The 273,720-nt window shown below is 45.1% G+C and overlaps 5 protein-coding genes across 9 annotated transcripts; 2 read left to right on the top strand and 3 right to left on the bottom strand.

Annotated features, from left to right (window-relative positions):
- Window positions 1–4,304: 4,304 nt before the first annotated feature.
- On the bottom strand, window positions 4,305–49,375 carry Senp2 (SUMO specific peptidase 2). The gene is made up of 17 exons (XM_041677991.1): window positions 49,139–49,375; window positions 47,458–47,516; window positions 43,506–43,639; window positions 41,706–41,772; window positions 39,635–39,722; window positions 31,880–32,048; window positions 29,804–29,904; window positions 28,570–28,664; window positions 28,004–28,055; window positions 24,736–24,796; window positions 22,603–22,776; window positions 21,534–21,665; window positions 19,479–19,682; window positions 18,646–18,725; window positions 10,019–10,103; window positions 7,821–7,916; window positions 4,305–5,535 (listed from the first exon to the last, which is right to left on the bottom strand). Exons 1-17 carry the CDS (start codon window positions 49,237–49,239, stop codon window positions 5,473–5,475), a joined length of 1,761 nt encoding a protein of 586 aa, XP_041533925.1. The 5' UTR covers window positions 49,240–49,375; the 3' UTR covers window positions 4,305–5,472.
- A 35,190-nt stretch (window positions 49,376–84,565) lies between these two features.
- Window positions 84,566–124,498, top strand: Liph (lipase H). Its single transcript, XM_041678043.1, has 10 exons — window positions 84,566–84,715; window positions 96,295–96,662; window positions 98,105–98,213; window positions 103,874–103,975; window positions 106,782–106,871; window positions 111,770–111,937; window positions 113,927–114,022; window positions 118,082–118,193; window positions 121,874–122,047; window positions 123,416–124,498. The coding sequence occupies exons 1-10, from the start codon at window positions 84,667–84,669 to the stop codon at window positions 123,492–123,494; spliced, it is 1,347 nt and encodes a 448-aa protein (XP_041533977.1). The 5' UTR covers window positions 84,566–84,666; the 3' UTR covers window positions 123,495–124,498.
- Window positions 124,499–130,203: 5,705 nt separating this feature from the next.
- Tmem41a (transmembrane protein 41A) lies at window positions 130,204–143,726 on the top strand. Of its 3 annotated transcripts, none has more exons than XR_005976613.1 (7): window positions 130,204–130,405; window positions 131,620–131,773; window positions 133,770–133,931; window positions 134,925–135,063; window positions 137,027–139,027; window positions 140,530–141,629; window positions 143,637–143,726. XR_005976613.1 is itself a non-coding variant. In XM_041678266.1 (5 exons), the coding sequence occupies exons 1-5, from the start codon at window positions 130,284–130,286 to the stop codon at window positions 137,245–137,247; spliced, it is 798 nt and encodes a 265-aa protein (XP_041534200.1). In that variant the 5' UTR covers window positions 130,204–130,283; the 3' UTR covers window positions 137,248–139,035. The 3 variants fall into 3 exon arrangements, 1 of the variants encoding a protein (XP_041534200.1); XR_005976612.1 differs by lacking the exon at window positions 143,637–143,726 and having other exon boundaries at window positions 140,530–140,714; window positions 141,154–142,169; XM_041678266.1 differs by lacking the exons at window positions 140,530–141,629; window positions 143,637–143,726 and having other exon boundaries at window positions 137,027–139,035.
- A 175-nt stretch (window positions 143,727–143,901) lies between these two features.
- Map3k13 (mitogen-activated protein kinase kinase kinase 13) lies at window positions 143,902–251,189 on the bottom strand. 3 transcript variants are annotated; one of them, XM_041678264.1, is made up of 14 exons: window positions 251,150–251,189; window positions 175,765–176,318; window positions 172,693–172,876; window positions 170,280–170,471; window positions 167,797–167,955; window positions 167,108–167,266; window positions 166,573–166,681; window positions 157,958–158,067; window positions 155,226–155,342; window positions 154,017–154,154; window positions 148,433–149,201; window positions 146,785–146,852; window positions 145,722–146,019; window positions 143,902–144,544 (listed from the first exon to the last, which is right to left on the bottom strand). In XM_041678264.1, exons 2-14 carry the CDS (start codon window positions 176,231–176,233, stop codon window positions 144,443–144,445), a joined length of 2,874 nt encoding a protein of 957 aa, XP_041534198.1. In that variant the 5' UTR covers window positions 176,234–176,318; window positions 251,150–251,189; the 3' UTR covers window positions 143,902–144,442. The 3 variants fall into 3 exon arrangements, with proteins under 3 accessions (XP_041534198.1, XP_041534199.1, XP_041534197.1); XM_041678265.1 differs by lacking the exon at window positions 251,150–251,189 and adding an exon at window positions 227,878–227,954; XM_041678263.1 differs by lacking the exon at window positions 251,150–251,189 and adding an exon at window positions 225,867–226,062.
- LOC121465081 (MICOS complex subunit Mic19-like) lies at window positions 186,987–188,406 on the bottom strand. The gene has a single exon (XM_041678267.1). The coding sequence runs from the start codon at window positions 188,341–188,343 to the stop codon at window positions 187,660–187,662; it is 684 nt and encodes a 227-aa protein (XP_041534201.1). The 5' UTR covers window positions 188,344–188,406; the 3' UTR covers window positions 186,987–187,659.
- Window positions 251,190–273,720: the final 22,531 nt, after the last annotated feature.

Here is a 273,720-nt window from a genome sequence, read left to right as displayed (position 1 = left end):
CGGCTTAAAGTTTTGGTTTTGTTTGATTTGGTTTGTTTTTTCAAAATAGGGTTTCTCTGTGCAGCTCTAGGGCAATTTTAAGTTTTGCTGCATTGTGGTCAGATAGGTCATAAGGAGTTACGTCAATGATTGGCGTCTCAGGATGTGGCCTCTTTTTGGAAAAGCTCCCATGTGCTATTTAGTAGAATGTATATTCTTCTTTGGTGTTTGGATAGACTATTCTGTAGCTATGTTAAGGCTATTTGATGTATGATATCAATTGATTCAATTTTTTTTTTGTCCAGTGGACCACTGAAATGGCCAGCTATGAATGGGTTGATGTATGGTGCGGGGTGGTGCAGGAAGTGCAGAGGGTCTTGTGGATGGATCCAGGTAGGGCAGGGCTTAGTGGACGCCTAGAGGTTGACTTCAGAAGAGGTGATGGGACTGGCTGTGGACCCTGGAAGATGTGGGGAGTCTGGGTGTGGAGTAGAGTGGTAGAGGTGGCCAGAATTTTTACTCTTTACCTTTTGTTAGTATTTTACCTTTCTACCATAAGTACATATTATTGTTATTATTAAAGGAAATTATAGATGTTATCTGGTACTTAGGAATCACACGTTGACTGCCATATTTGTAACGTTTGACATGACATGTAGAGACTGTGTATGTGGAGTGTGTGTGTGTGTGTCTGCAGCAAGGGTAGTAGAGCTTTTCTTTATATATTTGAAGCGCATGCCCCCAAGAACTCTGTTGTTCTGGCAGTTTCCTGTGAACGGTTCATAGGAGTCCGAGACAAGGACTCAGTACCTATAGTTGAAAGATGCTAGGCTAGGACATTAGCTAGGCATAGCTGTGCATGCCTGTAATCCCAGCTCTCAGCAAGCGGAGGTGGAAGGATTGCAGTAGGCTTGAGGGCAGTCTGCACTTTAAAGTGAGTTCCTGGCGAGCCTGAGTCACAGAGAACTTTCTCAAAACAAAATAAAAACAAAGACGTGTTTGTTCATGTAAAACGTGCATGTTGGCTACGCATCTCGAGGAAGAAAAAGACACACTTCTTACATTCCCTGAGCCGGACCTTGCTTTCTAAATCTGAATTTATATGAGTGTTGGCACGCAATATAGAGGTCAGAGGATACTTTTGGAAGCTGGGTCTCTCCTTCCCCGACATGTTCAAGCAAGTGAACTCAGCTGCTTGTTGGGCTGTCCTGTCAATTTGATTTCCTGTCTTATCACCCATGTAGAGAAGTAATAGGACTTATACTGAATATATTTAGGAAATGCCAATGTACCCCAGAGTGAATGCCCCTAGTAATCACTTATCAAGTCTAGAAGCTTCTAGCCTGTTTCCCTAGGTTTAGGTGGATCATTTTGAAACAGGCTGTGCCTTTCTCCCTTCCTCCCTCCCTCTTCCCCCACCTCCTGCCTTTTAAAAACCTTTCATTTTGCCTGGCAGTGGTAGCACACGCCTTTAATCCCAGCACTAGAGAGGCAGAGACTGGCAGATCTCTATGAGATCCTGGTCTACAAGAGCTAGGTCCAGGACAGGCTCCAAAGCTACAGAGAAACCCTGTCTCGAAAAACAAAAACAATTTTTTTTTAAAAAAAATTATCTGGGGACTGGAGAGATGGCTTAGTGGTTAAGAGCATTGCCTACTCTTCCAAAGGTCCTGAGTTCAATTCCCAGACAACCACATGGTGGCTCACAACCATCTGTAAAGAGGTCTGGCGCCCTCTTCTGGCCTTCAGGCATACACACAGAATATTGTATACATAATAAATAAACTTTAAAAAAAATTATCTGTATGTCTGGGTTTGTGCGTGCAGGTGCCCAAGGAGGCCAGAAGAGAGCAATGGAGCCTAGAAGTGAGTGCTCTTAACCCCTGGGCCATCTCCGCAGCTAGTCCCATCTCGTGTTTGTCTGAGTGAGTGTATACCATGTAATCAGAAATCAGAAGAGGGTGCCGGACTCCCTAGACTTAGGACTATAGGCCATTGTGAGCTGCCCAGTGTGTAAGCTGGGATTTACGGCCCTCTGCAAAAACAAGTGCTCTTAACTGCTGAGCCATCTCTTCAGTCCAAAAAAGGAAACATATTTCACAAAATAATTGTGTACATGTGAGTCATATATTGATCATAGGATAAAATACATTAATGAGTTTCAATACAAAATCTAAAAGCTACTTAAGAGATTAATTTATTGGTAAATAAAACTAGTATCTATTACAGCACACCCAAAATCCTTGGGTATATTAAATTACTAAAAATAATAAATCAGCAAGCCATATGTATCTCCACCTTACAAATAAGGTCTAAAAATTTACTTGATATGGAGGCCTTCTCAAAACTAGCTTATAAAGCCATTTAAATATGTGGGTTGACCACAGTATCTTAAGTTGTTTAGGTATTTGGTGTTTACTGTATCTTCAGGAAGACTCCCCACCCACACAAGGTCCCCTCAGCAGTCCCCAAGTTCAGTGCAGGACTTGAGAGGGAGGGAGCAGGGGGCTCCAACAGCCTTAATCAACTTGGGTAGAATACAGAATCTGCAGGGATGGTTGGACAGCGTCCCCCGACCGCAACGCCAGGTAAAGCACAAGCATAGAGCATTTGACTGCAGAAAGAGAACTCACCAACACTATGCATTTCTTAAAATTTACTCATTTTCAGACGACAGTGGGCTAAACAGAACAATGAAACATTTTTTTTTTCAGGTCCCCAAATTGAAATTTCACACACTCACACACACATTGGCTTTAATTTTGTTGACTTGCTCGCTAGTTACACCAATAGCTATTTTTATCACCTATTTTTATTTTTTTCATGATGTTTGACTAACAATTCTTTTGGTTTTTCAAGACAGGGTTTTTCTGTGCAGCCCTGGCTGTCCTGGAACTCACTCTGTAGACCAGGCTGGCCTTGAACTCAAGAGATCCATCTGCCTCTGCCTCCTGAGTGATGGGACTAAAGGTGTGCGCCACGACCTCCAGGCAACTGTAACAATTCTATTGCCCACACACTTCCTTGTACCAAGGGAGACACGTCAGTGCCTAGACAACCATCCTTGTGGCATCTTAGCTTGGATCAGGAATTCAGGTAGAGTAGGGCAGCTGTAGCTTAACATCTGCACTCACCTGTTTTACTAGGCCTGAGTGTGGTGCATGCACATGCGTGCGGATGAGTACATGAGAAGGCCAGAAGAGGAGCTTAGCTGTCTTCTAGCACTTCTCCTGTTCCTCTGAGGCAGGGTCTGGTCCTCTGCCGCCGTTCCCTCAGAACTGGGATTACAGGTGTGAGCAGGTGAGCCTGTGACATAGGTGCTAGGCTGAGGCTAAAAGGGAACTCAACTTAAACCACTGAACCATCTCTGCAGCTTCCTGTCTGAATTAACAATACCTCTCAAGGGCACGCACAGTGATGAAAAGCTCAGAGAACGTCCCTCGAATGCACCATCAGCCATAGCATCATTCACCTGGGTGGAGAACAAATCGTCATCCAAAAGGGACTTAGCTGACAGAAACAAACCTTACTCAACCCTTGATTCCTTTGAAAATTTGCTTACTATTATTACAGTGCACCTGTCCATGTGGCCAAGTGTGGAGGTCAGGGGACAACTTGGGGGAGTCAGTTTTTTCCTTCCGTGGTAGGTACAGGGGATTAAGCTCAGGTCATGCAACCATCTTGGCAGGTCTGGGCCATAAACTCACAGGCAGAATTCTAACATCCAGTTTCTAGTAGACAGCCAACTTCTGAGCTCCTCTGGTTATACCAGCTGCCTGATCTTGGCCCCACTGGCCCAGTTCCTAGGGTGTCAGCTAAAAGAAGTGGTCTCTGTGCAGTCCCTCCTGCAGAGGAAGGAGCACAAACAGTTCCGCCCTGACTGGGCCACCAGGTCTCTTTGGGTTGGCTTGGCCATTTTGGTCCACATCACAGGCCCAGCTTCCATACCAAGGCCACTTCAAGTCTCAGAAAAAACAGGTTTCAATGGCTACAACCTCTGACCCAGGATTCCCCAAGAGCATTGGACATTTGTATCTAACGCATACAGCTTTTCTAAGTTTCTTTTTCTTTCTTTCTTTCTTTCTTTTTTTTTTTTTTTTTTGATTTTTTGAGACAGGGTTTCTCCGTAGCTTTTGGTTCCTGTCCTGGAACTAGCTCTTGTAGACCAGGCTGGCCTCGAACTCACAGAGATCCGCCTGCCTCTGCCTCCCAAGTGCTGGGATTAAAGGCGTGAGCCACCACCGCCCAGCTAAGTTTATTTCTTCTTTCTGTATCAGAACAAGTTGGGAAGGTGGAAGCTGAAGAGAGGAGGAATTATCAGCATATATTCTAGGTTCTGCCAGACAGTCTTTTATTACATCATAAAAGCAACACTAGGCACTAGGTCTTGCAAAATATGCTCTGACCAACTTTCTGAAATTAAAAATGCATAACCACATCTGTAAGATTTTTAATGAACAAAAAAGTTAAATACAAACTTTCATATGCAAAATAGATGACTGTAAAACGGGCAACCTCAGAGCCAGGTACTAAATCTCTCTCGGGAGGCTCAGTGGGACTGGAGTAGGGCATGCTAATGAGCCGAGAACTTAATTTCAGTTTTATATAGATATATATATTAAAAAACTCTGAGGAAAAATAGGCATAAATTGAGGAGCATCTTCTGAAATAGACAGTTCAGGCCAGCCCTTTACCATTGTGAGGTTCATACTCAACCACACCTACGATGAAACATTTATGGTCACAGTTACTTTGAATCCAGTTTCAAGAGGAAGCCAAGCTACTTCAGTTCTAGAAAAGGAAGTCTCTAAGATGAGCGTGCGCTGTTCTGAGGCTGCACAGACTGAGTTCCTTGGCCACATCTCCACGCACTGTGCTTCTCTAAAAGGCAGCAGATCCCTACAACAGCATCGTCATTTCTTCTGCATCTTCAAGTCTCAAAAGAGAACTTTAACCATGTCGGCAGTTCCTACTCCAGCATCAGAGAAGCTAGTGAATGCCCGCTTCGTCCCTCTGCAGCAGGGAGTGGCAAGTCTGATTAACATTCTTTTCAGAAATAAATAGTTCAAACAAATTATTTATCATTAATTATAAAGAGCAGTGAGGAAGGGCACTGCCCAGTGTTTGCAAATGAGCGGTGAGTGAGTACACGCGGACAAATATACAGAAACAACAATTCATAGAACAAGTCCTGCATTTCCCACATTCATATGGAAATAACTCTTGAAAACAAAAAACATTAATTAGCATTTGTTCTTTATGGGGTGAACAGTCCAGGGCTCTGAGCGGGCACAGCCTTACAAACAGGGTTGCAAGCAGCCCCTCCACACCTCGAGTCAGGGTTACTGTGGAGAGGCCTTCATGCACTCTTGATAGCTCAGTACCTGTGAGAACAGAAATGATACGGGGACTTTTTGACCCACAATGCATGAGGTATATGGAAACATCCATCAAAGAACCACCAACAGCTAGAAGGCCCAGGGCAGGGCATTGTCACAGCAACTGCTGATGGAGGATTTCCCACACCATCTTCTTCCGGAAGAGAGGCATCTGGTGCTGGAAGAATGGCACAAACAACAGTGTTACACGCGCTATGTGCAGTACCACAGCATGACAGTCTCTAGGTGTCACCACATCCGTCAGCCTGACCATTTTACATCAAGTATACATTTCTGAAGCACAGTGGGATTTATTTTGAGCCAGGAAGGCTTTCTTGTCCTGATCTTCCCAACTATGTAGGTGGGATTCCAAGCATGGTCTGCCATGTTTGACACAGGTGTTTGTTTGCTTGCTTAAGAAGGGTCTTGCTAAACAGCCTCCTAAGCGGCTGTGTTCACGAGCTTTTCCTGCCTCAGCCTCCCAGTTCTAGGATTACAAGTGTACCACACTCAGCCTATATACATACATTCGTGTGTAATTACATGGGCATACATATGTACTTATAGGTTAAGAAAAACCAAAGCTGAATACAGAATCATATATTACAGAGTAATGACAAAAATAGTAAGAAAAGAAAGAAAAATAAAGCAACAAAATGGAAATGTCCAAGCAGTGGCACAATAGGAAACTTTTCTACATCCTAAGCGAACATTATTTTTAAAAAATAATTTGCTTTTATATTAAAAAGTGACCTTAGGGCATGAAAGTATGGCTCGCTAGTAGAGGTCTTGCCTAGTATTTATGAGGCACTGGTTGCAATTTAAATGACCCTATTTAAAAAGCAGGAAAAAGCTGAGTGGTAGGGACGTGCACCTTTAATCTCAAGCACTCCAGAGGCAGAAACAGGCACAGGTAGACCTCTCTGAGTTTGAGGCCAGCCTGGTCTACTGTTCTGAGTTCCACAATAGCCAGGGCCATACAGGGAAACCCTCTCTCAAAAAATTAAAAAAAAAAATTGATGTTCCCACCTTGGGCCTATTTGGTTTTTTTTTTTAAATATTTATTTATTTATTATGGATACAATATTCTGTGTGTGTGTGTGCCTGCAGGGTAGAAGAGGACAGCAGACCTCATTACAGATGGTTGTGAGCCACCATGTGGTTGCTGGGAATTGAACTCGGGTCCTTTGGAAGAGCATGCAATGCTCTTAACCTCTGAGCCATCTCTCCAGCCCCTGGCCTATTTGTTTTAAATTAAAGACAAGGTCTCTCACTATGTAACCCTGGCTGGCCTGTCACTCACTATATAAACCAGACTGGCCCAAGACTCAGAGACCCTCAAATCTCTGCTTTCCCAGGGCTGAGATTAGAGGCATGTACCACCATGCCCAGCCTTAGCATATGATTCTTAAGTTATCTGAAATAGTTCAAGGCATCCACGGGTTCAGTAGACTGTCTAATATGCACAGTGGCGTACACTTGGAATCATAGCAATCAGGAGGCAGAGGCAGGAGGATGAGAAGTGCCAAGGTCATCCTTGGCTACATAGTCATTTCCAGGCCAGTCTGTGGCTATAGGAAATCCAGTCTCTCTCAAAAAAGAAAACATATAAAACTCAGTAAAACATTACTTTTATTCCTAGTAAAACTGCTGAGACTAATCAATAGTGATTACTGATTATCTGAGATGGGAAAGCTGGCATTCAGTAGTGCCATGTTCCTCCAAAACACTTAGTTCTGCTGCTCAAAAACAGCTTGTCTGGCACACAGGAGCTATGAGACAGAGAGGTCTATGGATGAGAATATTTCTAATTGGGGTTCACTCTGGCTGTAAAAAGACGGAGAGTTCACTATCAACAGAGGTTTTTTTTTTTTTTTTTTGGTTTTTCGAGACAGGGTTTCTCTGTGGTTTTGGAGCCTGTCTTGGAACTAGCTCTTGTAGACCAGGCTGGTCTTGAACTCACAGAGATCCGCCTGCCTCTGCCTCCCAAGTGTTAGGATTAAAGGCGTGTGCCACCACCTACCGGGGTCAACCGGCTTCAACAGAGGTTTTAGGTTTTTGATACAATTGAACTTCCTCTCAAGTGTAAACATCTCTCAGAAAGGAAAACAGCCCATGCTTCCATCTTAGACCTGGGGTTAAAGTCCTCCCAAGGCCTGTTTTCCCCTAGCTGTTATCTATTCTCACATGCCTCCCTTTAGCTAAAAACAGTGATACATATAAACCAATCAAAAAATGGAGTTCAAGCACAAGCAAATTATCCCACTGGTCATCAACAATTTTTGGTCAAGTCCAAGAACACACCTATGACAGAGCATGTGCACCACTGATTCTGAATGGGGCCTCACCTAAGGTTCTTAGCAATAGTCAGTCTGTCTGTCTGTCTGTTTGTCAGAAGAGCCTGAAGTGTGCCAGGCACTGCCAAAGTACACTAATAAGTGCATGAGAAGGAGCTGGACTCACCTGAGTAAATGTGATAGGTTTGTCCCTAGAAATATAATCTGCATATTTACAAGTAAACATTCCACAATCACTCCCATTCAATTGTTGAGGAATCTCCTAAACAAAACAGAGGAGGAAGAGGTAAAATATCATTACATATACAACCATTTAGTCTCTTTCTAAACATCGCTGTGGAAAAACAGTGTGATGATGGTGGATGAATCTGGTGCTACAGACACAAACACAATCACGCTGACTCTCTGTGGATACACCTGGTGTTATACACACACAGATGCACAGACAAACACAATCACTCTGACTCTCTGTGGATACACCTGGTGTTATACACACACAGAGGCACAGACAAACACAATCACTCTGACTCTCTGTGGATACACCTGGTGTTATACACACACAGAGGCACAGACACAATCACTCTGACTCTGCGGATACACCTGGTGTTATACACACACAGAGGCACAAACACAATCACTCTGACTCTCTGCGGATACACCTGGTGTTATACACACACAGATGCACAGACAAACACAATCACTCTGACTCTCTGGATACACCTGGTGTTATACACACACAGAGGCACAAACGCAATCACTCTGACTCTCTGTGGATACACCTGGTGTTATACACACACAGATGCACAAACACAATCACTCTGACTCTCTGTGGATACACCTGGTGTTATACACACAAAGATGCATAGACAAACACAATCACTCTGACTCTCAGTGGATACACCTGGTGTTATACACACACAGAGGCACAAACGCAATCACTCTCACTCTCTGCGGATACACCTGGTGTTATACACACACAGAGGCATAGACAAACACAATCACTCTGACTCTCTGTGGATACACCTGGTGTTATACACACACAGAGGCACAGACACAATCACTCTGACTCTTTGTGGATACACCTGGTGTTATACACACACAGAGGCACAAACACAATCACTCTGACTCTGTGGATACACCTGGTGTTATACACACACAGATGCACAAACACAATCACTCTGACTCTCTGTGGATACACCTGGTGTTATACACACACAGATGCACAGACAAACACAATCACTCTGACTCTCTGTGGATACACCTGGTGTTATACACACACAGATGCACAAACACAATCACTCTGATTCTCAGTGGATACACCTGGTGTTATACACACACACTTGCTCTTTATGACTCTTTATGGACTAAATACGGTAATCATGATACAAATGTGAGGTCACACACAAACACTTTGCAGAAGAAAGAAGTAAGGCAAGTAAGAATTCTAAGCAAAACAGAACCCATCAAACATGATGAGGGGTGGGAAAAGAAGGAGTGGCATTTGATTCATTACAAGAATAGTAGTGACAATGATTCATATTATTATAAACTTTAAATATGCCCGAAAACGCAAGCATCTATTTCAATACTGTGAAGGTTACATATCTTAACAATCAGGGGCACCTGCCCATTGCTTGGGATCCCTACAGTTTCCAGGGAGATGAAAAAGAGATTTTAATCTACTAGGATCACTCCTTGAGAGCTTAGTCACGTCCCTGAGGCAGAAACACAGCTAGGAGCAAGCAGCTCTAAGACATTAGAAAATAAACCCGTATGGAAAAAGCTGTGTGCTCTCATCCCAATCTTGACTTGACGTGACTACAGCCATCTTGAACTGTGACCCTAACTGAATCTGAGTTGAACCTGGTCAGTTTCCTAGCACACTACGGCAGGTCGAGCCACTGGAGTGGTATGTATGGGAGTTGTAGGACCAGACTATGACATCATGAATATGCAGAATGTGCCTTTAGTCTGACATTAGCTGGAGAAAAACCAGATCACTGTGGTTAGATGAGGTCTCTTCCACTGTGACCTAACCACTAGACCTGCTGCCACTTTGTGCCAGTTTCTGTGCAAATGGACCATAAGCTGCAGTCTGTTGTCATGGGTCTGCCTGCCTTTGATCTCACAGTATCCTGGGGCCCATTTTCAGACCTGAGACTGGGTTTCCCCAAACAGTTTATACCTAAAGTAAGATGAAAGACAAGAAACAACTATCTTGGTTACATTGATGGTTATAGATTTAGAAATACAAACATTAGGATTAAGGTTGTATCCACGGACCCTAGATTCAATCTTTAGTGTGACACACACACACACTTCAGGAAAATGAGTGAAACAAGAAATACAGAGAGCGTCACTTACATGTGGCTTCATGCTGTAGTGGGTCCACTCTAAGAGATTGAGATCTGTATTTCTTTTGGTCTTACTTTCATCCTGCAAATACTGACTAAAGAAAACAAAAACAAATAATAAATTTATCAATGGAGGCCCAGGAGACCACCCACTGTGATTAAAAAGGACCATGTGATGTTCAGCAGGGATGTCATTCTCAAATCTGATTCTAATTTGGGGGTGGGGGTTTCAAGACAGGGTTTCTCTGTAGCTTTGGAGCCTGTCCAGGAACTCACTTTGTATACTAGACTGGCCTTGAACGCACAGAGATCTGTCTCTGCCTCCCAAAAGCTGGGATTAAAGGTGTGTGCCACCACCGCCCGGCCTGAATCTATTTGTTTTTTTAGAAATATAATTACATTTTTATTTTTAGGTTGTCCTTTCCTGCTAGTACAAATTATATATGTTAAAAGATATCATGCATGCTTACTTTAGAACAACAACAAAAAAAAAAACCCTAAAACAGCCACTCAATTACCAACTGGCTATTTATTTTTCTAGTTCTCTATATCATCTGTAATATACACAACTAAAGAATTCATCGTATACTGTATTGAAAAGTACTGCTCAAGGTAGTGAAAGTTTTTAGTGCTCCAGAGGCTGAGGTAGGAGTCCAAGTTTGAGGGAAGTCTGGGTATGTAACAGAACAGTCTCAAACAAGAGCACTACCTTAATCTGAAAGAGACAAGGTCGGTAAGGAACTCATTAAACCAGGAAGAGCTGGACAGGGAAGCAGGCAGGACTGCTATGCTGCAGAGTCCAGCTGGAAGCCCTCTCCAATAGGTGTGTGGCCTGTCTAATGAAGCAGCCCAGGAGGGAGCAGCAGAGGCTGCAAGAAAGGGCTGCACAGACCTGCAGCACAAGGAAAGGCCACAGTGGGGTGCAGGGGTTCAAGGGAACTACCAGAAAGGACCTGCTACCTCTACTCCTCCACAGGCCAGAACCCCAAGTACAGTGAAGCTACAGAGACAATAGTTCCCCGCAGCAGTGCCCACTCGTCCACACAGCACCACAGGGAACTTTAACTGCAGCTAGCAACATCTGAGGACTTCACCTTTCGATTCAGCGCCGCTGTGAGCAATTCAATCCATGGGTATTACTTTTACCTCTTATTTTCTATGATTCAATTTCAACTCTGGCATGCATGTCTCAGGATGGTTTTGCTTTTGTTTGCTGAGGTTTTAGGACTATGTTTCTTCACCTGGTTTACCAGAAGACACTTTTTAAAATTTTTTATGTAGGGGGCTGGAGAGATGGCTCAGCGGTTAAGAGCATTGCCTGATCTTTCAAAGGTCCTGCGTTCAATTCCCAGCAACCACATGGTGGCTCACAACCATCTGTAATGAGGCCTGATGCCCTCTTCTGGACCTTCAGGCATACATGCAGAAAGAATATTGTATACATAATAAATAAATAAATATTTTAAAAAGTTTTTTTTAATGTGTACCAGTGTTTTGCCTGCATGCATGTCTGTGTGAGGGTGTCAGAGCTTACATGTACAGACAGTTGTGAGCTGCCATGTGGGTTCTGGGAATTGAACCTGGGTCCTCTGGAGGAGCAGCCAGTATTCTTAACCACTGAGCTGTCTCTCCAGGATCTCCCCACCCATAGAAGGCATTTTTTTTTACTGTTTTCTTCTACTTTGTTTCATACACTCCCCCTCTTTTCTTAACCATATCCCCTCCTTTTTTTAAAAGATTTATTTATTTATTTATTTATTATGTATTCAGTGTTCTTCCTGCATGTATCCCTGCAGGCCAGAAGAGGGCACCAAATCTCATTACAGATAGCTGTGAGCACATGTGGTTGCTGGGACTCGAACTCAGAACCTTTGGAAGAGCAGGCAAAGCTCTTAACCACTGAGCCATCTCTCCAGCCCCACCCCCTCCTCTTTTATTGTCTATAATATTCTATAGTTTTAATGCTCTCTAAAATCTGTGGACCCCAATAGTACCCCAATGCTCCCTTCCTTTTTATTTTACCCACCTTGGTTTCTTTTTACTTCAAAGTCCATCTAATACTCAATCCTTCTACTTACTTCCCCACCTTACTTCTCTCTCATCAATCTGATTAACTAAGATCTGCAAACACTCCACATTATCCTTGGTTGTTTATCCTGTAGAGCTACTGAAGTCTAAGGGTCCATGAAATAAGGTGAGCATGACAACTGCACGGTGGGAACAGCAAACAGCTGTGGCTGTCCTAGCTCATCTCTTCCTCGGGATAATATGGAACTCACGTAGGCACCCGGACTCTCGGACTGAGGAGCTATTTTCTCAACTACACACTCATCACTACCACACCCAAGTTCCACCTCAACACTGCCAATACTTCAGCTAAAAGAATATAGCTGATTAGAAAAAAGAATGCAGCTTGGTGTGAAGGCGTAGGCCTTTAATCCCAGCAATTGGAAGGTAGAGGCAGGAGGATCTCTGTGAGTTCAATGCCAAGATAGTTCCAGGGCAGTTGGGGTTATGTAGACAGATTTGGTCTCAACAAACAAACAAACATGACAAAAAAACCCCTCCAAAACCAAAAACCACACCAACAAAAACAAACAACAACAAAAGATTTAAATTAATAATAATAAAGAAAAAAACAAGCACGTAAAGAAATAACACCAGATGTGTAGTAAATCCCAACGCAGTACCAAGGAACAGGGAAAGAGCCAAGAAAGCATCAGTCCTGTAGAAATGACTGACTATTCAGTAACGGCGTCAGTGACAACCCCAGACCTCAAGACAATGATTACAAACACATTCAAGGATGATAACAGATGGAAGGGTACAACAAGGAACCAGATGTAAGGCCATGCACCTTGAGTTTTCACAAAGATACCCAACACACAAAAAAGACAGCTGTTTTCAACAAACGGTACTGGGAAAACTGGCTAACTACCATCCCCTGCAAAAATCCAACCCAAATTCTTGTATGTCTCAACCTGCACAAAAATCATTTCCAAATGGACCCAGGGCCTCAATCTAAGACCTGAAACTCTGAAACTGCTAGGGGAGAAAGGAGTACGCTGGGGGCAAAGGTAAAGACTATCGAAATAGTAGTCTGATGCTTAGAAATAAGGCCCATCATCCATAAGTGTGCTCTATGAAACTAAAAGGCTTCTGTAGAGGAAAGGAAGCTGTCAATTAGGTGGAAAACAGCCTCCAGAATGAGAGAAAACTCCTCAGAGGACCAGTTTCTGGAATACACATGGAATTCGGAACTACACATTGAGAAAAACCAACTATTACAATGGTACCGAACAGAGAATTCTCAAAAGAGGACGATAGCTAGTAGTATGCACGTAGGAAGTGTTCAACATTATTAAAACTACTCTGTGACCTCACCACAGTCAGAATGGCTATGGGAAGACAAATGACAACACATCCTGGTGTGGATGCAGGGAAAGAAAGGCTTAATCCTCGGTTGGTGGAAACGTAAATTGGTGTAGCCACTATGGACATGAGTGTGGAGGGTTCTCAGATGGCTACACATACAACTTCCACGTGTCCCAGCTATACCACTCCTGAGATGTGTACCCTAAGGACTCTCTATCCTAGGAGAAGCCTGCACATTTGTGTTCACTGCTGTTCTCTTCACAATGGCCATGAAGTGGAATCAGCACGTGTCCATAACTGATGACAAAGATGTGCTACACATACACAATGGGATTTTACTCCATGGCAAGGACAAATGAAATCGGGAAATTCACAGGAAAATGGATGGGACTAAAGAAGTTAGAGTAAGTGAGATCACATAGGCTCAGACAAACACTGTATGCCCTTCTCACACATGTGAATACTAGCTTTTAATTTTTATACCTGTGTGTTTAATTTGGAGTTATCTGTAGAATTCAGGAGACTTGAAAGGACCTATGAGAAGGGCAGGGGCTCTGAAAGGAGCATGTTGGGAATGCCTGGGAGGAGTTGGCAAAGGATATGAGCAAGACAAATCATTTACATTCGTAAATCATCAAAGAATAAAAGATACTCTATAGGAAAAAACCTGGCCTTGTCAACAATAAGCTAACTCACTGTACAATTTGCCTTTTCTCACTTGAAATGAAGAAACAAAGTAGACTAGACTAGAAAAGTCACAGTCATGAAACGCCTTCTTTAAGGCAAGAAAACAGTTTTAAACTCAAGGAGGCTGAAGAGATATTGAGTACACGTCTGAGCTCCTGGGCCTGGGCCTGTGTTTAGAAAATGTGTGGCATGGGCATGTGTGCCTGTGATCCTAGCACCAAGAAGCAAACACAGGAGGAGCCCTGGGTTGTGCTGTCCAGCCAGTCTAGCCTAATCGGAGAGCTCCAGGCCAATTAGAGAGCCTGTCTCAAAGCAGGCAGATGATGCTTATGAGGACACTTGGGCTGTGTCACACAGACACCAGTTCCTATGTGTAGCCATACATACACGAACATTCACTAAAAATGACTTTACTGATATATAACTTCCTAAGCATGGGTAATATCACTGCAGTTATAGAAGAGAATTCCTTATTCTTGGGAGATGTATTTTTGTTTTTTGTTTTTAAGACATGGCCTTACTGTGTTGATGAGGCTGGCCTTGAACTCAGAGATCCCTGTGCCTCTGTATCCCAAGTGCTGGTATTACAGTGTGTCCACCACAACAGGCTATAAAGAGTTTAAAAAGTATTTGTGTATGAGTGTTCGCCTGTATGTATTTATGTGTATCATGTGTGTCTCCTGCCACTGAGGCCAGAAGAGGGCACTGGATCCCCAAAACTGGAATTACAGAGAGTTGTGGGCCACCATGTGGATGCTGGGAACTGAATCAGGGACCTTTGCAAGAACAAGTGATTTTAACCACTGAGCTATCTCTCTGCCTCAGGAGATATATTCTTAAGTACTATAAGTAATTAATTTTAACCTCAATTTTAATTTTAATCTCAAAGTCCTCAAATTCTACAAATCAGACCTTCTAACTTGAATATAGAATAAAATTATGCAGGACTACGATGCAGATTCTCAACTAGAATAACACTGTCCCCAACAGGGTTGAAATTGCTTTCAGGAGGTAAGAATTTTAGGTGCCTTAATGCTTTATAGCCTTCTATATGAGTCCAACAAAAAGAAAAGATCTTTTCTATTTGTACAAAAGTCCAGACTGCCTCCAATCCAAGAGCCTCCTGTCTCAATCTCCCAAATTAGGATTAAAGGCATGAGCTACCATGCCTGGCCGCAAATAAGTCTTTTTTGTTTTTTGAGACAGGGTTTCTCTGTGTAGCTCTGGCTGTCCTGGAACTTAAATCTGCAGATCAGGCTGGCCTTGAACTCACTGAGATCTGCCTCCCAGACATGCACCACCATACCCAGCTAACAATAAGTTTAATCCTTAGTATTAGGTACTCTTACAATGGGGAATTAAATTTTTCTCCTAATGGAAAGAGACAAATATCACAAACAAGGGGGCTGGAGAGATGGCTTAGTAGTTAAGAGCACTGACTACTCTTCCATTTGATCCAGGTTCAATTTCCCCTACCCTCATGGCAATTCATAACTGTCCGTGGCTCCAGTTTCACGGTGTCCGACACCCTCATACAGACATGCAAACACCAAGTCACATAAAATTAAAAAAAAAAGATAGCATAGCTCCTCTGGCAGTCTTTAATCCCAGCACTTCAGAGGCAGAGGCATGTAGATCTCAGCAAGTTCGAGACCAGCCTGGTCTACAGAGTGAGTTCCAGGACAGTTCAGGAACCCTGTCTCGAGTGCCCCGCCCCCTAAAGCATAACTACTTCATTGTGCTGATTGGTTGTACATGCAAAGCACATCAACATGACACAAGCTAGTTAGCAATGAGGAAAGAACCATTAAGAAAGTGCCTCCATGAGATAGGGAGTTTTATTAATTAATGATTGATAAGTGAGGACCCAGCCAATTGTGGGTAGTGCCTTCCCTGATGTAGTAGTCCTGGGTTCTATAAGAAAGCAGACTGAGCAAGCTGTGTAGCGTAAGCTGGTAGATAGTGCCCCTCCATGGCCTCTGCGTCAGCTCCTTCCTCCGGATCCCTCACTGTTTGAGTTCTTCTCCTAGATCAGTGATGGCCTACAACGTGGAAGTATAAGCTAAAGAAACCCTGTCTTCCCCAAGTTGGTTTTGGTCATGGTGGTTGTCACAGTAGTGACAACCCCACAGTTGAATCTACAGCAAATGTAGCTCCTGCTTTTAACGTTAGTAAGGATGAACAAATAAGCTATATTCAGTTTACAAAGAGCAATTATTGGGATAATTGGTGTTCTTAAAGGTGTAGTGCCACCCCACCCACCCCCAGTAGATATCCCATGTTCCAGAAGAAAGCCATGTATCCAAAAGTTGTGGGCAGCACAAATTGGTTGTTAATATTTTATTGTATTTACCTTCCTATCTTTGAAAGGTTCCTGGACATTGCTAATCCCTCCCCCCCGACCCAACACACACACAACACACACTGTTTAGTTTTATTTTCTGTGTCTGAGTGAGTGTTTTGACAGTGTGTCTGTATATACCTTGTGCCCATTGAGGCCAGAAAAGGATATGAGAGTCCTGGCAATGGAGTTACACGTGGTTGTGAGCTGCCATTTGGGGACTGGGAACCGAGCCTGGGTCCTCTATAAGAGCAAATGCTTATGAATCCATTGAGCCATCACTCTAGCCCCAAAGATATATTTTTATTTTATGTGCATTGCCATTTTGCCTGCACGTGTGTATGTTCCACAAAAAAAAAAAAAAGATTTGTTATGTATACAGTGTTCTGCATGTATGCCTGCACACCAGAAGAGGGCACCAGATCTCATTACAGATGGTTGTGAGTCACCATGTGTTTGCTGGGAATTGAACTCAGGACCTCTGGAAGAGCAATAAGTGCTCTTAACCTCTGAGCCATCTCTCCAACCTGGAGCTATGCTTTTAAGGGAGGTTTCTAGCAATTACTAATGGAGTCTCTCTTCTCCAAGGTCTTACTTTCTGTGCTTTCAGTTACCTCAATCCAAGAATATAAAATGGAAAATTCTAGAAATAAGCAATTCATAATTTTTAGACTGCACACTGCTCTAAGTAGCATGAGGAAATCTGGTACCATTCACAATATACACCCCTGAATTTCTAAAGTGTTGGTTACAACTTGATATGGAGTCACGTGACTAAAGATGACGGTCACAGAACTATGGCCACAGCAGAAGGTTTCTCAATGTTCAACAACCATAATCAAATGTGTGATGAAATAGTTTATACTATGATATTATGAACTAATGCAGTGTTTGGGCAGTTTGGGCCCATGCTACATCAGCAGCATCAGCAGTAGCCGTTTCACTACAGCCTTGGTTCTCAAGAAACCACAAGCGTACTATACACTGATTGTTCCATCACACCACCAACCAATGCTGACTGACACGCCTCACCTCAGACACAAGACTCCCATACATTAGCAATTCCACTGTTTTTTTTAACTGTAAGGTTTTTGCTCCTATAGAAACAAATTTGTCTAACTATAGAAAACAGACTTATACTATTTTTCTACCCAGCATAAAAGTATTCAAAGATATCTCTGGGTTGTATCATGTTAGAATGTCTGATTTTAAAAACTGCTATTTGTGCTTCAATCTCAGCACTCACAAGGCAGAGAGAGCTAGATCTGTGTGAGTTCAAGGCCAGCCTGGTCTACAGAGAGAGTTCCAGGAGAGCCAAGGCTACAAAAAGAAACTCTGTCTTGTGGGGAAGAAAACTGGGGTCAGCAAAATGGCTCAGCTGGTAAAGATGCTTGATGCCAACCCTGACCACTTAAGTTTAATCCCCAGGACCCACTTTTTATTAGAAAATGTTTGATTGTATACCATTTTATGTACCTAGAACCACACAGAAATTTCTCAAGTGAAAAGGGAAGTGGGGACTATTTAAGAAGCCCTGCTCTATACCACCCATCTATATGTACTTGCTGTCCTATTAGCAGAATACTTGTGTCCAGGTAACAATTATTTTACTTAATAATGGCCTCTAAAGGCAAAAATAACAATACAAAGGAGGTTCCTGAAACACGGGAAAACAGAGGAACTTTCATCCTTTGGGACAAAGCACGGTCCACACAGGTTGGTTCTGCACTGCCTGTCTTGTTGATGCTCACCTGGACGACACCTGACGACAATGGAGACTATTGAATTTGGAATATTTGCCTACACAAAGCATACATTTTACTTAAAAAATATCCCTGAGTTCTATGAATCGAGTTCCACTCTCAGAAAATACAGTTATAAGTTGACTCTAGGACTGCAGGCCAAGACTCCCTGAGTATTTCAGAATACCCAGAATTCTAATTTCAAGGAAATCTGATTCCAGTCAGGATTGTGGAGAATATGCCTTACACCGAAACGCCTGCAAAGTTGCCCTCCACGATCTCGCAAACAGAAACTCTCAGCTGAGATAAGCTCCTAAGTTAGTTAGACAACAAGGTAGACGTGACGGAGTCCTGAAGAGAAGCACTTCATATCATGACACATTACTTCATAACTGCATTAAGACAGCCACCCAGAGCGCCCCAGTATTAAACAGAAGAGAGATCCAGTGGAGGAAAGACAGCACAGCAGCGAGACTTTCAGACCATACTTACAGAAGAATCTCACAGATCCTGTGGCCTTTCTGTCCCATAGAATCCAGATATTTAAGACACTTTTTTCTTAGGTCCATCACCTATATGGGAAAAGGCAAAAATTCTCAGGCAGACATCCTTTTCTGCTATTTGATTTTTACTGAGATAAAGTCTCACTATGTAGCCCAGACTGAACTCCAGATTCTCCTCCCCCAGCCTCCTACATACTGGGATCTCGACATGTGCTACTATGCCAGTACCAAACCATGCCAGAAACATGTAAGCATTAATAGTAGTATGATTTAATTTCTAAAAATAAGAGCATTTAAAACTTTTTAACATATGTAGCAATATGAACAGATTTCAGAACTTTTACTTGAAGTTGTAAAACACACACGGTTTGAGATAAATAGGACAAACTTCAATTCCTATACAAAGGTACCAGTAATCCTCCTAGCATGGGACTTCCCCCTACACCTTTCCTGATAGAATCAGAGCTCCTTCTAAAGCATGCCTGTAGCTTCCGAAGCTGAACAAGTGAACACCTAGAAAAAGGACTCTACAGAGCTGGCCTTTCTCACTGGAGGAGTGACAGCAGCCTTTGCTGCAACTGGGGTACAATTAGCAGTACAATCCTTTTTTAGCATGTGCAAGGTTCAGGAATTGATCCCTAAGACAAGAAAGGAAAGATATGGGAACAGAGAAAAAGGGAGAAGGAAGGGGGCAGGAGGAAAGTGAGAAGAGGTGGTCAGGGAAAGAAGGGAAGTGAGGGAGAGAGAAGAGAGAAGGAAGGGGAAAGAGAAGAAGAGGAGGAATCTATAACCAAGCTCCAACAATTAACCTTCTCAACTCACCACAAGGCTCCAATGCACCTTCCGATGAATAGGTACCAGAACAAGCTCTTGTTCAAAGAGATTTACCCCTTTGGTCCATCTTTTCACTGCTTGGTAACCCCCAGACTTTAATTTAGGATAGAAGAACGTACTGAATGCATGAAGTGCTGGATAGCCTTGCTTTTTACTCCTTTCCACTAAAAGATTCATGTAAAAATTAATGACCTGTAAAATACCAAAAGATTAAAATTTGGAACATGGCAAATACATTACAAAATTAAACTGCTACCTGAATCAGGAAGTGAGATGCTTAGGGAAAAAACAGTCCATGCAAGAAGTCAGAAAACAACTTCAGTACAAATGAGCAAGACAAGGAAGAATAAAGGGCTATGGATTGAACTCAACAGCCTAGTACATGCAAGACCCTGGATTCAATTTCTAGTACTGGATCATCTCCCTAAATGAAAACCAGCAAGTCATGTGACTATAATTTTGAAGCACATGAATCACATTTCTATGCAATAATAAAAAGGCATATGCAACTGTTATGCAGAAAATGAACTATTAACTATAGCACTACATCCAAAATATACCTCAATTCAGTTATATTTCCTGGAAGGAAAGTGCCAAAATATTTATGAAACCTTTCAACAATAATTTTTTCAAATATAAAGTATTTTTCAAAAACTTTATAATAAGCAAATTTACACTTACATTACATTTACAAATGACAGTATCGCTGGGTGGTGGTGCACATCTTTAATCCCAGCAGAGGCAGAGGCAGGTGGATCTCTGTGAGTACAAGGCCAACCTGGTCTACAGAGTAAGTTCCAGGACAGTCTCCAAAGCAACACAGAGAAATCCTGTCTTGAAAAACAAACAATACAAAACAAAAAGCCATATTTTCATGTAACTGGGCTTGTGACATAGGGAGATGGAGCAAAAGGAGCAAATGAGAAAACTGAGGACAGAACAGCTAGCTGAAAAAGGAGTAAGAACTAAGGCAGCTTTTGTGGACTATGTTATACAGACAACAAACTGAGTGACTTTAAGGTTTATTTTTAACTATGTGTGTATATATGAGCATATGCACGCTGAGTGCAGGTTCCCATGGAAGCCAGAGACAAAGATCCTTTGCAGGTGGAGTTACAGGCTGTTAGGCCAAAGGATGTGGGTGCTGGGAACCAAGTGTGGGTCCTAACTGCTGCATCCTACTTCTGTCCTTTCTTGGAAATACTTACACAAGAATCTAATACTCAGCGTGTCGGCAGTAGGCAATAATTCACTCAGGAACACTCTACCCATGGATGAGACTACTCTTATGAGGAAGCTGAAGGGAGAGATTGCCACAGTCCTCTCCCCTTCCCGTGTGTGAGGGCCCAGACCCATTCTCCATCACTGTACCAACAGCAGACAATAAAGCTGTAGGCATTGAGACTGGGCTTTGTAATCATCAGAACCAACCGTGGGCAATACCTTTTCTTGGGGGGAGAAGGGTAGAGACAAGGTCTCACTATGTAGCCCTGGCTGGCCTGGAACTTGCTATGTAGAACAGGCTGGCCCTGAACTCAAGAAATCTGCCTGCCTCTGCTGGTATTAAAGCATTTGCTACCACCCCCACTCCAATACATTTTAAATGAGATGTTTTGCTTTTCATATTACTAATCAAGTGATGCATAACTCAGCGGGAGAGTGTTTGCACAAGAGCCTAGGTTCAATTTCAAGCATGAAAAAACAAAACAAGAAAGAACACCTGGGGCTGTGTGAAAGCTATGACCCAGTTATTCCGGAGGATGAAGTGAGGCAGGAGGATCACAACAGGGTTCAAGGTGTGTCTGAGCTCTTTAACATAAGGCCAGCCTGGACAACTTAGTGGAAACTTGTCTTAAAACAGAAGACAAGAGGAAAAACAAGAGGGCAGAGGCTATAGCTCAGTGTGGAGCACTTGCTTGTCTGTCCAATCCCTGGCACTAAAAGAAAAGGCAGCGGAACAGAAATTGCTTCCCCAGCCCCTTCTAACTGGGTAGAAGTCACTTTGATTATAAGCAGGTGACAAAGCAGGAAGAGAGAACTGACCTCATCATTGAGCCACTGATAGTTCTTTAAGGTCTGGATATCTCCTCGAGTAATTCGCAATTTGAAAGCGCTGCTTAGGATCTCATCTGGTGGACCATGGCCCAGGGCATTACTGATTTCCTTTTCCATGTCCTGAATTAGAAGGTCCAGAGGACATGGATTTAGCACAGAACCACTAGCAGGTATCAAAAGCCTGAGTGAGAAAATGCCTTTCATCTCAGCAACACCTGATGATCTTTGAGAACAGTCACTATTCAAGAGCTACAAAACTGCAGTGTAAAAACATTCAAATTTACAACTATAAAACAGTCTTAATAAGCCAGGCGGCAGTGGTGCACACCTTTAATCCAGCACTTGAGAAGCAGAGGCAGGTGGATCTTTGTGAGTTCCAGGCCAACCTGGTCCAGAGAGCAAGTTCTAAAAGAGTCAGAGAACTCCTGTCTCAGAAAAAAATAAAACCAAACCAAAACAGTCTTAATAAAGGATATCTTCCTTTAATTATTTTAATGAATTATGCAGATATATATTTAGTTTATGAACCCAATCAAAATATTTCCACTATTGTTTCTTTCCTTGCCACACAATTTTGTTATTTTATGGCTTTACTATTTACTATTTTTTCACTATATTCAAGTACGGTAATCAATAAAAAAAGATTGTTTTAGAAAATCGTAATTTTAAAAATGTTCAATACATTCATTCTTGATAGCCCATTTTAAAACTTAAAACATCTGAAGGGTAGAAAACCAATCAATTACAGCGATGTGATAGCACATGGTCGTAAGCCCAGCAGCTGAGAGGCAGCAGCAAGAGGACTGCCGTGAGATCCAGACCATCCTGGGCTAAGTAATGAAAGAAAAAAATCCCAAGACCCCCAAAACCAAGTATACTGATCTATCAAGCAACCTTCACACAGACAAATAATCAACATAGCCAATATAAGAAGACCCAGAGTCCAGGTCTTGTTTTGTTTTTAAACTTCATCTACTCAGTCCTTATCTAGAGAAACGCCTCAAAACAAAGCATGCGTTTCAGTTTAGAGACAGGCTGACCCACACAGGAACCATACCTCTGTAAGCTCAAAGAGATCTGATCTTCTCTCCTTTTCTCGGCTCGGGAAGTTCTTTTCCTTCGCTTCAAGCACGGACACTTTTCTCCTGAGTAAGCCATTGCTCCCACTTCCAAGGCGCAGCCGAGCAGACACTTCTTCTGACAGATCAGGTTCCAATTGGTGAACCCTTGTCTGACCAAAAGAGTTTCAACATTGACTTGGTTCCTCTTGTACATACAACACACACTACATATGGAACATAAAACTGTTTATGTTATGAAAGAAGATATAAAGCTAATTGTTTTCTAGTTTTAACTGTCATGGATTTTCGTTTTGGGTGGTGAATAAATGCATAAAAATAGATTCAATAGTGAAAGTGCGAAATCTACCGTGAAGCCACACAGCCTCTGCTCCAAGTGGCCTTTCTAACTGTGCAGTTCACTGAGATGTATAGACTTTGGGTCTGGTTAGTTTTGGTGTATGATATTTTTTATAATTAGGTCTATAAAATTAAGAAAAAAAATGAAACTCTGGCACTAACTTGAAGACAGAATGAATAGGAGAACTGACAACTCTCTAGACCATAAAAAAGACCCAGCCTGTCTGTATGCCAGGGCACAGGTGAGCGGAAGCTTCAGGGTTAAACAAAGGTTCACGGGGCATATCAACTGCAAACTGAAGCACTCACATTCCTTGGGGAGTAGGAAGGAAAGCATTTTCAGTTCCTATCCCCATCTAAAGTGTAGTTAAAGGTGTCTGTATAGTTTAGAAAGGCACGCATTATACACAAGAATTTACTTCTGTCCTTATTCAAAGTCAGCCTGTGTTAATTAAACCTGCTTCAATTTATTTATTCCTCTTTCTGTACTGGAGTTGGAACCTAAGACCTTTAACATGCTAAACAAACACTACTACTAAACTACAGTCTAGTCTATTTCATATTTGTATAAAAAAATATATTGTAGAAAATACCACCGAACTACAGTCTAGTCCTCTATTTCAAATCTGTATTTAAAAAAAAATCTATTGTAGAAAAGCAAGGCTATCACTAATGGCTGCTAATTAACTCATGCATACATAATGAAGCCTCCACAAAACCCCAAGGACTGGGGATTGGAAATGTAGCTCAGTGGTAGAGCACTTGCCTTACATATACAAAACCCACACCTTACAAAAAACAAATTAGGAAATGTGTTTAGAAATAGAACTTTGGAGTAGAGCTACAGTATTCTCCAGAGATCAGTAAGCATTCTTTGCTCTTGCTGACTGCCAGGCAGACCACTCCCTCCTTCATTTTTATTTATTTATTTTTTTATTTTTTTTGGTTTTTCGAGACAGGGTTTCTCTGTGGTTTTGGAGCCTGTCCTGGAACTAGCTCTTGTAGACCAGGCTGGTCTCGAACTCACAGAGATCCGCCTGCCTCTGCCTCCCGAGTGCTGGGATTAAAGGCGTGCGCCACCACCGCCCGGCTCCCTCCTTCATTTTACAGAAACAACAGCTCTCACTGTGTTGTCTAGACTTGGGCCTCCCTAAGTGCTAAGACTGTCAGCATTCTTTGCTTTGGCTGAGTGAGTGACAAGTGATAAACACAAGAGTCCATCAGAACATTAGATAAGGGAATGCTTACCACTTTGTAATTCTATGTAACTAAAATATAAGTAACAAAGATTCAGTAAATCTATTTCTGTGTTGGGGTGTGGTCATGCATACCTGTAATCCCAGGTAATTAATTAATTACCTCTAATTAATTAATCTAGAGGCAGAGGCAACTGGATCTCTACAAGTTTGAGGCCAATATGGTCTATATAGTAAGCTTCAGATCAACGAAGGCTACACAGTGAGACCCTGCCTCAAAAGTGGGGGGGGGGGGGGATATACCTCTGTCAGACACTAAATGTTTATCATTAAAAACCTGAGTATGTCTACAGAGATCACTGAAACAATGATTCTAATACTCACACTGAAAGTAGGCCGGGTGGTGGTGGCGTACTCCTTTAATCCCAGTTCTTGGGAGGCAGGTGGATTTCTGTGAGTTCAAGGCCAGCCTGGTCTACAGAGTGAGTTCTAGGACAGCCAGGGCTGCACAGAGAAACACTGTCTTGAAAAACCAAAAACCAACTGATACACACTTTACCAAGGGCTTCTACTTACACCTTCTTTTTCAAATCGGAGTCCCGCCACCTTCTCTGTGTCAGCTCTCCCTTTTGAGTACCTGAGAAGGAAACCATTGAGAACTTACAGACTTCTGCTGTTGAACACGGTACATGTAGTTCCAGAATAAGATTTATTAGTAGTGCACATCTGTAATACGAGAACCTAGGGAACTGAGAGCAGGAAGATCAGTTGCTCAAGGCTACATAATGAATTTGTGGCTAGCCTGGGCTAAATAAGATCCTGTCTTAATTTTTTTTTTCTTTTAAATTTTGAAATTAGGATTCACTGATCTCTAAACAAAAGTGGTCTTGAGAACACTGACCTGCTGTAAATAAACTGGGCCATGCTAATGTTTTCCTCCCCGTGAGGACTGGCCTCTCTGAAACTGAGCTACAGAAGCCTCCCTCAGGTTGTCTCTCTCTACTGGGCACTGTAGCAGGCAGCGGAAGGAAATAACATGAAGGACTGGTCCCAGAGAAGTGCAGTTCCTGCTGGGACTAGACCTCTCTCTGGAGCCTACAATTTTGGAACAGTCTGAAGAAAACTACAGGGAAACAGAGACACCGGTGAGAGAGACGCTGTAGAAAGCCAAAAGCAGAGATGAACGGAAGATTCTGACAGGTGCTGAGAAGACCAGATGCCGACAGAAATACGGACATTAGACATACTCATGAGGTCCACACAAGGTCCGTGGTATTAGAAGGTGAAGAATGGCTCTATTTTCGCTGCAATCTGGAACCTTGTCTGAGGGTAATTTTACAGAGGATGAAGTGTAGGAAGAGGTGGTACATGCCCGTAACTTCAACACTCAGTAGGCAAAGGCAGAAGGATCAGAGCTTGAGGTCAGCTTACTTACAGAGTAAGACCCTATATCCAAAGACTGCGGAGGTAGATGAGTCAGGAAAATAGTGAATTTGCATCTGGGACCCATGTAAAAGCCGGGTGCACCAGCACATGCTATAGCCCAGCTCCAGGGAGGAAGAGACAGGAGGCTAAGGCTTGCTGGCCAGCCAGGCAACAAGCTCCAGGTTCAATTAGAGACGTTGTCTAAAAAAAGTAGAAAATGACTGAGGAAAAAATCTAATGCTTCCACCTCTGACCTCCACACGCACACACAATCCCTCCACCTCTGACCTCCACACGCACGCACGCACGCACACACACACACACACACACACACAATCCTTCCGCCTCTGACCTCCACACGCACACACACACACACACACACACACACACACATCCCTCCACCTCTGACCTCCACACGCACACACAATCTCTCCACCTCTGACCTCCACACGCACGCACGCACGCACACACACACACACAATCCTTCCACCTCTGACCTCCACACGCACGCACGCACGCACACACACACACACACAATCCTTCCACCTCTGACCTCCACACACACACACACACACACACACACACATCCCTCCACCTCTGACCTCCACACGCACACACACACATCCCTCCACCTCTGACCTCCACACGCGCGCGCATGCGCACACACACACACACATCCCTCCACCTCTGACCTCCACACGCGCGCGCGTGCGCACGCGCACACACACACACACACACACACACACACACACATCCCTCCACCTCTGACCTCCACGCGCGCACATACACACACACACACCCCACACACCCCTCCCTGCCCATTCTCTTAAGAAGAGAAGGGTGGGAAAGCAGTGACAAAGGAACTTTAAAGGCAGTTTAGCAGTCAGGATGTAGCATGGTTACTGCTGGAAGATTTTAGCCAAGCTTATAGAAGACTCGGAAAGAAAATGCTGAGCCAAAGGACGAAAGGGATGGACAAGGATGATGTAATTACTTAAAAAGATTAGTACTGTTAAAACTCACCCCAACTGCCTGTCCCCCCAGGTACTTTTCCTTAAAATAAGAAACTGGCCATGGGTCTAAAGCACAAAACTGTGACCTTGTCTTATTTACTGTTGTATTATTACTAAGACTAAGTGGTTTCTTTGTTCTTGGTACTCTCACACTTTACTGGACGGGTGACAGAAGTTCTACAATACACAGTGTACATCAGAGGGCAACCTCAGGAGGTTGGTTCTCTCTACCAGTGGGTTCTGGGGATCAAACTTCAGACTTGGTGGCAAGCTCCTGAACCATCTTGCCAGTCCTGTAAAATCATTTTGAAGACTGCCTGCCTCAAGAAGAAAGGTACCCTCCTTGCAGGGAGCTGCCTATGGTCATCTACCTAACACTTTTAAGATCACAGCAGCTATGGTCCAAGGGAGCTTAGCTATTGCCAAGTTGGTAAAAGACCTTAGTACTGTCCATGTGGTAAACTTGCAATGGTTAATCATGATTCGATTAGAGCCACCTAGACGACTGGATGTGTCTATGAGAGGCTTTTCAACAGAGGGGACAAGCCCACTCTGAATATGAGCACCAGCACTCTGGAGACTGCAAGCTGGGAGGCTGCTTTCAAGCCAGCATTCCCTTCCTCTGTTTTCTGATCTATCATTACCTTGCCATGCTTACCCTATCACAATGGGCTGAACCCTCTGAGGCAAAATCAATCTAAACAGTAACACCTACACAATTTATCTGAAATGGAATTTCAATTAGCCTTGTGAAAAGTTGTCAACTTTACAAACTTTTAAAACTTTCCTGTACAATTTCTGTTTACATATTAATATATCAATTTATTTCGATTCTTAGGAAGTCCCTAAGAGTCACAGCATGTGAGTGATACTCGCTAACAATCACCCCATTTTGAGCTCTCTGGGGATATGTTTATGCCTTCCAGAACCCATCCTGGCACATAATTTATAAATTTATAAACACTAAACAGTTAAGTTCCCTTAAAGTGGTCAACAAGCCTCTCTGGGAAGGCCCGGGACAAACTTCGGGTTTTGCAGCCCTATTCACACTTCCTCACCTCTGTGGCTCACTTAAACCAGACGGGCCAGATTTGGACCCTGGCCACTGCTGGCCAAGTCTGCTATAAAGATATAACCATCCAAAATCCTAAGGAAAGCAGAACTACCTTCACTGTTCCTATGTTTGAGACAGTGGCCATTGGGGATGTCACCCACGTCTTTCCCGAAGCCCCGGTGGCTACAAGACGACGGCAGTTTGGAAGTCTGACTTAAGAACTATCTACCTACTCACAGTGCTGACTAGTTAGCAGACCGAGGAGGCCCACGGTTCCTCGTGGGTATTCATAAATGTGACTTGTGAGAAGACTTACTCTCAATGAAACCTTAGAATTAAAAGGGCCACGCACCTCTTCTCACTTCTCATTGAACAGAGAGGTCCCCTTGTTTCAACAACTCTGTCTGTGGGGATGGAAAGAAAAGATCCTTTACTTGCCAATCCCAGGCTGGAATGTCAACTGTCAGATTCACAGTATCAGCACATTTGTTTGCACTGGTGTTAACGTGAACTCCAAAGCCACTGGCTGCCGCACACACAAGCACCTCTAAAATGCATGTCACTTTTTCTTCCTTCAATATAAGCTTGATCACAAACTGATAACAGATCATTCAATAAGCTAAAGACATTCAGTGAACAGTATTGGAGAAAGATAAGACAGTTAATATGAAGTAAATTAATTTTAGTCTCACAAAATATACTACTATACAGGCATTAATCCTAATTAATCAACTGAACCTTAATAGCATTTTTCTTTTTTAAAATAAAACTTCAAGTAAGTGCTAGCCAATGCCTTGAAGTCTGACAATACAGCTTGATATAGCATCTTTGAATAGTGTACTGATTTGCAACCTCATAAGCATGCGCTCACATGAGCCAAGGTCAATGTCTTATGATGGAGCTCAGTCTGGAACTCACACTGTTTCGGAACAAAGTGGGTTGTTCTGACTCCATGACTCTGCTCCTCCACCCAGCCTTTGGTCTTTAACGTGTCCATCTGACTTCTCTGAGAACTTAAAAAGACAAAAGGAGAAAGATCAGCTCAGGCACAAAAGGTAAGGCCTTAGTCACGCAGAGAAAGGACTAACATTCCAACCTTTAAAATCAGGACGACAACAAAAACCTATGATGTGCAATAACCAAAGTTAAACTTCCAAATGATAATTTGTTCTTTCTGCATTCAATAAGCTAGACAATCCTGAGACTCAGCTTGAAGTCCCACACTTCATACGACTGTGTGTATCATTCCACACTTCAGAGGACTCTGTGTATTTGCAATCACTTGTTAGAATTACCACGCGAACTGAAATCCTGAGCTTACACCTTCCTGCCTACTCCTCCAGATAAAAGTACATCTTTTCAAATCACCTGCATGTTGAATTAACAAGCAAACTTCTTATGACTTTGCTCTTATTCCTAAGCAGAGGATTCTAAAATGCAATCACTAGATGCCTCGGAGACTGTGTGTGTGTATGGGGAGGAGAAAGGAAAAATGAAATACAGGAGAGGCTGTGAGGGAGTGAAGATAAAAAGGGGTGCTGGGTGGTGGTGGCACACGCCATTAATCCCAGCACTGGGGAGGCAGAGGCAGGAGGATCTCTGAGTTCGAGGCCAGCCTGGTCTACAAGAGCTAGTTCCAGGACAGGAACCAAAAGCTACGGAGAAACCCTGTATCGAAAAATCAAAAAAAAAAAAAAAAAAGATAAAAAGGGAACAGAAGAAAGGAGCTAGGACAAAGGCAGAGACACAGATAACTGTGTCGAGGAGACTGGGCGAGTTGATTCCCTTTCTGTACATGAGTAAGAGTTCATATAAGTTGGAAGTGGTTTTCAATGGGTATAATCTCAGCATGTGGGAGGCTGGGGCAGAAGAATTATAAGTTCTAGGCCAGCCTGTGCTAAATAATGAGAAACAAAAACATCCCCCTTCCCAGAAAAAAAAAAAAAAGAGTTCATGTAGGCAAAGGTCTGTAAAGCTAACGGAAAACTACATTTTGTAAGCCACTACACTACAGTGTCAAACAAGCTCCACGGCCAGCTCGCTTCACACCAGCACCTCGCTAGAAACAGAAGAAAGGTACATGCTAAGGACACATGTTAGCAAAGGATATACACTAAGGATATATGCTAAGAAAGCACTCGTCAGTTCTTACCTATGATGTGAAGATACGGGAGGGAGAGTGTTTCCATGACTACCTTCTTTAAGTCGCTCCAATAACTTTCGGTATTTCTCCCTTTCATCCTTTTGGACACCCTGGATAAGAAAATATGCAAGGTGAGTAGAAGCTCATGAAGCCTAAACTCAAATTTAACCAGACACTGGCTGGTGAGATGCAGCCCACAGATGAACTTTATTTGAGGAACACTGTTCTTAAAATTGCTTTAATTAAATACCAACTTTAAAAAAAAAAGAAAACTTAAAAATCTAAAATCTTGACCTCTTTAGAAAAAAAACGAATCAACGGCCTGGAGCTACCACCTTTAGGTAGGCCATTTGCTTTCCACGCTACTTCACTCGTTTACATTGTCTGACAGATCAGCGGTTCTCAACCTATGGGTCCTGATCCCAACAGCCCTTTCACAGGGGTGGCCTAAGACCACCTGCACATCAGATATTTACATTACGATTCACAACAGTAGCAAAATTACAGTTATGAAGTAGCAGCAAAAACTAATTTTAAGGTTGGGGGTCCCCACAACATGAGGAACTATTTATTAAAGGGTCGCAGCATGAGAAAGGTTAAGAACCACTGTGCTAGATCTTGGAGGCATTTGCGTCTTTGACAGAATTAAGTTGAAAAAAGCTGAGTTGACCAGAAATTAACAGAAAGAATCCACTTCATAATTAAGAGTCTACATCACCAATGGCCTTGCAGCCACATTAATTAATTATTTGTGGTGCACCTCACCCAGCGGACCTCGCCTGGCCTTCCTGGACAGTAACCTCTTCCAATCAGTCTTCACTGCCCGTCAGGCTCTCTTCTGCCTGCCATAAGTGCTGACGGCTCTGCCCATATCTCGTCTCACACTACATCTTCCCCTGAATACTCTTATCAGCTCCCTTGAACTAAATTACAACAATATGTAGAAAATTCAGAAACATGTCTCTAACCCTGCCTTCTTCTCAAAACTCCCATCACCTATATCCAAGAGTCTACAGGAGAGGTCTTCTTGCGTGTTTCACGGGCACTTTAAACAATGTCCAAAACTGAAGTCAGCATCTTCCCCCTAAACACACAGGGTATCTTGGTCAGTGACATATATTTATCCAGAGCTGAAATCTGGGCCTCAGGTTCTCCCTGTATGCTATGTATTATTCTCAATTAACAAACGTGTCCTTGCTAAGACTAACTGCCCACCACCTTATCTGCTATCTGCTTAGTCATATCTCAGATCTCCTGAAACACTCAGGCTTCTCTTCTGAAATTCTACAGAGGGCCTCTGGCCCACAATTCCTTTGGCTTGTCTGCCGAATTATAAGTTATGTAAAACTGCTGAAGGCAGGGGCCAAATCTAGGATTCACAACCCGAATTACTAAAAACTAGTGCAGTATCTAGGACTTGAATAAATATTTCTTTGATGAACCAAGCAGCTCCCAAACCACCCACCAAATTCAAACAGTGGGTGGAATTGGGAAACAGCAGAGACAGAAATCATGCTCAACACTGCCATGTGGAGAAATGAAGGACTATCATCTCCCCCTCTTACTACATACTCTGAAAGGGAGGAAAAGCAGAGCGGAGCATCATTCACCACCTCTACTGAACACAGCTACTAAAGTTCATCAAAGTAAGTAAGGCAGGGCACGACGGTGCACGTGTTTTATCCCAGCTTTCAGGAGGCAAGACAGACAAATTTCTGTGAGTTAAGAGGTCAGCCTAGTCTACACAGGGTATCGCAGGACAGCCAGGGCTATAGAGAGACCCTGTCTTCAAAAAAAATAAATAAATAAAGTTGAAAAGCAATCTCTTCCTAATGGGATCCTTTCTTAACATCTGAAACTGACTCAGAGATGCATGTCCAGAGTAGCTCCGGGTACTGACCGTACAACAACAGTACTTATTATGAGTCAAAGCAGGCTGGGGAGGCCAGGAAGGGACAGACACTGGGACACTTATAATCACTGTACCCCTTCAGTACCTTTTGAATTGTATGTCACAGTACACAAATTATTACTCAAAAAGTCATTAAAAACATTTCTTTAAGATACCAGGCTGAAAGGGCTTACCTCCTCCACTGTGCAATGGGGACGCCTCACACCCTTGCCACCCTCTTCCGAAACCATCTCTGTTACACCCTGCTCCTGAGGTTTCCATGTTAAGGAACTCTCTGGATTGCTTTTGCTATGGCGACGACCACTTGGTCTTCTATTATAGCCTTCTGATTTCAATGTGTAACTGAAGAATAAAAGGAGAGAGAGACAGAGAGAGAGATCACTGATGAGATTTAGGTTGCTAGGTCATCTGATTATTCTGCTGTTCTAGTTTAAGACTGCTAGCTCTTAAGCAATCATTACCTGTAAGAGTCAGATATCCCAGCATTCCATTACAGGACGTCTGCTCTGGTCACTAGAGCTGTCACATGAAAGCCCTCCTCCTCACAGCCAGGTTTCCACCCTAACCCCATATTTAGCTCCCTACAGCACACACCTCTCCCCCAGCAGCTACTTTTCCTTTACTCAGTGTGCACCACTGAAATATCAGCTAAAGGCTAGCAAATTAGATGCTGAAACTGCAGCTCGCTATAGTCCTAGCCATTCAGAGGCTTAAAAATGCTTCAAGCCAAAAATCTAAAACCAGTTAGGCAAGGTAACAAGAGCCATCTCAATTTCTAAAGGGTGAATGTCAGGAGTGGCTGGGGGTGTAGATCAATGAGTGGTAGAATATTCAACTAATATTCAAGGACCTGGGTTCAATCCCTAAAGCTTGGAAGGAAAAGTGGGAGGGGTGAAGAGGGAAGGGAAGGAAGAGGAGAAAGAGGAAGAGGGAGGGGAAAAGAAAAAAAAATGAAACCGGAAGGAAAAGGATGGAGAGGGAAGGGAAGGAAAAGGTTAATGATTAATAAAGAAACTAAATACAGCAAGAAAGCTGTGTCACTTCTGCTGGTGACAAAACCTGCCTCTCTCCTTGTTACTGCCAGCAGCCCAAACTGATATCATAGTTCTTGGTAAGTGCTTTGAAAAGGATACAACATGTCCAATACAATTTTTACAAAAACATTGTACCATCTCTAAAAACATCCACAGTCTCTTAAATTTAAATACTAATGCCATTACAAAGGAAGGTTAAGGAGATGCTCAGGATTAAAGCAGATTTTAGAAGACGGAAAACAAATACTATGCAATCCTGAACTGGATCCTGGTCCTGGACAGGGAAGAACCTAAAATGGATAAATTTAAGTAAAACTTATAAAAAAAAAAAAGCCAAACTTTATAACCTATAATTATATAAATCAATGTCCTCACCCTTAAAGAAATGAAATCAAATATTTAAGAAAAACAGCAGAAATCCAATCCAAGCAAGTGCTACCTCTCAAATGGTTCAGAAAAAAATACATCTACATGTAACTGAGGAAGCAAAAGCGGATGCTGCAGAGCACCAGTCAGACTGAGCGAACTTCAAAACACCGACGGGAAACTCAGAGCAAAACTGACATGCACAGAAGGAAAATGTACACTTTAATTGTAAGTCGTTAGCCAAGGACCTCCAGATTTGTGTTTGTATAGGTTCACATTTGCACACATGTACTTGTGAAAGCAAGAGGCCAACACCAGGCATCTATTTCAGTTGCTCTCCAGCTCACTTTTTGAGGTGACTGAGCCTAGGTTTCACTGAATCTGGGAGCCCCACCTCCAGCACTTGGAGTTGAAAGACTTGTGCAGCTGTAGGCCAGCTTTGACACGAATGCTAAGAACCAAAGTTAGGCCCTCGTGTCTGGACGACAAGCACTTTACTAACGGCCATCTCCAGGCCCAGAATTTTGTTTTATTTTTTTCCAAGACAGAGTTTCTCTGTGTAGCCTTGACTGTCCTAGAACTCATTCTGTACACCAGGCTGGCCTTGAACTCAGAGATCTGTCTGCCTGTGCCTCCTGCGTGCTAGGATTAAAGGCATGCACACACTCCTGCCCGGCTCTGACCCAGAATTTGTAATAAAGAATCTAACTTGAAAGAAAAGACTAAAAGAAACCAAGGCAGTAGGGGCTCAGGTAAAGCCCTGGGGAACAGAAAGAACAAGTTCAAAGAAAAGTAAAATAATAGACAGTTTTTGAAATAAGAAAAGACACTGGACATTTATAACTGGAGCAAGATACTTAAAGAAAAAAATTCATGCCGAGTGGAGAGGACTCCTACAATTTAAAAACTATGAGAGCTTAGGAAAAAAACCAGGAAGCTAAAACAGAAAAACCAAGAGTTCAAAGTCAACTTAGACTACACAGTGAGTTCAGGACAGCCTCAGTTACATAAATTCCAGCTTGGTGTGGACTATGTGGTTGAGATTCTATCTCAAAAAAGAAAAAACAACAGCAGGGCGATGGTGGCGCACACCTTTAATCCCAGCACTCCGGAGGCAGAGGCAGGCGGATCTCTGTGAGTTCGAGACCAGCCTGGTCTACAGAGGCGATGGTGGTGCACGCCTTTAATCCCAGCACTTGGGAGGCAGAGGCAGAGGCAGGCGGATCTCTGTGAGTTCGAGACCAGCCTGGTCTACAGAACTAGTTCCAGGACAGGCTCCAAAGACACAGAGAAACCCTGTCTCGAAAAACTAAAAAAAAAAAACAAAAAACAAAAAAAACCAACAATAATAAAAACGAAAATCAAAAAACAAACAACAAAACCTAAAAAAAACAATCAAACCGACAGCAATAACAACAGAAATCAATAAAACATGCCATGGGGTTTGTTTGTTTGTTCTGAGGCAGGGTCTCTTTATGTAGTAAACATACATAGCTCCCTACTTCTCAGTATAATTAATGGTAGTAGCAACTCACTTAAAAATCAAAGCTGGTTTTGGAGTTTGACAGTGGCTATCCTTCCCTAATTCCAAGCATGTTGTTAAAAAAAAAGTCATAGTTTCTGTCTCATATCAGGAGCCACCTGGTATGGGACAGAAGGAAGATAAAATTTAGGGACTAATATTATCAAAACTCTACTTTCAAAAAATTTTACTTCTCCTCATACCTATTTTTTATGGTACCTTTCATTTAATATATGTCTGTATGAATAATATTTAAGTTTTCCACAATGAACAATAAATTTTCCTGCAGTAATCTTTGGCGTTTCCAGGAAGAAGATGGGGCCCCACAACAACGATTCCACCTGGTTGATGTGACGTCATTATGCTGCTAGCACCACTCTAAGATCAGTTTTGGGTTACAAGCTGCTCAAGATGGTTCCAACTTGGCTGAGATGGTGCACCTTCTTACAACGTTCTGGCCACAGCTTCAAATAAGAACTTCAGAAAACCCTATCGACTACTCAGAGACTATCTGCAATTATACCAGACAGTAATCTTGAAACTTAACCATCATTTTAGTTTTTACAAGATCCCAAAGAAATAACATCGCCCCCTGACAGCTAGAAGTAATTCTAGAAGACTACGTCCCCTCTCCCAACAAAGTTTGTCCTCAGGGTTAAGGACATCTATTAGGGGTTGGTTATAAGTGGTATAGGGTTGGGGGTGGAAATGAAGCAAGCTTAGAGATTTCTTCTGATTAAAAAAAAAGGAACTGGATGGGATAATAGGTAGATTAAATTATTATTTAAGACAATGTACTTTGTATATATTCTTGTATATTGATACAAATTCAAATTAGTTATTTTGAATATGCTCCTATTTCTGTTTACAATATTTGTGCGCCCATGCAAAGCTATTTTGTCATATTGTATGTATACACATTTCTACCTCTGCTTAAGACATTCTGTATATTAATACAATTTTAGATCACATTGCACTAAATGTTGGGCACTGAAGACACTCCAATTGAAGCTTGGTTTCTTCTTGGCAAAACTGGCCTTTGGGCAAAGAACTGCCCTGCCTCAACCACTGACAAAATGCATCGTGTCCAGACTGGACAAGCAGGATACATGCAAAAAGACTCCCACCAAACTTTTCCAAGACAAGGTAAGATGGTTTTTCAAATTTTCCTGTCTCTGAAAATGGTCTGTCTGCCAAAGTTGGTTGCCCCAAAGTTACAAATGAGAGTTTGGGTGATTGCTTAGGCAGCTGGTTGTCTCTGTCATTTCTTGCACCTTTCGGAAGTTGCTAGATTGTGCTTCCTGTTTACTCAAGTAATATTATTTCCCTTTTCAGCTTTTTGATGGGGTTGAAGACTTTCCTCTCATGACTTAGCCAAGCCATTTTAAACATAGGAGTTAGAATCCCTAGGCTAGGATAACTTTTGAAGCATTCAGCATATGTTTCTTGTTTGATGTTGTTCATGCTGGTTGTAATTCTAATTTCTTCTTTTCCCTGGACAATACTTGATATTTGTTATTGTATATAGTTTTGTATTAGGCTTAGAACTCTCTTATTTAGACAAAAGGGGAAGGTGCTGTGGGAACTCCCTCAGCCAATAGCCTTTAAGATACCGGCCCATTTTGGGTGTGGCCTTATACACAATCAATGCAGGTGAAAAGTGTGTGCAGGCCTCTTGACGGCTGGATTCGATTCCAGTTCCCAGTGCATGCAGAGGACTGTGGATTGCTACTCTTTCTGTGAGTTTATCCCCAGATAAGTAAATCTTTGTTATACTCCATTCCAGGATATTATGGAATGCTTTTGTACACCAACAATGTAGCCCTGGCTGTCCTGGAACTTACTAGGTATATCAGGCTAGTTTTGAACTCAGAGATATGCCTGCCTCTGCCTCTTAGTGCTCAGATTAAAGATCTTAGTCATCAAACCTGACAAAACATGGCTTTAAAAGGAACAAGGCAAAAGACTTTGAACTTAAGATATCCAAGCAATAGCAACTCTAGAAAGTGACAATAATCAAGAGGACAAATGACAAAATAGCTTGGTGGGTAAAGGTGCTTGCTGCCATGCCTGATGACCTGGAGCCCACATGATGCAGGGAGAACCAACTTTCACAAACTGTCTTTTGTGCGTGTTCTCTCTCTCTCTCTGACACCCCCCCCCACACACACATGTTAAATGCATAAATTTTTTTAAAATATTTATTTATTATGTATACAATGTTCTGTCTGTGTGTATGCCGGAAGGCCAGAAGAGGGCACCAGACCTCATTACAGATGGTTGTGAGCCACCATGTGGTCGCTGGGAATTGAACTCAGGACCTCTGGAAGAGCAGGCAATGCTCTTAACCGATGAGCCATTTCTCCAGCCCCATGCATAAAAAATTTTAAGAGGGCTGAGCAGTGGTGGCACACGTCTTTAATCCTAGCACTTGGGAGGCCGAGGCAGGTGAACCTCTGTGAGTTGAGGCCAGCCTGGTCTACAGAGCCAGTTCCAGGATAGCCAAGGCCACACAGAGAGACCCTGTCTTGAAAGAAAAAAAAAATTAAGAGGAAAGAAAATTATTGATAAAATAATATTTTACAGAGCTGACATGTATGTTCAGTGCACAAAACTTACCAGGGTGAGCTGAGCTGTGCCTTTAATCCCAGTACTCCAGAGGCAGGTGGGTCTCTTGAGTTTAAGGTGAGCCTAGTCTATAAGATAGCCATAGTCCACAGGACTTAAACAGAGAAACTATCTCAAACCAGACACCCCCCCCCCAAAATTATATCAGGTTGTAAAGATTTCTGTACACACACACACACACACACACACACACACACAGTACACTTGTACATATATATGCATACACACACATACACACAAACACAAACAGAGTTTAAAAGAAAGTGAGTATCAATTCTTTTTAAGATCGTTTTTAGGGAAGTTGGATTATTCAGTGGGTAAGAGCACTTGCCATTCTTTCAAAGGACCAGGGTTCAGTTCCTAGCACCCACAAAGCATCTAACAACTATCTGTATCTCCAATTCCAGGGATTCTAATGCCCTCTTCTGGCTCCCAAGGGCACTGCACATGGTATATACACAGGCACACAAAGGCAAAACACTAATACACATAAAATAAATGTATATATTGTGTTTTCATTTTCACTTAATTCTAGGATGTTTTTTATTTCGCTTTGGTTTCTCCCTTAACCCAACTGTCATTTGGTAGTATGTTGTTTAGTTCCCTTGAGTCTGGGTACCCCTGTTGTTTCTATGATTGTTAATATCCAGCTTTATTCCTTTGTGGTCAGAAAGGATGCAGGATGTTATTTTAGTCTTCCTACATTTATACTGAGACTTGCTTATGTGCTAAGATGTAGTCAATTTTGAAAAAAATTACAATAGCTGCTGAGAAGAAAGTACATTCTCTAACGAGACACCATACAATACCAAATATAATCCCTAATGGACTACCTCTTTTTTGAGTTGTTGCCTAACAGGGTCCCATAGACCAACCCCCTAAACATTATAAACTATTGCCAATGCTCTTGGTTATCATCCAGAACTTGGCAGTAATATCTTATTGCTGAAGAGCACCATCTACTTGAGTCACAGAACACAAAGAAATCTAGCAAGCACTCAACTGAAAGATTAAGTCATATTGGTTAGCTTTCATAGTGCTGGAAGGTACTATGTAGACCAACAGAGGAAAAAGTAATCATCAAACTCACCCAGCTATGCACACGGCAAGCTATACTAACAGTGAATTAATAGCACAAATGTTATGGGAGTAACCATAACTAATTAACCAGCTAATTCTGACTGGATTTAAGGTCTGCTCCATGAGATGGAAGCCATGCCTGAAACTAAGGCCAAGAATCTGTGGCTGGAGAGGTACCGGGCTCAAAGTGGAAAATCTACTACTATTATTCTGCTAAATGCATATAACAATGAAAATGACTCTTAATGAATCATGTCTATAACCACTGGCCAGTGTGTCCCTCAATCCTCATCAAACTTCTCCTGGTGATGGCTATTAACACAGAAACCCACAATGGGCCAATGAGCAGAGAATAAGAGACTTTGGAATGATCAGCCCTAACTGGGTGTCTATACCACATCTCTTCCCTCAAGGCTCAGGGATCTATGCAGAAGAACAGAAGATTGTAAGAACCAGAGGTAACTTCAAGAGTTTTCCATACATAACAGGCAGATGCACTTATGAACTCACAGTGAGACTGTAACAACATGTACAAAAACTGTGGAAGCTCACACCAGACAAAGTCCTACCCCAAGCTTAGGAGCTACTGGTATCTGACTGCTTCTGGGAAAGAGAACCTCACTTCTCTTCAACCAAGTGACACCAGGTCTATTCATCATATTCCAAAGCACATCCCATACTCAGAAGAAGTTAAAACATAAAATGGACTAGATGGGAGAGCAAGGAGGAGAAGAAAGAGGAGGAGGGGAGGACATGAAGGTGACTGGGCAGGGAGGAGGGGGAAGACATGAAAGTGAGTGGACAGGGAGGAGGGGGGAGGATATAAGGTAACTGGGCAGGGAGGAGGGGGAGGACATGAAAGTGAGTAGGCAGGGAGGAGTTGCAGAAGGAGGATGAACATGATATACTGCGTGAAATTCTTAAATAAATAAAAAAACTATCAAAAAAATAAAATGGGTTTGTAGAGATGACTCAGTGATTAGGTGTACTGGCTGCTCTTCCAGAGGATCAGGGCTGGGGGTCAATGCCCTCTTCTGGCCTCCTCAGACACCAGCTATGAAAGACACGGTATCTATTCAGGTAAAATACACAAATTATCAAAAATAAAAATCTTAAAATGGTTTTCAAAACCAAATCATACTATGGACACTCAAATTCAAATCTAACTAGTCATATGCTACTCAGCAAGCTATTACCCTCAGAGTGCCTACGTAGTATTATTTAACAGAACAAAGGTAAAAATGCCTAGCAACAGTGGAGTGGGTTCCATTTACAGGAAAGCAGAATTTAACACTTACCCAAAAGGCAGGACTCTACGTGGCTGATCTCGGGTCACTGTCACTCTGATCTTTGGATAGTCACTTATTCCATTAGGAGACTTATTACCTTTAAGAACACATTTGTAATGAGAGGAAAAACTACCACTGTGAACAGTCTGCATTAGGACAGAAGTTTTACATGACAGACTAACATCTTTTTCAAAGCATAGTACTCTAGCATGAAAGTTACAAAAAACATTCAAGAAAAGAAATGGTGGCTAGGAATATAGCTCTGTGGTACATACACTATTACCTAACATGCATGAGGCCATAAGTTCAATTGTCACAAAACCACAACAGTAATCAAGTAGCTGATATTAAAATACTACGCTTAAGTCATATTCACTTTACATAAACTTTAAAAACCATGAGCTAAAAGAGATCTTGCTCCTTATGCTGTTGTCTCAGTCACTCTGGCCGCAGCAATGTCAAGGAACTAATACACAGGGTACATGTGCACTCATCTTTGCACTTCTGTGCCACAAGAGGTACCCTAACCTAACTAAAGTATGAGGAATATAAGTATAAAGCTTCGTTTCTTTAGCTTTGGCTTCAGAAGCTCAACTTCTGTAGCACTGATTCTCACTAGCTACCTCTTTCAAAGTACAATTCTACATACATGGCAGGTACTAAGACCATTCTTCACAACTCTGGCTTCTTCTGAGTTTCCCACAACACTATTTTGTGCAGTGCATACAAATACAATTACGCTCTCCCCTCAGGTCTAATGGCAACATGGAAGTCTATACAGCTGCAAGAAGCAGGAACTTAGGGTTGCTCATTAAATATATGAACTCTGAGCAAGAACAAGGTCTCCTGCTATTCCCGACAAGCTGACTTGGTGCCTAGCATATAGTAAGCTCTTGGGATTTTTTTCTAAAGATTTATTTTTCTTATTTTTAAATTATGTGTGAATGTGTATACACACACACACACACACACACGTCTGTGTGTGAGTTCAGATGAGGGTATCATACCCCCTGGAGCTGGAGTTCTGCCTGTTGTTGGTACTGGGATACAAACACAGGTCCTCTACAAGAGTGCACACCCCGCCATCTCTCCAGCCCTTCCATGTTGTTGTTTTTTAAAAAGATTTATTTATTATATATAAAATGTTCTGTTTATATGCCAGAGGAGGGTAGCAGATCTCATTATAGATGGTTGTGAGCTACCATGTGGTTACTGGGAATTGAACTCAGGACCTCTGGAAGAGCAGCCAGTGCTCTTATTCTCTGAGCCATCTCTCCAGCCCCCTTTCATGCTTTTTAATCAATGAGACTTGATCTGCAGTCACATTAATATATATATAACAAACACAGTAGTCACCTCAGACAAGAATGCTAAAATTAAGCTCCAGGATGAACATCTTTCATGTGAAACCTGAGTGTTTATGACAAGGTTTCCGGTTTCAGATTTCAGAATTTAGACCAGGGATGCTCAACTGCTGGGGTCCATAAGAAGCTGTAAAACCAGTCCCAACAATTTAAGATAAAACCTATACTTGTTTTTGTTGTTGTTCTTGTTTTGTTTTCCAAGACAGGGTTTCTCCATGTAGCCCTGGTTATCCTGGAACTCATTCTGCAGACCAGGCTGACCTCAAACTTACAGAGATCCACCTGCCTCTGCCTCCTGAGTGCTGGGATGAAAGGTGTGTGCCTCCACCCGAATGGCACCCGAGAAACAACATCCAAAGTTGTCTTTTAACTAAAATACTCTACAAGATAGAAAACTTTCAAACACAATGCTCAAGACTTCTGACTTGTTCTTATTTACTTGAGGTTTGACTAAAAAACAAAACAAAACAAAAAATTAAAATTGAGTACATTATTGGCCCCTTTTCCAGATAAGAAACTAAAACACACTGAGGTCAAAGAACTTTTGAAGAGTCCTATGTCTGGTAAAAGGCAGACCTCAGCCCTACTTGTTTGGATGGACAGTAAAGAGACTAGGCCTTCATTCTCATCCTACCCAAATGAGTGCTTTCCTTTCACATCCTGCAGGCCAAGGGGACACAGGCAGAAGGGCAGCTAAGAACAATCTGACACCTCACCCAGTTTCAGCATGCTGTTGCAGGATCCAGAACCCGTCAGTTCACAAGATGAAGAGCTCGAAAATACCTAAAACAAAGCAGTCGCTTCTGTAGCATCCCAGCTTGCAACTTAAAACATTTCTAATATAAAAGCTTACTCTAGCCATGAGTATTTTCAAGCTAGCACACAGAAATAATATCGTTGAGATAAAAAAAAGCTGTCAAAACTGACAGGAGTTAAAAAAAAATAATTACATTTCCCCCACAAACACTTAAACAAGAAAACAACGAATTTCCCTTGCAAGGCAGAGCCCACTGTACAGTCAGGCTGACCTCACGCTCACTCAACTGGTCTTTTGTTCTGAAAAGAGTACTTGACTCTGTAGCCCAGGCTGGCCTGGAACTCACTATGGAGCCCGGCTAGTCTCAAGCTCACACCGATTCTTCTGCCTCCACTCCTAAGGATTACAGGCATTAGCCACTATACCTGGCCTTTTCTTTTCTTTCTTCCTTTTGTTTTTTAGGCAAGGGTCTCACTGGATTGTCACAAATAGTCCTAAATGTCCAAGCTCATCTAACTCTTCTGCAGCAGGCTTCTGAGCACTAGGATCATAAGAGTGTGCCATGAAGCTAAATGAGCCAATATTCTTCTTTAAAAATATTACATTCCTTTTGTGTGCGCGCGCGTGCTCGCATGTGAGCTCGTGAACATGCAGCAGTGCCTGTGCATGCATGCATGCATGCATGAAGGTCAGAGGACACCTTCCAGGAAACTGTTCTCTCTTTCTACAGTATGGGTCCTGGGGATTGAACTAAGTTCATCAGGCTCAGCAGCAAAGCCTGAGTTTGTTTGAGTCTTTACTCACTGAGCCATCTTGCTGGCCCCCTAACATTCTTTATAAATATTTTTAAAATATTTAAATTTTTACCTTTAGTTTCTTGATCTTCATATCAAAGCTAACAATTGCATAATTTCTGGAAATAGGTCAATCTATATGTTAATTCCCCCAAAAGACTGAGAATATTTTTTAAATTCAATGTTAAAAAATATATTGCAATGTATAGTGATATTTTATTTGTGTTTTAATAAAGCTTGCCTGAAGATCAGAGTGCAATGTTAGCCATACTAGTGAGCCATACAGGCCAAGCAGTGGTGGCACATACCTTTAATCCCAGCAGCCACACTAGTTAGGCGGTGGCAGTGCATGCCTTTAATCCCAGCACTAGAGAGGAATATAAAACAGGAGGAGACAGAAGCTCAGGTCTCAGTCTACAGTCTGAGGTTTGATGGAGAGCACTGCAGTCTACAGTCATTCTGAGGACAGGATCGCCCTTTGGTTTGTCTGAGCCTTAGAAGAGGTTAAGAACTCTCTAGTGGCTTGGCTGCTTTGCTTTTCTGATCTTCAGTTTGAACCCCAATATCTGTCTCTGGGCTTTTATTAGTCATGCTACAACAATGTAATTTTTTTTTCAAACTAAGTACAAACATCAGTGTGTAGATAAATTGGACTTAGATTTAGAAGACCCATTTCAGGCACCTTGTAATCCTAGTACTAAGTACAAACATCAGTGTGTAGATAAATTGGACTTAGATTTAGAAGACCCATTTCAGGCACCCTGTAATCCTAGTACTCAAAAGATAAGAGGCAGGTGCATCTCTGTGAGTTTGAGACCAGCCAAGTCTACATAGTGAGTTTTAGGACAACCAGAGCTATGAAAAGAGACCCTGTCTGAAAAAAAAGATATACAAGGCCCTGGGTTCCATTTCCACACAAAACAACAAGAAGTGAAAAAAAAGACCAATATCCCAGCCCCACTGACCTCTCCTGCAGGGGCCACATTCCGTGTTCCATTACAAGCAGAAGACACCATGGGTTTTGTGGTCAGCTGGCATGGGAATCCAAGTAAACTCGCAGCATTGTAGAAACCGCTTTTCACTTGATGAATGATGCAATCTAGAAAGTATCAACAAATCATAAACACAGCATTAACTTGCAGAAAAAATTAATTATATTTTGAAAAGAACCTATCTTAGTTTTTAATAAAGTCTTAATTTGAACACTGAAATAAAAATGTATCTATAAAAGTACTTTGGGGCCATCAAGATGGCTTAGTGAGTAACAGTGCTTGCCCTGCAAGCCTAGCAACCTAAGGTTAATTTCCAGAACCCACATAAAGATGGAGAGAACTGAACCCACAAAGTTGTCCTCTGACCTCCACAGGCATGTCACAACACAACTCCACTCATGTGTGTGTGCATGAATAATAAATACTTCTTCCAACTGAAAAAAATGGAATTCTAACACATGAATTTTGTTTTAATCAACTAGCACAGCTGCTATGAAATCATTAAACTATTACTTTAGTGCCACAAACTGATTCCCAAGACAATCTGCAATAGCAGCTTTTGAGCAGTAGGCTTTGTAGAATACATAAAAAGAAACTTCAAAGAGATGAGGGATAAATAAACAAAGAACACACAGACTGCCAGGCACGGAAAACCTATAGAGAACACTGATACTCACTAGTTTCCCAGGCAGGTAACAGCATGATTACCTTAAACAGCCATCTACAAAGCCCCTCATAAATCCTGACTGAGAGAAAACAAAAACAAACCATCTCTTGAGCATCTGCGACAAAGAAACGCTATCCCACGACTGAACCAGATGCATTGAACAATCTCAAGTTCACTTCTTCCTGGTACCAAAGATTACAAAATCGAGAAGTAAACAAATGGTGTGTGTGTGGGGGGGGATTTCAGTGCTCCTCTACTTCCTTCTTTTATAATAATACCTCCCTCACTTCCTACACATCTATGTTTCCTATAGTTTCCTTTATACTTGCCAATGAAAGATACTGTAAAGAACTAGTTTCTTCCTCAGAGAAAAATAGGCTAAAATGGTGGCTTTAAGCAACAGAGTTCCAATGTAGATAAAATGCAAAATAAATACTCTCTAGGAAAGGGAACGGCTCAAATAAGTGAGAAAATGTGTTGGTCAGGTGGAGCAGAAGCCAACTTAGAAGTAATTTACATATTTGCTGACCACAATGGCGTACACTTGTAACTCCAACATTCAGAAGGCTGAAGCATCCTGTTCTAATTAGGGTTACTATTACTGTGATGAAATGCCACGACCAAAGGAACCTGGAGAGGAAAAGGTTTATTTGGGTTACACTCTATCATTACTGTTCTTCAAAGTCAGGACAGGAACTCACACTGGACAGGAACCTGGAGGCAGGAGCTGATGCAGAGGCCATGGAGGGGAGCTGCTTACTGGCTTACTCCTCATGGTTTGCTCAACCTGCTTTCTTTTTTATTCCATTTGTCTGTTGGTGGTTTGTTTGTTTATTCTGAGACAGGGTTTCTTTGTAGCTTTGGAACCTGTCCTGGAACTCACCTGCTTTCTTACAGAACCCAGGACAACCAGTCCAGTGGGAATACAATGGGCTAGGCCCTCCCACATCAGTTACTAGTTAAGAAAATGTCCCACAGACTTGCTTACAGTCAGATCTTATGGAGGCATTTTCTCATTGAGGCTCCTTCTTCTCCAATGACTCTAGCTTGAGTCAAGTTGACATAAAAATAGCAAGCATAATTCCAAATTCATGAGGTGAATCCCAAGTTGGAGACCAGCCTGGGCAGCACAGTAAACTTAAGGATAGCCCATCCTACATATGGAGACCCTGTCCTAAAAAAAAAAAATTCTAACATTTTCAAATTAGTTGTTTTTCATTTCAGGAATTGGGAAGCAGTTCCAGGTTATTCCTACAAGAAGCTGAAGGATGGTTTCTACTCCTGATTGGTGTTTATTCCACAGACTCCGGAAGACAAGACATACTTCTTGATGAGAGTAACAGACACTAAAGTATTGGAATGTTTTACTTTCCTACAAATTTTATCAAAAAATGGGTCTATCCTAACACTGTGTCAGCTCATTAGATTCTTACAAAGGAAGGTCTCACCTATAAAAGACGCTCACATGACCTGGTGTACTATGAGACTCTGGTTCTCACAGTAAAATCATAGCTTTGCTCCATGAGGTCCCCTTCCTAAAGTCACCCCGAAGACAGATGTGATTACCATGTAATTTCGTGTAAATTAGTGAAAATTAAAAATTCAGTTCTTTATTGTGTGATGGCTCACGCTTGTACTCTAGAACTGGGGGGGTGAGGAAAAGGACTGAGGACAATTTGTACTCTAGAACTGGGGGGATGAGGAAAAGGACTGAGGACAATTTGTACTCTAGAACTGGGGGGTGAGGAAAAGGACTGAGGACAATTTTTACTCTAGAACTGGTGGGGCTAGGAAAAGGACTGAGGACAATTTATACTCTAGAACTGGGGGGGGGTGAAGAAAAGGACTGAGGACAATTTGTACTCTAGAACTGGGGGGGAGCTGAGGAAAAGGACTGAGGACAATTTGTACTCTAGAACTGGGGGGGAGCTGAGGAAAAGGACTGAGGACAATTTGGATTACTTAAGACACAGCCACAGCCGCACACTGACACACACAAACACACACACACTGGATTTAAAAACCTTGAATTCTTTGAGTTAAACTAGCCATACTTCAAGAACATCACCGCAAGAAGAGCTGCTGGTCAGCATGCTGTGCTACCCAGCTGCATCTCCAATTCAGATTCCTTTCTGCTGTGTGAAATCAAAGTCTGACGGAGTGGGGTGATGCTCAGCACAGAAGCAGGTGACTACCATACACAACTAACCCAGGAACCTTCTCTAATACCACCGAAGTGTTGCTTTGCAGTACGAGGGACTGAAATTTGGGTGTTGAGTATATTAGAAAATCACCGAACTTATTCCCACCCTCTAACTACTTTACTTTGAAACCAGGTCTCATTCAGTAGTCTAAGCAGGCTTTGAACTTTGACCTATCGGCTTCAACATCCTTAGTAGATAAGACAAAGGCCTGTCTTAACCAGGCCCTGGGTACCACCAGTTGTTTTTTGTTTCTGGTTTGGTGTGTTGTTTTTTTGCCATGTTGCTTTATGTACTTTACTACATTCAAGTACGAGTTAATATTTATTTATATTTTTTAAAGAAGCTCAGTTTTTCTTAGCTAAAAATGATTATAATTAAGCCTAGTGTTAATTTTTTTTTTTTTTTTTTTGGTTTTTCGAGACAGGGTTTCTCTGTGGTTTTTTTTGGAGCCTGTCCTGGAACTAGCTCTTGTAGACCAGGCTGGTCTCGAACTCACAGAGATCCGCTTGCCTCTGCCTCCCGAGTGCTGGGATTAAAGGCGTGCGCCACCACCGCCCGGCGTGTTAATTTTTTTTTTTAATTTCCTGTAATTATGTAAGATCAAGACATACTCAGTATTTATTAGATTTAAATGGAATAGCAACAAGTTCCACAGTTAACCAACACATCTGGAATAACCCAGATTCACAAGCACTGTTGAAAACAGGGATCACACTATAGTATTCCACTGTGCCTGGCCCTTTAACCTGTTTTATTCTTGTCTACCAGGAAGACACAAGAAAGCAGATGAGACAACAAATCAGATTGGTTCACACTGCCAGATGAATCTGATCAGTCAGTTTAAACTGGTGCTTAAAAATAAAGAAAACGTCACTTTTTATTACAGACTACTTTAGCACTTTAAACACATTCACTGCACATATCTGAAAGACAGTGGCGTAGGGAAGGGTAGGAAAGAGGCAACTTTTTCATTGTCGCAATATTTTACCTTTGGATTTTGTTCCATACATGTAGTTTTCCTACTAAAAAGAAATGAAGTTTTAAAATGTAATACCTAATCTTGGTCTTTTAGCTGGGATTTCATCAGTGTCCACTGTAGTAGGAAACAGAGTGCTGTAAAGAAAGGAAAAGAAGTATGTATATACGTATGCAACATGTGTATTTCTATAAAGAAACTTACTCTGAGCTGGAGGTGTGACTCAGTTGTACAGCACGTGTTTAGCATGTAAAAACCTCTGGGTTCAAAACCAAGACAAAAACATACCATACAACATTCCTAATTCCATCTACAATTCATAAAATGGGATGAAACGTGTAAAACAGAATGCTAGTTCTAAATCTTTTTTTTTTTTTTTTTTTGATTTTTGGTTTTTCAAGACAGGGTTTCTCTTGTGTGACAGCCCTGGCTGTCCTGGAACTCACTTTATAGACCAGACTGGCCTCAAATAAACAGAGACCCACCTGCCTCTGCCTCTGCCTCCTGAGTGCTGAGATTAAAGGTGAGCACCACCACTGCCCGGCTGCCCAGCACTTATTTCTAAATCTTAAGAAAAACCCAAAACTTCCTATTTTGTAATGATGTGTAATCTGGTCAAACTGAACCAATAAATCATTTGTTTTTGGAACAATAACCCCAAAGACAGCCATTTTTTTTTTTACTTCAAGTGTCAATATTAGCAGCCTTAAGAGGTATGTTATGGGGGGGGGGGAGCTTGGGAGAGAGTGATTAACTGCCCTGCCCCAAACCCACCCCAGGGCCACAGATGGAAGACAGGACAGACACGGTAGACAAGCACTCTACCACTAAGACACACTTCTAGTCCCTAAAATGAGGGGGGGGGGCACTGAATGATTCTGAATGAGAATAACTGTTAACAGTCCCCATTCAATAAAAGATGCAGTTTCATTGAACACCAGACCCAGCATAAAACACTGTCTGCCCTTACCTAGTACATCAAAGATTACTTTAGGAACTTTACAACATCTTAAATTCTCTTGATTCTATCTCTCTGGAATATGTACCAGTTTAGCTAACACCCAATCCCATCGGTGACCTACATTTCTAGAATCATCTATGAATCATTTAGTTCTAATTCCCCTAAACCAATTTTTGTCCACTTCTCTTGACCTGGAAACACAAAAAATAACCATCATCATAATAATAAATGAAGCAGGCACAGCATAGTAAGGGAAGGATGGGAGAGACTTATGGGGAATATAGAATTTGTACAGTGTTTTACTTTCTAGATAAATCCTTAATTAAAGGGGAAGGCTATAAAACAGGTAAAGGTGTAGCTGCTAAGTAATAATATTTGTTGTTATTTCACTCTAATTTTAATCAAGCCTTAGAGTAGGGTACCTACTTTCTTTCCGCCTCTTACAGCGATGCTAAAGAACTGGACCATTCTCCTCCCCTCCAGCCCAACACACACAGCTGCTGTAAAACAAGACAACTGCTGTTCCTTGGTGCGAAGAGAACAGTACTCGCAGTCAAATGACCGTGGGCCAACTCCTAACCTACTGGCTTGTCCCAGCGCTGCCCGCCCGCGGTGACACCGGGCCACCGGAGCTGTTTCGGGCGAACAGTACAGCGGCGGCCTCCCGCTCCCCTTCCGCTCCCAGCTTGAAAGGCGGACTCGCCCCCAGGCCTCCGCGGTCCCGGAGCTGCCGGTTCCCACAGGCCCGCGGCGCCCAACGCCAGCGCGGGGGAGGGGACCGGCGCGCGGCCGCCTTACCTGCTCGAGCGCCGCCTCTTGAGCAGGGCGCGAGCCCCGGGCGCGGGCCGCTCGCACAAGCGGAGAATGGTGCCGAGAACCCTAGCCAGCCATCTGTACATTCCAGGCCGGAGCAGCAGCGGCGGCCGACACACCCCGAGACGCGAACCCCAGAGCTGTCGCCGCCGCTGCCGCCTTCGCTGCTTCAGCCGGAGCCAGGTTCAGGCGCGGGATTATGACGCCATCAGAGGGCCCATAGAATCAACGTTCCCCGGGCTCAGGGAGGACCCACTCCGCGTCGCTGACGTCACCTCCTTCCGCCCAACGGGAAAGCGGCCTCCGCGATCTGCGCACGCGCAGCCGGGCCCGGTTACCGGTAAACCTAGCAACAGGAAGCCCGCCCGGCTGAACAGGCTCTTGCGCAACCTTGATTGGCAGGGCTTGTGGGCGGGGCTTTCTCTTCGGCGGAGCCAGTCAGGAGTCGGCGTCGGGACAAGGCCCACACACCCAGACCACGTGTACCGCCGCTTTGGAGGAGCCGGACGGTGGGGGCTCTGTAAAAGAACGCGCACGGTGAAAATAGGTCAGCTTAGCTATCGAGTGTTTAACGTTTTACTCTTTAATTGGCATCTACGTTGGTCTATTACTTTACACGGATTGCCGTCCTGTTCTCAGCAACCGAAAGCGTTAGGGAGCCTGTCATAAAAACCAAAGGTGTAGCAATTAAATCATGTGCCTACGATAATAAAGCTGTTTTACCAGCATTTGAACAAAAGTCTAAGTACTAGGCCTGTTCTACGTTCTTAAGGTCAAACCTACTGGAAGAGACATTTTCATAAATAATTTTAAATTAGGATACAAGATATTACTACTGTGGGGAAGAATGTTGCAAAGTGCAATGGAGCTAGAGAAAGGAGAACCGCAAGCTGGGGAATGGGTAGGGCTTAAGGACAACTTCTTAGAAGACTGTTGTGGGACCTTTTTACATCGCGTGAAGATGTATTGTTGCGATTGGTATAATAAAGAGCTAAACGGCCAGCTAGGCAAGGAGGAAAAGTAGGATTGGGGAAGGGGGATAAGAAGGAATCACGGTTTATGAATTATGTGAAAGAGACGCCTACATACACAGGAGTTAGACATACAGAATGAAAGAAAGGTTAAAAAAAATCACATGGTAAAATGTAAATGAATAGAAACAGGTTAATTTAAGTTATAACAGCTAGTGGGGAAAAGCCCGAGCTAAAATCAAGCTTTTATAATTAATAATAAGTCTTAATAATAATAATAAGTCTCTGTGTCTTTATTTGTGATTTGGCGGCCGGATGAAAAATCTGACTACATATGGTCCCCAATGGGGAACTTAGAAAGATCCTCTGCCGGTTTGGATTGAGGAAGTAGAGATAGAGGAGGTCACTGGTCACTTCTCTGCGGCTTAGCTGATTAATCAAGTTCTTACCCTGTTATCTAACTTCTGAGTTTTTATTGATAAAGAATAATTAAACCGGGGCTGGAGAGATGGCTCAGCCGTTAAAAGCGAGGCTCACAACTAAAAATATAATAAATAAACCGGACGGTGGTGGCCCACGCCTTTAATCCCAGCACTCAGGAGGCAGAGGCAGGGGGATGTCTATGAGTTCGAGGCCAGCCTGGTCTACAAGAGCTAGTTCCGGGTCAGGCTCCAAAGCTACAGAGGAACCCTGTCTCGTAAGAAAAAAAAAGCCTGCCGCCGCATCTCTGACTCAGCTACTTCCCAGAGCTGGGGAAGTAAATGGTTCCAGACCGAGGCCGCAGTCATGAAGTTCTGCTCTCACCAACTGGAAGGGGGACGGAGACAGCTGCCAGAGCTGCAGTGTGGTCACCTAGCCGGTTAAGGATGGGCTCACACCGTCAGAGAAGGCTACAAACGTGCAAAAAGACAGATACAAATCAAGAAAACCTCTGAACAAGTAGAGTATGCTTAAAAATGTGTTCAGATGCTAAAGAAAGAAAATGAGTATAGACAGCTGTAGAAAAAATAATTTAAAAATAATAAAGTCTTGGGCTGGAGAGATGGCTCAGAGGGTAAGAGCACTGGCTGTTCTTCCAGAGGTCCCGTGTTCAATTCCCAGAAATCACATGGTGGCTCACAACCACCTGTAATGAGACCTGGTGCCTTCCTTGCCAGCAGTACATTGTATGCTTAATAAATAAAAAAAATAAAGTCTTTCAATAGAGCAAAATAATAAAAATATAAGCCACATAAAAATGGAAAATATTATAACAGAGAGTTTGGGCCTTATATGGTAGTTACTTAGTTTTGAATTTTTTGAATGCTAATAAACAGAAAAAACACTGGGGTGGGGGAGGCAGCAATGCCAGAAGACCCAGGACAAACAGGATAGGCAGGAGGAGAGATAACAACTATGATCTACGTGGCAGAACATAGATTAATATAAATGGGTTAACCTAAGTTATCAGAACTGGTTAGGAACAAGCCTAAATTATAAGCTGAGATTTCATAATTAATAAGAAGTCTCTGTGTGATTATTTGGGAGCTGTCTGAACAGAAAAAGACTCATTACAGGAAAGCTTCAGATAAACAAGGACTGAATGATACCGTTGGCCTCCTAATCAGCTCCTCTGCTTCCCCTAATGTAGAGGTCACACTATCAATTAGCAACTGAAAAGTCCCACATTGTTGGGTGATTGGAAATCCACCCTCCTCTGGGACAGTTCTGAAAACACAGCAAAGGTTTTGATTTCCTACAAACCTCTGCTTCACTGTGTCTCAGTTAAGGCCAGCTTCTGGGCTTGCTTGAGTTCAACCCAGGTGCTTCCAGTGAGACCCGTCCTTTCAAGAGACAGTGTTCCAGAATTCTACTGCAAGCCTCCTGTGTTGCTTTCCTTGTTAATAAAACGCTGACTGACCTATAGCTGGGCAGGAAGAGATTGGGCAGGAGAGCCAGGCTAGGAAGATGCTGGGAAGAAGGGCAGAGTCTGAGGAGTTGCCAGGAGATGTAGAGGGAGCAAGACATGCTGGAGGACAGATAAAGCCATGAGCCATGTGACAATACATAGATTAATAGAAATGGATTAATTTAAGTTGAAGAGCTAGTTAGTAATAAGCCTGAACTATCAGCCACACATCTATAATTAATATAAAGTCTCTGCATCCGTTATTTGGGAACTAGCAGGTGCCAAAGAAAAGTCTGCCTACATTTTTACAGGAGGCCATCAGTACTCTGGCCTGAAAGGCAGAGACAATTCTAAGTATGTGCTTGTGCCTCTCAATTTCCCAAACCGTAATCAACACCAAGTTGTTACTGAAAGCTTGTAAAAGGAAATTAAAAATAGATTCTTTTTCCTCTGAAGACTTGATAATTTAGTCTGTGTAATGTACGGATAGAAACAATAAAAAAAAAAGCAACAAATTTTTTAAAATGAAAGCATAAGAGCTACACAGAATTAAGACAGGGTTGACTTTAGAGCTGAACAGAGGAAACAGAACTCAAGCTTCTAGAAGGAAAGTACAGAAAGAAGGGACTCTTATTAAGTTTTATTACTTATTTTTGAGGTATTTTATCTATCTAGCTATTATTTATTTGCTTTTCGAGACAGGGTTTCTCTGTGTAGCTTTGGAGCCTGTTCTGGACTAACTCTGTAGACCAGGCTGACCTCAAACTCACAGAGATCTGCCTGCCTCTGCTTCCTGAGTGCTGGGATTAAAGGCATACTTCATCACCACCCAGCCAAATTTTTGTTTGTTTGGTTATTTTATTGTTGTTGCTGCTGACATATTTTATTAGTTGAGAATTTCTTTTTTTTTTCCCTCGCCTCTGCTTCCCAAGTACTGGGATCAAAGGCATGTGGCACCTCTACTGCACAATAAAGTTTATTTTTACATTAACTTTATTTTGATTTACTACTATGGCAAATTTCCAACTTATTAAAATTACAGAATAATACTATAGAAAGAAGTGCTTAACACCTAGTTTCCAATGTTTTCTTTATTCCTAGCTACTTTATGGACTTAGACATATTTCAAAGTCAGGGGCATATTTCTTTTTTTTCCAGTCTTTAATTATTACATTTCTTTGTTCATATGTGTACACATGCAAGCACATGCCATGGCACATGTATAGTCCTCAGAGGATAACTTGTGGGAATTGATTCTCCTTCTACCAAGTGAATCCCAAGGATTAAACTCAGGTTGTCAGGCTTGGCAGCAAGTACCTTTACCTGCTGAGTCACCTCAGTTTTGTATACCTGCCCCCATCACTTTTCTTTTCTTTTTCTTTTTTTTTTTTGGATATTTATTGAACTCTACATTTTTCTCTGCTCCCCTCCCTACCTCTCCCCTCCCCCCTTTAGCCCTCCCCCAAGGTCCCCATGCTCCCAATTTACTCAAGACATCTTGTATTTTTCTACTTTCTACTTCTCATGTAGAGTAGATCTATGTAAGTCTCTCTTAGTGTCCGCATTGTTGTCTCAGTTCTCTGGGATTGTGGTTTGTAGGCTGGCTTTCTTTGCTTTATGTTTAAAAACCACCTATGAGTGAGTACATGTGATAATTATCTTTCTGTGTCTGGGTTACCTCACTCAAAATAATGTTTTCTAGCTCCATCCATTTTCCTGCAAAATTCAAGATGTCTTTATTTTTTTCTGCTGTATAGTACTCCATTGTGTAAATATACCACATTTTCCTTATCCATTCTTCATTCGAGTGGCATTTAGGTTGTTTCCAGGTTCTGGCTATGACAAACAATGCTGCTATGAACATAGTTGAGCACATGTCCTTGTAGCACGATTGAGCATCCTTTGGATATATACCCAAAAAAGTGGTATTACTGGGTCTTGAGGAAGGTTGTTTCCTAATTTTCTGAGAAATCACCACACTGACATCCAAAGGGGTTTTACCAGCTTGCATTCCCACCAGCAATGCAGAAGTGTTCCCTTTTCCCCACAACCTCTCCAGCATAAGTTGTCATGAGTGTTTTTGATCTTGGCCATTTTTTTCAGGTGTAAGATGGAATCTCAGAGTTGTTTTGATTTGCATTTCTCTGATGACTAAGGATGTTGAACATTTCCTTAAATGTCTTTCAGCCATTTTAGATTCCTCTGTTGAGAGTTCTCTGTTTAGGACTGAACTCCAATTTTTATTGGATTATGTGATCTTTTGGTGTCCAATTTCTTGAGTTCTTTGTATATTTTGGAGATCAGACCTCTGTCTGATGTGGGGTTAGTGAAGACCTTTTTCCATTCTGTAGGCTGTCATTTTGTCTTGTTGACCATGCCCTTTGCTTTACAGAAGCCTTTCAGTTTCAGGAGGTCCCATGTATTAATTGTTTCTCTCAGTGTCTGTGCTGCTGGGGTTATATTTAGGAAGTGGTTCCCTGTGCCAATGTGTTCAAGTGTACTTCCCACTTTCTCTTCTGTAAGGTTCAATGTGGCTAGCTTTATGTTGAGGTCTTTGATCCATTTGGACTTGAGTTTTGTGCATGGTGATAGATATGGGTCTATTTTCATTCTTCTACAGGTTGATATCCAGTTATGCCAGCACCACTTGTTAAATATGCTTTCTTTTTTTCCCATTCAATATTTTTTTCTTCCTTGTCAAAAATCAGGTGTTCGAAGATATGTGGATTGATATCCGAGTCTTCTATTCTATTCCAGTGGTCCTCCTGTCTGTTCTTATGCCAGTACCAGGCTGTTTTCAGTACTGTAGCTCTGTAGTAGAGTTTGAAATCAGGGATTGTGATGCCTCCAGAAGTTCTTTTATTGTACAGGATTATTTGGTTGAGTACCATTCTTTCGAGGTCTTTGAGGAATTTTGCTAGGATTTTGGTGGGCATTACATTGAATCTGTATTAGTTGAGAATTTCATACAACGGGTTTCTTTTTCTTTTTCCTCCATCAAGTCCTATTTGTGCTGCCCATAGGCCTTTCACTGGAGCGTCCAGAAAGCAGTTTCCTGTACTCATCCACCACCCCTGTCGCTTACGCCCTCCCACCCCATCTTCCACAGTGATCCCCGAGCCATGCAGTATATATAAGCACGGTGCAGAGAAACTACCCAATTAGACCACTCTGTAGGTAGAAAAGAAGGTTTATTGGGGATCAAACCGCCAAGGCCGTCTCTGGGGGAGGGGCAAACTACCAGAAAAGCAACCAGATTTTGTGACAATCAGTAGGGTGAGGACTGGAGCTGATCAGACTGTGTGGATTGTTGCTCTTTGCAGGAGGTTTTAAGGAGGCTCCTGAGAAGGTTGGGGGGGGGGACCTTTAGACCTAACATTCCAACCTTTTGTTGAGAAGGGGTGATGAGTCCTCAGGCTACTTCTCAGTTGGAGGCTTGAGAAGAGGGGCTCTCTGGAAAGAACACTGGTCCAAAACAGGGGCTCAGGATGGAGGGTGATGGTAGGAGACCCAAGGAAACCCCAAGGAAGCATCTGGTTTACTGACCCTTGGGTTATTTCATTAATTTGCTCCCAAAAGTTATGAGAAGGATAGAGACCAGTAGAACCAGGGCCCCAGAGAGGACTGTGTGAGAATCTGGCATTGGAGCCAGTTCCTGGAGACTGTAGTTCGTGAGCCCATTCATGTATGTTTTTAAGATTCTCTTCCAGTTGGCAGGACTGGTTTGCACACATACTAACAACGCTCTTCCCTGAGGGAGAGCCAAATGTGTCCCTTCTCCATGGTTAGCAAGTCCAGGGCTCTTCAGGAGTACCGGGGCCAGAAAAACAAGCTGGTCCTAGAGTAGATGCAGAATCCTTTAGAGTATATCAGTTTCTTCTGTGACTCAGTTTATCCAAACAGCTAAAGGCTAACAAAGGAGGCAGAGACAAAGAGGTTAAACATACATTTTCAAGTCACTGTTTACTGCTCTCCCCGCACCTCCCAGCCTCTCCCTGCCCCTCTTGTCCTGCCTCTGGAGTAAGTCCTTTTCCTGCTCATGCTGTCTCTCACCTTGCCCCTGGAGTTTGCTCTCATCTCTAACCATGGGCTCTTTTTAAACTCCTCACATGATGGGGGAGAGTCTTCTGTTAAGTGTTAATTTCATTGGTTAAATAAAGAGACTGCCTTAGCCCTTTAATAGGACAGAAAATTAGGTAGGCAGAGTAGACAGAATAGAATGCTGGGAGAAAGAAGCCAAGTCAGGCAGTCGCCATGATTCTCCTACTCCAGACAGACGCAGGTTAAGATCTTTCCTGGTAAGCCAGATCATGAGGCTACACAGATTATTAGAAATGGGTTAGATCAATATGTAAGAGCTAGCCAATAAGAGGCTGGAACTAATGGGCCAGACAATGTTTAAAAGAATACAGTTTCCTTGTAATTATTTCGGGTATAAAGCTAGCCATACAGAGCTGGGCGGGAACGCAGCCCACCGCAGTTCCTCCTCTGTTGTAATGAATGGCAGGCTGTGTCCCGCCACCCGGCTAGCTTTACACCAGAAATAATTACACGGAAACTGTATTCTTTTAAACACTGCTTGGCCCATTAGCTCTAGCCTCTTACTGGCTAGCTCTCGTATCTAGATTAACCCATTTCTAATAATGTGGGTAGCCCCACGAGGTGTGGCTTACCAGGAAAGATCTTAACCTGCGTCTGTCTGGAGTGGGAGAATCATGGCGACTGCCTGACTTGGCTTCTTTCTCCCAGCATTCTGTTCTGTCTACTCCGCCTACCTAATTTTCTGTTATATCAGGGCCAAGGCAGTTTCTTTATTAACCAATGAAAGTAACACATAGACAGATAACCCTCCTCCATCACTCACCTTTTGACTCCTCACCTGCCTTCTCTAATCTTTTTCTTCCTCAGACCCAGATTTCAGTAAAGCCTTGCTGTCTTACTGCAAATGGCTAGGTCTCAGCGCAGACTAGATAACCAGTCTCAGTGTGAGGGTGTCCCAAGCAGACTGAGAGACTTGCCAGAGAGATGTCCAGGATCAGTGGAAAGACATCCCTCCTCCGTGTGTTGGGGCGCCCAAAAGGCTGTGGGAGGATGCCTGACACACTGACATGATTTTGTAGTAGTAGGCTCCAGGAGCCAAGAGAGACAGAGACAGACTCCAGTGAGCCAACAAAAGAGAGACGGAGCAAGCAGCTCCAAGGCGGCACTTCCCAGAATAGACAAGGAAAGATGGGGGGTTTGAGGAGGTGGAGGAGAAATGGCTGAAGAGATGGACTCTAAAATTTAGAGTCTGATATGGTGGGTGGCAGAAGTCAGCAGAAACAAGTGTTCTGCACCCAGGAGGGGCAAAAATTAGAGGCTAGTTCTATTAGGAGGAACAGGTCTTTTGTGGGGCTCGGTGTCCCTCCCAGGTTTTGGGCACGGAATGTAAGCAATAGCATAGAGGAAGAAACTACAAAAATTTCTTTCTACCATGAACAGAAAGAAAGGCTTTTTTTTTTTTTTAAATCAAACTTTCAGGGCCAAAGTCCTGTTTAGGACAGTGTCACGAGAACTGCCATTTAGGGGGTGGGGTGGACAGTTGTGGGTCTCTCTGTTAATCACCATATATTGTAAGGAGAAGGTTCCTTGATGAGGGTTAGAGATGCATTAATCTAAGTGGATGTTATTAGGAGTCAGTTTAATAGCAGGTCAATTCAGAAAAATAATAGTATTAGGTTCTCTACTCTAATGCCTATGACTTGTCTGGGCTTCAGCTCTTGGCCTGATAATGGGCTCAGACTTGGCTTTCATTTTGTGGAAGACTTAACTCCAATCAGAAAGTAGTTGTTTGGGGCTGGAGAGATGGCTCAGCGGTTAAGAGCACTGGTAGCTCTTCCAGAGGTCCTGACTTCAATTCCTAATAACCACATGGTGGCTCACAGCCATTTGTAATAGGATCTGATGCCCTCTTCTGGCATGCAGGTCACTCATACATAAAAATATAAAATAAGAAAAATAAAGTAGTTGTTTGCTCCCATGATATTCATGCCACTACTACTGAGGGCATGACTTGACAGGTTGGTCATTATTGTAGCTTGTAGGGTTCACATCAGGGTAAGATTGATGATGGTATTTCTCCTCCAGTGGCATGTCTCGTGCCTTCCTGCTGAAAGCTATGAAAGCTTCCAAGTAGGGATGAAGTTTTTGGGTTAGTACCTGCTTAAGAGTCCCATACTCTGTGACTCAAGCACATGGTGTCTTCAGCGATAGAGTCTTAGCATCCAGTTCTGCAGGGTCACCAATGTATGTAATGTTTGTGGATCTGTGGAACATCACCGGGGCCAAAAACTCCAAAAGAAGTAACTTGACACTGGGCTTTTTATTTGTTAGTGCATGGTCTCTAGTCAGGGCACCATTGCCTTGTATAGAGCAACTGCATTTTAACTCTGAGATGGGGGGTGTATATGTTTATATTTTAACTCTGAGATGGGGGGTATATATGTTTATATTTTAGGAAGCTCCTATAATACCAGGTTTTCATATGCCTTTTTCAAAAGGCCTTTAGTGTTATTTTTTCCTCCCATACTCCCTTCTCTACCTTACCCTCCACTCCTCCAACCACAGTTTACCCTTTCTGTTCCATTATTCCCTTTTAACCCTTTACACACCTCTCATTGTGGCACTGGAATAGGTTTCGAGAGTGAAGAGCCCAAAAGGGCCCCTTTGTCCAAGTGTTACCAAGGCAGGGGGACTTTCCTTCTGTCTTTACCTCCTTCCCATTCAAGCTGGTTTTCCAAAGTATTTAATGGAGCCAAGACCCTACAGAAAACAACATGCCTGGACTATCAGTAAGGATTGATCTTGTTGTTGGTAAACTTACAACCTTATCAAGCATTGGGTGTCTCTGAAGGAAAAGAGCAGCTTTTGTTCAGATAATACGTTAGCAAGCTGCTTTTGAATAAGAGCCTACCTCACTCAGGGCTGAGCACCCGGAGCAAGGAACCCGGGATGAAGTCTCGTGGGACCATCACAGCACGGCCGTCCTTTCTTTGCTGTTCCAGTAACACACACACAAATGCAGTGTGGAATGCTAGGCATGGTGGCACATGTTCCAGTAACACACACACAAATGCAGTGTGGAATGCTAGGCATGGTGGCACATGTTCCAGTAACACACACACAAATGCAGTGTGGAATGCTAGGCATGGTGGCACATGTTCCAGTAACACACACACAAATGCAGTGTGGAATGCTAGGCATGGTGGCACGTGTTCCAGTAACACACACACAAATGCAGTGTGGAATGCTAGGCATGGTGGCACATGTCTGTAATCCCAGACCCCGGGAGGCTGAGGCACGAGGAACATAAATTCTAGACCAGCCTGGTCTACATAAGGAAACAGCATTCTGGCCTGGAGAGATGGCCCAGTTATTAAAGGGTAAGCTTATAGCCCAAAATATAAGAAATAGTATCCTGTTTCAGAAAAACTCTCAATCAAAGCACAATTCTCACCTCAAAGGGAGATAAAAAGTAATTTGACCTGGCATTAAATGTGCATAGCTATGGCTCAGGAAAAGACTCATGTTGGCCCAAATTCCATGGTCTGATGTCTTAAAATGTTTATAGTAACAGAACAAAGAAAATTATAATTCAAGACACATTTAAAGTACATTGGGGAAAACATTATGTAGGCAGTTCACAAAAGACCAGGGAAATCTCAGCTCTAGGCTGCAGATGTTATCTGATGTCATTCTTAGCATTGCACTTGGTGGGAACTAGGGGTCTGTTTGGATACTCTTTAGAGTATCTGAATTCTTTAGGATTCACCTAGTCGTCACAAACATGGTAGGTCACATATGGAAGAGGGCAATAAATAATAATATAGCTTTTCAAGACAGGGTTTCTCTGTGTAACAGCCCTGGCTGTCCTGGAACTCACTGTGTAGACCAAGCTGATCTCAAACTCACAGATGTTACGGGAGGTCCTCCCACTCCTCCAGCCTATCGCCGCTGAGATACCAGCCCATTGGGGCGTGGTCTCTCTCCCTTTAAAAAAGCGGCCACTTCCCTCTCCTCTTTCTCTTCACTTCCTGCTCCGCCAGCGACTAGACTCCCTTCCTGGTTGCGCAGAGGGCTGACGGTGATCTGTAAGTTTTTTCCCCTTTAAATAAATACCACCCTATTAATCATAATTCCAAACTGGTGTGGCATTGTTTATGACTTATGCCTTCAGTTGGCACCCAACGTTTGGTTTTAGAACCTCTCCTTTCCCCGCTCGGCTGCTGGCCACGAGTTCGGCTTGGCGGGAGCCTTCCCTTCCTCAGCCGCCGGCGGTGGCCTTGGCCTCCCCACGTGGATTTAAACTCCATAGGCCCGCGTAGTCTCTGCCGCGTGGTTTGCTCTTTTCTGAGTCGTTTTTAAATCTCCCTTGCAAGCACAGCTCTTAAGCGGCACGAACCAGAGCACGCGGTTGCTGAAAGCTGCAACCCCTCAGGGTGACTCTGTCACGTGGAGGCATAAGCGGCTTCCAGGTTGCTCTTCTCTACCCCTGGATTCTGGGTTTCTGGTTCCGTCTCTGGAATTGATTTAATTACATTTACTTTGTTGAGCAACTTACATTTTCCAGTTTTTAACAAATACTAGGCGGACTCTGAAACAGGACTCGTTTTAGTCTCGACTTGGCAACAGTGCCACCTGCTGGATAATAATAGGTAATATGGCAGTTTTCGTTTCCAATGCGAATTTTACTGTTCTGGTTACCAATACAATGGGTTATATCATGCAAGGTTTATATGACTATGGGGATAACTTAATTTACTGGTTACTAGGTTTCAGTATTCTTTTGAATATTCTATCATTTAGGAAGATCATGGCACTCCTAAGAACCATACAATCTTTACTAGAAACTCATGCAGGTCAGGAGATTCAGGATTCAAAAGAGACAATAATAAAGACAATAATAAAAAGACTTGAAATGATTGAAGAAATGATTGGAGCTGGTGAACAGAGTAATAAGGCACAAGGACAGGATACAATGCCAACACCAGCTATTATTAGAACTGGCTTACCCAAGGTTTTAGCGGCATACCCTATACTTAATTCTGACAAAGCGTCAACTTCTAAAGGCTCAAAGGGAGTCAGAGAAGCTAGATGGACGCCAATAGCAATGAATGATCTAAAAGAAATTAAGCAAGCTATTGTTAATTTTGGCTTGCACTCTGCATATGTAAAGGAAATGATAAGGACTTGGGCTTCTAATGCTAGAGCTACCCCCCATGATTTCCATCAGTTAGTGTGTACAGTTTTAGATAATGGACCTTCCTTGATGTTTGGAATTTATTTCAGAGAAGAATCCAAACATATGGAACAACAAGGAAGAGCAAAAGATGTGGAGGTTTCCCAAATTCTTGGTGCAGGAGAATATGCTGATCCACAGGTCCAAGTTCTTTATGACGAAGAAGTACTGTGTCTACGTCACCAAGCAGCTTTAAATGCTTGGAATAGGCTACAAGATCCAGCAAAAAGGGTAGAATCATATACCAGAATTAGGCAGGGACAGAGAGAACCCTTTATTGACTTTTTGCAAAGATTAATGAAGGCTCTGGACGTAGGGGTAACAGACCCAGAAGCTAGACGAATACTTCTTGAATCTCTAGCTTTTGAGAATGCAAACATAAAATTCAAAAAGATAACTGGGCCTTTAAAGTCTAGATCAGCACCTATGGATGAATGGATTCAGCATACAATGAATGTTGAGACGTTTAGCAATAACGATGAATCTTGGGTAGGAGAAGCGATTTCCACAGCAATGAGGAGACATCAAACTGCCAGGTGTTTTAATTGTGGTAAATTAGGACATCTGAAAAGGGATTGCAGGCACAGAATTTCTAGGAATATTATCTCCTCTGGGAATGACAAAAATAGGAGACCTAGGCCTTCAGGTATATGTAGGAGATGCAGTAAAGGCCGACATTGGTCCAATGAATGCAGGTCAACAACAGACAAACAAGGCAACCCGATACCATTGGGAAACTCCTTGAGGGGCCTCTCGCAGGCCCCCAAGCCAACAGTGGCCCAGTCATTCCCAGTCACAGTGGAGAAAGTGCCTCACCAAGAAAATTAAAAGCTCCAATTTCTGCTGTAAAAAGTAATACTGGTCTAAATGATGAAATATGTGTGGAGGATGAGTCAAAAAACCCAGTAGGACAGAGTAAATGTATATTTTGGCAGACTTCTATTAACGATCAAAGACCAAAGCTAAGAGTCTGTATAAATGGCACTTTTATTGAAGGCTTATTAGACACAGGTGCGGATGTAAGTATCATTACCCCAGAATCTTGGCATCCGAATTGGCCTCTTCAAGAGGTAGATGTTCAGTTCCTGGGAATTGGAACCCTAGCTCGTGTAAAACAAAGCACAAGATGGGTTGAATGCATAGGGCCCAAAGGGCAAATAGGAAGACTAAGGCCATATATAGCCAATATTGCCATAAATTTATGGGGCCGTGACCTGCTACAGCAATGGAATACCCAGATTAACATTCCTGTAGTTCCAGGAACTCATAATTCTGGGAAGGATATGATGAGGTATTATGGAAAAAGGTCACCAGCCATTCAGGCTATACAAGAACATACAGCAAATACCAAACCTTTAGAGGTACCAACAGCCCTACCTTTAAAATGGCTAACTGAGAAGCCAATATGGATCAAACAGTGGCCTCTAGCTGAAGATAAACTACAGGTATTGGAACAGCTGGTGCAAGAGCAACTAGATGCTCACCATATTGAAGAATCAACCAGCCCTTGGAATTCTCCTGTATTTGTTGTAAAAAAGAAATCTGGTAAATGGAGAATGGTGACAGATCTAAGAGCTGTCAACAAAGTAATTCAACCTATGGGCCCACTACAATCTGGAATTCCTTTGCCTTCTCTGTTACCAAAAGGATGGCCTCTTATAGTTATTGATTTGAAAGATTGTTTTTTCACTATACTGTTACAAGAAAAGGATAGAGAAAAATTTGCCTTCACAGTGCCTACTCATAATAATTCTCAGCCTAATAGGAGATATCAATAGACTGTCCTCCCACAGGGTATGCTCAATAGTCCTACATTGTGCCAATATTTTGTAAGTAAGCCATTGGAAAAATTCGTAAACAATTCCCCAAGTCCATAATTTATCATTACATGGATGACATCTTGTTATCTGATTCAAATAAAGATACTTTAGAAAGGATGTTTGAAGAAGTAAAGAAAGTCTTGCCTAGGTGGGCATTACAAATTGCCCCTGAAAAGATTCAAAGAGGAAATTCTATTAATTACCTAGGTTACAGAATAGGGTTAGAGAAAATTAAAATGCAAAAGGCACAAATTAGGAGAGACCGGTTAAAGACTCTTAATGACTTCCAAAGATTGTTAGGAGACATTTCCAGTCTACGACCAGCTGTTGGGATAACATCTGATCTAATAGTTCATTTAAACAAAATCTTAGATGGTGATAAAGATTTGAATAGTCCAAGAAAACTGACAGCTGAATCAGAAAAGGAACTGACAATGATTGAGGAAAAATTACAGGAGGCACATGTGGATAGGGTCAACCCAAATCTTAGCTGCATCCTAGTCATATTGCCTTCCAGAATTTCTACCACAGGGATTCTAATGCAGAGGGAAGATATTATTTTAGAGTGGATATTTATACCTAATAAACCAAGTAAAAAATTAAAAACTTATGTGGAAAAAGTCTCTGAATTAATTATAAAAGGTAAGCTGAGACTTCGTCAACTAGCAGGTATAGACCCAGCAGAAATTATAGTGCCTTTTACTACTGAAGAAATAAAAAAGTTATGGGAAGACAATGAACCGTGGCAAAGAGCTTGTGCTAATTTTTTGGGAGAAATTAATAGCAACTATCCCAAAAGTGGTAGACTTAACCTCATAAAAAGAACTTCTTGGATTCTTCCTAGAATTGTACGTGATGCTCCAATAACTGGAGCCCGTACCTTTTGTACTGATGCAAATAAATCAGGGAAAGCAGGTTACAAGTCAGATGAATTGAGTAAGGTGGAACTTACTGTCCAGAAGGCAGAATTATATGCCATTCTTATGGTGCTAAGGGATTTTAAAGAACCTCTTAATATAGTTACAGATTCACAATATGCAGAAAGAGTTAGCTTGCATATTGAAACCGCTGACCAGATGACAAAGAGTTGACTTCATTGTTTATCCAGGTACAAGACATAATCAGGAACAGGCTTTGTCCGATGTACATAACACACATCCAGTCCCATACAGGTCTGCCTGGTCCTCTAGCCCAAGGCAACGCTGAGATTGATCAATTATTGATTGGAAGTGTGTTGCAGGCCTCAGAATTTCATAAGAAGCATCATGTCAATAGTAAAGGCCTAAAGAAAGAATTTTCCATTACTTGGCAACAAGCTAAGGACATTATAAAGAGATGTCCTACTTGTTCTTTCTATAATCAAACACCGTTGCCTGCAGGGAGTAACCCAAAGGGTACTAAGAGAAATGAAATGGATGTGTTCCACTTTATGGAATTTGGTAAATTAAAATATGTACACCACACCATAGACATGTATTCAGGTTTTCAATGGGCTACTGCCCTGAGCTCAGAAAAGGCTGATTCAGTAATCACACATTTATTGGAAGTTATAGCCATCATGGGTATACCTGCGCAAATAAAGACAGATAATGGTCCAGCATATGTATCTAAGAAAATGAAACACTTTTTTGATTATTATAATATAAAACACATTACAGGTATACCAAATAATCCTACAGGTCAGGCAGTTATAGAAAGATCAAATCGTACTATAAAGGATATGCTGAACAAACAGAAAGGGACTGAAAATACCCCCAGAAATAGATTACATAATGCTTTATTAACCTTGAATTTTCTTAACGCTAATGAGAAAGGAACGACAACAGCAGAAAGACATTGGATAATGGAAAAGTCTGCTGAACTAAATCAACCGATTTATTTCAAAGATGTGCTGACCTCTCAGTGGAAGCCAGGAGATGTGCTACGTTGGGGAAGGGGTTTTGCTCTTGTTTCCACAGGAGAAGAAAAATTGTGGATACCATCAAAATTAATAAAGTTTCGATTTGAAGAGGAGAAACCTCTTGGAAAGGAGAAATGACAACTCATCCACAATGATGATATTCATACAGGTGGTAAGAAAAACATATAGAATGGGGGCAGGGTTCTGTTCTTATCTCCACAGGAAAACACTCATCTTTGAGAAATTCAAGGGACCCTGGATGTTTGGATACTGACAGATGGAAAAATACCTGCCCAATAGGAAATATCAAGAAAACTGAATGGGTTGTGTAAGTAAAATTAAACCATATTTCTAAATTTATAAAGCTGGTTTTGAAGTTGGACTCTGGCTCAGTCCCTCTCCAATTCCAAGCCTGTTAGTAAGAGAAAAACCCAGAGTTTCTGGAGTTTCTGTCTCATGTCAAGAGCCATGATGTGGGACAGAAAGAAATATGAGTTTAGAAAACATCTTTGCTTTTCTTCATATCTATCATACTTTTCATTGAATATATCTATCATGTCTTTCATTGAATATATATATATATGTCTATATGATTAATGTTTAAGTTTTTCATAATGAACAATGCGTTTTTCCTGAAGTGACATTTGAAGTTTCCAGGAAGAAGATGGGGCCCCATAACAACAACTCCACCTGGTTGATATGACGTCATGATACTGATAGCGCTACTACAAGACCTGCTTTGGGTACCAGCTGCACAAGACAGTTCCAACTTGGTTAGCTGAAATGGTGCACATCTTATACAACATTTTGGCCAGACCGGCACAAAATACTCAGAGACTATTGGCAATTTTAAAAGACATTGATCTTGAAATTTAACCATCATTTTACTTTCACAGGATCCCCCAGAAAGAACGTCGCCCCCATGACAGCTGGAAGTAATTCTAGAGGACGACATCCCCTCTCCCAGTAAAGTTTGCCCTTGGGTTTAGGGACATCATTTAGGGGTTGATTATAATTAGTATACGATTGAGGGTTGGGGGAGGAATTTTATAAGCTCAGGGATCATTTTGAAAAAAAAAAGAGGGATGATGGGATAATAGATTTGTAATTGTGAGTTACTGTTTTTAGACAAATATATTGGTATAGATTCTTGTATATTGATACAAAGTTAAATTATATTGACTATTGTATGCATGCATGTTTCTACCTCTGTTTAAAACATTTCTATGTATTGACATATATTGTATTGATATATATATATTGTATATATTTACCATATTGCAGTGTACATTTCTACCTCTGATTAAGATACTTATATAATGTTTGTGTATTGATATATATTTACCTACTGCAATGTATATTTGTACATTGTTTATATTTGGAGGTCATTGTCCTCATTTGTTTCACAGTCGTTTATTGTCTTAGTCTTTAAGTTAGATAGATATTGAGAATTATATAGACTAATAGTCATCTAAGTTTGTCATTTATAATTAGACTAATCAGGTTCTTTAGATATATAGAGATTATACTCAGTATAGATAGATAATCTTCAACTTCTTCAAAGAGCTGTAGAAAATGGCCTTTAATCTAACTCAGAGTTTTGCGGTAGTGAGACACAATTGCTCCTGGCAACACCACTCTATTCCCAAGAGAATGTTGAGCACCAAAGACACTCCACCTGGAGCCTTTCTTTTCAGCAGAACTGGCCTTGGGGCAAAGAAATGCCCATATCTCAACCACTATCAAAGATACAGAGCGTGCATCAATGGATAAAACAGGGGCTGTCATATCCTGCCAAGACAGGGTAAGATAGTTTTGAAAAGTTGCTTGCCTTTGAAAATGGTATGTCAGTTATGTTAGGCCTTAGCCAATGTTGGTTGCTTCAACGCTGCTAATGTGACTTTGGGTGATTGCCTAGGTAGCTAGTTGTCTCTGTGATTTGTTGCATGTTTTGGAAGTTGTTTTACTGAACTCCCTAATTACCCAGGTAACATTATTTCCCTTCTCAGATCTTCGATGGGGTTGAAGACTATATAAATGTAGTTACTTTCTCTCATGACTTGGCCAAGTAATTTATTATACAAGACCTAAGCTAGTTAGAATAGGATATTTGTACTTATTGTATATAATTTCATAGTAGGTTTAGAACTCTCTTATTTAAACAAAAGGGGGAGGTGTTACGGGAGGTCCTCCCACTCCTCCAGCCTATCGCCGCTGAGATACCAGTCCATTGGGGCGTGGTCTCTCTCCCTTTAAAAAAGCGGTCACTTCCCTCTCCTCTCTCTCTTCACTTCCTGCTCCGCCAGTGACTAGACTCCCTTCCTGGTTGCGCAGAGGGCTGATGGTGATCTGTAAGTTTTTTCCCCTTTAAATAAATACCACCTATTAATCATAATTCCATACTGGTGTGGCATTGTTTATGACTTACGCCTTCACACAGAGGTCTGCCTGCTTTTGTCTCCTGTGTGCTAGGATTAAAGGCAGGTGCCTCCATGCTTGGATATAGGTAATTATTAAGGGCTCTAATGATGGTCCAATGTAATCTGTCTCTGGACTTACAACCTTCTAATCAGTCATCTAGCCTTTGTAGGCAGAGCTTTTTCCCAGGAATTCTTGTTCACAAACCAAAAACTGAAATAAAATGATAAATAAATGCAATTTTGAAACATTAACTATGCATGTGGAAAATTCCAGAGCTTTGAGATTATAGGGGTCATTCCAAATCCCAAGGCCTCATCAGCAAACAATGCCACTTAGCCTGGCCCCCAACCTTGGTTATCCTCAGGAGCCGAGAAAATAGACTTCACTCATATATTAGTTTTTGCCTTTAATCTGCCAGCTGGTGCCTTCGATATCCTGTGGACTGTAGAACAGACATTGGCCACTACAGAAGAGACATTGACCACTATAGAACAGACATTGGCCACTATAGAAAAGACATTGGCCCCTATAGAAGAAACATTGACCACTATAGAACACTCATTGGCCACTATAGAAGAGACATTGACCACTATAGAACACTCATTGGCCACTATAGAAGAGACATTGACCACTATAGAACACTCATTGGCCACTATAGAAGAGACATTGACCACTACAGAACAGACATTGGCCACTGCTTTCCATTGGCCAAAGAATGGAATTACCTTAGCAACAATCCCACCACTGCCACAGCCATTTCTGGCCTGGGCAAGCTTATCAGGGGGGGCTAAAGGAGAATCCCAATCCATGTGCAGTCTAAAGGACATTGAGCCTTCTTTCCTTGGCTTGGCTAAACTGCAGCCTTGTCCCACAGGAGGGGTACTTTTCATTGCCTAAGTTTCACCATAGCTAGGTGTTCTGGTCTCTTCACACACACACATTTATATTTTATATACGGACTAACACAGTATTTCTCCATGTATTCTTCGTTTTGGCTAACCAATTCCCTACCCTCTCCTCTCCTCACCCTCACTAAAGCCACTTGAACCTTTAATCTCCAGCACAGTCCACCTTTCCTTCTGTGTCATCTGTGTTTTATCCCTCTAATTGAAATTTTTCCCTAGGGTTGTGTCTTAGTTACTTCATTATTGCTGTGATAAAGCACCATAACCAAGGCAACTTATAGAAGAAAGTATTTATTTGGGGTTTATAGTTTTAGAGGGCCCATGACTGTCCTGGTGGGGCATAGCAGCAGGCAGACATGGCCCTGGAATAGTAGCTGACAGCATATATCTTGATCCATAAGCATGAGGCTGATAGAGCTAACTTTTCCTTCTTTTTCTTTTGGGTGCTGGCCAGAGCCTAAGTATACTTTTCCTGGAACTCTGGAATACCTCATTATTTCTCTGAAGCACCCCATCCCACTTCCACCCCCCACTTTTGCTATGCAGCTGATGTCTGCCACATGTGGCTAGTCTTACATGGCATGACTCTCTGCCCCCCTCTTAAATTCATGCCTTAGAATCTATAGTAAAATTCTCTCTAAACTCACCTTTTGTGTTAATGAGTTTCATTCTTCAAATTCATGAGACAAGAACCTGAAAGTCACTTGCTCAGAGTGGTTTTGGTGGGGGGGACTCTGGCCAGGTCAAGTGTGGCAAGCATGGCTCTAATAGGCCTTGCCCTTCTCCCCCATACTCTCTCTACCTGACTAAAAAGTGATAGATTGCATTCTAAACCTAGCCCCCAAGATCTGTTCCCTTGTTTGGCCAATCCCTCCTCCCGAGGCTGACAACCAAGGTCCAGCTACCAAAGTATTGAAGTCCAGCAATCAAAAGCTCCCTTTGGTTCACCTTATTAACATGCCCAATCAAAATTAAACACCTCATCCTAGCATTGGGTTTCTTTCCCCCTTTACCTTTAGAAACTGCCATTTGCCTATGGGTCACATTTGTCTCCTCTCTATCCAGAGGCAGTCCTTTGTCCATCTGGAATAAACACCCTCTCCTTCTCCTGTTCCTTTTCCCTTCCCCATTCTCTGTCTCCTGCTTTTGTCTCTTGGGCTCTGCCCTCTGTCCCTCTGGGGCAGATAGGTCTCTTTCGTGCTGAGAAAACTTGATCTTGGGGTTCCTGCTTTTCCTTTCGCTCCCCCCCAAAAGACGATGTTGTTCTCAAAGACATTTCAATACCACCATACCATTTCTGCAATAGCCAGGAAATATAAACAACCTAGATGCCCATCAACCGAAGAATGGGCAAGGAAAATGTAGTGTATACTTACAGTGGAATATTACTTAGTTGTAATGAAAATGGTATGATGAAATTGCAGGTAAGTGGGTAGAACTGGAAGAAATTATACCGAGTGAGGTTACCTAGGCACAGAAAGGCAAAAGCTACATTTTCCTCATGTCTGGATCCTTGCTAACAATTTGGTTTTGTAATTAGCCTGGAGTATTGTGGAAGACAGAAAACTAGAAATGAGCCACCGGGGTGAGTAATTATGGCGGGGAGACCAGTAAAGTACAGGTAAAATACAGGTAGAGAGAGGAATCCTGTGGGCAGAGATTCAAGTATGAAGGGCGGGGGAGGTGTGCCAGGTGCAGCAGCCATGAGATCAAAGGTACAAAAAGAACTAGCAGCCATAGGTTACATTATATAGGGAGGAGCAGCTTGATTGTAGGGCTTAGATTAGGGGTCAGGATACGCCAGTCAGGAAGGCTCTGTAACAGATAGTGACCACGGGATGCTGGAGAACCTGCTGGCCAGGTCCTCTTTGATATGTTAAAAAGGCACCTCACCTTTTGTCCCAGGTTTGAAACCTAACACTCATGATGCCTGAAGATAACGGAGAAACGATACCTGGCCATATTGGCTGGCTCCTAGCATCTCAGATCTGAGGGCTGATTAAGAATTTATGAAGGAAAGGGTCTATGCTGTGTCCAGGTGAGCACAGGATGTTTCTCTCTCCTCTCTTCCCTTCTCAGGGCCTGTTCAGCATCCCGTATTTTTTGTACATTTTGTACATTTGCCCCTTCTCATGTACAGACCTATCGGAAGTATTGTCATTTAGGACCCAGTCATTTCTCACACCACTGGGAGCCCCTCCTCTCCCCACTTTCGCTCCTCTGACACTTTCAGGATGATTGTTTTTCTGACCTTTTATTTCGTGCCGTGTATGTTTCTTTGCTATACATTTTTATTGTTGGTCCTACTATTGTGAAAGATAAACTCATAAATTAAGTTTCTAGGTTTTCGTTTTTCACTTTTGCTTTTGATATTTTGCAGCATGGTATTTTGTAGCTAAAACTGTTCTCAAATTGGCTACGTAGCCAGGTGGCCTGATGATTCCTTTTCTACTTGTAAAGTGCTGGGCTTATCAGTTTGTGCCAACATGTTGAGCAAGTTTCTTTCGCTGTTACTGACTTTCTCTGTTAAAGATTTATTTTTACTTTATGTATCTGGGTGTTTTTCCTGCATGTATGTCTGTGCACTGTGTGCATACAGTGCTTGCAGAGGTCAGAAGAGGGCATAGGATCCTCTGGAACTAGACTCACAGATGGTTGTGAGCCATAGTGTAAGCACTGGGAATTGAACATGGGTCATCCGGAAGAGCAACCAGTGCTCCTAACCACTGAGCCATATCTTCAGCTCCCATTTTTTTTTATTTTTAAGACTAATTTTAATTTTAAAATCATATGCATTTGTCGGTGTCCACTTGTGTGTATTTGTTTTTGTGCATGTACACGGAGGGTCCTGCAGGGGCCGGAAGAGGGTGTCCGAGCTCCTGGAGGGGCCGGAAGAGGGTGTCCGAGCTCCTGGAGGGGCCAGAAGAGGGTGTCCGAGCTCTTGGAGCTGGAATTAATAGGTTGTAAAGTCATCTGATGGAGGCGCTTAGGATTGAATTTGATTCCTCTGGAAGAACAATAAGTGCTCTTATCCTTGAACCATCTCTCCAACCCTTAATATTTCTGAACTTCTAAAAACGTTTGGATTGAGCTGATGCTCCAATATCCCCATTGACATGAGACATCACGGGGCAGGGACCTTCTCTGGGACTTGGCATGTTTGAGTGTCCATGTGCTAAGTGAACACCTAAATGTAGGACCTCGTTCAAGCTCAGCACTATGTAATCACAAAGCAAATGCCGAGGTCACACAGAGACCCAGCCTAACATTCTGAACATAGAACGTTATTCTAGAATCTTTGCCAAAGTACTGTCTGTTATCATCATGAGGTGATGATGAACACAAAATTAGCATAAACTCACACACCTTTACAATAATAAAATATAAACACAAATTAAAATGGTTGGATTGATTTTCACTAAGTTTAGATTTCCAGAGTGGTTTGATTTAAAATATAGATCTGAGGTTAACTTTGAAGGCTGATATGGTGGTGCATGCTTGTGATTCCAGCACGCAGAAGCCTGGAGCAGAATTGTTGGCTTCAAAGTCAGTCTGGGCTAGATAGAATGTTTCAAGCCAGTCTGAGTTACATAGCAACCCTATATCAAAAGTGTGTACACACACACACACACACACACACACACACACACACACACACACTTTGATGACTCAAAGGAAAGTCAGCAAGACAAAGTTGAAACCAAGGACAGTAAAAAAGAGGTGTCTCAGAGAAAATACCCTGTGGAACCAGACAGCCCCAATGGCTCTTGACCGACCATTCTGAATGAGGACCTAGCAAGTCACAGAGCTGACCTTCCAAACTGTGGGACTTTTCCGTGGAGTTGCTTCTTATGTAGACAGCCCTGTGCCTGGAGATTGTTGAATGACAATTCTAGATTCTACTGATCAGCCCTGGGGAAGCCAGCTACAAAAACTAAGACAAATCTGGATCTAATAAACATCTCTGTCAGATCCAAAGAAAACTCCACTTCCCCATATCCCGAAAGGCAGTCCTGGACCTTAGGACCATTCCTTAGGCATTTGAGAAACTGGCTCCCACTAGCCAGAAGGCGTCATTCTACTATCCCAAAAGGGACCTAAGACTCTGCCATTAACAAATGTGCAATGGTGCCTCTCAGCATATCAAGGTCCATGGGAGCCTCTAGGCTCCCTCAGCCCCTATACACAGGTACTTGTTACACACTTCAAAGCCTCCACACCGCAGCTCACAGGCTCCCCTTCCACCAGGTCCCCCCGCCCCCGCCCCACACTCTCCTTATAACCCTGGAGATCTCCCCATCTCCTCTACTCTCTGCTTTCCCAGAGAGCAGCCTTCGCAGTTTGGAACAAACTTTCTTCACCCCACCCCCCACAGAGCTGCTGCCATAGGTGTTCCTTGCATTCAATTCTGAAGCAACAATTCAAGATCCAAAAGAATCTAAAGTACATGGTGTAGGACCCAATCTCGACAAGCTCAATAGAGGCCCGAGTTTCAGTAGTTAACCCTAAGGCAAGACCTGGTTCCAAGAAAGACCATAAACTGAGAGGACCCGGGGATGGCCCAGGAACAGGTCATCCACAGGAAATTCCTAACGTTTCCAACCATTGTAGATAGGATCACCTGCCAGTACACACCCATCGCTTTTCACCAGGACACCCCTAGACAAAGGTCAGCCAATCCGGGGTTCTGAACCTTAGAAATCCCTCACCCCTACCTTTACTATTATAAAAAAAACCCACCCCAACTGAACTGGGGGCTCTCCGATCACGCCATTATGATGGACACGTGGAGAGTCCGACTTCACGAACTTGTATAAGAATAAGAATTCTTGGGCTGGAGAGATGGCACAGCAGTTAAGAGCATTGCCTGCTCTTCCAAAGGTCCTGAGTTCAATTCCCGGCAACCACATGGTGGCTCACAACCACCTGTAATGAGGTCTGGTGCTCTCTTCTGGCCTGCAGACATACACAGACAGAATATTGTGTACATAATAAATAAATAAATATTAAAAAAAGAATAAAAATTCTTTGCTTTTACATATAGGACCCGGTCTTCTTGTTGATTTTTTGGGGGACTCCGTGATCTGGGCATAACACATGGTACCAAAAGATGATTCAGATATTGGGCATTCTTCAGACTTTATTAACTTTTGTTTGTTTTAGAACTTTTCATAGGAAAAAGCAGTTTGCCTTTGCCTTATTTGTTTTCACGCCCTCAGAATTTCTCTGTGACACGCTGTGACTACTCAGAGATCCGGGTATGCACTGCTTTTAGTATTTCTGGGGAAGAGTCTCTGTGTAGCCATGGCTGACTCTAAACTCTAGGTCCTCCTGCCTTAGGAGTTAAAGGTATGTGTTTCTACCCTCATTACTTTTAATTACTACACTGTAAGGAATTCATGCTTTCTTTTTGTTTTTTGAGACAGAATCTTTCTGTGTAGCCGTGGCTATTCTGGAACTCATTCTGTAAACCAGGCTGGCCTCAAACTCAGAGATCCGCCTGCCTCTGCCTCCTGAGTGCTGGGATTAAAGGCATGCACTACTATCACCCAGTTTGAAATCCATACTTTCTAAACACATAGCTTGATGCCATGAAAAATATGTATATTTGTTTTTGTTTTCCATGAAGTGAGACTCTCCACTCCCTAGGTTGCCCAGATTGAGTATTCAGAGTGATTCTGGGCTCAAAGTATCCTCCTGTTGTAACCAGCGTGCCTGGAAACAATGATTAGCTTCCTTTATGGCTGATATTATAAAACCTTGCCTGAAAGAGACCCCCACCCCTACCCTGAGTGTGTGTGTGGTGTTGTAGTCAGATTTTTCTTTGGGTCACCTGAAATGGATTAATAAAAATGCTGTGGATCCCCGTCAGTGGCAGGCAGCAGAAATGCTGCAGGTCTCCAAGAGGTGGCAGCAGGCAGTGGGCCCTGAGGGCAGCCAGTCCCAGGTGGGGATAGCTGCAGGTCCCCAAGTGGTGGCTGGCCCCGGGCAGGGAGACACGTGGCGGTGGGCAAGAGACAGAGACATGGATAGGCACACCATGCAGAGTGAGGTTGAATATTTATCAAATGGGTTATGGAGGGGGAAGGGAAAAGGGTAGAAGAGCAGAGAGATAGAGAGAGAAGGGAAAGACAGAGGGGGAAAGGGAGAAGTGGGGAGAGGCAGAAGCTGCCTCTTCAAGAGGGAGATGGAAAAGGGAAGGAACTCAGGCTGGAAGCTGAAGATCAGCCTGCCTCAGCAGACAGGGGAGAGAGTGGGTGTGGCTTGTCTCTTAAAGAGACAGGACAGACCATTACACCGCCAACTCATAAATAATGACACAGAGACCTATTATTAATTATGAAAGCTTGGTCTATAGTTTAGGCTTGTTCCTAACTAGCTCTTATATCTTAAATTAACCCATTTATATTAATCTATCTTCTATCACATGACATTACCTCTCTTCCATTTTGCACCTCCTACTTCCTCTTTGTGTTTCCTGGCATCTCCTGTGTGCCTACATTCCTCCTCTTCCTCTTTTCTCTCTGCGGAAATCCTGCCTCTACCCCCTGCCTAGCTACTGACCATCCCACTTTCTATTACAGCAATCACAGTATACAAATATCCCACAACATGGTGTTATATGTTGGCGCAAGTGTTCACAGGGTCAGGGAAGGACATGCTCTTTGCCTTATTCCTTCAAGACAAGGTCTCTCATGGACTCCGAGGCTGTCTCCGAGGGCTGCCAGCAGGCTGCTTTCTCTCCCTCCTATCCGCTTGTCTCTTCCCATCTCCTCTGGGATTACAGGCCATGTGAATCCATGCCTGGATTTTCACAGGAGTGCTGGAGGTTTGAACTCATGACCTCATGCCTGTAGAACAACTGTTCTTACCCACCGAGTCACCTTTCCATCCCAGAAAAATAAGTTTTAAACATGTTATTATTATTATTGTTGTTGTATATATGTGCCCATGTATGGGAGGTCAGAGGACGTCTCTTGGGAGGTCTCTTCTTCCACTGTGGGTTTCAGTCAGGTCATCTGGCTTGTCAGAAAGATGGCGGGGGTGGGGGGAAGAAAGGAAGAAAGAGAGGGATAAAGGGAGAGAGAACAGGTGTCAAATATATTACTTTACATACGTAATCAACCCTACCTGCTGAGGAGGCTGAGGTGGGAAGGTGGCCAGTTTAAACCAGACTGTACACCTCTGTGTGTGTGTCTTTGTTCATGCCCACATGTGTGTGCAGCTGTGTGTGTGGAGGCCAGAGGCTGGTATCAGCTGTCTTCCTCTATTACTTCCCACCTTACTTAAAAAAAAATTTTTTTTGGCCCACCCACTGCCCTGTGGTTGGAATGTGGGAGACAGCCGGCTAGGAGGCCCGCTAGGATGAGCAAGTTCATGTTGGAGGAAAGGGATAGAAAGAGAAGCAGAGTGGTTTATGCACCACGAAGAGAGGCTAACTGGAGATGCAATGGTGATGGTGAAGAGCAGCCTGATGTGAGAGGCCTGCACTGCCACCTGAGGCCATGGGTGTGGGCCCAGGAGAGCTGGCAGGCTGACCAACTTAGGTACCACCACCCAGGCCCAGATCCAGGGCTTTGCATTGGTTTACCTTAACATCTTCCCTATCTATGAGCCGCTGGGGCAAGTGAGGGGTCCAAAGGGACTGGTCCTGCGGAACCACAGACAGAATTTCCATGAAGGCAGGATATCCCTGAGGAGTCTTGATGAGGGTCCAGAATTGATGGTGTAGCTGAAACCAGAGGCCTTGACCAGACCAGTGACTCATTGTAATGAGCACTTGCAAGTAAAGCTGTTTGGACAAAAGGGTCCACTGTGTGACACACCGCAGCTCCCAGTACTGGAATATGTGATGGAGAGGTGGGGAAGATGCAGGAGCAGAGTGGTCCATGCACAGAGGGCCTGGAATATGTGATGGAGAGGCAGGAAGGATGCAGGAGCAGAGTGGTCCATGCACAGAGGGACTGGAGATGCGACAGTTATGCCGGATATGGGAGAAGGCTATGGTTGGCAGAGGAGCAGGTCATGCCCAGAAGGGTCGGCAAGATGTTCTTATTTTTTAATTTTAATTTTTAATTTTCTTTTGTGGGGGAGGTTACAAGGGTGGAGGGGAGGGCAGACATGGATGGACTGGGAAATGAGTGGGACTGGGGTGCATGATGTAAAATTCCCAAAGAATCAGTAAAAAATAAGGTTAAAATTTATTTTTGAAGCCGGGCGGTGGTGGCGCACGCCTTTAATCCTAGCACTCAGGAGGCAGAGGCAGGCGGATCTCTGGGAGTTCGACGCCAGTCTGGTCTACAAGAGCTAGTTCCGGGACAGGCACCAAAGCTACAGAGAAACCCTGTCTCGAAAAATCAAAAAAAAATTTATTTTTGAGATTATAGTATAATTACATCATTTCCTCATCCCTCTCCCTCCCTCTCAACCCTCACACATAGCCCTCCTTGTTCCTTTTCAAATTCTTGGCCTGCGTTTTCATTAATTTCTGTTACATACCTATATAGACTTTTATGAGACAAGGTGTCCTGGAGAACCTAGGGGTTGGCTGCTGGCAAATCCCAGGGATCCTCCTGTCTCCCTATCTCTAATGCTGGGATTACAGATACTGCCACACCCAGCTTCTTGGGTGGGTTGTGGAATTTTTGCTAGTGACCTGAACTCAAGTCTCGGTGTTCATGTGGCATCAGTTCATTGACTGAGCCATCTCTCCAGCCTCCAGTCAGTGAAATAGTGAGACTGTCTTGAAATAAAATTTGAAAGGGGTTGAGAGTCTAGTTCACTGGCAATTGGTGCAGCAGTGTCCTGGGATCTCCAGGACCTGTGTTTGATTTCCCTGTACAAAAAGAAAGAGAGCCGGGTGGTGGTGACTCAGGCCTTTAATCCCAGCACTCAGGAGGCGAAGGCAGGTGGATCTCTGTGAGTTCAAGGCCAGCCTGGTCTCCAAGAGCTAGTTCCAGGACAGGCACCAAAAACTACAAAGTCTTGAAAATCCAACAGAGAGAGAGAGAGAGAGAGAGAGAGAGAGAGAGACAGAGAGAGACAGAGAGGAGGCACTTAGTGGTGGAATGCCTATTCAGCATTCAGCACGCTCAAAGCCTTGGGTTCAGTCTGCAGCACTGCAAAAATACACAACAACATGGCTCTGCCATAACCAGGGTGTGTGCTGATGCTCGAGGCTCAGTTGCCATTGAAGGCTGTGCAGATGCTGAGATCTGGGTCCACGGCTGGGTCATGTGGGGGTCTGAGGGCCACATTGCCATTGAGTCCATGCCGATATAAGTGACTTGCACTGCCAGTGAGGTCATGGTGACATCCGGTCTCAGGATGCTGCCAAGGACGATGTTTGTGTCCATGTTCCAACTCCCGCCTCTGGGGTCTGCATTGGTGTCCATGGTGGTAGTACTGCTGGTCCGCACGGATGTCAGGGAGTGGACCACCACCTAGGATCAGGTTAGCGTCTAAGGATTGAGCCTCTGCTGGAGCCCTGCAGATCTGAGTAGTCTGTGCTGCCGTCTGGGGCCATGGTGTCATCCTGGCCTGGGCTGCTGCTGGGGGCCATGGGGCAGCAGTGGGCTGTGTTGATATCTGTGGCTCCTGTTACCCCTGAAAGCCCTGAGGATAGGGCTGCTCAGAGTTGGTACCGCCCCTCACTGGTAAGGGAATAAGAACAGGCCCTGCCCCTCGTCAACTGCAGCACTTGGGACAGAGGGTCCTACATCTTCTTAAGGCAGCACAATAGAGCTGTCCCTGCTGGCGTGGGTGCCCGTGAGCTGCTCTGAAGGCCCAAGAGTGGGAGAGCTAGCCCCACAATCTGTCACCGGTGGCATGGGGGAGGGAGACATAACCCCCTTGCTCCTTGTCCCTCACCATCTACTGCAGGCAGAGAAAGCTGGTCCTGGGGTCACGAGAGTGGAAGAGCTGACCTTGCCCGCCACGGCTACAGAACTTGGGATAGTGGGTCCTGCTCCTAGCCTGGCAGCACAGTAGAGCTGGCCCTGTTGGCAGAGGTGAAGGCGATCTGGTGCCCTGCACAGAACGGAGGGTGATCTAGCCCTGTCTTTCATCTGCCATATGGTAGAATGGGAGAGGGAGAAATGACTTCCCCCAACCCTTGCCACCTGCGGCGGGTGGGAGAGCTCATGAAGTGGGAGAATTGACATCGTACCCCATCATTGGGAGAGCAGACCCTGCACCACACCCAGGCAGCGTAATAGAACTGACCCTGTTGGCAGGGGCTCAGGTGAACTGTCCCAGGGGCACGGGAGTAGGAGGGCCGACTGTGTCCCCTCCTTTGTCATGTGGTGGCATAGGTGAAGAATAAAGTTCCCTCCTCTGGTCCCTTATCACTCTGGCAGGTGCGAAAGCTGGCTTTGCCCCTACCAGCTGCAGCACAAGTGAGAGCCGGCCGGCACCGGACCTGGGCAGCACACTAGAGCTGACCCAGTGGGCAGGGTCACAGGTGAGTCTGGCCGGTGGGTGTGAGAGCAGGAGAGCTGCCCCCCCCCCCCCTCATATGCTGTGAGGTGGCAAGGGTAAGGAAAATATACACCCTTCCACCTAAGAGTGTAAAATATACACTCTTCCACCAGCCGCAGAGCTGGCCTGGGGGGATGAGAAGGGAAAAGCTGGTCCTGTCCCTCACCAAGTTCCGCAGTGTGGAGAGTGGGCACCTCACCTGGGCAAAACAATAGAGCCGGCCCTGGTGGTGTGAGTGCGGGCAAACTGGACCCAAAGTCTGAGAAGAGAGCTGGCTATGCTCCTTGCGGTCTGTTACACAGGTGAGCTAGCCGGACAGTGCTGGAGAACCCTCCTGGCTGGTGACCCTGAGGGAGTGCTGGCTAGCTCTCCCACCCAGCTACCACTCAGGCCCAGAACCAGGCCTATGTGTTAGCCCACCCCAACATCCACCCCAACTGTGGAGTGTTGGAACATGTGAAGGGGCAGGTCCTGCAGATCCAAAGCCACAGGACCTCCATGGCACAAGGCAACAATAGGAGAGCCAAGAGGAATCCTAGTGAGGGCCCATTATTGATGGTGTAGCAGAAGCCAGAGGCCTCGAATCAGACCAATGACTCACTGCAATGAACACTTGCAAGTAAAGATAAATGGACTAAAGGGTGACTCACTGGGCCACACTACAGCTTCCAAGCTGAGAGGTTTTTTGTTTTTGTTTTTTGTTTGGTTTTTGCTGTTGTTTTATTTTATTTTATTTTATTTTATTGTGTGTGTGTGTGTGTGTGTGTGTGTGTGTTTTAGTTTTAAATTTTGTTTTGAGGGAGGTTGCAAGGGCTGAGGGTGGAATCGAGGGGATGGGAGGATGAGTGGAATCGGGGTGCATGATATGCCCACAAAATATCAATAAAAAGGTTAAAAAAAATAAACAACTGTTGGTGGAGGCTGCACATTCATTTTCTGGCTGCCCAGACCTGAAATAAATGCACAGAAACTATATTAATTGCAATACTATTTGGCCAATAGCTTAAGCGTATTTCTAGTTAGCTCTACATCTGAAATTAGCTCATTTCTATTAATTTGTGTATTGTCACATGGTTGTGACTTACTGGCAAGGTTCCATTCACTGCCCAGCATCTGTCTCCTGGGGCTGCTACATGGCTTCTCCCTGACTCTACCTTCTTTCTCCCAGCATTCAGTTTAGTTTTCCTGCCTGGCTCTATTCTGCCCTGTCATAGACCTAAGCAGTTTCTTTAAACAACAACAACAACAACAAAAATTAAATTAAATAGAATTGAAAATTGTTGAGGGGTTAGGGCTCAGTTGTAGGCAAACATTTCTGTCCTGCAAGTTGATCCCAGGTAACCAAACAGAGGCTTAATATTAATTACAAATGCTTGGTCAATATCTCAGACTTGCTACTAGTTCACTCTTACATTTTCAATTAGCTCATATTTTTATCTACCCTTTGCTATGTGGTGTTGTAGGAGGGTCTTCTATCTATCTGTTGCTTTCATTGGTTAATTAATAAAGAAAACTGCTTGGCTGATAGGTCAGAACATAGGTAGGTGGGGAAGACAGAACAGAATGATGGGAAGAAGAAAGCAGAGTCAGGCAGATGCCATGCTTCTCCTACCCAAGATGGATGGTGGTTAGACTCATGGCAGTAAGCCACAGTCAAGTGGTGATACACATTAATAGAAATGGGTTAATCAAGATGTGAGAGTTAGCTAGTAAGAGGCTAGAGCTAATGGGCCAGGCAGTGTTTAAAGGAATACAATTTGTGTGTTGTTATTTCAGGTGTAATGCTAGCTGTGCGGGAGCTGGGCAGGACAAAAAGCAGTGTGGTACAATGTGGCTTGGTACCTTTTCTCAATATGGCATGCATGTCCATCTTGCTTCTCTCTGTGTCTGCTCACAGCTCCTCTGACTCTGTCCTTTCCAGCATTCTCTTTGACTCTCTCCCTTTCCTTATCCTGTCCAGATATCGGCCACTCAGCCTGTTTATTAAACCAATCACAGCAACATACATTCTTACAGTGTTAGGTAACATCCCACAGTCAGTAGTAGAAAATAAAACAAAATAGGGGGAAAAGAAACAAACCAAACCAACCAACCAAACAAACAAAAAACAAAAAACCCAAGAACTGAAAACAACTTAAAGGAGGGAAGGGTGTGGGGAGGAAGAGAAATATGTAGTTTGGGGAGTATAAATCTAATCTCTTTGTTGGATATGATTTGAGGAAATTGACTCATCTTTCTGAACTCGTATTCCAAGTGAGAGACAAGCAAGTGGACCAAAGGGCATTACAGGTTGAGTCACACAGCAGTGTGGCCCTAGACCAGGCTGGGTGGGGACACAGGTCACCTTTCCCGGTTGTCAGAAAAGAGAATAATAAAGCTACCTCTCCCGGGTTCCATCACGCCTTCATACCTGCCTTTCCGGTCCACACAGTAGAAGCTGGCCTGCCACTTTCTACACTGCTGTCTGTGGTGAGTAGGAAAATAGGCAGCGGGGGGGGGGGTGATAAATACGTAATACACACTAAAGGCAGACGAGGTGATTCACACGTACAGTCCCGGCACTTACAAGGCTGAGACAGGTGGGTCAGGAGTTCAGTGCCAGCTTTGGCTTCATGGCAAGTTCAAAGCCAGCATGGGCTACATGAAACTCTGTCTCAGGAAACTGAACTAAATGATGATGATGATGACGATGATGATGACAATGATAGGTTGGACTGAAGGGACAGTGATACTTGTGGTCTCACCTTAGGGCCATCAGACTGAGAGAATCTTGGTTAGCTAATGGAGATAAGCGCAGGGCTTCCTCAGAACACTTCCGAATTAATGCTCTTTCAATGTCTGTAAGAGTTGACCCATTTTCAGGCGTATCTCTGTGAGTTCGAGGTCAGCCTGGTCTACAGAGCAAGGTCCAGGACTGGCTCCAATTGGGAAACAAACAACAACAAAAGAGTTGACCCATTTTTGTTAAAACACATTTTACTTTAAATAATTATTGGTTGGTTGGAAGTTGCAGAAACAATGGAAGAAGGTCCTCGTGTACCCACCCAGTTTCCCATTAGCTCATCATCTCCCGGAAGTAATAACGTGCTATCAAAACCAGAACATGCACCCTGGCATGACTCAGAGACCTAGTTCAGACTCTGTGCGTGTGTGTGCCCGTGTGTGTGTGTGTGTGTGTGTGTGTGTGAGTGTGTCTGTGCCCTCATTGCATGGCTTCCTGCAGTCACCACTTCAATGAAAGCATAGGAGTGGTCCACCATTAAAGGCTTCCTGCGGGGCTGGGAAGACAGTCCAGAGGTAGAACTCTTGCTTTGTGAGCTCAAGGCCTGGAATCCCATCCCCAGCCACAAACCAGAAGAGGCGCCTTCCTCGCGCTATAAGGTTACACTCTGCTCTATCCTCCTCTTCCCCACCTTTGGGGTGTTTCCTTTCCTAATACACAGTTGGTAGTTCTCATTACAGTGTCAACATCTGTACTCATCTGAAACACAAAGAACAGGTTCTTCCATTGGTTCTCTGCTGATAGGAATGCTGGGAGGAAAACAGAGCACCCAGCTATGAAGTTGGTGGGCCTTCTGTGTGGTAACCATTGGTAACACCAGAGGACGGCTCAGCAGGATGGCCTTATTCCTGTAGGACCGGCTAGTGTATGCCTAAAAAGTACATTGGCTAGTCCAGATAAGCACTCAAAACTGATAGGAACTCAACAAATATTTATTTATCAGGTAACTACACTGACCCAGCAGGGAGGGGCACATTCCAGGGCAGGTTCCTTAAAGAGACAGAACAATTCTCTTTAGAGAGCCAGTGTTATCAAATGAGCAGGGCTTAGCGCAAGTGTTGGCTTGAGCTTCCTATTGACAGTCCCTTAATTCTTTTCCAAACAGGACGTGATAGTAAAACACACTGTAGTGTGCTCCTGCAGTGTTCACCAAAGGACTTGAAGGAGGTCCCCAATCCTCACAATCTTGAAGGCCCCTTGTCAACTCTGCAACCTGAAGAGGGAAGAGACCCATGCCAGCTGCGTGGCCAGGAAGTTAGTAAATGGAGTTAGCAAATGGTGGGAACAATTACGTTGGCAGCAGGCACGGTGCGGAGGACTTCAACTGCGATACCTCATTTAATCTGTGTAATTACTCTGAGAGTTGGGTGATCTTATCTTCACTTCATGACTGAGAAAGTTGAGACACGCAGAACTTAAATGTTTTATTTATTAGGGCCATGTAGTGAGTGGAAGATACGGGATCTGAACTCAGGCTAGTGGGCCAGGGCCTTCGCCTTCATTAGGTCTCAGTTGGATACAGGAATGGACAAGCACTGTCTGTTTTCCTTTTGAAGGGTCTTCCTATGGAACCCAGACTGGCCCTGAACTTCGTATCCTCTCGCCTAGCCTTCTGAATACTGGCCTTACTGTGCATGCTCCACGGGACTGTTAAAAAGCCCTCCATTCCTGCCCCCAAGTGCTTGAGATGAACTGATTCCTTGGACAGCAATTGCTACTGCCATCTAATGGTTAAATGCCGAGAATCCAAGTCCATAAACATAGATGAGAGGTGAGGCGTCAGATCGGTCATCGTCTCCTCCTACCCCTACCTCCTCACACGGTTGTTTGAGATAGAATTTTGGTATGGAGCCCAGCCTAGTTCCAAACCTGCAATCCTCCAGCCTCAGCCCCTTGAGGATGAGGATTACAGGCATGTACCACCATACCTAAGTCAAGAAGCACTTCGCATAGGTACATAGACTAAATGACTAATGGTTTTGCCTGACGTTTGGATGAAAGTGTGGGGTGTTTTTTTTTTCTTATCATTTTTAAGCTTATAAAACAACCAGAAGCTTGATGCTTGAAGAATTTTCACTAGAAAGAGGATCACATCACTGTGGCCTACCCTGTCATTAGTGATCCACCTTCTCAGCTTCTCCAGGGCTGGCTCACGGGCTGGTTACCCTCTCTTCAGCTGAACCCTGCTCATCCACAGTCCCCTCCTCGTGCCGGGTTAGTTACTTCTACTGTAGATGTTAGAAAGATTAGAGAGATGAAGATACCATCTTTAGAGAGAAGAGCTGGTGGGTGGTGTGGCCTAGAGGGCCAATACTCCTGCTTGCCCCAGGCCTGAGGAGAGCGTGAGCTTCATTTTCAAGATCTCCATGACGCAAAGAGAGGACCAAGGAGGGGTTGTCTTCTGACCTCTACAAGGAAGGATGGGAACCATGGCACGCCTAACTACCTCCAATAAATAAATAAAATATAAAAACAAGAACTCGGCTATGAGGGAGACAAGAACTCTGGATAGAGAGTAGTAAAAATAGGGGTAAGTACAAAAGGTCTTTAATCTGAGGCATGGATACATTTATAAATAGCCGTATACCTGAACTTAATAAAATGCTATTAATAAACTTTACTGACATCTGTGGAAAGCGTGCTTGTGAGTTCTTGTAGAAAGTGGTTTTGTCTATGCAGCCAGGAATAAATACTGACCGGATTTGTTATTTCATTCATAAAGGAGAAGGCTCTCAAATTAGGTTGATTTCAACACACCAAGCCAGACAGATAGTAAACCGCCCACGAAGAATGAAACTTTTTACCCTGTCATCCCTCAGATGCAAATGAGACAGTAACATCCGCACCAAGCAGGTGTTTGTGCAAGCAGAAAATCCCAGACCTTTTATTGCAAAGGGGAGGAGCCAAAGATCCTGACAGGACTAGCAGGGTTGCCTCCCTCCCTCAGGGACTTCCTGCTGTCACTAAGTCAGGCGAGGGAGCTCACTGGAAGAAAGTCGGACTCTGCCAGGCTCTGCTGAGTGGGCCACATTTTGGTGTTCGGGACACACATGCTCTCTTGAGAGTCCCTATGCTGAGGCTGTACTTTCTTATCAGTTTGTTGTGCTTGGTGAAATCAGGTAAGTCATTTAGCCAATGCTTTTAAAAAATATATTAATGGACTTTCAAAGTTCTATGTGAGCATTTTTTAGGCCAGGAACTATGGTAAAATGAACTTTATTATACTGAATTTTTCCCCTCAACCATAGATCCTACTGTTATTTCTTTGAATTAACTTGAAAAAGCTATAGTAGTATTAATTCTCATCATAGCTAAATTGTGTCTTTCCACATATATGGAATTAAAACCATTTTTTAAATGTAAAAAAATTGTTTTATGATTCTTAAGGCAGAGAAGGTAAGTTTTTTCATTTTCTGTTTTTTCTTTTCATATTTTTAGCAAGGGTAAATTATTATACTTTCAGGTATTTAGGTATATTTAAATCATTATTATTTAAATATTATTACAAAATCCCCAAAATTTTATATACATAAATTCCTTACAACGGTGCCTGGTATATTTATAACTCAAAACTTATTCATTACCAGGCTGGGACGTAGTTCAGTTGTAGGATACACGCCTAGCATGTATGATGTTCCGGGTTCAATTTCCAATACAAAAAAGGTAATAAAAGCAAAACAAAGATATTAATCTCCATGGAGAGCTAACAAAAGGGAAAATTTCCTCTCAGCCCTTCTAGGAGCTTACTTCTTTTCCACACAAAGCTTGTGGCTACGACTTCTGACACAGCCTTTGGTTTGCTTGTTTGTTTTCCTAGACCGGGTTTCTCTGTGTAGCCCAGGCTGTCCTGGAACTCTCATAGACCAGGCTGACCTCAAACTTAGAGATTCATCTGCCTCTGTGCCGGGATCAAAGGCCTGGGCCACCGGGGCAGATATCAGACCTGTACACCGTTCACGTTCTGTGACTTGTAAAAGCGTTGCAGGTGATTTAGTCTAAGGAAATAACCTTTGTTTGGGGTAGCGGCAAATGGTGCTAGTTTTAAACCTAGGACACACACTGGGCAATCACTCAACTACCAAGTTACATTTCCAACCCTAAGAATAACTTTACAAATGAAAAAACAAACCAACAGGAAACCTCAGAAGCAGAGTAGATGGAGCAGAAATGGCTCCAGTCCAGGATTAGATAAGGTCCAAATAGGAAACTATTTCTACTGCTGTATTTACTTAATATGTGTGGGCACACAAGCCGCAGTGCCCGTGTAGAGTACAGCTTGTAGGAGTTGGCTCACTCCTTCCACTGTGTGAATGGGCACTGGATAGAGCTCAGCTTGTCAGGCTTGGTATCGGCTGCCTTTACCCGCTGTGCCATCTTGCTGGCTCCAGTAATAAACTAATTTTAATGAATGTGATCTTTGGGGCTGAGAAGATGGCTCAGTAGATAAAGCGCTGGCCAAGAAAAGATGAAACCACATAACTGCCTAAGGGGTATGGAGGCCCTCCTACAACTTCAGAACTCCGTGGGCTGAGACAGGATCCCTGTGCAAGCTAGCCAGCTGGGCTGGCTGAATCAGGGAGCTCTAGGTCCCAGCGAGAGACCCTGACTCTGTTTACCAGGTGGAGAGCGATTGAGGAAGACATCTGTCAACCTCTGGCCTCCGCATGCACTAGCACCCTCAGACAGTGCACCCACACACATATGACCATGCATACACATTAACACACACACCACACGCAGATACATATGCCAGAAAGAGGGAAAGGAAAAGTACTCATTAAGTTCATTCTGATGCTTTTCAGAAATGCCCAAAGATGTTTTTTAAACGAATACTGGTGAGGGGCTGGTGAGATAGCCTTGTGGGTAAAAGCATCCACTGCACAAGGCTGGGAGCTGAGTTGGAACCCCAACCTACGGAAAGGTGAAAGGGGAACACTGACTCTTCCCCGTACGTGAGCTGTGGCATGCAAGAGTCTGTGCACACGCACACGGACTAATAATGAAATTTAAAAATTTTAAAAATAAAATAATGCAAAAGATGAAATGGTAGAACTCAATTTTGTAAACCAGTTGAAACTGTTAAAATCATAAAGACATGCTGAGAAATGAAGCTTAGAATTGGCCCAGCAATTTTATATTAGTTATATTGGAATTTATTTCCAGCCCTCTTGAGTCTTTATCCAACCATAGGTGGTAAATAGTATTGTCCAAGTCTGTCATCGACATCAACAGTTGCTATGTGGCATCTACTGAGTGCCAAGGCTTTGGAGACCTCCTAGGCATCATTTATGATTCTTAGACCAGCCCTGACAGTCTGGGGCCTTGGGTAAGATGAGTGAGGTGAACGGCATTCCCCAGAAACAACATGTACGAGGAGGGACACCAAAACTCAGAAGCCAAGTCATTGTTCATTTTCTGGAGATTTTTATGTGTCTGAGTGTTTTTCCAAATGTATTCTGTGCACCATGTGCCTGCAGTGTCCACAGAGGCCAGGAGAAGGCGCCCTCTCTTCGGAGACTGGAGTTACAGATAGTTGTGAGCCACGGTGTGGGTGCTGGCAATGCTCTAGAGGAGCAGCCAGTGACCTTGCCTGCAGAGCCATCTCTCCAGTGCCATGCTTTTTAACTAAAAATGACATATAAGTGATTATTCCTGGATGTGTGCACGTGTGTGCATATATACACACACCACAATGTACTGGTGAAGTTCAGAGAACAACTTGCTGGCATCCAGCTCTCTCCTTCCCACTCTTTGGGTTCCGAACTCAGGTCACTAGGCTTAGCAGCAGGCGCCTTTACCCACTGAGCCATCTGGCCCTCCCAGTGAGTGAGGCTATAATGCAGTATTTAAAATATCAAAAGTATTGCAAATAAATGCATAGTAAGCAAAAGGTTAAAAATTAACTTAAAGATAGACCGCTTTTTGTGCTGTCACCTGTACTGCTGGTGAAAAGAGTCATTTCTAACCAGCAACCTGTTCCTTGGTGGCCCAAGGCTGCCTTTACTTCCTTGTGCGGCAGTTTATGAGTGTTGTTGATGCTGTGTAAACAGACCTAATCACACAGCTTTATTGAGAGAGTCCCTTCCCTTTTTTCTCTTTATGGTAGAGTGTTGATGAACTGTGTGCAGTTGATTCAAAATACCAAAGGATATTTGTGTGTGTGCATGCGCGTGCATGCAGTGCTGAGGATCGAACCCAGGGCCTCACAAGCGCTATGCATTATCTCTGAGCCATACCTCAGTTCTGTAAGGAGCGTACTGAATTCATTTCCCCGTGGCTGTGATAAAACACCTGGCAGAAGCAACTTAAGAGAGGAAGAGTTTCTCTGGTTCGCGGTGCAAGCGGATGCTGTCCTTCATGGTGGGAAGGCAGGGCACCTTGCCACGTTGATGGTCGGGGTGGAGCTCTTGATGTTGTTACACCTGAGCAGGTCAGGAAGCAGAGAGCTGGGACTGGAAAGGTGTCCAACCTCTAATCCTTAAGGCCTAGTCCTCGGGGACATTTCCTTCAGCTAGGACACACTTCCCAAGGGTTCTACAGCCTCTGCAAATAGTGCCACCATTTGGGGACAAGTGTCTGAACACATGAACCTGTGGAAGACATTTCATGTTCAAATTATACATGTGTGTAAGGACACAAGTTTTTGGCTTCAAATTCAACTTGCCTCTGTGTAGCATTTCCTCAAAGGTTAGCATTGGGATGGTCGTTTTATAAATGCAAGATGGAGGCACAAGAGAGGTTAGGCCATTGGCTATGCCAGCTTACACAGCTGGTGAATGGCGGGCTGACTCTCATACCCACACTTTCCCCAAAACTGTATTGGGTTTTCATCAAGACACTGTAAAAAGCAAACGTTGTAGGGGACCAAATGGTAAATACTTACAGTTTTATGAGACAATACTCATGCCCACTTAACTCAGCTAGTAGAGCAGGGGAGCATCCATGGACCGTATGTGCGTAGGCCTGGCCAGATAATAAGAAAATGCGATGGGACTGCAGGCCAGTGGGACTTCCATGTAGCTCAGTTGATAAAGCGCTTGCCTAGCTTGCATGAGGCTCTGGGTTTGATCCCCAGCACTGCAAAACCTGAATGTGGTGTACAGCACCTCTAATTCCAGCACACAAGGAGTGGAGGCAGGAAGATCAGAAGTTCAAGATCATCCTCAGCTCCATAGTGAGTTCAAGTCCAGCATGAGCTACACAAGGTAAAAAGGTCATTGATGATTGCCTTGATTTTCTACTTGAATCTGTTTCTTTTAACATAAGGAAGGTTATAAAGAATAATTATGCCACCTCTGACTAGAACGCAGGTCCTTCCTTGAAGGGTATTGTACACGGAGTCCATATCACTGTGATTTTCCCGTCGTCGGTAAGAAATGTTATTTCAGGGTAAGGAGTCCAGAAGGAACAGGCATGGTTTCTCCTGTTTCAGTGAGCTATGAGAGAAGGTGAAGCTTGAAAAACCAGTTTAGTACACTCTGTGGTTACCTTCTTGGACTCTGAATAACCTTGACTTTGTAAGAAATAAATAAAATAGCCCCAAAGTTGTTTGCCTTTGGGAAGCATACAATAGTTCATAGCTTTAAATACACTATCGGAACTCTCTGTGTGTGAGGCCACTGAACTCACTAGTTTCTCACAATGTCTCCTGTTCGTATGCTCTCCAAATTGCTGAGAGTTTGACTCCAATGAAAAGTTCCAACACTGGGAACACATTTGCTGCAACAAGAACAGCAGCAACTCAGTACCTGACCCCAAGTAGTTTAAACTTGTTTCTGACGTGGTCCATGATACCTCAAACTCATTGTTTTCTTTTTAAAATGTTTAGTTCTGACAACCAAAGCTGGAGCTCAGTGGGAGAATGCACAAGGCCCTGAGTTGATCATCGACACTGCAGAATTACTAATGGGCTGGAGAGACGGCTCAGTGCTTAAGAGCACTTGTTGCCTTCCCAGAGGACCCGGGCTTCATTCCCATCACCCACATGGCAGCTCATAACCATTTGGAACTCCAGTTCCAGGGGATCTGATGCCCTCTTCTGACCTCTGTGGATAATGAATATGTACATGATATACGCATAAAACATTTTTCAATGAGAAAAAATAATTAGGAAAAATTAATAAACAATAAGTTTAATTTTGAACCAGCCATGGCTTTACATGCCCATAATTTAAGGACTAGGGAGGCTGAGGCAGAAGCATCATGAGCTTGAAGCCAAAAAATTCCAAACCAAGGGGACTAGTGAGATGGTTCAACGGTGAAAGGCACTTGCTGCCAAGCCTGCTAACCAGGGTTCCATCTCCAGGAGAGAGCCAGCGACTGTCTGACCTCCACACCATGACACACGTGTGTCATTCCTCATTAGTGTAATAAAAAAAATTCCAACCAAGTCAAAGGAAGCAACCAGCTCAAGAGCTCTGTTAGCAGGGAAGAGTGGGCAAGAAGATATCCCAGCATGCTGCAGGGCTGGCCCCCAAGAAAGGAAGGGTTAGAAAGACTGGGCAGGGCAAGCCTCTGTCTCAGCACAGTTCAGAAACTACTTCAGACAGACTGACGATCAATGCCTGAGACAAAGTTCCCTGTAAGAGGACAGCTTTCATGGGATAGAGGTGTGTCTTTGTCCCTGTTCTATTGCTGCGAAGAGACACCGTGACCAAACTAACTCTCGTAAAAGAAAGTATTTAATTAGGGGCTTGCTTATGGTGTCAGAGGTTAGTCCATTGCTGTGGCAAGAAGCAGACAGGCAGACAGGAGTGGTGCTGGAACCGTAGCTGAGAGCTTTACATCCGGATCTACAGGCAGAGAGAAAAGGGGGGATGGGAGGAGGAAGAGGGAAAGGGAGAGGGAGAGGGAGAGAGAGAGAGAGAGAGAGAGAGAGAGAGAGAGAGAGAAGACCTAGCACGGGCTTTTGAAACATCAAAGCTCACCCCCAGTGGTACATCATCTCCAACAAGGCCACACTTCCTAATCCTTTCCAAACCGTCCATCAACTGGGGAATAAGCATGCAGATATACGAGCCATGTTCATTCAAAAGACCACAGGATGGGAGGAAATGTTAGTTCAGAGTAACTGAATTCCAAAATAACTAGGAAAATACAGGTGCAATTTCTCATGTTTCAGATAGACTGGGTTAAAGACAGTGGCATGTCAGGAGGCATGGAGAAGTCCCCTGTGCTTTCTACAGATTCCTCCCCACCCTCTATAACACGTTCTCATGATAGCCCAGGCTAGCCTTCAGCTCATCAATCTCCTGTCTCTCAAGGACCCAGATGAATGTGTGGCTTCTAACCCACTGGCCTAAGGGTCATGTGTCTTAAGACCTAGTAATAATGAGGTAGTCCTCTTCTCGGTAAAGGGACATCTGTCATCCCCAGTATGACCTCACTCAGGATCAATCCCAGCTACATTCCTCTCTTGGACAGACAGGCAGTGTGTGAAAAACAGCGTGATTTCCCCAGGCCACCTGGAGAGTAAGTTACACAGACCGGAGCAAAACCTAGCTTTGCGGACAGATAAAGCCCACATGGCTCAGCCCAATGCCACAGTCCTCCTGTATTGTAAGATGACCAGTTAAATAGAGAGGTGTCGCTCAGGGAGGGCTCTCCTAGCAGACAGGAGCAGTCCCTGTTCTCCAGGGCATGCCTTCTCTAGGAAGAGGAAGTGAAGGGGTGACACGGAACCATTGACCTACTAACTACCTAAGCCATGCCTGACTATACCAGGGTAGAGGTAGGGTCCAGAGCATTGTGCATTACTTTGGTTATTATTACTGCGATAAAAGCCACGACCAAAAGTAGCCCGATGACTCTAGCTGGTGTCAAGTTGACAAAAAAACTGACCAGCACAAATGAGTTCTCAAATTTCCATTGAGGGAACTCAGAACAAATGTGTCCCAAGGTTCCAATTGCTTTCTGATGGCTCATTGTGTCCCAAGGTTCCCTTGCCTTCTGGTGTCCTGTGGCGTCCCAAGTTTCCCTTGTCTTCTGGAGTCCCATGGTGTCCAGGGTTCCCTTGCCTTCTAGTGTCCCAGGGTTCCCTTGCCTTCTGGTGTCCCGTGGTGCCCCAAAGTTCCCTTGCCTTTTGGTGGCCCATTGCAAGTTTGTGGTCTTCTCCTCCTGTTCCATCCCTGGTCCCTTACCACCTCTCTGGCTTGCCCCAAAAGATGCTCTCCAGCTTGGTATTGTGACTTGTGCTCCCATGCAAGTTGCCCTCGTTCAGTGAAGCAGAATGTGAGATAGTGCCTTATGGGGTGGTTTGCAAATAATTGTATTTCAAATAATGCGGTTTCTGGTCATTACATTGTGTTTGGAAACCAATTAGCATTTTCACCTTTTGTAAGCAAACTTTTCTGTCAGACTGTAGGTCATTCTGTCCCACCAGCCCCTTCCAAATAAGCACACAGAGACTTAATATTAATTATAAATGATTGGCTAATAACTTAGGCTTGCTACTAACTAGCTTTTACAGCCTAAATTAACCTGTATTTCTTATTTAAGTTCTATCACGTGCCTCATGGCTTATTTCCTCATTTTGTACATGTCCTGCTTCCTCTGAGTCTGGCTGGTGACTCCCTAGACTCTGTCCTTCTTCCCAGCATCCTCTCTGTCCTGAAAAATCTTGCCTAGCTATTAGCTGGTCAGTTTGTTGTTCCCCAGTGAGAGTAATACATATTCACGGTGTTCAGAAGGATCAGTCCACAGCACACCTTTATTTGTCTCTCTGCCTTTTGTCTCCTGGTGTCTGGAGTTGGCACAGGGCCCTGTGCACATGTACACGTGTTCCGCTTCTGAGCAGCTCCCCAAGGCCTCTCCTAGCAGCTCTTGACTGAAGCATTATGTACGACTGCAAAAGCCAGATTCTGTCAAATTCCAAACCCAGGGACCACGGAACTCTTCATTTACCTCTTTTATCTCTACACACACACACACACACACACACACACACACACACACACACATTACATGAATATATTGCTGCATGAATATATGCATGTGCGTGCCTCATGCCTCTGGAGGCCAGAAGAAAGCAGGAGAACCTTTGGAACTGGAGTTACAGGAAGTTGTGCACTGCCACGTGGATGCTGGGTAACAAAACCAGGTCCCCTGCAAGAGCAGTCAGTGCCCTTAGCAGCTGAGCCATCACCCCAGCCCCTACCTCTGTCATCTTGCTACTTGACCTTTGTTTTATTTCAAAATCTCCTCCATTCCCCTTTGAACCAAAGCCTCAAGCATCTACCTACATTTGCTCCTTACTTCCTTTCTTCCCTTCCCTGCCTCTCCTCCCTTTCTTCCCTGCCCCCTCTCTACCCTCCCCTCCCCTCCCCATTCCTTCCCACCTCCCTCTTTTGTACTATTAGGTACTGAATCCATACTGCTAGGCTCATGCTGTAGCATGAAGCTACATCTCCAGCCCTGCTTTTGTCACAGCCGCCACCACCTTCTCTTCTTTCTTACAGGGTCTTACTATGTAGCCCAGGCCAATCTTGAACTCACAGAGATCCACCTCCCTCTGCTTCTTGAATGCTGGGATTAAAAGCATGTGCCACCATATCTGGCCAACTTTACCTTCTGATGCCATTGTTCATCTGCTCCTCTGCCCATCATGATTGCATCTCTGCCCTTTCCTTCTTTCTGCTTACTTGGAAAGAACTGGACACTTTTAGAAAGGCTACAGGAATAAGGGAGCATGCAGAACAGCAGCACATCTTTGCAGAGGTTTACTTACTGGTTCTTTGTGGAACTTCCTGGGCCTCCAAGAGCCTGAGCTCAGTCACTAAGCCCATCCTGCAGCCCTGGACCGATTTATTCTCAACACCTTGACACCCATTTCATCATCAGTTAGCTATCTATTTCTACTTTCTGAATCATTTGTCAAGAAGTCTGGCCCTGTACCTTCAAATGCTTTAGTTATAGTTTCTAAGCATTGGGGTTTTCTCTTGTGATGTCTTGGTCACTGTTCTGTTGCTACAAAGAGACCCAGTGACCACAGCAAGGTCTCTAAGGAAAGTGTTTAACTGGGAGCTTGCTTACAGTTTGAGAGGTTTGTCAGTTATCATCATGGTGGGGGTATAGTTACAGGCATAGCAGGCTTGGGGCTGGAGGGATGGTTGATAGCTACATCCTAAACTGCAGGCAGAGGGATTGTGGGAGGGAGGGAATGAGAAGAGAGGAGAGGAGAGGAGAGGAGAGGAGAGAGAAGTTACACTGTACTTTTTAAACTTCCAAGTCCATCTACAGTGACTCACTTCCTTCAACAAGGCCACACCCACTCCAACAAGGCCACACCCACCCACTCCAACAAGGCACAGCTCCTAAACTCTTCTCAAACAGTGGTCTCTGGTTCTTGGGTTGGTCCAAGAGAGAAGACACTTCAAGATGAAATTTTAAAGCCTGTGTGGCAGCAAGAAGGTCCAGTCTCTGATGAACAGAACCCCAAACAGCCGGGCAAAGGCATATTTATTGATTTATTGATTGTTACACAAGGTTGGTTTTGGGGTAAAGTATTTCCTCATACCAAGGTCCTATCTAATCTGTTCGTCTCTCTAAAGGAAAGCATCACAGGCCCTCATGACTTTAGTCCTTTATGGTGTACCATTTTCAGTACACAATAATCCAAGAGCCTCAGGTGGGCCTGAGGCATCTTGTTACCAAAGTCAAGGGATGGCTGCAACGCTCCTTCAGGAAAACAATTCCACAGATCATGGAAAATGACCACTGTTTTCCATAAAAGTTCTTTGCTGTTTTTTTACAGTGATTTTTCAAGGTCAAAGTTCTTCCAGAAAGCAGCTATTCAAAGGTCTGCCCCAGGGACAGTGACTGCTAAGTCCACTTCCTGATGACTAAGCATTCACATATATGCGCCTACGGGAGCCAAAACACCACACTAACCATCATGTGACTATCTGTCTCCATGAACTGAAAGCCGAAGCCACACTTATACCTGATTGCCTAGATATCAATTTTTATTGCATTTTTCCTTCTACCGCAAGAGCTACCCTAGGGCAAAGTCATGCACTAGTTTATCCTGTCTCTGGAATCCTTTAATCTAGAACATTCCCACAGCCCTCCTACACTATTTATTATGGTGATTGTTTGTCAAGAAGACAGATCGTGGTTCTCACTTTATGTTTATGCGTTGCGCTGTCACAGTTGGGTTTTAGTTCCAAGGTCAGCACTGCGACGGTGTCACTGTGGCCTCGTCATCCTCTGTCGTTATAGACACACAAAGTTCACCAGCCTTTCTGCAGTGTCTTGGAGTGGTGACTGGGCAAGGCCTGGCCCAGTTGCTCCACGATATTGCTGCTGATTCTTCCTTAGCGACTGGAAGCAGTCTTCAAACACTTCCCACTGAGCGACATTCCCAGAGTGATGCTCCAAGCCAGGCATGCTACAGTCCTAGAATTTATGAGAGTGAGATAGGAGGGCTGCAGGTGTGGGGCTAAATCGGACTATGTAGCAAGTCTGAAGCCGAACTTACTTAATACGGCTTTTATATTAAGATCTGGTCTCAAGTGGCAACGAAAAGATCTTCCAGGTTTGTACTGTGTCTTCCTTGAGCCCAACTTCCTCCCAGGGCTGTTCTGCAGAGTGAAGGTGTTGTCGGCTTTTTATTTTACTCTTTAGCTCTTTGACTTTTTGTTCTTTGCTTTTAAGGACCAGCTCCCCAACTCCCAAATAAACACACGGAGGAGACTTATTTTTACTGATGAATACCTGGCCTTAGCTTGTCTTATTTCTAGTCAGTATTTCTCAAATTATCCCCTCTACCTTTTGCCTCTAGACTTTTACCTTTCTCTATTTCTGTATAGCTTTTCTTTCCTTCTTACTCCATGTCTGGCCATGGGGCTAGGGGGCTTGAAATCTTCTCCCAGATATTTCCTTCTATTTATTCTTTCTGCCTGCTGGCTCTGCCTGTCCTTTCTTCTGCCTTGCTATTGGTCCTTTAGCTCTTTATTAGACCATCAGGTGTTTTAGACAGGCAAAGTAACAGAGCTTCACAGAGTTAAACAAATGCAACATAAAAGAATGCAACACATCTTTGCAACATTAAATAAATGTTCCACCTCATAAGCAAATGTAACACATCTTCAACTAACAACATGAAGGATTGACAGGAGAGCTTGAGGAATTGATAAGAAAGGGGGCCATCACCAGCTGACATGGCCTGCAGTTTCAGGGGCTCAGGGCAGGGCACACACGCTCTGACCACTGAGGGTGCTGCACAAGAGACCATGAAGACCCTTTGATGACTCTTGTGTTGTGTTCTGTTTCTCTGAGGACACACAGGTTAGAAATTACGATTCAACAGGTCTCACAGGACAGTCACACCCATGCACAACACCCAGAATACATCCTGAAAGGAATTTCACTGTGCTATAAGGGAGGCACATACAGGTGCTGGTGGAGTTGGGGAGTGAGGATATGCTTATGGCTGGAAGGGTAGCCGAAGACGTCATTGAGCTAACTTGTGGTTTTGACCCTGAGAGAGTCAGGAGAAAGATGTCTAGAGCAACCAGGGGTCATTCCTTAGGAATATTCGAACAAGCATGACCTTACAATTTCACGCAGGTGAAAAGATACAGGCCCTGCGAGGCACTGTGAGGAATTGTAAGTGTGCCAAGGAGTGGATCATGGTACTTTTCTGCCTGATACCCTGTGTAGGAGGCACTGCATGATGCCATCTTGTTCTGATTTCCAGACACGGATGAAACATGTCCGTCTTTCACCAAACTGAGCTTCCACAGTGCGGTGATTGGCACAGAACTAAACGTGAGGCTGATGCTCTACACACAGAGAAACCAGCCCTGTGCACAGCTCATCAACTCCACGGCTCTGGGGAGCCTAAACGTGACCAAGAAAACCACCTTCATCATCCATGGCTTCCGGCCAACAGGCTCCCCTCCTGTTTGGATGAAGGAGTTGGTCTTGAGTTTGCTCCATGTAGAAGAGATGAACGTGGTGGTTGTTGACTGGAACCGAGGAGCAACAACCGTGATATACACCCACGCCTCTGACAAGACTAGAAGAGTGGCTCTTATTTTGAAGGAATTTATCGACCAAATGCTGGTAAGACAGACTTCCCCTTAGATGACCCTGGATACTTGTTTGGGAGCTTAAAGCCAAAGGGGCATCACTTGGTTGGATGGTGGGGGACGTTTGGAGAAACACTGTGACAATCTGAGTAGACCCGGGGAAGGGGTGTGGCTGCTTCCATCACCCACCTCACGAGGAAGGGGTACAGGGCAATATCATTGTAAATGCTCTTCTGTAGATGATGGCAAAAAACCTTGTGAAAGGAGCTTCGTCTTGTAGCCTGCCTCTGTCTCCAGAGGGCTGGGATTAAAGGCGTGCGCCACCACAGCCCAGTGGAGCTGCCCTTTGTAAACAATAGCAAAAGCACTGCTTGCAGTGACCACTGTGTCTGGTGGTGACATGAGCTGTACATGAGCTCCTCATCAAGCAGGTAATATGTGGGTGTCTCAGAGCAAGCTGTTCAGCAGTCTGCCTTCAGGGTTATATCCCCTCCCCCACTCTGGAATCCCTAAAAATGTCCGTACTCGATGACCAGCAGTCAGGATGGAGACACCAAAGACACACATTTGTGGTTAGATTGGTTTGAATCCTGCTTTGTACTGTTTTCCTTGGGCCAGATGACTTCAACTCTGGGCTTCGATGTCCTCATCTGTGTATTAAAGTAGTAGAATCGGCATTGCGGGATGCTGTAATGGTCCCTGCTTTTCTGTCGTGCTGGGAACTGAACCTAAGGCTTATGACATATGAGGCAGGTGCTCTACCACTGAGCTACTTCTCCAGCCTGCTTTTGACATTTAATTAAGACCATAGGGGCTCAGGAGTAGGCTCAGTTTGTAAATACTTGGTGTGTAAATATGAAGACCCGAGTTCATCCCCCAGAACCTATATGAAAACTCTGGGCACAGCAGTGCACAGTGCCTGCCTGTCATCCCAGACCCTGGGAAGGGAGAGAGAAGAATCCCTAGGGCTTGCTGGCTAGTCTAAAAGTCAGCCATCTCCAGGTTCACTGAGAAATCCTGTCTCAAAAAAATAAGGTGGGGAGCTCAATTGAGGGAGGCAGCTGACTTAAAAGGAAAGATTTATTTTTTCTTTTTAAAATATCTCCATGTATTTTGCCTGCATGCATGCACGTATGCCACATGCATGTCTGGTGCCTGCGGAAGTCAGAGGAGGCATCAGATCCCCTGGAACTGAGTTATACACAGTTGTGAGCTGCTGTTTGGGGGCTGAGAATTGAACCTGGCTCCTCTGTAAGAGCAACAAGTGTTCTCAATGAGCCATCTCTCCGGGCATGAGACCTTTTGCCCTCTGGATGGCACACATAAGTGTATAGATGTGTGTGCATGCCCACCTACAAAAGAGTGAGACAGCAGACAGAGGGTACTTAAGAATATCCCTCCAAAGTAGACAGCTGGGACATCTCCGCAAGTGCCATCCATTTCCTGAACTCTTACAATTTGTGAATGGAATTCTAGGCCAACGGAGCATCTCTGGACAACATTTATATGATTGGAGTGAGTCTAGGAGCGCACATATCTGGATTTGTGGGGAAAATGTACGCTGGGAAGCTGGGAAGAATCACAGGTAAGGTTTCTGTCACTGACCAGGGTCTCACCTGGGCAGCTCCTCTCTGGGAGAGCACCGAACAGGCAACCTAATCCTTGATAACATTAACCTCGGCCTATGACTTAATAAAATGTATGTAATGCATTTTACAAACTGTGGTGTGTCATAGAAAAGCTTTGCTGTGACTTTATTTCTCTTATAGTTCCTCTCCCCCCGCCCCAGCAATATCCCATGGGATATTGATCGATTCCCTTGATTGTTTTTAATCCAGGCTGGCCTGAACTACATAGTTAGAACTCTCCAGGCGTGGCTGGGGACTCGCTGCGGGGGTGGGGTGGGGGGCGGGGGGTGTTGGCGGCTGGGCCTGGTTGTCTAAAGACCAGCTTTCTAGCAAACTCAGAATGAAAACATGCCGAACTGCAGCAGGTCAAAACCTAAAGGACAAAGACTTCTTTTCTGGACCCCTTGCCTGGAGCTTAGGAATTTTCCACAGCTGCTCACAGGGCTGAGGGATGCCCCACAGAACTTTTCACCTTTCCATCCTCACACCAGGTCTTAAGTGCAGGGGGCTGGTGAGATAGACGTGTATGGGAGGAGAGGAAATGTAGATGATTCAAATCATATATCTGGGGGGTACGCTCACCACTCCAGCATCCCTCCCCCACCCATTGGCAGGCACTGCTTCCCAAAGTTTGTCTTGGGTGTTTTCTTTCTTCCACTTTTCCCAAAGGCCAAAGCTGCCTCCATTACCCAACGGACACACTTTTCTAGGGAAACAAAGTAGTTTTCAAAGTTCATAGCAGTATATTTTACAAAACAATGTGTCTTTATGGGGGTGGGGAAGACGGGGAGAGAGAGAGAGAGAGAGAGAGAGAGAGAGAGAGAGAGAGAAGTCAGCTGGTTCGGGTTGGTGTCACTTTAGGAGTCCTTTTTCTGGTAGGTGGGACTGTTTTTTTCCCAGGCTGTGTTGAAGTGGGACGAGATGTTGACATAGCAATTGCTGGCTTCTGTGCTGACTTTCTCCATAGTGACTAATCTCAAGCTGCCAACTTGATGTCATTGACCAGAGCGAAGAAGAAATTGGCCAAATCCACGCCTGGGCCAAGTGTTTTCTACCCGAGTGCCTTGTTCTCTCCTGTGCCCCTTGACAGATCTGTCCTCCCAACTGCTGTGAACTTCAGTGGACCTAACCTTTAACTATGGAAATTCCCCAAGCCAGACTTTCTGCTACTCCAGGCCCATGTGACCTGACCTGTGACCTGGACAAAAGTCAATTTTCTACCTCCATGACGTCCCCAGGTCTCATCAGCTCTGAGCCTCAAGTTTAGTGCCCGCAGCCACAGGAGAATTCTCTGCCCCAGTATCCTTGCTTGGCTTGGGTGTGCTCACTGGATCACGGGGTGGGAATGTGATCTGTCACCCAAGGACACAAGTCACTATTATTTCCTGAGACAAGGCCAGGTTGGCCTGTTGGCTTTGCCATTTTCCTCTCTTACGCTCCTCTTCTCCAGGCATGTTTCTCAGTTTGACTTCTCTTTAGATTCATTCATTCATTCATTCATACATGAATCCTGAGACTTAGGTATGCCAGGCTCAGGCTCTGTCATGAGATGCTCCCAGGATCAGGAGTCTGTATTTTCAGCCTGCAGATGCAGGTGGTCTGGCCACCACCCTTGGAAAAACAACACATTAGCCGTTAGCTGCACGTGACCACTGGACACTTGAAATGCATCCAGTGCAAACTGAGATGGGCTGTAGGTGCAGAATATGCACTGGCTTTTGAAGACTAAGGTTCAGAAAAAAACAAAAACAAAACAGAAAGCAAATCTCACATTTAATATTGGTTACGTTGACATGCCAGTCTTTAGATACACTGGGTGCTTTTTGTTTTGGTTTCTCTTTTGTTTGTTTTTGTTCCTCTGCGACAGGATATCTCTCTGCAGCCCAGGTCTAGAAACTTAAACTAGGCTCAGACTGGCCGTAAGTCCATGGCAATTCTCCTGCCTCAATCTCCTAAGTGCTGGGGTTACAAGTGTGATTGATATACCAGACCTGGCTGGTTTTGTTTTGTCTATTATTTTAAACTTTTAAATAATATTTTCTCTTTTATAGTTAAAATAATTAAACATTTAATATTATATTTAATATTTAATTAAGATGTTAACCAGTTTTAATTGTAAACATAAGAGTTTTATTTTTATTTTCTATATATTTTGTTTGTGTGTATATGTGTGCGGGTGCGTATGTGTGGCACAGCATGCTTGTAAAAGCCAGAGAACAGCTCACAAAGTCAGGTCTCCACATTGCATAGGTCCTGGGGTTGAACTCGGGCTATTAGGCTTGGTGGCATGAGCCTTTACCCCCTGAGTCATCAACATTTTTGTCTTTTTGAGAGAGGTAGTGCCTCTGTACCTGCTATGCACAGATCATGGAGTCCCCCAGAAACCCACTAGAAGACCGAGTCCTGTATGTCAAAGCCAAGAGCCTTTCTTCAAGCTTAAGCTTGGACTCCCCATCTGTCCGACACAGCGGCTGAGAGTCACAAGCACAGTCAGGGTAGGGTTTTTACCATAGTAGAGGTTGGGTGAGGGGATTTCCAGGGTTCAGGACCCTGAATGGCTGACATTTGTCTAGGAGTTTGGGCAAAAGGAGAAGAGGTGAGTCCTGAGCTCAGGAACATCTTGTGGTCTCATGTAATCTTATCTAATGTTTGGGGTGTCCGGTACTTCCCTTTCGATGCCCCTCCCTGGGTGGTGTCAGCTTATGGCTTTTCCTGGAGCCTGGTGCTGCCTCCCGTGGCAGCTAGCTGTGTGGCCTGGGCCCCATTATGTGTGGCCAGGTTGCCCTGGGCATCACAGTATCCAGACTAGTTTTGAACTCACTCATCCCCCCGCAAGCTGGCCTAGAGTCTGAGATATTCCTGTCTTAGCTTCTTAAGTTCTCCCACATCTGGCTTAAAATTTAATTTTTTATTCTCTTTTGGTTTTTACAGGACAGGGTTTCTCTGTGTAGCCCTGCTATCCTGGAACCCACTCTGTAGACCAAGCTAGCCTTGAACTCAGATACACCTGCCTCTTCCTCACAAGTTTGGGATTAAAGGCATACACCACCACATCCAGCTGAAATTTAAATTTTTTAATTTAATATTTTGTATGCTGGGCATTGAGCCCATGGCATCACTACATGTAAGATAAGTACTCTAGGATCTGAGCTATATTCCCCAGCCTTATGCTTTTTTTTTGCAATAAATAAATAAATAAATAAATAAATTTAGTTTTAAATTTTGTGTGTGTGTGTGTATGCCAATACCATGTCTACACTGGCCAGAAGAGGGCATCAGATCTCCTGGTTGTGTGCTGGGAACTAAACTTGGGCCCTTTAGAAGAGAAACATTCTGCTGAGGTATCTCTCCAGTCCTATAGTTCTCTCTGTCTCTCTGTCTGTCTGTCTGTCTCTGTCTCTGTCTCTGTCTCTCTCTCACACACACACACACGAACACAAGTGCCCTTCATGCCAGAAGAGGGCACCAGATCCTATTATAGATGGTTGTGAGCCATCTTGCGGTTGCTGGGAATTGAACCTGTGTCCTCTGGACGAGCAGCCAGCGCTCTTAACTGCTGAGCCATTGCTCCAGCCCCCTTCATATTCTTAAAATCAAGTCCCCATTTGTTTTCCAAGCATTTTAGTTTGGGAGATGGCTCAGCAGATAAAAGCACATGCCAAGCAAGTATGAGAGCCAGAGTTTGGATCCCCAGCACCGACATAAATGCCAGCATTGGGATGACAGAGGAAGGAGCAAGTTAGCAAGCTGGACTAGACAGGGTTCAAGTGGGAGACCCTACTTTAATATATAAGATGGAGGGGGGAATGGAGGAAGACAACCAATGACAACCTCTGGACTCCATATGCATACAGACACAGACATAGACACACAGACAGACACAGACACATGGGCACACACACACTTGCTAATATATACTCATACATGCAACACACACATTTTAGGTGACTGCTAAACAGTTTTAATTACAGATATAGGTTCAGGTTCTGGACCATAATTTTACTTCCATTTTATAAGTCCTGGGGTGTGGCTTGCACACCCACTCCTCTCAATACCCCAAGCTAAATGTTTTATCCAAGTCTACAGGAGGCTCCAAGCCAGGGTACTCGCTCTATTTTGGGGGCAGGAAGTGGTTGGTGTTGACTGATGGGGGTGGGGGGATTTCTGGCTAAATTCTTCCCAAGGCTGTGGAGTTTTGTCCAGCTGTATGAAGACCTGCTGTGCAGAGGCCACCTGTTGGCCTTGAGTGACTGGGTGTTACCTCACACCCTCCCACACCAGTTTCAGTTGGAGAGGACCGAAGCAGGAGGCTGGGGGTGGAGTAGTAAGGAAAGGAGGGAGGTAGATGAAGAAACGTTTCTAGGGATCCCAAGGACATTGGGAGAGAAGAAAACAGCTAACAGAAGCAAGGATCCTGCCTCTTAGATTGTGTGTGGAACACAGGAAGGGGAGGTGTCCTTGAAGGGACACCCACGGGGACTAGTTGTGTGGCTGCACGCTTGCTTAGCATGCATGAGGTCTTGGCTTCATTCTCCAGTACCCAGAACCAGAATAAAGTGAATTTAAACCTAAATAGGTTAAACTCCTAAGGAAGATGCCTTTAAAACGGTCTTTGTCCAGGGGTCTAATAAGAGGGGCCTTTGCCACACTTCGCTGTTTTGTAAGTTCTCACTGTGTGGTCTAGAATCCCAAGTGTGGCTCCCCTGACTTCCCGGGGGTTTCATTGCTGTGGTAACAAAATCCAGTTAACACTGACCAAGATGAAGAAAACAGATCAGGTATTATGGGATGCATTTGGTCAGCCTGGTCTGTAGTGTGACAACAGGAGCTTCCAAACCCAGGTTTCGGGGGAGTTTCACAGCTGCCTTGGCTTTGCTAGGTGCCGAGAGACCCTGAGCACAGCAGATGGAGGGGCATGTACTTCAGAGCCAGTGTCTGGCCCGGATGCTTGAGTCGTCTGGGTCTCGGGAGCTGTAGAATGGAATCATGCTGGTCCACTGCTCCCTCCTGGTTCTGTGATGTGGTTCAAATGAGTTAGTAAACGAATGAAGGTCGAGCTGAGGAGGGTTTCTGAAATTCCTAAAATCCTTAAAGTAGGGAAGATCAGAGAGGTTATGGGTGCCTTTAATTTAATTTAATGTTTTAATTTGATTTAATTGATGCCTTTCATTTAATAGCACACAGGAAACTGGGGCAGATGGATATCCAGCTGGAGGTCAGCTGCATAGCTAATTCAAGATGGTCTGGTCTCTATGATGGAACTTTGTCTTAAAGTCAAGGACTGGGGATGCAGATGGGTGTAGCTTCACGCACAAGGGTTTAGATCCCAGAGCTACCCGTGGAGCTTCTTTACCCTTCTGACCTCACCTGTGGGGCCCTTCCCCCGCTGGGCCACCCCATGCACCCTGACTGCTGTTCTCAGAGCCACTGCCAGGATAACCATCCACACTGTGGAAGAAAGCCCTCTGGACCGGAGTCCTGGCTTCGGGATGGGATGCTAACAATTACTCACCCAAGCGCGCCCTGCAGCCCTGAGCCATCCTCTCCAGGAGGGATCAAAGACGGCTTCAGTGATTCATGGCGTGGGGCTGCCAACCTTCTCTGCTTTTTCTCCTAGGTCTTGACCCTGCAGGCCCTTTGTACAACGGGAAACCCCCTGAGGACAGATTAGATCCCAGCGACGCACAGTTTGTGGACGTCATCCACTCCGACACTGACGGTAACGCTCCTTTGAGAATTAGTGACCCCAAGACGCACGGTCTCCCCCACGGATCTTCTGATGCTATCTTTTCCCCTCATGTGGGTAGTGTGGGGGGTGTGGTCCAACAGCACGGAGGGGGAGCTAGGCCCAGGACCTAATGATGGAGCAGACATGATTTCTCTTTCTCTCACCTCTTGTTTTCCAAGTGATCATCGAATCCAATCAAGCACGGGCTGGCTTGTCTATACATAGACCGCTGGCCTCAGATGAACAGTTTTCAGGGTGCCTGACTCTTTTCTCTTATTTCCCTGTGTTGAGAGCGCAGTGTCTCCCCACCAAGAGCACTTTTGACCCTACTCCTCACTCTTTGTAGATCGGCCAGGTCATTTCTGTCTCTCAACTGCCAGTTTCTTATCTGCTATTCGGTACATGCTGGTGTGGCTTGGGGTGACACTCATGGTTGGGTGCCAAGGGCTGTTACATATCAAGACTGTGGCTAAAAAAAATAAGAAGGGGTAGATATCCACTATATCCAAATGTTTCTGGGAGGAGCCAACTGGGAACTTGGGGAGGAGGGATGGAACAAAGCAGAGTGCTCATTTAATTGTACGTCCTCTTTGTGATACAACTAGCTAAGGAGCCGTGAACCTAGGGCACAGCATGTAGCTCAGTGGTAGTGTTTGTGGTGTGTGCTCCAGCACCAGGAACAAAGGCCAACAAACCAGCAAAGGGCCTGTGAGATGCTCAGTCGCTAAGGGTGTTTGCTGCCACCTAGCCTGATGACCTGAGTGTGATCACTGGAACCCATCTGGTGCCAGGGAGAGACCTCATTCCCAAAGGTGGTCCTCCAGCCTCCAGATTCATGCTGGCACATGCGCAGCAAACACACACAGACACGACAGAACGAAGTTTTTGCTTTTTAAAATTACCCCGACCCTGGACCATGGGCACTTCTGTGTGACAATCAGTGACTTTATCTTGGAGGAAATATCTTCTTGTGGACAGGTCCATTATCATTGTGGCTTTTGCAAAGTAGTCCTTGCTTAGTTGGAGCCTTTCAGCGCCATTTTAAGATGGACAGAAGAAAACAATTTGCTTTTTAATCTTTTTTCTTTTTCCTTCCTTCCTTCCTTCCTTCCTTTTTTCCCTCCTTTCTTTTTTGAGACAGGGTTTCTCTGTGTAGCTCTGACTGTCTTAGGCCAGGCTGGCCTCGAACTTACAGAGATCCGCATTCTGTCTCTGCATCCTGAGTGTGGTATTAAAGGTGTGCGCCACCTCTCTCCAGCTTGCTTTTTATTCTCAAAAGTGAGTTTTGTTTTTCAGTGAGGCAGACCCTAAGTTTTGCTTTTCCTAGTGATAGTGAGCCAACCCCAAAGCCTGCCAGCCTCCACCCTTCATCGAAGTTGCTTGCTCCAATCTCCCCAGAGCTGTGCTGCAGACGTTGTTAAAATGGGAAGCGTGTGTGAGATGCCCGGCTGATGCCTGGAGTCTCAAACTGTAAAAACTCTTTTCACGATTCCTGCAGTGTGCTGCACATAACGTGTGCATTTGCAGATGCATGTCTAAACATTTACTTTTGTTTTTTTCGGAGACTCCTGCTCTGTATCCCTGGCTGGCCTGCCGCTGTGCAGCTGAGGCTGGTTCTAAACTGTCAACCTTTTTGTCTCAGCCTCCTGCTTGCTGGATTGTGTGAGCCCCCACACCGCATTCTGTGTTAACTTTTTAATAAAACATTTTCCAATTACTTTGGGGTTTATATGGTTAGAGAAAATAAAGTTGTTGGGCGGTGATGGCGCATGCCTTTAATCCCAGAGCTCAGGAGACAGAGGCAGGCAGATCTCTGTGAGTTCGAGACCAGCCTGGTCTACAAGAGCTAGTTCCAGGACAGGCTTCAAAAGCTACAGAAACCCTGTCTTGAAAAACAGAAAGAAAGAAAGAAAGAAAGAAAGAAAGAAAGAAAGAAAAGTTACTACATTTCTAAGTACCCATTTTTAAAAATGTTTCCTACCTTTTTTTTTTTTTGTCCTAGATCCCAGTCTGTTTGTTTGAAGCAGGGTCTCACTCTTTAACCTAAGCTGTTTTGAAGCTCATAGCAAATGCCCCTGCCTAAGCCTCCTAAGTGCTCGTATTGTAAGAGTGAGCTACTGCACCTGGCTTAGGCCCAAAGCTTTTATTTTTATTCTTTTTTTCTATGCAAATGGGTGTTTTGACTGCATGTATGTCTGTGCACTATGTGTGTGCCTGGTGCACAAAGAGGCCAGAAGAAGGTCTTGGATCTTCTGAGACTGGAGCTACAGTTGCAACCGTTGGAGGCGGCTGTGAGCCACCATGTGGGTGTTGGGAACCCAGCCCAGCACCTCTGGGGTAGCAGCCACTCTTAACCACTGAGCCGTCTCTCTAGATCAGGTCCAAAAAATTTTAAGATTTTAATCTACTAAGTAAAAACTGTTTCATGTTTCATTTTGTGAAGATTTACACAATGCACACTGAAGTTCAGGAATCTCCTGGCAATTAGATTGCTCTGACGAAAGGTAAAGAAGAAACAGGTCATTTGGTCAGCCCTGCAGGGGCCAAGAGCCCAGAGCCTGTCTTTAGAAACAGTGGGATTCCATTCCACCACTATTTTTGTGCTCAGCCAGCACTGACCTATATGCTGATGCAATTTGCTTGCTGCTTTCGAACACACCAGCGGACAGCTTCGGCCAAGACCTTTAAATAGGTATAAGGGCCATGATAGCAGCCACCACAACACAGTCCCTGCCTAACCCTGCAGAGTGTCAGGATGTGCAAGGTCCCCGTGCAACCCTTCTGTGTTCTCTTTTAGCGCTGGGTTACAAGGAACCACTAGGAAACATAGACTTCTACCCCAATGGAGGACTGGATCAACCGGGTTGCCCAAAGACAATATTTGGAGGTGAGTGTCATATGTTATCCCTTGCAAGACAGTAGTTTGGAAAGGCATATTAAAATATCTGATGCTGGCCGGGCGGTGGTGGCGCACGCCTTTAATCCCAGCACTCGGGAGGCAGAGGCAGGCGAATCTCTGGGAGTTCGAGGCCAGCCTGGTCTACAAGAACTAGTTCCGGGATGGGCACCAAAGCTACAGAGAAACCCTGTCTCGAAAAACCAAAAAAAAAAAAAAAAAAAAAAAATCTGATGCTAACAGGTGTGATGATACATACCTATGACACCAGCACTAGGTGGAGACAGGAGGATCAGAAGTGTTCAAGCACAGCCATGAGGCCCTGTCTCAAAATAACAACAACAACAAAAAAAAAAAAACCACAATAAATTACCTGATATCAATGGGCATTGCAAATAGAAAACAAACTGCCTGAAGGAATAGAGGTGGCAGAAATATGTATCACAAAGCACAAATCAGGAAGGTGGAGGGCAGCCGAGAGGTGAGATGAGGGGCAGAGTTGGAATCCAGTCCTCCCTAAGTGCTCTGACTTATTCCTCACTGCTGCTAGAGAAAGGAAAATCATTTTGAAAAGGATGCTCTGGGGACTTGAGAGCTGGCTCAGAGGGCAAGCGTGCTTCCTGCCAAGCACAAAGGCCTGAGCTCGGATGCCAACACCCACACGAAAAACTGTGCAAGGCAGAGGCAGGAGGAACACTGAGACTTTCCGGATGCCAACCTAGGGCATTCTCAAAGGAATATGTGAAGAAAGCTAGAACAGGACCTCTGCTGCCCTCCTCTGGCCACCTGGTGCCTGCACACATTGGTATTTGCACACCTCCACGTGCAGATACACTAACATGCTACACTCACGCGTTTGGAAAGAGCTAAAGATGATCTGTACAGAATGACATTGGTATAGGGCCACATTGGAATAGCTGAGATGATGTGAGTGGGCTTAACCCAGATCCTGTCCTGTGCGACAGAGTGACCATATGGATCCCCTGCATCGTTACTGACACCACAGGCTCTGCTAGAGGAAGTCCTACAGAGCAGGGAAGCAGAAAGCTCAGTCCAGTTTGACTCAGGCGCCTCATGAATCTTCCTCTCGTTTGTCCTTTGCTGTCTACCTTGGGGGCTGAACTGAGCATTGAAAACAGAAACCTTGGTGTCATTGCAGCACTCGGTACCCCACCCCCAAGCCATTGCTCACAACCACAGTGCCTTTTTCCTTGGTTTACTGCTTCCTATTTAGACCTAACCATATTTATTACCCACCTTGGGGCTCAGTTCTTTTTGGAATCACACCGGCAGCTCCCCATCACCTCCAGGTCTTCTGTTACTCATCTTTGCATCACCAGCCTCCAGCTGCACCATAACACCTCGTGACACCCACTGAGAAAGAGTCCTGCCTCCGCCTCTCCCTGCCATCACCTGTTGTTCAGTCCCTCTCAGCCGTAGAAACAGAACCCAGCCACCAGGGAGCTAGCATGAAGGCCTCTTGAGCCCCTAGACCCTTAGGTTTCTGTCATAGTGGTCCCATTGCTGTCTGGAAGCATGTTGAGGCCAGGAATGCCTGGTACCTTCTCGCCAGTCCTTGCTGCCATTGTTATCTTTGTTGACTCTGTAGGGGCATCCCTCCTACATCTATGCACTGATGAGCTAGACTTAACTTCCACATGCTCCTGTCAGTCACTGAGCTATTGCTGTGAAAAGACACCATGACTAAGGCAAGTCTTTTAAAAGGAAGCATGTCACTGGGGCTTGCTTACCATTTCAGAGGCATAGTCCATTATCTTCATGGCAGGGAGCATGGCAGCAACTATGCATGGTACTGGAGACGGAGCTGAGAGCTATATCCTGAGCCATAGGCAGAGAGAGAGAGAGAGAGAGACTCTGGGCTTGGCGTGGGCTTTTGAAGCCTCAAAGCCCACCCCTCAGTGACGCACTTCCTCCAACAAGGCCACACCTCTTTTTTTTTTTTAAAGCTGTTCTTTTCTGATCTCTGGCACATCCTCAGCCCCTACCACAGGGTTAGAGAACACATGCCTCTGAGTATTTGTTGAGCGAGCGAATGAGACAGCCAACCTCCTATCAGGATTAGGAGTTGGCTTAGTCTGCATGTCCTTTTGATCTGTCCCCGTGAATTCTCAAAAACATTTGTGGTCCTGGGGTGTACTGGCCAACAGATGACTTGTTTTTAGAGTGAGCATGAAACTTGAGAACAGTTTGGCTGGTGGAGATGGCAATGTTTAGAACAGGCTTAGACATGAGTTTCATTCTAGGGTTCATAGAGGCCACACCTTTTAGTCCTTCCAATGCTCACAGTGCCACTCCCTGGTGACTAAGCCTTCAAAGAGATGAGCTGATGGGGCCATTCTCTTCCAAACCACTGCACCATTAGAGAGCCATCTTGGTTATCCCCACCTTGTCCACAGGATCAGTATTTCCTTTCACCCTCTCTGCTGGCCTCCCCAGCCCTCTCTTTCAAAGCTGCACCCCCACCTCACTTCCCTCCATGGAGTCATTCCCCAGGGCCCTATTTTCCTGATGTTTTTTCTTCTTCGTTTTTCACTTTCTGGGTGTGTGGATCTGCAGGCCAGAGATCCTCATCAGATACCGTTTCTCGGGAGCCATCCAGCTTGTTTTTAAGATAAGGTCTAGGAGCTGATTACATTGGTTTGTTTTTATTTTAATTAAATTTATTTCACATCCCAACTGCAGTTTCCCCTCCCTCCTTTTCTCCCATTCTCTACCTACCCCGATCCAGTCCTCCTCTGTTTCTGTTCAGAAAGGGGAAGTCCTCCCGTGAGTATCAGCAAAGCATGGCATATCAAATTGCAGGACGATTAAGCACCTCCCCTTATATTAAGGCTGGGCAAGGCAACCCAGTATGAGGGATAGGTTCCCAAAAGCCAGCCAAAATGTTAGGGACAGCCCTTGCTCCCACTGTTGGGATTCCCACAAATAGACCAAGCTACACACTGTCACATATATGTAGAGGGCCTAGGTTGGTCCCATGTAGGCTTGGTTCAGACTCTATGAGCTCCTATGAAGCCAGATTACTTGTTTCTGTGGGTTTTCTTGTTATGCCCTTGACCCCTCTGGCTCCTACAATCCTTCCTCCCTCTCTTCAGCAGGATTCCCCCAACCTGGCTTAATATTTTGCTGTGGGTCTCTGCATGTGTTTCCATCAGTTACTGGATGAAGGCTCTCTGATGACAATCGGGCCGTCAACAATCTATGAGTATAGCAGAATATCATTAGGCATGATTACATTGCCACTTCCCCCTCCAGTTGTGTTTGGTTCTGTTCTAGGTCTCTGTGTCATACAGCCTTTGGGTGCTGGCCCTCCAGACAGTGTCAGGGGCAGGCTGACCCTCATGGCGTGCATCTCAGGCTGGGCCACTCCCACAATCTCTGGGCCACTCCCACATACCCCAGCACATCCCATAGACAGGACAGACTGTAGGTGGAAGGTTGTGTGGCTGGGGTGGTGTCCCAGTCCCTCCACTGGTAGTCTTGCCTGGTTACAGGATCTGGCCAGTTCAGGCTGCATATCTGCTATTGCCGGGAGTCTTAGCTGGGGTCATCCTTGTAGATTCCTGGGGGGTTCCCTTGCACCAGGCTTCTACCTAACCCCAAAATGCCCCTTTCAAGTCATTTCATTTAGTACTTTCCTCCTCCACCCATCCCAAACTGATCCCTCATGTTTCCATACCCACCCCCATCCACTACCCCCTCCACCCCACCCACAAGATCTCTTCTGTTTCTCTTTCCCCGGGAAAGCCATGTGTTCCCCCACTCGGGCCATCCTTATTACCCAGCCTCTCTGGGTCTGTTTACCTTGTTTCTGTAATTGCTTATTGTCATTGCTCTCTCCTCCTCTTTGTGTGTGGTGTGGTGTATGTGTGGTGTGTGATGTGTGTGTGGTGTGTGTGTAGTGTATGATGTGTGTGGTGTATGATGTATGTGTGGTGTATGATGTGTGTGGTGTATGATGTGTGTGTGGTGTATGATGTGTGTGTGGTGTATGATGTGTGTGGTGTATGATGTGTGTGGTGTATGATGTGTGTGTAGTGTATGATGTGTGTGGTGTATGATGTGTGTGGTGTAGTGTGGTGTGTGTGTGTGTGTGTGTGCATGTGCCCATGTGTGTAGAGACCAGAGGGTGTTCTCATTGGCTGCTCTCCATTTTGTCTTTTTGAGACAGAGACTCTCACTAAACATGGGATTTCCTCTGTAAGCTATCCTGGCTGGTCAGCAAAAACCTGGAAGCCACTTGTCTCCCCATAGCTAGTGCTAAGGTTACAGACCCATGCTGCTCTGCTTGGGTTTGACATGGGTACTGGAGATCCAAGCTCATGTGTTGAGCCATCTCTATAGCCTCCCTGAGGTCGGGTTTAGAGCCTCGTACATAGAAACTAAACAAGCATCGTACCAGTCAGTGCTGTTTCCCTCCGCCACCTAGAGTGTGTGTGTGTGTGGTGCATGACAGCATGATTGCCTATGGAGGCCAGAAAAGGGCATTGGATCCCTTGGAGCAGGAGTTACAGGCAGTTGTGAGCTGCCAACATGGGTGCTGGACGAACTGGGGTCCTCTGGAAGAAGCAACAAGCACCCTTAAGCAGTGAGCGTTCTCCCCACCTCCCCCACCCCCCACTCGAGGTTTGCCTTTGTTTTTACAACAACCCTAAAGAATTTTGCTCTCCACCTTGCTACTGGTCGCCGTGAGTCCCTGTCTGTGGTTCTCATAAGGATTAAGTGGACCTGAGCACATGGGCGCTTTCTGCGCAGGGCCTGGCGCTCAGGAGCTGGGATCGGGTGTGGTGGGCGGTGCTTGTGTAAAATGAGAAATGCGCATCCCGTAAACGCTGCATGCAGCTGCTCTTGGTTCCTTTACCATCAAGGCATGAAGTACTTCAAGTGTGACCATCAGATGTCCGTGTTCCTGTACATCGCATCCCTGCAAAATAACTGTTCCATCAACGCCTACCCCTGCGACTCCTATCGGGATTACAGGAACGGCAAGTGTGTCAACTGTGGCATTGGGCAAATGGTGTCCTGTCCCCTCCTGGGTAAGGCCAACAAGTTCCCATCTCTCACGGACAGTTCATTTTTGTGCAGATCTTAGTCATTTTACTCTCTAAAAATTCATCTCAGTTTGTATTTCCTAAAGTTTTATAGAGTCAGCTTTATTTAGTATTTGAGATAAGGCCTGTATAACTTAGGCTGGTTTGCACTTACTCTGTAGCCTAGGCTGGTCTTGAACTTGAGACCTTCTTGCTACACCCTCCAGAGTAGCAAGTATTACAAGAGTGTACTACCATGCTAAACATTATAACCAACTTTTCCTGGTCAATTTGTTCTCTAAACTACTCTAGTCTTGAATTATAAAGAGTGTTAGGGGGCTGGAGAGATGGCTCAGAGGTTAAGAGCACTGACTGTTCTTCCAGAGGTCCTGAGTTCAATTCCCAGCAACCACATGGTGGCTCACAACCATTTGTAATGAGATCTGGTGCCCTCTTCCCCTGAATACATAATAAATAAATAAATCTTTAAAACATGTTAGGTTAGAGCATGACTGCTCAACAGGGAGGACTGCGAGTTTGAGCTAGTCTGGGCTACATAGAGACCCTCTTTTTTTTAAGATTATTTTTATTTGCCGGGCGGTGGTGGCGCACGCCTTTAATCCCAGCACTCGGGAGGCAGAGGCAGGCGGATCTCTGTGAGTTCGAGGCCAGCCTGGTCTACAAGAGCTAGTTCCAGGACAGGAACCAAAAGCTACGGAGAAACCCTGTCTCGAAAAATCAAAAAAAAAAAAAAGATTATTTTTATTTATTATATAGTGTTCTGTCTACATGTTTGCCTGAACTCCAGAAGAGGGCACCAGATCTCATTATAGATGGTTGTGAACCACCACGTGTTTGCTGGGAGTTGAACTCATCACCTCTGGAAGACTGGTCAATGCTTTTAACTTCTGAGCCATCTCTCCAGCCCCAAGATCCCCTTTTTCAAAAACAGCATTGACATCACACACACACACACACACACACACACACACACACACACACACCAGAGCCAAAACAAACAACAACTAGCGTGTACCCAGAGTCCTAAGAACAAGCTACAATGGATTCCACATTGAGGTTATTGCAGCCCTCCTAGACTTAATATTCTGTCATGGAAAAGAAGATACTAGCAGGATTGCAAGCCTCCCCAGGCTTTGCCTAGCCTGTCCCTGCTTGGACAAAACACCCACGGTGCACATGCCTTTCTGCTGGGGGAGGTCCACGCTGAGCTAGGGACCCAGCCCAGGACTGAGCCTTGCAGAATGATCCCTTTCAACAGGTGATGTCTATAAAGACTTTCTCTCTACACTCTGACTCCTGTGTCCACATGCAGGGATCTGGTGGGGAAAAGACACTGTAGAGACCACAGAGACACTTTCCAGAGTTAGAGGTTGGCTAAGAAGATTTCTCCTGACAGAAAGAGGCTTCATTATGCATTGACCTGCAGGGAGACATTCATCTGGCAGAGCGGGGGAGGGGGGAGACAGAGAGAGACAGAGAGCAAAAGACAGAGTGAGATAGACAGAGACAGAGAGTAGGAGGCAGAGAGAGACAGAGAGAGAACTATGTGTATTACTTGGGGTAAAGAGTAAATAGTTTGCATTGTGAGGCCTTGAGTCCTATCTTCAGAATGAAGCAAACAAGACCCCATTGCTTTGCACGTGTGATTAGGGATGCTGTCTCTCCATCTGGCTTAACCTTGAATGCATAGCTGAAAACTCTCTGTGTGTCCAGCGTGTGTCACTTACACTCCCTGCTGAGTTACTGAGGGCCAATTCAAGGGAGCGGTCACGGTAGGGTCCTTCTTCCCTTCAGTTCTTAAGACGGGGACAGCCAGCAAGATGTAAGAGCACTGACAGGATGTTCCCGGTGGCCTCTCTTGTCCTCACATTAGGGGCCGGAGATGAAGCAGGAGAGAGTTGTAAACTGTCCTCATGTCCTTTGTGACTTTCATGTTTATGTAACACACGCTGGTGGTTCTGACTTGTTTCATAGGCTACCATGCTGACAGTTGGAAAGACCACTTGCTGGACAAAGACCCTCCGATGATGAAGGCATTTTTCGACACGGCTGAGGAAAAACCGTTCTGCAGTGAGTGGTGAACGTGTGTTGGTGGTTCTGTCTGACCATGGCATTCTGAGGGAGGACAGAGTCTCAGCTTTCTAGATGCTTCCGGTAGATAGAGCTTGGTGTTTGGAGCTGAAAGGGCACAAGACCAGCACAGCTTCTGTCCGGAGCAGTTGTGTGACCTCCTCTGTGAGTGTCTCGGGCCAGTTTGGTAAATGGAACCAGCCCATCATGCCAATCTTCTGGGTTCTTAGGACCGAAGTGAGTCTGAGTCACAGTACCAGCACCCAGGGGACAGTCACTGTCAAAGAGGCATGAAGCTGGGGTCAGGAATAAACAGGTGAATGCTGTACTTGAATGAGTTCTGTTCCACACTGGAACTTCTGAAACCTGCCTCTCACAGATCCTTGGCCTGGGAACATTTCTTATTATTTTAAACAATATTTTAATTTATTTTACCTGTCTCTCGTTGTATTCCTTCCACAAGCCCCTCTCCACTCCCCTTCCCCACTCGAGCCTCCCATACCAGCCCTCCCCATTCAGATTTACCTATTGTATTTGCTTTTCGTGATGAGATTTATCTGTTCCTTCTCATCCCTTACTCTGTGTGCCTTCTGTGGTTCTATGGATTATAGTTTGGTTGTCATTGATTTAAGAGCTAATATCCACATATAAGTGAGTACATACCATATTTGTCTTTCCAGGTCTGGAATATCTATCTCCCTCAGGATGAGGTTCTTCTAGCTCCAGCCGTTTGCTTGCAAATTTCATGATGCCATTTTGTTTTAACAGCCGAGTAGTACTCCACTGTGCAAAATGTACCACATTTTCTTCATCCATTCTTCTGTTGAGGACATCCAGGTGGTTTCCAATTTCTGGTTATTATGAATATAGCAGCAATGAACATGGCTGAGCAAGTGTCTCTGTGGTAGGATGAAGCATTTTTGGATATATGCTTGAGTGATACAGCTGGATCTTGAGGTAGATCAGTTCCCATCTTTCTGAGGAACCACCATACTGAGTTCCGCAGCACCTGTATAACTGCATTCCTACCAACAATGGAGGGTGTTCTTACTCCACATCCTCTCCAGCATGAACTGTTACCTGTTTTGTCGATCTTGGCCATTTTGACCAGGGTGAGATGGAATCTCAAGAGTCGTTTTGATTTATATTTCTCTGATGACTAAGGATGTTGAATATTTTTAAGAGAGTTTTTTTTTTTTTTGCCATTCCAGGTTTTCCTATTGAGAATTTTCTATTTAGATCTTTACCCCATTTTTAATTGGGTTATTTTTTCTTGATGTCTAGTTTCTTGAATTATTTATATATTTTGGATATTAGCCCTCTATCAGATAGGAAGTTGGTAAAAATCTATTCCCATTCTGTAGTCTACCACTTTGTCCAAATGTCGGTGTCCTTTGCCTACAGAAGCTTTTCACTTCCATGAGGCTCCTTACTAATTGTTATTCTTAGTGCCTACCCGATCGGTGTTCTGTTCACAAAGTCTATTCCTGAGTCAATGTGTTCAAGGATACCCCCTTCTTCTCTTCTATCAGTTTCAATGTATCTGGTTTTATGTTGGTCTTTGATCCATTTGGAGTTGAGTTTTGAGCAGATGATAAGTTTGAATCTATTTGGATTCTTGTACATGAAACCATCCAGTTTGACCAGCATATTGGTTGAAGATGCTGTCATTTTTCCAGTGTGTATTTCTAGTCTCTTTATCAAAAATCAGGTGTTCATTGGTGTGTAAATTTTGTCTGGGTCTTCAATTCAATTCCATTGACAATCCTGTCTGTTTTTGTGCCAATACCATGCTGTTTTTGTTAGTATAGCTTTGCGATACAGCTTGAAGTTAGGGACAGTGACACCTCCAGCAGTTCTTTATTATTCGGATTCTAGCTGTCCTGTTTTTGCTTGTTTGTTTTTTGTGACAGGTTTTTCTATACAGCCCTGGCTATCCCAAAACCCTCTATGTGGTCCAGGTTAGCCTTGAACTCAGAAATCTGCTGCCTCTGCCTGCCCAGATGCTGGCATTAAAGGTGTGTACCACCCCGACCAGCTCCTATCCGGAATTTTTGTGTTTCCATACAAAACTGAGAATTGTTCTTTCAAGGTCTGTAAAGAATTGTGTTGGACTTTTGATGGGGATTTCATTGAATCTGTAGATGATTTTTAGTAGAATAGTCATTTTTGCTAAGTCCTCTCGATCCACAAGCATGGGAGATCTCTCCATCTTCTGATATCTTCTTCAGTTTCTCTTGCCAGTGACTTGAAGTTTTTATCAAACAGATCTTTCATTTCTTGTCCTGTAGCAGAGCTGAGGATGGGACTGAGAGATTGGACACATAGGGATAGAGGCGAAGGTGAAGATCTGCAGTTAGCCTACCTGCTCCCAAGCAGGAGTGGCCTGGGGTCCCCAGGGAGTCAGCCTGTGAACATTTCAAACATTCCCAGATATATAGGTGTATAAAACTGCTCCAGAGGGCTAGAGAGGTGGCTCAGTTGTTAAAGGCTAGGCTCACAACCAAAACTATAAAACTGATACAGAAATGAAATATTTGCTGATAATAAACCATAAACAAGTTTGTTTTAAAATAATTATTACATCTATATTATCATTTATTAAAGACAAAAGCAAAGTTGCATTCTGATGAGCTAGACGAGCCTGCTCGTTTTCCACAAGGAGGTAACCCTTGGCTAAGTATCTACCGCTGCTTCATGTAGGCCACTGCTGTTGTCTCACAGAGCTTGTCTGCATTCTGATTTTGTAATAATCAGTGAGAATGTTGCTTTGAGTGAGTATGCAGAAAAGTGGCAGCAGGTGTTTCAGAAATTGTGGGGAATTCTGCTCCTATCCCAAGTCAGCACTCCTTTAATGTTTTTTTTTTTAAGATTTTTTTATTTATTATGTATACAACATTCCTTCCATGTATGCTTGCATGCCAGAAGAGGGCACCAGGTCTCCTTACATATGGTTGTGAGCCACCATGTGGTTGCTGGGAATTGAACTCAGGACCTCTGGAAGAGCAGTCAATGTTCTTAACTGCTGAGCCATCTCTCCAGCCCCCTTTAATGGTTTTTTAAAAAAACATTTTATCTGTTTATCTATTTTATGTGGATGAGTATTTTGCCTGAATGTGTGTCTGTGTAGCATGTGTGTGCCCGCAGATGCCAAAAGAGGGTTCTAGATCCCTTGAAACTGGAGTTAGAGACATTTGTGAGTTATCGTGTGGGTGCTAGGGATTGAACCCTGTCCTTTGGAAAAGCAGACAGTGCTTTTAACTTTTGGGCCATCACTCTAGTCCTTGCTTCTTTTTTTTTTTAAAAGTGATGTGTGTGTGTGTGTGTGTGTGTGTGTGTGTGTGTGTGTGTGCATGTCCCGGAAAGGTATGTGGGTAGAGGTTAGAGGACAACTTGCAGGAATCCATTCTTGATCAAATTCAGGTTGTCAGAACTGGCAGCAAGTACCTTTTCCAGTGTGCCATCTTGGCCAACCTCTGACAGTGATTTTCTAAAACCAAACACAGTACAACCCAAAGCTAGCCCAGTGTGGTACTGACCTGCTGAGAAATAACACAGAAAAACATTAAAATTCTCTGCAATTCAAGCACTGACTGCAGAGCAACCCCACGCAAAATGAGAGTAACTTCACTTACAACACCATCAGATTATTTTGTGGGGTTTTCTTTAATAACTGGATTATAGGATCCTCTAGCATGAACTTCTAGGATGAGTCACAAGTTGAACAAGCCCTCCAGCCTATGAGGCACAATCCCTAGAGAGCACTGAACTCTGCTGTCACGCATGCTGTCTGTACCAAAGAGAAGAACAAGAAAAAGTAGAAAAGTCTGCTGCGTGTGGCTTGGTCTGGTGGCACGCACCTGTAGGTGGTCCTCACCTACACCATGAGTTTGAGGGACCTGGACTTGAAAAACGACGTTAAAGAGCAAAGAAAATTCCTCCCTGGGTCTTTGCAGAGAAACTCTAGAGGAAGAAGAAAGGGATCTTGGCTTTTTAGACCTGACCCTACTGGGGAGCATTGGGGTACCTCTCTTATGGGGTTCTCTCCCTGTTTCACAGTGTATCATTATTTCGTGGACATTATATCTTGGAACAAGAACATAAGAAGAGGGTTCATTACAATCAAACTGAGAGGCGAAGACGGAAATACCACAGAATCCAAGATTGATCAGTAAGTTAAGCGCCAAGCTTGAGTTGCCAGTTGAGATGTTCTTCTTGCTTAGCAGCCTATACCATCCTTCGTGCTGTTGAGACGTTCTTCTCGCCTATAACACCCTTCGTGCTGTTGAGACGTTCTCGCCTATAACATCCTTCGTGCTACCAGAGGCAGCAGGGACTCTCACTCACGGGCTGGCCCTGTCTCTTCCTCACCTTTGCTTTCTTCCGTTGCAATAGGTGCAGTGGCTTTCTTCCCTTTCTCCCTCCCTTCTTTACCTCTTCCCGCCCTCCCTCCTCTTTCCTCTTTTGCGTGCCCTCCCTGTTCATCTCTCTTACTTGTTTTCACTTTTCTTCCTCCTCTTTTTTATTTTCAGCAATTAAATATTTAAAATTAAAAACCACTCTTGCCTTCTGCGAAAGTTCAAGCCGTGAAGTTCTGGTCAGAGTGCTGATTTAGCTGCACGGGTGGAACACACTTGTAATCACAGTGACTTGGGAGGCAGGGTCAGTAGGACTGTGGTGAGCATGAGATTAGCCTAGGCTACACAGGGACGGTAAGACCAGCTGGAATCATACAGTGAGACCTGGTTCAAAACCCAAAATAGGCATTGGAACGATGCTCAGAGGTTAACAACACTGGCTGCTATTGCAGAGGACCGAGGCCCAGTCCCCAGCATCCATGCAGCCGCTTATAACCATCCACAACTCCAGGTCCAGAGCAGTCAATGCCCTCTCCTGTCCTCCAGAGGTGTCAGGCATGCACACAGACAGGCATGCAGGCAAACGCCCCATACACATAACTACAGCACCCCTAAAAAAGGAATGTGTAGACTTAAGCATTTCACAGTGTATGTTTGTGTGTGTATGTATCCATCACTCAGAACTTTAATCATACGCCATAAAGGCATATAATTATGACTTGGCAATAAAAAATCATCTGAATTTAAAAACATAGAGGAATATACAACATAAACATGTAAGTTTATGCTAAGGAGTTCTTGACACATTCTGTTTCTCTTTTGTTTTAAAGATTTATTTATTATGTATGTATGCCTGCATGCCAGAAGAGGGCACTAGATCTCATTACATACTGTTGTGAGCCTCTATAAGGTTGCTGGAAATTGAACTCAGGACCTCTGGAAGAGCAGCCAGTACTCTTAACTGTTGAGCCATCTCTCCAGCCTCCCAGATTCTGTTTTTAAAACGTCTTATTTTTTTTTTTGAAAAAAAAAAAAAAACAACAACAACCAAACCACCCACATTTTATTAAACAGTTCTTGGGCGAGTGGTCCTGGGTTGTAAAAGAAAGCAGGCTGAGCAAGCCACGGAGAGCAAGCCAGTGAGCAGTGTTCCTCTATGGCTTCTTTCTGCCTCTGTTCCTGCCATGCAAAGATCCTGCCTTGAGTCCCCTCAGTGATGGGCTGCGAGCATATGTGTAAGCTAAATACATCCTCTCCTTCCCAAGCTGTTTTCGGTCATTTCTATTACAGCAACAGGAAGCAAACTAGGGCAGTGCCTTTAAAGATGCATCTTGCATTTACAATGATCGCTTTCGGTTACTGGATGAAGGGTGTGGCACACACTGCTTGAGCGATTTCTAGACCAGACCCTATGACATGCTGCTACCATGTGCTCTACGTATGAAGAAACTGTGGCTAGGGAGCTGAGTGGTTGGGTCAGTGCTGCACACCTAGTCAGTGTAGTGTGGCGGGGGCAGCAGGCCTGTCCACCAAGTACCTGCATCACTCTATGAAGGAGTCTACTGCTCCCACGGAGCTACCCACCCCCGCCTCCTTGCACTGGAAGGTTGTGAGTAGTTGTGTTTTTCAGGGTTCCCCACTGACTCGTTTCATATCTGATATCCCCATGTCCACAGAGGGCTAGTGTTTCCTGGAAGGACAACAGTAGGAAGGTCTTCATGAGGAAGACTAGCCCCAGGTGTATGGGCTGTGGATTAATGTGAGGGAACCTGAACAGATCTAACCTAGAATACTGACTTTCAGAATACACAGCACCTAAGGGGTCTGGAAGACTCTGTGTGGTCGCACACAGAAAGCGGGTAGGGCAGGGCTCTGACTAGATCCAGATGTTCATGCCAGCAATGCTTTCATGTTTTCCTTACATGCACCTGAGAACTTTGATTTTTACTAAGGGAATCTTGATCAAGTGTGAATGAATCCCTAAATTTGAATTTTAAAATATCTTTTTGTTTGTTCTGGGACAGGGCTTCATGTAACCCAAGCTGGTTTTGAACTCACTAAGTAGTCCAAACTGGCCTTACCTTCTTGCCTTCACATTTCAATTAAGATCAAGGCCTTGGCCCAGTGAGTTGGCTCAGTGGGCAAAGTCAATTGCTGCTAAGCCTGATGACCTGTCATGGTGGAAAGAGAAAACCAACTTCCCCCACAAATTGTCCTCTGATCTATGTTACGTCATGCAAGTGTGCACCAGACACAGAGATAAAAAGGGTGAGATAGACTGACAGACAGGCAGGCAGGCAGGCAGACAGACAGACAGATGGATAGATACATGACAGATAGATGGATGGATAGATGGTTAGCTAGCTAGCTAGATGATAGATAATAGATGGTTAGATGGATACATACATGACAGATGGATAGTTAGATACATGATAGATAGGTGATAGATGGGTAGATAGATAAATAGATGGAAGAATAGATGGATAGATAAATTATAAATGTAACTGAAAACAAGTGTCCATTAAGAGCTAAACTTTAAGAAAGAGAAAAGACAAACACAAGAAGGTGACCTTAGCCAGGCATCATGCTAAGACCTGTAGTATCTGGAAAGTTGGGCTGGAGGATTGCAATTTCAAGGACCACTTAAGCCAGGGAGCGAGTTGAAGGTAGGCCAGGCACCTTCGTAAAATCCCGTCTGAAAGACAGACGTCAAAAGCAGACTTGGGAGGTTCAGTGGCAGACAGCTTGCATGAATGGCCCAATGGGTTTGATCTCCAGTACTGGGAGGGAGGGAAGGAAGAGAAAATTGGAGCCTTAACATCTTTACTGCTTCTTTTACATTCCATTTTTTAAGAGGTGAAAGAATATGGAGTTAGAATTAATGTCTGATCCCAATTTTGTTGGTAATATCCAATATATCATAATTGGAAATCCCTGGTCCTCAGACATCTCTTTCTGGGGAGGTTCAGCACTGTTCTTATTCCTCTGGGAAGCTGGGAAAGCAAGCTACAGATAACTGACAAGCACCCTGGGTTTGGGGCGATGGGCTGGCTCCACACATATGTCTCAGATTGGGATTAGGGAATCACACAGGTGTTTATTACCCTAGCTCCACAGGAATCCCATCCAAGGCTTCATGGAGTGTGGCAGGGCTGGAAGAACTCTGAGCTGGGTTTCATCTCCACACGGCCGCATACAAGCTCTGTCACATGGAGAGCCTGGACTCCACAAGCAGCTGTGGGGATGTGCTGGAGATTCCGACATCGTCTTGACCACAATAGTCAGGCAGAGTAGCACACTTTCCCAGTGTCATTTTGGAGGTCAGTAGCTTCATTTAGGCAGTTCTATGGACTCAGGGACCTTCGCTCACAGAAGTCAGCTTGTGCAGGCAGAGGGACCGAAGGGTCACCTGCTGGGTAGACGCAGAGGCTGGAAGCAGCTTTCTCTCGTTAGCAATCTACGTTCATTTTGAAATGCCTTTTCTTCCTTCCAGTGAACCATCGACCTTTCAAAAGTACCATCAAGTGAGTCTGCTTGCAAGATTTAATCAAGATCTGGAGAAAGTGGCAGAAATGTCCTTGCTGTTCTCCACAGGGTCTGTAGTAGGTCCAAAGTACAAGCTCAGGGTCCTGCGAGTGAAGCTGAGGTCGCTGGCGCATCCAGACAGGTGAGCCACAGGCAGGCGTGGCAGTTCTTGCTACCTAGCTTCCTTCTCTAGTCCTTCCTCCTACCCCCACCCTCCCTTCCTTCCATTCTTTATGAGACAGGGTCTTATGATGTAGCCCAGGCTGGCCTCAAACCTGTGGCAATTCTCCTGCCTTAGGTTTCAAAATAGTGAATTTCTTTTACTTAAAAATTTAGGGTACTTGCTGGACGGTGGTGGCACATGCCTTTAATTTCAGTACTCAGGAGGCAGAGTCAGGCAGATCTCTGTGAGTTCGAGGCCAGCCTGGTCTACAAGAGCTATTTCCAGGACAGGCTCTAAAACTAGAGCAAAACCCTGTCTTGAAAAACCAAAAAAAAAAAAAATTAGGGTACTGTGCCAGGCAGTGGTGGCACACACCTTTAATCCCATCACTCAGTAGGCAGAGGGAGACGAATCTCTGTGAGTTCAAGACCAGTGTGGTCTACAAAGTGAGTTCTAGAACAGCTATGACTGTTACACAGAGAAATCCTGTTTCAAACAAACAAACAAAAATTTAGTGTACTAAGAAAATGTTTAGCAATAAAAGATTCTTTATAAGGTATTCACTTTATCTTACAACAGGGCCTTTTAATTAATTGATTAATTAATTTTTTTTTCCGGGCCTGGTAATGTAGGTCCATATTCCTAGCTAATCTGGAAACTGTGTGTCAAGGGGATCAAAAGTTTAAGGACTGAGGAGTTCAAGACAAACTGGGAAACTCGTCCAGACACTGTTTCAAAAGCAAAAAAGGAAGAACCAGGGAGTGGTGGCTTCTAATCCCAGCACTTGCAAAGTAGAGGTGGGAGGACTGGGAGTGGAAGAGAGGACCTGGGTTGGATTCCTAACACCCTTGCGGTACCTTACAGCCATCTAGAAACTGTAGTTAAAGGGGAATCTGATACCCTCATCTGACTTCCACAGGTACACAGCATGCCCACAACATGCACACAACATGCACGAAAGCCTAACACTCATACACATAAAATAAAATCCTTTTTTTTTTTTTCAAGGCAGGGTTTCTCTGTGTAACAGCTCTGGCTGTCCTGGAACTCACTACGTAGGCTAAGCTGGCCTTGAACTCACAGAGATCCTCCTGCCTCCATCTCCTGAGTCCTGAGATTAAAGGCATGCACCACCACCACCACTGGGCTGTAAAATAAATGTTAAAAAGAAAGAGTGGAGTAGAGTTAAATGAGACTCCACACCCTGCTTTCTTGTGTGCGACTTCCGTCCCTATCCATTTGCCTGTTGGTTTGAAGCAACGGCTCTGCAACCCCCCCCCTCCCCCCGAATCAGGGGGCTTCCCTGCCTAGACTGGGGGCTAACAGGGCTCTTTTTGCTTTCCCCAGGCCTCACTTGTGTAGGTATGATCTTGTCCTTCTGGAAAATGTTGAGACGTTCTTCCAACCTATTCTGTGCTCCAAGTAGCAGGAGTAACTCCTGCAGGACACGTGGGCAGCGGTGACGTCATGATCTCTACTGCTAAGGCTCTTGCTGCCTCCTCACCCTACTTCGTCCTGAAGACTCCAAAAGCACAGGGGAAAAAAAAAACCCAAGGTTATTTTCGGCAGTGTCCCATGGATGTCATATCACAAAATGTCAAACAAACTGCGATTATGAAACAGCACTGGGAAGGAGCCCCTAACTAGGGCAAGACAGAAATAGCTGGGCTCCCGACAGCAGAGCGCTCTGTTGGGCCCCGGCCTGGGGCCTCGCTTGTTCTGGACTGTCAGTTCTGCTGCCTGTGCTATCACACCCTCAGGGCCATGGGCCAGGCTTCTTGGGAGTGTAGCGGAGGCCGGAGGCCTCACTGGATTTCCGTGTTCCATCATCCGGCGTGAAGAGAATGAACCGGACTACCTCATGGGAACTGTGGACTGGGAAGGCCAGTCTGGGAAGGGTTTGGGAAATCCCTTGAGTCCATAATGTGAATATGCTTTCATTTTGATACAGTTTAGTCATATCTCACGTATAGATAGATACGCAACCTCTCCTTTCCAACCTCTGCTTTGCTCCCGGACTGTTGGCTTTAGGATGGCAAGAAGGCTCTGGCTTCCAGCCTTTTCTGATGGCCAGAGGCAGTGGGTTGGCCTTAGAGCCATCCCACAGTCTGTACTGAGACCAGGCACTAAGTGGAAGGGAGAAGGAGAAGAAACAGGAGCCACATCACGCATGGACCAGGCAAAGCAAGAGGCTGAAGAGAAATAAATGAACTTGATTTCACCGAGGTTGCAGAAGTGGCTGTTACAGGATAGTTTTTCTGCCCTGGGATTGAACACCCTAGGTGCAGTGAGCCCTGTTCTCAGCCCCAGATAACATTATTTAAAGCAATCCTTTGGAATGTTTTATTTCCTGTCTGCTGGTTAATCTATAACTATGCCAGGAAATTCTTTAAGATACAGAGATGCAAAATAAAAATAGGCTGTGCATGATCCCAGCGACGCTAACCTTGGGACACGCTGCTCTCGCTTGTGCTGCTGCTGCTATGAATGCAAAGCATGGCCCAGTTCTTGCTGCATGGAACCTTCGGGAAGTCTCCTTAGGCCTCCCTGGAGACAGACGCCACTTCTGAGTATCAAGTTAAGAGGTCTCAGAGGGCCAGGGACAGAGAGGGCAAAATGACAGTAGGACAGTTAGGGGGTCCAGGTGCCTGGTGTGAAGGTGGCTATCACCCACCCCACAGCCGTGACCAGCTCGGGACTGTGGCACAGGCCCGGTATGCTTCCCTTCCTCCAGCTGCCCCAGATGTTGCCAGGAAATGGACGCCGTGAGCAAATGGGTCCAAATCCACATGGTTTTTCTTTTCCTGTTGCTTTGGTAAAATGCTCTGGAAGAAACAGCTGGAGGGAGAAAGGGTTGGTTTTTGCCCACAGTCCAGGGGTGCAGCTTATCGTACCTGGGAGGTCAAGGTACAGGAGTTTAGAGGCAGCTGGCCATCTCAGCCAGTCAGGAACCAGGGTGATGAAGGCAGGCTTGCCAGTGTTCAGCTCCACTTCTTGCTGCATTTAAGAAATGACTGCACTTTATTAATTTGTGTTGTGTGTTTATGTGTACACACATGTATACATCTCACAGCACAAGTGTGGGGGCAGAAGACAATTTGTGGGAGTAAGTTCGCTCCTTCCAGTGTGTGGGTTCCCGGAATCTGGTCATCAGGCTTAGAGGCAAGCTGAGCCGTCTCCCTGGACCAGTTTCTCAGCTCTTATACAGTCCAGATCCCCTGACTAGGGAATGGTGCCACCTACAGTGGACGGGTCTCCCCACTCAGTAATGGAATCATCTCCCCAAAATCATGCCCAGAGGTACATTACTCAGGTGACTCTAACTTCTGTCATGCCGACAGTTAGCATCATGGTACCTTTATCAGTCAGGGTTCTTAGTATATATATATATATATATATATATATATATATATATATATATATGTGTGTGTGTGTGTGTGTGTGTTTGTGTGAGAGAGTGTGTGTGTGTGTGTGTATGTATATATATATATATAGTTATATATGAAGTGGATTTTTTAATTTATTAGAATGCCTTATAGACCATGGACCAGTTATTCCAGCAATGGCTGTCTACCAACAGAGAGTCTTAGAGTCCCAGTAGTTCAGTCCACAGGGCTGGATGTCTCAGCTGGTCTTCTGTATATGACATAATGCCGAAAAAGTAGACTGCAATGCCAGGGAATGAAACGGATTTGCCATTGAGAACAAACACGTAAAGGAAGCGAGTTTCCTTCTTTCGTGTTCTTTATACTGACTGAGCAGAAGGTGTGGCCCAGATGAAAGGTGGGTCTTCTTAACTCAAAGAGCCAGATTCAGAGTGGGTCTTCTCACTTCGGATGACTGAATCGAGAAAGAAAATTCATCCCTGGTGTGCCCAGCCATTTGGGTTTTAGTTAATTCCAGATGGTGTCGAGTTGACAACCAAGGACAGCCGCCACCGTCCTCCACATCTTCTAGGCTTCCCTACATAGCGAGAGTCCACTCTGTGTAAGAAGACATGGCTGCACTCTGGGTGGAGGAAGGCTTGGTGCACTGTCACTCACAGGAGTGGCCACACCCAGATGTGGACAGTGGACGTGGTGAGGGCCTTTGATTTCAGAAGTTTTTATTGGTCCTGTATTAGCATGGCCACTTTTTGTCCTCTTTCCCTTTTCTCCAGAGGGCCGAAATAACTGTACAAATGTCAAGAATTGGAATTTCTGCCAAATCACAAACTCTTGGGACTCCTGGGCTTTTAGCACAACACTGAGCTGATGTCGACCCTGGGAGGCTGCTGTGGGATGAACGGGTGGGTGAGTGAATGAATGGGTAAGAAAGGAAGTTTGTTGTGGAGTGGAGACAAGTTTCAATGGCTTTCAGGTAATGGTGATGGCAGGTGAAGGGACCCAGAAGGGTGGCAATTCTTTCCCAAACCTTTTTCCTCCCTGGACACATTGCTTTCCTGCATCAGGGTTTCACTATGATGCTCAGGCTGGTCTTGAACTTGGGATCTTCTTACCTCAGCCTCCCTGGTGCTGGGACTATACTAGCACCGAGGAGTGGGAGCCATTGCCTGTCTTCCTTTCCTCCTTCATCTTTGTCTCTATATCCCAGATGAGTGACACAATTGAATTTGTGTGCACTCTTGGCTCCTCCAGGTCTCTGCCACTCACCACTCAGCTCCTTGCCCTTGTGTCCCCTCTTCAGGGCGTCAGCTCAGACCTCATTTCTGGTCACAGCACACATCGCCTCTTCCAGCTCTTTGAACACTTCCCTCTTCCACTGATGCACGTGGGCTCTCGCGAGGTAGCTAGCAGCACCTTTAGGAAGTAAAAACTGCAGAGAGGTCCTCGGGTCACTGAGCGTCTTAGCTCTAGGAGCACTGGGGGATCCCAGGCTCTTCCTGTCTTTGTTTCCCACTGTGATGATCATGGGCTGACCTGCTCACAATGTAAGCAAGCCCCCAATTAAATGATTGTATAAGTTGCCTTAGTCATAGTATCTCTTCACAGCAATAGAAAAGACAGGGTCTCACTATGTTTTGTCCCAGGCTGGCTTTGAACTTGTAAGCCACTTGCATCAGGCTCTCAAACTGGCACTATGCCTTGCCTTACTTCAGTATCTTGAAAAGATAAAGTATACCCCCTTTATATTAGGTTTTTCGAGACCGGGTTTCTCTATAGCTTTGGAGCCTGTCCTGGAACTAGCTCTTGTAGACCAGGCTAGCCTTGAATACACAGGGATCCGCCTATCTCTGCCTCCCAAGTGCTGGGATTAAAGGTGTGTGCCACCACCGCTTGGCTCTCATAGTGTATTTTTTTTTTTGTGGTGTGCATTGGGGCTGCTTCTCTCTTTTTTTTTAATTTTTTTAATGATTTATTTTTCTTTCTTTTATGTGCATTGGTGTGGAGGTGTCAAATCCCCTGGAACTGGATTTTCAGACAGTTGTGAGCTGCCATGTGGGTGCTGGGAATTGAACCCGTGTCCTCTGGAAGAGCAGTCAGTGCTCTTAACCACTGAGCCATTTCTCCAGCCTATCATAGCAACTTGTTTGACTGTTAGTCTAGCTATCTGGTACCTGTGTCTTAGCTACTGCATCTACGGGGCCCTTCTCATTCAAACCACCACACTATATCAGCTCAGGATATGCAGAACTGCCTCTTTCTTTTAGGAAGTGTTTTAATATCCCATTTTTGAAAGTGTCATAAGTAACCTACCAGTCCTGAAATGATGGGCCTTTGGGATGCTGGCAGTCCTTTGATACCAAAACAAGGCCAAAAATGCATGGAACTATTTAAAAAAAAGCATCCTGGGTGAGGAAACCCATACCCAGACAGACAAACATGGTGTGTACTTACTCATAATTAGATATTAGATGTAAAGAAAAGGAAAACCAGGCCACAATCTACAACCCCCAAGAAGCTAAGTAACGAGGAGGACCCTAAGAGAGATATGCATAGGATGCCCCTGGAAAGGAGAAATAAATAAAATTTCCTGAGTAAATTTGGAATGTGGGGACAGGGTAGAGGAGGGAGGGCAAAGGGGAGGAAGAGGAGAACATGGGGGAATGGAATGGTTGAATTGGGGGAGGGACAGAGCAGGAGAGCAAGGAAAGAGATACCTTGATAGAGGGAGCCATGATGGGGTTAGGGAGAAACCTAGTGCTAGGGAAACTCCCAGGAATCCACAAGGATGACCCCAGCTAAGACTCCTAGCAATAGTGGAGAGGGTACCTGAACTGGCCTTTCCCGGTAGACGGATTGATGGACACTGTAATTGTCATCATAGAACCTTCATCCAGCAACTGATGGAAGCAGATGCCGAGATCCACAGTTAAGCACTGAGCCAAGCTCCCAGAGTGCAGTCGAAGAGAGGGAGGAGGGATTATATGAGCAAAGGGGTCAGGATCATGATAGGGAAACCCACAGAGACAGCTGACCCGAGCTAGTGGGAGCTCAGGGACTCTGGCGTGATAGCCGGGGAACCTGTATAGGACCGAACTAAGTCCTCTGAATGTGGGCGACAGCTGTGCAGCTTAGCAGTCTGTGGGGTCACTGGCAATGGGACCAGAATTCATCCCCAATGCATGAACTGACATTTGGGAGCCCATTTCCTATGGAGGGGTACCTTGCTGAAACTCGATACAGGGTGGAGGGACTTGGGCCTGCCTCACCTTGATATGCCAGACCCTTGTTGACTCCCCATGGGAAACCTTACCCACTTTGAGGAGTAGCTGGGGAGTTCGGTTGGGGGGGCCGTGAGAGGGAGAAGGGGAGGGATGCTGAAGTGTAGTTGGTATGTAAAATGAAAAAATTAAAAATGAAAAAAAAACCAAGGCCAAGAATATTTGTGGATTCAGTTCTTGCATGTCCAGTTGCAAGGATTTTGTACTCTTGCATTTTGACACACGTTCCCTATTTGACACCAAGAGGTGCTCTGAAGTGCTTTGTGGCTTTTGAGCCTTTGAAGTCTTCCCCCGGTTTGTTAGTCATATGGGCTGTCATTTCAAGCCTCCAGTGTGCACTGTGCACTGTCCCTCTGGTCCTGTTCCCACTGCTGTGGTCCTTCCTCCTCTTTTTTGTTGTTGTTGTTTGTTTTCCCACCAGGATGCTTGCTGTTAACTCAGGGTTAACTTACTCCGACAGGTAGAATTCTCAGATGAGAATGGAATCTTTCCCCTTCCCCCTCCCTGTTTTTGAAGACAGGTTCTCATTGTAACCCCAGGCTGCCCTCAAAGTCTCCATCCTGCCTCAGCTTCCCAAGTGCTGGGATTGCAGATGTGCACCGCCATGTCTGGCTAGTGGAATCACTCTTATTAAATGCTTCCAGGGTTATCTTGCTACCTGTAATTTATCGAAGCACCATTTCCCCAGCCAATCTACTCCCCAAGTTGTCAATTCTCATTCATTTCTCACAAGTCCCGGGCTTCCCTGAAGGTTGGCTTACTTAGGGCCAGCTCACTTGCTCCTTCATCTGCTCACTCATCCTAGAGAGTAAACGCAAACCTCACATCGTTCAGAATTCACACAGTGTGAGGACCACACTAGTTTTGGATATCTGAATCTGGGTTTTCTTTTGGGAGATGCCATTCTCACTACCTCCTACGCTGCTCCTTTTCTGGATCTTGCTTAGTATATAGAGATGACTGAACTCCGGGTCCTTCTTCTTAAATGCTGGGATCAATCACATGACCACCATGTCCAGCATTACAGACTCTTTTTAAGACTTAGATGTGTGTTACAGGTTTGTACCTGCTAGCTCCAAGACAAGAGTTTTAATGCTGAGATTTTTTTTCATCCGTTAAGACACATCCTGAAATGTGTTTATGAGGAGTGGGGATAGTGAACACCCATTAGGCACCGAACAGAAGGCAAGTCTGTTTATTTCTGTGGTGGTCACCATCAGCGCCAGTTCCACATTTGTTGGCTACAATCGCTTTGTGTGACAGACTATGGACCAGGCTGTTTGACCACCATGCTGCAAGCTGACGGTGGCAGGCTCGCTACTCACCCCTAACACTCCCAGCGCTGCACTGTAGGAGCTCAGAGCGGAGAAGGCAGGGAGAGCACAGACCAGCACACGTTTGGAGGGGGCGGGGCCTGTAGCGGGGCAGGGCGGGGCTTCACATAAGACCACACCCCGTCCGTCGGCGAACGCGCTCCGCCCGCCCAGTCGGCTCTCGGGAAAGGGCTCGGCGCTGCCACGCGGGGAGCGCGCTCTCCGGCCCGGCCGCGGTATGCGCGCGCTGCTCGGCCTGCTCCTGGTATTCGGCTGCTGCACCTTCGCGTTGTACCTGCTGTCCACGCAGCTGCCCGTGGGGCCGAGGCTGGCGTCGGCCGAGGAGCCCCAAGGCAGCCGGTGAGTGCGAGGGCGCGGGCCGGTGAGTGGGGCAGAGGTCGGAGGGTTGCCAGTGATGCGCGGGGCGACCTTGGCGCTTTTCCGCACGCAAGGTCGCCTCCCAGCCCCAGCCACCTCGGCCACCTTGGCTCTTCTTCCTCAACCCAATTTACCACACCAGCCAATCTTGAGAGGCGCAGCCCGGACTTGGGGTTATGAGGCTGTGATCCGGTCTGGCCTCTTCCTGCCTGACTGCTCCCCATGTCAGCCGAGCGAGTCAGGAGGCGTCGGGAGGCGGCAGCAGACTCAAGGGGCGGGTTGCCCGATTGCTGCATACTACTTACAAAGTGCATGAAATATGCCTGGCGCGTTGCCGCATTATCAAGAAGCTTAATTGGTATTTGAGTTGCAGGACAACTGTTTTCAGTAACCATTGTCTTTTACTGGAACTGAAAGAGCTTTCTTGTGAATGTCAGAGGTACTCGGGAGAACTAGGAGGGGTTGCTTACAGTTTATCTCTGCTGGAGTGTTGAGATGGCAGAGGCAGGGTAGTCTTTGTCCTGTGACCCTTGGACCGGATTCACAATGCTCCAGGCCTAGAGCGGGGTGAAAAGAGAGGCTTGTGGAAAGGATTGGCTGCGAGCCTGCCGTATTATCAAGAAAGCTGTATTGATGATGTGAGATAGATAAAATTGAAACTTGTTTTTGCCTAGTACATCTGGGTCAACATGGTGTCTAAATAGTTCTGGGCTTGCTGGGGAGGGGTCTCCTTGAAAGGCAGGCAATTTAGGATGCCCAGCACTTGCTGGAAATGCATATACTTGCCTCTTTGGACTAGATCAAAAAGACTAGAACCCAGATCAGTGATGAGGCCATGCTCAGGGTGGGGGAGGCTGCGGGATTCCATCTTACACCCCCTGAGTACGTAAAGAGGGAATTCAGCGGTTATCCAGCACCAGACTCTTTTTAGGCGAGGAACATGAGACCCATGGACACTACAACTGGAACACAGCAGAATGGGGATGCCCGTTCGGGTCTCTTGATCCCATGCCAGGGCTCTCCTATCGGCCTGTGTTGAGTTATACTGGGTCACCTGTCATCTCGAGTTCTTCTTTGTGTATTCCCAGATGGCCAGATTACATGTAACCTACTCTAGAAAAATACACATCGAGTAACTTTCTTAGGCACGAGGCTTCTCTGGAACCCATGTTTCCATCTGATTTTCCAATCCCTAGGTCACTGTGGTTCCCCTCAGATCTAGCGGAGCTGCGGGAGCTCTCCGAGGTCCTTAGAGAGTACCGGAAGGAGCACCAGGCCTATGTGTTCCTGCTCTTCTGCAGTGCCTACCTCTACAAACAGGGCTTTGCCATCCCTGGCTCCAGTTTCCTGGTCAGTGTCTTGCCTTCTTTCCAACCGGCTTCCTCTTCTGTAAAATGTGGCCGCTCCCCCAGGTCCCCCTTTGGTTGTGGGGCGGGACGAAATGAAACATGAGCTGGGGAGGCTGGCACAAGTGGGCACTCAGCACTTAGTGATGCTCCAAGGTTCCCATTGTCTTGCTCCACCTCTCCTCTCAGCACCTTTCCTACTCTCGATCCAGCTTAGATCTACCCAAGCAGATTGGGGGGTTGGAAACGGGAAGAAAAGCAAACATGTCTGAGAGAGGGAGCTGGACGGTGGAGGTCAGAGCCGACCTGGGACTGACTTCCCCCTTGAGCTGATCCTGCTTCAGGACAAAGAAAGATCTAGCTGCAATTGGGTGCTATAGAGCCTGGACTAGTAAGGGCTGTGTGCCCGGAATTGGGGGTGCATTTTAATACTGCCTAGTGTGATCTTGGTTGTGTGACTGTTTCTCCCCGTAGGATGGGGGTAGCACAAGACAGAGGTCTATTGAGGATTACTTAGGACATATTTACGCATACATATGTATGCCAAGTATATATTGCAGCCACAGCCTCACCGCCGAGGTCCCCTCTTGCCTGTTTGCTTACCTTAGTTCACTGGTTCATTTACTCACTCGCTCATACTTTTTAAAAGATTGGTTTATGTGTACGTGTGTGTCTGTACATATATGTATAGGTGCCTGTGGAGGTCAGAAGAGGGCACCAGAGCTGGTGTTACACAGTTGCCAGCCACCCAGCGTGGGTGCTGGGACCCAAACACTGGTCCCCCACATTAGCAGGCAGCACTGTCAGCCACTGAGCCGTCTGTCCAGCTCATGCTTTGAGACGAGGCCTCACTCTGTAGCGCAGACTGGTCTGGAACTCATATGCTAGCCCAGGCTGGCCTTGAAATCAAAATAGTCCTCCTGTCTCAGCCTCCCAAGTGCTGGGGTCATTGGCTTGCGCCGGCACACTTGGCTTTCCCCATGTGCTTTCTCCCAGATCCCATGCTATGAGGCAGGGCGATATTCACCAGCCAAACTGCACTTAGAAGTATTGATTAACGTTTCAATATTTGTGAAGCTAAGGCTTTACGGGTCAGTTAGGACTGTGGCCAACACAGGAGTGCAGCGAGAGCTTACTAATCATGTGAAAAGCCAAGAAGGCATCTACTCAGATTGCCCAAGGTCCATTCGCTGTCTGCACAATAGTAATAATAACCTGTGAGCTTCACTTCTCTTTTTTGGTGCCCCAGTGACTATGGGGTAACTGTACCCCTTGTCACAGTCAGGTAATGTCTGTACCTAGTCTCCTTTTCAACTTGCCAATGTCCACTGAGGTCTCGGCCTTGTCCTTGTACAGGTGAGGAGCCTAAGGCGAGGCTTATATTCTATGTTTCCATTTGCCAAAATGGGCCTTGGGTTTTGGCTGTGAAAATCTCTGAAAGGGAGGGAGCCAATGCACAGGCTCCAGGACAGGCCACAGGATCCAGGACAGGCCACAGGCTCCAGGACAGGCCACAGGTTCCAGGACAGGCCACTGGCTCCAGGACAGGCCACAGGCTCCAGGACAGGCCACAGGCTCCAGGACAGGCCACAGGCTCCAGGACAGGCCACAGGCTCCAGGACAGGCCACTGGCTCCAGGACAGGCCACAGGCTCCAGGACAGGCCACAGGCTCCAGGACAGGCCACTGGCTCCGGGACAGGACAGGCCACTGGCTGCAGGCCAGGCCAGGCCACTGACTCCAGGATAGTACACTGGCTCCAGGATAAGCCAAAGGTTCCAGGACAGGCCACTGGCTGCAGGACAGGACAGGCCACAGGCTCCAGGATAGTCCACCGGCTCCAGGACAGGCCACTGGCTCCAGGACAGGAAAGGCCACTGGCTCCAGGATAGTCCACTGGCTCCAGGATAGTCCACTAGCTACAGGCAGGCCACTGGCTACAGGACAGGCCACTGACAGCGGCTAGATGTTCTCATGGCCGAGGTCTTTCTTTCTTTGCAGAATGTTTTGGCTGGTGCCTTGTTTGGGCCATGGCTGGGACTTTTGCTGTGCTGTGTGCTGACATCGGTGGGTGCCACATGCTGCTACCTGCTTTCCAGCATTTTTGGCAAACAGCTGGTCATCTCCTACTTTCCCGATAAAGTGGCCCTGCTGCAGAGGAAGGTAAGATGGGGGCACACCTCAGTGCTAGTCCCTGAGCATCAGCTCCCTGTCTGAGAGGAGCGAGAAGCAGGGCTTTCCCACAGTGCTCCTTCACCCTACCTGGGAGCTGGGGAGAGTTCATTTGATGTCTTTCGGAAGCAGAGACCCACGATCAAATCCCAGTTCCATTCTTGTCCTTACTTGCTTTCTAGCTTTGAGTTGAGTGTCTGACCCCTCTGATTCTCAGCTACTTAGTTAACTTCGTGCGTGTATGTGTGTTGGTGTGTGTGTGTGTGTGTGTGTGTGTGTGTGTGTGTGTGTGTGAGTGCATGTGATATGTGACAGTCTTTCACTGAGCCTGGAGCTCACTGATTTGACGAGACTGGTTGGGCAGCAAACCTCGTGGATCCTCCTGTCTCTGCTTCCAGCACTGGGATCCCAGGCTGGTGCCACGGCCCTAGGCTTATTTTTATTTGACATGGCTACTGGTGATCAAATGTGGATCCTTATGCTGACAGGGGACACATTTTACTGTCTGCACTATCTCCCCAGCCTAGTTTTTGTTTTTGTTCTTTTTTTTTAATTTAAAAAAATGCTTTTAAGTTTTTAAAAATTTATTTATTTTTTTATGTACATTGGGGTTTTGTCTGCATGTATGTCTGTGTGCTGATGCCAGAACTGGAGTTACAGACAGTTGTGAGCTGCCATGTGGGTGCTGGGAATTGAACCCTGGTCTTTTGTAAGAACAGCCTGTGCTCTTAACCACTTAGGCCATCTCTCTAGCCCCCCAGTTTTTGTTTTTATTGCTACAAGGTCTCATGCGTAACTCAGGCTAGCTTCAACCTTGTAGGAGTTCTCCTGTTTCGGCCTCCCGAGTTCCTGAGTGCTGGGATTTCCTGTCCAGCTGGTAGCTGTGTTTTCAGAATAGGGATGTGGGAGGAGCTGGGAAGGAGCCATTCAGCTTCAGAGCTAGCTGGAGAGCCCTTCTGCTCCTGACTGTGGCTCTCTCTGCAGGTGGAGGAGAACAGAAACGGCCTGTTCTTTTTCCTGCTGTTCCTCAGACTCTTCCCCATGACACCAAACTGGTTCTTGAACCTGTCGGCCCCGATCCTGAACATCCCCATCGTGCAGTTTTTCTTCTCCGTGCTTATCGGTAAGATGGGGGTGGGGTGCTGGTGGAGGCCCTGCCCTCCCTCACTTGCCCACCAGTAGCATCTCCAAGCCTGCCCCTGACACAGCCTTCTCTGATTCAAACCTCCTCTGGCTTGAACGTGAAACCCATACAATGCTTTTAGAACAACTAAGGGTTGTTCATTCCGTGGCTAAATTCGGTGCTTCTTATGTGCTCAGCACATGCTGGGCCCTGGGATTGAACAGGACCATCTCTGTAAACTACATGACTTGGCTTCAAGAAGTGCTAGCAGGCTAAAGGGCCGGTGCAGAGCAAGGGATTTCCTTTCTGGCACTGCCCCCTTTGACTAAGGGGTTTTAGGGAGGGCTGGCATCAGAGAGGCTTCTACCTGTCTTCTGAGAACAGTATGACCGTATTTCCACTCAGGAAATCACTTAGCTGGCTCAGAGCTGAGTTAGGAGCAGTGTTTCTTGAAGTGTGGGCTTCAGGTCACCTTTGCTGGTAAGTTAAAGTGACCAAAACCCACCCATCTGTGAGCGTTACCTTCTCACGGTAAGCCACCGCCCTCCTTAAGCCAGGGGCAAAGATGCTCAGACCTTTCTTAGAGTGTGGGGTATGACATTCAGGGGTTTGTGTCCAAGTTAACAAATGTGCAGCTGCTATTAATAGGACTGTCTGAGAGAGACGGAAGCAGGCTGACCGCAGCCAGCTCTTGTAGCATCTCGCCGAGCACCTCAGCGTCTCAGCAAATGGGGGCTAAAAGCTTGTCATCACCAAAGTGACACCAGCTTGGAAAGACTCTGGAGACAGAGTTCCTTCTTGAGGGCCAGGCTGTGTGACCTTGAACGGTCTGATCATTATCTTTCACATACTTCTTCCTTGAAGTAGAGGAATGGGTTATCAGGGTCCTAGCCAATCAGAAACTCAGGAGTGGGGGGGGGGGGGGGAAGACCTCTAAAATACGGGCTCCTGGGTTTTAATGCAGAGCAGAACTAGCGTCTCTGAGGTGGAGCCAAGAATGCATTTTGCCTTATTATTTGTTTGTGATGTTGCTGTGTGATGGTAGCCAAGGCAGACCTCAAACTTTCAGGTTTGTCTGTCTGTCAGTCTTCCAAGCACTGGGACTGCAGGCATCCACTACACTTGGCTTACCATTTCCTTTTGAGACAGGGTCTCGCGATGGAGCTCTGGCTGGCTCTCAACTTGTTCTGTAGACTAGGAAGTCTTAGAACACACAGAGATCCCTCCGCCTCCCTCCTGAGTGCTGGCGCCGAAGGTGTGCTCCCTTATGCCTGACCTAGCGTTTTCCTTTTTCCCTTACACATCACAGGGTTCTTGGTAGTTGGTTTTGGTTTTGAGACAAAGTCTCAGCACGTGGTCCAGGATGATCTTGAATTTGCTGCTATTCTCCTGCCTCCGCCTCCTAATTCCGGCAATTATGTGCCACCGTGCCTGATTCTAAGGAATTTTTATGCCACCTGCTGCCCGGCTGCCAGGCAGACTATGGAGTCCAGAAGCCAGCTGAATTCTTAGAGTGCAGAACAAAGTTGTACTTTGAAGAAAGTTGTTTTGTTTGTTGGGTTTTGATAGTCTTTAATGCACACTGAAAATTTCATGTTGCTGGTCTCTTTCTCTGGTTCGGCTCCTGGGTCCCACCTTCAGCAGGGGCACAGACTCCAGCATCTCTCAGCTCATGCCCTAACTTAGTATTTTTTTATGTATGGGTAATAAATTTTTCTTATGGAAATGTGTATGTACACACACACACACACACACACACACACACATATATATTTGTGTGGCCCATTTTAAGGCCTTTTGTTGGATGTGTATAGGAAGCGTGGGGAGAAAAGGAAGGAGGTTAAACATTTAGGGGGTTAAGAGCTGGAGACTGAGTCGCTGTTCTAGATCCCTGGCTGGCATCTAGTGCCGTTCCCACCATCTTGCCACATTAATGGACTGTCTCCACTTTGCTTTTTTCCAGGTTTGATTCCATACAATTTCATCTGCGTGCAGACTGGCTCCATCCTGTCCACCCTCACTTCTCTGGATGCTCTTTTCTCCTGGGAAACTGTCCTGAAGCTGCTGGCCATAGCCCTGGTTGCTTTGGTTCCTGGAACCCTCATCAAGAAATTCAGCCAAAAGCACCTGGCCCTGAGTGACCCAAGGAGTACTCGTCACCTCGGTGGCAGGAAGGACGCGTGACACAGGTGCCATGTTTACCACAGCCCTGGACTCTGCTGCTGGTCTGTGTGATGGGCACGGTCCTCTATTGTCCTCACTGTGTTTTAATTACCCTCAGGAAGGTGATGTGAACGGCGTTCTAGTGCGTGCAGAGGCCTATCAGAAGGGCACTCTGCTTGAGGGTCCAGTCCCATTTAGCAGGGTTCTGTGAAATGGACTGCTTTCTAGAAAATCTTGTTTTGGTTCTGTCCAATAATAGGGACTCAGTCTGTTGGGCTTGCCTCTTGCCAGTCCCTGAGATGTCTTGGGAGAAGATGCTGGTGGCCTTTTGGACAGGCTGTGTAACAGGTACACCTGTTAAGTCCCTGTGGATGTTTGTATCAGACAGAACTCTAGCCCGTTAGTCTCCTGAAGAGTGTCTTCTCTACCTTTTTGCTGATGATCTACCTCTCCATAGGCCAAGGGACCCATGGCGAACTGCCTAAGACTTACACACAGCTCGAGTGCAGTGATTCCTGTAATATCCCCGTTCACACACTGATGTTTCTATGTCTAAGCTCCTTGTGGTTGTATGTCTTCAGAGTTAAGCTGATTCAAACATGATTAAATATGAATGGAGCCAGCTTTGCATGTTCTGAATGTGTTCTGAGGAAATGATCCCTCATCCCAAGGCCCTGCCATGCTTTCTCTGTATCAAATGGCTGGTTATGTATTTTCCGCCTGGGAATCCCTTCTACTGCCTCCTGCTGGGAGAGTGGCGTCAGTACAGGAGGCTGTCAGCCAGTAAACACACTGTGATTCTTTGTTTTGTTTTGCCTTTGCAAGAACAGCTGAGGAATTTGTACTTTTTAATACAAACAGTTAAGAGCGGTGTGAGTGCTTGCCTGTCTGGTCATCACTCACAGCTGTCATTGTGTCTTCTAGCTGTGGCCCTGGGCTGATAGCTCTGTGGGCTTGGACCTCATGGGGACAACTCACGACAAGGACTTGCCAGCACTGCTGCTCTCAGGCATCACAGGCTGGGCTGGTGTGTTTGTCTCAGGTCTGGGCTCAGCCAGGAGTCTTGCCAAGGCTTCAGTCGAGGCCTGATGTGTGCGCTCGGGTTCCACAGTGAGAGTGGATTTCCATGTCATGGCGTTTTTAAGGCTTTCATTAAAAAAAGAAATGTGTAAAAGAAGCCTTTCAATTGAGGGGATGACAGGAAAGAGGCTACACTTGAAGCCGGTGATTCCAGAGCATTTTGGAGTAGAGAGGGAGAGAAGACTTTTCTCCCCCTTTGCCTGCGTGGCCCCAGCGGGGCTCCGCACAAGTGTGCCTTATCAGGCTTGAGCTCACAGGGGAAGGGATTTCCCTAATCCATGGACATAAACATTCTGCAGTGAAGACAGAACTTAAGAGCTTGTCTCTGCATGTTGCTGACTCAAAACTGCCTTTATGAAAGGGACCAGAATTGACTAAAAAAATATAATTCAAAAGACTGGTTTAGCTCCCTATTCCCAGCAGGCCTCTGACCAAATCATGCCAGCTTCCCATTTGCCTCTCTTGGCTTCTTTAAGAGTGATGTCATTGGTAACAGGACAGCTGCAGGAATGGCGGCAGATGGCTCAGGAAGAACCAGAGTGCCTGTCTAAGCCTTTATGGGAAATCTCAGACAAAATGGAAACCGCATCTTTAGTGCTTCTCCCTGAAATTAAGAGTCCTGGCTGCAGAACCCGGCTTGCCTTTTCCCTGAAAACCTGGCAGGGCAGCTTGTAGGACGCCAACAGCACCTTTAGGAAAAGACAGGACCAGAACACACCAGGTGGACTTTTTGTTTAATTTCATGCATTGGTTTGTTTTCATAATCATTCTTGTTCCCATTGCTGTTCGGTACAAAGCCAGAGCCCTTATCTGAAAATGACGTGGAGCCGGAGACCTGCGAGCTTCAAGGAGACAAGGGAGTTCATTTTGAGACTTTAATACTTGAAAGAAATTCATTTGTCCTGAATCAACAGGAGCTCAAATTATTGTAATAAATAATCATAGAGAGAAAGAGAGGGTGGGGTGGGGGCAGACATACATACATTAATAAAAAAGACTCAAAAGACTTCCTCATCCGCTGTGAAATGGGGTTCTAAAGGTGAAGAACCCTGGATGATGTGGTCAAGATACCTTTTCCTAATATCCTGCACATGTGGCTGGGTCTCTAGCTTGTAGCCATGGGAGGACTGTGGTCACTGGCCGGATACCAGTGACCTCCAGTGCTGTGCAGGAGCCCTGGGGAGCAGGGCAGTGATTGTGCTGGAAGTTTCCTGACAGTGGCCTTGCTATCTGCTGAGGATGTGGCACCTGAAATCCTGCTGGCACGCCTTTGCCATGCATGTGGCATTTACCAAAGCCTCACCCAGCTCTTTCCCTGTTTCTGAGAGCTATCCTCTCCAGCTACCTGTCCCTGAGAAACGTTCTGGGTTCCACTGGGTCCTCCACTCAGCAGCCTCGTTCAGTCCATTCTTGTTTGAAGGGGCATCTGCAGTGCCAAGTAAGCCATGCACATAAGTAAACAAACACACCCAATGGGACAGTCTGGAGGGAGGTAAGCGTATTGGGATGTTTGTTCTATGGCACCAGCAAAGAAAAACCTTGCTGCCTGGGAAGGCTGGACCACACTGACAGTTGAAGAGAAGTCTTGACAAAGTTTCACAGCATTTTGGGAGGAAGCAGGTAACAGACTGCACACTTCAGTTCCCAGACAGGGAAGGGTGTGCTCATCCGGTACAGCTCAGTGTGGGTAGAGATGTGATTGGTGCAGTCCAAAGGGGAAGAATGAAGGCAGGTGGCCCTTTGTCATGACATGCCCCTGTCAGCCTAGGGAACCCATAAGGAGACTACTGGCGTGGTCCTAGACTTGTCCATCAGGAACTGAGGGTCTAGAATCGTCTTTAGGGAACAGTTGTGAGCTCAGAGCTGGGAGCTGGGTTAATAAACACTTTGCACATAAATTCCAACAAGTACTGACTGATGCTTCAGATGCTGCTGTGAGTGGTTCTGAGGCTGTAGCAAGGCTCAGCAGGGAGCAATACAGTGCTCAGTAAAAGGTGCTGCCATGGGGCTTAGTGTGGAGGTGGTCCATGGTGGCATAGGGCGGTGTTTTGGTTTCTGGAGAAATAAACATGGTATATGTGAAGCAGGGCAGGTGTGTGTGTGTGTGTGTGTGTGTGTGTGTGTGTTTTGAGACAGGGTCTCATTAAGTCACTCTGACTAGCTTGAATGTAGATCAGGCTGGCCTTGAAATCATAAAACTCTACCTGTCTCTGCCTCTCCCAGAGCTAGGATTAAAGGTATATGCCAGCAGACCCATCAAGAATTTTCTTCCTTTAAGAGAACTTAAGTGGGCAGGCGATCTCCAGGCCCCACCCTATTGAGGAGCTCCTGGCAGCTGACAGCTACTGGAGGAAGGAGGATCATCATTTGTCCGCGGAAGTGGTTCACTTAACTTCCCATGCCCTACAGTGGGTGTCCCTATATACATACACTCATGGGCGGCACTACTAGACTCGGAGAGTTACCAAAACAACAACCTAAACCCCACCCCCAAACAAAACCATCAAGTTGGGAGGAGGATGTTTTGAGTGGGCTACGGAGGGGGAACGGGGTGAGTGTGATCATATTTCATTGTATACATCTATCACATTCTCAAGGAATAAAAAAAATAGGAACATTTGAGATATAAGGGCATGAGAAAAAACAGTAAACCACCGAATCAATAGGAACATGTTCCCACTGAGAAGACATCAGTGATACCTTGTGGGGACACTGACAACCCTGAGTTAGTGACACGAACTCCAAAGTCACTGCCCCCATCACCTAGAGCAGGTTGGGGACAGCAGAGCACAGTGGGGCCCCAAGTAAGTACCACACAGCACCTACTCAAAATGACCTCAATTCCAGGATGAATTTGGTGGATCTAATGGCTTAAAATACTCAGTCTTCAATCAGGCTACTCAAGACACCTTACAACACCACGTCATTGCCCTGCGCAGGCTCTCCCAGAGTCCTGTAGCTAGCTCTCAGGTGAGGTATGTTTCAAAGTGGACACAGGCATCTCCGTTCCTGTGCTAAGCAATTTTAAGAGGAATTTTTATTCAGCGACATGATCTAGAAGAAGAGAGGAAATCCAGTGCTTGATTGCGATGCAAAACTGAAACTCCCCTTGGTAGTCAGTCCAAACCAGATGGCCAAAGAATGAAGGTGTTCATCCTGCACCCAGTGACGAAGCTTGAGATGGGCCTGGCAAGGCTTCTCAAAGCACCAACACGTGGCGGCAGCTAAGGGCACTGAAGAGCTGGCTCAGCGTTCTGCTGACTACAAGGTTCTCAAGGAAACACACTCCAGTTTCCTGCTTCAGGGCAGGCTCTGGGGGTAAGGTGAGGAGAAGCCTATTTTCCCTTTTAACCTTGCTTAGAACAGTAATTCTATTCAAAAGGACGGGTTTTACTCCTATCTTGATGGCACAGCGAATGACTGGAGTCCACACACACCCCTAGCAAGCCTATGATAGTTAAGCCAGTTAAAAGTGGCCTTAGAGTGATGGACAGAGAGGACAGGAATTCAGAATGAAGACTGATGTAGCAGGTGCGTTTCTGGGGAGGACCAACACTGAAAGGTGCCAGACAGAAGTTGGCCTTTATGTAAACAGCTGGTTCTGCTTTGTGTTGGACATTAAGAGTCTCTGTTCCAAGGAATAAGGGACCTGAGGCTGGAGGATGAGGGAATAGTGCCTCTGATGTCATTCCCCAGCCCTGTGACCCCCAAATGCCTCCACCTCCTAGAACTCTTGTCTATTCCAGAAGCAGATCGTGACTGGCATTACGTATTTCCCTTTGTTCTAGTCTTTCTGCTCTTCCCAATTTGTGAGGCTCAGTGGGAAGGCGATGACTTGCTTTGCTGTACACTCTTGAAACTGCCTCACGAGCCTCCGCAGAAATGCTTTGTCTTGCTGTAAGAGCATTAAATCTCTTTTTGCCTCTACTTCAGTGCCATGATTTTATTTCTAAGACATTGGAGGAGAAAGTTTATAACTTTTGGGACTTTTGAACGATTTGTTCATCAACTTGGTCATCTGCCCATTCAGGAGATTTTACAATCAGTTAAAAACAAAATCATCACAGTGTACCCAATGTTTGTCGGGGCAGAACACACCCCCTCAGAGCAGCTGCTACATCCAGGAAGCCAGGGAAACCACCAGGGAGTACACCGAGGAATGCCAGGCATCCCACAGACAGCTCCATCCCCAGACCCTCACTAGGCCCACAGAAGCCCATAATAATCCATGTTTAGCAAGAAACAGTCATTGTGCTACACAATAAGCCACACCTTCTGGTCAACAGAAAATTATGACAACATAAGGTAAAACAACAAGGATAAGAATGTCATAACTTAAGCTCTCCTGTGTAGTCCTGCTACAGTTCATACAAAATGGAATAATTTAACAAAACAATACTGCTTTCCAAGTTAAACATTTTCCTTCATCTTTCCTATGAGCTAAAAATTATAGACACTAAAATTTAAAATCAGTGTCTCAACATAAAGTGTAAACAAAGGAGAGGTCAAACAGAAGGCTGGCTCTAAATCCCCTCCTGCTTTTCAGTTTTGGCTGATGCAGTCAGTGACCCCCGGCCAGGGGCACCATTTCCATTGGGGTTGGAATGTCTTAAAACCTAACATCCTTACAGGATGAAATGTCAGAATCTAGCAAGTTCAGATTTGGCAGAAGCCTGCATTGGAGACAGGAATCGGGCCAATGCACATGTATACGAATTCTAGATAAGACATCTTTAAGCCAGGCATGGTGGGGCCCACCTGTGATCCAGCCCTCAGCAGGCTGCGAGACCTTTCCTGCTGCAAGCCAAGACTCCACAAATTACCTGGAGTACTTTTCATAGCCCAGGCAGGACTCTGGACACAGGAAGAACCACATGCTTTTGAGATAGTAAAGTAATCCTAATTCCTGCTTAGCATCAGCTGCTCCTTCTACAAGGTTCCTAACCTACCTAAACAAAACTGCAGTGGTTCAGAATGAAAACAGACTGCATTTTACAAGAAGCATTGAACAAAACGTGGTGAGACAGGCCACCTTCCTGCAAGCTGCTTAGTTTGCCTTGTATGCTACACTGACAGACAGCCACCAAAGCTTCCAAGCTAGAGTAAGATCGAGAACAAAAACAAAGGTGGTTTGGGACTGGACACTGGATACACACATCTTAGCTGCCGTCCGTGTGAATCAATATGATTCCAGGAGATAGACAACCTGGGTCCCGAGAAAGGTTGCGCCATCTTGCTTGTATCGCTGAACGCGGCCATCCTGAAGAAGAATGGTATGTTTTACAGGTAGGTTTTCCTAATGCCACTCAGTGTCCTCCTGTCCCACTCAGGACCCTTTCCCCTTCCTGAAAGAAGTGCCAACAGGTGGAAGAAAAGGAAGAAGAAATGGCACCCGAGTCTGAAAGACCACGCTGATGGAGGTGGTGAGGGTGGCAGCCTTTAAAGGTAAAAGCTGTTGCTAAGGGCAAGACTTGACGATACTGTAACCTTTACTGCCAGATTTTGCTTAGTGTTTAAGAAGTGAAGTCATGTCCACATGTGCGGTTCCAGTTCTGTTTGCTTTTCCCTCTCAGAGGAAGCGCGTGTGCTCCGAGGCTTTGGGGCTATCGGATCCCTCAGCTTCTAGGTCATTTCCATCCCTCGCACGGACGAGCCGTTGAACTTAACATGGCTGCGTTTCTTTTGGCTTGTATTGTAAATGTTCAGTATGTCTCATTGCAACTCTTCAAGTATGGACAAAAGACTTGGTCCCGTGTTCAAGCGACAGTGACACCTCCCAGCCCCACAAACTCCAATGTTGCTCCTAAAGACCCTCTTTCCTTTCCTTTTTTTTTTGTAAAGAAATTATTGTATCTGTTATCATATATAGTTCACTCTTTACAATACAAAGTGTTAAAATGTCCAACAAAAATAAATATCAATGTTACAGTAGCTGGAGTATTCAGTACAAGAGATCCCTGCCATTCTTGATTGAAATGCTCAGTGAGATGCAACTTCATTTGGGTATTTTCCCAGAGATTTGACTGATCTCATGTTCCTGTCAGTGTGGCTTGTTTCTGGGATGGGGCCACTCCTCCTGGACGAACGCAGGTGGGAGGAGTCTAGGGCTGGAGAGGATTCCGACGGAGAGCCCTTGTCACCAAGTGGCAGAGCTGTAGTTCTTGCTGGTCCTAACAGTGGCATCCGAACACTCCCCCTCTGAAGAGTCACAGTCCGAGTCTCCAAACTGCACAGGGTTCTGCAGAGTTTAGACAAGAGATCTTAATTCTCTCCTACCACCCTCAGTGAGGGCATGCTGCACGGTTTCCCCTGGCAGCCCTTACCTCCCTCTGCCACCCTCACTGAAGGTGAGTTGAACACCTCCCGTGTTATAGGAGCTGACAAAGACAGATGAGGTGGGGTGGGGAGCTGATGGAGAAAAGAGCTATGTAGAGTTGGCGATGCTGACTCACATCCTGTTTCCAGAGCATTCCAGGGCCTCGGGTACCACTTACTCTAAGACCTTTACATCTGCTAATCCAGTCTACTCACCTACGGAAACTGGCCATTTCTCATAGATTTGATAGATATCACACACATTTTATAGCTAAGGACACTTACCTTCATTGAGGCTAAGCAACTTGCCCAAGGTTACATGGTAGGTAGAATGGCTGGGCTTTGCATCTGTCTAGGGAGTCTGAGTCCAGGGTTTACACCTATAAACACCACACTCCCCTGGCTCTCCAGAGGAGAGTGAGGGCACGGAGGGAGGGACGCCCTGTCCTCTAACAGGATTGGGAGATGGGGTGAGCAGGGGGTGGGGGTTTTCGAACATTTCATGTCTCTGGCTCACTTGTGAGCCACTGTCCTTATTCAGAGAACCCTGCAGCTACACGCCTGTGTCTACATCATGGAGGTGGTGCATCTTTTATCTACTGATTGGAAATTATAAAGACCCCGAGGCTTGAACCTACTTAGTTCTGTCAACTTGACACAAGCTGGGGTCATCTGAGGAGAGGAAACCTCACTTGAGAAAACGCTTTCATCTGACTGGCCTGTAGGCAAGTCTGGGTGTCGCTTTCTTGATTAGCAATTGATGTGGGAGGACCCAGCCCACTGTGGGTGGAACCACTCCCTGGGCAGGTGGGCTTGGGTTGTACCAAGCTGAGGCAGCCACGGGAACAAGTCAGCAGCAGCAGCTGTCTTCTACGGTGGCTGCGTCAGCTCCTTCCTCCAGGCCCCTGCTCAACTTCGGTGCCTCCTCGGTTTCTCTCGTGATGGACTGTGAACTGTAATCTGAAATCAACCCTTTCTTTCCCAGGTTCTTTTTGGCCATAATGCCTATCACAGCAACAGAAAGCATACTAGGATGCTACTCTAAACCCCAGAGAACCACGAACGGCTCAGTGGCGTGAGGAGGAGGGAGAGGTGCCCACCTCGTAGCCACGCTCCTCGGCGCACAGCTTGCCCAGGGACATCTGTGTCTTCACGCGCCGGACCGCACACTCCTTGTCAGACAGCCCATCTGAGTGGAAGGAGATCTCGATGGGCGCCTCGGGCGTCTGGGACAGCAGGTCGTCTAGTTTCTCAGCCAGGCGGTCCTCCCGTCTGTCAGCGGACTCGTCGGGGCTGTTTGAGTGGTCGCTAGTGTTCCCTTCCTCTCCGTCGGACACAGAGAAGTTCTCGGAGCTAAAGGTTGAGTATGACTGGCAGCTGCGAATACAGCGGTGGGGCCTGGAGGCGGGGTAAACAGGCAGACTTAACCAGAGGAGGGGTGGGGCCTGGAGGCGGGGAAAACAGGCAGACTTAACCAGAGGAGGGGTGGGGCCTGAAGGCGGGGAAAACAGGCAGACTTAAACAGAGGAGGGGTGGCTAGCTGTCTCGCCTTGACGGGGTCCTGTTATCTCCCACCCCAGAGGAAGACTAAAAGGCAACGTTTACAGCAGTAGAGAGGAGCCATGAGCTGAACTGCGCCCCACCACATTCTCTATTTTATCCTTCTCTCACGTGTGAGGACACTGGAAGAAGGTGGCTGTCTGCAAGCTAGGAAGAAAGCTGTGACTAGGAACGGAATCATCGTCACTGCCATCTTGGACTGCCCAGCTTCCACAACTGGGAGAAATACGTGTTGTTCCATAAACTTCCTAGTCTGTGATATTTGGCTACAACAGCGTGAAGAGATTAGCAAAGGAGGTCCACTAGGAACCACGAGTCACCACAAACACGTGCCACCCCTCCCCTCTCCCAAACCGGACCCTGTGCTCTGGAGAGTGACAGTGGATCTGTGTTCATGCTCCTCACTGTGAAGTTCTCTGGAAGTGAATCCAATGACCTGTGACCTGCTGTGCAGGGCAACCATCAGACATCATGGGAAGAAGTCAGTGTTTACTTCAAATGCCCTGTAAAGTGGCTGCAGACGGGCCTCTAGCTGAGCCTGCATGGCACACTCGGGAGCTTCCCCACGACATTGAACACGGACATAGGCTGTGGGGGCTTTACCTCTGTCTTCGAGGAAACTCCACTTCACTGTCCACCTCCCCTTCTTCTTCCGAGGAGTCATCTCCACTCTGAGGAGGACAAGGGGAAAAGACCTTTATTGACTGTGGAATCTTCCTTCTTCCCATCTCTCTTACCTCAAACAGATTTAATTTCATCTGGGGAAAGGGAAGCTGAGCTGCTACGGGGTGTGGGGTTCTAATGAGGCTGAGGGTGCTGCATGCTCTGGGGTCTGCAGCGCTAGAGATGGCACCGAAAGACAGCAGGGCGGTTCAAAGCTGTGACATGGAGTGGATCAGAAAAGGTGTGGGTTTCTCTGGGGCTTGATGAAAATGCTTTAAAATTGGTTACTGAGATGACTCCAGAACCGTGGGTAAAAGGCAGGCTGGCGAGATGGCTGGGGGCAAAGGCATCTGCCACCAAACAAACCAAGGCTACGGTAGTGCATGTCTACAAACCTAGCACGTAAGAGGCTGAGACAGGAGAATTCTGAGTTTGAGACAAGCTTGAACTACACAGCAAGACTCTGTCCCACACACCAACCAAACCAAATCAAACCAGATCAACCAACTAGGCAACCAGCCATCCTGTCCATTTAGATGCATGCACTCCATGTTACTGCCTATGGCGGACTCTATGTTACTGGCTACAGGGACTGGGGAGGGTGCAGAATGGATTAGCTCACATCCAGGTTGCCACGTGAAAGCACACGTGGACCTCTGCTCAGCCAGCAGTGGCACACCTGGAGGAAGGAACACAGTTCTGAGACAGCAGATAGTGCCCAGCCTTAGCTCCTTTCCCAAGAAGTATCCAGTTGAACAAACTCATCTTACACCCCTCCTCCCCTCAACAGTTATGATGAGCTGAAGTAACATCTAGGATTAAACGTTTACCATGTTCACAATAACCCGGTAGAGTCCTTAGCGAAGCAAGCTAACATTTAAAGCAGGCTGCATTCCAGGCACCATTCTAGATGCTTCCTACTTATTAATTCAAGGAGTCTTCAAGTCAGCCAGCCTGGCAGAGTCCACTATTGGGCCCTCTGCACAGACAGTGGCAGATTCACAGAGGTGCTAAGGGGACAGCCCTGGCTTTGAACTGGTGACTCCCAAGCTTAGATCTCCAACATCATGAAGGACTGCTAGGCAGCCAGTGGAGGAGACAAACAGGTTTCGGGATTCAGAGCTAGCTGAGTCAAGATGGCTGCTGATGTTACATTGTAACGAGCATTGGTGCCCAGGGGATTAAGAAGCACCAGTTTTAAAAGGCTGTGTAGCCAAACAGAATGCTGGCAAAAAGTCACTATGTGCCTTCTCTAAGACCATGTTTGCCATCATGCACCAGGAATCTCCACTCCAAACTTCCTTGGGACATCCCTCAAGACTGGAGATCTAGGACAATAGCTTGCAAACATTGTGACATCTTTAGTATATGGTTATCCCAGTCTCCCCATTCAGTAACCCCCCCAAATCCACTCCCTGGCTTACCACTGGAGCACTGTCGAGGGAGGAGCCTTTGAAGTAAAAGAAACACCACTTTTGGTGTCCCACCCTTTCCCAATGGCATGCCTTTTAATGCCCAGTTTTATAATGTGCACCACATGGGTGATGGCATTTGATGGCAGGGACAGTCTACTCTTGTCATCCCTTACCTTCTGAAGGGGCCGTGTCTTTTGAGGTAGTATTGGGGGTGTGAACTGATGAGAAATACCAGATTGACAGCCATTGAATCCATTGGCCTCCATTCTCTCGGAGTCTTGGGCATTTCCCGAAAGAGGATTGTGTGCTGGTGAACTGGAACAGTCTGGGCCCCTTCTCACTGGCTCAGTGGTGGGACCATCTAAAGACCCAGCATGCTCTGGTCTGCACTGGAGACAGGGATCGTAGGCTTCGGTCTGACAGCAGCCCCAGGGCTCAGCTTGCTCAAGTTCAGGACCCCTCCAGCAGTCTGCCGCCATGGCTGTGGAGATGAGGTCCGGGCTGGAGCCCGGCATCTGTCTTTGAGCATGGTTGCTGAGTGGACTCCGCAGGGCTGCTGCTGGGCCGAAATACCTCAGGTTATTGGCACAGGTTGCAATGTCCTGCCCATGTATATTGCGTCTGGGGTGGTGGCTCTGAGGCAGGTCAGAAGGGGGTTGCTGGTATTGCTGCTGGAGGGGGCTATGCTGATGGAGAGGAGGGCACGGAGCCTGAGCGTGATGTAGGTAGGTGGGGTGGGATGCATTTTCCTGGGTAGGTTGGCTTTTCAAGATTGCCGCAAAGTCACTGTGGCTGCCTCTACTATTCCCTCGGCGGTGACGTGGTTTGCTCCGGTATCGGCTCTTGCTGCTTGACGAGGACATTTTGGGACTTCCAGACAGAGGGGATGCAGTGGGAACTGCTTCTGCACTGGGGATACCTTCAGATCGTAACAGGTCTGGCCTAAGAAGAAGAACAGATTTGTGTCAAACACATCGAAACATGTTTGGAGTAAAATGCGCCAAACTTTAAAATACACTCTTGGATTATAAATTTGTAACTTTGTGGGTCGACCCTGGCGTCTTGTGCCTGTTAGGCAAGCACCCTCCTGCTCAGCCACATCCCTAGCCCTACACACTTTTGTTATTGTGTGTCTGTTTGTTTGAGATCGGGTCTTACTCTGTCGCTGGGGCTAGTCTCATCCTCACAGCAATCCTCCTGCTTCAGGCTCCTGAGTCCTGGAACTACTAGTGTGAGTCACCCTCCTGGCTTCACACGCCCCTCAGTCAGCATTCACAGACACAGGGATGTTTCCCAGTGCACACAGGGAGCTGCTTAATGTTATAATAGTACAGTGAGCACTGTTTAAAAATAGCAAATCTGGGAAACAACCTAAATGTCTAGTTACAGTGATTTCTTTTTAAAATTTAATTATTACTGTGAGAGGCATACATGGTGTGTGTGTGTGTGTGTGTGTGTGTGTGTGTGTGTGTGCGCGCATATGTTTATGTATGTTCCTCATTGCATGTATGGAGGCCAGAGCATAACTGTGAGGAGCTGGTTCTCTCCTTCTACCATGGGATCTGGGGATTGAACCCAGGTCATCAGGTTTGCGTATTGTTATCAGCTGAGCTGTCTTACTGGCGGCTTTTATTCCTCTGGATTCTGGGTCACTAGCTTTGTTCTATGAGATCCTTAATGTCTTCCTGGTACCCTCACAGATATGGGCAGCAAGGAATGGGCATGGGGGTTTGCTCACATCAGACATCTGTGCAATGATCCGTCACAGAGGAGAGAGATCTGGTACCATTGGACAAACCCCAGGTTCATTGGCAAGAGCTAAACAGTTTAAGGAGTTTGGTCTAGACAGGGTCTACTGGAACGAGCCATCCTTGTATACAGCAGGCACTCAATAAATCCTAAAGGCAGACAGGAAGGAGGGGTCTGGGAGGGAGAAGGCCCAGGGGGTTAGGCAAAGGCAGCAAGAAAGGGTTTGTGAGAAGCACAGTGGATCTCTACTGTTTACTCCCTCTACGAGACAGGCTCCCTAGCCCAAGCTGGCCTTGAACTTTGTTAAGGATCACCTTGAGCTCCTGCGTCTTCTCCTCAGTGATGCAATTGAAGGCACACATCACTGTGCCTGTTCATACCACACTGGGAACTGACTCCGGGGCTTTGTGCGTGTTATGGGAGCACTCGACCAACTGGGCTACCCCCAACCTAACATTCTACTTCCATCCTAACGGGAGGAGGCCTCCTTGTTCCTGTGCCTCTGGGACCAGTTGTGAAGGTTACACGCAGGAGGAAACCTCATCCCACATGTAAACAGGTGGTTTCTGAGCTGATGGATGGACTCGGGACCTCTCCCTTCTCGCCAGACAGCAGCACTCTTCTTTAGGACCAGATAGGACACAAACCAGCAGGAGGTTTTAGAGCTGGGAGGTCCACACATTCCTTTCTGAAACAACAGAAGTCCTCTCTCAGCTAATCACGAGGCGCTCAGATGTGGTGGCTTGGAAGAGGGCAGGCAGCAGCCCCCTCTGCACGCTACCCTAGCCCCTTCCAACTCAGTCGCAACACCTGAGACACCACTGTGCAAGTCCCAGAGCACTGCAGCAGATGTTCCTGCTGGTCAGCCTGAGCGGTGGGGAGGACCTGCATGGAAGGGGTTCGAGGGCTTCTACTGCAACAAGGGAGTCCTGCAGGGCTGGTAACAAGCTGTGGTGGCACCCAAAGGAGAGTTGAGGACAAGTGTCCCCAGAGTGACCTTGCTCTACCATGTCAGTCACAATATGTAAAGTGCTCTCACTGTTAGCATAGCTGCGTTCATTATCACAGGGCTTGGCTTGTTATCACAAAGAGGAACTGATTCTTTGACCCCGATAGCTTTTACTCCAGGGCACAGCTCTCTCCCACCTCGGGCTTCTCTTTTAGATGGACTTCTATGCCCTTCCTGAAGCCTATGGAAAACAGGCCGGGAGGGGCTACCAAAAAGTGTGATGGCGGATTGTGGTTGTCAGTTTGATACATCATCCCAAGAGGGACTTTTAACTGAAGAATTACCTCCATTGGAGTTGTCACATAAGCTCGAATAAATAAGTTTGATCCCCAGCACCCATGTTTAAAAAGAAGCCAGGTGTAGTGGCATGGTCTTGTAATCCCAGCTTGGGGATAAGGCTGAGTAGGGGGAGGGGGAGGCAGAGATAGGTAGATTCCTGGGATCCACTGATCAGACAGCCTAGCCTCCTTAGTGAACTCTAGGCCGTGTGAGACCCTGTCTCAAAAGAACAATGTGGATGTCATCTGAGGAACAATAGCCAAGAATGATCTCTTTCCATATGTACATACATACATGTGCACCTGTTCACATGTGCTCACCTATGCGCGTGCACACACATACACACACCATACATACATGTGCACCTGTACATGTGCTTACCTATGCGCACGCGCACACACACACACACCATACATACATGTGCACCTGTACATGTGCTTACCTATGCGCGCACGCACACACACACACACCATACATACATGTGCACCTGTACATGTGCTTACCTATGTGCGCGCGCGCGCACACACACACACACACACACACTGAATAAAACAGTGGCTCACACCCTTAACCACCAAGGAAATGCAAACTAAAACTACTCTGAAATTCCTTCTCACCTCAGTTAGTGACTGTCACCCAGAAAACAAATGACAATAAATGCTGGCACGGATATGGAGGAAGGAACGTAGGCACGCTTGGGGGGAGGCATGCACTTTTACACACACTGATGTCCACACTATGGAGATCAAGAGGCTCCTCCAAAAGCTAGAACTAGAATCACCGTCTAACCTAGTTTCACCCCTCCTGCGAATGCACCTGAAGGACTGCGTGCCCTGCTCCAGAGAGACATGCACACGCATTTATTGCGGCTTGACTCACAACATATAGGAAATGAAAGCAGACTACATATATGTCAACGGAAGAGAGGATGGTGGAAATGAGATTCATATGCACAATGGAATTTTATTCAGCTGCAAAGATAAATGAAATTATGAAAAATCCAGGGAAATGGATGGATCTGAAAAATGTTATATTAAGTGAGGTAACCCCAGCTCAGAAAGACAAATTCCCCATGTTGTCTGTCATATGTGGATCCCAGCTCCAAGTGTAGATACGTGTACTTATGTGAGTGAGCCTGTGTGGTCAGGAGACCAGAAAGGGGCCAGTGGGAGGGCTACAGAATCCATCTAATGTGGGTGTGGAGGGAGAATACTAGGAGGAGAAGGGCTCAAGCAGGGATGGGGAGCATGGAGATGGGAGGTAGGGAAGAGGAGAGAGAAGACACGGAGAGTCAACCAAAGCTAAGTGTGTATGAAGATGCCATAAAAACTTGCTACTTCTAAGTTAATAAAAATTTAAAAGATAAATTACATTCTTGGCTTGTGTTTCTCCGTCCTATTTTCTTACGGCATTTGGCTTGAATCTCACAAGCCAGGACATTCTCTCCTTTATAGTAGCCTGACTAGGAGGGAGCCAGTTCTCTGCAAGTGAGAACGAGAAGGCTCCACAGCATTTGGTGATTCCAGAAAGGAGTGAAGAAGTATCCTGAGATGTTTTGAAGGTGCTAGGCATTGAATTTGGGCCCCCCTGCAGCTAAACACACACTCTACACAGAGATGTAGCTCCACTCTCTATTACTGAGATTAAATCAACATAAAGCAAGTGCTATGAAAAGGGAAAGAAGCTGAGCATGGTGGCGCACACCTTTAGTCCCAGCACTGAGAAGGCCAAAACCCTATCTTGAAAAATCAAAACATAAAAATAACTGGGAAAGAATGGTGTCCTAAAAATTAAGCCGTGCTTTTGGGCACCAATGCCCGATAGGTGATTTCACACTAATCAGCCTTCGCAGTGGGGTGCGAGGGCACATGCTTGTTTGTTACCCTGGCTACTTAAGAGATTGAGGCAGGAGGACACTGAGTTTGAGGCCAGTCTGGGCAACTGCCCAACAAACAAACAAAACCAAATAAAACAAAAGTCATAAAAGTTTCATGTAAAGGTAGAGTACAGGGAACCTCTTGGCTCGGTATGCGTAATATCAATGCCCTGTTTATTATTGGTGGTGACATATATATTATTAAGAACTAAGTAAATATATTGATCACTGTGTCAAAAATCAAGAATTACAATTAGCTCAGTTCTGTTTCTAGGGTTATAAGAATAAAAAGAAATCTCAGGCGGTGGTGCCTCACGCCTTTAATCCCAGCATTCAGGAGGCAGAGGCAGGTGAATCTCTGTGAGTTCGAGGCCAGCCTGGTTTATAGGGAGAGTTCCAGGACAGGCTCTAAAGCTACACAGAGAAACCCTGTCTCAAAAAAACCCCACAAAAAACAAACAACAACAAAAAAGAGAGAAATAGAAAGAAATCCCATAACGATACCATTTACCCATGAGGATACTAGAGTTGAAAGAAGCCAAGTGACATGGCTCAAGTCACACACCTATAAAACAGGGCTGCAGTTTCAACCAGATCTGATTGTCCCTGTTGTACACGTCCTTGTCCTGTGTTTGGTACTAAGACTGAGGGCCTCAGGTGGTAAAAGTGAGACTTTTGGGGTCTGTGCCATGCTCTCTCATCTTCCTACTTGGCTTTACCTGCAGCCATGAGCTGCTAGAAAGCCCCAGAAAGGCCACATCTAGACATCTGAGACTGCCCTTTTCCAGTTCCTCCCCACCCCCCATTTATCTAAACATCAGATACACAGATACAGTTGTCTCACCGCTTAGTCTGCACTCCAGCCTTGTGCGGCACACCCTTCCTTTTCATGAGCTTCTCCATGGCATTTGGGTGGATTATTGGACGGACAGGGTGCCGCTTGTAGGTCCCAGGATACTTCTTTTCCACTGCCTGCTCTCGCCTGTGGGATGAAGGACAAAGCCACTCTTGAGTTATGGTAGACAGAAAGTCAGGACAGAGATGATCTAAGGTGGTGACCATGGAACCAGAAGACACCCTCCTAATTCCCTACCTACAGAAGAGGAACCATGAGGCAGTGACACACACAGGCTGAACTGTGCGACAGAGACATACATATGCTAAACCGTGCGGCAGAGTGACACACACATGCTGAACCGTGCGACAGAGAGACACACACAGCTGAACCGTGCGGCAGAGTGACTCACACATGCTGAACCGTGTGGCAGAGACACACACAGCTGAACTGTGCGGCAGAGACATACACAGCTGAACCGTGTGGCAGAGACATACACAGCTGAACCGTGTGGGAGAGGCACATGCATGCTGAACCGTGTGGGAGAGACATACACAGCTGAACCGTGTGGCAGAGACATACACATGCTGAACCGTGCGGCAGAGAGACACACACAGCTGAACCGTGCGGCAGAGACATACACAGCTGAACCGTGTGGGAGAGACATACACAGCTGAACCGTGTGGCAGAGACATACACATGCTGAACCGTGCGGCAGAGAGACACACACAGCTGAACCGTGCGGCAGAGACATACACAGCTGAACCGTGTGGCAGAGACATACACATGCTGAACCGTGCGACAGAGAGACACACACAGCTGAACCGTGCGGCAGAGTGACTCACACATGCTGAACCGTGTGGCAGAGACACACACAGCTGAACTGTGCAGCAGAGACATACACAGCTGAACCGTGTGGCAGAGACATACACAGCTGAACCGTGTGGGAGAGGCACATGCATGCTGAACCGTGTGGGAGAGGCACATGCATGCTGAACCGTGTGGCAGAGTGACGCACACACGCTAGTCCAGTATGTGGTCCCATTTCAGACCTGCAGCGGCTCTGCTAACTTGTGTGCCTCACCCTAGTAGGGACTGAGGACAGAAAGTCCCTAAGGAATGCTGGTGGAACAACTAAAATATCCACATGATCACCACAGCAGACTCAGACTCAGAGCAGCGAGGGCTGGGACCGGCTGGGACTGGTGGGATACATACTTCAGGAGCTCCTTCTCCCGCATCTCCAGCTGCAGCATGATGGCGCTCAGCTCCATGTACAGATTGTTGGCCCGCTCGAGCTTTCGCTCATAGTGCTCTCGAATATCCAGCGCATGTCTGTCAGTGAAAACACAGGATGAGCAAGGCTGAGGAGAACGGAAGTCAGCTCTGATGAAGCACGCACGGTGGCTTACTTCAAAGCACCAGCCCCAGGGGGTTCCATTTTTAAGTTTCTAAACACAAGGATTCAGACAAGGAGTGGGAATAGGAAATCTGGGCTGTGTGTTTGATCCTAAGGGCCCCTCCAGCCACACGGCCACAGACAAAGTAACAATACCGTCTGTGCGCTTTTTATAGTCTTCATTTGTGCACACGGCACAGTCTTAGCACAATACAGTAGAGTCACATATTAGTGGGCATAACTTAAAGTTAATTAGTCAATTGTTTTTAATTCAAACTCAGGTCCTCATACTCCATGATCACGTGCCTATCCATGGCACAGGTCTTATCTGGGCTGGTGTGGTTGCAGTGCTTCCCCCAGATTCAAATGTAAACTTTCGCCCATCAGGTGATGGTCCTGGAGGTAGCCTTTTGATTCTCCACCGTGTGAGGACACACGCGGGTGCCATGATATGATGGATGGGTATTCACCAGCTCCTGAATTCCCTGGTGCTCTGCCCCAGAACCATGAGCAGTGCATTTCTTCTGTTCATAAACTGCTAAGTCTAAGGCATTTTGTTCCAGAGGCCTAACTGCCGAATACTGTGCTTATTATGTTGAGGCCAGAACCAGAGCCTGTAAATTCCTGGCTCCAATGGCACTGAGAACCATGGAAGTGCTCTAAGGGTCCATGCTCAGAGAACCATAAAGGAGGAAACAGGTGAGAGGAGCAGGTAAAAAAGAGTGAAGAAGTGTGTGCATGGGTATACACATGTTGAAGGTGGCTGTGTGCGTGGGTGTGCACATGTTGAAGGTGGATGTGTGTGTGGGTGTGCACATGTTGAAGGTGGATGTGTGCGTGGGTGTGCACATGTTGAAGGTGGCTGTGTGCGTGGGTGTGCACATGTTGAAGGTGGCTGTGTGCGTGGGTGTGCACATGTTGAAGGTGGCTGTGTGCGTGGGTGTGCACATGTTGAAGGTGGATGTGTGCGTGGGTGTGCACATGTTGAAGGTATCTGTGTGCGTGGGTGTGCACATGTTGAAGGTGGCTGTGTGCATGGGTGTGCACATGTTGAAGGTGGATGTGTGCGTGGGTGTGCACATGTTGAAGGTGGCTGTGTGCGTGGGTGTGCACATGTTGAAGGTATCTGTGTGCGTGGGTGTGCACATGTTGAAGGTATCTGTGTGCGTGGGTGTGCACATGTTGAAGGTGGCTGTGTGTGCGTGGGTGTGCACATGTTGAAGGTGGCTGTGTGCGTGGGTGTGCACATGTTGAAGGTATCTGTGTGTGTGGGTGTGCACATGTTGAAGGTGGCTGTGTGCGCGTGGGTGTGCACATGTTGAAGGTGGCTGTGTGTGTGTGGGTGTGCACAAGTTGAAGGTGGCTGTGTGTGTGGGTGAGCACATGTTGATGGTGGCTGTGTGTGCGTGGGTGTGCACATGTTGAAGGTACCTGTGTGCGTGGGTGTGCACATGTTGAAGGTGGCTGTGTGTGTGGTGTGCACATGTTGAAGGTGGCTGTGTGTGTGGGTGAGCACATGCCATGGTGTGCGTGTGGAGGTCCACGATCACCCTTCAGAGTTGTTCCTCAGGTAACTGTGCTGGAGGCCGCTGTTGACCTCTGCACCATACAGTGTAGGCTGGCTGGCCCACAGCTCATGGGGAGCCTCCTGGCATTGCCTCCCATCCTGCCCCAGGAGCTCCTGGATCATAGCTGTCATACCCCGACTTCTGTGGCTCTGGGAATTCAAACTCAGGGCCTCAAACTGCTGTGGCAAGATCCTTACTCACTGAACTGTCTCTCACAGAGATTCTTTTTAATTGATGTAAAAGTTGTACATATTTATGTGGTACCCAGTGACATTTTGATACATATATTTGTCATATAGTGTTCAAAGCAGGGTAACCAGGACAGGAGAAATGGTTCAGCAGTTAAGTGTATGCACTGCTCTTCCAGAGGACCCGAGTTCAATTCCCGGCATCCATAGCAGGTGGCTCACAAACACCTGCAACTCCAGCTCCAGGGCATCTCAGCCTCTGGCTTCTGTGGCATCTGCACTCGTGTTCAAACAGACACAGACATATAATTTAATATAGAATTAATGAAAAAAATCAGGGGAATTATGATACTCTCCCCTAACAATGACCATTCTTTATGTTGGAAACATTTCAAATCCTTTCTTCTAGCTTCTTTAATTAAAAAAAAAAATACTGAAGTTAGGGTGGTGGTGCAGGCCTACAATCCCCGTACCCAGGAGGCCAAGGAAGGCAGGTCTCCGTGATTTCTAAGCCAGCTTGATCTACAATCCAGCAAGGACCACAGAGTGAGACCTTGACTCAAGCAAGTAGGTGAGCGAGATTGTCACCTGCTGCCACCCCAGCATGCACAGAATTGGAGAACTCCTTTCTGTCTATTTATAACAGCATCCATTAGCCAGCGCCCCACCCCCTCCACGCACCCTCTCAGCCTTAGGAAGCACCCTGTGCTCCTGCCGCTTTGAGGGCAGAATTTTCAGGTTCCCCAGGACAGGGAGACTGAACTGGGACTCGGAGTGAGGGGAGTGGGGGCTGACCTGAGCTCCTCCCTGCGCCGGCGGATCAGCTCCTCGTCTAGCCGGTGGATACAGGCCCCTTCACTTTTGATTTTCTCAAAGTGCTTCTTCACTTCTTCTCTCCATTCAGCCTGCGGGAGGAAAGTTGAACTTTATAAGTATTGTAGTCCTCCATCCCCGATGCGTCCATGACAGCACGTCACAGACATTTCCTCCTGTGCTCTCCATGTTTCCCCAAACTTTCCACCGGAGCTTGTTGAGGGTAAATGTTCAAGATGCGCTAGCTCGTCAAGGACGAAACAGCCTCCAGTCCGGAAGTGCAAGCCCCACACTCTGTCCTGAACACACTCTGGAAGTGCAAGCCCCACTCTGTCCTGAACACAGTGCTGTCTCTTTTGCAGTTTTCCCGCAGCAGAAACAGTACAGGGCACAGCAGGCAATCACTTCTGGGAGGTAGTGTATGCAGGAGGGAGGTAGTAAGAAAGCCCTGACAACCGCAGCTCACTGACAGACACAGCTGCTACCACCTCGGCTTTCTGAAGAAAGAGGGACGGATGGAGCAGAATACCCCAGAGAAAGTGCTCTGCAGAGCAGCACACCGCCCAGGAATACAGGCTGAAGGGGAGGATAAGGGAAAGGGGGAGGGAGAAGAGGGGCAAACAACAGAGGAGTCTGAGATCACCGAGGCAAGGGGCGAGGGTCTAACACATGATTCAGGCTGGCCAAGGCTGCTTTCACTTCACAAATACTCAGGGATCTACCAACATCCACTTGGCTTTTGATAGGTGAGGTGTTTGTTTTGTTTTGTTTTTTCTTCAAATCACTTAAAAAATCAAGGAAGGGGCTGAATGTCACATTCGGGTCAATAACAGGAAAACCCTGCAGCCGCAGAAGTTGGGGATAAAGAATCTGAGGGAAGGAGAGTGGCCATGAAGCTGCACTCTGTTGTAAGTAGAACTGGGTGTTTCTAACACTGCGCATTCTCCTGGGATGGCTCCTTCACCCTGAGACACATGCTAGACAGACCTCTGGACCGTGAGCCATGCAGTTCAGCTTTTCATTCTGGAGAAGGCACATGCTGCCTTTTGCAGCACTTATCCCTTGCCCTCCCACCAACAGTGGGGACAGGCTCCAATCTCCCCACATCAGCACTGATGCGTGTCTCTAATGTCCCTGGTGACGGCAATGGCATTTCTCAGCATCCATCCAGAAGAACCGAGATCAAGATTTTGGAAAGAGATTAGTATTCCAGCTCACCATGCTCTCTGCATCAGCACTCTGACAGTTGCGACTAGAAGCCAACAATGTTGGACAGTGGATACTGAGGGCAGCGTGTCAGCAGGTGAGAGGAAGCAAGGTCACGTAGAAGACTGAGACAGTAAGAGCAAAACCACGTGTGTGTGAGACACCCAGTTATTCCCCCGCGGAGCAGAACAGTGACAAAATACAACCAGCCTCCATCTTATTAATCTTGAGAGCTTATCAGAGGAAGCATGGAGACATAACAATCCAGTTCAGGCTGAGAGTTTTTAGCTTCCTAACATGCAAACAATAGCAGGTTGCAAGCAAACAGTGCACAGGGCACCCGTGTTGCTATTCTTCCCTAGACCTTCACGGGGACATCTTAAGTAGGGGTCAGGGCAGGGCTTAGAGTCAAGGCCCACAGACTTCCTACCGCTTCTCTAGCCAGCTCACCAATACTCCATCAGCATTAGCCAGAGATGGTCTCAATTTCAGACCTGGAAGCATCAATTTATAAACAGTTGAAAATTTATTGCAACTAGCAAAAATTACTGCAACAAGCAGACTAGGGGTTAATGAGGGAGAAATGACATTGTGTGTTGGGAGGAGACTGTGGAGGAATTAATGAACAGGACAGACACTGCTGTACTCTGAACTCTGTTCTCACACCCCGAGAGTCCCAAGGCCAAGGGATGGGGTGGGGCTTTGGGGAGGCGGTAGGTCAGGAGGGCATCTGTTTCGGTGTAAGTATGGTTGGGAGGCAGGCTGGGAACACAGACTGTCACCCATGAAGTAGGACTCATGTTCTTCCCATGTCCTCGATCTGCTGGGTTTGGACTTGTCATGGACTTCCTGGCCTCAGAACTGGGGAATAACCTGTTCTGCTGACCAAGCTCCCATGGGTAGTAATTTACCCTGGCAGCACACCTTAAAGCAGATGCCCGACATACTCTTCTCCTCCCTGACCTATTCTCTCCTCTCCTAGCCCCAGAAGAACCTTTGGTGAGACCAGCAGTTACTTCGTTTTGACTCTTGACCGGTAATGGAAGTGAGCTGGCCCACTGGGGCAGTGACTGCAGGACCTTAGCTGCTCTGGGCAGGGCTTTGCACATGGGAGGTTTTCAGAAACGTTAACTCTGGTGTGAGAGCACTGAAGTAAAATCCCTTTTAAAAATTAGTTTTAGGCCGGGCGGTGGTGGCGCATGCCTTTAATCCCAGCACTCAGAAGGCAGAGGCAGGCGGATCTCTGTGAGTTCGAGACCAGCCTGGTCTACAAGAGCTAGTTCCAGGACAGGCTCCAAAACCACAGAGAAACCCTGTCTCGAAAAACCAAAAAAAAAAAAAAATTAGTTTTATTTTATGTGTACTGATGTTTTGTCTACATGTATGTCTGTATGAGGGTGCCATGTAGGTGCTGGAAACTAAACTCAGATCCTCTGAAGGAGCAGCCAGTGCTCTTAACTGCTGAGCCATTTACCTAGGCTCTTGAAGTAAAATCTCAGATTATGACATTTTCCAAATATATATATATATATATATATATATATATATATATACACATATATGTTAAATTGACTGTCTCAGTAGCTTTTGACTTAGCGCTTCCACTATGAATTGCTTTCCAAAGTTGTGATACTAGATAGTTTGCCAGTAAGGGGGGCAAAGCTATTTGCAACCATAGACTACAGTTGGAAGATTTCCTCGGAGCACTTGCTGCTACTCTCGTTTCACCAAAAATGTGTGTGTGTGTATGAATATGTGCGCAGGTGGCAGAGGCCCATGACAGCAGCCAGAAGAGGACACTAGAATCCCTGGAGCTGGAGTTACAGGCGTCTGTGCTGTAGCCACTTGATACAGATGCTGGGATGTGAACTCAGGTCCTCTGGAGAAGCAGCAAGTACTCTTAGCTGCTGAGCCTCTCTTCAGTCTCCACACTTCAGCTTTTAAAGTAAGGTCTTTAATGCATTTTGAGTTGATTTTTGTGCAGGATTAGAGATGTGGATCCAACTCCATTTTTCTACAGATGGAATCAGCTTTGCCGGCACCGTCTGTTGACTAGATTTTCCCTCACTCCGGTGTGTGTATGAATTTGTCAAAGATGAAGCTGTGGTTTATTTCTGACCCTAGTTCACCGGTCTACATGTCTGCATCTGTGCCAGTGCCAGCAGGCACTATGGTCTGTGGTGTGATCTGAGATCACTATGGTCTATGCTGTGGTCTGAGATCACTATGGTCTGTGCTGTGGTCTGAGATCACTATGGTCTGTGCTGTGGTCTGAGATCACTATGGTCTGTGCTGTGGTCTGAGATCACTATGGTCTGTGGTGTGATCTGTGGTCAGGTACAGCAGTGCCCCCAGCAGGCGCTGATCACTATGGTCTGTGGTGTGATCTGAGATCACTATGGTCTGTGCTGTGGTCTGAGATCACTACGGTCTGTGCTGTGGTCTGAGATCACTATGGTCTGTGGTGTGATATGAGATCACTATGGTCTGTGCTGTGGTCTGAGATCACTATGGTCTGTGCTGTGGTCTGAGATCACTATGGTCTGTGCTGTGGTCTGAGATCACTATGGTCTGTGGTGTGATCTGTGGTCAGGTACAGCAGTGCCCCCAGCAGGCGCTGATCACTATGGTCTGTGGTGTGATCTGAGATCACTATGGTCTGTGCTGTGGTCTGAGATCACTATGGTCTGTGGTGTGATCTGTGGTCAGGTACAGCAGTGCCCCCAGCAGGCGCTGATCACTATGGTCTGTGGTGTGATATGAGATCACTATGGTCTGTGGTGTGATATGAGATCACTATGGTCTGTGCTGTGATCTGAGGTCGGGTACCGCAGTGCCCCAGCATCATTCTTTCTGCTTAGGATTGCTTTGCTACAAATGTTCCTTTATAATTCATATGAATTTTAGCATGTTTCCCCTAGCCCTGAGAAAATGTCACTAGAATTTTGCTCGTAATTACAATGAACCTGTAGATGACTTATGTTTTTCTTTAGGTTTCTCAAGGTTTAGGTTTAAAATTAGGCTTTTGATCCTTTTCTGTGCAGGGTGTGTGTAAGAGAAAGAGATGCAGTTTTATTGTCCCTGTGTGGTCACCTAGCCTCCCCAGCACGGTTTCTTTTTTTTTTAATTATTGATTTTTATTGAGCTCTACATTTTTCTTTGCTCCCCTCCCTGCCTCTCCCCTCCCTGCTTCAACCCGCTCCCAAGATCCCCATGCTCCCAATTTACTCAGGAGAGCTTGTGCTTTTCTACTTTTTACTTCCCATGTAGATGAGATCTAAGTAAGTGCCCCTTAGGGTACTCATTGTTGTTTAAGTTCTCTGGGATTGTGGTTTGTAGGCTCGCTTTCTTTGCTTTGTGAGTACATGTGATAATTGTCTTTCTGTGTCTGGGTAACCTCACTCAAAATAATGTTTTCTAGCTCCATCCATTTGCCTGCAAAATTCAAGATGTCATTGTTTTTACTTCTGTGTAGTACTCCATTGTGTAAATGTACCACATTTTCCTTATCCATTCTTCGGTCGAGGGGCATTTTAGGTTGCTTCCAGGTTCTGGCTATGACAAACAAAGCTCCCAGCACGGTTTCTTGAAGAGGTCGTCTTTGTTGAGTGGATGTTTCGGGCCTTGCTGAGCATGGGTGACTGTGCTGTCTGTTCTCTTCGTGATTCCCTTGACTGCTGTGATGCAGACCATGCTGGTTTTGTTCTAGGGCTCTGCCAGGTCCAGATCAGGAAGTGGGAACTTCCAGCATTACTCTCCAGGCTCAGGATCACATCAGACTTTCTGGTTTCTGTGCTTCCTTATGATTTTTAGGATTATTTTTTTCTAGTTTTGTAGACAATCCAATTGGTATTTTGATGGGGAATGGCTTGAATTTATGGATCACTTTCAGGAATCTAGCTGCCTTAGATTCTGCTAGATTACTTAATAAAATACCATGACCAAAAGCAATTGGGGAGGAAAGGGTTTATTTGGCTTACACTTCTACACTGTAGTCCATCGCTGAAGGAAGTCAAGACAGGAACTCAAGCAGGGCAGGAACCTGGATGCAGAAACTGATGCAGAGGCCATGGAGGGGAGCGGCTTACAGGCTTGCTATGGCTTACTCAGCCTGTTTTCTTATAGAACCCAGGGCCACCCACAATGGGCTGGCCCCTCCCCCATCAATCACTAATTAAGAAAATGCCCTATAGCTGGATCATATGGAGACATCTTCTTAACTGACGTTCTCTCATTTCGCATGAAGCTGACACAAACTAGCCAGCACACTTTTACGTTATTGGTTTTGCCAGTCCTTGAGCGCAGGAGATCTTTCCCACCGTCTGTTGTCTTCAGCTCCTTCCCACTGCCATGTCTTTCAGCCTTCTGTTCGGGCTTTCTTCGTTGTCAAGGAGATGTTTTTCTCTGGTTTCTCTTTAGCAGTTGGTGGCTGATGACTGGAAAGGCGACTGACTTCTGTTTGTGGATTTCCTATCCTGGGATTGGCTGAGAATGTGTGTTGGTCTGAGAGATTTTTGGTGGAGTCCTTTCAGGATAGGATCCTGCTGTCTTCAAGGCCTTTCCTGATTGTACTCTCTGCTTCTTCCTCGTGCTCAATTCTCTTTTCATCAGATGTTTTCCTGTAAGATCTGTGCCCACTGGGGACAGGGTCTTTCAAATTTTTAGTGTTAGAACCTCTTTATTGTCTTATAAATTATTGAAGATTCCACGTGACATTTGTTTATGTGGGCGATACCTACTGATATTAGGCTAGACTAAAAACTGTGAGTTATACACATGAGGATGTTAGGAAACATTCTGTTTGCCATCAGAGTTATATCTCACATCATACAGTTTCTAGAACAGTCTGCATATACTCCTGGGAGAACAAGATTGAAAACAGTAACAATGTTATCATGAAAACAGTTTCCTTCTTGTGATCGCCTTGAAGACGTCTCAGGCTCCCCTAGAAGTATCTAGACTGCAATCTGAGGGCTGAGGGAGCTTCTCCAAGTCTCACTTGAAGAAGAAAATTACATTTTCCCTGATTTTTATCTGTAAAATTTTCATTGTGTAGACATCAATTTTCCCTGTAGGTTAGCATAAATTTTATGCATTTAATTTAGTCTTTTTTTAGGCAATAAATGTGTGTAATAAAATGTCTCTCCTAAGAATAAATCTTTGAAATAATATTGGAAGTCACTGCAGAGATGGAGTTCACTTCATAAAAGTCATTTTAGAAACTGAATAACAATAATAAAAATGAGAAAAGCCATATGTCTAATGTGAAGTTTCACATATGCTAATGTGTTATTAATGGTTAGATTCTAAGCTGGGCATGTGGTGTAGGTCTGCAATCCCAGCTACTCAGGATGCTAAGACGGGAGGAATTTCACATTCACAGTCTCTCTGTGCTATGGAATGAGTTCAAGGCCCGCCTGAGCAACTTAGCAAGACTTGTATATATAAAAAACAAAACATGGCTGGAGAGATGGCTCAGTGGTTAAGAGCATTGCCTGCTCTTCCAAAGGTTCTGAGTTCAATTCCCAGCAACCACATGGTGGCTCACAACCATCTGTAATGAGGTCTGGTGCCCTCTTCTGGCCTGCAGACATACACACAGACAGAATATTGTATACATAATAAATAAATAATATTTTTTAAAAAAACACAATCAACAAAAGTCTAAGGCGGACCTCAGTGGTAGAGTGATTGCCTAGCATTTAAGAAAGCCCAGGTTCAATCCTGAGTATTGCCAACATCATGATGAAAATAATTTTGTACACACAAACGTCTAATTTAGGACAATCACTTTTTTGTTTGTTTGAGACAGGGTTTCTCTGTAGCTTTGGAGCCTGTCCTGGAACTCACTCTGTACAGCAGGCTGGTCTCGAACTCACAGAGATCCGCCTGCCTCTGTCTCCTGAGTGCTGGGATTAAAGGCGTGCTCCACCACTGCCCGGCTACAATCCCATTTCCTTAGAAAGCTGGATTACTATTTTGTGATCTCGCCTGGGTCTGTAGGGAAAGGGAACTTGTCCTTGTCTGTAGTCACTCCCCATCCACAGTAACAGTGGTCAGAACAGTGGTCGGAGCTGCATCCTTCTGACACCTACAGCACTTCCACCCAAGAGCCACAGCCCTTCCCTTCTCTGGCTCTGTCCCTTACAACCTGCTCTGGCTCCATCCCTTAAGAGCTCCATCCCTTACAACCTGCTCTGGCTCCATCCCTTAAAACCTGTTCTGGCTCCATCCCTTACAACCCGCTCTGGCAGATGCTCTGGTTAGGAGGAGTTGTGGCCTAGTCAGGTAGCCTGTGACTTGCTGCAGCCAGTGCGGCATTGTGACAGGCGTTATACAAAGCAGCATGACAATCACCTGTACTGGGCCATGCTCTCGTGATCTACTTGTCACCATGGAAACAAACGGAATTCGAGGAAGCCTGAGCAAGCTTGTGAAAGAATTAGCGGCCACATGGAGTACAGAGGAACTCTAGCTCCTAGCCAGATGCTCAGCACACCTGCTAAGGAGGCCACCTGGAGGACAGAGGAACTCTAGCTCCTAGCCAGATGCTCAGCACACCTGCTAAGGAGGCCACCTGGAGGACAGAGGAACTCTAGCTCCTAGCCAGATGCTCAGCACATCTGGTAAGGAGGCCACCTGGAGGACAGAGGAACTCTAGCTCCTAGCCAGATGCTCAGCACATCTGGTAAGGAGGCCACCTGGAGGACAGAGGAACTCTAGCTCCTAGCCAGATGCTCAGCACATCTGGTAAGGAGGCCACATGGAGGACAGAGGAACTCTAGCTCCTAGCCAGATGCTCAGCACATCTGGTAAGGAGGCCACATGGAGGACAGAGGAACTCTAGCTCCTAGCCAGATGCTCAGCACATCTGGTAAGGAGGCTGCCTGGAGCCACCTTCCTGCTAACCTGGGATTTGCTTCCAGGCCTCTAGGTGAACTCGAAGCCTTGAAAAAATTGCCTAGTTCAAACTGTCTATGGAATGGTGAGCTAAATAAATGCTGACTTTGTTTCATAGTGTAAGTTGTGGAAAATTTTAGAACAATGAAGGCTAACAGACACGTTAAACTACTTTTTTAATCGGGGACTACTAGGGACTAATTCTGCTGTGGCTCTGTCTGGTCCTTAAGTTCCTGCTTCTTGTCTTCAGCTCTTATGCTTCAAAGTGAGCAAAGCCTTCAGGAGGAACAGCAGAGGTGGTGATCCGAATGCAGGGCGAGGCAGTTTTCATGTCCTCTTTCTCCTCCTTAAACAGCGTCACCAGAGTTCACAGTCACGTTCACCAACCATCACAATTACCGTCTCACAACAAATAGGGTCATTTAATGCTGCACAGCTAGAGTGCTCCTTGGCTGACTGCCCAGTCATGAGGCAGGAGAGTGCTGGCTTACCTGAGACTTGAAATAAGTCTCCTGCGGGGTGGCGAGCACATCTGCCGATGCAATGTCCAGATGCATGAGCGTCTGCCGAAAGGACGGCCGGTTGCGAGGCTTACTCTGCCTAAGAGAAAGAGAGCGTGTGCGTCTCAGAGGGTGTGTCTGGGGGCGCCGAGGCTGCACTCTGCTTTAGAAAACACATGTTTTATCTCAAGAACTGCTACGTCTCAGGCAGTTAAGATGTACTATTGTGCAAAGGGAAACTGTGGCCAGGATAAGTATCTACTGAAAACGTGAGAAGTTAGGTCTGTGATTCACTAGGAACAGTGAAGTAATCCGAGCTCTCGGCTGTTAGGTTTCGTCAGTCACACACAACTCCACGAGTACGGGCTGGCTCTTCTTTACAGGGAGACACGGCCCTGATTTCATGGGTAAATCCAGCCCTAAATTTCCACAGCTCCTGTTGCTCCACCAAGACGTGGTTCCTTCTACCCTGCAGAGATGCCTCTGCTTTCTAGGGGAGTTTTAACAGAAGAAACCCACTTCTTACCATGTCTGTTTCATAAGGATTTTGAATCCATCTGGGCAAGTGGAGGGAACTGGGAGGTGCAGGCTGTTGCTCCCAACACCCCAAATGATGGCCGAAGAGTCCACATCTTTGTAGGGGATCTCCCCTGTCAGCAGCTCCCAGAGCACCACTCCAAAGGACCTGCAGCGGGCCGGACACAGAGGCAGCTCAGAGGGACGGGCTCAGACCTTAGCTCTTTAAGTAACTAAAGACCGGGTAGATGGTGTAAGCTCGTAATCTCAGCACTCAGAGGCTAAGCTGGGAGGATCATGAGTTCAAGGACAGTCTGGGTACACAGCAGGTTTCAGGCCATCATGGCTGTACACTGGGACTTATATCATCAAGAACAAGTAAATTTTAATATATTTTACTAAAAAATGTGAGGCTTATGCAACGGATTTCATAAAGTCTCCTACACCACACCCTTATTCAAAGTAAACTTCCAGTTTCCAGAGAGTTTAGCATAATCAATGGAGATGCCTCAGAATTGACTGCTTACTGGATCTTCACCCCAATTCCTCTCCTAATTCTTCCTGACATATATCACACTGGGGCACAGCTTAGAGAATCTGAAACCAGAATCAACCAGAAGGGAAGGGCAGGGAAGACAATAGAGGGCAGAAGCCAGGTGAGAGTGGGCAGGGCCCTTGAGATGGCTGGGCACCACTCACCATATGTCAACCTTCTCAGAGACGGGCTCATTCCGAATCACCTCAGGCGCCATCCACGCAACTGTCCCCGCGAAGGACATCTTGGTGCTTTTGTCACTGAGCTCCTTGGATGTACCAAAATCTGAAATTTTGACTGCATCTGTGTGAGTCACTAAAACACTTTGAAAAGAAATAAAGACAAGAACCCGGTCATTAGTGCTGAGTTAAGAGTTCTCTGAGTAGGAGACCTGAGTCAGGCAGTGACTGACGCTTCATCTTCTACACTGCAGAGTTAGGCTGACAACCCCCACTGCTCTTGGCCCTCACCCTAGAGACAGCATCATCTGCACCTGCCAGGCAGCTCAGCCCCCACGACTTGCTAACCGTGACTTCTGCCAGTCGCCCTCTCTTCCAGGCCCACTGTCTCTCTATAAATAGCAGGTGTGGGACCATGACATCAGGTAGGCATCACATTCCAAGGCTCAGGGGAAAGTCGAGTCCTCTCCAGGCCAAGGATGAGCTCTGATCAGCAAAGTTCAAGCAGGTTCCATACAAGACATGCTTTTCTTTCTTTCTTTCTTTCTTTCTCTCTCTCTCTCTCTCTCTCTCTCTCTTTCTTTTTTAGCTTTTCACAAGAACCACTTACAATGGACCCCGGAACAAACTGTTTGGCTAGTCCTAGTGGTGTGTAAAATCAGAATATTAATATTCCCCCACTATACTGGCTCCACTTGAAGAAACTCATTCAACATGCTAGAGTTAATGAGTTAGGGTGCTGGGCCCTAAACAATATAGAGACCTAATTCAGCAACACAAGCTGCTTGTGATCACACACACTCCACAGAGGCAGGTGATTCTCTGAGTTTGAGGCCAGCCTGGTCTACAAGTGAGTTTCAGGCTATCCAGGGCTACACTGTGAGACACTGACAAAAACCAAACAAATTCACCCATCACCCCCTCCAAAAAAAAAAAAAACTCCAACCACTAAGAGTCATAACATTCAAAAAGTATCTGACTTAGGGAGGAAGAAGACGGGGAATTTTGATCTCCATCCCCTCTGTTCTGTTACCTTACCCACACCCCAGCTACCAAATGGCTCTCTGTGTACTGAGCAACTTGGTGCTCAGATTACTTTGGGATACCTTCATCACATCTACCTGGAATATAAAACTAACATCATTTAGGACTTCCTGACTTTAGTCTTGGTGAAAATGTATGACGATTAGAATATTACGGGATAGCTGAGGCAGCTAAAGCGATGGTGTCAGATACCACGGTTAGAACACATGATGGTCACTAGACAGAGATGCTGGAGGAGCCTCTTCTCAGCGGCTGACCTGACATGAGGGAGTGGACACAGGTAGAGATGAAAGATAACAGAATACTATAACTGGGGCCGGGGCAATGCTCTGGGTAAGTGCTTCATGAGCAAGGGCAGATCCGGCATCCACACAGAAGCCAGGCTCAGTGACGCGCAGGGGTGGGGCAGGCACATCCTGGGGGCTTGCTGGCCAGCCAGTCTAGCTGAATTGGTAGGCTTCAAGGCTCACCCAATAAATAAGGTGAAGAGCAATAGAAAAGACCCCCAGTGCCAACTTCTGGCCTCCACACAAACACATACAGGCTGGCATACTCGCACACACACTTGTACACACAGAATCAACACACATACACAATGGAACTTTTCTGGGATGAAGGCGGGGGTCATACTGACTATGGATTTAAGTAGGTAGAGAAATCTCCTGACACAGCCAGCCAGACTTATTGCTATCTTCTTAAAGTTTGCCTAAAACCCATCAAGTCTGAGTCTAAGACCCAGGAGTCTGGGTGAGTACCAGTTTCCTGTATGTACAATAAGAAAACCGATACTACTACATCTAGCTCATGGCGTTTGCCAGAATCCAAGAAGATGTGATGAAGGGCAGAGCTGTTGCAAACCGCGAACGCGGGACGGGACTGCCCAGCTCTGGAAAGGAGACTGGCTTTAGCCTCCTGACTCTCTGGCCTCTGCCTCAGAGAGCTGGGCTGCAGATGTGAACCACATCTCAGGTAACTGTAGAGAACCTGCCGCATGCATCTGTGAACATGCCTCGCCCCCTCCCGCCCTGCCCTGGGGCCCGGGAACAAGCCCTCCACTGTTGAGCTATATTTCCAACCTGCCACCGTGTCTCATTCAGCCATTTTCATTCTGTTGTGTTTTAAACACTTCTGAAGGGCAGTTAATTTTGTTTTAAACCTAGGAAAAGAACAAACCAAGCTTTCAAACGGGGGGAGCCTGGCATTAATTTTTTAAGGTGATGAAAGTTGGCTGCTTCAGATAGTAATGAAGTTTGCTGCACAGTTGCACAATCCAAAAGCCACACAAGGGAGGCTTGATTTATGTACCTGGCCGTATCCCCCATATAGATAGGTGATGAGAAGCTACCCACTGAGAGCCTTGGCCTTGTTTGATAAGAACTCATTTCCAAGTAAAAGAACAGCCAACAATGGGCTCTAGAACTCACTTTGGTGACTTGAGGTCACGGTGTATGATTTTATGGAGATGGAGATAATTCATCCCACTAGCAATTCCTGTGGACCAATCCACGAGCAACCGAGGTGTGATCTTTCTGCCAGCTCGCAAGACTTCGTAAAGCTGTCCGTGGGCACAGTACTCCATGATGATGCAATAGCACGGGGCCTGGGTGCAAACTCCCCTTTGAAGAAAACATAGTAAGGACATGAAAACAGGCTAATGGACACATACACATATCTGTATCTCAACATGAATACAGGCTAATAGATACATACACACATCTGTATCTCAACATGAAAACAGGCTAATATACACATACACACATCTGTATCTCAACATGAAAACAGAGCTGTCCTATGGTCTAACAGAGATCTTGTGAACTGTTCTTCTCACTGTGACAAACTAAAAGCCCTCTGCTGTGACCAGGCTCCTAGCAGCCAGAAATAACCGCTTTAGAACTGCCTCTAATAGCTACCTTCTCTTTGCCTGAGATTGCATGCCGAAGGCACAAGTGTTTCAGTGAAGGAAATGGAAGAGACAAGGTGGTCTCCATTTGTCTGTCTGCCAGAAATTATACTCCCATTAACTTGAAACTTATTGGCTCTGGAAAAATTATAGTCAGCCACAGTGGTCATTTTCATCAGGGCAGCCAATGACAGAATTATGACAGTGGCTGTCCTCTGCACTCCAGCTGCTGCCACCTCTTCCCACCTTTCCCTGCCGTAAGGGTTCTCATGAAGGAACCAAAACCACATCTCACAAAACTACTCAAGAATTAACTGTTGCTTTCTTTGGGGATATGAGTCCAGTTAAGACTGATTGGTCACATGGCATCTTTCCTCAGGATAGTAGTTTCCCAGAGGAAGAGCCTTCAGGGCGGCTGGGGAAGTTGCTCCTAGGTTGAGGAAGGAGTTCTAAGTCCTCCATGTTTACTGAAGCCTCTTTAGTTATACCAAACTATCTCTAAAATACAGTCAAACAGGGCAAAAGTCACTTCCCATCGTTTGTTCCACTTGGGCCACAATTCCTGTTCTTCGTTCTCCCCTTTTAAAAGTCAGGTCCTTTCACTTGTCCAGGCTGAAGGGACGGATGGCATAAAGACAGCTAAGGGAGTGGCTCAGGCAGCAGTGACCACAGCTGAGCTCGGCACTTTGCTGGTACAGTGGTGAGCACAGTCGCCTTCCAGCTCCAGTGATTCCCACAAGTTTACCTTTGACTGGCTCTTCAGTTAGGACCCCTCTTAAACTGTGGACTGTAACCCCATGCGGCGATACACACCTAAATGTAGGGGTCAGAAGTCATCTGGCAATGGTAACAGGATTCTGAATGTCCGATGAGTAAAAATAATCCAAAAATCAAATGTACAGTGGATTAAATTAGTTTTATCTTGGGATTATGGAAAGATCTCCAGTGATTTTGGGGACAGCCCTGAATACACTTCTGTCATTCTGTACTTTGGATTTGTGTCAGTGGTGTTCTCTGCACGGACAGCTATGAAGTATCAGGTAACTGAAAATACTGGAGATACATATACTACAGCACTATCCAGCCACGCTGTAACTCTTGACGTAGACAGACCAGCACATCCGTCTGATTGGCACGGAGGTTCCTTAGAGTTTAATAAATGGTAAAACCATATGCACACTGGAGAACTGTTATAAATGAGTTTTTCTATGATTCGATATTAGTAAATGCTTGGCTTATCTGGACAAATAAGGTCTATGAACAGGGGAGTTTAAGAAACCCTGGCTTCACACTCGTACTTAACACAACTGCTCTGTGAAATGGGTGTATTCTATGACTGGATTTAGAAAGTCATGTTTGCACAGGAAAGGGATGAAGCAAAGCCCAAGGCTACAGTACAGAGGTGTACGTCTTCATACGTTACTATTTAAGAAGGAACTCATAAATATATATCATACAGGGACCGGCTATACCACTTCTGATGCCAGAATTGCCTTAACTGAGTTTCAGGGTGTTCTTTTGGATTACCGTGAGTGTCACTACTATTAGCTATGCAGAGGGAGAAATTATTCCAGTGTGCCATTCTATCTATGAGGCTGATGTAGAGTGTGTGACAGGATTTCCCTTAATTCCTCCCTGGCCCCTGCGCATACTGTATCAACAGTCCATTCCCCTGCAAGGTGAGCTCCTGGAGGGCACGACTCGGGTTTGATGGAACTTTAGCACCCTACCAAAGTCCCTAGTGCTGTGCTAAGCACATCAAGGGCTTTTGAAATATCTTCCGAAGCAGGAACTTATGTGTATACAATGGAGGAAGAAAATAGCTCTATTTCTCTAAAAATCAAAACAAAAGCACTCTAAAACCAGCCCCCGCCCAACAATGCCAGCCGACAACGAACACAGGCGCAGACAGCCAGACAAAGCGGCTGTTGACCTACTTGAAGGCGATGATGTTGGGGTGCTTCAGCTTCCTCAGGTGCTTGATGTCCGTCTCATTTTGTTCTCTTACTTTCTTGATGGCCACCTCCTCTGCCCGGAATTTTCCCAGGAAGACAGCTCCCTGGGCTCCGCTACCCAGCCACTGCAGCTCCGAGATCTCCTCAAACGGCACTTCCCAAGTATCTAGGCGTGTGGACAAGAAGCGAGCTCAGAACTTGTGAGGCCATTCGATGGGCCACTCTGAAAGTTCCAACTTTACCCCGTCTGGAGTGACCCTCTCCTCTAATTCCCATCCAAAGATGTGACCTTCCTTTGAGCTTTGATACTTCTATGTTGATAAATAAATTTTAACTGCTTCAATTCAACTCGGTCTGAGCTCTCAGAGACTCCTCTAGAAACCCGGACTCTCCCGCACCCTATTCTCCCCAGGTTAAGCCTCCTATCCAGTCATCTTCTTCTGTCTGCACACCCCGTCCTTCGCCACTGCAGGTGCCTTTTCGTTCCTCTGAATGTCTTATGTGGACAGATGCTCAATGACTCCTCTCTGAATACATTGTCCCAACAAGCTGGCTGTGCAAACACTTCTCAGTGTTTACCCCTTACTGAGCACGAGGCCTCAGCAGGATATAATATAACCCTGAAAGACTGCACCTAGGTCTTAATTACTTCCAAGGTGAGCCTTTCTGAAAGCCACATGATCAACTGGAAGATAAGTTAAATGCAAATTTGTAGAACAATGAAAGTCAAACAATTTAAGGGCTTTTTTAGGCAGGCATGGGTAAGAATTTGTCTAGGAGTCTGAAGTTCAGTGACGCACTTCTATACCCATCTCCAAGTTAGGAGACAACTTAGTCTGAGCCTGGACAAGCAGAGGCTCTGAGAACCAAATGTGTCTTATTATGGAATTGGATTTTAGTTGGTTCTCTGAGAGACAGAGAAAAAAGTGCTTCTAAAACAAATTAAGGCTAGGCATGGAGATACGTAGCCATTAATCCAGCACTCTGGAGGCTGAGGCAGAAGGGCTGCTGAGAGTTAGAGGCCAGCCTGGGCTCCATAAGGAGTCCAAGGACAGCCAGGGCTGCAAAGCTAGACCTTGATCCAAAAAACAAAACAAAAAGTTACAAATGAATAAACAAACAAAGTGCTGGGGTGTAGCTCAGGTAGAGCACAGTCTGTTGTATGTGGAGCTTTCGATTTGAACCTTAGCAGGACACGCACACACCCCTCCCCATAAGATGGCTTCCACATGTTCCATCCCCTAGGGACATACACACATACACTTATACAAAACAAACGAATAAAAATGTAATAAAGTAAAAAATAAGGTAACAGACCACAATCACTGTAACAGAGTTTATAATCACTAAAAGTACAACAAAGTTTCAAGCCAAAGGGATTGCTTAAAAAACATCAGCACATTTAACAATTACATATTATACAGCCATTAAAAATTATACTTGCTGAAGGGGTCTGGGGTATATATCTCAGTGCATATGCAGGGCACTGGGATCAGTTCCCACTGCTGTCTCAAATCAGAAAACAAATAAAAGATGCTGAAGAGTTACATTTCAGAAATAGAAAAACCTTCACAATATGAAGTAAAGCATATGCCTTTTTCTTTAAGGGCTGGTGGTCTCCACGGCCTCGAGCATGCCAGTGGAGGACTCGAGCGCTAAGCTGAATTCCCAGGCCCTTGTGTTTTCCCAGATAGGCTTTTAGTAAGTTGCTTATGCTAACCTTGAAATCACTATCATAGGCCAGGAAGACTGAATTGAGATCTTCCTGCCTCAGGCTCCCAAGAAGTCAGAATTATAGGCATGAGCCACAAACTGCTATCACACAGACACACAGACACACAGACACACAGACACACACACACACAGACACACACACACACCCTGTTAGAAGTGGGTACAGTGGAACAACAGAGGGAGGAGCGGGTACCAGCTGCCCAGGACCTGGTCCCACAGGGTGGATTCTGCACCCACTGTGGACCTCAAGCTGTGAGGCAGAGACATTTATTTCTATTGTTTTTGAGACGGTGTCTCATTAGGTGGTCAAGCTGATCTAGAACTCACTATGTAGACCAGGCTAGTCTTGAACTTATGATTTTCCTTCATTGGTCTTGTAAATACAAGGATTAAACATGCATCACCATGTCCAGCCTGATACAGTCTTAAAATATTAATGATTATTATTCCTAAGATAAGGATGACAGACTATTTTAAATATTGGTGGTATGTGAGTCATTCTCTTTGAGACAGTAAACTATTCACAACATCAGGGCATCTATATTTTTTTTACCTCAACTCGAGTGTAGGGACATATGCTGCACAATGATGAGAATTTAAGACTCAGTATTTTAAAATGAGAGATTATAAGCTTCTCAGAATTGGTTAGTCTCTGTTCTCAAAGTGTGAGGCTGCTGTGCCCTTACTCCAAGACAAGAATTCCTTTTTATTACAGTCTAGGGCAGTCAGTGTGAATTAGTGGTGCCAGTGTGAATTAGTCTAATGGTCATTAGACTTGTTTAGATTCGTAGTTGTTGCTGTTGTTTTATAGGTGGCAGTCTCATTATGCTGCTTAGAATTGGTCTAACTGAGTTCAAGTAATCCTCCTGCCTCAGCTTCTGAATAGTTGGACTATAAGTACATGCTACTGCACCTGACTTTGGCCATCAGACTTTTTGATCCTATAAATTATCAGTAAAAAACCTAAATATCCTCGCGGCATCAGTTATTCATGTTATGTATCTATACAGCTTTGTTAAAATACTAGATATCTTCAAAGACTGTGAAAATAGAAACTGTAAATGAGATAAATTATATGGGAGCTCTAAGGCTTCTTTCTACAACCTCATGTGTGTACTCTACTCTATATACCATTAGGCTGGTTGACGACAAAGTCTATTTGGCTTCAAGTAAAAGGTATGTATGACTTGATTCTGTTTGGAAAGCCTGTAGGACACTTAAACAGGGTGGTCACCTGACTTCACTGTTGGTGCACTCCTTAAGGGTTACCCAGTTCCTGGGAGCGGTGGAAGAAGTGTGGGCCAAGAAGCTCTAGCTCACCTTGCTGCTGCAGTTTGTAGTCAGTGGAATATGCCTTCCCGATGATGTTCCACACGGGCCTGAGGCATCCAAACAGTCCTTCGAGAAACCCACCGCCTCCACTGCCTGACCGGCTGAACTGAATCTTGATGTCTTCGGTCCCGTTAGTGCTCTCTCCATCCACCGTGCTGCTGTTCCCTGGGGACACTGTCATCTCCGATTCATCCTGCTCCCTTAGCTGAAGAACACTGTTCTCAAACTGGCCCCTGGAATCCTCACTTACACTGGTCAGCACTGTTGTAGAGACGGGGCTGCCCGTGATCTCCAGCAGCTCGGGCTGCATAGCCTTCTCCTGGGGGTCCTCGGGGAGCTTGGGTGAAGGGTGGTTTCCCATAGCTGCAAGTTCATTGTGCTCACTAGAGGTTTTGTTCTCGGTCAAGGCTAAGTGTGATGAGTAGGAGCAGCTCAGGTGCTCCTGAGGGCTGGCCATTGTGCCATGAGGGTAGCCCAGGTCCTGAGACGACACTCAGAGGATTATGGCGAGAGAGGTCTGATGCGAGAGGGGAGTCCAAACCCTGGAGGAAGAAAAAGAACGTGAGGCCACTCTTCCCTCAGTACTCGGACTGGGCCACTTCTGTTTGCTTACAACCAAAACACTGATACGGGGCTGGAGAGATGCTCAGATGTGCTTACTGCCCTTTCAGAGGACCTGAGTTTGGTTCCCAGCATCCACAGGACAGCTCACAGCTGTCCAGTTCCAGGGGATCTAGTTAATGCTTACTTCTTCTGACTTCAATGGGCTCCTGCATGCACATGGTGAACCATACATACACTCGGCAAACACACATATACATACACTCAGGCAAACACACATACACTCGGGCAAACACACATATACATACACTCAGGCAAACACACATATACATACACTCAGGCAAACACACATATACATACACTCAGGCAAACACACATATACATACACTCAGGCAAACACACATACACATACACTTAGGCAAACACACATATACATACACTCGGGCAAACACACATATACATACACTCGGGCAAACACACATATACATACACTCAGGCAAACACACATATACATACACTCGGGCAAATACACATACACATACACTTAGGCAAACACACATATACATACACTTGGGCAAACACACAAATACATACACTCAGGCAAACACACATATACATACACTCAGGCAAACACACATATACATACACTCAGGCAAACACACATATACATACACTCGGGCAAACACGCATATACATAAAAATAAATACATACTGTTTAAGAAGCCACAGAAACAATGAGGAGGCTGGGCAGGTTTATGGAATGGAATGCAGTGCAGCGGGGGAAAATCATGCATTCACTACCATGAGAAACTGTTCACGACATATTAATATAAAGAACAGTCAGGACAAGTATTTGACACAGGACTGACAGAGCATTTAAAGGACACTGACCACATAGTCAAGAAGAGAGACTGGAAGGGCCCACACAAAAAACGAACAGTAGTTCCTAGCAGGCGGTTAGACTGAGAAGAGCCACGCAGTTGTGACTTCACAGTATCCCAGCATGCTCTACTCCCACTACCTCATCTTTGGAGCCAGGCTGTCATGTGACCCTCATCTCCCTCTATTACCATTCTAATCAGAAAAAAAAAAAACCATTTTCCTTATCACCAGGGAAAACAGCTTGTTCTGATATATCCATACACATGACATATAGGCTATCATATGTGACAATCCATCTTTTCTCTTTGTTTTGGTGTCTGACATTGGCATCGCTTCTCCTCGGCAGCACTCGGTTCATAAACGTCATAGGTTCATTGCAAAGCAATTCCTGAACAATAACTGTCCTTGCCATATTACACTCAGTCTCGGGAAATACAAGGAAGCCCCAGCTTTTGAACTACTCTTTGCCACTGGAAACACTGGGGGAGGACGGAACCTCTGCAAACGAAGATTTGCTCTTGATTAGTCAGAGTGACGAAACTCAATCTCAGACTTGTTGAAAGTAGGATAAGACTCTTGGAGCAGGAAACAAATGAGATCATGTGAAACTGAAAGACTTCTGCACAGCAGAAGAAATAACCTAACATTGTGCAGAGACAAAGCCACAGAATGGGAGAAGGTATTTTTGAGCTGTACATCGGGTAAGGGTTCATAGCTAGAATAGCTAAAGAACTCAATTCAATAGCATTGAAAATAATCTGACAAAATTGCAGTAAGCTTAAGCAGACAGAGTTAGGACAGTCAAGACCTCCATGAGAAAATGCGTAACATCACATTATCAGGTTTGTGTCCCACAAGGGGACAGCAAGTGTGGGCAAGGGCTGACTGCTGTCAGTGCGCTGTGAATTAGCATCGTGATTGTAGGACACTGTATGATGGCTCTGCAGAACTACCATGTGGCCCAGCAGTCTGCTACTGCACAGAGGACAGGAAATCAGTCTGTCAATGAGACCTCTGCGTCTTCACGTGACAGGAAATCAGTCTGTCAAGGAGACTGCTGCATCCTCACGTGACAGGAAATCAGTCTGTCAAGGAGACTGCTGCATCCTCACGTGACAGGAAATCAGTCTGTCAAGGAGACTGCTGCATCCTCACGTGACAGGAAATCAGTCTGTCAAGGAGACTGCTGCATCCTCATGTGACAGGAAATCAGTCTGTCAAGGAGACTGCTGCATCCTCACGTGACAGGAAATCAGTCTGTCAAGGAGACCTCTGCGTCCTCACGTGACAGGAAGTCAGTCTGTCAAGGAGACCTCTGCATCCTCACGTGTTGCAGCATTAGTCCTAAGACACAGAGACCTCGATCTCCATCGGTGGAGGAGTAGATAGAGAAGCGTGATCTCTACACAAATATTGCATATGATGTACATTAAGCAGCCATAAAAGGATGATACACTATCATTTGTGACAACATGGATGGAACTGGAAGCCACAGTGTGAGAAAAATAAACCAGTCTCATTGTACTAAGTAAGACAGGACAGAGCTCCCCAGAGGAAGTGAGGGCGAGGGCTCACGGTGAATCGTGAGCTAGTCCATTAAGGTAGCCCATGAACAAGGCAGAGATGTGATTCAACCAGTAGCCTACAAAATGAGTCAAATGAGAGGGGGGGGGAGAGGGCAGGGGCCAGAGAAGACAGAGAGGCACAAAGATGACCCCTGATTGGATGAGCAGTATGTGATTGCCTCTCCTATTAGATGGGTCACCAATGTCTTCAGAGAACCACCAGTCTTGGGCAGCTGAGATGGCTTAGCAAGCAAAGGCTCCTGCCACCAGCTGACAGATGACCTGACTCTATCTCAGGAGCTACATGATGGATGGAGGAAACTAACTTCCCCAAGGTTTCTGCTGACCTCCACACATCTACTGTGGTGCCTAAACCCATGTGAACACACACACACACACACACACACACACACACACACACACACTGACACAATAAAAAAGGATGACTAATCCAACAAAGAGGACCTCGGTCTCTATTCAGTTCTGACATAAATCCAATACAATGCCACTAGCCTAGGTGGAAGTATGTTTGTATCCCTCCCTTGGGAAGGCCACTTGGGAGTTATTCTCACTTTTTTCCCTTTTATTGAAATATTTTTTTCACTCAATATATTCTGATTACTGTTTCCTCTCCGTCCATTCCCCCAGTTCCTCCCCACTTCCCCTCCCATCCAGATCCATTAGAAAACAAACAGGCACCTAAGGAAGAATAAGAAACTACAATACAATAAGGTATATCGAAAAACAAATTAGAAGATGACAAAAAATAAATAATAATCTCACTTTCTTTGATAATTTACTTTCATTTCCCTCACTCCTTTCCCCCAAGTCTTTATTCCTCATCATGTTAACACAAGACAATGTGAACTTGAAAGCCACTGGGTGAGGGGACTCTGGCCGAAGCAGGACGGAAAGCAGGAGAAAATATGGGAACCCAAGAAGGAAAAGGAGCTCCCTCACCCTGGGATCCAGCTGAGGCCTCTTCCAGCAAAGAAGCAAGAGTTTCAGAGTGATTACCAGCTGTGCAAAACCCTGGTTCCTTCTCGGTCACTAGCCTGAAACTTTCTAGGAAGCTACCAACAGAGTAAGGGCACCACTAAGCCTGTGCCAACCTACCCCTCCTGGTTTCACCCTTATGTGCCACTCAAGGGATTCTGGAGCTGCTTCAGTTATCCCTCTTAACAAAAGAGAGAAGAGAAAGGTCTCTTAGCAACCCTGTGAGATGTAACTTGAGAGCCCCTGAAATGTTATATATGGGTAATATCAAGACAATTAATCACTTTCCCCTACTCTCCCTTGGGAAGTTACACACCCACACTTGGATGCATCTTTTTTCTGAGTGCTTCTTTCACCAACTCTTGTACGAAAACAGCTTCACCAAAGTCTCCAACCATGCCTCAGTTCCCTGGCTAGTCTGTCTTCATTGTCAAAACGACCAACCCGGGTTAAGCCTGACTTTAAGTCTCTAAAAGTCTAGAGCATTCCCTGGGCTGCTGAGGGTAAGCAGGTGGGACCGTGTCTGTCCTTTCAGCGCTGACATGGTGACAGCTCACCACCTGCACCCTGAGACTCTCAGTAAAGCTCACTGGGGCTAAGAAAGACCCTATTGCCCTTAAAGATGCTGCAGCAACTGGTAGCAGATGGTCTCAGGCACATGCAGAACCCAAACTGGAAACGGTTGTAAGAATCAAGAGGAGAACACTAGTAACCAGACTGACAGAATCAAGGATATTCTAAAGAACAGTGCCCCTCACTTTGGCTGTCAGACTCCTGAAACAATGGCCCCCAAGAAAAGGAATTCTTATGCTAGGAGGAGAAATGGCTAAAGCCCAGGGTCAGGCAGAGGGGAAATTTGTCTCCCAGAGGGAGACTTGCAACCTGTCGGAGGATCTTGCAGGAGAAACAGGAGCTAAGACAATGATGGGTTAGTGACAGTGGGTCAGTGGACAGGACCACACCCTGACCAGAATTGCTTGGTTGTTTGTAACTCTGGCCCTTTACTTAAACCTGTGGATTTAGAGCAGAGTGAGAGTCAGTGGATCTCGTTGTCCCTCTTCTTGAGGTGGCCACTCTGACTGGGTTTGCGCTCCCCCTCTCGGCTTCTGCCTCTGTCCCACTGTCTCACTCACGCTTGCTTTTCATTGCTAATTTATCTCTGTAATTGGCTTTCTGAGGCCAGCTGAGCCTGTCCGGTTAGGGATGCCAGACCTTACTAACTCTGCTACCACACTGGAGAGTATGGGGGAAGGAGAGATGGAGACAGGCCAGGGTGGTGCACACCTGCAATCCCAGCACCTGCAGGTGGAAGCAGGAGGATCAGGAGTTCAAAACCAGCCTGGACTACATGAGGCCCTGTCTCAAAAAGAAAACAGAACAGAACAGAACTAAAAGTATTCTGGGCCAGGGAGGCACAGCAGGAAAGAGCTTGCCTAGAAGCTTGATGCTGAGACCAGGTTGCCCTCTGCTCTAAGTTACTCCACATCGTGGACACGGTAGTTCTCCAGGCCAAGTCTCGCCCTCTGACACTGACTCCATTTTAAGAGGATGATTGCACACCCAGGTAGACATGCAAACCACACCATGTGGCCGGTGGCACCCATGCAGCACAGACTGAAAAGTGACTTCTCCCTGGGAGTAGAAAGGGTGCTGTCTTCTACGCTAATAGGGATGAATGAACAGAGACTGTTAATGGCATAGGAAAACTATCGGGGAACCAGGACCAAGGACTTACTGAACACCCTAGAGCAAGGAAAGGGTGCAACTCCTTCCCTGGACTGACCTGCCATCATACACTTGTGATACCTGAGAGACCGCCCAGCTGCCCTGGGACTTCAGCTCGGCGTGGCCTACTGTCTCAGTCTGTACAACCGCTGTCTGCCTGTCACATTCACCCAGCGTAACCTGCCACCTATCCACCCACCTGCTCCCTTTTCTGCATTTCTTTTGCCTCTGCAGCTGGACTCCCGTCTCCAGCTTCACTAGCAAATCTGTGACCCAAAGTGGTCTGATCCTTCTCTGTGAGCATCTAGAATGTGGTAGAAACCAACATGCAAAGATGACCCTACTTCACAGAAGTGAAAAACTGAGCCAGGCGGTGGTGGCACATGCCTTTAATCCCAGCACTTGGGAGGCAGAGGCAGGCGGAGTTCTGTGAGTTCGAGGCCAGCCTGGTCTACAAGAGCTAGTTCCAGGACAGGCTCCAAAGCCACAGAGAAACACTGTCTTGAAAAGACAAAAAAAAAAAAAAGTGAAAAACCAGACCCCAGAGATCAATGAGATGGTGCTTATCTTGAATCAAGTAAGTGCTCTCCCAGAAGAAAGAGGACATTTGGGGACAGAGGCCCGAAGGTGTTAAACTCTGGTCCCTGTGAATGAGGCGCAGGAATTCAAAGCTGGAAAAGCATGAGCGAGTGCGAGGAGAGGGAGGGGGACCGGTCTGTGGGTGAGAACAGAAGATCCTGGAGAGCAGCTGCGACCACAGAGGCTGACTGACAGGCCAGACTTCAGTGACCAGAAAGGCTGGAAGGCGGCGGGTGACGGGCACTGCACAGTCTACGCTGCGAGACTCACTCGCACTTCACTCTGCAGGAAGGAATCCACACACTGCTAGTGGTTGGCTCACTCTGCACTAACCTTCATTCTAGACGGCTCCTAGAGTGTCTGTTCAGAACAAGTATGGCTCTGAGGCCTAGGTGTTTCCACTACTCCAGAGACTAAGGAGAAAGGCATCAACACGGTAAGCCTGAGACAAGACTGACCCCTGCCTGACTGAACTGGAAGGCCACCGACTGCCTTTGTCTTTCCTTGCTATCTAATCTGCTGGCTGAAGAAGGCATGAAGACAGATCTTCAGGATGCTGACACAGTCTTCTCTGCTAACTGTTGGGTCTTGAAATAAAATGCAGCCTAAAGAGTCGACCCCTGGCTTTTCCTGCGTGATGGGCAACAGGGCTCCTTACACAGCCAAATTATCTTGGATCATCTTCGGCCCCCATAATAGCCACTTATTGCCCATCTCTGTGTGTGATCTAACATTTTTGTGACTGACAGGTAAATCCTTTGGAAAGTGTGAACAGACCCCACAGCTTAGAATGCTGTCAGGTAATATCCAAGGTCTACAGCAGAGATTTCCTGATAGTTTTCATATGCCATTAACGGTCTCCATTCATTCATCCCAATTACTGTAGAGGACAGAACCTTTCCTACTTCCAGGGAGAAGAAGTCGCTTTTCAGTCTGTGCTGTAACCAACCTCGCTTACATTTCTACCAATGTACTTAAAAGTGTCTTGATGTACGGCTTTCCTTGTCCTGTTACTAATCAACTTCACAAAATGATTACTACACTTGAACAGGGAATTTAGGGTGATATAAGTCTGTTCCTAGACCATGGTCACTCATGGTTGGCTCCAAAACAAACTATCTCTTATCCCCTTTGAGGAGAGAGCTGTTTCTTGCATCCACAGAGAAAAGTATGAATCAAAAGACAGGGATGAAAGACTATGGGGTAGTGAGAAACCGCAAGTGGCTGGAATGGAGTTACATTATGTGCACAGAGATGGATGCAGGGTGCTGGAATGTAGGTTACATTATGTGCACAGAGAGAGATGCAGGAGGCTTGGATATAGGTTACATTATGTGCACAGAGAGAGATGCAGGAGGCTGGGATGTAGGTTACATTATGTGCACAGAGATGGATGCAGGAGGCTGGGATGTAGGTTACATTATGTACACAGAGAGAGACGCAAATGGTCAGACGGGGATTAGAATGTAGGGAGCTCTGGACTTTAACATGGAGGTGATGAGTGTCTCTGCATTACCCTCTGTTAGAAAACTGTGGATAAAAATTGGCTTTTTAATTATTTTCTCAGTCTTCTACTGAGACCCAGATTTTAATTCCCTTTAAACTTTCCATCACCTTATATCTGTGAATGAGTGAAAATAACCTATCCTCTGAACTCTCATCCATCCATCCATCCATCCATCCATATACTTATTGAGCTATCACATGCTATGCTGCATATTAGGCATTAATGGACGATATATGGGTTCCTACCCTTATCTTATAACTTAGAGAGCAAAATAAATAAATAATAGCAACATGGTGGGATACTCTACACAGATACACACATTGTGCGGTGGGAGCTTGGAGAAAGGACAACATCTGATGTAGCCAGAGATGCCATGGAAACAGTTGTTTATCAGGAAAAAAGCTCACCTTTCTAGTGGGGTCAGGGGAACAAAAGGGACAACTCTTAGAAAAAGAAGGTCAAGATCAGACTATGGTGGACCTATGTGACAAGCTAAACCTTTGGGATGTGACCCATAAGACAAGAGAGGGACACTAAGGAATTTAAGCATAGGCGTGAAACGTCAAACTTGTAAATTAGAATCACATTAATGAAAGTAAAAGGTGAGTTGGAGGAGAAAGATTGAAGGTCTGGTTAGGAGGCAGATTTCAAAAAGAGAAATGGGGGCCTGAACCAAGCAGTAGTAATAGCAATGGAGAGAAGGGCACCATGGTTCACTTCAAACAAACAAACAAAAACCTACTGTCTGCATGTGGACATGTGTGCTGGTGTTTCTATGTGGGCAGGTGATCATTTGTGCATGTACACATGTACACCCACTGCCACTGCACAGGGAAGAGCTGGCAAGCAGAAGCTGACGGGAAGCCCCAGCCCTCTCTCCCTCTCGCTGTCCTGGCATTTGCTTTTTTAGTGGGGACTCAGTGTCCCTCTCCCTGTCCAAGTTTTTTTTCAGGCACTTTCTTGGGAACCAACTGCTTTGTTGTTGTTGTTGTTGTTGTTGGGGTTTTTTGTTTGTTTTGTTTTTTGTTGTTCCAGACAGGGTTTCTCTGTAGCTTTTGACCAGGCCAACCCTCAAACTCACAGAGATCTGCCTGCCTCTGCCTTCCGAGTGCGGGGATTAAAGGCGTGCACCACCACCACCCAGCTGCTTTTTTGTTCTTATTCATGAAAAATCAACATTATCATTTAATAAAGAGAAGGGGATAAAGCAAATTTTTTTTTAACACATTGACAGGCAAATGGAAAAGATGCGGAATGCCAGGGCTTTCCACCTGGACACGGCACGGAGGGGCTGTGAGCTGTCGCCCCCTTCAGGCTCTGTCTGCAGGAGCACACGTGGTACCCTTCCCTGCCTTGGGACACACTTCCGCCCTGTGAAATTTCTGGCCTCAAAAGAAGCGGTTTGTACACAAAATGAGTAGGCCAGGGTTAGACAGCACAGCTGCACACTTGGCAGGCAGCTACCAATTTCTGGAAATTACCTTGGCTTTGTGCCAACATCCCAGGATGCAAGCAAGGGTAGAGAGACAGAAGAAAGAGGCAAGGTGGTCAAATGGACGTCCTAGGTCACACATTTTCCCCATGTTGCTAACAGAGGATAATGTTGTTAATTAAGCTCAGAATTTCACTTTTACTTAGTGAGTAGGAATAAATCAAAGTTTTAGAAAATTCAGCCCCACAAATAAAGTCTTCAAAATTGGACATAAATATAAACAAGTATGATCAAAATTGAACAAAAATTTAAACTAAACATTATTTTTGAGAGCTATTGATGAGTGATGAGCTCTTTCCAACCAATCTTCTGGCATTATCTTATCTTATTTATTTATTTATTTATTTATCCCCCCTCCTTTTCTTCTTTAGACAGGGTCTCACTATGTAGCTTTGGCTGTCCTAGAACTCACCATATGGATCAGGCTAGCCTCTAACTCACAGAAAGCCCCCTGCCTTGGCCTCCCCAGTGTGGGATTAAAAGCATAAATCACCATACCCAGCTCCATGCATTTCATACTGATATCAAAATCCTAAGAGTGTAAGACAGAAGGCAGGGAGGAAGAGAGACCTGGATTCATATTTATTCACCACCATTTTCTTTTCTGGGCATGCTTGGGTGGGGTTTTTGTTGTCTGATGAGCTGGTTGGAACGTTTGCATTTGTTTAGGCAGCTCAGGCTGGCCTAGAATTCACAGTCCTCTGGCCTCAGTCCCTGGGATGCTGGGCTTCTAGAAACACACCACTATGCCTGGCTAACCAAATCTAAAATAAAAAGATACATACTCAACAGACATATACAATCAAGGGGAATAAAGGAAGAACCAGGGAACACCAGTAAGATTTTCTTTTAAAAATGAAAAAAAAAAACTATGAAGAAGAAAAGCCAAGCTCAATCCATTGCCGGAGAGGAGTAGCGAGGCGGGCTTATGAAACGCACCTGAACTGACAAGGGAGACAGAGAGCCATCAGCCCAGAGGCCAGAGGAGAGACACAGGAAAGAGGAAACCCAGATACTCGTAACTTCTCTCCATATTTAATTTCCTTTGTCTTTAACTACGGCAGCTATTTTTATACTCTAGGTTTTAATAAATCACACAATGCAAGCAAGTTTAAAGCAGCTATGCTCTTTGAGAGAATGTGAACATCCAGTCGTTCTGATATTTGAGAGGAGAAAAAAATAATTCCCATAGTTTTATCTTTGATATGTTTTAAATTAGATTATTTTATTAATTTAAGAAAATATCTCTAGGAAAACACTGCTCATGGGAAAAGACAATTAGATATATTTAGCAATGTTATGGAACACGTGAGCTCTGGGCTCAAGCTTTCTGGGCCACTCGCTCATCTTGGTTCCCGTGCTTCTGTGTAAGGCTCTATCTAACGAGGGATAAAGATGGCAACACAGCATGCCTGGCTTGCACTTGGTGCTGAATCAATAAATTGTTATTTATACTTTAATTCATAAGTGCTGAATTCTAAAATAAGGAAGCGTGATTATGTGTGTGTGCCTGTGTTTATGTGAGTGTGTGTATGAGCGTGTGTGTGCGTGCGGGTGTAAGAATGGCCTCAAATTTAGATGCTCTGTCTCTGCCTACTGCATGCTAGGATTGCAGCCACCATGCCCAGTGGGAATTGCTTATCTATCTATATAATTAAGAATAAGCTCAGATGAGGCCATGGGGTTCCTAATATCACATTTCATTCCTTGTGTGTGCCCACGCTCACACCTACAGGCTCCAGGGACTGTGTGGAGGGCAGAGGACAGCTTGCTGGAGCTCAGTCTTTTCTCCCATCATGTGAGTCCCAGGCATTGCATTCAGGCTGTAGGCTTGGCAGCAGGAGCCTTTGCACTCTGAACCATCTTGCCAGCCCAAGAATATGAATTTTTTTTTTTGCCAGTCTTTGTCAGAAAATAGATTTATTATTGATAGTGAGTGAAGTTGTCAGTTTTCACTACAGAAGTTGCATAAGCCAAGGTTTGCTTTATATTGGATAAAAATGCCTTATTTCACTTGCAATCATAAACATTATTCCAGTAAAAGAGGTACATTTTCTCTCCTTTTTGTCTTTCTCGCATGATCACAATGTTACAATGAAGTAGCTCTTACATAATGGGAGAACACCCCAGGCACCACAGCCCAGGCCAGTCCACACTGCTGCTCCAGCCCAGTGGGTACTTGCTGTGTCTCCATGTGAAATAGTTTAACGTCCCCCCTCCCAGCTTTCTCAGAGTAGAGGTCACTAAATGGTGGAGCCTGGAGTGAAAAGAACATTCTATGTCAGTAAGAGTTGGAAAGAGTAAAAAAAGGTACAGTGGACTGCCTTTCTCTTTTATTCATTTGTGAGTTTCATTAACACTTAACAGTGTTCTTTGATGACTGATCCTTGATCTAGACATTGGCCTTTTAAACTGTTGATCAAAACACGTTATGATTCTGTCTAGTCCATTTTCCAATGCCTGTCTGTCTTTAGTGGTCTTCTCTTTAATTGGGTCATTTTCTTACTAGGAAAAGAAAAAATGTTCCACCTCTGGAATTAACGTTGAAGGAGCGTTGCATGTTCTCGGGGGTAACTTTATCCTCCCTTCTCCAGCATGCTCTGTTTGGCATGGTTGACACAGTGCATGTACTGGCTGGCCAGAGAGGAGCAGCTGAGGGTCTGCTGGGTGTTCTGGCGGTAACACTGGAGGATTTTGGTCTGCAGATCTGCACAGACTGGATGATATTCATACCGCTTGAACTTGGCTTCCACCTCTTCAGCAGCTTTCTGATACTCCTCGGTGGTGACTTTGTAGAACTCTGAGCTCCTCTCCTCCAGTCTGGCCAGCTGCTCTTTGTAAAATGCATCCTGCTTCCGTATCACTCGGTCTTTCTCTTCCAGCTGCCGAGCCAGATGTTTTGCCTTCGAGCGTTCCTCCTCGCTGGATATCCTTTCCCGAAGGATGGCTCTGGTCAGCTGCTCATTGGCTGCAGCCCTCTCTCGTTCTAGGTCCCTGGCTTGCTTAAGGCGTCTCTGGTTTTCTGATTCCTTCTTAGCTTGCTCCAATGCCAGCTCCTCGGCTACTCTTTTTTTCAATTCTTCATCAGAAACTGAAGCACCATAAACACTGGAATACCGCTGAGACTTAGGGCCAGACGGAGAGGACTCCTTCATCCGGTCGATGACATTTTCTGAAAGCCGGATGCCCTTCACCACGGTGATGTTCTCGTTCTCGTCAGTCTCGAAGGTGACCCGGCGGGTGCTGGCCGTCCCGCCCATGGCTCCTGCTTCTGTCCCCGCAGAGTCCGCGCGTGGACCCGTGAGCACGTCAGGACCCACGCGCACACCTGCGCGTCAGGACCCTGGAACGCTTCCCTTGCCCTGCCCAAGAATATGAATTTGAAACCAAAATTGTCTTTAAGTCACTGGAGAAAAGAACCTTGAGGCGGCCACAGAGAATGATGTTTACATTTTAAAGTGAAAAGACCATTTTGTTTTGTTTTGTTTTTCGAGACAGGGTTTCTCTGTGGCTTTGGAGCCTGTCCTGGAACTAGCTCTGTAGACCAGGCTGGTCTCGAACTCACAGAAATCCGCCCGCCTCTGCCTCCCGAGTGCTGGGATTAAAGGCGTGAAAAGACCATTTGTTCCCAAGCAGTTCCGCAGATCAGACTCCCAGAAACAAGCGCTGAGCTACTGCAAGGTTTATGGACTTTGGACCTGGGACCACGCTGACCATTCCTGGAGTCTCTATGCCTTATTTAGTTTGAAAAAGGAGACAATTTGAAGAATTATAAATGCTGAAAGATTAATAACTCCCTTAGTGGGGTAGAGTGGGGTTAGCACAGTTTGTAATCTGATGATAAGAATAAAAACACTTAACAGTTTCTAATAAATGCCATGCTGTCAATATGTACTATGTCACACATTTTTTTTGCAGACTAAGGATGTTTCTCAGGAAGGAACTGCAGTCTAGTCAGACTGATCTAGTGAAGGCAGCTTTGGGGTTTCTACATAATCACTTTTCTGAATTCAGATTACCACTGTCTATATGATAAACGAGTAGCCACAGCAGGAACTGTCATTTACATTTTCAGAGGGCCCTACAGAGTCCACTGCCAAAGACGCACTGGCCAAAGCTGGAAATGCAAGCTGCAGAGCTGAGTCCATGCTGCCAAGGTATCTCTGGACCTTTTGGTTTGCAGAGAAAACTGAAACTGGTGTCAGTCACTGACTCTATAGATGTGGGTGTCCACTAGGAAATGTCCTCTTCTGCCTTAGCGGATGTATGGGGAAAATACCACTTACCCCGATGCTGGTCGTGGCTATGAAGTCAGGAGCTGGCTCTAGGGAGGTGGTGGATAACGTGCTGCTTAGCAACAGCTGTCTGGGCATCCTTTCCCAGGGTCTAACTCCCATCAAGAAAAGGTCTGTTTGCAACAGATGGAGACCATTTCAAAAAGACCCACAACCAATCAAAATGCAGAATTGTAGAGGCCTGTTCTAACTGACACCCCTACAACGCAACTCCTGCTGTAAGGCTCAGGGGTCAACAAGGATTTTGCTGTGAGATTGTGTCTCCTAGGGAAGTCAGAAGCTACACTCATAAAGTTTCAACATTACTGTCTGTGGTAGTTTGAATGTCATTCATCCCCAAAAACTCATAGCGAGTGGCATTACTAACAGGTGTGGCCGTGTTGGAGGAAGTGTGTCACTGTGGGGTGGGCTTTGAGATCTCCTTTGCCCAAGCTTTACTCAGTGTGACAGTCAGCTCACTTCCTGTTGCCTGTGGGATCAAGATGCAGCTCCTCCTCCAGTGCCACGTCTGCCTGCATGCCTTTATGTCTCAACATGATGATAAATGGACTAAACCTCTGCACTGTAATCCACCCAGTTAAATGTTTTCCTTCATAAGAGTTGCCGTGGTCATGGCGTCTCTTCACAGCAGTGGAAACCCTAAGACACTGTCTAAACATAGCCTGAACAAGGACGACACCACTAGACAAGCTAACATGGAAGGGCGGAAGCCCAAGAGGCTAAACCCTCGAAAAAGAGCTCCATGCAACTAAGCGGTTCTGAGATGGGGAGAAGCAGTCTTCCTCGGGGAAGAGCACACCAACTGGTTATCCAATGCCAACTGCTCAGCTCTGAAAACACTCACACATGTATCATTATACAGACTGAGCAGGCTGTGTTTATGCATTGAGGAGTGTGTGCATACGTGTGTGAGTGTGTGTGTATAATGGCGAGTGTGTACGTTTGTGTGTGACAGCAAGGAAGGAAAAGGAGGATATAAATTTGAAAGAGAGCGAGGGGCAGGATGCATGGGAGAATCTGAAAGGAGGAGATGGAAGGGGGAAATGGTATAATTCTATTATAATCTCAAAAATATTTTATAAAGCACTGTCTGGCACTACTATTAAGAGCAGCACGACTCCAAGCAGGCGATAAAGGAGGGAAATTGCACTAGCGCACTTCTCTCACCAAGCCACTGCCAGGCATTCTGACTGCTCAGTGGGGCAGCGCAGCCTGACGCAGGCAGGAAGGTGAATGCAGGCCACCGTGCTCTTGCATTGTGCCGGGCGGGGCTGGTGCCAGAGTGCACACTAACCTACAGGGCCCCATGGGAACACACAGTCACGGAGCCAGTGGAACCAGCGATGGGTCTGCACTGCCACTGGGCAGTCCACCCCACACTCCGCCCGCAGGATGCTATCAAAGGGCCTTCCGCCACCTTTGCTAGCTCACTGGCTTCTGTCAGTTGGAAATACTGGAATTATAGACTGCTGACAGACTTGCCATGACTTTTCTTTTTCAGGAGAAACCATTAATTCTAATAAATGTGCAAATTCACAAAGTGTAGATTCAAGTCTTATTATCTCTGTACCTTGATTCTCCTGGCTCTCCCGGCTATTTAGCTCAGCAGCACATACAGGCCCAGATATAATGGGATGTTTCACCTCAAGGAGAGAAACACATAGGAATATAAGAAACTTATTATCTGTGTATTGTATGTTAATAATATATTAGTAGCAACTGGTTCGGGGATGTAGCTCAGTGATACAGTGCTTGCCCAGCATGTCCCAGGCTCTGGGTTCAGTCTCCAGCACCACAGATAAAGAAAAAGAAAAAATAATAACAGAAGCTAACACTAACTGAGGTCCAGGCCTCTGACGGCTTTACACATTTTCCCTGGTTACTCCCGTCCTCAGTAGACCCTCTTTCGGCTAGCTGCCAAACACAGGCGCTGAGCACAGGCTACCCCAGTCCTGCAGCCAGAAACCAAGAGCACACCTTTATCCACACCCATGCTGTCATCTTGCTATGTAGCCCAGGCTGGCTCAAACATGCAATCTTCCTGCCTCAGTTTTCCAAGTACTAAGACTGTGTCTGCGCCACTACACCCCACTCTGTTTAAGGAGAATTCGGGAAGTAGAACTGGATTTCTGCCACCACCATTCCTTGAAGCTCCTTATCACAGGACTAGTGTGGCTGACAGGCACAGTCCTGGCGGAGGGATGATGAGGGAAGCGAAGCGGAGAAGTCTTCACCGGACTAACAATCGCTTCCCAGAGGAAGCTTTACTGCAGAGGATGGATCTGGGCAAAGACTCCGGTGGCGGCAAGTCTGGGTGCCAATTCACCGTCGACGGTTAACAGAGAGTTAGTAAGGCCAACTCAGTGCGTGGGACTGTCATGTTTAGACTTAGCGGTCTCCTTCCCAGCACCCTTTTGTCACAAAGGCAGTCCTGTGTTTTAGTCTCTTAAGCACCAATTCCATACAGACGACACTTTGGAAAACACACCAGAACATCTTGAGCTTTACAAGAAGAGAAATTTGAAACTGCCAATGATCGATATATTTTTTGTTGTTGTTTTAGAATCTGAATTAGACTTGGTGCTAGGGGGTCATTCGTATCTATTACTTAATTATTGAACACAGCCTATGCTTTATTCACTGGGGGAGCTTCCATTTCTATTCCCAACATAGCTGAGGCTGTACATTATTAAAGAGTCCTTGGTCATCTCCAGCCACCCAAATCGTGACAACAAGGAAGGGCATCAAGGAATAGTACTTGCTCTTAGGTACAGAAAATGAGTATGCATGGTAGCTGATGGAAAGAACCCTGTAGAACAACAGACTATCTGTGATGAAAAGATGATGCAGCCTTTCAACACAAAGTCTAGTTTTACAGAGGGTAGCATTTAGAGGTATAGTCAGCGACTACCTCTGGAATTATAACTTGAACTCACGGCGAGAGCGTGTTTAATAAATTTTTGCGTATGCATTTCTGTGCATACACATTTGTGCACATATGTTTACATGCAAGGGGAGGCCAGAAGTCAATGTCTGGTGTAATTCTCAGCCCCCCCCCTTGTCACTGGGATTACAGGTGTGTGCTGGCAAGCTCTGTATTTTAGGTTGATGTGGGGGTCCAAAATCAGGTGCACACGCTTGTGCAGCAAGCACTTTAGTGCCTGAGCCATCTCTGTAGCACTCGTATGAACACTGTAAAAGATTTATTATTATTGTATGTATGTGTAGGCATAGCCCATGCATGCCGGGGTGCCCTTACACCAGTTATAGCTGGTTGTGAGCTGCCTGAGATGGGTGCTGGAAACTGAACTGGGGTCCTCTGGAAGACCAGCAACCACTCCTAAGCACTGCGCCACCTCTACAGCCCCCACAGGATAATTTTCAGAAGACATAATTCAACAATCCTATCACCCACAGCAACTATATAAAGTACCACTTCTAAATCTCTCTGCAAAGTAGAGACAATTAACAAAGTAGAGGATATTAGCAACTGCTTTATTGCTCTATGTGTTTGGTCAACTTGGTTTTCTTCTTTCTCAGTGTCTGGTCTTGATTGGTGAGTAGCCATCAAATCTCATCGTGCTTAGAAAAGTTGCCTGGACAGTCAGTATGTCCACCAAATTTGCCTGAGTACTGTGTGTGTGCGCGCGTGCACGTGTGCGTGCACATATGTGCCATGAACTTAGAAATCAGTCAAAGAGCCTGTCAGAACTGTGTATAAAATAAGAGTAGTTCGGTATGTACAAAGGAACGAGTTTTCTTAAGAGTTAATGATGCTATGGAGGTAAACGACTGGAGTGGACCCTGAGCCTCGTGTGTGTGATGGGGGCCCCATGAGGGTGCTGGGAACTGCTTCTTTTGTGTGTGTGTTTGGGGGGTCCCATGAGTGTGCTGGGAACTGCTTCTTTTGTGTGTGTGTTTGGGGGGTTCCATGAGGGTGCTGGGAACCACTTCTTTTGTGTGTGTGTGTGTGGAGGGGGCATGTGGTTCGGGGAACCACTGCTGGAGCAGCCAGTGCTCTTTATTGCTGAATATTTCCCCAGCTCCTTTGCTGGTTTCTAAAAAGAAAAGAAGAAGAAGAAGAAGAAGAAGAAGAAGAAGAAGAAGAAGAAGAAGAAAAAGAAAGAAAAGAGGACAAGAAGCTGGGGAATAAAGAGGTGGGGGTGGGTCTGGGAGGAAGTTAAGAGACAAGTGGGGGTGAATATGATCAAAATACATTGCATGAAATTCTCAAGGAATTAATAAAAAACATCACATAAAAATTAAAGAAGTAAATCATGGGTTTTGTGTTTTGAGATAACTTTTTACCGTGTTGCTTAGGCTGACCTTGAACTCCTGGTCTCCAGAAATCCTTCTGACTTAAACCCTCTGAGCAGCTGGGATTATAGGAGCATGCCATTGTGGCCAGGTAAACAAATGCAGAGGTTTGTTTTGTTTTGTTTTTTTGTACATAAACGTTGTGATATTTATCCTGGTTTTAATATTTTTTCCCTCTTCATTTTAAAAGTTGCATTCTAAATAACAGATTGCAAGTCATGTATATGGGGCTAAGCACTATTATTATTGTGTGTGTAGAGATCAGAGGACAACTGGGTCAGAGGTGGGGACCCAGGGATTGAACTCAGGTCTTCAGTTTTGTACAGCAAGTGCTTTATCTACATGTTTCTGGCCTGTGTCTAGTCATTCTTAAAATAAAAGGAAAGAACATGATCACAATAAATGACATGAAATAATTTAAATACACACACACATATATGATCTTCAAGAGGAAAGTATTTTTCTTTTATTTTCAAGACAGGGTTTTTCTATGTAGTCCTGGCTGTCCTAGAACTCACTCTGTAGATCAGGCTGGCCTTGAACTCACAGAGATCCACCTGCCTCTGCTTTCTGAGTGCTAGGATTAAAGGTGTGCATCACTACTCCCAACCAAGTAGAATATCATGTAAAAGACAAGAAATGACAATTCTACTCCACGAAGTTAGGAAATAGTTGCAATCTTTCTGGCCTAATACCTTCTCTGACACGTTTTGAAGGAATATAACTATTTGGGAGACCTTCCACTGCCAAAGGAGTGGATGTAGCATAAATATCTCTTGCTTTCTTTAGCAGTCCACTGAGGAACTTTGGTCACCTAGTAAACTTAGTTCTATCTGATGCCCTAATGCTTTCATCTTATTACCAGCTCTTAAAATGACAACCAGTCTCTTCAACTTAAAGATTTCTCTTATCAGCGGAGAATGCTGAAAGTAGAGACGATGTTTATAATTGTTTCTCCAGAATTTTCCATGGAATCAGACACTAACGAGATCTATGAGAGAGAAAGAGACAGAGAGAGACAGAGACAGAGAGGGAGGGAGGGAGGAAGGAAGGGAGGGAGGGTGGGAGGGAGGGAGGAAGGGAGGGAGGGAGGGAGGAAGGGAGGGAGGGCGGGCGCTCGAAAGTCCAAGCGCTGCTGTGTGAGCATGAAGGGCCAAGTTCAACACGGGAACCCACCATGGTGGTGCACAGCCAGCTTGGCCGGTGAGATACCTTGTCTCAAAAAATGCTGAGAGGGGGATAAGTAGTCCTAGGGAAGAACTCCCCCAATGATTATCCAATACCAAGTGGTCAATCCTGTAATCATAAACATACTGTATACAGGATCCTATGGACTAAGCAGGTTGCATCTATGAATTTGGGAAATATATATGCAGATATCATATATATGCATGTTAGTTTCTGCCATGGCAGCAGCCTGCTCTGCTGTCAAAGCAGGTAAGTTCCGCCATGACCTGTGGCCAGGTGTCTTTCCACCATCAGCTATGCAACACGTGTACCCCTTAAAAGTGCCCGCCAGGCACATCTCGCTCTCTTGTCTCTTCTTCTCTCTTGTTTCTCTTGCCTCTCCTGCCTCTTGCTCTTCCCTTGTCTCTCTTCTTCCTCTGGTTTCTCCCCTGTCTACCTATCTGTCTGTCTGTCTGTCTGCCTGCCTCTCTCATGCCCCCCACAACAACACTCCTTTCACTCTTTCACCCTCCCCTCCCCCAATAACCCTCTTGCACTAATTCTGTTGCACGTGGTGTGTTTGCTTAGTGGCATACCTTGGCAGTGCCCGCCGAAAGGTACCCACTTCACCTTTCTTTTTTTTATCCTTTCAATGTATATGCAAAAAAAAAAAAGGACATGAATTTGAGAGAGAGGTTTGGGGTGGGACATGAGAGTTTTAAAGAGAGAAAAGGGAAAGGGGAAAATGACACAACTATAATTTAATTTAAAAAATGGTAGTCAGTTCCTTAGGAATAACACTGAATTCTGGCCTACACATATGCACACAACACGTGCACCTATATGAACACACACATACACACACATACATGCACACATTTTGAACACACATACATGCTCCCATAAATTAATAAATCCATGTTTAAAATTTAAAAGAAATACTTATAAACTGCCCCTATTTCATATTTCAGTAGATGGTTTTGAAATCTAGAATTCAGTAATTTGCGGTCAAGTTTTTATGAGTGGCAACAATGACAGGTCTTAAACATCCCAGGCTATACCTGAAGGAGGGGCATAGAGCTATGCATCATGCGGCACTGCTCACTAGCTGCAGATAGACGAGAGAATACTGCTTTCCTGTGTGCTATGACTATGTTTATTACCATTAGTTACTAAAGAAGCTGTTTTGACCAGTGGCTTAGTAGAGTAAAGCCTGGTGGGAAATCTGAACAGAGATATAGAGAGAGTAGGCAGAGTCAGAGAGACTCCATGTAGCTGCTGAAAGAGAAGGAAACACTGGAACCTTAGGAAATTTTACTGGTAGGCCACAACCTTGTGGTGATACACAGATTGGTAGGAATGGGTTATTTAATATGTAAGAGCTAGCTAGGAATATGCTAGAGTCGTTGGCCAAAGAGTGCTGCAGTTAATACAGTTTCTGTGTGATTATTTGGGTCTGGGTGGCCGGGAAATGAATGAATGGTCTCCTACTACATTTCCACGTTATTGCTAGAGTCCTGGCGATTGCCAACATGTCAGTAAACTGTGCCAGAAGAACCCTGAGTGACTTCCTTCCTTAGAAGTTAGTTCTCACCTTCCACGGATGGAATTCAGGCCATAGGCTTGGTGGTAAGCACTTTTACCTTCAGAGTCATCTTGGTGGCACATGAGTAACTTTCATTAAGTAAGCAATCTATCATTACCAGCAGGTTCCTCCCAGGTCCATCAGTAATCAGACTACACTTGTTATGTGAATTCTCCATGCTTCTTATACTGTGATTGGAAAGCAGGCTAAGTTTTAAGTCAGAAAGGCCATGTCTGATGCCTTGCCCTGCCACTTACCAGCTACAGAAGTATCGTGTGTCTAGTGACCTCACTGTGAGCTGGACACAGAAAACCCTGGGTGGGTGTAGACACCAGCCAAACTGACATTTTACTGACTACATCCTATTAAAATACTCAAAAACAAAACAAAACAACCCCCCCCCAAAAAAAACCCCTGAGGGAGCACTCTCAAACTTCTTCTATGAAGCCAGTATCACTCTAATATGAAAACCAGGTAAAGATGTGACAGGTATGAAAAGTACAGGCCAATATCCCGGATGAACACAGACTCAGTAAAATACCTGCGAAAAGAATACAGACATACATCAAAGAGATTATCCACCATTACAAAATCCAACATGCCTTCATGATAAAAGTCCTAGAGACAGTAGGACTAGCGGGAATATATCTCAACATAATAAGAGAGATAGATGAAAAACCCACAGTCAACTTCAGCCTATAAGGATCAAAGCTTGAGTAATTCCACTGAAGTAAGGAACAAGACAGGGATGTTCACGATCCCCACTCCTTCATCACTCCCTTCCTTCTGGTTTTTTTTTCTTTTGTTGTTGGTTGTTGTTACAGGGTTTCTCTGTAGCTTAGGAGCCTGTCCTGGAACTTGCTTTGTAGACCAGGCTGGCCTCAAACTCACAGAGATCTGCCTGCCTTTGCCTCCCGAGTGCTGGGATTAAAGGCGTGTGCCAACAATGCCAGCCCCTACTCCTGTTCAATGCTGTACTCAAAGTACCAGCTGGAGCAATAAGACAAGAGAATGAAATTCAAAAGAAGATGTCTTGATACTATTTATGGGAGCTCTCAAGCGTTCTACCAGACAACTTCCAGGAATAATAGTCAAATGAAGCAACGTGGCAGAATCACTTTGCCCAAATCAACAGCTTCTCTATACACCACCAGCAAAAACAGAGTCTCATTCATAATAGCCTCAAAGAAAATACAATGTCCAGGAATAAACCTAACCAAGGAAGCAATGATCTCCACAAGAAAACTTTAGTCCTCTGAAGAAAGAGATAAGGAAGACGTCAGAAAATGGACAGATGTCTTCGGTGATGTTTTTTGGCAACTTCAGGAATAAAAGGCAATTCTCATTTTTTAAAAAAGAGGGAGGAGCGGGAAGGAAGGATGATGTAATTATATTATAATCTCAATTTTTGTGAGACAGGTTTTCTGTGTGTATCCCTGGCTGTCCCAGAACTTGTCCTGTAGTCCAGGCTGTCCTCAAACTCAGCTATCTCCCTGCTTCTGCCTCCTAAGTGCTGGTATTTAAAGGCATGTGTCACCAAGCCTGGCTTAATTTTTTTTAAATATCTGAAAGACAAAAAGAATTTCCTGTCTAAGAACTTCTCAGGGACTTCAAGAAGGGAACAGTAGGAAATTAAACAAACAAACACGGGGCCCGGTTCATCTGTGCGGGTTATACCGCAGTCAAGCTGGCCTGACTGCCAGCCCTAACCTTTAACGGTAATTTATTCCATTTCCACAGCCTGACAGTGTAAAGGAACTCAGGTTCAAATATAAGCCTTGAATGCATGTCCACTCTGTGTCGTCCTCTTGCCTTGAAGAGAACTTACTTCCGGTCTTATTGGGAGAGAGACTTAGTGTCCTCCTGTTCCTGCTGTCAGTCTTAGTGGCAGAGAGACTCAGTGTCTTCCTCATAGTTTGTATCTCATATTTATCCTCTGCATACAAAGGCTTTCACTAATATGGTAAATGATAAGTTCTCAATTTGTCTGTTTATTCAGTCTTAAATGGATGCCTCATTTCGGCTACTATTTAGGGAGAGCGAGTGTGGCAGTGGTTGCTGCTGATGGCGGTGCAGGGTAGTGGGGGCATGTGGGCACTGTCCTGAGAAATGAGCATATGAGCCTGCAGGTAGTGGTTTCCTTCGTCTTCCCGCTGTGTTCCTCCTTGTCAGGACTTGGGAAGGAGAACACGACATTGAGATACGACGACTTGGGCGCCTGTTAACAGTTTGTTACTTTGGAAAGATTTGAACTCATCTTTAGTTACAGGGTCTGTGTTATCTGTGCACTGCATGTGCCCTCCTGACTGTCAATAATCTCATACGCTGGTCTTGTCAGGTAAGGCACAGGGGAAGACACGATGCCCCCTTTCGCTTTCCCACTTCGTCGGTTTACAGCAGATGTCATACTCTGATAAAATAAACGGGCAAGCAAACGGTGTACAATGCGGTGTTCTGGCATTGATGTACACTGTAAAATGACTCCACTGAATAAACCCATCACGCCACCATGCCTTTTAAGATTACAGTAGCATAATACATGTAGCCTCAATTGCCAATGAGAATACTAAAACAGATCATTTATTGTAGCTGTAATTTCTGTTCAGCCAATTAATGGGTAAGACTACAGTCCTGTTATGATATAACATGCTATCCTAAAAGGTTTCATAATTCTCAGTGTACCATCGCTGCTAAAGAACCTCATCAATCAAGAAGATGGACACAATTCTAGATTCAGAATCGGGTTCATTCATTAGTCTTTAGAATTTCAGGCAGGAGCAGATCAGGAGATCTCCACTGATTTGACCCCAACTCCTTTGATAATTCCTATTTGTTTTAGCGAGACAGGAATCATTTCATTGTACTCACCACTCCCCCAAACCCCATGGATGTAAAGTTAGCACTCGGCTTTTTCTTTATTTCCGCTTGGCCACCAAGTTTTGATCTGGGCAGACCCTGTACCATAGGTTCTGCACCCTTTTTGCATGCATAAGATACATCTGGGACCTCAGGACTCTCTGCCTCCCGGGGCACAGCTTAAAGGCATAGTAAATGCATTTTAGCTGGAGGGGAACTGAGCCGCAGCTGAGACAGTCTAATAATTCACACTGGGGAAAGCCCTTGGAATTCAGAGGCACACTGCCCAGCTGGAGAGGCGAGTCTAATCTCTGCTAATGATCTCTCTCCCTCTCCTTCCTATGGGGGCCATGCTTTTTACACATGTGCACTCAATTACATATGCACACTCGGAGGCTGGGGAAGCCAAAAACACAGCACCAGGATTAAATTACACAGTAAGACTTCCAGACATCATCTGGCCCTACATCCTGTCAAATAAATACAGCCTGTATTTCACAATGTGCGGCTTTATGATCTTCAGAGTTCAAAAGCGTCTACAACTAAATACTAATATTTAAATGTTATAATATCGGGATTTTATTGTAAGATGGAATAAAATAAGCTTGGCTTCTGAAAGGTTTTTGAATTAAAAATAAACATTAGGGGAAGATACACAGATTTAACCTTGAACAGAATTTGAAACTGCTAACAAAAACATGCATGGTGTAATAAAGAAGTTAAGGAAAGTATAAACAAAACATTTAAAGAGTGAAGTAAAAATAAGGAGGCAAACCATAAATAAATAAAACAAACCAGTGTGCTAGCAACATGAAAAAAAGGACTCACAGATTTGGAGCGGGGCTTTCTATCGATCAGAGTAAAGACACAATTGTTCAAGTAAGACAAAAACATCCAAATCATCCAAGAAGAATTTCTGCTTCTTCTGAGAGACCCCCCCCCCTTTCACAGATGTACCCCAGATGAGAAAGATGACAGCGCTACAACAATACCCTCCAACACAGTGCACGTTTCCCGGTTACCTCTCCTGACCAGGTGGCATCCACAGTGCCCCAAAGCAGCACACAGTAAGAGATCTGGAGTCAGCAGCTCTTTGAGGCCTGAGGTCATCCATTAGGACGAGCCACGGCCCGTTAGAAAGTCTCCTCTGACTGTGATTTTTCATATGTGAGCTCTCAACAACACCGAGCAGCTAACAATAATAGGTTATGTTCTCTGGCAAGAACCTGAGTTCTTATGTAGGAGATAGGCCTGTAAGCTTTAACGATTAGCCCAAAGGCAGGGCCTGTAGCTCAGCAGTGGCAGAACATGCCCCAAGGCCCTCAGCATTGAAAGCACCCATTCAAGAAGAGCTGACACCCCCAATGAAAATTCAGGAATCTGACCAGAATTTGTGCCTTAACATTTGATTTCCACACTTAAAATCCCCCAAAGAGCCTGACTACTTATTTCTGTAATGCATAATGTTCTTCACATTCTGATGAAACTTCATTTAAAACAATATTTTGATAAATGGGAACATTTGGAGAATGTCATTTGCAAACAGTACAGATTATTGTTAAGACAGAGGCAATTTAATAGCTAACATCCTTGCTGAAGTAAGTCGGGAGTGATGAGGTGGGAAGTCACCATCTGGGGCTATAAATTACAACCTTGCTACATGGTAATGGACTGGGGGCTGATCCATAAGGCTCCCCTAGGAGAGTTCATCTATCAGGGCAGCCATCCGGAGAAGGCAAGGAGGCAAGGGCAGCTCCGAGTCCAGAAAGGGCCTCTGCTACAGCTGCAAGATACAGCCCTGTCTGGCTTTCTGAAGTGACACCAGGACACACACCCCTCCTATGCAAAGTCCTAGACTTATTAAATTATAAAGAGAAGTCTTGCGTACACTTCACAAGTCGAGTGGGGTCAGGATTCAGAGAGCACTAAGCGAATAAACCCAAGAGAAGAAACGGCAGCTTTTGGGATATTTTGCCGATTTCTGGTCACCTTGCAAGTATTTCTTGACAAGAAGATGGCGACATTATTTACAGTAATGAGAAGCAGCAAGTGTTAGCGTTTTTGCGTGAGGACACTTATGTAACCACGCACACACCCGCACGCACTGCCGAAGTGGTTGATTATGCTCTTCTGTCTCTCGCTGCAAGCTAAGAGCTGAGCTGCCTCAGATAACTTCTCAACATACGATACTTTTAAAGGTGGATGGGGAAGGAAAAGACGGAAGACAACAAGGAGAAAATAAAGAGAACTTCTGAGAATTAAATTTTTCAAGATAACCAGAAAATTATAGGTTCCAAGAAAAACAGCCTTAATGAGACCTGAGTTCACTCTTGGAAGAAAGAGAATACAATCAAGAGTGCTTAGACAACCATTTCTTGCTTGTTTGGAATGCTGTTTGAATACTTACAAATTAGACCTGTCTTCTCTCCCAAAAGATTCAAGGTCTCCAAGTTAGTTCTCACTGGTGCCCCCTGAGAAAGACACCCCTCAGATTTGCCACCCAAGTCACAAGACTAGAGCAAAACCGCCCCTTTTTGATGAGGAAAGAGGTCACTTACAACATATTTCTACTTACTCATTGACCAACTTAACAAATACTTTGTTAATCATCGATGGTGTTGGCTATGAAAAAAAAAACCAGTGTATCCCTGCCCTGGCGACTAGAGAAGAACACACAGATAAGTAATGACTAGGTGCTGTGGGATCCTCTCTGCAGGGCAGGTGCATGTTTCTGAAGTACAAAGGGAAGATTACTGTTCCACATGAACAGAGAGGAAGAGAGAGCACCACTCGGGAGAGGCATGTACACACAATATGCACACACAGACACATAAAGAACCACAAGGCTATGTGGCGGAAGGGAGAAACAGCAGGGTGGGGGAGGTGGCTGACAGAGGTGAGAAGGTTAGATCTGAAAGATGGTTCTGTTTTAGAGCAGTAGATACGAGGGAGGTAGAGCATGGGAACCAAGCTACCCAGAGAGACTGCAAAGCTTATCTAAGGTGTTTAGAGTATGGCGGTGCCCTGGCTGGAGTCAGGGGTAGAGGACCAGCCGTTCTATGTCAGTGCAGAGGAGCCATGGCAGGTACCCGTCCCCGGGGAGGTCAGAAAGCAGGGAACACTCAACCCGGAAAAGCCGCTGAAACAGAACGTGGAGGTAGTTAAACTGAAATGGCATGAGGACGTCGGGAAGGCAGAACGGCAATGAAGTCTGCAGAGTCACACGTGGCTGTGCTTTTCTTTAATTTGGTGATCAGCATTATTCCTCTCTCGAGTAAGTTTTATCATCGCCAGTGTCTTTTCGTACACCGGCACACATATAGTCCATCTTCTCATCTCTCCCTCAATCTACCAGCACCTTTATTCAAAGCCCCACCCTCTATAAGCAACTCTTTTAACTCAACAGACGACAGTTAAAGGGTGCAGGAGGAAGCAGGGATAGCTAACTTTCCTGACCGGGAGAGACAAGATCTGTATTCTCGTTAGCACATGGCTGTCCGTCGGTATCTGTAGGGATTGGCTTGAGGACTCCCTAGAAAGCTCCTAACACAAAGTGAAGACATATTGACCTAGAAGGTATGCAACCCTCTGTACTTTAAACACTCTCTGGACTGCTTATAGTGCCTAATATAACATGAGTGCCGTGTAAACCATTGTCATGGGTCATTGTGTGGAGATCAACGATAGAAGTCTGGGCATGCTCAGTCCAGATACAGTCATCACATTTTCACGAATGGGGAAACTCACATGGAAGGCTGACTGCATGCATTTATTGTTTCAGGGGATGTGGGGCCTGCTATGTTGCCTAGGCTATCCTTAAATTATTAAGCTCATGTTTAGCATCTTGAGTGCTGGGTGCACAGGGGCACGTGGCCACATCTGTCTCCCATTGCTTTATTTAAATGTTTAGTGTTCTAAAGGGAAAGACGACCTGGCCGCCTGAGTCCAAATGACTATCAACAAGTACTGTCTACGGAGAGTGCTGCTGTTCAGCCATAAGTTTCAGAAATATCAATCTGTTTGCACTGACCCTGAGACAAGAGGCCCCAGGAAAAAATGACTGTGATGCCTACAGTCTACAGAGGGTGGAAAGGATGACAAGAAAAAGTCAGAATCCAACGAGCCTTTCCTGAGTGTTTGCTGTGCATGGCCACACATGCGTGGAAAGCTGACCGCCTATTGATTTGTATATTCCTGACATGTCACCAATTTAAAAAGCACCAAACGAGAAACAGGATCTGTTCTTCAGAACTCAAGCCGAGCCAGGCAGGAAAGATGGCTGGATCTACTGAAGACACAAGGCAAACCCGGCAGACATGTAAGTCTGGAATGAAGGCAGATTAAGCGCAGCCATGATAGATTTGCAGAGAACAGTGAGGTATAACATGGGCAGGGAGCTTAATCTTCCTGCCTCCAGGGAATAACGGGCTGACCATCTGTCTTTGGAGGGAAGTGCTGTCTGGTCTGGAGCTTGGGTGGGAGGGTGCCTTTCTTGCTGATGGTTTGAGAAACTTTAAATGGCTAAGCCATAGGTTTGCCCATTCGAAGATGCTGCTCCTCTCTTAGGCATTTTGGTAATTTCTAGAAACAACACTGCTTGCCAGTTCTCGGTATCACGCTGTGTCTTGTGTTTCTTTGTCTAACAACCAAACCAGGATAAATGCCTCAAAGCCCTTGACAGTTTGGTCTATCAGCATCTCTTATCACAGTCAATTAGTGCTCTGCCCTTTCTATTAACCTCTGCCCCACCCTTACAGAGCAGAGGGTGGCCCTGAGGCTTCCAGTGATTAATTTCACAAGACAAAGGATTGCAAATTCCCTTCAGGTACATAGTCCTTCCAGGAGGCTTGGAGGCCGGGCAACCTTTCCAAGTCTCTCTGGCATATGGTAAATAAAGCTCTACTCCAGCCTCTGCCACATTGCCGTTTGCAGGCCTGGGCCCAGTGCCATGCCACAGCCCTCAGGGCAGGCCGAGAACTGGGCTCCCCCACCCCCAATCACATGATTCCTTAGATATTTATACAGATCAGGCCAGTTTGATGCCTTTCCCTCCCCCAAGGCAGGGTTTCTCTGTGTAACAGTCCTGCCTGTCCTGGAACTAGCTCTACAGAGCAGGCTGGCCTCAAACTCCCAGAGATCCACCTGCTTTGCCTCCTGAGTGCAGGGATTAAAGACGTTCACCACTATGCCTGGCTTGATGACTTCTTTCTCCCTCGTCTTTCTACCCAGGAAAGGAAGAAGAGGACAAGAGAGAGCACACGCTGTCGGAGAATGTTTCCCAAGGAACTCTTAAGTGCTTTGAACATAATTAAGGTTTACATTTTTCTCTGTCAAAATCAAGATGAATTCATCTATAGTTAGCATACACTTGCTATGCTAGGGCTTTTAAAGGCTGTGTGATATCGTTTAATACCCCTTGACGTTTATGACCTCTGCTACTGCGGTTTAATGACTGGAAAGCAGTGCCAACAGCAGGCAGCCAGCTGGGGCACAAGTGATTTGGCCCTGCGCAACTTAGAACCACTCTCTGCCTCCGTTTCCTCATCTGCAAACCAAAGGAAGCGACCTATAATGATCTCTAAGGTCTTTTTAGTCTGGAAACATGTCATGCGATTGCACACCTCACTGGGGGCCACATCTATCAGAGAAAGCATACAAAAGATTCTTAACGTGGTGAACAGCACTGAATCAAACTGTCCCTACTACATCTTCAAGCTTACGATGCTCAAAACAGTCAGCTCTAGAGAACATGAAGCAAATCACTAATGAGAACATTTTAACAGTGAGGCCGGGAGGGATCACCTCTACCTACTGCCACAGCAAGTGTCCCACATCATGCTGGCAGAACTCTACCAGACAATGGGGCTGCTTGTCTCAAGGCTCAGTGATCCAATGGGGCTGCTTGTCTCAAGGCTCAGTGATCCAATGGGGCTGCTTGTCTCAAGGCTCAGTGATCCAATGGGGCTGCTTGTCTCAAGGCTCAGTGATCCAGTGGGGCTGCTTGTCTCAAGGCTCAGTGATCCAATGGAGCTGCCTGTCTGAGGCCAGCTGCCAGGAGTGTACATAACTCTGCAAACCTGTCACCTAGCAGTGAAAAGGCCCCCACACCTTCCTTCCTCAGTCGAGTCGCTCTAAACTGGACACACAGGGCTTCACTACATAACCTTCTGACCACCAGTTGACACATTCAAGAAAGAAAAGGGTGACAGCCAGCTCTTACCTGTCTGGGGCAACTGATGTTCCCTACCTGGGTGTGCCTTTAGAGACATTTCTCAAAAGAACTACAAGTAAAAATGACTTTATCTTACATTTGTATACTATTGTGTTTCCAAAGTCATTCATATATTTTAATTCTATTTGAGCTCCAGAATAACCATGTGAGGTAGGTAGAGCTAGTATCAAGGCTTCTTTGAAGGAAATGGAGATTTAGTGAGGTTTGGTAATGCAGTCTTTCCTTAAATCCTATGTCACCACCTACAGTTGCAATTGGATGGATTTTATTTATTCATTTAGCATGTATGGGCTGGGCATGTCATGTTTAGTAGTCAAAGGACAATCTGCAGAAGTCAGTTCTCTTCTTCCACTAAGTGGGTCTCAGGTTCTGATCTTGGGTTGTCCGCCTTGGTAGCAAGCACCTTCACCCCCTGAGCCATCTAGCTGGCCCTATGATCTTGTCCTACAAGTCTAGAAGACTGAATTTATTTATAATTCCAATGCATTTGTTATGTCTTCTATAAATGGGGGAAGAATAAAATGCTGATATGGAATTTTAGGATATATATTTTGAAAAAGAAACCAACAGCATATTGCATTACAATATTTCAAAAGCTGAATTAGAAACAGGGAAAGACTAGACTACCAGAAAGGGAAAAGTCAAATACTATAAAGAATTTGAAATAGCCTATGTATATCAAGGAACAAGAAGCTGGGACTCCACTTACGTGGCTATGGGAAATCACTGTCCATGCTGGAGAAGACGTTTTAGTACCACTGTTTTGGGGTCACACTGCTATGAATAAGGTCTTGCCCATGCCCCCAAACTCCTTGGTTCCCTGGCATGGACTGTGGCAAAATGACCTCTGGTTTGTCTTTGGAATCTTAAGAGGATGGGCAAACATGCTTGTCTCCCATGGACAAAATTCTCACAGCAGATGGCAAATTTATTTGTTAATGTTACAATGGCTCATATAATTAAAAATGTACATAAAAGAATATGTTAAAAGGATGAAAATCAAAAGTATTTTTAATAAATAAGGATTTGCAACATATGAGGGTTAAGATGGTTGAATGCTTCCAGAATGACAAAGAAAGTTGGAAAGGCTGTACAAGTTATAAAAGTCTAAGTTCTTAAAACTTCTAAGGTCAAAGTTCAATCAAACATCTACTTAAATCACTGGAGTTATTGATCTGTGATTGGTAACAGTTACAAGTACTGGCTTAAGAAAAAAAATGTACATCTAATCAAATATTATTTAAAAGTATTTGGATTTGCCAAGCTTTGTCTACATATTACACGGTAGCTAAAAGAAACAAGCTGGTGAAACTGATCCTTTAAGTGTCTTGGAACCATAGTTGGAGGTCTATACTAATGGAGCCAAGAGGGATCAAATAGACAATCTCTTGCCCCTTGTCCTCTGTGGTGGTTTGAATGACAATGACCACCACAGGCTCATCTATTTGAATGCTTAGTCATCAGGGAGTGACACTACTTGAGAAGGAGCTACTTGCTGGAAGTGTGTCGCTGAGGGTGGGCTTTGAGGTTTTAAGGGCCCAAGCCAGGCCCGGTGTCCCTCTCTCTGCCTGCTACCTTGAGATTCAGATGTGGAACTCTCAGCTCCTTCTCCAGTACCATGTCTGCTTGTGAACCACCATGTTCCCCATCATGAGGACAATGGACTAAATCTCTGAACCTATAAACAAGCCCCAATTAAATGTTTTCTTCTATAAGCATTGCCATGGTCATGGTGCCTCTTCATAGCAACAGAACTTTGACTGAGACACCCTCTAAAGTCAAGAAGGCCCCAGGAAACTGTGGGACATCTCTTGAAATGTTCAGTGGGAAATCATCTGTTCTCTTGTTCAGCGAGGCCATGGAGACCCAAGTGGCTTCTAACCAGTGTCTAGTCTACACAGACTTCTTCAGTGATTCCAAGCAAAACCATAGTCAAAAGAGGTCTCTGACTTATCCTTACACAGAGGGAACAACTGGCAAGAGGAAGACCAGAGGAGCCAGAGGTGAACCCCCAGCCCAAGTGACTTCTGAGAAACAGACCCTCGACTGGCTTTGACAGTAAAACAGGAAAACTATTAATTTGGCTAAATGCATAGTCTTAAACACCTAGCAAGAAAATATAGTCATGTTCTTCTTTTTGGGTCTGGCTTACCTAGGCAGTTTGGATGCTCACCTTACTAGACCTGGATAGAGGTGGGCGGTCCTTGGGCTTCCCACAGGTCAGGGAACCCTGATTGCTCTTTGAGCAGATGAGGGAGGGGGACTTGATTGGGGGAGGGGGAGGGAAATGGGAGGCAGTGGCGGGGAGGAGGCAGAAATCCTTAATAAATAAATAAATTTAAAAAATAAAAAATAAAATAAAAAAAAGAAAATATAGCCAAAGATTACTGCTATGTTTCTTTAACAGTTTAAGGGATCACATTCCCTAGACAACAAACTGAAACCCAAATGAAATCATTGTATCTCTCTAATGATTTTCTTCTTAACAAAGATGATGCCTAGATAGAAGACTTCAGACCATGGCTCAACTCAACACTCCAGGGTTTGCCCGTGGACAAAAGGGACAGACTATTGTTTTAACTGAAAAATCAAATGATGGCTAAATTTCTTCTCTGTCCCTCTCTAGAAGCCATCTGTGTGACCTCACATTGTTATTTTATACACTCCAACAGCTATCAAAGTACCCACAAGAAATTCTTGGGTTTATCACTCTCAAGTCAAGTTTTTGAGGCTAAGAGAAAAACAAGGAGGACCAATAGATGAATGCTTTTGAAAAGTTATCAGGAAATCCTGGTGGACTTTGATATGGACGCCACCTCTCTCTGGCTTCTTCCCGCCCCCAGTTCTAACTCTTGCCTTCACCTCCCCCTCAGCTTTTTCTCTCAGCACCAGTCAGGGATTTCCTTTTTCCCCATACCCAAAGGTTATATAAATAAAACCACCGATGGACTTTGGGTTGTTTTTTTTTTTTTTTTAATAAGTCCTTGGGAGGGGTACCGCGACTACTACAACTGATACCCCATTCATTTGGCAGAAGCCAAATCAGTCATTATCCCAGTTCCAGAAAAGCAGTCAGAGATAAGGCTTCAGAAGGGTGACTGATGGGAACAGGAAGTGAAACTGGCTAGGAGGTTGAAAGTGAAAAGATCCTGAAGGAAAGTAAACAGTTTCCTTCTTGGCTGAAAGTCAGAAATGTTCTCAGGCCTCTTAGCAGCCTCGTCTTTGCCAGAGGCCAGATATACCAAAACTGTTCTGGGGCTCTGATCCTGAACCTGGATCCTAAATATTTTTAGAGTTACCTCTGCAGAGGGGAAATGGCAGAATAGAAAACATTGATTGTGGTCAAGAGCCTAGAATTTCTGGGCTGGGTGGAGAACTAACATTCTATTTGGGCTGCATCAATCCTGTGGCCCAGGGACTACCCCTAGAAAGGCTGTGCACCCTTTGCCATAAAGAAACAGGTGGAACAATTAGCTCCTTACTGAGATACTACTCCCAGAATCCTGGCCCTTAGTGCAGAACCTCTCCTGGCCATGGCCACACAGCTTCCCTGTCCTTACTGCAGAACCTCTCCTGGCCATGGCCACACAACTTCACTGTCCAAAACCGCCCCACTGTGGCCTCTTCTTCTACCTCCCCCATCTTGACCAAGTGCCCCTCAACCTCCTTGAATAGTTACATTCGCCTTTTTCTTCCTGTGTCAACATCACCACAATAAATCTACTGCAAAATATGCTCTAATCAAGAAAGAGTTGTGAGGAACTTTGAAATGCTCAAAAAAGATTACTGGACAATTTGCCTAGGAAACCATTCTTATTCTTATTTTGTGTGAGCCTTTCCTTGTCTCTAAGACATTCATAACTTTGTAAATTGTGACAAAGAGATAGTAATATAACTGGTTGTGTTTTAAAAGCAGAGGGTCTTACACCTTGGGTAGTAACTGACAGTGGGTTGCAATGCAGGGTTTAAGCCAACATTCTTAAGAGCTTATACACGTGTTTGAATTTTTCTCATAACATCTTATAATTTTCAGGCTGGGGCATGGCTCAGTCAGTGAAAGGCTTGCTTTGAAAACATGAGGATAAGAATTCAATCCCAGAATCTATGTAAAAAATGCCAGGCATAGTGAACATGCTTGCAATCTCAGCACTGGGAGGGAGGGAGGGAGGGAGGGAGGGAGGGAGGGAGGGAAGGAAGGAAGGACATATCCTGTCTTGTGTGTTACATACCCTGTCTTGTGTATTACATACCCTGTCTTGTGTATTACATACCCTGTCTTGTGTGTTACATACCCTGTCTTATGTGTTACATACCCCGTCTTGGGTGTTACATACCCTCTCTTGGGTGTTACATACCCTGTCTTGGGTGTTACACACTGTGGCAGCCCCCATGTGCTCTGTGCTCCCTGAGGTCTTGTGTGTTACATACCCTGGCCCTCTTTGCCCTCTTGGGATTGTTTCTGCCTCCCTTCCCATTTCAATGTAATGCAGTAACATACAACCCTCTTTCATCTCTTCCAGGAGTCTGTCTTATTTTACTATGGTAAAATAGCTGTGTCTAGGGGCCATAAAATGAAGAGATTTAGCTAGCTCACGATTCTGGAGACTCTGTAAAGTTCATGTTAGATCGTGTTATGGTGATGAAGTGTAATAAAAATTGGATCCCCCGTTACTGGGTTCCTCCACTGCCGATGCAATAAGCTAAACCAAACCGACTTAATAAAATAAATCCAGATTTAATAAACAGGGCAACGCAAAGCAGAGCACTCCCGGGCGGATCTCAGGAAGGCAGGCTGGAGACAGAACACAAGAGCACAGCTGGCAGATTTATGGCCCAGTCTTTTTTGTCTGTTTTTTGTTTTTGTTTTGTTTTTTGAGACAGCAATCCCAACTGTCCTGGAACTAGCTCTTGTAGCCCAAGCTAGTCTTGAACTCACAGAGATCCCCCTGTTGTGGGCCTGTCTTAAATAACCAGTATAACCAGTAGGGGTGGTCTCGGGCATCTCTGGGGAAAGAGCAACTAATGGTGGGCTTTCTCAGGGACAGTCTGGAGTGAGGAGTGAGGCAGCTCCTGGGAGCTGCTGTGTGGTCTGGAATGCCCCCCGCCCCAAGAGATTCCAAACAAAGTGTACAGTGCAAGAAACCACATGGCCAGGAAGGGAGCAAGGAACTGAGCCTGGCTAGGTTCACTGTTTTTATAACAACCAATTTTCAAGAGAGATAAGCCAATCCTATAGCTCCTTCTGAGGAGAAACCTGTGACCTTATTATTATCTACCAGACTCCAGCTTTCAAAGGTTCTATGACCTTTGAAACACCACCATATTGGATACCAAGCATCCAGCACATGAACCTTTAAGTGGCATGCTCAAAACATAGCAGTGTCAAAGATTTTATTTAGCATAGCCATCAATGGAGAAAACAGTTGGTTTTTTAAAATACCCATGTGTATGTATGTGATGTGTGTGTGTGTGTGTGTGTGTGTGTTTGCAGTCAGAGGACAAACTCTGGGAATCTGTTCTTGCCCTCCACCATGTGAGTCCTGGGAATTGAACGTGGGACATGCCCTTATCTTACTCATCTCCCCAGCCCAATAATGTGAGTTTTGGAAAAATCCTTGAAAACAGAAAGTCGGTAGGAAGGCATAAAAGCAGAACATTATAAGTTATTGCTCTTTTCTTTAAATTATTCATTTTATATTCATTTTTAGATAAGCATTATTTCTTTGGGTACTGTGTTTATAAATTCTATTTATTTTAGACGGAGTCTTTCTGTACCTCAGTTGGTTTGGGACTCACTATGTAGCCCAGGCTGGTCCCAAACTCTTGGCAACCCTCTTATCTCGGTCTCCTAAATGCTGAAATTATAGGTATGATGCACTATGCCCAGATAAATGTCATCCTTAATAAACAAAATCCCATCTTTATTATCTGGCTTAAAAAGAAGAAATTCAGGAACTCGCTACAGTATGGATGAGCTTGGAACATGTTATGTTGAATAAAGGGCGCCAGGCACAAAAGAATAAATCGTGTGCTTTCTCTTCTACAAGCTATTTAGGGGAAGGATTATCCTTTGCCATCAACCTCTGGTACCCGGTCTCCACTTACAAGAACGCTGGACAGGTTAGGGCATGTGGAATAGAGCTGCTGACACAGGTACCAGAAAGGGGGACCTGAGGTTGGAGTTTGGTTTCCAGTGCCCACAGCTGCTTGCAGTTCCAACTCCAGAGGATCTGACATCTTCTGCTGGCCTCTGGGTGCACCTGAACTCTTGGGCACATAATTGGACATATACACATCTACAAGTAACTAAAAACAAAGCAAGATCTGTTGTGGAAGATCACACTAACCAGACTAACACCTGCTCTGTGCTCAGCAACGATGCAGTCTTCAGGGTGCCTCTAAGAACCCAGAATCTGGCAGAATCTTCAAGAAAACTGCTGTTTTATAAAATTTCACTTCCTTCCCAAGGAAGGAAGCACACAAAAGTGTAACGCTGGAGCCAGACTGTTTGAACTTGAATGGCACCCCCATCACCCTATGAATTTATCTCCTTTCAGCATTGGTTCCACATGGAGACTAGAAGCAATCAGAACAGCGCCCACCTCCCCGATCTTTAAACTGCTGTGAAGCCCACCACAGACACGGCGGCCATCTGGTTCTCACGTGTGCTGTCAGTGGGGCTCACGTCAGGCTCTGAAAACCTGGGAGGGGGATCCCAGATCTGTCAGGGGTCTGTGAGGTAAGGATATTTTCATATGCAAGACATTCTTTCCCCCTTTTTATTCCCATTCTCCTCAAGCTTGTGGGGTGTCCCCATAGCCGCTACATCCAGCGTATATTACAACAGATGAAACTAGGGGCCAGTGGGTCCCCATCAGGGAACACCTACTCACAATGCTAACTGCCTTGAAAAAAAAACCTGAAAGTTTTGGAAACAGTCATTTTTCGTTAAAGAGAATAATCTTTATGCTAGTAAAAAGTTTATTATTTATTGTTTTTAACTAATAAATGTTTTAGAACTTTCTCAATTTTAAATCCTAATCTACTAAATATAGAATATACAACTCAGATAAAGAATTTTTTGGGAGGTCTTCACTTTTCTAGTCTAAAGACTAAAAGGTCGGAGGGTCATTATTCTATTCTACTATAGTGTATGGCCAATCTCTCTAGCACAAGCTGGGAATTCTTGGGACATAATTCTTTTCCCCCTTTCTTTCCTTTATCCTTCTACTCTCCTTTTCCTTCTATTCTTTTTTTTTAATTCCTCCATATACCAACTTGCAGTAGCCGACCTATCACGACACAAGAGACAAAGGAGAAGGAGCCCACTTGTATTGGAGGCTGCTGCTCACTTGGGACTGTGTGCACTGGGCCCCGTGCTCAGTTTCTTTACCTGACCTCACCCTCACCTGGCTCCAAGGTCATGTCTATTACATGCACAGGAGAAACTCAGGTTTGCTTAACAGTTTACACAAGACATACAGCTGCTAACAGAAGCACTGGGTCCCGCCTCTCAACTCAAGGACTCCAGAAACCAAACTGTCACCCATGTTCATGAGTGGTGAGGCTTAGATGAAGGCCATGAGCCAAAAACCAGTTCCTTACAAAGCATAGCCCAGGATAGCTATTAATCGCACACTGCGTCACTGCCTGAAGTCTGGAATTCTGGGTGACTCTGGGATGGTAGCATTGTCACGTAGAGCATCGTTTCCATGGTTGAATAAGAGAACATTGTCTTATATTAATGTGTATAAAGTCCTTATCAAGAACGTATGGCCTCTGCTGCTCAAGAGGCGAAAAGGAGCCACCTCACAGCACCTCTGAGAGTGGGGAGGACACAAATTTTAAAACAACTATATTATAAAACTTGGAGAAATAAGAGAAAAACAAATAACCACTCCAAACTTTGGTGTACTTTTTCCAATCTTTCCTATTTGAATAATTAAGTGTAAAAATCATGCTCTACTTGAAGATTTGTCCTGTTTCTCTTGACTGCTACACCACACACCTTTTCATACAGCTGCATGCATGCCGCTGTCATTTCTCACGCAGCACATCCCACAGCTGGCAGCCCATTCCTGTCATTTGAGCTGGCTGCACTATATGAAAGACTGGATTAGTGAGCTGCGAACCTTTGCTCCCTGGGAGACACAGGGAAGGTTTCCACAAGCCTCTGGTCACATGTTCAGGGTTCTTATTCATGACGCCCAAAACCCTGTTTTACTCACGTTTCTACTTAAACACCATAAAGTTAAATGTGTATATTTATATTATTAATTAACGTTAGAATCATGGTTCAATGACTTATACCTAAATAAAGCTGATTTAATACATACTTTTCTGGAAACACCTATGTTATGAAGCATTATAGTTTCAGTTTGGGATGATACCTTAAAGGCCCAGTGTTAAGATGTTGGGCTAAGTGAGACGTTTAGGCCAGTGGTTCTCAATCTGTGGGTCACAATTCCTTTGGGGACTGAATGGCCTTTCACAGGGGTCCATATCAGATATCCTGCATATCAGATAACTACATTACAATGCATAACAGTAACACATTACAGTTATGAAGTAGCAATGAAATAATTTCATAGCTAGGGGTGACCACAACATGAGACACTAACTGTATTAAAAGGTCATGCCATTAGGAAGGTTGAGAACCCCTGGTTTAGGACATTAGTAACATACACTGAGAGGAGGTCATGGGAGGCCACTGTGTCCCTTCTCATGATGTGAGCAGCTCCACCACACAGTCCAGCCTTGATGTTCTATCACAACATGGGCTGGAGAGCTGACAGACTTTGGTGGAAGCTACTTAATTGTGCTATTCTTGTAGCATCCCATAATAGTCCTTATGATCCATATGTGTTAGTCAGCTTTCTGTTCCTGGAATATATATTTGAGATAATGTCTTGGTTCACAGTTTTGGAAGGCCCAGTCCATGAGCTGTTGCTTTGGGGCCTGTGGTGAGGTGGACCATCACAGCTGGAGTGCGTAGTAAAGCAAGCAGCTCAGTTCACCTCCTGAGAAAGGACCAGAGTAGCCTATTGTCCCTCAAGGGTGGCTGTCAATGACTAGACCTATCACTTAGTCCCACATCTTACAACGTCACCTCCTCCTCCTAGCACCTAGCTGAGGAGCAAGCCCTTTAACACAGGAGCCTTTGGTGTCACCCACGATCCAGACTTTAGTGCTCTGCTCCTCACAGAATGTGTGTGGTCTTAGAACTGGCAGCATCAGCATCGCTTGGGGGCTATTTAGAAGAGCGGAGAAGATCCTGCCAATCCAAGTGTCCAGAATCTGACTTTAAGCAAAATCAATTCCCATGCACATTAAAATTTGAGCTTTGCTGTGAACCAAGAATTCTCAAATTTTAGCATGCACCAGCCTCCACTAGTCAGCTTGTTAAACATAGATGCCAGAATCTGCTGCCAGCATTTCTGACTGATGCATGGAGTAGGCCCAGAATTTCTAACGAGTTCCTCACAATGCTGACAATCCTGGATGTAGGTGACACCTTTTGAAGCACCACTTTGGCCAGTTCACAGTGAGACTCTGCAGAATCAATGCTATAAAGGTGCTAAAGTGTCCTTTTTAGAGAAAGAGAAGGGGGGTGAGTGGTTTATAACTTATCAAAAGAAATTTTCACTGTGGAGCTGAGTCAAGCTAACTAGATTGGTTAGATCAACTGAGAAACAAGAAGTGGAAAAAATGTGTTTGTTTCCTCTTATTTAGGCATACTCCATAAAAGAATCGACCACTAAGGACTGAAAAACTTTTTATTGATTATTTGCTTCATCAATTATATTCATAATTATACACAGAAAGATAACCCGAGGGACTTTCTAGGGAAAGTATTTCATTTCCTTTAGCTTCTTCAGTGTCTTCCTGGTCTCTAGCAAATCTCTGGCCGCTACCTACCACCCAGACAAAGGCCAGGGACTTCTTAGAAGCTCACACAGAAATGTCAAATGCAGAACACTGTTACGCAAATGCATGACTCCTCAGCGTAGCATAGTTTCTGGGTATGGGCTATTTTAGGTAGGTCACCATTGTAAGTTCATATTGCTCATGAGCCTGGCAAGACTTGGACGCAGAAGACTCTCCAGTATGGGTACTTCCTTAGAGTATCTTCCAGTTTCTCCTAGGGTGCCCTTGGCTTTTCAATGATAATGAGGTTCTTCTTCCTTTACCTCTTTCATTTTGTATGGATGGTGTGCACGTGTGTATGTATGTTGGCATGCATATGGACATATGTGTATGAGCAAGTGGAAGCCAGAAGATGATGCTGGGTATCTTTCTCAATCATCACTTCCCACCTTATATTAAATTCTTCTGCTGATGAGTCTTTTAAAATTATTTTTTAAAAAATCAGACACGGTCTCTCTGTGTAGCCTTGGCTAGCCTGGAACTCACTCTGTAGACCAAGCTGGTCTCAAACTCAGACAGGTCTGCCTGGCTCTGCCTCCCAAGTGCTGGGATTAAAGATGCATGCCACCACACCTTGCTAAGGCAGGATCTTAGTATTCAACCCAGAGCTCATGGCTTCCGGTAGTCTAGCTAGTCAGTTTGCCGAGGATCCCCTGCCTCCACTTTCCACACACTGGGATTGCAGGCATCATGTGGGTGTCGGGGATCAGAACTTTGGCTCTGTACCTGTGTGGCACTGAACCATACCACCAGCCTTTCCGTCCTTACTTCCTCGAACCAGACCACACCTTACCTCCTCCACCGAGCACCTCATCTGAGTATGGCTGCATCTCCAGGGAAAGAACCCCTAGGCTTCCTCTGTTTTCACCCTGCATAGTTGGGATCTGGGCTATCATGCCAGCTGAGGTCGTCAGTACGGTGGCCCAAACTTCCCAGAAAGGAGCAGAGCATTGTGCCCTTGTTTAGGTCTCTGACTAACACACCGATTCTGGGCTGACCGCTCCGTTCTTGCTTAACTTGCCTATAAAGTTCGCACTACTCCCGGCTTCTTGATCATCCACGGTTCTAAATGTACCAATAGAGCCAGTAAGAACCAGACAGTAATTCCAGGAGAGGCCCAGCAAGCACCTGGCATTTGCCTCCTCCCAGCACTGTTGATAGTCTTGATAGCGTCAGCCAGGACACTCATTTGCAGCACAGAGGAAGAGAGAGAGAGGCGATGGCCAGCCCCAGGCTCTTAGAACCTCACTGGATACTGCATCGTAAATAAAGTGAGGTCCACAGCGAGCAGGACAGGACGTGGTGAGTGTGAGGGAGAGCAGAGTCAGTACACCAGCAGACGTCCTGATGGAAAGAAATCAGGAAGGAGACAAAAAAGCCATGCCGCTGTATTCCTTTTCCCAAGAGACGTACTCTGGACTTGAGGTCTCTGAGGATATTTAAAGTCATGGCTTCGAAAATTTGCACAAGCAATAGAAAGCAAATGTTCAGTTATTTTTTTTATAGACGAACAGATGGAAGAGATTCTACTCAAAATGGCAAGAGAAAGGAGATGGGGGTAGGGAGAAAGTAGCAAGACAGGAAAATCTGTCTTCGTTTTGGCTCTGGAGCCTGACCAGCTGCATGGTCAGGTGGGCATTTCCCCAGAAGTTGCTCTGCCTGACACAGGGAAGGGAGACTCGCTGAGGGCTGGAGGTCACGATGGGAACAGCCATTGGTATGCTGCGGATGTGCCTTTGTGGCGTGCATACGTACTTAGAGAGTTGGGATACGTGATATCATAGAATGGCTATGTGATTGGTAAAACGCTTCTGCTTACTTCAGCCAGGGATTATTTTCTCTGGAAGATGCAGTCCTGACTCGTGTTATGCCGGGCTTTATCTCACTAGACTCAATTACCTGTGGTTATCCACGCCTGCAGATAGTCTAATGGATCCCATTAATGGCAGGCCTGCCGGCAGCTAACAATGCAGGCACCGTGCCTGGGGGTAATAAGAAGCCTCAGTGGACTTATTTTGCAAATTGATCCCTCTTTAGTAATAGCAACTGTGATAGTCCTCTTTAGGACTCTAAAATAGAATCTTTCTCAGTCTGGATCCTACAGTGACTTCCCCCAGTTCTAGGTGGAGCTGCTTTCCTGACTTCCAGCAGCCATCTCTATTCAGCCCCAGCCTCCTGGGGCTCTGTCCTCTGTCTTTGTTATCATCTTTCTCCTGCCCCTCATCGTCAGCCATTTCTTTAACCCTTTGGCCCAATCAACTCATTCTTGCCTCCTCCAAACTCTCACCGAACGTCTGCTCAGAGCTGTCCTCTCCACCACTCCCCAGGCCAGGGAATGGCTGGAGACAGTCAGTGTCTGTCTGCTAAGGCCCACATTGTTTTCTCCTTCGTATTTTTAAACAACTAAAGCTGCAGTGACTGGGCATTCTCTCGGGGGTGCCCCGCAACACACAATCGGTTTTTGCAAGAAGACAGCTTTTTATCACACTGTCACACGGAGAAAATCTCGGTACTAAAGGAGTCGACACACAAAACCCTAACAGCTGCTAAGACGAGATACCACAGCCTGGCATGGGGCGCACACTCACAATCCCACGCTTGAGAGGTGGAGGGAAGGGCAGGATACAGAGTCACCACAGAGACACAGTGATTTTGAAACCAGTTTTCACTACATGAGATTTTTGTCTCAAAGAAACAAAAACGAAAGAAAAGAAGAGGTACCAGCCTTCTCTGCTTGGCAATTGCACATATGAAAAAGAATGTAAGAAAATTCTAGCCTGGTAAAACAAATCTACAAATGGAAAGAGAGCTTTGGGTAAGTTTTCATATTATAATGTATGTATGTGTGTGTGCATGCGTGTGTGTAGGTGTGCTTGCCTGTGCAAGTATGTGTGGAGGTCAAAGGCTGACTGAGCCTGGAGACTGCCACCTCAGGTAGACTGACCAGCCAGCAAGCTCAGGGATCCAGCTGTCACTGCGCTAGGGTTACACAAAAATTCTGCATGCCCAGCGTTTTTTTGTTTTGTCTTGTTTTGTTTTTGTGGGTGCTGAGGATCTGAACTCAGGTCCTACTCAATAAACTATCTACCCAAATATGCTTACTTTAAAAAACACAACTGAATTTCTTTCTTTAACAAAATCTACAAGTTCAAGACACTAATCCCTCAACCAACTTACTATTTGGGGAAATACGAGAAAATAATTTTCAAAACCAGCAACCATTATGCAAAATAATAGAGTTTCACAAAATCTCGCCACACTCTGCATGGATTTAATGGGTCTTCAGGTCTTCATTTTCTTGTTTTTAAGTGTTTACTTTTTAAGTCAGTTGAGGCTGGCTGAAAGTCAGTGGTTTCTTTATGGCATTTTCATCTGCATGTGCCATTTACTTGGTTCTCCTTGACTCCTTGCCCTCCTCCACCCCAATAGCCCGCACTTTCTCACTCATCCCAGGACTCACGTCTGACTCAGTTGTACCATGAGCGAAAGGACAGTAGAAGGCAGTGAGAGACGGCTGGAAAGAGCCACCCACCATAGTAAAATGCTTGAGTTAGCTTTCATCACAATGAAAATCATAAATGGATGGATTCATTCATACGAATTGATGAATTTCACATGAGAACACGAGACAAATCAAAGAAAAACTGTAGTTTACACCACACGGAGGGGACTGACCTGCAGCCACATCCCTCAGCCGGGACCTGGCCCGTCAGTGGAAAGAAGCATCCTTTCGAGTACAATGAGCAGCTGAAGCAAAGCCACTTACAGTGGGCATGCCCAAAGACAGCAAGATCATATCAGGTCTGGACGAGGTTTAGGTCAGGGCGGTTCATGACCTGTGGGTCATGATCCCTTCTCACAGGGTCGCATATCTGATATCCTACATGTCAGACATTTGCATTTCGATTCATGACAGTTATGCAGTAGCGCCGAAATCATTTCATGGTTGGGGGTCACCACGGCATGAGGAACTGTACTGAAGAAGGCTGAGAGCCACTGATTTAGGAGGAAGTCCTGGGACCAGCCTGAGATCGGTTTACCTTTTTATTTCACTGTCTTGCTCGGGCACCTCCACCTGAAACACAGAACAGCACTACCTCCTCCTCAGCGGCAGCAGCTTCCGTGGAGGTACTAGGACAGCAGTGAGGAAGGACTAGCATCGGCCTGGATTTTAACCAGACTGCCCTAGAAATGGTCATTTGCCTGTTTGATGTTGGCCGTTCACAGCCAGGTTCCTCCGCTGTCGTAATTATGGTCATCTGAACACAAAGTCTTCGTCTCCCATCTTAAAAGGGACACACAGTCAAAGTACAGCCACCAGGAAGTTGACGGCTTTGCTGAGAATGGTCAAACCCCGGGCAGGCCTTTTGCACTCTGCAGCTCCATCCTTCCCACACCGTGTCAGAGGGCCTTTCCACAGAGAAGCAAAATGACGGGCTTAGTTTCAGAAGTCCGTCTTATAAAGGACAGGCGAATCACGGGCGAGGATCTAAGGCAATGGTTTCTCTAGTTCTAACTCTATCATGGGTTTTTCATTTTTTGTGGTAGATAAGAACATAAAAATGGAATTGGTAGTGAAAACGCAACATCCGGAGCAAAGGTCTACAGATGGGTTGCACACAAGTCCACTGAAGGATTCGGACTCTCCGTCTGGGCCAGCACTTGCTTGAGTAGTTAACTCGGATGCATGCTGTTTTTACATACAGGTTCTTTACAATAAAGTGATTTTTTTATTTTGTAAAAGTACCTTAATATAAGTAAGTATTGAGATAAATGAAGAAGGCCAGTGAACTGTTCAAGGTAGCATGTGTGTGTGTGTGTGTGTGTGTGTGTGTGTGTGTGTATGTGTGTGTGTGTGTGAATCTCATACTAAAGTGTAAAAACCAATAGAAGCTGAAGTGTCCGTCCTACCGCATACACTGTGGTCCTCTGCCTGATTCTAACCATGGCCTGAGCACTGGTCTGCCGTGGTGATGCTATGAGGACACACACGCACACATGTATGCACACGCATGCACGCACACATACACACACACAGGAAGATGATTCCCAACAGGGTAGCAAGTATAATCTAAAAGGCTTCCTTAAGAACTCTCCCTGCCAGGCCCTCCATCTGTTGAAGAACCACCAGTACCACACCTCACCAAAAGCACACTTGCCAACAGTGTTCATGGAACGCCAGGCACCAGGTACAAATGATCAACCAAAGGGTTCCGGCTCAGAGCATCCAACCCTCCCTCTCCCTCCACCACCCCTTCTCTCCTTCTCGCCTGACTTAGCCTCTGCTTAATGGCTCATTAATCTCTCTGAGTAGCCAATATCTGGAAGGAAAAAAAAAACCAAACCAATTCAATTAGAAAAGACACTTCTTTTACTTTGCCTCCTCCAGTTCTCTGGAATCCCTTCCATGTTTAGTTTTCTCCTTAAAACATTACCACTAAATAGGTTATTTCTTTACTCCTTGTCTTCTTCCATTGGAACCAAATAAGCAAGAGGCGAGTCTTTTTGTCTCCTTTGTTCTCTGCCACACATTAGTACCTAAAATAAATATTAGCTACGCAGTAAATACTTAATGATTAAATAAATAAAACTGAACGACAACGCCTCTCTGCCTGCCAGTGCTACCTTGGCCCCTTCTCCTTTCCATCATGATTTCTCCCCCATCTCTTCAATCACCTCTTGAGTACAGCATGTTAGCCCTTGATCTTCTTAGAGTTCTTCTTGCTAGCTGCATCTTGGCAAAGTACCAGCATCTGGGCTCCATGATTATCTATGCCGTGAGAATCCTCTTTAACCCCACCCTCTTATCTTCCACTGCGCCTGCTGTGCCAACCCCCAACCCTTTATTTCTACAATTAAACTTATTTTGCTCTTTGTCCGGCCCAGAGTAAAATAAGATTTGTAACTCATGCTAGATTTAGATCAACAAAAATTTGTGAGTACCACCCAATGCTCAAAATCCACTGTACACAAAAGAAAGATTAAGAATCAGAATCGGATTTGAAAATTGAGTACTACATATATTCTCCGGTATCTCTGCTTGAGTCAGCAGTCTCAGCTGCAAAACAAGAATAGTATTTACTTTGTATTCTCAGGGTTATGTTCAAATGAAATGGTATACATAAGAACTTTGGAGAGGTTTATAAGCGCATCCTAACTGCTACCCAAATGCTAACGCTACACTGTGACAATGCCGTGGCTTTGGGGACTCGTGAGAAAGTCCACGCTTTCTAGTATGAATAGACTTCATCGCTTTCTTTCTTCCTTTCCATGTCAGAATTCTGTTTTTGCTCATTCTGGGTCCTTATTTAGGAATAGTGCCTCTCTTATTTCCTAAAACTAACCCTAAAATTACCCACACTAATGCTTTCCAACCCTGTCCACATATTACAATCAGTGACGCTTTCAAAAGTACAGATGAGTAAACCGATTACCTATTTCCAGGCCAACTAAATACGAATCTCCAGGAATGGGAGTATTATGTCAGGACTTTATGTTGTTGTTTTATGAGCCAGGGTCTCAGGCAGCCAAGGCTGACCTCAAACTCACCGTGGTTAAGGATGGCCTTGAACACCTAATCTACTGCCTCCACCTCCCAAGTAGGATTACAGTATAGGCCATCACATGTGGCAGCATTTTGTTCTGAAAGTTCTCTGATAGAATGCCAGGACAAGTTATCGGAGTAAAGAGGATCCTTTTAAACAGGGTGCTGAAACAACTGGATACTCAAAAGTGATGCTGAATCCCTTTCTTATATCATATTGAGAAATTAACTAATCTTTGAGGTAAAACTATAAAATGTACAAATGGAACGTAGGGATGGACCTTATTTGTTAGAGAACACAGCCTTTATAACATCAAAGCACACACACAAACTAAAAACACAAAAGAAACTGAACTTCATAAAGACGTAGGTTTTGGTACTCAACACGAAGAAAAAGGCAGCCCACAGCCTATGAGAAAATATTTGCCATTCACTTAGCACAGCGCAGCTTGTGTCCAAAGTATAGAAAGGGCTTTCATAAATCATTAATAAAAACACAAATAACTATTTTTTAGTATATGCAAAGAGTCTGAACAGACCTTTCTCTAGAGAAGATCCACGCATGGCCAGACTCATCAAAAGATGCTCAGCACCACCACCACCAGGGCGGCATCAACAAAGGCACGATGAGATGCACTTCACACCCACTAAGGTGATACTCGTGTCATGACGGGTAACAGTCGCCGCTTCCCCGGATGTGGAGAGGTCTGAACTGTGCGTTGCTGATGGGACTGTGCAATGGGGCAGCCAACACAGAAAGCAGCTCAGTGCGTCCTCAGCTGTTCAGCACACAGTTGTCATACGACCCACCATTTCTACCCCAAGAAAATTAAAGGATTGGCAAAAACTTGTACATGAATATAAAAAGCAGTAGAATTCCTAGTAGGTAAAAGTAGAAATAGCCCCTGTCCATAAACAGATGACATAGTTTATGTAAACTTATATGTTATTTGGCAATATAAAGAGATGAAGTACCGATCCATGTAATGGATGAACTTTGAAAAAAGTGAGAAAAGCTAATTAGAAATGATCATACACTATATGATTTATCTATAAGAAATGTCCAGAAAAAAGACCATTCTATTGGACTTCCATATACCAAGTCCAATAAATTTTTTACACAGTTAAAGAAGAAATGTCCAGAATAAGCAAATAAATATGAAAGGGGCGATTGATTGGTGGTTGTCTAGCGCTGAGGGGTGAGGAGGAATGACTGCTAGTGAGCGTGTAGGTTCTTCCTTCCTTTTCTTCTCCTTCTCCTTCTTCTTCTTTTTTTGATAATGAAAATATTCTAAAATTGACTGTGGTCATGGTGAATCTACTAAGACCACCCAATAGTGAAAAAAAAAAAGAGGGAGGATGGAAAAGAAAAGGGAAGGGAAGGAGAAAAATTGTGTTGTAAATTCTAATGTTAAAGTTGATGTATACTAATTTTCCTTCTAGATTTCTTGGGAATAAAAATCACATCTTCTAAAACTTTGACTCCTCCATTTCTTTTTCTGGAATCATAACTGACATAGCAGGTGTGTGATATCCTTGGAATGACTTTGTTTTTCTTCAACCAGCGGAGTGTTCCTAGGTAATGCTCTTTAATTTTAACAAAAACTCCAAGTATCAGGCTACAGCACCTGGCCGGTCCATTCACCTTGCCTATCTTGGCTCACGTGAGCTCCACGTGTGATCAGTCAGCAGCGCACAAAGAGGAAGGGAAGTAGACAGTGCAAACCAGGCTCCCGGGTTCTGCATCCAAGTACAGCCGCGGTGTGTACGCCAGCCCTTGGATGTGGCCTCTCGCCCTTAGGAGCCATGCTGATGCCAGTTCCCCAGGACCCAGCTCTGCTCTGACTGACTTTGTTTACTAAATAAATTCATCCCTACTCCTGGAGTAGTTTCAACTTTTAGACAGAAAGACATCTATTGATGATCACTGATACACAGTATTTTATTGTTTGATATTAAACAATTAAGAGTTATTGTTTTATCCCACAAGTACGTTATACATGAAAATAAACATAATCTAGAATGCAGCCACTAGGAGTGGGACGGGGGGTTTCTCTATCCACCCTGTGCCTTAGAAGGACAATGTTACTTCAATAAATCCATGTGCAAGCTAAATTTCTTTCATGGAAATAAAGCTCTGGCCTGATGAAGTAAGCATAAAGACAGAATCTAATGAACATTTCCCAAAATAACTTTGAATACATAAACATAATTTTTTAGAGGTTAATGATTTGGTCTTCTAGTAGACTTCAACACTTTAATAGATATTTGGAAATGCTCTCAACAAAGTCTTGAGAGGATAGAAAAAAGAAAAATGTTGTAATATATTGAGATATTTTAAAATATTGGAAATTTTATCTAAAATAGTATTAAATGGTTTAACTCAGGAAATAAAAACAGCAAAACACAAAACTATAATTGTCTGGGCAATAGGCGGAGGGCTCCCTCCTGCAACTCCAGGACACTAAAACACACAGAGAAAACAAAATGAGGATATTCAATATTAATTTGAGAAAGAACATTAAGTATTTCAGTTTTGGGTATGATAATTTTAAACTGAAAGTATGTTCACTTAGAAGATTAAGAATAAAACTCCCCCCAAAGAATCCAGGGAAGAATGGCCTTAAAGCTACCATGAGTGCCACAGTTTAGAACTGTGCTCTAGGAGAACTCAAAACCAGGCACTGACTACGAAAAGTAAGACGCGGTTGAGTGAAAAGAAATAATGGGCCTCTCTCTCTCTCTCTCTCTCTCTCTCTCTCTCTCTCTCTCTCTGTGTGTGTGTGTGTGTGTGTGTGTGTCTGTCTGTCTGTCTGTCTGTCTCTGTCTCTCTCTCTCTCTCCACAAAGAAACACCAAAGCCATGTTTCAGAGTAGTTGACCAGTTGTTCAAAGCTGGGAAATACGACCAGATCATAGGGGCTCAGAGACCAGCCTGGGCAGAACAGGACAGTGTCGCAGCTTTCCTCAGAACAAACCCAAGCACTGGAAAACAACCACGGACACTTCTTGTTAAAACTATAAACAAATTCTCAAACCAACTCTACACACGGAGGATACCAGAACTTCCTCCAATTTCCAACACATAGCAGAGCAAACTTTCCAATTGGAAGTTCGTCCTAGAAAAACATTCAGGCGCATTTCTATACAACACAATTTCGGAACACAGGAAGAAATCATTCCATTAGCAATCTTAAAAAAATAATTATCCTTACAATTTAAGGATAATGCTGGTTCAGCCTTCTGTGCAGATGTTTAGATATTAAAATGCTATTTTTAAAAGAGCCACAAATATGTATGAATATACACCAACCGCTCTCATCATAAAGGCTTTTGAAAATGGTTGAAGAAGCATTTATCTTCCCATATTGCAAACACAAAATATTGACTGTTACACAGTTATGAGACAAAGGCAAGGTTGAAGGGTTAGACATGGTAGGAGGACAGCACAGGAGACAAGTGCAGGACAAGTGAGAGCCTGCTGCGGCTTGCTGGCCCCGCTTTCTGCAGCTCCTTCCTGGTCCTCCCTGAGGCTCCCCCAACACATCCACATCCTCTCGAAGGAACTGACTCTCCCTTTAAGACGAACCAAGCAAGCATCCAAAGGCAACGTGCAGAACCGTAATCAAAAAATGTCCACGTCTAGCCGGCAGACAAGCAAGCAAAGAAAACCCAGCTGTCAGTCCCTGAGCCGCGCCGGGGTTGGGGGGTTTCGGGTTTCCTTCGGCCTTTTCCTGTCTCTCCCACCTTGTGTCTTCCTCAGTAATAACAGTTTTCTAATAAGCGTAAAGCACAGATAAATTCTCCATCTGTCCTTGTGCGATACACGCTGCTGAAAGAGGAAAAGAGTGCAATACTCACAACAATGAAGAATTCCTACACATGCCGTTCCGTTTTCTTGCTCTAAAAAGATGGAAGGTTAATCTACAGAGCCTTGCAGAAATAGAAAAATAAGGGGGAGGGAGATCGACCCACACAATCCTCCAGCCCACCGCAGAGGAGCTCAAGCTTGCTGACGTCACACATTCATGAATGGATGTAAATTGGGCTGGTTTAGGATCCCCGCACAGACTTAGTGGTGGTGTGTGCTGTGAAGGAAAGGGGGGGGGGGGGAGGGGAGGGCCCAGAGCACACACAGCCAATAGGCTTCGGGCAGGTATGGCCAGCCCTCTTTCAGAAAGAATCTGGTCACAGAATAAACAGAGCCCGCCAATCAGACATCTGTCACAGCCTTAAACCAAACCAGCAGAGCTGCAGCAGCAGCGGGGGGGGGGGGGGGGGCAGGAGAGGAGGGGAAGAGGATGGGGGGAAGAGAGGGAGGGGAGAGACTGTGGTTATCATAAAAGCATTGGTCTTGCTATTGAATAAAGGAGTCAAAAGGGAATTCTGGAAGGCTCAATGTCCCAAAGTTAAATCACTAGAGCTTTCTATTCACTGGGGATATTAGAGCTATTTCCTTTAACCCCTTTCTTGATGTTCAATAACATGCTTAATATGAGAAAAATAAATCAAAATCAGATAATTAGTTCCTAAGATTAGAGACAGGTCACCATGTATACACCCCATAACACAATTCGGTACACTAAAATAACAGGGCAAGGGTAAGATGGCTTTACATAAACTGAATTGCTTTTTGTAACAATGTGTTCCTGACCTTTGTGGTGTATCAAAAGTGGGAGGAGAAGGGTGACTTACAGTTAGATTTAAATAAATCTAGCTAGTTCCAGGACAGGCTCCAAAGCTACAGAGAAGCCCTGTCTCGAACCCTCCTCCCCCCAAACAAAACAAAACAAAACAAATAAGACTAACAAAAGACAAGGCTCTAAAAGGCTCTTAATGAATCTTGGAGCAAAATCTGACTTCAGTGTGGAATCTTAGCAGCAAAGACATCTTGCTCACTCACCAAATGGGCTCATGACATTTATTTATTCTGAATTTTTTAACATTATACCAAAGTGGAGACTAACGTAACAGACTATCCCTTCTCCCTAAGACTTTGCTTTACAATTATCAATACTTTCCAAATACTGACCATCACTTTTTGTATTTGGAAATGGTCCCAAATCCTTGAACCCACATGATCTCAGTTGCGAGAAGTCTAGTGGCTGAGAGCCTTCGTACAGATTCATTCTAGTGCTCAACAAGATGCGTGTAGAGCAAAGAGAGGGGAAGTGCTTGTTACAAGACTTTTCCACTATTGCTTTATACAAGGAATAGAATATCAGGGGCAAAGAGGGTCACCCGATCTCTAGAAAAAAGTCTGTAGAATATCACTGTGGAAAAGATGGACCAAAGAAGCTTATCTATCTATGTAGGGTAGGAGTGCTCACAGCTAGTATAGTACAGAAATGTTGCTGGTAGGCCCTGAGGGTACCACAAAGACTATGCCAAATATCCATATGTCAACCTTATTTGAGAATGATTTTAAATGAGAATAAGATGAAAAATACGCATACTTATTTGTTTTAATGGTAATCAAGACCAACAAGAATACAATCGAACTCCCAGACTTATAAAAACAAACAAACCATTTTCCTCTTAAAATCATACAGGCTAATTAACAGAGGGAATCAACAGTCCACATGGGCTTACTATAGATGATACCAATAAGATCCGCAAGTAGTGTATCAAGCTATATATGTTAAAAGTTTTCAGGGGTTTGCATGCAAATCATGTCTACACAAAGAAAGCTATTTTAAAAGCCAGCTGGTTTGCTCTGGAAGTTGCCATAATTATAGCAAGGGTCAATTAGTAGCAGCACATTGAACCAGTCCTCCAGTGGTAGGGAGCGTCTCTGCAGCAGTTCAAGAGTACAGAGCCTAAACATGCCCCTATGAACAGCCCACCCAAGACTGGTGGCTTAATACATCACCTGGTGAGGTAAAACTGATGGCTGTATGGCCTTGTCACTTCAGCCCGGTGGATTCTCTCTGGGTTATCATGCTTCCGGGTACCACCGAACCATCAACTGAACCAACAGGGTCCTCTAGGTCAAGTCTCATGGGAGGCCATCGGGAAGGTGCCTATCCGAACTGTAGAAGGTGTAGCCATCATTCTCAGAAGAGATCATTGCACATGGGGAAAGAAGAAGGGAAGACAAACATATAAAGGTGTGCACCCTAAGAGGGCGCCACCCAGGAGAACCCTGCTGAGGTGACATGAATGCACAGACGTGGTCACCACAAGTGAAACGGGCCTGGTGTGCTTGAGGAGCCAAACTCTCTGGAGCTTTGGAGCCAGTGTTGGAACTGACTCTGTTCCCGCTGGCCTCGAACTCCCAGAGATCCGCCTGCCTCTGCCTCCTGAGTGCTGGGATTAAAGGCGTGCGCCACCACTGCCCAGCTTGAGGAACCAAATTCAAATTCTTAAATTTTAGTTAAGTTTTAAAAATAATCACATGTGGCTAATGGCTAACATCTAGTATAGTCACCTCAATAAACCCTGAGTTGAATTTTATCATCTTGAATAGTTTTTAATGTCAGCAACATGGACAAGTGTGGGAGCTATACAGCCATTAAATTAACCCCTTCAGGTTTCAGTAATGACTAGGAGATGATTCTGCTCTTCTTACTTAAGAACATTTTCAAAATTCATTAGCAGATAAACGTCTGCCAGGCAGCGGAGGCACACACCTTTAATCCCAGCACACGGAGGCAGAGACAGGTAGATCTCTGTGACTTTGAGGCCAGCCTGGTCTACAGAGTGAGTTCCAGGACAGGCTCCAAAGTTACACAGGAAACCATGTCTTGAAAAACCAAACAAACAAAAAACCCAAACCTAAATATAGGAATCATGGTACATTTTTTTCTTGCTATAGAAATATGAGCTGTTTTAGTTTTTGTTCTTTGTGAAAAATGTGTATTTAAAAAAGGAAAATGGCTTGTTATACAACCATAAACTAAGGCAGATCTTAAGTACCAAGACTCAGCAGTTACTTTTGATCAAACATTGTAGAAAAAAAAGAATATAGTTAGCACACGTACTGATGCATGCAGACTTGGATTTCCGCCCCAGGTACCAGTGTGCAGGGGTCAAAACCTGCAAAGCTCTGTGCTGCCTGTCAATCACGGGAGCCTAGACTGCCTGAGCTTCAGTTTTCTCCTTCGTAAACAGGCCTATAGAGGCTACACTATGCATTGTGTGGATGTTAGATAAAGTAGCGCACACAGGAGTTAGCACATCATCAGATTACGGAAGGTAGCACGCTGTATCTGTAGTTGGTGTGTTATTAGTCAAACACTGTGGACTCCCTCACCCCTTTAGAACGGAAATTTCAACAGCTACTCAGGTACAAGACTCAAAATTATGGAAATAATACACTACCACTACTTTTATTATAATAAAACTCTAACAGATACATTCAGGAAATCATATAATTGACCAGTAACATTTTTTTCCCCAAAGGAAAGGTCAACCAAGTATCCTTTCTTTAGGAGACTGGCAGAATCATCTGAGGTTCTGAACCAGTGTGGACAGTGCTTCAGGTAAGCAGGCCGGCTAATAAAGAACCCTTAGAAAGCGGCTAAAATTTTCACATTAGGATGCAGCTTGTACGAAACGGTACTATCTAGTATGGAAAACACTCTCCTAGTTGAGAACACGGGTCTGAACTCTCTACTCTCATGTCTGTGTGTTAACCCTAACCTCTCTGTACCCTTCCCATAGCGAATGCACCATTAATCAACACAGGAATTTAGTGTTCAAAGACCTTAGCAGGCTATTCAATTATGTTTGCTTACTTCCCATTAAACGGAGAAAGTGATTTTAAAAAATAAGGAAAATACTCTTCTACAAATCACTAAGTTATACTTGTGTTAAGGGGGAGTCCCACAGCTACACAGGCTCCAGGGGTGGCCAGCCTGGATCTCCAGGGGTGGCCAGCCTGGATCAGCTTGGCAAGATCACGGCCACTCAGTCCCGTGGTCTCATTTGTATTTAAAAGATTGTTATAAGGAATACCAAATGCTTCTGCAGTGTCCAGTAGCGTGCATGGTGCCTCCCAGAAAAAGAGCGCAGGCAGGGGGTTTGCACTAGAGCTTCATACCAGGGAGAGGTTTTCTATTCTTAGAAAATTAGACACCCACATTACAGGTAACTGCACTATAATCCAGTGAATTACCACCTTTGTCCCCGTTGCTGTGGTCACAGTCTGTTTATGTCTAATATACATGCTTTTATAATTAACGCTTTGCTTGTTCGTCCTTGTTTTGAATTGACTTCCCTCCTAACCTCAGTGTGTGTGTGATGATAAGCACTTAAAATCACTATGAATAAAATTTTAGATTTAAATACATATATATGAACATTAAAAAGATAAAAATCTCATGTAGGAAAATTCTATTATCATCTTTATGATAAAAGGAACCCCTTAAATGCATGCATAGTTTGGCAAACTTAAAAGAGTACCATTAGTTAACTGAATCTGAGTTCTGAAATATTTTTTTCAAAGGATAATAAAACATCAAATCAACTGTAGAGGAGCAATTTTTGTAATGCTATATGCTATCTAGACAAACTGTAACAACATGATGAAGTTTTAATGTATCCTCTCTGCCAAAGGAGTGCTTATTAGTGAAGGATGTAAGAATTCTCCTGGCTGATACTGCAAACACACTGGAGCGAATTGCTTCTCAATTGATCAAATATTTAGCAACCTCAAAATGCATCATCCATAATGATGATGATCCATTGTGGTGAGGTGCCATAACCAAGCTTTCAGGGGTCTAAACATACTTTCTGGAATTCTGGAAACATTTTACATACTAGAAGAAAAAAAATGAGACTGTTACTCTGTGCCTTGCATCATCCAGATCAGGCCATTGTCGAGGGTGGTGGCACAGTGTGAAGATGGGGTTAGTGATGGAGAAAGCTAGAAGAAACTTCCTGAAGAGTGGTACAAACCCCAGAACTGGGAGGGTTGGCGCACACTCAGCCTTTGGGAAGCTGAAGCGGGAAGTCGTAAGATCAAGACAGGTAAACCTAGGAACAAGGAGGCATTTTCATTCTGCCTTCAAAGTAGAGATAAGACAGAAGGCAGAGACAGAAGGGAGCGGGCATCTGCCTTTTCCTTTAGGTAGGCCAATCACACCCCCACTTTGAGGGAACTGTTTCTCCGGCCACTTTCAAGCCCTCTCTAAGGGTTTGAAGAGTGAGCACAAGTCGGACCACCTCATGCCCTGGGTCATGGTTAGTGAAAAAGGACAGACACATGGCAAAGCCAGCCAATGGAAATGATCAGACTCAGTCCTAGGATGTTCGCTGAAACTATTGAGAAGTAAACCAATTTTTTTTTTAATTAGGATACTAATTATAAGGAAAGCGTGAGCAGAGAGCTATGCGCATCCCTTTAATGGACAAGACTACAGTACAGCTCTCTGCTTTTCTTATAACTAGTATCCTACCATACACGTCTGAAGCTGTGCCCCCTCACCCCACAAGCAAATCAGTCTCTCCCTCCTCGCTTCATTTTCTTTTTAAAGCTTAAACCAATTTGATACGGGTTTCCATGGGCTGCAGCCAAGGGAGACCTCGGCGTGAAGTTACTGACATCGTTTGTATCCCCCCACACTCCACAAGGCCAACTACAACCCGACCCCTATGCCAGTCTCTTTAACACTAGGAACCTCTATACTTGTATCGATTAACCTTCAAGACCTATCTTCTAACTTCGACATTTTTCAGTTTTTACATTTTATTTTTGTCTTTAACATCTTCAGTGCTCAGTATTCTCCACTCAAGAGGGGGATCTATCGTTGTTTAATTTCCTTTTCTTTTCATTCATTCTTTCTCTTTCTCTTTCTTTCAAACACAGTCTTCTATGCTGCCAAGGATGACCTCAAAGTCTCTGAGCCAGGTGCCTCAGTCTCCCACTACCAATGGCTGCAAGTGCCACAGAGCATTGCCTTGATGTTGCGGCGTCAGCCACACCACACATGGACACACACTGCTAAAATTTGCCTCTATAGCTCCACATTGCACACATTTTTCATCCTTGGCTCTTCTTGTGAGACCAACAGATTATACCTGTGAGTCTCTGTCTCTTCAAATAGATTGTAAAATCCTGTTTTTCTATGATCCCTTTCCTGACATTGATTTTAAAGCTGGTTTTCAATGCTTTGTCTGAATGTCCATTTTAATCGATTCTTTCTTCTATGACTAGTCTAAATATACTGAAAGAAAAATATTAGAATAGCTCAAGAAATTATTCGAGAGAAGAGACTCTCCCCAAAGAATTTTGTGTTGTGAGCCAAAGATGTTTTTCTCACTTACCAGTGCATTATCTGTGTCCCTAGCTCTTCCTCTGGTGGCTAGGACTATTATGGAGCGCAATGATAACAGAGCTACAAATGATAGAGCTTCACCAAGATTTCAAGCATTCTGCTAAACTGCTCCTAGCGAGCGTCAGCTGTCAGCTTGTCACAGCCTTGTCGACTCTGGGGATCTCAACTGAGGGATCCTCCAGATCAGATTGGCCTATGGCATGTCTGCCAAAGACTGTCTTGACAGATGATTGACGTGGCAGGTCGCAGTCCACTATAGGCAGTACCATCCCTAAGCGGGTGGGGCTGGGCTGTAAGGAAAGATAGCTGAGCATGGGGCTGAGAGCGAGCCACAGAGTGAGCCAGTAAACACCATTCCTCCATGGACCTTGCCCTGAGTTCCTGCCCTCAATTCCCTCAATGATGGACTGTGGTTTGAAATACTGCCTGAAATAAACCCTCTCTTCCCCAGGTTGTTTTTGGTAAGAAAGCATTATCTGAGCAACAGAAAGCAGACTAGAAAAGTCCCAGTAAATATTCCATTCGGTTCCTACGATGATTTAAGGCAAGAATTTGAATCTTGTTTTAAGGTGAGGCAAGTGAAGTATTTGAAGCAGATGGGAGGCTCAACGTACTAGAATGTATCTCGTGAGGCAGTCCAGCCAGGACTACTCGGTCAGACCACACGCTCCAGCCAGCTTCACGCAAAGGGAAAGAGGCACCCAAAACGCTAGCTTTAAAAGAATCATATACCATGTTTATTTGTTTTGAAGAAACAAAGTTGTTATTATATGGGAAAATGATAATCTCTCTCTCTCTCTTTTCTTGGTTTTTCAAGACAGGGTTTCTCTATGTAATAGCCATGGCTGTCCTGGAATTTGCTTTGTAGCTCAGGCTGGCCTCAAACCTACAGAGATCCACCTGCCTCTGCCTCCCTAGTGCTGGGATTAAAGGCGTGTGCCACCACAACCCTGCTAAGGGAGATGATAATCTTTTTGAATTCTTTCATTCTCTCTCTCATATATATATAAAATGTAATATATATAATGGTAATATATAGATGAGAGAGAGAGGTATGTGTATTACACTTAGCTTTATTTAAGGGTGTTTTTCAGTGCTTGGTACTACAAAAGTCCTAGCCTACACTGATCTCACAGATGTAAGGAGAAGGGCCTCATACATGGTGTGGATGAAAAAGCAGAAGACAGACGTACAGCACCACAAGGCGACAGTCGGTGCGTACTTTCGAGAGACCATCTTTCCTACATCCTCAGTCACAGCTATGAAAACAGCCAGCATTTCCGTATGTATGTTTGTGTACATGTGAGTATGTGCTTGTAGAAGCCGTCAGTTGTCTTTCTCAGTTACTCGTCACCCTATTACTTGAGACAAGGTCTCACACTGAGCCTAAACTGATGCCAGAAAGCCCTTGGGAGCCGCTTCTCTCTGCTGCCCACCTACTCCCTCTCCGCTGACTCTATAGTGCTAGAGTATAGAGACATGCTACCATGCCTGGAGATACACACATACACACACAGACACACACACACACACACTGCTAGGGTTATAGAGACATGCTACTATGCCTGGAGATACACACATACACACACAGACACACACACACTGCTAGGGTTATAGAGACATGCCACCATGCTTGGAGATACACACACACACACACACACACACACACACACACTGCTAGGGTTATGCCACAATGCCTGGAGACATACATGGACACAGACACCTGGCTACTGAGGGTCTAAACTGTACGTCCTCATGCCTGAACGGCAAGCACTCAGTGGTTCAGCCATCTCCCGGCACTCATGATTGAATGGCAGGCACTTAACTGACTCAGCCGTCTCCCCTAGAATGTCCTAAAGTGTTAACATACACTTGCCGTGTGATGGGACCATTCTCCTCCTAGTTATTTACACGCATGAATACCTGAGCACAGAATATCATTCAGAAATTTGATTTATGCATGGAGTATACTCTTCGTGTGGACTGGGGAGTTCCTTTAAATCATTGCTATTAAGCCAGCCACCTTGTCTATTACATTGAGCACATTACAGATTCAGGTCAAGCGTCTACTTGGGCTGGAGTTTTCAGAATCAGCTGATTGAGCTCCAGGCTTTCCAGTGTTATTCCTGTAGAGGCCACCTTTATAGTCTTCAGAAAAAAACGTGAATGTGGCATGCTTTGTTTTCAATATTGTATGAAAACAGGAAAAAATAAAACAAAGATTTAGAAAATGTACACACAAGACTTTAACACAAATGGAATGCCCAGTAAGTGAACCAATAGCATCAGAGCCTTCAGCAGTCATGACAACTGTTCTGTTCACACATGCTACAGTTTAGACATGTTGCAATGTGCCTAGGAGGAGTACAAGAAGCCGTACAAGACAGTGTGCTCTTTATGATTGCTCCATTTCAAGACAGGGTCTCACACAGCCCAAGCTGTCCTCAAAGTTACCATGCAGTGATATAGATATGATAGGATAAGGGTAGGCAGAGGCTGAGTTGCCTTACCTGCCTCTCTATTCCCAAGAGAAGGGATTACGGCACCCCTGACATGCCTGGCTTCCTTTATGACTCCTTTGTATAAACTTCTAGGGAGAGGGGACCGATGAGAAGAAGTGGCTTTTGGCTAAGGAGAAGCATGGCGGAAAGGGACTAGAGAGCTCGGGGGGAACTACCAGGGTAAGGCTTAGCTCACCACCTCATTGTGTGATGATTTCCCAGGTGAATGTTAAAAATTCTCTAATTGTACACTTTAAAGATGTGTAATTTCTTGTATGCTAAGTTTACCTTAATAAGGCCAGTAAGCAAATGGCTCAAAATTTACATATATAGCCAGCAAAGATTTCAAAATTACTGCATAATACTTCTAAATCCTTTAATTTCTATTTTATTTTTAATTCTATGTATGTGTCTTTGTGTTGATAGGAACACGTGAGCGCAAGTGCCTGAGAAGGCCAGAGACATCAGATCCCCAGGATTAGAATTATATGAAGCTGGTTGTCACCTCTTGATGTGGATGCCAGGAACTGAATTCAGGTCGTTTACAAGGAAGACTCTCAACCTCTGAGACATCGCTCCAGCTGCCACTTTAAAACATTTTGAAAGTAAACACTAAAAACAACAATGCTCAATGTGAAAACAGCAAAACAAATGTGTGAATTTGTGTATAATACGTTTTTTTCCACTTTAAGGAAAAGGAATATTTAATAGGTTAAAAACAATGACAGAAAATACATATTGATTTGTGTGCTACGCAGCGGGAATTTTGAAACTTTTCAGGCTGAGGCTGCAGTTCGGTTGGCAAGTGCCAGTCCTGGGTTCGAGCCCCAGCATGGTGTAGACACTCGCCTGCTGGGAGGGGGAAGCAGGAGGATGAGAAGTTCACAGTCACCTCTGGCTAGAGTTGAACAACCGAGGCTATGTGAGGTTGTTTCCAAAAAACTGTTTTCAAAAACTCCAATTACAATCCAGTACAGGCTGTGCAGTCACTTGAGTGGCTAAAGGCTCACCTTTAAAATGAGATGAGCTCCGACGGCACGGGGAGCAGCGCATCTCATTGGATACGCTGGGTGTGCTATCCGAAGAGACTTGTTTGTCCTGTGTGTGTGTGCACTCGGTGCCACAGAAGTCATATTCCTTACTCTGAGTCATGGTATAAAAAGCTTTACAAATCCCTATTCAATAATATATACAGTTAACACATGTCTATTTCATTCATTCATTTATTCACTCACTCATTCATTCATTCACTTTGCAGGGTTGGGGATGAAACGTTCTAGTTAAGCACGCTGCCACCGACCCACATCCCCAAGCTTCTTGTTATTCTTTGTGTTTGTTTTACATGCCATGCCTTTTGTGTCTAACAATCTTCATTACACTGTGATCTTTTAGGGTTTCAGGTTTCTAAATTCTAGAAAAACAATAATGGGGAAGGAATATGGTCCTAGACATTCTTTGTAAATAATGTACTTTACAGCTCACAAGGTACATAGCAGATAGGTTGATTGTATGTGTAAGCAAAGTAAGGCCATGAGGAGATGGGTTCATCCTCTAGCTGTGTCGAAATCCTGTAGTACGGTGAAAACTAGACATTTAGAATCCTACTCATTGCCCTTTCCCCTCTCCCCATCTGTATCCCATCATCGACAGAATAACAATTAATGATGAACTTTTTTAGTCTGTGATGCTGGGATCCAAGCTGTACCCTGCGCCTTGTTCATGCTAGGCATCCCTGTACCACTGGGCAAGCTACACACCAGTCCTTAAAAGTGTTTTACAAAGTGGAACATCAACAATGAAAAGCCCAGTTTCTAGCACCAAAAATATTCAATAACCAAATCCAAGAACAAATAGAAAAATCATCTACTATGATCAAGTTGACTTCATCCCAGAGATGCAGGATTGGTTCAACATATGAAAATCTATCAATGTAATCCACCATATAAATAAACTGAAAGAAAAAAACATATACTTATCTCATTAGATGCTAAAAGAGCATCTGACAAAATCCAGCATCCCTTTATGATAAAGGTCATGGAGAGATCAGGGATTCAATGAATGTATCTAAACATAATAAAAGCAATATGCAGCAGCCTGACAATCAACATCAAATTAAATGGGGAAAAACTCAAAGTGATTCCACTAAAATCAGGAACAAGACAAAGCTGTCTACTCTCTCCGTACCTTTTCAACATAGTACTCGAAGTTCTAGCTAGAGCAATAAGACAACAAAAGGAGATCAAAGAAATACAAATTGGAAAGGAAGAAATCAAACTTTTGCTCTTTGTAGATGATATGATTGTTTACATAAGCAACCCCAAAAATTTTACAAGGGAACTCTTACAGCTGATAAATAGTTTCAGTAATATGGCTGGATACAAGAAAAAATCAGTAGCCCTCCTATATACAAATAAAGGGGCCGAGAAAGAAATCAGAGAAACATCACTGTTTACAACAGTCACAAATAACATAAAATATCTTGTGAGTAACACTAACCAAAGAAGTGAAGGGCCTGTATGACAAGAACTTTGAGGAGAGTAACTGCAGAAGCCCCGAGAAGGGAGGAGACTGGAGGAAGGCTGAAATCTGCTCCTCCCGGCCTAGACGACAGTCTGTGCTTGTGATTTGCTTGTCTTTGGCATGTGCGTGTTTGTAAAGGGAATAAAGGCTTGTCCTTACACAAACACACCCTATCCTTGTGATGCAGTTTGCTCTACCACTCCCAGTTTGCACCGCCATCCTCTTAGCAAGGGCCTGGATTAAGTCTTCTTTTTCTTTCTAAGAGAATGATCACTTTACGCAGGGTGGTTCTAGCCAGTTACAATAAGAGGAAAGAGTGGAACTGGTCTGTACAGAGGAAGGAGGTGAAGAAAACAGACAAGAAAGAGCGGGGACAATTCTGCCAGCATAGCCCATGCCAGGTATAACATTGCTAAGGCACATGTTAGTACTTCCCATTTCAATATAAGGTCACCTGTATGAGGTGTGGCACTGCACTCCTGGATTCCCAGTAGCTGGGAGGCAGAGACAGGACAGGAATCCGTGGCTCATAGTGAGTCTGAGGCTAGCTCAGACACTCAGAAGTCTGGTGGAATCCGTGGCTACATAGTGAGTCTGAGGCTAGCTCAGACTCCATGAGACTCTGGCTCAAAAAAAAAAAATCCTTCAGGTGAGATCACAGTATACAAATACTCCAAAAAAGGAATTAGAAGTCTTAAATATTATAAGATAACAAATGTTGAATCAGGAAGCATGGACTGTTTTAAAATGAGCTTTATACAACTCTCCCCAAATGGACTGTAACTGTGTAGAGTCACAGTTAGTACCATTGTCCACTCCTTACTGTTGACAAGAGACCGAAGAAGACAGCATGCAAAAAGTCTTAAAATTAAGTTTAATATTTACACCTTAATATAATTACATGCTATTTTCAGACAATCCACTTACAACCAAGTAACACAGTCAATGGGAAAGCTCTTGGTTTTCTATTGCATACGGTCTCCCTGACAAAATAGGGTAATCCTGTCTTAACTAGTCGTGGACAGGAACTGCTGCGGCTGGTTAAAAACTACTTCTGCCCAAAAGACCTCATAGGTCCCAGTCTAATCTCAACAGGCTGCAGGCTAAAGTGTTTTAGGTAATGCAAGTGAGAAATGGAGAGAGCAGGTGCAGAGAAGGGGACTCTGCACAGTGTACAGATGCCCTGAAAACCATACAAGCAGGTTAATATGGTAACATCCATGTCCAAGATCTCTTACTATGTGTTGGTAACGTTCTGTAGGGACAAGTTCTAGCTCCTGGTTCAGACTATGCTACTGGAATAAGAACATTGTAAAAGGAAAGGAAAGCTGCTAATCTAGCTGGCAATCAATGGAAACACAGTCCCCCAGTGTCCGCTCTTTCTTCCATTAGAGATTCTTTGGCACCCCACCACATCTGAAACTTTATGTGGTACCTGGATACTGTTCTAAAGTCTTCTTTACACACGGCAGGTGACGGCACGAGTAAGATCTACCTGTGAGAAGTGGGGAAGAGTGACGCCCAACATGGCTCCTTGAGCCTCCCTCACCTCCACACTGACCCAGCTTCTGCCATGTAGATGTTCATAATACCCTAGACAACAGAGAGCAATGCAACAGTGTAACCCTGGGCTGGGAAACACCCTAGGCAAGCAAGCAGAGCCATCTGCCCAGAACACCCACCTAAGAGTCACATGACACCCAAGAGTCACGTGACAGTCTTTCTACTTCCAGACTCTGTTACTGTAACTAACTTGTGTCTGAACTGTATCTATTGCTATGAAGTGTTGAGTGATTGTTTCCTAGATTATGGAATTAAGCACCAGTTATTGTAGACACTTTAGGAATTAATGTCTCAGGGAATCAAAGATCTGGAAGGAACCCTTAAATTGAGACTTGAGAAAATTCTCAATTATATTTTGTCTTAAAAATCTACAGACTCACAAAATTATTAAAATATTAACATAATGTTATGATGCTGCCGAAACAAAGGTGTGCAAACAACAGGAAAACGAAGGCTCACCCCACGCACTGGCCCGCAGAGGTCCAGCAGGCTAGCGGTGATGGAAGCGGCCAGCAGCTCATCTCCTGAGAGCCTGGGTGCTCCAGAGATACAGGCCCTGGGGAGGCACGCCAGACCCGAGGGCTTCATTTTTCATTTTCGTAAGAATGTATTCATTTTCCTTGATCTGAAAGTTCTTGGTGCTTTGCTCTTTCAAAATGTCCCCGCAAAGCCTCCATTCCAGCTCTCCTGTGCTGGAGAGCCACCCCTCGCCATCCTTGTCTCAGTCTGCCGTGCCCTTGCTGGAGAGAAAGTGTCAACCTGTCTTCACTGCCCGGCACAGGCCGCCACAGAGCATATGAAGAAAGGAGCCATTTAGGGAGACGGGAGGAAGAGAATGAGGATGGGGTACCAGCAGGTTTTCTTAATGTCTTGACATACAGAATTTGGGGGAGGATAGAATTTAAAGGCAAAAGAACACTTCACCTTCAAACACTGAACTGAGGAGAAGGAGCACCCACCCCAGGCCACCTCTGCTTTTGTTGGCTGTCAGTGTGCTTATTTTTCTCACTCCAAGGCCGTCCTAAAAGGTAGAAGTGGAAACCATTGCTTGTACACTTTCGTCATGGTCCCTGTGTGTTCCTGGTCTCTATGACAGCAAAATGAACACTAGCCTTCAACTGGAATCCTCGCCATCCAGACCCATTTCACAGCCCCTCCCCTGGCAATGCAGGTGTGTCCCAGGTCCACTGTGGGACTTCAGCCAAAGCCTTCTTAACTTCATGGGGAACACTGCAATCCAGAAACAACTATGCTAAAACCTGTGAGATAGTATCAGAACTGAAATGAAAATCAGCAGTGCACGGCACCACTGGAAACCACTCAGGACGGAAGCACTGGCCTGAAAAAACTCCACCCCTTTAGCATATTTTCAGCCTATTAAATTACTCGGGGCTTTGTACTAAGTGTGTATCTTTGAAATGTGTATCCTCTTCTGCTCAAAGATCGAGTTCAGACTCCAGTAGCAACATAACAGAGCCAGGTGTGGGTGTGTGGATGCTTTTAACCTTAGTACCGCGGCAGGTGGAAACACGAGAATGGCGGAAGGACTTGCCGGTCACTAGCTTAGTTCAGCCTCAGCGAGAGGCCCTGTCTCAAAGGAGTAACGACGCCACCCAAAGCCACCCTCTCGCCTCCACATGCACACACTAGCATGTGTACATCCCACCCGCACACATGCACACACGCACACACACACAGTCCTGCATCACAAGAAGAGCTGTGATTCCTGATTTTCCCCAGGGGCATCTGTTGGTGCTTACTGCTTAGCTGGGCCACAAAACAGTCACAGATCATGCCAAGTTTGCATTTCTGGGACCGCTCCGCTACAGGCTTCTACATGTAAGGCAAGCACCTTTACATGCCTTACACATGCGTCATTGCGTTCTAAACCCAGGGAGAGACTCCATTGCTGCTACCAACTACAAACCTGATAAATATTCTTCAAATCTTTCAAATTTGCCAGGCGGTGGTGGCGCACGCCTTTAATCCCAGCACTCGGGAGGCAGAGGCAGGCGGATCTCTGTGAGTTCGAGACCAGCCTGGTCTACAAGAGCTAGTTCCAGGTCAGGCTCTAAAGCTACAGAGAAACCCTATCTCAAAAAACCAAAAATAAATAAATAAATAAATAAATAAATAAATAAAATCTTTCAAATTTAAAAGGGAAAGTGCAATGTGCTAATATTATCTGAGAATCACTGTCAGAGAAGCAATGATTATTATTATTAGCAAAGCTAAATTATCCTAGAATTCCGAGAGATGGCTGATAAGGCAATCTGCAAACACTAGAGTAAGCTACACAGAACAGCCTGAAATGGCTTGGCTAGGAGACACATGTACAATCTCTGGTCTACCATCCATGCAGAAACACGAGGCTCTTTTGCACTGAGGAAAACTCAATTCAAAACTATTGGGAAAATGAGGTCAAAAACACACTTCAGCGCATGCACGCGTCCCTCTCTGGCTCCTGTCCAGTCTGTAGCTCTGTCCTCAAGTGCCTGCGGCTGTGGCTTTCCCACCACACTGGCTGTACCTTGACCTGGACTGTACATCTGATGGCCTGAGACTGAAGGGTAGGAGGAAGAAGGAGGCACTTGCTTTCTCTGCCTGCCAGGACTGCCTCTCGGGATCAGCACCAGGCCTGAAGGGACTGACAACCACACACTGAGCTCAGGGATCTTTTGCATGAAACCACATGGGAATCTTTTAGAGAAGCCAAGGAAACTAAACTCCTGCAGGGTTGAAAAGAGTGTGGGTTAGTATGTTACAAGGGGTGGTGGTAACTATACATGAAGGAGAAAGCTTATTTGGAAGAATTTACAAAATTGACAAAATGTAAAAAAAAATTGTACAATTGTGAGTTCAAAAATCATTAAGATAAAGAGATAAATTTGAGAGGGTAGGGTGGTGGGAATGATCTGGGAAGAGTTGGGGGACAGGAAAACATGATTAAAATATATTATATGAAGAAATTGTTAATTAAAAAATTAAAAAAATCAGTATAGTAAGTGAATGTAGGAATGAGATGGAAGAGGAAAAGACTTGCCTAGCAGTTAGGTCAGTAATGAAAAGGCACAAGGCTCATAAGAAAAACGTTCAATTTGAGCAGTAATTAAAGAAATGGAAATAAAGTGAGCCACCTTTCTGCTGGCAAAGTGGCTGAGCTCATGCTGTTTTATTGCGCTCACATGGCGCTATCCTACCTTTGGAAGCCTAAGTAAACAGGCGTTCACAGGGCGCCAAGAGCAGTAGGCCAAAGTGAAAATACCTTTTAAGGAACTTAAAGGAATACAGCTATTGTTCTGAGATTGCATCTCATGTTTCCCAGGCTGGCCTCAAATAGCCTCATGGCCTGGGGTGACCCTGGGTCCCTGAAAGAAGAGACTGGAGGGAGGGATTACTGAAGGCTGACCACATTCCCAGCTGGTGCGACACAAAGGCCTCTCGGATGGTACCTACTGCCATGCGTGACACAGAGCGTCTCTGCCTCTCCACACTCTCTGGCAGATACGAGACATAGCATCTGCCCGTCAACACCTGCAGCAGGGACAGGAGAAATGGTGGCACTCTTGAATATGCCATGCACTGTATTAAGCAGAATCTGGTGACAGAGAGCACCTGGGAAGTACCCCATAGTGATTTACTAAGTAAGTGAGTAAATGCCCATTGGGGCGAATTGGTGTCTAGCGTATCTACTAAGAAAGAACAGAGCTTCCCTCCTTGCACCTCTGACCTTGGAGAAATGCAGTTTAGACTGTTAGCGACAGAGCCTGGGGCTCCTCATACACAGGAAGCTTTTGCAGAGGTCAGCCAAGCTGCGTGTCCACCTGGCCGTTTCTAGTCACAGCACATCCCAGTACTGACAGGGAACGGTTACTTCTGCGCTCCTAGTTTAATTAGCCCATTTCTAGTTATTAAAAAGCACGCTACTGGCCACCATCCACTGACAGCAGCACCGTGGAAGAGAACAGAAAGGGCACTGCAATAGTGTTTTGGGTAAGGAAGCCACGTCGGATAAGGTACCAATGTCACCCCATGGTAGATTTCCATGACCTCTAGGTTTCTGTGGCACACAAACTCCTAAGGCCATGCTGGGGTCCACACCTCCAGTTGTGGTCCTCTGTCCTTCAGTACAAGCAGGACTTGCTCCTCTCAACAGGGCTAGTAGAGGCGCTGGGTGAACGCGACTATGTGCACATAATTATGTGACTGTCATAAAAGCACGGCACCTGTCTCTTATGGTAGCTATGAGGAAGCATGTGACCATGTTGGGGAATTCCACATGTCAGGGAAGTGTGGGTGGCCTCTATGCACTCAGGGTAGACTTCCTCACCTGGCAGGGGAGAAGGCGGTGGGGGGTAGACGCTCTCAGTCTGATAACCATGACCCATAGTCACAGGAATGGAATGTGTTACCTACCACAAGTCCCCTAGTTAGACCCTGGCAACCGTCTTCACTGAGGCTATAGGAACACCTAAGGAGAGGACAAAGCTAGGTCATGCCCCATAGGTGAGGGAATAAACGAATATTTTTCAAGTCAGCAATTTTGTGATGATGTCATGCAGGAAGAGACAACCGGTGCACACACAGAATTTCACGGCATCCCAGCTACGGACAACCTGGTTCACATCTGTCGAAAGCATCTAAATCCCTTGAGGTATGCTTAATAAAGATTTAACAGCATAGTGCCTTGCTCCTTTTAATACAAATTACAGAAATACATAAGAAACATCTAGCACAGGTCTACCTGGGCTAGAACCTGAAATCAGTTGTAATGGTCGCTCCCAGCACTGCCGACGAGGAAGAATGGTGGAGAATCTACCCTGCCCTGTCTGTTGTTACTTTGAGGTTTCTAGCTCAGGTGGACCTGAGTCATCAGGCAGGATGTTTGTTATGAGTTTCTATTATTCCTATAAAAGGAGTACTGTACCAGCCATTTACAATTGAGATGCCATCAACGGCAATGCTGAAGTCCACCGCCATCCTCTCCTGCTCCCTTCAGCTGCCCGAGGCTAAGATGAGCAGGCTCCTCGGCTACAGGCTCTTGCTGGGCCACTGCAGTAAGCCTGGGCCACCGCCTCCAAAACCAGGAGCCAGAGCAGACCTGACCCTGTTAAACTATTCTTTAGGGTCCTCGGCTGCAGTGGAAGGAAGTTCCCTAACAGAGCGACCTTATTTGAAGACAGCATTAGTTCAGCAAACAGAACATTGTACAGGATAAGCTGGCTCCTAAACCCAGTGCTTCGTGTTCTCATGAGGAGAGCACATACCTCAGCCCTGACGCCCCTCACAGTGCTCAGGGCATACATGTCAAGCTGGTCCTCATTCATCCTGCCTGGGCCCTGAGCCTCCTTCCTGCAAACCACCCTAAGTGACCTGCTGTTGCTTCTCCCTAGGGCCCTTCACCCTCTTCCTGAATTTGGAGAGTTGTCTGATAATCTATTAAGTATAACAAGCTACTGATGAATGTAAACTGTAGACTTTATCCAGACTTTATTTTGTACTTGGAAAGTCTTCGATAAACATGTAATTTACACACTAAAAGGCCTGCTCTCACACACGGAGTACAGTAAGTGTTGACCCTGTAACTCTCACCAAAAGCCATTTCTTTGACATTTCTCTCATCTCTAGAATTCCCTGGTGCAGCTTTCTAATACAATATTGTGTTTTTCGCCAGCCCTCAACAAGATGCTTAGATTTTTTATATTAAGGGTCACAACACAATCATAACCTTCATCAAATTGCTGTTTCTTTTGAGACAGGGGCTCACGATGTAACCCACCCAGGCTAGCCTTGGACCAAGCTCATGATCGCCCTGCCTCCATCTCCTGAGTGGTGGAATTCCACGCCCTTCCCCATCACGCCCGCAGCAGCACCACTGATTTTAACAGTGCTCAGCGGCTCAGGTCCAGGCTGCCCAATCATTTTTCTGGTTCTGTAGTACTCTGCAGGGCAAGGACAACCTGCATTCTTGCCTTCTAGTAGAATATATTAATATGTAAAACAATGGGCTTAATTATGGTATTTTTATATGTGTATATAATGTATATTTATCATTTTTATATTTATTATTTATTTATTTATTTATTTATTTATTATATTATGTGTATAGCATTCCTTCCACGTGTACCTGCAAGCCAGAAGGGGGCGCCAGGTCTCATTATAGATGGCTGTAAACCACCATGTGGTTGCTGGGAATTGAACTCAGGACCTCTGGAAGAGCAGTCAGTGCTCTTAACCTCTGAGCCATCTCTCCAGCCCCTATATTTATCATTTTACAATATTTTATTTTAAAGTTTTATGTGTATGCATGTATGTCTGCACACTACCTATGTGCAGGGCCCAAAGAGACCAGGGGAGGGCACCAGAACCCTTGAAACTAGAGTTGCAGACAGTTGTGAACTACCATATGGGTGCTGGGAACCAAATCTGAGTCCTCTCCAAAAGCATCTGGTGCTCTTAACCAGTGAGCATCTCTCCAGCTCCAATGCATATTTTTAATATTTCATTTTCACGTCAGGGTCACTGTTCTCCCTCCCTCTTCCTACACAGTCACGTGTGTTCCGTCGCTGCTCTTGCTCTATACAGGCAGCCGAGCAGCTGTTGCAGAGACCACATGCGCCACAAAGCCCGCAGCATTGTTTATCCGGTCCTCTTTTGAGCAAGCTGCCAAGTCTCTGCTGTAAGGTTGCAGTAGTATTAGCATGGATCAAATTACAAGATTCCTGTGCCTGTCTCCACATATTCCGATAGTTAGGTCTTATGTGGAAGCACTGGGGACTTCATCTGGAGTAAGATCCCAGCTAATGCCACTGCTTGTACCAACAGAGCACATTTTGAGAATCACTTTTTATTACCATCATTTTATTTCTGCACTCTTTGTGGTTTTGATACATATATTTTATTTTTAACATGCCCTGTTAAAAGTTATTCGAAAGGCAGATGGATCTTTGTGAGTTCAAGGCCAGCCTGGTCTACAAGAGCTAGTTCCAGGAGAGGCACCAAAGCTACAGAGAAACCCTGTCTCAAAAAAACAAAACAAAAAAAAAGTTATTCTAAATTAAACAGGTTAGAATTTTTTTTAAAGAAATTAATACCCAGTAAAACTTTCTGGTGAACAGTTCTCCATGTGTGGGTGTATGTTTCCATGGGTGCACATGTGTATGCCGGCGTACATGCACCTGCAAGGACAACATAGGTGTCATCTACCTCCTTTATGATAAGGTCTCTCATTGGCCCACAGATCACCAATTAGGCTATAATGGCCAATGAGCCTCAGGGATCCTCCTGTCTCTATGGCCTCCCTCTAATCCTGTGATTGCAACTGTGTGACACCATACACCCAACACTTTTATATGAGTTCTGGGACTCACATTTGGAAGGCAAGTAACTGAGCTACCAGGACCCCTATCCCAGTGTTAAGGCTTTTAACTTATATACCAAATTTGTAAGTGCCATCTAATAATGCCCTCTGTGAAAGGCAAGCAGGAAAGGGAAGAATGGAGAAATGGGGAAATTGACAACAGACAGCAAAGTATAAGGAAAACTAAGAAGAAATGATAGAAATCAAAGATGAATTATCAAGCTGAAAAATTTAGACTACAGAACAAAGGTAACTTCTGCACTGTGTTGGAAGACGTTCATAACATCTGATCAATTGCTTTCTTTACTCAGAAAACCAGCCCTATTAATACTCACCTATATGATGACAATTCCCCAGTTACTACTGTCTAATGCATCTGTCAAGTTTCTTTCGAAGGTTTATGTTTATTTGTGTACGATTGTGTGTCTATGTGAACACACGCCATCTGTGTGCATGCTCAGAGAGCACCAGGCCCTCTGGAGCTGGCATTAGGTGTGAGCTGGACACCGAATAGGGGTCCTCTAGAAGAGCTGTGACCGCTCTTATCTGCTGAGCTGTCTCCCCGGAGGCCCCACCCCTTTCCCTATGTTCCTTAAGTCATTGTTTGGTATCTTGGTTCTTGAGCCTTTTCCAGAAGAAAATGTTCTGGCAAATTCCCCCTGCAGTTTCCTGAAGCAGCCATGTAAGCCTCTTGCTTTCCACGACTATAGATTTTATTAGCTAATTATTTTCCAGAAAACAGATTGTGTGGGTAGCCTTTCTTTGTGTGTGTGTGTGTGTGTACGAGCGCGCACGGGTGTGCGCGCGGGTGCACACATGCCTTGAAGCCAGACAACAGTATAGGCTGTCCTCTTCTACCACCTATTCCTTTGAGGAAGGATCTAGTCCAAATCTGGAGCTCACCCTGGGTGAGGCTAGAAACCAGAAAGCCCCAGTGATCCCATCTCTGTCCTAGGTGCAGGGACAGCTGACTAGTTACAGTGGGTGCTTGGGTCTAGATACCTGGTCCAGGCCCTGAGCTCTCTCCAAGCCTCAGACAGCACTTTCTTTGTTTGGATGGGTTTGATCTTGGCCCCTGGGGACTGTGCCTAGGGACCTTGCCCGTGCTAAGCAGCTGTGTCACCATTGAGTCCCATGCCCTCAGGTCCTGGGGACTGTGCCTAGGGACCTTGCACACGCTAAGCAGACAAGTCACCATGGAGTCACACACCCTCAGGTCAAGTGACTGTTGCACTCTTCCCTTGGTGAGCTTGTTATCTAGTCTATGATTCCCTGGTGTTCTGGAGCCTGGGAGAGAAAAACTTCCTGGATATTTGACAGCCACTGGACGTTCACGTCCCCCACCAAGTACTCAGTTCCAAAAGCTAGAAGGACAGGGGTGACAGCCAGGAATGGGATTCAATTGTTCCCACCCTCCCTAGTGATCATAAGAAAGGCTAGGACGTTCTGGCTTTGGGGGAGCCCAGGCAGTTTGGATGCTCACCTTACTAGACCTGGATGGAGGTGGGTGGTCCTTGGACTTCCCACAGGTCAGGGACCTTGATCGCTCTTTGGGCTGACGAGGGAGGAGGACTTGATTGGGGGAGGGGGAGGGAAATGGGAGGTGGTGGCGGGGAAGAGACAGAAATCTTCAATAAATAAATAAATTTTTAAAACAAAGGCTAGGAGCTGGGTGTGGTGGCACATGCCTTTAATCGCAGCACTTGGGAAGCATAAGCAGGGGAATCTCTGAGCTCAAGGCTAGCCTGGTCTACAACTGAGTTCCAATACAGCCAGGGCTATGTAGAGAGACCCTGTCTTAACTACCCCACCCCGGAAACAAAACAGCTAGGGCGGCTTGGGAGAAGAGCTTTACTAAGGGCTGGCCTGGGAGAAACCCTCTATGAAGCATCCGGCAGCCCCTACACCCTGTGCTGTGTGCCCTTCTACCTCGCATCTGCCCTCAACGCCAGCCCCAAATTGGTTTTCAAGTTCCCAAGTGTCCTCTGTGTGGCCACTGGGCCTCTGCCTGTTTGTCCAAGTGTTTTTTCTGACCCGCTGCAAAAGGTGTGTTTACTCTATATTGTATGCATTGAGACGTAGGGAAAGGGTTGGCCTGTGCTTCCCAGGTGTCCCATAATTGTCTTTGATGTCCGTAGAATATCTTGTGTAAACTGCTTCGGCTAAGTCTGTGTTGCCAGTGTTTTGAAATTAATTTCACAAGACTGGTCACACCACTTTGCTATGGAAACCACTCTCACAACACAGCACTCAAGATGTACTCTTTAAACATATGGCTGAAGTAGTGATTACCTGGTTCCAGTCACACTGACTGCTTCATGAGGAAGGCAGATGAGGCATTATTATCCCATTTTCCGGAGTAAAGAAGCGAGGAAACAAGGCCACACACGAGGAAGTGCCTGGGACAGAGTCTGATGTGTGAGTGTTTACATGCACACACACACACACACACACACACACACACACACACAAGCGATTCAAGCACATGCATGTGTATGCATACATATATACTGTTTTTGTAGCAGGGGAGGCTTGTATACTCCCGGGAAACATTTCCATATCCGACTGTCAGTGTTCCATATTCAGGAACAGCGGTTCTCCATTAGAGTGATCCAATTTTGTTTTGTGAAACAGGGTCTTGTTACATAGCCCAGGCTAGCCACCTACGACCGAGTGCTAGGATTACAAACATGTGCTGCGATTCTAGCTTGGATATTTCAAGTTATTTGAAAGTACAAAACGTTCAAAATACAATTTTAAAATTACAAGCCAGAGAGCTGGGCACGGTGGCTCCTGACTGTAAGCCCAGCACTGGGGAAGACAAGGCACACAGAGTGCGGCAAGGTGAGCCTGAGCCACACAGGGAGTTCCAGGCTGGCCTGGGAACATCACAGGAGCTGGGAGGAGAGGGAAGAATGTGACGGGGGGGGGGGGGGGGGGGGGGGGCTGCTGCCATGTGCTGCCTTCTGGCCAGGGTATGGCCAGCGCAACCGTGAACTCGCAGCAGCTGTGGTACCTGGGCGGAGGAGAGACAGGGGTCTCTCAGTAGTCGGTGATAGGTTAGGGAGGGGCTCACACGTCCCTCCTCCTGAGAAACTACTGACAAGTGATGAATGCTGGGGGAAGGGAAGTTATTGTCTCTCGTGGTGACCCTAGTAGGCGTCAGTGGATAGCTCCACACTGCACATGCTCGGCGAGAATCCTGGTTCAACTCAATGGGTCACAAAACAAAAGACATGAAGGGGAGAAAGTAGATGGGGCAGGAATGAGAGAGGCTCAGAGTAATCAGACCGCAAAAATGCATGTATAAAAATGCCAGACTAAATTCAACAGAAAACCAAACTATGACAAATCTGCCTGGAGCTATTAAAACTAATGACATGGCCTTAAACCTTATTCCCTTCTGACTTACAAACTGCTTTAATTTCTAAGGTCTCATTCCCTGAAGAAGAGGAGCTATGGGTGAAGAGAGGTTAAGGTAGTTTGTCTTTGGTTTTTCTCTCTTTTCGACTCCTCTACCTTCTTCTTGTGTAGAAAGAAGACAAATGAGCCGGGCGGTAGTGGCACAGGCCTTTAATCCCAGCACTCAGGAGGCAGAGACAGGTGGATCTCTCTGAGTTCGAGGTCGAGGCCAGCCTGGTCTACAAGAGCTAGTTCCAGGGCATGCACCAAAGTTATACAGAGAAACCCTGTCTTGAAAACCCAAAATTAATTATTTAATTAAAAAATAAAACTGTTATTAAGTTGATAAATTTCATGATCTGTTTATTAGCAACTAAATTTTTTTAAACTTCACAAAAATTCTATTATAAACTCTAAAGATAACAAAAATTATTCTGAAGCTATTTTTTAAAAAAAAAATCTAGGAGATTGGCCAAACTCCAAAAGTCTGATAATACACTGGGCAGGGATACTGGAACCAATGTCTTATACATTGCTAAGGGACTGCAAATGGGTGTCGGCTTCCTGGAGGACAATCAGCCATCTACAGCATCTCTTAACAACGCACAGAAACAAGAACTTCATCGCTGTTTGTAACAGGAAGGTACTAGAAACAGCCAATGCCCATGTCCATGAGACTGCTTGTGTTTAGTTCAAACATACAATGTGACAATACACAGCTGTTTAAAATGAAGGTGTTCTTCAAGTGTTGTTAGCAAGACATATTCACCATATATTAAAAATTCAGACTAGAATACAAGTATTGTGTGGAAAAGAGCAAGCAAATTAGAGTCTATTCTTTTATGCATGTCCATTAAGAAATCATGGAAAAGCTGGGCAGTGGTGGCGCACACCTTTAATCCCAGCTCTCCGGAGGCAGAGGCAAGGCAGATCTCTGTAAGTTTGAGGCCAACGTGGTCTACAGAGCTAGTTCCAGGACAGGCTCCAAAGCTACAGAGAAACCCTGTCTCGAAAAAATGAAGAGAGAGAGAGAGAGAGAACATGGAGAAGGATACATGGGGAAACAAGAGCAGAGGTTCGGGCCTCTAACGAGAACCAAAGTGCCCTGGATAGGGGCTGGCTGCAGTGGGACTTCTCAGCATGGAGCTTTTTATGCTCTGGTCTTAGAATCATGTGACTCTATCAGTTATTAAAAAAAGAATCCCTATCTTTAGAATAAATTTTGCCGACACCCCGTGACATTAATCTGCTCATACAACTCTTTCCCAGGCATCTGTTATCTGACAAGCGGCACTGCTCTAGCCTGGTGACACAGCACTGAGGAAGATAAAGTTCTTGCCTCTTGACACCTACAGCCTAGGGAGAAAGACCAAACATATACATACGGAGACATACACACCTCTATGTACACTTCCCTATTTATAAAATAATGTCCCGCTGAACGTTAAAAGCAAACAAACAGCAAACCAAGGCAAAGGGAAAAGGGGGTGGTGTGGGGCACGGGAGTGGGGGCAGTACCTGCAGTCTCGAAGGCCTGGTAGGAGGAAGTGTTGATGGCAGAGGAAGAGACAGCCTGGGAAAAGAGCAACCCAGGCAGCGAAGGCCCTAAGGCAGGAAGAGGCTTGAAGCTTCCAAGAATCAGCGAACATATGTATGTAGCTAGAGGGAACTGAAGACAAGGGGTGGGGTACACACATGCCCGGGAGTCAGACCGAGTCACCTTGTGGGGTGCAGCAATGGTGTGGAAGCTAGGGGACTTGTAGGAATGGATAGGTGGCTCGCAGAGGTGCCTGAAAATTTTCAAAGGACCTTGGCTTTTAAAAAGTACCAAAGGATTTTGGTTAAGTCAACACCTGTTTGGCCTTCCAGGTGACTAAAAGTCTGAATATTTCAAATGCAGTCAGGAAACAGCTGCTTCCCCGGTGACCGAGACACATATCCCTCTGGCTTCTTTCCAAAGACGTCCACTCCCTCCCTCGTCTTGCTTCATGAACCAGCAACTGACCAAATAACTTCACCCAACACAGTTTCCTGCCTTAAGGAAGTTAACTGGTCAGACCCCTAGGATCACTAAGACCCAGCAGACTAAAGATAGGATGGACAGAGTCTTCACTTCACTGCAGCCCTGGAGCCTGCTGGGAACAATGTGTCCTGAGCTCTCGTCACCCCCAGTACCACAGTCCGGGTCCCACTCAGCACACAGCAGTAAGAAGTGAGCTTGGAAATAAACTGTCCCTAAGGTCTGAAGACAGGGAAACGCAGTGAACTTCTACATAAACACCCTCAGCATTCACCAAGGGCTGGCAGCGTTACTGGCCAAGAGCTAGCCTTTAACTCACGTATTAACTATGTCAAAATATTCAAAATCACACAACTGACATGCCTCAGTTTTTCAAATCCACTGTATTAAAAGGAAACAGAAAATACCAACCCTTGCAACACCAAACACAGTCTTAACATCCTCGTAGCTACATGCGCGAAGCCAGCGTGTTTACATAATGTGCAGCTCTAGGAGTCCTAATCCCGCGACGAGGACAGGAGGGCACCACCAATCTCGTGTACGGGGCTTATTTTATATACTCTAGGTCTGGGATTTCCACCTGACAAATCAGGACACATGTCACTATCTTAAAGTATCTCTCTCAGTCACATTAAGTTTCTGGGGACACTGGCACCCACTTCATTCTGCTGCTCCTGAGTCTAGGATCCCAACATTTTGTTCCATCTTAAGCACTCCTTTCTCGTTCATTTCCTTTCTTTGCTCGCCCTCCGTCACCCAGAGTGCTATCTGCTGCCACGGCCTTACGCAGCGGTAGGGAACACGGGGAGAAAGGAGCACAGATCTGCGGCCACTCCACCTCCACTGCCATCTGCTTCTCACTGCAGAGGCCTCCACTCAACACAAGACACAATCAGGAGCGATCGGAGTAGACTCCTTGCTTCGGATTTTTATGGCTTCTCTTCATTTTAAAGAACAAAACTATTTGTGAACCGCTGAATCGTCCTAAGCCGGGCTAGTATAGAAGACACATGCAGGACTTGATTTAATCTTATGTAAATTATTCTTGCAAATCTTCGATGTTAAAATGCCATCAAAGTTAAAAAACAAAACACTACTTACGGCACCCTGCGGTCCGGACAGACAGCTGAAACTACTGGCGGTCAACTACTCCCTCCGGTTAAACTTTGTCCCCTGCCTGGCTGTTTCTGGATCGAGTTCACAGATACACGTTTGCAGCTGCCTTAGAAGCCACCGCCTGACAAGCAGGTAGGAGGGTTTGTTCTTTAACTCCTGCCTGTCAGCAACATCCCAAAGGTCAAGTTCAATGTGTTTAAAGAGACAAATGTAATGAAGGCCTGGGAAAGCCTGAAAATGTGCTCATTTCCGGTGGCAGAGCTTGGCTCTCATGGCATTTCTTTTCCAGGTGGTACAGGGTGGGAGGCGTCCAGTCCTTGGAGCTTCAGGTATCTTGATTCTTATTTAATGGAAGTTTCTCCTAGTTGGAATCGATACATTGTAAACCTCAGCAGAGAGAGCAGAAGCTTGCTCTTCTGCTTGCACCCAGTCTCTCTCCCCACCTCTCTTCCTGGTGAAGTGATGCACGAGTCCTTGTAAACTTAATAGGGCTTTTTGACACTCAAGCCATCTGTTTTCAGAATTTGATGCTGCTTCTCTGGCTGGAGGCTCCCGCTCCTTTGCAGTTCGTGCCAGGAGCCTCCGCACTGGCAGCCATGTACCGTGGGCTAAATGGACTAACGACTCCGGGAATATCGTAGTATTGTCTTCCAGGAAATACATTCTGGATCATCTTCAGTTTTTTCGCATGATTCTCTGTGTATAACTTGCCTTCCTCACACCCTGGTGACTCTCTCTAATGAGCAGAATGTCCCCATCATCAGAACCAGTGAAAGTTACTTTACACAAGGGACCTAGTAATGTGATTGAGTTTAAGGACGTTGAAATGAGGACATTATTCAGATAGAGCCAATCTCAAACAAAATCCTTCTCAGCTGTGGTCAGAGAGTTACTATGAAGACTCCACTAGTTCCTGCTTGCTTAAAGATGGAAAGAGGCACAAGGGGTATGAGTGGACTTTGAAGCTAGAAGAAGAGAGTAAGCAAATACACAGAAACAAAACAAAAACAGACTTTCCTCCAGAGCTCCCCAGGAAGGATCAAAGCCCTGAAAAGCTATGGATTTGAGCCCAGTGAGACCCATATTGAATCATAGTTTGTAGTCTTGATTTATTTTTTAAATTATGCGTATACACGTGTGTCTATGAGGGATATGCCTGTGAATGTAGGTGCCCTGGAAGGCAGATGCACCAGATGCCCTGGGACTGGACTAACTGGTGGCTGTGAGCCAGCTGACACGGGAGCTAGCAAACCAGGCACCTCTGCAAGAGGCAGCTCTCCTGCTCCTGAATGAGGAGTCACTTAAACCACAGTTTGTGATTTTTGTAGGGTGGCAAAATAACAAAGATACTTTAAATTCAGCATGGTCCCTTTAAAGCATAATACTCAAGGCCGAATAAAATATTCTAAGAGGGCCGATAAAGAAAAAGAAATCAAATCCCTTGGTCTGGAGCTAAACACTTACTGTTTTTGGTTTTTTTTGTGTGTTTGTTTTTTGGTTTTTTTGAGACAGGGTTTCCCTGTGTAACACTCCTAGCTGTCCTGGAACTCGCTCTTGTAGACCAGGCTGGCCTCGAACTCACAGGGATTCACCTGCCCCTGTCTCCCAAGTGCTGGGATTAAAGGCATGCACCACCACCGCCTGGCCTGTTTTTGATTCTCAACTTAGTAGAGGCCCATGCTTTGTTACATAAGCTGTATAGCATCAGATACCCAACTTTACTCTCCTTTTCATTTTTTCCTTTCCTGTGCTGGTGTCAAATATACAAACTGTCTCTGTGTGAACGCAGCTCTAGCTACAGCTGAGAGAAGAAACAGGGATTGTTTTCGAATATCTGAAGACACTGTAGTGTTTGACTGAGAATGGCCCCCACAGGCTCACAGTAAACGCTTGGTCACCAGAGAGTGGCGCTACTGGCAAGGATTAGGAGGTGTGGCCTTGTTAGAGGAAGTGTGTCACTGGAGGTGGCTTTGAGGTCTGAAAGAGACTAAGCCAGGCCCAGCTGAATCCCTCTCTCTTCCTGCTCCCTGCGAGCCTGGATGCAGAACTGGCAGCTAATTCTCCACCACTGTATCTGTCTGCATGCTGCCTTGCTGCCTTCCATGATGATAATGGACTGCACCTCTGAAACTAAACGTAAGCCCCAATTATATGCTTTCTTTTATCAGAGTTGCCTGGGTCATGGTGCCTCTTCACAGCAATAGAACAATGACTAAGAAAGACACTCAACTTCATTCAGCATAAGACAAAAGAAAAAAGAGAACGACATCATCTTAATCTACATTTTAACTTTAATTTAGCAAAATTCCAAATGTTGTATAAGACAAATAACGCTGATGGATTTAAAGGGAAGCAATGGTAAACTCTGGAAAACAAGCGGACAAATAATGAACACGCAGAGAGGCTCTTTCATCAGGATCTGTAATACAATACAATGGCTAAACCACATCTTCCCTGTGTGCACGGGCACCTACTGCAGGGCTATGCAAAAGCAAAGGACATGGATCCCGAGGGACTGGTAAGCGCGGTTACTGTGCAGATATCTAACGGGATGGAGTGAAGGACACGGATCCCGAGGGACTGGTAAGCGCAGTTACTGTGCGGATATCTAACGGGATGGAGTAACGGACACGGATCCCGAGGGACTGTTAAGTGTGGTTACTGTGCAGATATCTAACGGGATGGAGTGAAGGACACGGATCCCGAGGGACTGGTAAGCGCTGTTACACTGCGGATATCTAATGGGATGGAGTGAAGGACACGGATCCCGAGGGACTGGTAAGCGCTGTTACACTGCGGATATCTAATGGGATGGAATGAAAAGCAAGGTGACGGGTTACACATGAAGAATAAGCAAGCTACACTGATTTCAAACACCTATGTAGAGAAATCTCTCTCAATGCAATTGTGTGTACACATGTGCATGCACAAGGGCACGGCCTAAGCAGGTATGCATGCCTGCATGCTCCTCTCAGGAAGGACATTTATGGAAACAGATGCAGCAGGCACACCCTAGGGGGCTGCTGCCCAAGGTGGAAGACGCATGCAATCCTCCTATGCTTTGACATTTTTTACCAAAGCTGATATTACCAATGTGATGAGCTAAATGCAGCATGGAAGCCAGAGTATATGCTGAAAGAGAAAAAGACAGTACTTGAAAAACTTTGTAAAAACCAAATGAAGTCGAGATTTCAGATAATAATAATCATATTAATTTCTGAATTTTGACAACTAAGTTATGACCACAGGAGATGCTTCCATGGGAAACTGGGCGAAAGTTATGCTGGAGTTTTTTGTATTGTCTTTGCCACTTTTCTGTACATCTAAAAACATCAACCCAAAAATAAGCTTTATTCAAGTAATACAAAAGCTTTGCTTGGCGTAGTTTGCTCTGCTTTGAGTCAGAGTGACCACGTAGTTCAGGTTGGCCTTGACCTCGGGCAAGCTCCTGCCTCAGCTTCCTGAGTGCTAGGATTACAAGCTCGAGCCATTTCCCCCATCTTTATTTTATTTTTTTTAAATATTTATTTATTTATTATGTATACAATATTCTGTCTGTGTGTATGGCTGCAGGCCAGCAGAAACAGACATTTCAAACATTACCAGGGAAGTTTGGGAGGGGGTGGGGCCTGGAGAAAGGAGAAAGCATCAAAGAGGCAAGATGAGAAGTTTGGGGAGTGATCTGGCCGTGAGGAGATGAAGGCTTATGTTAAGATACTGGTCACGAGAGTGCCTGCTTAGCACAAGACATTGTGAAAGAGAGCAATCAGGACGCTTGCAATAGCAGAGAAAAACCAAACATATTAGTGACAAGTGATGGCAATCACAGGAGACGGGGCGAGATTAATTGCAGGCTGCTGTGACGGCTCAGCAAGAAAAGGTGCTTGCTGATAGCCTGGCACTCTGTTTGCTACCCAATCCCATGTGGTAGAGGGAGAGGACCAACTCCCACTAGTGATCAGACAAACTCCACGCACACACTGCGGCACACGTGCAACACCCCACACACACAAATAACTGCATGTAAAAAAAACCCACTAAACTCATGAATTCAACAACTCTTTGTTGGTACTGACTATACCAGACACTGTGTACGGCACTGGGAACATGAGTTTGTAAACCCAGAGTGTACAGTAACCCCAAAATGTTCTGGGGAGAATAACCAAAAGGCATCTGGTGATTTGCTGTAAGATAAGGGTGCAGACAAGGAGAAAATAGAGGACAGAAAGTGGACGCTGAGTCAAGGGACACAGAAGATCAGGGACAAGAGTGGCAGGAATGAAGGCAAGGATGTAGGCAAAGGGCTTGGGAAAGCATCGGGATAGCACGGAAACATAAGACAAGGACCAGGGAGTGCACAGTCGGAGAACAAGACACCCAAGAGACCACTGGGCCCTGGTGTAAAAGACGGGCGCACTGGCGCAAAGGACAACCAGAGACCTTCTCTACTCCCAGGAAAGCGGAGCTGCCAGCCTAGAGGCACCCAGGCTCAAAGGCCTTTGGGAACGGACGGCATCCATGGTCCTGCCTATGACTCACGTGTGCTTGCTTCATGCTGTTCCCAAGAGAACACTCTCAGTTTCTACTTGGGGACACTTGGACACAAGCCTGAGACACATTCATCAGACAGAGCAGCCATGTTGGAATAAGCTCCTGGTTTTAAAATGTGAGATTCCTAGAATTTTAAAGATAAATATGAATCGTGGCTTCACTTGACAAATTACAAAATATATTTCACTTCCAAAGAAGAAAAATTAAAAATGAAGTCTTAACCTGGTTCCACCCGCCACTATTTCTCTGCTTACCTGACCACTCACTGTCTGTCCTAAGGGCCGCAGCCAAGGTTTAATTGCGCACTTACAATGAAGCCAGTGTTTAGTCTGTAGGATCTGACGACGGCAGATCTGTGTGTAAGACCATGTGACATGCACATACCTGTGCCTGACTGGGTGCCAGTTGCACACTATGAATGTCTCTGTCACCAGAAGAGTTGGGGACTGTGCTTCAAATTCTAAATTATCTCAAATACAACTACAGCCATGTTTTTTGTATGATAAACAGGATATGAAGAAAATGGAAAAGCAGTTTTCATCCCTAATTTTCTACCAATTAAAATGAAACACTATTTCAGCATTAAATCCTCATATGTAAGGATAATTACCGGCTCCAATCATTGGAAACCTTCTCTACTGGCTACAGGGTGGTATTCTCATCTAGTAAAGACTCGGTTTAAACCTTCATGTGAGAATCAAGAGAGCAGTAAGCACACAAGCAGTGTACAAGAGGTCCTGGAAAATACCATCAAAAACTATGTCAAATAATAATTTCTCTAAAATCTCATGTGGCTTAGTTACCAAGTGAAACAAGTCATATTAGCAATACTGTGACCTAACCGTGGCCAAACTCAGCTGGAGAGACACACACTCTTGTTGCAGTAACTCCAGAAATATAAGTGTTTCCGGCCTACTCAATATTTAACAAACACCTTTTCAAAGCTCTTTTCTGGCCCCCTGTGAATAGCAGCAGCAGGAGTCTGGGAATAGGGGCAGAAAGCGCGGAATCACCCAGAACTTTCCTAAGGCCTTGCAGACTCACACAACTCCGAGATCTGAAAGCTCCCCAACCTCTGAAAATTAAAGGTAAACCCTCTATCCTACCATTGAATGAGGCACCACAGGTTTAAACCTTCACTACAGACTTAGAGAGTTAGGGCTGAAAACCCGCTAGCAGAAGCATGAACAGCTGCCGGGCTCCTTCCTACATTTGTGTCTAGATGGTTACTGAGGAGAAAGATCTGAGCCAGTGGTTCTCAACCTTCCTAATATGGTGACCCTTTAATACCTGCTGTGTATTTAATACTCCTCGTTGTGGTGACCCATCATAAAGTGATTTCGTTGCTACTTCAGAACTGTAATTTGCTACAGCCACGAATCGTCATGGAAGCATCTGCAATGCGGAGTCTCTGGTGAGACCCGTGGCCTTGCGACCCACAGGCTGAGAATGGCTGTACTCATTATATGTGCTCAGCAGTGTCTGTTTGCTAATGTCATCTATGGGCAGGTCCATAAAGCTTCAAGAACAATGGGTTAGGCTTCAACTGGCAGATCTGCTGAGGGAAAACATCCTGAAAATATCTTAAGACTCTGGTTAGAAGAGAGGGTAAAGGGGCCCAAGCCTGCAGACTGAATTCCGGCTCCAGGGCCCATGGTGGGTGAGGATTAGCTGCAGCAAGATGCAAGTCATAGTCATCCTCTGATCACCACGAGCAAGCCAAGACCACACACACACACACACACACCACACACACACACACACACACACACACACACACACACACCACACGCACACACCTGTCTCTCTTGTCCCCTGCAATTTAAGGCTGAAGGGGATGGGGGGGCTTTTTCTAAGCACTAAAAGAGATAATAAATCATGAATAAGTTTCCAAGTTTCTTAAACTTACTTTCAATCAAAGTATAAAATAGAAATCGAGTTCCAGGTCTCCCTTTTATATTAAAACAAACAAGATGAAAGGAGCCACTTAGCCAGATGGGTTAATGTTTACACAGAGGTAGCTTTTCCCAATTATTTCCCTTCCAAGTCTGACTGGTTGAGTGGCCTTGCTGGAATTCCCCCGTCAGCTGGGAGTATCTACTGGACTTTTGGACAGAAACTGCTTCACATGACACACGAGAATGGCATGCCAGGTCTATCTGCCCCTGCACCTTGAGCCGAATAGATAAGCTTTCTACAAGGTGAAGTGCTTCTGTCCTTTAGGCTGCTGAAGGAAGCATCAGACTTCATTCTGTTTCACATTAGATACTCACAAGGCCAATAAATTCGCACGCTATGGCTTCCACCGCTCTGACAGGCCTGTTTTCAAAACGGAATACATGATCCTGTCACTATAGTGTAACTACCTGAAAACCTGGATGATATGAAACCTCTATTTTTATTTGAGAATTTCTAAAACATCTACTGATGTAGAAAAGGCTTTTGGGAACTGCTGTGAGGCGGTCATGGGGCCTGTTCTTTGCTGTGGGGGCCAATTCGAGCTGATCTCAGCACCACTGTAAATCAACACAGAGAGCACATCCCTCCCACACACCACCCAGCCACACCTCGGCACCGCTGCTCTCAGACAGTAAGCATCACCCTGGAATTGTAGCCCAGAAATTCACTTCTCCTTCCAACACCATTTTCAGGGTTAAGGGGGGTGGGGAGTAACATCTCACAGTCTGAGTTTCTACAGAATTTATTGGTGTTTCTTAAGTTGAGACAAAAGCACACAGGAACTGGGAAATGCAGGAGAGGGGCCATATGCTTAGAGATAACTTGCACTAGAGAATCTCAGTATTACTCTAGAACAGTGGCCGACATCTTCTACTACACAGGTCATAAGTTTCATAATGGTTTTTTAATTTTGTAAAATTTTTAATGAGGATGGAGAGATGGCTTAACAGTTAAGAATAATTCTTTAATTTAAATATATTTATTTTAAAAATTATTTTTATGTGTATGAGTATTTTGCCTGCATATATTGTGGTGGTTTGAATAAAAAACAGCCTCCATAGACTCAGGGAGTGGCACTATCAGGAGGAGTGGCCTTGTGGAGTAGGTGTGGCCTTGTGGAGTAGGTGTGGCCTTGTGGAGTAGGTGTGGCCTTGTGGAGTAGGTGTGGCCTTGTGGAGTGGGTGTGGCCTTGTGGCGTAGGTGTGGCCTTGTGGAGTAGGTGTGGCCTTGTGGAGTAGGTGTGGCCTTGTGGAGTAGGTGTGGCCTTGTGGAGTGGGTGTGGCCTTGTGGCGTAGGTGTGGCCTTGTTGGAGGAAGTGAGTCTCTGAAGGTGCACTTTGAGGTTTCTAATGCTCAAGCCAGGCCCAGTAAGTGTCTTTCTCTTCCTGTTGCCTGCCAACCCATATGTAGAACTCCCAGCTCCTTCTCCGGCACCATGTCTGCCCATATGCTGCCTTGCTTCCCACCATGATGACAATGGACTTAACCTCCAAACTGTAAGTGAGCCCCCCAATTAAATGTTTTCCTTTATAAGAGCTGCCAGGGTCATGGTCTCCCTTCACAGCAATAGAAACCCTGAGACATGTGTGCATGCGTGTATTGCACACCTAGTGTATGTGGAGGCAAAAAAAAAAAAAGCTATCAGGTCCCTGGGAACTGGAGCTAAGAATGGTTATAAGTTCAATGTCATGGGTTCTGGGGACAAACCTAGGATGTCCGCAAGAGCAGCCAGTGCTCTTAACCACTTAGCCGTCTCCCCAGCCCCTTGTAATGTTTTTGAGGCGGGGTCTCCCATAGTCTAGTCTGGCCTGAACTCCCTTGTGAGCTGGTGATGCCCTTCAACTACTGATCCTCTTGCCTCTGTCTCCTGAGAGCTGGGGGGACAGTGTACTTCACCACTCTGAATGTAGGCCAAGCCAGGGATGGATTCCAGGACCTCGTGCCTGCTCGGCAAATACTCTTATCAATTGAACTACATCCCTAGTCCTACTATAGGTTCTTCGGGAAATTTCTGAAGCATTGACACATTAAATAGAAACTTTTGAAGGCTAGTTTCAGGGCTAAGCTCCTATACTGGAACCCAAAACACAAGGCTAAAATCAAAATGGAGTCACTCAAGCTGAAGCTCAACCCAGTGAAGTTGAAACTGAGCCATTTCTCTGACATTCTGAAGTATAAGGACTTCCCCAAGAGGTCAGTTACTATGGTGGGATCTAGTTTCCTCTACACCCACCCTTCCACCTCCTGGAAAGAGCAGACCTGATACATTCAGTGATTTTTCTGCTCTCCTGTCTCCTGTCCCAGCTTTCAAGGACATGACCAATCTTGTCACGGCTTTCTTTTCTGTTGGTGGTGGTTTTCTGAGACAGAGACTCTGTGTAGCCTTAGCTGTCCTGGAACTCTGTAGGCCAGGCTGGCCTCAAACTCACAGAGATTCTCCTGCCCCTGCTGGGATTAAAGGAGTGTGGGCCCAGCGCCCGCCCAACTACCTTGTTGCTACTTTCTTCAAGCCCTTGTCTGTCTCTAAAACTTATGCTCAGGTCCCCAGAACATGTGTTCTGTTTTATTGAATGATATGTCAACTCTAGAAGAGAAAATAAATACCTCTAAATTGTCATGACTCGGTATTTTGCCAAGCATGACATCACACTAATTGCAGGGCTGACTTGAGAGCCAGCTGTCTGTCTTCCCTGGGTCCTAAGTGTCTCCTCCTAACACTGCCTGCAGTTTACTGAAGAACAATGGATGGGATACTAACTTCACAAACACATGCAACTCTGATCTTTCAAATAAAGAGAAGATTAAAAAAATTAATAATTGTGACAGAGAGAAAAAAACAGGTAATCAAATCATCTTCTAAGATTTCTCACCGCTATTTCTACTCCCCTATTCTCAGCTACTTAGCAAAACAAAAACCCTGATATATAAAATTTATAATTCTTTCCTAAAAATCCTTGAAATCTTCAAGTGATGAATGTAATTTGTGTTGTGATATGCTGGCCAGTGCACACCCATCGCTACAAAGACTGAGAGACAAGATTAGACACAGGAGGGCATTGGGGCTTACAGCTAAATAAACCAACAGGCTATTAATCATAGCTGGGTAATTGAGCTTTCATAAAACTCCAAGGAATGTTCTAACAGCCCGGTGGTGGAAGTTCTCCCTGCCTGGCTCCTGTGTTTCCATCCTTACCCGCTAGCACCGTTTACAGTCACCCATAAGTGTGTCCCTGGGTCTGCGGGAACTCTAGTAAACCAACTGAATCCGTGGAGGGGTTCGTGGCACCTGGTCAGCTGAACGACCTGGAGCCTGTAGCTGCATCTGAAGTATATGAGGTTGCTCTCTGCAAGGTGAAACCTCAGCCATAGCCCAAAGCTAAACACAGTCACTGGTGGGAAAAGCAGTTTATTTCACGGACAGATCCCCTTCCTCTGGGCCAGCCCAACTATGTCCAGTTGAGAGTCACACCCAACTCAGAGCGTAACACACATCTAACGGCTCGCCTGCTGGTGGGGCTGCCTATCTGAATGTCCATGGCCAGCCGGGCACCTGACACGTACCTGACCGTGCAGACAGATGCCAAGGCAGCATTGCTGGAAGTGGGAACTACATAGCTTCTCCTTGTGAGGGGAAGGGAAAAGAGGAACATTCATTTAACTTCACATCTTTTCGGGCGTCTTGAGTGTCTGTTTTCTATCAATCCTGACTGAAGTGCTGACAGAATTTAGAATTTTTGGACACCAGGGGAAGTGCTGAGTACTAGAGTACCAGAGAGCCTGCAGTACCAAAGGCAGACAACAGAGGGAGCAAGACACCCTTACAAGTTCCTGAAACAAAAGCTCTCCACTTGGAAAATGATATCTATGCAGACCAGAGAACAAACACCATAAAAGATTTGAGAGATCCCAGAACTATCTAGACTGATGGGTGAAGGTCCTCTCTGTATGAAGCTGGGAAAGAAGACTGTTACTTCGTTTTTTTGGTATGTCTATTTGGGAAACAAATACTGGGGGTGTGGGGGGGGGGGGATGTCATAGGAACCAAAGGAATCAAACTTAGCCAGGCAAGGAACTTCCCTCTGTACACTCAGCGCGTGAGCAGGCTGAGGCGGAAGGACTGCCTTGAGCATGAACCAGCCTGGGCTACAGAGTAAGAACATGTGCAAAACAAAACTAACAATAAAACAAACAACCCAACAACATAAAAGTCGAAGAATTCAGAGAAAGAATGGAAAGAAACTCTATAAAAGCAAGTTAAGCAGAAACCACACAAACAGGTGAAAAAAATCAGAGAAATGATGAGAACACAACAAAAGCGACAAAAATTACCTAAGAGAACCAAACAAGAATTACAGAACTGGAGAACATAGGAACTGGGTTTTCAATCTTTCATATTTGATCAAATACCTCGGTAAACTTGAAGACAGACCATTTAAGATCACTGAGTAGAGGAACACAAAGAAAAAGCACTTCATAAAAGTGACACTTGAGGGACTGAGATGCCATCAAGGTGGCCAGCACACACACACACACACGCACACACACGCACACACGCACGCACACGCGCACACGCACGCACGCGCACACACACACACACACACACACACACCAGCACTCATAATTCAGACTTTGCCAATTGAGTGGAAGGAAATGGGCCTCTCCATCTTCACTAGATCTTTATTTATTGTGTGTGGACAGGGGGTACATGTGCCATGGTGCACACGTGAAAAAACAGAGAACAGCTCTCCTTCTACCGCGTAGGTCCTGGGGACTGAACCTGGGTCACCAGGCTTTGCAGCAGGCACCTTTACCCACTGAGCCATCCCACTGGTCCTCTAAATTGAGCGAGGTCAAAGTGTTCCCACAAATGAACCCAAAGAAGCCTACACAAGGAAATACTGCAGTTAAACGGCCAAAAGTCAAAGACAAAAATCTGTGTCGAGAGAAAATCACTGTCACGTACGTAGGAGGACCTCAACACCGTCAGGGGATTTCTCTACAGAAGCATTATAGACCAGAGGTGCTGGGAAGAGAAATTCAAAATCCTACAAGATACACCATCCAGAGCGCTGTCCAGGAACGAGAGAGGACCCTTCCTAGATCAAGGCTGCACACAGGTGGGGGAGGGAGGCTAAGGGAAGCAGGCTGGCCTAGACTTCACTGAGGAGGTGACTTGAGCCGTGACCTGAAAGAGCAAAGGATTCTAGCCATAGAAGGAAGGAGCCACATTCCAAGAGCAGGGAACAGCACCAGAAAAAGCCTTGCGACAGAAAGAGGGTACAGTAGCCAAGACAAGTGAACCAGGGGGACAGAAGACATCAGGCCAGAGTGGTGAAGGGAGCCCCTCTTCATAGTGGCAGCATGGCCTTCTCTCAGCAGGACACTTGGCTGCTTTCTGAGGCTGAGATGGCGAAGGAAGAAGCATTAGGAGCCAAGCGCAAGGGAGGTGATGGCCCGAGCCTGATGTATTCAGGGTTGAGTCAATGAGATTTTTTTTTTTTAATTTTTTGAGACTTTTTTTCTCTGTGTAGTCTGGCTGTTGTGAAACTCACTGTGTAGACCAGGCTGGTCTCGAACTCAGAGATCAGCCTGCCTCTGCCTCTAAGTGCAGGGATTAAAGGTGTCAGATAGAAGCCTGATGCAAGGGAAGCTCCTTGGGAGCTTCTACAAGGGTGAACCTAGCCATGACTCCTCGCGAGAGTGGATGTGTAGCCTGAACTGGCCATCTCCTGTGATCAGAATGCTGACTGCCCCAATTATCATCAGAGCCTTCATCCAGTCATTGATGGAAACAGATGCAGAGACCCACAGCCAAACATTAGGCCAAGCTCAGGGAATCCTGCTGAAGAGAGAAAGGATTATAGGAGTCAGAGGGGTCAAGGACATCACAAGAAAACCCACAAAAACAACTAATCTGGCTCATAGGGATTCGCAGTCTGAACTGACAACTAGCGAGGCTGCATGGGACAGACCTAGCCTCTGCATACATGTGGCAGCTATGTACCTTGGTCTATTAGGGGGACTTCTAACAGTGGAGCAGAGGCTGCCCCTAATGCTTTGGTTGGCTCTTGGGAACCCGTTCTTCATACTGGTTTGCCTTGCTCAGCTAATACGAGAGGAGGTCCTTAGTCCTTATGCAACCTGATATGCTATGCTTTGTTGATACCCAAGGAAAGCCTGCTCCTTTCTGAGTAGAAACAGGAGCGGATTGGGGCAGGGAGCATAAGAAAGGTGTGGGGAGGGAAAGGGGGGAGAAAAGGGAGGGGAAACTGTGGTTGAGATATAAAATAAATAAATCCTAAAAGCCTTGTAAAGAAATAAAGATGTGCGCTCCCACACCCAGCCATGGTAGCGGACTTGCTAAACCATCAGATTGCAAAGGTACTCAAAGTTTAAGGACTGCGAAGTATGGAGTTGTCTGTTAGTGAGTTGGGGAAACTGAAGAGGAGTTTGATAGTAACAAAGATTATGTGTTCAAATTTGAACATATTAGAAGTTTGAGATGCACATTAGACACACAGCGTACAGAACTGACCTCACCAGTCATTGCCCTTTCCTGGAATTATCCTTGAGCTGGTCTTCAGTGTGCCTTACCTCTGGGTTCTCCTCTGACTCTTCTTTCTAGTGGGTTGTGTAGCTGTATGCACAAGTCTAGGGTGCCGAGGAGAGGTGCAGGCTGGAGACAAAACTGCAAGTCAGTATTACAGAGCCACGAAAGTTGAAATCGCCAAGAGAAAGGATTACAGACTTTTTATGTGCGTTGGTGTTTTGCCTGCATGTATGTCTATGTAATGGTGTCAGACCCCCTGAAACTGGAACCACACACAGTTTTGAGCTGCCATGTGGGTGTTGGGAATTAGACCCAGGTCCTTTGGAAAAGCAGTCAGTGCTCTTAACCACTGAGCCATCTCTCCAGCCCAGATTACAGATTTTTAAGAGATGGAGAGAGAGAGAGCAAGAACACACAAGGACTGAGTTCTAAGGTACTCCAACATGTGGATGCTAAGGAATTAAGGTGGGAGCAAAAACCACTAGAATGAATAGTCAGGAGACAAAGGTGAGACAGCCTGAAGGCCAAATAAAGGATGTTCCAGGGAAGGGTAATGGCTGACCAGGTCAGTCCTATATGCATTACTTAATGATCACATAACAGTTTAATACAAATTTATCAGTCCTGGAATAATTTTAATATTCTAGGATCTTTACACAATAACAGATGTTAGGTAAAAATGTATTATCCGGTTTTAGAATATATCAAATACTTTTGTTGGCTGTCATATAAAGATACATACATATGTATTTGTATTTTATCTAGGTCATTTTAAACATATATTTATTTTGTATGTATATTTTATATACCACAAAATGCATGTGGAGGTCAGAGGACCATGTGCAGGAGTTGGCGCTCTCCCTGTGTGGGTCCCAGGGATCAGTCTCAGGACAGACTTGGCAGTAAGGCCCTTTACCTGCTAACCCATTTCAAGGGCACTTAATCTAGAATACTCCCTAAACTATTGGTCTAAAGGTTATTAAGAGATGTGTGAACAAAAAGAACATTTTAGCTACCTCATTTGGACAAAGTAGTTATGTTATCATACTTTTTCAAAAAAGAAAAACCAAATGCAATGTTTTGCAAGGTTGCATCACTACAGAGCCCGTCTAGGTTAGCATGCGCTCATCCTGCTGGATACTCGGAGTTAACACCATTTGGAAAATACTAAGTTAAGAGCTTTGGAATATTTTTGTCCTTACTATAAGTCAGAACTTATGTCAGCAAACCCGTGGTGGGTATATTCTTTCTGCCACGTCAACACTTTCACTGGAAATAAGATCCGCTTCTACATTACGTATGCTAGAATATATGATATTCTTAGTGTTATTTTTATACTGATTTTTCTGCCCGTCCTCAGGTTTTCTTATTAGTCATCAAATATCAAAATGAAAATGCTTCATCCCTTGAAATCAAAACTGAATACAAAGCTGTCAAACAGCAGGACAGTCTCAACTAACACTTTCTAAAGGAGTTCTTACTGACTACTGGCAACAAAATGTATTGTTAATGCATTTGGACAAGTTTCCCTATATGTGTTGCTCATTTTAATGATGTAATAACTTTATGATGTGCACATTTATCTCTTATATCTGTTCATTCAAATGTGGAGTATAACCTTGTATTATGGACATTCCCATATTTCTTCTCTCATTACTTTAATACTGTTCTTAGTTCTTGTCTTAGTTAGGGTTTCTATTGCTATGAAGAGACAACATGACCATAGCAACTCTTATAAAGGAAAACATTTAATTGGGTTGGCTTACAGTTCAGAGAGGTTCAGTCCATTTTCATCATAGTGGGTCATGGTGGTGTGTAGGTAGACACGGTGCTGAGTTCTACATCTTGCATACAGGTAACAGGAGTGATCTATCTCACTAGGTGTGGCTTGAGCACATATGAGATCTTAAAGCTCACCTCCACAGTGATACACTTTCTCCAACAAGACCACACCTACTCCAACAAAGCCACACCTCCTAATAGTGACACTCCCTTTGGGGGCTGTTTTCGTCCAAACCACCACAGTTCTCTTTCAATTCTGGAAAATGGTGCAGTATAGACAACCTGACTTCAAAAGGTACTGTTGATCTCCACATCAAAGAAACGGAAGTGCAAGGTGAAAAGGAAAACATCACAACACACTGTACTGTTAATTGCTACACCGCTAAAGAGCATCGTCTTGTGTCTCCAACTATCAGTTCTGCTTAGGGAATGTGGTCTGTAGTCCATCTCTGTCCCTCCCTGTCTCTGGCCTGTGGCTCCCCATTCTCACACTCACTGATAAAAAGGACAAAGGAAATGTAATTATGGTGAACAAGAAAATGTGTGCTCTAAGTGCAATGTCTCATGGAATCCACATGCACACACAAAATAGCACATAATTCAGTTACTGCATTAGTGAAACCTAACTGACCTCCTTACTCTGGCCCTCCTCCCCAGCGCAGTTACTAACGTGGAAGAACCTACACACAAGGTGCCAACTGTCCTTCTCAAAAGGCAGGCAGGCAGAACTTCTGGGCTCTTGTCCTCCTTGTGGCTGGAACAGGAAGAGCTGGTGATTCGTATGCTGGTTAAAATTTTTGACAAAAGACTTTCAAATATATCCAATCACCAAGTTTGCATCAACTCTACAAATGTTTAAACATGATATCAGAAGCCGCTGGTTCTGGTGACAGCCAGCTCTCAGGTGTAGCAAGCTATGACAATGAACAGACCTGCAGGGATCTAACACAGGAAGCTATTTCTAGGAGAGAAATTTTAAGCATCCTCCTAGGTAAATAGGTTTTCAGGATTCTGGACTCAAGTAGCTGTAACCTATCCTGCAGAACAAGGTTCATGATTCCAGTACAGCCATATCTGAGCAAAATAACTTTCAATGATTCAAATGCACAACCTGCCTTTTGTCACTGTGAGGACCTTCATCAAGGCCAGCCTGCTGGGGTAGGTGTGATTAACACATGAGTGAGCGAGAAAATGATTCAACTGGTGGGGAAAAACAATGGGTAAAGAATGATGGGGAGAGAAGGCTTCATTTGAGAAATTGGAGAGAGATTGGCAGTATGCATTCAATAAAAAGTTAGGGTGCTGTATTAGTTACTTTCCTGTTGCTGTCACAAACCACATGACTAAAAAGCCTCTTATAAAACAAAGAATGTATTTGGGCTGACATCTCCAAGGGGGTAAGAGTCCCTCATAGTGGAGGAGCACGGCAGCAAGCGGCAGGCAAGGCAGCAGGGGCAGGGAAATAAAAGCTCACATCTCAACCGCTAGTCCAAAGCAGAGAGCAAACTGGAAGGAGGATGGGGCCTTAGGCTCCCAAATGCTTCCCCCAGCGACACCCTTCTTCCAGCCAGGCTGCACCTCTTAAACAGTGCTGCCAACTGGGTACCAAGTGTTCCAATGCCTGAAACTATGGGGGATATTTCTCATCCAAACCACCAGAGACACGAAGGAAAAAAGAATGGTACAGGGGACTGGAAGATCATGTCAGCTGTTGTGTAATGAACTAAACATTTGGGGCTGAATTTTAAAGGCAATAAAACATCAAGAATTTAAATCAGGGGACCTAAAAGATTACAACTACATTTTACTCTAAATGCAGTGAGATTAGAAGGGGAAAGAATAGGGGCTGGAGAGATGGCTCAGAGGTTAAGAGCACTGACTGATCTTCCAGAGGTCCTAAGTTCAATTCCTAGCAACCACATGGTGGTTCACAACCATCTGTAATGAGATCTGGTGCCCTCTTCTGGCCTGCAGGCATATATGCAGGCAGAACACTATACATAATAATAAACCTTTAAAAAAAAAGCAGAGGAAAGAGTAAATATAGAAAACCAACCAAGAAGAGCAGGTAAGCACAACAGATACGGACGCAGCTTAGATCTGAACGAGGGATTTAAAGATATTTAAAAAATAGAAAGAACAAAAGGCTAACAGCAGATTAGATTCTGAGGACTGAAGATGCAGACCAGGGATAGCCACATCCAATTCTTGTTTCGTGTGCTTTTCCTCAGGTATTTCCTGCATGCAAGGTTGTAAAGCTGTGTCAGTTTCTGGTTTAGGGGAGGAGCCAAGGAACAACAAAAAGTCAACACAGTCACAGCCTTTCCTATACACCTAACAGGTTCGAGAGCCCATGCAGTCTGTTCTATCTCTACCAGCCCAAGAAGCTCGGTCACGACTAGGAAACAAGTAGCTAGTATCCACATTTCACATTTCTTGACAAATATTTACATCACTAGGATTATACACACTTATGTAATTTGTATAAGGAGAGAACCAGTACTCCAAACAGCCTTCTGGTAAATTTAAACAAGCAGTCCCAAGACGTCAGTAAAGCATTTCAGTGCACTAAAGAAATGGATGCAGAGATGATTCTGTAGGTAAATGCTTGGTGTGTTAGCATGAGAAGCCGAGTTCAGATCCCCGAAAGCTGGGTGCCGCGCACATGCGTGCATGCACACATACACACACAACACACACACATATACACACACGCATACGCGTGCATGCACATACAATCAAAATAAATATAATAAAATAAAATTCTAAAAGGAGGACATTTATGAGCCGGACGGTGGTGGCGCAATCCTTTAATCCCAGCACTCAGGGGCAGAGGCAGGCGGATCTCTGTGAGTTCAAGGCCAGCCTGGTCTACTAGAGCTAGTTCCTGGACAGGCTCCAAAGCTACAGAGAAACCCTGTCTCGAGAAAGAAAAAAAAAAGTAGGACATTTAGCATAGTTTTTCTAGTAAGCCACAGCTGAACCAATCAGTAAGCTTTCTAAAAATGTCAGAATAACCAGGCTACATGGCTTTCTCTTTTGTATGAAACACAAAATACTTCAATTAAACCAAATATCATTGATACTATTAATTTCTTACTCACAAGAATGAAAGAACGTGAAATGAGGACTTTCCAAGGAATTGAAGTGTGCAGAAAGGCACAAGGACTAAGTTTAGACTGGAAAACTGTGCCGGGAACACACAAGGAAAAAAAAACAAACGTATTTTACCTAATTACCAGCTGCACACATTTCTCCATATAAAACTGGAAGCAATATTTACTCTTCCTGTGTGAGACACACTGGAAATCCCCTGCTCTACAATCCCTTCCCTTAAACAACTGTCAGTCAATGAACGAAGAGTCAGAAAGACGATCTGACTCTCCAGTTCTGTAGGTAGGAAGTTCTGGAAGAAGCAGTTGTGGAGGAAGCCTTTAACTGGTCCTTTCTCAAGACCAGTTTCTCGGGGTCTGTAATCTAATGTCCAGCGAGCACACATACACACTCTCTCTCTCTCTCACACACACACACACACACACACACTCACACACACACACTCACACACACACTCACACACACACACACACACACACACACACACACACTATGTAGCAGACTGGACCCAGGGTTTGCACGTGCTCAGCATACAGCTCTCTAACCTCACATAGTTTTCTAATAGTTAATCCTCACCTTCCCATTATCGACTCAATGTTTTAATAGGCTACAACAAAAGGCCCGAAGTCAAAACGTCCATACCGAGCTCATGCTTCCCTCTAATCCAGGCTTGCGGGCACAGAACACAATACCTTCTGGAAAGTGCCATTTCTTTGGTTCTTGTCTACACCAATGTAAGAAACATGAAGGGCCCTGGGCTCATGTAAAAGCCATATGTTACTTTGAATCTGTAACCCTAGTTATACCAAGACTGGAAACAGGAGGATCCTGGGGGCTTTTGGGCCAGCCAGCCTAGTCCAAACTGTGAGCTCCAGGTTCAGTGAGAGATCCTGTCTGAAAAAATAAGGTGAGAAACGACTGAGGAGCACATCCTGACATACACACACAGACATGCATGCGCGTGACGCGCGCACACACACACACATTACGTATTATTACTAATTCAACAGGAACAGTATGTATCTATAATAAATCAGTTTACTATGCCATAGTTAAAACTTTTAGGATTTAAAAAAGGCCTTCAAAATAATCTAGTGTATCCTCTCCCATCCAATGCGACCTTCTCTACTGCAGTCCTGACATTCAGACTCAGGCTGGGTACCCTAAGCACCTGAGCTCACTGCTTCTCAAGCACAGTGCAGTCTGCCACCTGAGTCTACGTCTTCTTTCATTCAGAATTAATTCTGGATTTAAAGTGGGCAGAGAACAAATGTACTTCCTAAGTTCCTTCAGCTCTTCCAAGAGTTTTTATCTTCTCGATAAAACCAACCAACCAACCGAATAACCAAACAAAAAACAGTGCTGGTCCCCCTCTGCTACCATACCAGGGCACTCCTTTCTATAAGCAAAACAATTAAAAAATTTAAAAAGTTCTCTTAAGCTTTAAAGTGTGCCTACTAATTAAACCAGTTTTGTCTGTTTATGCTTTATAGGCTAGCAAGGTCTTCTTAACCGTGGTCATACACAGCTGAAAGGGTACGAAAGGCGCATTGCCTACCTTAATTGATATGGAAAAGCAGTAAACTGAGCTTATTTCTCGCCCTTTTCCAAGACAACAAACAGACTCTTAAACCCCTCAACCCCGTCTACTCACTGAGCTCTCTGCCCCCCCTGAACCAGTCCAATAATTTGTTAAAGTTGAAGCAGGGGTTCTCAACCTTCCTAACGCTGCTACCCCTTAATATGGTTTCTCACGTGGTGACCCCGACCATAGCTGTATTCATTGCTACTTCATAACTGTAGTTCTGTTACTATTATGAATCCTAATGTAAATGGTTTTTGGAGAAAGAGTTTGCCAAACAGGTCACGACTCACAGGGTGAGAACCACTGGCTTGAAGCCTCTATTCTCAGGATTTGTCTACCTTCGGGTCACTTGAACCTTTGGAATAATCCTAAAAGTTCTAAAATTCTTTAAACTATTGGCAAAATCATGAATTAGGCCAGCACAGGCCTGGGTCTGAAGCCTTAAAATGGCTGACTTTTAGTAACTTTGTATCTGGAATTCTGGCTTTCCAGAAGAGAGATGGAGTTGGAGGTGGGCAAGCGTGTGTGTGTGTGTGTGTGTGTGTGTGTGTGTGTGTGTGTCAGAGAGAGAGAGACTAAATACATAAACTAATGTATCTTTATCAATTGTATGCTCTCCTTAGGAAATGCTTGTGTTCCTATTCATCGCCTCTATTTCTATATGTAAGCTGCAGCAGTTAGCATCTTGACTCAGGGAAGCAATCCACAGCTGGACTTAATTCAATCTTTTTTTTTTCCCCTTCAGCAAAACCAGACTGCTTACTCCATATGTCCTGCCTGTGACTGTCCACTGCCTGTGAGGGGCAGTGCTGTCAGCCGACACAGTTAAAACCATGCAGGAGATGGGACTCTTGGCATGTCACAGAGGGTTACCTAGATTATTTAGCTGAGGGGAGAAGACCCACCCACTGCAGGAGGCACTGTGCCCTAAGCAGAGGAATGTCTACAGCGGAGAGAGCAAGGAGAACGCTGTGATGCTTGTGCTCCCCGCTCTCTTCTTCCGACCGACTTCTCCACTGCAACAGGCCATAACCAAAGCTGTGAGCCGAACCCTTCCTCCCACAACAGAGGAGAGTAACATCAAGACAACAGCGATTAATCTCAAAGACCTTAAGGGAAAAAATTATCATTTAATGAAAACAACTGCATGCAAAATGCAAACAATTATGCTAATAATAATATAAAACACAGTTCTGAGGCTGGAGAGATGGCTCAAGCCTTAGCACGGGCTGCTCATCTGGAGGACCTGGGCTTGATTTCCTGCACTACATGGTGGCCCACAACTCCTGTAACTACAGTCTCAACAGATCTGTCGTCCTCTTCTGACCTCCGCAGGAAATTCATGCCGTACACAGACACAAGCAGGGAAAAAACACCCACACATATAAAAATAACAAAAGTAAATAAATCTTA

Source organism: Microtus oregoni, unplaced genomic scaffold (genome assembly GCF_018167655.1).
Source record: "Microtus oregoni isolate MIOR12 unplaced genomic scaffold, Mior012 000029F_ref0000214, whole genome shotgun sequence".
In the NCBI taxonomy this organism is placed as follows: domain Eukaryota; kingdom Metazoa; phylum Chordata; class Mammalia; order Rodentia; family Cricetidae; genus Microtus; species Microtus oregoni.
This window is presented reverse-complemented; position numbering and strand designations above follow the sequence as displayed.

What these genes read in the sequence shown, in the direction of transcription:
- Map3k13 (XM_041678264.1), bottom strand. Translation starts at nt 176,233, where the DNA reads ATGGCCAGCCCTCAGGAGCACCTGAGCTGCTCCTACTCATCACACTTA. An exon ending in TCTGAGAAGGTTGACATATG is followed by an intron (nt 167,267 to 167,796) that starts GTGAGTGGTGCC and finishes GGCCCGCTGCAG; the next exon opens with GTCCTTTGGAGTGGTGCTCT. An exon ending in ATCCTTATGAAACAGACATG is followed by an intron (nt 166,682 to 167,107) that starts GTAAGAAGTGGG and finishes TCTTTCTCTTAG; the next exon opens with GCAGAGTAAGCCTCGCAACC.
- LOC121465081 (XM_041678267.1), bottom strand. Translation starts at nt 188,343, where the DNA reads ATGGGCGGGACGGCCAGCACCCGCCGGGTCACCTTCGAGACTGACGAG.
- Liph (XM_041678043.1), top strand. Translation starts at nt 84,667, where the DNA reads ATGCTGAGGCTGTACTTTCTTATCAGTTTGTTGTGCTTGGTGAAATCA. An exon ending in GTTGTGCTTGGTGAAATCAG is followed by an intron (nt 84,716 to 96,294) that starts GTAAGTCATTTA and finishes TCTGATTTCCAG; the next exon opens with ACACGGATGAAACATGTCCG. An exon ending in GAAGCTGGGAAGAATCACAG is followed by an intron (nt 98,214 to 103,873) that starts GTAAGGTTTCTG and finishes TTTTTCTCCTAG; the next exon opens with GTCTTGACCCTGCAGGCCCT.
- Tmem41a (XM_041678266.1), top strand. Translation starts at nt 130,284, where the DNA reads ATGCGCGCGCTGCTCGGCCTGCTCCTGGTATTCGGCTGCTGCACCTTC. An exon ending in TCCCTGGCTCCAGTTTCCTG is followed by an intron (nt 131,774 to 133,769) that starts GTCAGTGTCTTG and finishes CTTTCTTTGCAG; the next exon opens with AATGTTTTGGCTGGTGCCTT. An exon ending in TGGCCCTGCTGCAGAGGAAG is followed by an intron (nt 133,932 to 134,924) that starts GTAAGATGGGGG and finishes CTCTCTCTGCAG; the next exon opens with GTGGAGGAGAACAGAAACGG.
- Senp2 (XM_041677991.1), bottom strand. Translation starts at nt 49,239, where the DNA reads ATGTACAGATGGCTGGCTAGGGTTCTCGGCACCATTCTCCGCTTGTGC. An exon ending in AGGTGCATTGGAGCCTTGTG is followed by an intron (nt 18,726 to 19,478) that starts GTGAGTTGAGAA and finishes TTTCCCATATAG; the next exon opens with GTGATGGACCTAAGAAAAAA. An exon ending in AGGATCTGTGAGATTCTTCT is followed by an intron (nt 10,104 to 18,645) that starts GTAAGTATGGTC and finishes TGTTTTCTTTAG; the next exon opens with TCAGTATTTGCAGGATGAAA.